Source organism: Dendrobates tinctorius, unplaced genomic scaffold, assembly GCF_039654945.1.
Source record: "Dendrobates tinctorius isolate UK_male_01 unplaced genomic scaffold, ASM3965494v1 ptg000058l, whole genome shotgun sequence".
Lineage (NCBI taxonomy): Eukaryota > Metazoa > Chordata > Amphibia > Anura > Dendrobatidae > Dendrobates > Dendrobates tinctorius.
This window is the reverse complement of record NW_027361726.1, coordinates 5,296,702-5,585,059: the sequence shown is the minus strand read 5'-3', so window position 1 is coordinate 5,585,059 and position 288,358 is coordinate 5,296,702. Positions and strand designations below refer to the sequence as shown.

The window sequence follows — 288,358 nt, the reverse complement described above, 5'->3', positions numbered from 1 at the left end:
CGACGCTGCATCTGCCGACGAACAAGCGCACATTGCGCAATATTAGTCATGTCCCAGATGTTCAGCATGTGGAGGACCAAGGGGGGACAAAAAAGACCCCAGGATTGGAACAGGAGCATGGGAAAGTGGACGGCGGTCGGAGTGGCAGGGTTTATATAGGGGTTGGAGTAAGTAAATATATATATTTATACACACACACACACATTACTACATGCGGGCAGTGCACACATGCACAATCCTCAGGTTGTATAACTTTCAACTGGTTAAAACATTTCTCTCAACAGGCCAAGAAAGAAACGTGGCAGGAATAAAGTACACCCCATAGTAACTTATGTATGAGGCAGAGGTGGCAAGACCAGCCATCACATGCCCACCTTACTAGAGGTGCCCACTGCCCACATATAACAAAGTTGATGGAAACAGACGACTTCAATTATGATTGGTTACCGGCCGCCTGACCACATCCATTTCACAACTAGTCACACCCATGTCCACACCACAACCACACCCATTTAGCACTGCTGATCACACTGACTGGTACTGAGGGCACAGTGGCTGGCATTATGGGCACAGTGGCTGGCATTGTGGGCACAGTGGCTGGTACTGTGGGCACAGTGGCTGGTACTGAGGAAAAGAAAGAACAGAGAAAAAAAAGAAAACAGAGAGAGAAAGAAAGGAGAGAGAAAGAAAGGAGAGAGAAAGAAAGAAGAAAGAAAGAGAGAAACAGAGAGAAAATAAAAGAACAGAGAGAAAGAAAGAGGGGAAAAAAAGAAAGAACAGAGGGGAAAGAAAGAGGGGACAGAAAAAAAGAACAAAGAGAGAGAGAAGAAGAAAGGGTAAAGAACAGAGAGGGAGAGAGAAAGAAAGAGGGGGAAAGAAAGAAAGAAAAAAAAACAAAAAAAGAAAGAGGGGAAAGAAAGAAAGAACAGAGCGAAAGAAAGGAAGAACAGAGAGAAAGAAAGATTAGAGAGAGAAAGAAAGAGGGGAAAGAAACAGAAAAAGAACAGAGCGAAAGAAAGAACAGAGAGAAAGAGAAAGAAAGAACAGACTCCCAACCGTACACCTCGTACACACACGCAGCTACATCCACTCTGTAAACCCCTCCTCACCCCACACATACTTGACTGATTCAGCACGATGACAACCAGCACAGCAGAGTCCTGCATAGTTACATAAATCGAGGGCTGTGCGTGCGCACAGGACCGGTGATGAGGTCACAGGAGGGGAGGAGTCAGGAGTTACATGATCAGGGGCCTCCGACTGAGATGCCTGATCATGTGACCCCTGACTCCTCCCCTCCTGTGACCTCATCACAGATCCTGTGCGCACAAAGCAAGGATTTATCAGTGAGGGGCTGCGGTGGCCGGTGACAGATTATAATGGGGCAATTTACCCTGGGCTGGTGGGCCCCCCCACACCACTGGGCCCTGGGCTACCGCCCATATTGACCTCATTATAAATCGCCACTGGCCATGCCACACAGCTAGGTCAATCAATATGTGGATGAAGGACCACCACATCAAATCCCTGTCATGGTCAGCCCAATCTCCAGACCTGAACCCCATTGAAAACCTCTGGAATGTAATCTAGAGGAAGATGGATAGACACAAGCCATCAAACAAAGAAGAACTGCTTACATTTTTGTACCAGGAGTGGCATAAGGTCACCCAAAAGCAGTGTGAAAGACTGGTGGAAAGCATGCCAAGAGCATGAAAGCTGTGATTAAAAATCATGGTTATTCCACAAAATATTGATTTCTGAACTCTTCCCAAGTTAAAGCATTAGTATTGTTGTTTCTGAATGATTATGAACTTGTTTTCTTAGCATTATTTGAGGTCTGCAAGCACTGCAATTTTTTTGCTCTTTTGACCATTTCTCAATTTATTGCTTGGAAATTCGGAGACATGTCAGTAGTTTATAGAATAAAAGAGCAATTTACATTTTACTCAAAAAGAGAAAAATCAGACAAACTGAAAATTTAGCAGTGGTCTCTTAATTTTTGCCAGAGCTGTATATATAAATCTATTTGTAGTGAACTCCCCACTAACGGTGACTGAATAAATCTGTATGCAGTGAGCGCCTCCTAATGGTGGCAGTATATATATTTGTAGTGATGGCTGTATATAATGGTGGCTGTATATATAAATCTGTATGCAGTGAGCTCCCCCTAGTGGTGGCTACGTAAATCCATAAATCTTTGCATAAACCTTAATACTTTGCCCCAACTGTGCTCAATTCTCTGCCCTACCAATGGAGAAGTGTTTGCACCTGCTGGTCTTCCTTTCTCCCTGAAAGAAACATTCACGATAAGGCATATTTACAGGGGTTCAGAGGGACCAGCTAGACTAATAGTCCAGCAAAGATTCAACCTACTGGTACAGTGGACGCCACCACTGAGGATGAGGAAAAGTTAATGCCGCCTGCTCATTGGAGTGAAACATCAAAGTCTGGACAATAATTCTCTGTAATTGTTTAACTAGTGGCTGTTAGGGAAAGTATTACTCCATCACCTAGCAATTAGCTGCAGAATGGCTTCTGGCCGCACTGGAGATTTCAGCAAGACTTAACCCAAGGCGGAAATGGCACGAAATGCACTGACCTGGCAAATCATACAGTGAAAAATTACAAGTTCAAGTTCCAGGGGCAAAGAACCCCTGTGGGCTGTGGCCAAGCTCACAAATAAACCTTCAAATAAAGATCTATATATTAAAACATCCAAAATATGAAGGAACACTCCAAAAGTGATAATTTGTGCCAGGGCTTGTGTCCTACTGTATACTAGCTGCATGGTACACAGCCACAGTCCCCCACATGCCCCAATTCAGGCTCTGAGGGTGATTACAACCTGGTGGCTGGAGCATGACACAAAAAGGAATTCATCTGTCAAGCCCCTCGCCCACAGACCCTCCAATCGGTTGTGGGTAGAGTATCCCTTCATCGTAGCATAAGAAAACGGAGCAGAATACTGAACAATGATGGATGGAAATTTACAATTTGGGGAATTTGTAATTTTGGTATACAAAAAAAAAAATTAAAGACACACATTTCTGTTGGGCTTTACTGCTTCTCTCTGACTCTGAGACGACACCTCGTACCATCCATGGGGCGCAGAGTTCCTGTATCCTGGATCTTAAACGTCTGCCCCTCCACTAGCTGGAAGTCGAATCTCTGCAGAAGCTTCGCCATCACGACTTTTGCCTCCATCTGCAGTGAAAAAAATATATACAAGTTTCATACTCTCAAAAAGTTTTATATAATAGACAGATAATAGATAGACAGATAATTCTCAGAAAGAGAATTGGAGGGATCCAATGGCTGGATATACTTAAAGACAAAAATGTCTAGGAAGGATGGGAAATCTTGAAAAATGAAATTCTCAAAGCACAATTGTTAACAATTCCGAAAAGAGGGAAGAATAGGAAGCATTTAAGGAAACCAGGATGGATGAACACAGAACTTAAGCACATGCTAAAAAGGAAGAAAGAAATGTTTATAAAATGGAAAGAGGAAGGCATATCTAAAGAAGAATATAATGATGTCTGCAGAACCTGCAGGGCACAAATCAGATTATCTAAAGCTGACAATGAATTGAGGCTTGCAAGAGATGTCAAAAGCAATAATAAAGGATTTTGGGGATATGTCAAAAGTAAAAGAAAAGTCAAAGATGCTATAGGAGTTTTACAGGATGAAAATGATGAAATGGTAAGACAGGATGTTGAGAAGGCTGAACTTTTAAATTCCTATTTTGCATCTGTTTTCTCTCAGAAAGGAAATGTAACATCAACTGTTCTTCACTGTCCTATTAAGGGAATAGAAGAATCCTGGATATCTATAAACAGAAAGATAGTGAGGAAACACTGAGCTAACCTAAATGAATTCAAGTCTCCAGGTCCAGATGAATTACACCCCAGAGTACTGAAGGAGATAGCAGAAGAAATTTTTGAACCCCTCTCCATAATCTTTGAAAATTCTTGGAGAACAGGAGAAGTCCCAGAAGACTGGAGAAGAGCAAATGATGTTCCTATCATCAAAAAGGGGAAGAAAGTGGACCCAGGCAACTATAGGCCGGTGAGTCTGACTTCTATACCAGGAAAGATCTTTGAACAAATTATTAAACAACATGTATGTCAGTACCTGGATAAGAATGAAATAATTAAACAGAGTCAGCATGGGTTTGTAACTAATAAGTCATGTCAGACTAACTTAATTTCCTTCTATGACGGAATCACTGATTGGGTGGATCAAGAAAATGCTGTAGATATAGTATATCTTGACTTCAGCAAAGCATTTGACAAAGTATCTCATACAATCCTTATTGAAAAAATGACTAAGTATGGAATGGACAAGGCAACTGTTAGGTGGATTCATAACTGGCTTAGTGATCGGACTCAAAGAGTGGTCATAAATGGCTGCACATCCAGTTGGAAGAATGTCTCAAGTGGGGTACCACAGGGCTCTGTCCTGGGCCCTGTATTGTTCAACATCTTTATCAATGATTTAGATGAAGGAATTGAGGGTAAACTCATTAAATTTGCTGATGACACAAAGCTAGGAGGGATAGCTAATACTAGAGAAGAGAGAGAGGATTCAAAAAGATATAAATAAACTGGAGAAGTGGGCAGCAACTAACAGAATGGTTTTTAACAGGGAAAAATGCAAAGTACTACATCTGGGCAATAAAAATGAAAAAAGCATATACAGAATAGGAGGAATAGGGCTAAGCAACAGCACATGTGAAAAAGACTTGGGTATACTAATAGATCACAGACTGAATATGAGTCAACAGTGTGATGGATGCAGCAGCAAAAAAGGCAAATGCAATTCTAGGATGTATTAACAGAAGCATACAGTCTAGATCACGTGAAGTCATTATTTCCCTCTACTCCTCTTTGGTCAGACCTCATCTGGAATATTGTGTCCAGTTTTGGGCACCACATTTTAAAAAAGACATCAACAAACTGGAGCAAGTTCAGAAAAGAGCAACCAGAATGGTGACCGGTCTGCAAACCCTGTCTTATGAGGAAAGGTTGCAGGATTTGGGAATGTTTAGTTTTCAAAAGAGAAGACTGAGAGGAGACTTAATAGCTGTCTACAAATATCTCAAGGGCTGTCACATTGTAGAAGGATCATCTTTATTCTCATTTGCACAAGTAAAGACTAGAAGCAATGGGATGAAACTGAATGGGAGGAGACACAGATTAGATATTAGAATAAACTTTTTGACAGTTAGAGTGATCAATGAGTGAAACAGGCTGCCACGAGAAGTGGTGAGTTCTCCTTCAATGGAAGTCTTCAAACAGAGACTGGACAGACATCTGTCTGGGATGATTTAGCAAATCCTGCTTTGAGCAGGGGGTTGGACCAGATGGCCCAGGAGGTCCCTTCCAACTCTGCCATTCTATGATTCTATAATAGATAGATAATAGATAGATAATAGACAGATAATAGATAGCTAAAGATAAATAGATAATAGACATATAGATAATAGACAGATAATAGATAGATAATAGACAGATAATAGATAGATAAAAGATAGAGATAACAGATAATAGACAGATGATAGATAGATAGATAGATAATAGACAGATATATAAAAGATAGAGATAATAGATAGATATATAGATAAATAATAGATAGACAATAGATGATAACTAGATAATAGATAGATAGATCGATAGATAGATAGATAGATAGATAGATAGATAGATAGATAGATAGATAGATAGATAATAGACCCCTAAGAGGTGAAAACAAATATATGGAAGTTTTCATCAGTATAAGACATTTGACCGCTGAGGGTTTTATATTATAAAAAGCTCAATCATTCTTTTGTGAAAAGTTCTACAACTTTTCAACAAACTTTGTTTTACGATTCTTCATTTTTCAGATCTCTGCTTACTACACGTGAATGGAAACATTTACATCTAACAACCAGCCACAATGCCTCCAAAATCTCTAGGATGAGAATGAATCATACCGGTAAAAATATCAAAAACAGGTGTACCTGTGCAAACACTTGTCCTATACAAGAGCGCGGTCCGAGGGAGAACGGGAAATAGGTGAAGTACGGTCTGTAAGGAGGAAAAAGGAAGGAGCTTAAAACATTTCATATGTCATCTATGGATATCATGGCTTAGGCCGGGGTCACACTTGTGAGAAACTCGCATGAGTCTCGCATCTCAATACCCGGCACTGCCGCCGGCACTTGGATCGGAGCGATCAGCTGCATAGAAATACATACAGCCGCACACTCCGGTCCCGAGTGCCGGCGGCAGTGCCGGGTATTGATGCATGAGTTTCTCACATCACACTCGCAAGTGTGACCCCGGCCATGGGAAGTCCACTTAGATAAACAGATCCTCTGATTGTGAGCTGTTAGTCAGAGCTTTGGCTGCTGTAACCTACTCCCCCTGCAGGACAAGTATACAATTACACAGTTTTCATTGAAGTCAATGGGCGACAAAAACTTAGTCCTCCACAGCACTCTAAATAGGGGCCCCCCTGTCCTCTATGAGGTAATAGGAACCAGTTTTGCCTTGAATGGTCAACTCCAATTTCTGCAGTGGACAATCAAATCTTGGGACGAGTTGGAAGCTTTTTTGCACAATGCAATCCACATTTTGCAGCAGGGCAGTGGGTATAACCGGCTGTGATATCCAGTGCGTCACTCACTTTGAGGAGTCACGGCTGAATCTGTCGGGGTCAAAGGTCAGGGGATCCTTAAAAAATTGCTCCATCCTCCCGGTCACATAGGAGTAGACCTAAAAAAAAAGAGTGCTGTATATCAGCTGCTGTATGTATGATATGTGTTCTGCTTCATTATTGTAAACTAATTCATTTTACTTTGCTGTTCAAGAGCTCCACTTGCTGTTAGTGACTGAAAACAGAGGATGAACCCCACCCTGGCCCGATTAGTTATCGGAGTATATCACTCTTGGCAGTAACCACAATGGTACCCATAGGGGGCACACAGGTAGCAGTGGCAACACAAAGACTTATAGATGACACCAGGTAGGTGAGGACCTGTTACAGATCCTCACATTACATCTCTGACAGCAGCAAACATCCCGCTCCTGTTTTGGACTCCATCCTGCATTGATACATAGTGACAAACCCATCAGGACGAAGTAAAATCCTCCAAATATAAACCAAAATTATCCTATTCACTGACAGCAAGCAGAGCTCTTTTAGATGAAATGCAGAAATACCAGCACTGGGGTGTTTTTAGGAATCCTGACACCCTCAATTATCATATCCTCTTGCAATAATCTGGAAGTTCCAGGGGCAGGGGGGTACAGCCGCAGAGTCTCTTTCAGAACCTGGAAAAGACAAAAAAAAGAAAGAAAAATGGCACCTAAATATAATTATTTGCAGCATAAGTTGAGTTATTTATATTGTTCTGGTAATACAGTTAGGGTATGTCTCCATGGTCCGTAATGGGAGCGCTTTGGAAGCAGTTCCGTTGTACGCAGCGTCCAATCCACAGCGTTTCCTGACCGTGGTAACATACCATAATCATGACATACAGCAGTAGCTGCGTTACAGTGTGGAAGCAGCAGCGTATACAAAACATGGGGAGACAGCACCACCTGCTGGCCTGATCTCGTATTACAACATGTATGAGTAGACTGCAGTTACTTCCTCCTTTACCTGGGAGAGGTACCGTAATTTACCAAGGTCGTCATACTCAATGTCTCGTCTCGATCCAATGATCTCGTCCAACTCGGCCTGGACCCTGTGCATTAAATGAAAAGTCTGTGCCATTATGTGATCCAGGCTCATAGCCTTGGTGATCATGATCGATTACTTTCCCTCTTTGGGCCATATATTCCCATTTCTGCACATGATTCTCATGTGTTTATATATTCCAATAATCTCATAGCTGGACTGCAGTGATCACTCACTAGTTCTCACCCCCAAGTTTACTTTTAGCAAAAGGAATAACTCACTTTTGCAGGATTTCAGGATTTTGGGCCAATTCCTGGACAGCAAATGCCAACTGATTGGCCGTCGTTTCTTGTCCTGAGTAAAGAGACAACATACATTCACCTTTTCATGACAGTCTATTTTTCATTTTTAAAGAGAAATAACTTTTTATTTTCAGTTCCTCCCTTGACATACTCATATGGGGGCTTGTAAGTTGTAGTTTTCAATGGCGCCACTCACTTCGCCATACAATAATCTCCTATGAAACCCAGTCTACTATGGAGCAGAGCCGCCCTTACCACACGGCACATCCAAGCAAGTGCCAGGACCCTGTGTAAGTGCACAACCAGAAGAGGCTGAAGGTACCGAAGTGATTATGCTTTATGTATGGAGCATTACATGAGGCCCATTCTGTATGGAGCATTATATGGAGCCCATTCTGTATAGAGCATTACATGAGGCCCATTCTGTATGGAGCATTATATGGGGCCCATTCTCTATGGAACATTATATGGAGCCCATCCTGTATAGAGCAATATATTGGGCCCATTCTGTACAGAGTATTATATGGGGCCCATTTTGTATAAAGCATTATATGGAGCTCATTCTCTATGGAGCATTATATGGAGCCCATCCTGTATAGAGCATTATATGAGGCCCATTCTGTATGGAGCATTATATGGAGCCCATTCTCTATGGAGGATTATATGGAGCCCATCCTGTATAGAGCATTATATGGGGCCCATTCTGTACAGAGCATTATATGGGGCCCATTCTGTATAGTGCATTATATGGAGCTCATTCTGTATGGAGCATTATAAGGGGCCCATTATTCTATATGAAACATTATATGGGTCCCATTCTGTATGGAGCATTATATTGAGCCCATTCTCTATGAAACATTATATGGAGCCCATTCTGTATGGAGAATTATATGGAGCCCATTCTGCATGGAGCATTATATGGGGCCCATTCTGCATGGAGCATTATATGGGGCCCATTATACTATATGGAGCAATATATGGGGCTCATTATACTAAATGGAGCATCATGTGGTGCCCATAATACTGTATGGAGGAATATACTGTCCGGTCTAAAATGTAAACTTTAGAACCCCCCCAGGACACGCACTGTGCGCTCTGAGGATTCGCCGGTTTCTGAGCTATTGTAGAATTTACAATAGATATCACTCATGTAATGTAAGAAGTGAAATCTTTGGCATTGTACACTATACCTATATTCTATTCCTATATTCTGCCGCATCTGTGCATCATGAATTGTGATATGTGTTAAAGGGGCCACTGAGACTCTTTGGCCTGGGGTCCACGAAAGCTAGGAGCCGACCCTGCTATGGAGTATAAACATGGCGGCGATAATAGAGGGGTTACAGCTGCAATTGCATCCCATCAGCAACCCCAGTAGGCAAACAGGACCAGAACGGTAGCATGGCATTAATGCACTAAGGCTATGTTCACACGTAGCGCTTTTGATGCGTTTTTCCCCGGAGGCAAAATCTGGTCTCTTGACAGTAAGAAACTTGGTGGACAAAAGCAGCTTTTACTTGTTTTTCTTTGTGGTTTTTGATGCCTTTTTGTCAGGGTACATTAGTCTCTTGTGCATGCTGATAAAGGTTAGTGCATCAAAAAAATCTACCGTAATTCTACTTTCATCAGGTTTTTTTTTCAAAAACACAGCAAAACCTGACACCTGCAATGCAGATTGCCACTTCTCTCAGTGTTTTTCACCCATTGCTTTTAATGGGTGAAAAACACTGAAAGAAGTGGCAATCTGCATTTTGGAAAACCAAGGTATTGCACAAAATAATGAGAGCAAAAAAAAACAAAACTGTGCGCTTGAGATTTCTGAAATCTCATAGACTTTCCTTGTACTATAAAACGCATCTGAAAATTTGCATGAAAAAACGCATGGAAAAAAACACTGCAAAAGCACAACGTGCGAACATAGCATTAAATATCATTGTCAAAGATTGACAGTGGCATTAAAGTAGTTAAACAGAAGCTCAGCTACGGCTGCTGCTATTAGATGCATCAGCTCTAGAAACTAAGGATAATGGCCAACAATGGCCCCTTTCAGTTTCTTCTCTAGTGCCCTTCTGGACATTGCAGGCAGAGAAGTAAGGCCGGAGTCACACTGGCGAGGAATACGGGAGAGTGAGAGGCGCAAAATGCACGCATTAGACACGGACAAATGATTCTCTATGGGGTCCCTCGCACCAGCCGTATATTTCTCCTCAGTATTCTACGCTCCGTGCCAATCGCAGCATGCTGCGATTGTCAGCGCACTACGCCCGTAGTACGCCAATGCAAGTCTATGGATGCGCAAAAAATACGGATTACACACGGACCACACATGTGACTTGCGAGAAATACGCACCAGGTGTCTTTTAGAAACCCTGTCATTGGGCTCCATTATATGTCCATTTTGCAAGCCTGCGAGAAAATCTCGGCATACGGATTACATACGGATTACATACGGATGCTGACATGCGCAAAATACGCGACCACACCTTGATTACGGATGACATACGGAGCACTATTTAGGGGTCTGTCATCCGTATTACGCATGTAAAATACTGACCGTATTTTGCGCAGGTTAGTGTGACTCCAGCCTTACAGAAAGATAAGCAAAGACTTAAGGCCCTTTTACATTTAGCGATGCACCAGCGATCCCGACAACGATACGACCCGGTCAGGATCGCTGGTGCATCGCTAAATGATTGCTAGTGAGCTGCCAAACAGGCAGATCTCACAGCGATGCAGCAGTGATACAGCGGACGATACTTACCTTTCAGATGCTGCGATCCTGACGTCCTCCCGCCCGCCTCCACACGTCCCTCGTCGGCGCCAGCAGGAAGTGCCCGACGAGAAATGGAGCTGCGCGATCAGCGATGGACAGCGGGGGAGCCGGTCGGAGGTAAGTATCACACATAGCGATATCACTAGCAATATCGCTGCTGCGTCACCAAATCGGTGATGCTTTAGCGATATTGCTAGCAATATCGCTATGTGTAAAACCCCCTTTATATTCAGAAACAGGGGCGGTAAATCCAGGGCATGAAGGAAATCCTTAGGGGTAAAGCCCCGTTACACATAGCGATATCGCTAGCAATACCGCTGTAACGTCACCGATTTTGTGATGTTGCACGATATTGCTAGCGATATCGCCATGTGTGATACTTACCTCCGACCGCTCCCCCCGCTGCTCATCGCTGGTCGCGCGAGAATGTCCTGGATCATTTCTCGTCGGGCGCTTCCTGCTGGGCTTCCTGTGGCGCCGACGAGCGAGGCGTGGATAGGGGCGGGAGAACGTCAGGATCGCCGCGTCTGACAGGTAAGTAGCGACCCCCGTCCCCAGCGATGTCGCTAGTGAGATCTGCCTGTGTGGCAGCTCACTAGCGACCACTTAGCGATGTACCAGCGATCCATATCGTTGTCGGGATCCCTGGTGCATCGCTATGTGTAACGGTACCCTAAGAGTGGTGGCCCATGTAATGCTGACCCCTGTCTTGGTAAAGGGTAACCCCTCCTTTTCTGGCTACTATTTTGCGGTACATTAAATATTTATGTATTATTGATTCTTACCAGCAATGAAGAAAGTGACAAAGTTGTCTATTATCACTTCAATATCGCATTCACCTTCCAAAGCTGTGAAAATAAACGAAATTGAAATTTAGCAAAGTTGGGGAGATGCCCTGACCATGAAAGGGTCCATAGTCAGTGACTAAAGCCTAAGGCTAGGGTTGCCTCTTATATACGTGGGCACTTCGGTGCAGAACAGAACTGCCCGAAAAGAATAAAATCAAGGATGATAGCAGCAGCACAGAGTACTTCAGGAGAGCAGTGTGTTCACTCTCTAGGTCAGACCTGCTTACTCATGTGATGATATCAAAGGGCAGAGTCCTCATAGGGTAAGAGGCCACAGTCCCAGAGACACACATTGGGACGAGAAGGGCTCACAGCAGCACAGAGAATTTCAATATGGGGTTGTATTGATAACAGGGCAGTGATCTGTCCATGGAAATATACGGTATGTGACATATTTACCTCCTCCTTTGAGTATCTGAGTCAGAATATCAGTAGGGACCTCCACTCCATCTTGCACCATCTGCTGTCTCTTCTCGATGCATTCCCTCCCCGTCTTACGCAGCAGCCGGATGGACTCTCTGGTTTCTTTAATAATTTTTTGTTTCGAAGGCATAAACTGTCCAGAAAAGCAGAATATTAATGGAACAGAACAAAATATTCTGATCATCATACACCTGAAAAAAAAGAGAATCCAAGTGCCATACACCGCCATCTCTACCCCATCACTAGACATAATACCGTGTTTCTCCAATCACCTGTTCTACATGCTCACCCGTGCAAGAGGATTTCTTATCTCCACAAAGCCCTTCAAGGCCATGAAAATGGCTTGTGGGAATGGTGTCTGGTCGTCTTGTAAAGCGTTCAGGTCCATATCAAATGCCACCTGTAACACAGATATGGTAGAACAAGCTAAGATATAATGTATAGTCATGCAGGAGGAAAAGAAAAGTGTATATCCATACAGAGGCAGTATTATAGCAGTGATATTCCTGTACATAGCAGGCAGTAATATAGCAGTGATATTTCTGTACATAGGGGCAGTATTATTGTAGTTATATTCTTGTACATAGGGGCAGTATTATAGTAGTTATATTCTTGTACATAGGTGGCAGTATTATAGTAGTTATATTCTTGTACATAGGAGCAGTATTATAGTAGTTATATTCTTGTACATAGGACCAGTATTATAGTAGTTATATGCTTGCACATAGGTGGCAGTATTATAGCAGTGATATTCCTGTACATAGCAGGCAGTAATATAGCAGTCATATTTCTGTACATAGGAGCAGTATTATTGTAGTTATATTCTTGTACATAGGGGCAGTATTATAGTAGTTATATTCTTGTACATAGGTGGCAGTATTATAGTAGTTATATTCTTGTACATAGGAGCAGTATTATAGTAGTTATATTCTTGTACATAGGGGCAGTATTATAGTAGTTATATACTTGTACATAGGACCAATATTATAGTAGTTATATGCTTGCACATAGGTGGCAGTATTATAGTAGTTATATTCTTGTACATAGGGGCAGTATTATAGTAGTTATATTCTTGTACATTGGAGCAGTATTATAGTAGTTATATTCTTGCACATGGGGGCAGTATTATAGCAGGTATATTTTTGTACATAGGAGCAGTATTATAGCAGTTATATTCTTGTACATAGGGGCAGTATTATAGTAGTTATATTCTGGTACATAGGAGCAGTATTATAGCAGTTATATTCTTGTACATAGGAGCAGTATTATAGTAGTTATATTCTTGTATATAGGGGCAGTATTATAGTAGTTATATTCTTGTACATAGGAGCAGTATTATACTAGTTATATTCATGTATATAGGGGCAGTATTATAGTAGTTATATTCTTGTACTCTTGTACATAGGAGCAGTACTATAGTAGTTATATTCTTGTACATGGGGCAGTGTTATAGCAGTTATATTCTTGTACATAGGGGCAGTATTATAGTAGTTATATTCTTGTATATAGGGGCAGTATTATAGTAGTCTGGGTTTATCAGACCTTGGCGATTACATCCAGGGTCATTCTATTCAGCAAGTCATGCATGACAACTTCTGATTTGTTATCTGCTTTTTCATTCAGGCGCTCCATCAACTCTTCTGCCTTTTCATTGAATGTTCCCATTAATCCCATCAGATACCTGGAGAAGATTGTCAAAATAACCAGGTTAGGTTCATGCAAGCTCAAAGACCGTGACTGCTGCGACTATTTTAATTGTACTATTTGTTTGTATCTAGACAAGCAGATATTCAGTAATATACATCAATGTGCCCCGACTTTACTTACGGTCTACTGAAGGCGGGATCCATGAGTCGGCGCTGTTTGTGCCAGCGGTCGTAATTTCTGTCAGTCAACAATCCATTTCCTAAAAATCTAATATAACAAGAATAAGAAAAAAAAAGTTAGTAAAATTTTATATAACAAAAATAAGACTTTTTTTTTTTTAAAAAGTCATAAATAATTGGTTCCATCATTAGCACTCACCTGACGCCAAATAAATAAAAGATATCTTCATAGAATTTGTCTTTTGGGTGTTTTGTGGACATCAGAAGTTCCTTCAACAAAACAAGCAGACATGTTTTTATAATTCTGGACAACCCCTTTAATGTTTGCATCCCAGTTTTACCAACAGAATTTACCTTTATTGCTTCAGGACTGGAAACAAGTACAATGACAGTGTGGAAGCCATTGATACGCACAACGGGGCCATATTTCTCTGCCCTGTATATGGCAAATCAGCATATAATAACATTAGTGGGTACCTAAAAGGTGCGGCACATAATTGAATTACTCCATTTTTGTGTCTACCTTGGTGCTAAAAAGGAGGCTTTTTTTGTTGCTAGGACTCAAAATTTTCATGCATTAGGCCTGTTTCACACTTCCGCTTTCAGGCGTCAGTCACAATCCACCGTTTGGGGAAAAAAAACGGATCTGACGGATTTACCTGGCGGATCCGTTTTTTTCCCCCTAGACTTGAATTGTCGGCGGATTGTGACGGATGACCTTCCGTTCCGTCCGTCTCTCTCTTTCTGCAATCTGCAGTTTCGACGGATCCATTAGGAAAACGGATGAAAAAAATGGATGCAACTGATTAAACGGATCCGTTTTTTTGGCGGATCCGCTAGACGGATCAGTCGAAAAAACTGAATGTTTGCATCCGTTTTTCACTAATTTCGACGGATCCGTCATTCCGTCAAAACAGCGGATTCTGACTGACGCCAGAAAACTGAAGTGTGAAACAGGCCTTATTTGCAACGTAGTTTTTTCAGCCATTTACAGTACCTCTTTTCACCATCAGTTTTTTTTATAGACTTTTATATAACAGCCCCCCCTCCATCATTCACTTACCAGTCTAAGAAATAATCAAAGATAAGTTCATTGTTTTCTGTCAGCTTCAATACTGTAGGGTAATGGCCCATTAAAAAGCTGTGAAGTCCAAAAACAACATATTAACTAATACATCAATAGTAAAAAAAAAATATAGAAAAAACTTATCAGATCAAAAGTGGGAACTCTAAAAAGTTCTTATAGTTATTGTACCCACACAACTTGCATCCACCAATCAGTAATTTTTGGCATGCTTAGTGCAATTGTGCTGCTAGAAGTAGGGGATCTGAATATTCTGGTGACAAGGTCCCTTTAAGAAAAACAGCTTTGAAGCAGATTGATTTATTGTGTTTCCATGCATTTGCTTGTAGTTTCGCAATAGCTGGAAAACATTATTTAAATTCTATTGACATTATAATATTTTATCTTAAATTCATATCGATGGCCCTTTTCACCTGTTACTAACAGGCAGTAATATTACGTACAACACTGTGATATGTCAGTAAATAAAGATAATAATATCATTGTGCCCTCACCTGTCTCTGGGGGGTCCGGGGATGTGGTCGTACTTCATGTGGATGTACTGGATGTAAGCGCAGTAAAGTAGGAAGAAGACCGCAGCCAGGCCCAGCAACAGCAGGAGGGCCCCTGAGATCAGAGACCACAGAGTCATGGTGGAGGGCCACAGGGTGAGCACAGAAATCTATGGGTTATCTGCTGCAGCACAAGGGAAAATACCTGACATATAATGAGGAGGTGGAGACACAGCATAACCAGGAAGGGCAGGTGTATATAGGGAGAGGAGGGGCGGTTGTGCGAATTCAAAATTTTACTCTGGAAATATTTAAGTTTTCGACACTTCCCACTTTGCCCAAAACAAGAGTCCATACAGTGTCCAAAGTAATTCAAGACAAACATCTAAATCATATAATGTAGGATTTCATATTTTAGATTTAGATTTTACATATATATTTTTATAGATATGCGACTCTGGTATTGCAGATCTTGATTAGTGTATTGCTTCAGAGGGAAGTAACCTCACGAGTCTCTGAGTCACATCACTTTGTTTATCTGTTCTTCTGTTTGGTCAAATAACCTTTCCTTTTATAGATATGCTGTCCAATTTACAACCGTAAGACACAGATCTGTTATTACAAAAACAAGATACAGTGGGTACGGAAAGTATTCAGACCCGTTTCAATTTTTCACTTTTTGTTTCATTGGAGCCATTTGGTAAATTCAAAAAAGTTCATTCTTTTTCTCATTAATTATTACATTTATCTGCTACTACATGTGGGGACAAATGACACCGCAAGAAACGACCTGGAAACCATCTGCAGAGACTTTGAAGACTTAGGCAAGAAAGTGAAAGAACTGGGAGCGCAGGTGGTCTTCTCTTCCATCCTCCCAGTGGATGGCCATGGAACAAGGAGGTGGAATAAGATTCTGCAGGTGAACAACTGGCTACGTCGATGGTGCCGTCAGCAACGATTTGGATTTCTGGATCACGGAGTGAACTACTTATACGATGGACTACTTGCTAGAGATGGAGTGCACCTTACGAAGACTGGAAAGCATGTATTTGGAAGTCGCCTTGCTACACTTGTAAGGAGAGCTTTAAACTAGAACAACATGGGAAGGGAAGCAAAAGACCAGAAAAAGCCATACACCTGACAAATGCTATTGAGAACTCTGCTATTAGAAGTGGAAAGGAAGAACAAAGACGAAAGAATCTAATTAATAAAAATATTGGAGAAAGAGAAACCAATCACAAACTAAAATGTTTCTATACTAATGAACAAAGCATGGGCAACAAACAAGGAGAATTGGAACTACTAACACAGGAAAAAAAATATGATGTCATTGGAATCACTGAAACTTGGTGGGACAATACACATGATTGGAATACAAGACTAGAAGGATACAACTTATTTGCAAGAAACAGACTTGATAAACGAGGAGGGGGTGTCGCATTGTATGTTAGAAACACGTATATCTGCACAGAGATTGAAGCTTCAGAGACTGGGAGTTCTGTGGAAACTGTTTGGGTAAGAATACAAGGACACAACAATGGAAAGGACACCATTGTAGGCATTTACTACAGGCCGCCTGTGCAAGCTAAAGATATGGATGAACTCTTTATGCATCAAATGGCCAAGTTCTCCAAAAAATATGATATAGTTGTCATGGGAGATTTCAACTATCCAGACATTTGTTGGGAATCTCTCTCAGGCAAAACTAACAGGTCAAGGAAATTCTTATCCTCTCTTGCTGACAACTTTATCTTCCAAAAGGTAAGGGAGAAAACAAGGGGAACTGCTACCTTGGATCTAATCCTTATAAATAGGGAGGAAATGGTTGAGGAGGTAAAAGTGGCTGGGACCCTAGGAGGTAGCGACCATGCTATTTTAGAATTTTGGATAACTAGAGGCGGAAGACGTGTGAAGACTCAGACCTCAAGGTTAGATTTCAGAAAGGCAGATTTTAAGGGATTCAGAAAGAGAATTGGAGGGATCCAATGGCTGGATATCCTAAAAGACAAAAATGTCCAGGAGGGATGGGAAATCTTGAAAAATGAAATTCTCAAAGCACAGTTGTTAACAATTCCGAAAAGAGGGAAGAATAGGAAGCATTTAAGGAAACCAGGATGGATGAACACAGAACTTAAGCACATGCTAAAAAGGAAGAAAAAAATGTTTATAAAATGGAAAGAGGGAGGCATATCAAAAGAAGAATATAATGCAGTCTGCAGAACCTGCAGGGCACAAATCAGATTATCTAAAGCTGAAAATGAATTGAGGCTTGCAAGAGATGTCAAAAGCAATAATAAAGGATTTTGGGGATATGTCAAAAGTAAAAGAAAAGTCAAAGATGCTATAGGATTTTTACAGGATGAAAATGATGAAATGGTAAGACAGGATGTTGAGAAGGCTGAACTTTTAAATTCCTATTTTGCATCTGTTTTCTCTCAGAAAGGAAATGTAACATCAACTGTTATTCACTGTCCTATTAAGGGAATAGAAGAATCCAGGATATCTATAAACAGAAAGATAGTGAGGAAACACTTAGCTAACCTAAGTGAATTCAAGTCTCCAGGTCCAGATGAATTACACCCCAGAGTACTGAAGGAGATAGCAGAAGAAATTTTTGAACCCCTCTCCATAATCTTTGAAAATTCTTGGAGAACAGGAGAAGTGCCAGAAGACTGGAGAAGAGCAAATGTTGTTCCTATCTTCAAAAAGGGGAAGAAGGTGGACCCAGGCAACTATAGGCCGGTGAGTCTGACTTCTATACCAGGAAAGATCTTTGAACAAATTATTAAACAACATGTATGTCAATACCTGGATAAGAATGAAGTGATTAAACAGAGTCAACATGGGTTTGTAACTAATAAGTCATGTCAGACTAACTTAATTTCCTTCTATGACGGTATCACTGATTGGGTGGATCAAGGAAATGCTGTTGATATAGTATATCTTGACTTCAGCAAAGCATTTGACAAAGTCTCTCATACAATCCTTATTGAAAAAATGACTAAGTATGGAATGGACAAGGCAACTGTTAGGTGGATTCATAACTGGCTTAGTGATCGGACCCAAAGAGTGGTCGTAAATGGCTGCACATCCAGTTGGAAGAATGTCTCAAGTGGGGTACCACAGGGCTCTGTCCTGGGCCCTGTATTGTTCAACATCTTTATCAACGATTTAGATGAAGGAATTGAGGGTAAACTGATTAAATTTGCTGATGACACAAAGCTAGGAGGGATAGCTAATACTAGAGAAGAGAGAGAGAGGATTCAAAAAGATTTAAATAAACTGGAGAAGTGGGCAGCAACTAACAGAATGGTTTTTAACAGGGAGAAATGCAAAGTACTACATCTGGGCAATAAAAATGAAAAAAGCATATATAGAATGGGAGGAATAGGGCTAAGTGACAGCACATGTGAAAAAGACTTGGGTATACTAATAGATCACAGACTGAATATGAGTCAACAGTGTGATGCAGCAGCAAAAAAGGCAAATGCAATTCTAGGATGTATTAACAGAAGCATACAGTCTAGATCACGTGAAGTCATTATCTCCCTCTACTCCTCTTTGGTCAGACCTCATCTGGAATATTGTGTCCAGTTTTGGGCACCACATTTTAAAAAAGACATCAACAAACTGGAGCAAGTTCAGAAAAGAGCGACCAGAATGGTGACCGGTCTGCAAACCCTGTCTTATGAGGAAAGGTTGCAGGATTTGGGAATGTTTAGTTTGCAAAAGAGAAGACTGAGAGGAGACTTAATAGCTGTCTACAAATATCTAAAGGGCTGTCACATTGTAGAAGGATCAACTTTATTCTCATTTGCACAAGGAAAGACTAGAAGCAATGGGATGAAACTGAATGGGAGGAGACACAGATTAGATATTAGAAAAAACTTTTTGACAGTTAGAGTGATCAATGAGTGGAACAGGCTGCCACGAGAAGTGGTGAGTTCTCCTTCAATGGAAGTCTTCAAACAGAGGCTGGACAGACATCTGACTGGGATGATTTAGCGAATCCTGCTTTGAGCAGGGGGTTGGACCAGATGGCCCAGGAGGTCCCTTCCAACTCTACGATTCTATGATTCTATGATTCTATGATTCTATTATTTATTATTATAGCGCCATTTATTCCATGGCGCTTTACATGTGAGGAGGGGTATACATAATGAATACAAGTACAATAATCTTTAACAATACAAGTCACGACTGGTACAGGATGAGAGAGGACCCTGCCCGCGAGGGCTCACAATCTACAACGGGATGGGTGAGGATACAGTAGGTGAGGGCAGAGCTGGTCGTGCAGCGGTTTGGTGGATTGGTGGTTACTGCAGGTTGTAGGCTTGTCGGAAGAGGTGGGTCTTCAGGTTCTTTTTGAAGGTTTCCATGGTAGGCGAGAGTCTAATATGTTGTGGTAGAGAGTTCCAGAGTAGAGGGGATGCGCGGGAGAAGTCTTGTATGTGATTGTGGGAAGAGGAGATAAGAGGGGAGTACAGAAGGAGATCTTGTAAGGATCAGAGGTTGCGTGCAGGTAAGTACCGGGAGACTAGGTTACAGATGTATAGAGGACTCAGGTTGTGGGCATACACTAGGGTTTTTGCAGATTCTTGGTTGAGGAATGTACGGATCCGTGAAATATTTTTGAGTTGAAGTCGGCAGGAAGTGGAAAGGGCTTGGGTATGTGGTTTGAAAGAGAGATCAGTGTCAAGGATAACCCCGAGGCAGCGAGCTTGTTTGACTGGAGAGAGTGGGCAGCCGTTTACTTTAATGGAAAGGTCCATTGGGGGGGTCGCGTGAGATGGGGGAAAGATCATGAATTCTGTTTTGTCCATAGTAGGGAGGTGATATCTTGTCCAGAGATGTAGATCTGTGTGTCTTCAGCATAGAGGGGATACTGAAAGCCGTAAGATTCTATGAGCTGCCCAAGGCCGAAGGTATAAATGGAGAAGAGCAGGGGCCCTAGGACTGAGCCTTGCAGGACTCCGAGGGATAGGGGGCACGGTGAGGAGGTGGTGTGCGATTGGGAGACACTGAATGTCCGGTCTGTTAGGTATGACACGATCCAAGATAGGGCCAAGTCTGTGATACCAAGAGCTGAGAGGGTTTGTAGTAATAGGGAATGGTCCACTGTGTCAAAGGCAGAGGACAGGTCCAGGAGGAGGAGGACAGAGTAGTGTCGCTTGGCCTTGGCAGTTAATAGGTAATTGGTGACCTTAGTTAGGGCAGTTTCAGTGGAGTGGCCGGAAGCCAGATTGTAAGCGGTCAAGGAGGGAGCAAGAAGAGAGGTGGGAGGACAGTTCAAGATGGACGTGTTGTTCCAGTAATTTTGAGGCATAGGGGAGAAGTGATATAGGGATGAAGACTGTGGCAAGGTTTGGGATGCTGTGGGATGGGATCGGGTCAAGTGCACAGGTAGTGAGATGTGATCTTGAGAGTAGAGTGGAGAGTCGATCTTCTGTAATGGTGGAGAAGTTGGTTTTGGAGGAGGATGGCAGGGCAGTTAGGAGGAAAGGCTCTGGAGGTTGTCGACCAAAACTGTGTCTGATGTTGTGAGACAGAGGATATGAGAGATGAGAAGTAGGTTTATTTTGCTGCAGCGAGTGTGGCCTTGAAAGTAGTGAGGGACTGTTTGAATGCGATGAAGTCCTCATTGGAGTGGGATCTTTTCCATTTCCGCTCAGCAGCCCTGGAAGCTCGCCTCAGTTCTTTGGTCAGGCTGGTGTACCAGGGCTGTCTGTTGACTTTACGAGCTTTGGTATGTGTGAGAGGGGCAACTGATTCTAAAGCTACAGCTATTGTGGTTTTATATAGAGTGGCAGCTGCATCCGCATTGTGTAGGGAACTTATGTCTGTAAGAGGGAGGAGGGATTCAGACAGTGAGTGTAGATCGAGGTGTTGAAGATTTCTGCGAGGGTGTGCAAGTTTGTGTGATGGGGATTGTGGACCTGGAGAGGAGAGGGAAGAGAATGTAAGTAGGTTGTGGTCAGAAAGAGGAAGAGGTGAGTTAGAGAGGCTAGATAGGGAGCAGAGGAGGGTGAAGATGAGGTCTAGTGTGTGGCCATCTTTGTGAGTGGCTGCAGAAGGCCATTGAGTGAGGCCGAAGGAAGAAGTGAGAGATAGAAGTTTAGCGACAGCTGAGAGGGAAGTGTCAATGGGGATGTTGAAGTTGCCCAAGATGATAGTGGGGATGTCATTGGAAAGGAAATGAAGCAGCCAGGTGGTAAAGTGGTCAAAAAAGGTGGTGGCTGGCTCTGGGGGGCGGTAAATGACAGCTAGTTGGAGGTTGAAGGGGGAGTAGATGCGCATAGAGTGCACCTCAAAGGAAGGGAGGGTAACAGAATGTGGCAGTGGGATTGGGGTGAAGGAGCAGTTATCTGACAGGAGAAAACCAACTCCTCCACCTTGCTTGCTGCTGGGGCGGGGAGTGTGTGAAAGGTGGAATCCACCATACGAGAGTGCAGCAGGAGAGGCTGTTTCAGAGGGGGTACACTCTGCACCCCACGTTGACAGAAAAAAACCCAGAAATGTAGAGATTTTTGCACATTTATTAAAAAAAATGAAATATCACATGGTCATAAGTATTCAGACCCTTTGCTCAGTATTGAGTAGAAGCACCCCATTAAGCTAGTACAGCCATGAGTCTTCTTGGGAATGATACAAGTTTTTCACACCTGGATTTGGAGAACCTCTGCCATGCTTCCTTGCAGATCCTCTCCAGTTCCATTAGGTTGGATGGTGAAAGTTGGTAGACAGCCACTTTCATGTCTCTCCAGAGATGCTCAATTAGGATTAGGTCAGAGCTCTGGCTGGGCCAGTCAAGAATGGTCACAGAGTTGTCACTCCTTTGTTATTTTACTTTCCAAACCCACTGTATGAAATTCTCCAGTGGATTTATGTCTCTTTGATATGCCATTCTTCATAAAATAAACAACAATAGGTGTATGCTCTTTTGATAGGGATGAGAAATAGATTTAAATACATATTGCCTGTGGTATGATTCATGGCAGTTCCCTATGTCTGTATGAAATCTATATTACTATGCAAGATAAAGTAATGATCAGGAAAACAGACATTATATACACTGTACGTTAATGGTCCAATTTATCATTTGCAGTTTTTTAAAGTAACTTCTCTTTTTTGTCTTGTGATACTTATTGCAGTTTTTTTTTGTGCCAAATTGTTCAAAGTTGTACATGATGTTTATGAATTTGAAAAAAAAAATGCTCATTTTTGTAATGAACCCATTTTCCTCCTTTTTTTGAGCAGAAAGACATGTTTTGTTACAAAGTCACATGCAACTCTAACATTTGCGGGGAAAAAATTTGCATGCAAAAAAAAAATCACTTGCTGGGGAGGGGAAATAAAGTATATTGTTTAAATTCACAAATATAGAATCGTTCCCAAACACCTGGATTAAAAACAACCAAGTCCACAATTACGAACAGAGCAAAAGAAATTAGAAGAGTGAGCAGAAAACAGAAAAGTGCCGATGCGTTCTTACAGCCGCAGCTCATAGTATAGTGGGTAGTGCTGTGAGCAGTGTTTGTAGCTGCTCCGTGGTCGTCCCGAAGAGTAAAAGTCGCAGACTACTTCATTTTCTCCAGGTAGCCGCACTTTAAGTACTGCGGCCAGGCAGCAGTATAACGCTAATAACTTGCAGATTAATTGACAGGGGGTTGACAGGTTCCCTATAAGGGTGCTGTCTATACTATTCCCAGTACCTTCAGAACTTGTCTGTTCATTTTAGCACTTAGGCTAGTTTCACACTAGCGTCACCGGGCGCAGCGCACAGCCGCCACTAAGCTCCGCCCCTGCCACGCCCCCTCCGGTCAGCTCCTCCCCTGATCGCATGACGCTGCATGCGATCAGCGTACCCTATATTTAGCGTTGGGTACGCTGGTCGTGCGCTGGCACACTTTTGATGGCGAATGTGCCCTTTTGGTGCTGCGCCGACGTGCGCCAAACGCACTGTGTTGCATTTTTATGTGCTCGGCACAGCGCCAAAAGGGCGCAAGCATCGGCAAAATCATCATGCCAGCGCACGACCAGTGTACCCAATGCTAAATATAGGGTACGCTGATCGCATGCAGCGTCGTGCGATCAGTGTAGGAGCTGACCGGAGGGGGAACGGCCGGGGGCGGAGCTTAGCTGTGGCTGAGCGCTGCGCCCGGTAATGCTAGTGTGAAACTAGCCTTAGTGACTGATTTTATTAGTGTTCCTTCCTTTGTGTTCTTACTGTGTTAACAAGTATTAATCTAAAATAATGATATCTGGCTACACACCATAAACTTTGCATGAAAGATCAAAAGTCACAGGGTATTATTGATGACGAAATGTAAAGCATTCATATCATGTCCATAAATGTCGCTGCTGCACTTTGGCTCCTCGCCAGCGTTATACTAACCCTATAAGGGAATGATATATTTAAGTTGCAATATAAGGATATACAGTATATTGGCACTGAAGGTGCATCCAGGACTTTACCTGAGCCTGCAATGTAACAGAACAGCTGTGACTGCAGTAATTATGTTACAGGATAACGCCACAATGAATGAGTATGCCGCCCTCCAGCAACTCAGAGGACAATGCCAAAATAATGGGATAACATCACCATTCTAGCAGGGTACAGATGTCACCATCCATCATTTGATACATATAGTGACTGGTAACAGTGATAGAGCTAGGTTCCACATACTTTTAACCCCTTAACACAGGATCATTTTTCTCTCCCCTCCTTCCCAGAGCTGTAACTTTTTTTATTTTTCCATCAATATGGCTATGTGAGGGCTTATTTTTTGCGGGACGAGTTGTACTTTTGAACGACATTATTGGTTTTACCATGTTGTGTACTAGAAAACGGGAAAAAAATTCCAAGTGCGGGGAAATTGCAAGAAAAAGAGTGCAATCCTACACTTGTTTTTTGTTTGGCTATTTTGCTAGGTTCAGTAAATGCTAAAACTGACCTGCCATTATGATTCTCCATTACGAGTTCATAGACACCAAACATGACTAGGTCCTTTTTTATCTAAGTGGTGAAAAAAAATCCAAACTTTGCTTAAAAAAAAAAAAAAAAAAATTGCTCCATTTTCCGATACCCATAGCATCTCCATTTTTCGTGATCTTGGGTTGGATGAGAGCTTATTTTTGGCACGCCGGGCTGTCATTTTTAATTATACCACTTTGGTGCAGATATGATCGTTTGATCACCCGTTATTGCATTTTAATGCAATGTCGCGGCGACCAAAAAAAAACGTAATTCTAGCGTTTTGACTTTTGTCACTACGCTGTTCAGCGATCAGGTTAATCCTTTTTTTTTATTGATAGATTGGGTGATTCTGAACACGGCGATACCAAATATGTGTATGTTTGATTTTATTTTTGTTTTATTTTGAATGGGGCAAAAGGAGGGTGATTGAACTTTTATATATTTTTTTATATATTTTTAAGCACTTTTTTTTACTTTTGGCATGCTTCAATAGTCTCCATAGGAGACTAGAAGCTGCCATAGCGCGATTGGCTGTGCTACATAGAGGCGATGGTCAGATCACCTCTATGTAGTAGAATTGCTGACTTGCTATGAGCGCCGACCACTGGGTGGCGCTCAGAGCAATCCGGCACTGACAACTATAGAGGTCTCCAGGAGACCTCGGGTTGTCATGCCGACACATCGGTGACCCTCGATCACTTGATGCGGGTCACCGGTGTGCGTATTTCCGGTGCGATTTCCGGAAGCGCCATTTAAATTCCGCTGTTCAAAACAGCTGACATGTCCCAGGAAAGATGTGAGCTCACTGCCGGAGCCCACATCAAAGGGAGGGAGTCCATCATTGGCGTAAGTATACGCCCGAAGTCGGAAAGGGGTTAAAATAATACTCAAGAATGTGCAAATATTTTCAAATCGTTAATAAATATTTTTTTACTTACTACTTCCACTCTTTGAGTCATAATTATATCACCTATAAAAGATGACTTTACTGTTTCCTAACCGGCGGTATGTTTCAGAAGAGAGGTGAAACATAAATGCAACATACTTTCCACCACAGTAATCCGAGGGTGAAAACAGAGCAAAATAAATATATATAAAAGTTGAAACCACGAATGTTCAGTGTCGCCATCTGTTGGTCAACAGGGTAACTGAATCAACATAAAAATCTAGATGATAAACTTATAAAATGTGCAAACATATAGATACAGAGGGTGCGTAAAGTATTCAGACCTCTTTAAATTTTTCATTCTGTGTTTCATTGCAGCCATTTGGTAAATTCAAAATAGTTCATTTTTTTAATTAATTTATACTCTGCACCCCATCTTGACTGAAATGTAGAAATTTTTGCAAATTTATTAAAAAAGAAAAACTGAAATATCACTTGGTCATAAGTATTCAGACCCTTTGCTCAGTATTGAGTAGAAGTACCTTTTTGAGCTAGTACAGCCATGAATCTTTTTGGGAATGATGCAACAAGTTTTTCACACCTGGATTTGGGGATCCTCTGCCACTCTTCCTTGTAGATTCCAGTTCCGTCAGGTTGGATGGTGAACGTTGGTGGACAGCCATTTTCAGGTCTTTCCAGAGATGCTCAATTGGGTTTAGGTCAGAGCTCTGGCTGGGCCAGTCAAGAATAGTCAGAAAATTGTTCTGAAGCCACTCCTTTGTTATTTTAGCTGTGTGCTTAGGGTCATTGTGTTGTTAGAAGATGAACCTTTGGCCAAGTCTGAGGTCCAGAGCACTCTGGAAGAGGTTTCCATCCAGGATATCTTTGTACTTAGCCGCATTCATGTTTCCTTCAGTTGAAACCAGTCGTCCTGTCCCTGCAGCTGAAAAACACCCCCATAGCATGATGCTGCCACCACCATGTTTCACTGTTGGGATTGTATTGGGCAGGTCATGAGCATTGCCTGGTTTTCTCCACAAAGTTCTATCTTCGTCTCATCAGACCAGAGAATCTTATTTCTCATAGTGTGGGAGGCCTTCATGTGTTTTTTTTAGCAAACTCTATGCGGGCTTTCATATGTCTTACACTGAGGAGAGGCTTCCATCTGGCCCACTCTGCCATAAAGGCCTGACTGGTGGAGGGCTGCAGTGATCGTGGACTTTTTGGAACTTTCTCCCATCTCCCTACTGCATCAGTGGAGCTCAGCCACAGTGATCTTGGGGTTCTTCTTTACTCTCTCACCAAGGCTCTTCTCCCACGATTGCTCAGTTTGGCTGGACAGCCAGGTCTAGGAAGACTTCTGGTGGTCCCAAACTTCTTCCATTTAAGGATTATGGAGGCCACTGTGCTCTTAGGAACCTTGAGTACTGCAGAAATGCTTTTGTAACCTTGGCCAGAGCTGTGCCTTGTCACAATTCTGTATCTGTGAGGTCTTATATAGACAGGTGCCTTTACAAATCAAGTCCTATCAGTTAAGGCTACTTTCACACATCAGGTTTTCGGCGTCAGGCGCGATCCGGCGTCGTACCGGAATGCCGGATCCGGCAAATGTTTTGTAAAACCTGATGTGCCGGATCCGGTTTTCTGCCGGATCCGTCTTGTTCTTGACAGACAAAACCGGATCCGTCTCATCCGGTTCATCCGTTTTTCTATCCGTTTTTTCGACGGATTACGCCGGATCCGGTTTTTAAAATTGACCCTTGTGGCCCCTCAAGGCAGAGTACACTGGCAGGATGACAGAGTGTGAAAGATTTGTGCCCTAACCAAACTTGTGTACCTTCTGGACCAACAGTATATACCTTTGCCAACCAAAGTTGGCTATCTTGTCATGGTCTACTATTTTTAGCTTTAGGCCACAGGTATGTACCTGGTTGTGTTTTATGCAAAGTATTTCACCTTTTAACAAAAGTTGTGTACATTGTTAGGAAATCACCAACAATAAACACAACTTTTTAGGTGAAATACTTTGCTTCAAACACAACCAGGAACACAACTGTGGCAAAAAGCTAAAATTTACCCACAGTTATACCTGGTTTTGAATACCTTTTTACCTTTGAAATACCCTGTATTTAACCTTTTTTTTAAACATAGTTCGCCGCAGAAAGAAAAGACAGACAACCATTGTGAAACGATAATTTAACTTTTATTTAAAATTTTTTTTTTTTTTGTAAAATGTTTTTAAAGTGCAAAAAACTTTTTTAATAAAGGTTTTAAACCCAATGGGCATTTTTATTACAAAACACACATTACAATTCTGTGTATTGTGGGGTGGAAATACTGCTGGAGGGGCTGCGGGACACTTCGACACTGGGTGTGTGGAGAGAGGACTGGGATCGTGGTGGGGAAGGAACAGTTAGAGGTGAAGGTGTGGAAAAAACTACAGAATGGGTGGACATGTGGGAAGCAGAAGAGGTGGTGGGTGGTGGAGTGGAGGGTTGGGCAGGGACTGTAGGAGCAGATGATGTTGATGGAAAGTTGTATGGGGAAGGAGTTTGGTACGGGGAAGGAGTTTGGTACGGGGAAGGAGTTTGGTACGGGGCAGGTTGCTGGAAGTGGGGAGATGACAGGTACTGGGGAGGTTGCTGGTACTGGGGAGGTTGCTGGTACTGGGCAGGTTGCTGGTATGTAGTAGGAGGGGGAGGATGAAAAGTGGCTGGAGGGGGTGCAGATGTAATAGGAGGGGGAGGATGGAAAGTGGCTGGAGGGGGTGCAGGTGGAGGAACTACAGTGGTGGGAGGTGGAGGTTGGGAGGTAACCTGCTGTAGAGCACCGTGGCACGAATGCATTACATGCATCTGCTGGGCAGGAGAGAGCGTTTCCATGCGCTCCACAACAGACCTGAAAAAGGTGTGGTTTGGCGAAGATCTTGCTTCTGAATGCATGGTTTGCAGAAGTGTCTTCACCTCCAGAATGCTGGAGTTGATCTGCTGAAAGCCTGCGGAGATTTGCTCTGACAAGACTTTGAGACAGTTCTGGAAAGATGCATTCAGATGCAATAACTCTTGCGCATAACTCTTTTCCTGACCCCTCTGCCGCTGCCGCCCAGTACCCGCAGGTGTACTAGAGGCGGCAGGGGCAGAAGGGTGGGGTAAAGGGAAAGCGATCTCCTCACCAGCAGCTTCATGTAATGTAGGCGGCCACGATGCTCCTGTGCTGGTGGATGGGACAGATGGGTCGAATGTGTGGGAAGGCAGGGAAGGTGCAGATGTACCGGGGCGGTCGAAGTGTCCCTCGGTGCCGGTCTCCTCAGGGATCGCCTCAGAAGGGTCCAATCGTGCAGGCTCCCGAGTGCTGCTCACCGTGCTGTGGAATAAAGAGAAAAAAAAACAATTAAAATACTGACATGGTATGGCCCTGGCTGAAAAAAAAAAGTTACATCTTTTTCACATGTGGTGTGTAATATTTACCTTCTGGTGAGCATTGTTTCCCGGAGGAACGACAGGGCTTGTGCGTACTTGTACTTGCTCCTGCGTCCTCCAGATCCACTCGGGGCCCGCATCTCTTTATTGAACTCCTTCTTGAAATGATCCCTCACAGACTGCCACCGATTCACAATTCTGTTCCCTGAAACGAGAAAGGAGTGGTTAGTATACAACATCAGTGTTTCACAAACTCCAGTCCTCATGGTCCCCAGGGGTCATGTTTTCAGGATTTCAATAGTAAATAGAAATCCTGAACACATGATCCGTGGGGACCACGAGGACTGGAGTTCGGGAAACACTGGTTTACATCAAGCAACCGTTACTGTATATACTTACGCTCTTTAATCTGGTCCCGAGCTTCGAGGTCCTCCCAGCGGCCCACAAGGAGAGAACAGATTTCCTCCCAGAGTCGTCGGGTAATGATCAGGTCAGCGTGGCGGCGGTCAGCCATATTCCAGAGCGGCTCCCTTTCTCTGACGAGATCGATGAGGCGGTCCACATCAATCCCTCCATCCTCACCGTCAGAGTCGGGAGCACGCTGTGAAGGCTGTTAAAGAAAAAGACAAAAATAACATAATTAGCCTCCACAAAAGAAATGAAATAAAAAGTGCCAAAAAACAAAGCAAAAATATTTATACTTACACGCTGGTGACCGCCGCGTTGCTGTCGCCGACGACCCTGGGAGGCACTGCGAGGACCTCTTGGCCGAGCACCAGATTGGGAAGACTAGAGAAGAAAACAAAAAATGTTATGAGTTTGGATGTAGGCATTTGTTTGCTGTGTGTGGTCTGCAGAACATTGTTTTCTATGTGTTGTGTGTAGTGTGATGTTGTGTTTCTGCGTTTGATGCAAAAAACTTACGAATTGTGAGCCCACTCCAAGCGTCTGTCCACCCCTTCCTTCTTCTTCTGGGAGCTCCTCTTCATCTTGTGATTCCTGTTTTGAAATAAAAGGCAATGAATAGACATATATTACAGAGATGATGGATTTTGGAAATAAAAACTTACCGTCAAACGCTGACGATGCGAGGGAGGGCTCCCAGAAGAAGATGTTCTGTCCTGTTGATGGCCAGACTCCATGGCTGTGGGTATTGCTGCTGCCAGTGATGCCATTTCTGCTGCTGCTGCTGCTGCTGCTGCTGCATCTCTTTGGCGGCTGTTGAATAAAGAGAAACAAAGGGCCAATGAATATCTTGATATTCCATGGCCCTAGTTTGGAGGAATGGGGGATTTGATAATTACCGTCTCTCATCTGCTTCTGGACTCCCCTCCCGTTCAGCATGCTGCTCCATTTGGGGTGTTGCTGATGGTGCTGCTGCTGCAGATGTCTGCTGCCTTCTCCTGCGTCTGGTTGCTGTCTTGGGTGGCATGTTGGGTGTGGCTGAGGGTCCCATTGTCTTGCTTTTATATATCTCCTGTGGGCAGAGCTACTGAGCATGCTCAGACCAAAAAAACCGGATCCGGCCACCGGATCCGGCTTTCGCCGGATCCGGCGCATTGCGGCGCTCATAGGCTTTCATTGTGTGAAAAAGCCGGACGCGCCGGATCCGGCGTGTCCGGCTTTTTCGCCGGAGACAAAAAACGTTACAGTAGACGTTTTTTCCAGACGCCGGATCGCGACACATTGCGACACATTGCCGGATCCGGCGATAACCGGATGAAACGCATGGCCATCCGGCGCGATCCGGCGCAAATGCAAGTCAATGGGGGGGAAACCGGATCCGGCATTGCATTTCGCCGGATCCGGTTTCTGTCAAAAGCGCCGGATCGCGCCTGACGGCGAAAACCTGATGTGTGAAAGAGGCCTTAATTAAACACAGCTGGACTCCAATGAAGGAGTAGAACCATCTCAAGGAGGATCATAAGGAAATGGACAGCATTTGACTTAAATATGAGTGTCTGAGAAAAGGGTCTGAATACTTATGAGCATGTGATATTTCAGTTTTTCTTTTTTGATAAATTTGCAAAAATTTCTGTTCTTTTCAGTCAAGATGGGGTGCAGAGTGTACATTAATGAGAAAAAAAGTGAACTTTTTTGAATTTACCAAATGGCTGCAATGAAAGAAAGAGTGAAAAATTTAAAGGGGTCTGAATGTACCCACTTTATGTATGTGGAGGATTAACTACTTGCATGACTGCACTCACTGCTGCATAGTCGGTGATACCAGAAGATCTGGGGTTATAGTAAAGCAATATAATGAGGTGGGGGCAGAGATAAAGGTGGTTGTCCAGGATTTAAAAAACTTTCTTGCAAGAAACAGTACCACATCAGCAGGGCCGGCGTTAGCGGCAGGCAGACCAGGCAGCTGTCTAGGGCCCCCACTCCCCCAGGAACCCCCAGCTAGCGGCACATCACGGGGCCTCTGTGAGGCAGGGGGGCCCGCCTGTCCCCAGTGCCGACTCCCCCCGCTGCCGCATTGAACTATACCAGCTTCTATGCCGGTACAGTTCAAAGCAATGATGGAGGAGAGAGCGTCAGCTGATGCTCCCTCTCCCATCATTCCCCGCTTTGCCTCTGACACAGTGGGTGCACGATGACGTCAACGCACCCTCACTGTGTATATCCGGCAGTGCAGACTGAGCCAGGAGCCGGGAGCAGCGCGGGCACAAGGAGAAGGTGAGGAGTGTTTTTTTAAAAAATGTAACATTGACTGTGGGGCCATTCTCGGGGAGGGATGCGGTATAGGGGTTGTGCTGTATACCATGGGGGCAGTGCTGTATACCATGAGGGAGCAGTACTGTATACCATGGGGCAGTGCTGTATACCATGGGGGGCAGTACTGTATACCATGGGGCTGTGCTGTATACCATGGGGGGCAGTGCTGTATACCATGGGGGGCAGTGCTGTATACCATGGAGGGCAGTACTGTATACCATGGGGAGCTGTGCTGTATACCATGGGGAGCAGTGCAGTATACCATGGGGCAGTGCTGTATACCATGGGGGAGCAGTGCTGTATATCATGTGGCAGTGCTGTATACCATGGAGGGGCAGTGCTGTATACCATTAGGCTGTTGTATACCATGGGGCAATGCTGTATACCATGGAGGGCAGTGCTGTATACCATGGGGGCAGTGCTGTATACCATGGGGGCAGTGCTGTATACCATGGGGGGGCTGTGCTGTATACCATGGGGGGCTGTGCTGTATACCATGGTGTTGTGAATTCGCTTTCTGGCCTCCCTCTGGTTATTACTGAAGGTAGTGGAGCTGGTCTGGTTGACAGAGGGGTTGCGAGTTCTCTTTCTGGGCTCCCTCTGGTGGTTACTGGAGGTAATGGGGCTGATCTGATTGACAGAGGCTTGCCACGTGATAATGAGGATGAGGATTGGAGATCTGGGGTTTCAGATTGGGATTTAAGACAGCTGACTCCCTCTATCCCTGCTGGTGATTTTCTTCCTGTGCCTCCTGAGGTCTGTTGTCTCCAGCTCTGTCCCTGCTTGTTCAGCTAAGTGGTTCATTTGCTATTCTGTTTGCATTTGATCTGGTTTTGTCTATCTCTGTTTTGTGTGGGTCAGCCAGCTCCGGTTGGGGCTGTGCTGAATCACCACCCATATGTTACTGCTTGTGCCAGTTTGTTTTGTCCCCTGTTAGATTGGTCTCTTTTCGCTCTGCTTTCAGAATATACCAGAGTGCTGATATAGTAGGGGGCAAAGTCGTGCGACTTCAGTGTTTTTGTGCATCAGACGTGTTGGACTTTTTGCAGGTTTTTTTCCGTGATTGCAGACAGTGTCTTTCCTTTCCTGTCCTGTCTAGTCAGTGCGGGCCCCATCATTTGCTCAGTCTATTTTCCTGCCTGCGTTTGTGTTTTCATCTTGTCTCACTGATAATATATGTTTGGGGGCTATCTATTCCTTTGGGGTCTGCTCTGGGGAAGTTTAGATTTCCCCTTTCTTGCTTTAGGCTTAGTTAGCTCTCCGGCTGTGCCGAGGCGTCTAGGATCATCGTAGGTATGCTCCACGGCTACTGCTAGTTGTGTGGATAGGATCAGGAGTCTGCAATCCGCTTAGTTACCAACCTCTCTGGTTTTCTGTGGCTTAGCCTGGGCCTGCTCTCCTCCTCGGTGACCCATTCATAACACCATGGGGCTGTGCTGTATACCATGGGGCAGTGCTGTATACCATGATGCTGTGCTGTATACCATGGTGCTGTGCTGTATACCAATGGGGGGCTGTGCTGTATACCATGTGGTGCTGTGCTGTATACCATGTGGTGCTGTGCTGTATACCATGTGGTTCTGTGCTGTATACAATGTGAGGCTGTGTTATATACCATGTGGAGCTGTGCTATTTACCATGTGGGGCTGTGTTATATACCATGTGGGGCTGTGTTATATACTATGTGCCTGTGTTATATACCATGGGGGGTACATTATATTCTATGGGGGAGGCTGTGTTATATAATATGGGGGGCTACATTATATTCTATGGGGAGATGGGCTGTATTCTATTCTATTCGGGGCTACATTATATTCTATGGGGGGTCTGTATTATATTTATTATATTCTATGGAGGGTGATCGCATCATGCTCTATGAGGGGGCTACATTATACTATATGAGGAGGCTACATTGTATTCTATGGGGGGCTACATTGTACTCTATGGAAAGGCTACATTATACATTATAAAGGGCTGCCATATATTCTATGGAGGGGCTGCATTATACTATATGAGGGGGGCTGTATTATATTTTATGGGGGGGGTTACATTATATAATGTGGAGTGGCTACATTATGCTCTAAGGGGTGGCTGCATTATACTGTAAGAGGGGGGCTGCATTATATTCTATGGGGGTTACATTATATTGTATGGTGGGGCTGCATTATACTCTGTGGGGTGGCTGCATTATGCTCTATGGGGTGGCTGCATTATACTATATGTGGGCTGCATTATACTGTAACAAGGAATATGGGGAATACATTATACTATATGAAGAACTATGGGGTGTATTATACTATGGGAAGTGAATTGTACTACATGGATGACTGGTGGTGTATTGTACTATATGGAGTACTATGGGGAGTGTATTATACTATATGAAGGACTATGGGGCACATTATATTATATGGAGGACTTTGGGGTGTAAACTATAGATGTGCTGCTGATAACATGATACTGTATGGTGATCTATTAGTGATCCATTAGTGATTGTTCTGTCCCCTTCATTCTTTCTCAGGAGGTGGAAAGAGGCCAGGAAACAAATGTTGAACGACTTCAATATTGTCGATCACACTCGTTTAGCAGCCTGAACTCAGCGCATGTAAATACAACCGAAATGCTTCTGTGTGATGTGCAATATGTTAGCATTTGGGGCCCCATTTTAAACTGCCTAGGGCCCCACTTTGCCTAAAACCGGCCCTGCACACCAGGCAATGGGTTCTCTCTGGTATTACAGCTCAGTTCCATATATGTGAGTGAAGATGAGCTGCAATGCTGGGCACAACTTGTGACCGGGGTGGAGACGTTGTTGGAAGAATAAATCAGGTCTCCAGAAGAAGGGCCCCATGCGAATGCTGGCCAGGGCTTGCCGATGGAAGTCAGTGCGGTACAACAGGTGTAGCTGGCTCTTTAAAGGGGCTGTGTAGGAAGGCGTGCTCAGGGTAGCAGGCAAGGCCGGCTCCAGGTTTTTGAGGGCCCCGGGCGAAAGAGTCTCCTTGGGCCCTCCCCCCCTTTTAACACATACCATGATTCAAGATGCACAGAAACATCGGAGAAATATAGGTATAGTACAATGCCAGATTTCACTTCTTACATGAGTGATAGCTATTGTACAGTTGCTTTGGGGTAAGTTCACCCAAGTTTCCTCCCACACTCCAGACATACTAATAGGGAATTGAAATTGTGAGCCCTAATGGGGACAGTGATGATAATGTATGTATGTGGTGGTTCTATATGGATGGGGTTGATGAAGATCCTAATAATATAGACCGTTTTCCAATCTCTGCTTGGTGCCAGCCAGACATGACAAGATACCTCACACCCGTGTGTATCTATGGTGTCTATATGTTGGAGCGTTCACGTGTCTGTTGGTGGCTCATCTCTATACACAACTATATTGTGTGCTGAAATGTGACATGCTCGACCCTTCTCTCCCCCAATGTCATCCATCTGGAAGAGACGTGCGGCCCTATACACATGATGTTTGGACTGTCCAAGTTCACATGACCGTACAGCAGAGGCGTATCTAGGCTTTCTGGCACCCGGGGCAAGAATTTGGTTCGGCGCCCCCCCCACCAAGTACATATGCGACTTGCACACTTAGCCATGTACCCACGAGCTGCTCTCCCTAATGCTCTCAATGTTCAGTAAAAAACTGAAAGCAGGAAGAGAAGCTCGTTGTCACAGGACCATAACTATGAAAATCGCATGAGTGAGGTGTCCGTGTGATGGCTGCTGGACCCTGCAGCGCTGAATCCTGACATTGCAGCTTCTGAATTCTCACAACTAATGCACTGCACACTTTTAGGATTCTCCCTTGCCGATATACAGTCACGTCAGCACAAGTATGTGATTTATATACTTCTGGCCACACTCCGACTAGACGTGCCCGGCCTCGCTCTGTTCATTTTCATTGAGTGAGGCCACACATGTCTAGTCAGCATGTGACCGCATGTATGTAAATTACCGGCACGAGAGAATCCTGACAGCGTTCAGTGAGCTCTGTGAGAATTCAGGAGTCTGCAGTCACATAAAATGTCTGCAGACTCAGCACAAACCTGGACAACCCCTGTAATGTTCCTAACAAATAAAAACATGAGAATTAGTCAGTATCACACATAATATTTACATCCGGGTACCTTATAGATGACGTCGTCTCTGAAGTCGTTCTCCTTTTCTTCTTCTTGTCCAGACCCCATGATGAGTTTTCTCATCCACATCTCGTCTCTGTAGACTTCCATCTTCTCCGGTCTTCTGCAGCAAATCTCCACACGATGCCCTTAAAGATAGAAGTGTCATTATAATGCTCCCGAATAAAAATATCTGCAATATACTGTCTCCTCACACTATTCCCCTCCCTCCTCTAACATCCCTCTGTTCACCATACTGTCTCCTCATATTTACCCCCTCACTCTCTATACTGTCTGCTCACACATATCCCCGACTCCCCATAATGTGTCCACATACATTCACCCGTTCGCACCCCTGTCTGCACTCATCCCCCATACTGTTTCCTCATACATACTCTTCATTTTGTGTCCTCAAATCTCCCCACACACATTAAATACCATCCCCACTCCAAATCCCCCCATCCCCAATCCCCCACACACATTAAGTACCCCCCATCCCCACTCAATAACCCCTCGTCCCTACTCCCAAATCCCCCCACACATTATGTACCCCCACTCCAAATCTCCCCACACATTATGTATCCCCACTCCAAATCCCCCCACACATTAACCCCCATCCCCACTCATTAACCCCTCCACTCATTAACCACCCATCTCCACTCATTAATCCCCCATCTCCACTCATTAACCCCCACACTCATTAACCCCATCTCCACTCATTAACCCCCCCACTCATTAACCCCCATCCCCACATTAACCCCCACACATTAACCCCCATCTCCACTCATTAACCCCATCTCCACTCATTAACCCCCATACCCACACATTAACCCTCATCCCCACATTAATCCCATCTCCACACATTTACCCCCATCTCCACTCATTAACCCCCATCCCCACACATTAACCCCCATCCCCACTCATTAACCCCCCACTCATCAACCCCCATCCCCACACATTAACCCCCATCCCCACATTAATCCCAATCCCCACATTAACCCCCATCTCCACTCATTAACCCCCACACTCATTAACCCCCATCCCCACTCTTGAACACCCCCCCATCTTCGGTGGTTCTTCAGCTCCACAGTGGAGCACACTTACCACCAGCGTTCGCTCTGGGCGCCGGGAGTGACGTCAGCACTCAGCAGCGTGATCACATGACCTGATCACGCTGCTGACGTCGCTCTGACCCGGCGGTCAGAGCTCCAATTGTACTGGCGTATGTATAGACGCCAGTACAATTGCTGCCTGGGAGTCGGCGCGGCCTCCTACTCTGACAGCCGACACAGAGAACCGCCGACTCCCAGGACTGGTAGCGGCAGAACGCACCCGCCGGGGGGAGACACTGCGGACCGCTGCATTAGGCGGCCCGGCGGCCCGACTGCGCCCCCCTGCTGCCTGCGCCCGGGGAAACTGCCCTGGCTGCCCCCCCCTGGATACGCCTCTGCCGTACTGTAATGTGTGGGGCAACTAACCCTCCAGTGATGCAAGACAACAGTTCAATTCACTATGAGCTGGACGACATCCACCAGTGGTCTACCTGGTACCAGAGCGGCCGCGGGAAATGGTGCCACATACAAGAAGAACCCATCAGAGTCCTCCTACCAGATCAGACAGCAAGACGTTGGGTTACCAGTGTGTTCACCATTACTACTACAAGCCAAAGTGGTGAAACCTATATGACTGGCCAAATTCAGGAGTCTCGTGGCCATCCAGCTTTCCAAGAAACGTAACACAGCCAAAGTGAAGTTAGAGTGTAACAGGAGAGGATGGCTCACACTTAGGGTGTGTGCACACGTTGCGGATTCTGCTGCGGAATTTTCCGCGCGGATTTGTCTAAATCTGCAGGTAAATGCGCAGGTCAAAAGACCTGTGGTTTATCTGCGGATTTTCTGCGGTTTTGCCTGCGGTTTTCCCCTGCAGTTTGACACCTGTCATGGAGCATGTGCCAAACCGCTGCAGAATCCGCACAAAGAAGTGACATGCTGCGGATTTAAAACCGCTGCAAATCCGCGCAGAAAATTCCGCCCCATGGGCACTGCTGTTTTCAATTTGCATTGACTTATAAGGAAACTGCTGCAGATCCGCAGTACCAAATCCGCTGCGGATCCACAGCAGAATCCGCAATGTGTGCACACACCCTTAGGAGCGGTATGAGAAAAGGCGATGTGAATTGACTTGCACTTCCTCCAACTGGGAACCGAGAGCTCTCCCTTACCAGTCGCCATTGATTACGTGGGCTGGACGCAGCGCCATTGTTGCAGTGTGACGCCGTGCCAGGCCAGCTACTTACTAACCAAAAGAGCCACAGATGACGTCAGGTAAGAGGTGATCCTCTGGGATCCGTCTGGAGAGGACAGTCGTTGTCGATGGACCACAATCCTGCAAATCGATTCATATCAACTCTAAATGAGATCCATAAACAGCAATCTCCTAAATATTTCAGTTGATGGAGACTCATGGAGCGACGAGGATGGAGGGGGGGATACAGAACCCCACCTGTATGCAATGGGCAGCGTATAGCCTTGCCAAACGCTTCCGCTGCAGGGAGACAAACCATAGTAGGAGGTCTGTCAGTGTGGTGGGCGGCTGCCATCTTACCTGAGAAAGCTGCCTGGGGTTGGGAACAGAGATGGAGCTGAAGCTGATGGCACCGCGGCGGCTCAGGACGTGCTTGGGGACCGGCCTGTCCAGGGGCAGCATCGGCAGCTGGTAACATACTTCCATTGAACAAGTGCCTCAGGGGTGGGGGTAAATCACCAAAATAAAGACAAGCAGAAAGACACCGTACAGGCTGATGAGGGTCTCAATGTCACATCACCCAGTCACACAGGGTCTGCGGCGGCGTCTGTGCTCGGGGTCCTCAGAGAGAAGAGCGCTGTGGCCCCTCCGGCACCTGGTGACAGTAGCCGGGCTCCCAGGAGCCACCCAGGTCTGGTGATGAGGAGAGCTGGTATGATCCAGGCAGTGGCAGTGTCTTCTCCTCCCTCCGTGCAGGCTCCGCAATGCATTTCCATCTTCCCCGCCCGTTCACCGCTGCATGTTCCCGGCGGCGGGTGAGACACAGGCCGCGATGGGGCCTCCAAGTCCCAGGAGCCGCCCGGGTCTGGTGCTGAAGAGAGCTGGTGGGATCCCGGCAGCGGCGGCATCTTCTCCTCCCTCCGTGCGGGCTCCGTATTCCCATCTTCCCCGCCGGTCACTGCTGCATGAGACACAGGCCGCGATGGGGCCTCCCTGGGCTGTGGAGCACCTGGCAACTGCTTCCCCCGAAGCGACTCACAGGTGCTGTGGCTCAGGTAATGCTCCGGCTGCTCCTGCGGTCACGGAGGCTTTGTGTGCGCTCACAGTCAGCAGGCTGCCCAGCGTATCCCAGACAGCATGAGTGGGCCCCCGTCTCGCCAGGGCCCCGGCACTTGGCCGGGTGCGCCGGGTGCTCACGCCGGCCCTGGACTGAAGGGGTTATGCACTACAGGTGCCTTATGTGATGGTTTTGGTGGGGGCTTGTGCACATCTTATCATCAATGTGTGGATTCCTTGCAGGACCCTTAGGCTGGTTTCACACTTGCGTTTTTTTTTGCGCTGCTTTTTAGCGCAAAAAAAACGCATGCGTTTTTTCCCTATACTTTAACATGGGTACGCATACATTTGCGCACGTACGCGTTTGAATGCGCATGCATTTTTTTTGCAGTGTGCGCTCGGGCGCACAAAATGCATCCTGTTGCATTTTTTGTGCGTTCGACTTGCCCCCAAAAAAACGCATGCGCACGCAATGCGTTTTTTTACAGCAAAACACCCATTAAAGTCTATGGGTGCGCATTGTAATGCGCACATATGCGCAAAAAACGCATGTGTTTTTTTAAAAAAATGCACCAAAACCCCCAAAAAAACGCACACAAATGCATGATGTGTTTTTTTCATGCGCTTGTGTGAGCAAAAAACGCGCAGCAAAAAAACGCAAGTGTGAAAGTAGCCTTACATCTGGTCAGGACTTAGAGGGTTAATACACAAACCATGGGGCTGAAACTTGACTAACAAATCGAGGATATATTCAGGACTATATGTGTGGAAAGGCTCCAAGGACTTTCTAGAAGGGGGCAAATGGGCGGCTACTGGCACTGTGAGGCCACGCTGGGCAGCGAGCTACAGTATGTATTTAATCCTATCATGTGTGATACTGACTGCTAAGTTATGTATCTAATCCTGTCCTGTGTGATACCGTCTGCTGAGTCGTGTATCTAAACCTGTCACACGTGATACTGTCTGCTGAGCCGTGTGTCTGCTTGAGAAAGGTCCGCACCCTTTCTGGACCAAAACGTTGCACTGAATGGGCACATAGCCTGATGGGCTGAATAAAAACATCATTATATTGAACTTTCTAAGGCGTGCTGCTTTCAACTTTTGATGGATATTTCTAAGGTTTGGTATATGCCTGGGAGCGTGCACCCCCTTTTCTCTTTTTGTACTGCTTTTTCATTGTAATCCTATTCTGTGTGATACTGTCTGCTGAGCTGTGTATCTAATCCTATCCTGTGTGATATTGACTGCTGAGCCGTGTATCTAATACTATTCTGTGTGATACTGTGTGCTGAGCTGTGTATCTAATCCTATCCTGTGTGATACTGTCTGCTGAGCTGTGTATCTTATCCTATCCTGTGTGATATTGACTGCTGAGCCATGTATCTAATCCTATCCTGTGTGATACTGACTGCTGAACCGTGTATCTAATCCTTTCCTGTGTGATACTGACGGCTGAGCTGTGTATCTAATCCTATCCTGTGTTATACTGTCTGCTGAGCCGTGTATCTAATCCTATACTGTGTGATACTGTCTGCTGAGCTGTGTATCTAATCCTATCCTGTGTGATATTGACTGCTGAGCCATGTATCTAATCCTATCCTGTGTGATACTGTCTGCTGAGCTGTGTATCTAATCCTATCCTGTGTGATACTGTCTGCTGAGCTGTGTATCTAATCCTATCCTGTGTGATACTGGCTGCTGACCTGTGTATCTAATCCTATCCTGTGTGATACTGGCTGCTGAGCTGTGTATCTAATCCTATCCTGTGTGATACTGGCTGCTGACCTGTGTATCTAATCCTATCCTGTGTGATACTGTCGGCTGACTTGTGTATCTAATCCTATCCTGTGTGATACTGACTGCTGAGCTGTGGATAAAATCTTATCCTGTGTGATACTGTCTGCTGAGCCGAGTATCTAATCCTATCCTGTGTGATACTGGCTTCTGAGCCGTGTATGTAATCCTATCCTGTGTGATACTGACTGCTGAGCCGTGTATCTAATCCTATCCTGTGTGATACTAACTGCCGAGCCTTGTATCTAATCCTAATGTAGCGCCCCCAGGAGTATGGTCGCCACAGTGGCTTTGCCTTCCTCCAGGGGAGGGTAATGCCAAGCTTGGAGGCAATGATGGGTCTCTCTCGCAGTCAATCCATACATGCAACACAGTTCCACTTCAGGCCACCAGGGGTAACTCTGAACCAGGATGGACGGGAGGGGTGCCCTTTGAGGGCCAAGAGGAAGGAGTGGTCAGATAGTCTGCGGAGGGTGAAGTGTGCAGACGTGTAGAAGGAAGCCGGAGGTTGAGCTAGGAAGGAGAGCTACCTCGGCTTGAGAGCGCACGAACTGGAGCCTGGTCTCCACGGCTGTACGGATACTAACGGTCCTACAGCAGATACCAGAGGAGTAGGAGGCTGTAAATGCCCTACTCCCATCTAAGACTTGAGGCACAACAGCAGCTTGGATAGAGAGCCAGGACTAGAGAAGGAGTCCCCGAGAGAGGCTACAGCTGTCTGCCGTGCAAGTGAGGTTCTTGGGAACATCTGACAGGAGGAACTTCAGAGTAACTAAGTACTGGAGTGTTTCACACCACAAGGCGCTAGGAAGGAGACTGCACAGCCCGTCTTTGAGAGAGAATCCCTGAGTTGCTTCCAGGCTAGCCTGCTCCAATACCATCTGTAATCAGGACCCTGGACTGCAGTTATCAAGTAAAGGTACAGAAATTGCACCCCGCTGTGTCTTGTCTGCTTCCTACCCTTACGGCACTGCTACATCACCGTGCCAACCACCGCTCCACTGCCCTGGGACATTAGCCCTGCCTGTGGAGGGCTATACCATCACTGCTGCACCACACCATCTGTCCCAGCGGAGCTGACTGCAGCGTCGGCTTAACATCTCCCTTGCCGAACACCACAGGTGGCGTCACAAACTATTCCATTCCATTAACTACAACCCCCATTACTTGGGCGCCCAGGGCCACGGACTGGGTCACTGCTGCTGTGACACATCCCACTGACACCGGCCCGGTACCGAGTACCCCACAGCCCTGGGAGGGCGACCCAACTTGGCGTCACGAACAGGATTACGGAGCCCGGTATCCTCGGGTCCTGTGTGCCATAGACTGATTGTGAACTGTGTGTAAAATTGGCGCCGATCGCCGCCATTGCCGCGCTGCTTGGCGCACGCGGGAAGAAAGAGGGGCGGTCTTCGTGGGCGAAGCCTGCCGCAGAGCGCGAAGAAGTGAAGTGCTGCGCGGGAAGAGAGGACAGCGCGCGAGAGGAGGAGGAGCTGAGGCCTACAGCCCGGAGCGTCGGGCCTGTGAAGCGGCCGCCGGTGAGCTCACACAACCCCCGGCCCTGGCTAACGTTAACTGGGGGGGAGAAGATGTCCGCGCCAAACGGCGATGCAGCGGCAGGCGCCGTTGCTAACCCCGCGGTACCGTCAGGAGGAGCGCCCGCTGCAGCGGTCCCCATAATGCCGCTATCCATGCCCTACATCCCGGGAGCGGCCTGGCTACCGCAGTACTCGGGTGAGACACACCCTGACTGAATTTAAAGAGAGACTGTGCAGTTTGTTCAATGTCTACCCTCTGTCTGAAAGCCAGAAAGTAAATATCCTGATTGGACAGCTAACGGGTGCAGCGCTGAGAGAAGTGAAAGCCTGGCAGGACACTGATAAAGAAACTGTTGCAAAGATCCTGGCCAAGCTGAAGAGCACCTTTGACACCCGTACTGCAGCTGAAATCAAGATGAGGTTCTTTGGCTGTAAACAGAAGGCGCAGGATAGTATCAGGGACTATGCTCTCAACCTGCAGGAGGCGCTGCGAGCAGTTAAGCAAGTTGATCCTGACAGCATGAAGGAAGAAGATAAACTGTTGAAGGAGCAGTTCATTGAAGGACTCCTGTCCAGTACCCACAGAGGACAGTTGCGCATCATCACCTTGCAAAACCCTGGTCTGGACTTTGCTGAATTTAAGGACAGGGCTATTCGGGTACTGCATGAGTCCAATGACAACCGTCCAGCCCCCCCTAGGCGCCAAGCGATCACCTACCATCAGGAAGCCCCATCTTTTCCTTCCATCCCTGTGGAGGCTGACGCACAAACTCTGGGTAAAGATCCCACTGAGGAGCTGCGTCTTCAGGTCCAGGAGTTGACCAAAGGAATGACTGCACTCACCAAAACCGTGCAGTCCCTGCAGGTGTCCTCCAAAGACAAGATCCAGCTTGCTCCATTCCAGAGGATGTCCCGTGGCTCCGGAGGAGGAGAGCCCCGCCTCTTCGAGGAAGGAACAACGACCGCTATGACCTGGACGGACGTCACATCTGTCGTCGCTGTCACAAGGCAGGCCACCTTGCAAGATATTGTCCTTTAAACGAGCAACCCCTGGGGCAGAGGGCCAACCCCCAGGAGTAGGATCCCCAGGCCCAAGGAACTGGAGAGCCAAGTATGTGGGAGGGAGACCAATCCTTCCTGTGGTGATTGACAGCGTCCCTATGAACGCTTTGCTGGACACTGGCTCCCAGGTGACCACTATGCCGTACATTCTGTACAAGAGATATTGGGCTGATTCAGAGCTTACCCGTGGCCCAACTGATGAACTGACAGTAGTTGCTAGTAATGGTCAGTCTTTACCGCAGATAGGATGTAAAGAAATTACTGTCAAAGTGGGGCGGGTAGAGCTAAAGTCTCAAGGGTAAATAGTTGTTGATATTGACCGACGTGAATGTAATCCCATGATGACTCTTGGTACAAATGTAATTGAAAACTGTCTGTTCGAGGTTATTGTCTTGTTGCAACAGGTGGCTGAAACTGCTGGTTCCGGAGAACAACGAGTCCTGCAGAAGGAGATCCGAGCCCTGATGCAAAGACAACAGGTGGAACTCTATGGAGGAGAGATTGGCAGCGTCAGAGTGAGTGATGCCTTCCCCATTGCAATACCCCCCAGATGTGAAATGTTGGTTTGGTGTTGGGCAGCTATAGGTCTTAGAGGGAGAGATTACCAGGCATTGGTAGAACCAGTATACTCCGATAGCAGGCCCACTGTCCTGACAGCCAGAGGGGTGGTTGATGTCAAAAAAGGGAGAGTACCTGTACGCCTTTGGAATTGTGGGGAAGAGGAGGCCACAATACCTCGGTACGCCACAGATGCCAAGCTGCTCACTGTTAATAACAACTCTTTGCAGACAGCAGAACCCTTGGTCTCATCCGATCAGGTGGAGGACAATGGCTCTGTGAAGCAGCCAGATGAGTGGTGTCAGCAACTGCAGGTGGGGACTGACTCTACACCTTCATACCAGAAAAATGGGGTTTACAGAGTGACACAAGAGTATGAGCGGGTATTCAGCAAACACCCACTAGATTTTGGGCAGGCAAAAGGGGTTCAACATCATATCCCCACTGGAGACCATCCACCCATAAAGGAGAGGTACAGACCTATACCCCCAACACAATACCAGTGTGCTAAGAGTATGTTGAGAGAGATGAAGGAGGCTGGGGTTATAAGAGACAGTTGTAGCCCCTGGGCAGTTCCAATAGTGTTATAATCATTAGCTGCACTTAAAACTGCTAATTACTTTTCCACCTTGGATCTCACTAGTGGGCATTGGCAGGTTCCCGTGGCAGAGGCAGACAAGGAGAAAACCGCATTTACCACTCCAATGGGTCTCTGTGAGTTCAATTATATGGCCATTTGGGCTCTGCACTGCTCCAGAAACATTTCAGCGGCTAATGGAGTGCTGCCTGGGACACATGAACTTTGAGATGGTCCTGTTGTACCTGAATGATGTCACTGTTTTATCCAAAACCTATGAAGATCATCTGGAGCACCTGGCTGAAGTGTTTGAAGCTCTGTCCAATTATGGCCTGAAAGTGAAGCCCTCCAAGTGCCACCTCCTGAAGCCCAAGGTGTAATATCTCGGTCATGTGGTCAGTGCAGTAGGTGTGGCACCGAATCCTGACAAGGTCACAGTCATCCGGGACTGGCCGAAGCCCAGCAGCCTCCACGAAGTGCGCCAATTCCTTGGACTGGTAGGCTACTACCGAAGATTCATCAAGGGCTTTACTGAAATAGCCACCCCTATGCAAAATCTCCAGGTGGGGCAGTCCAAGAAGACCAAACAGAAAAATTTCACCTTTGAATGGACTGAAGAGGTGGAGAGATCCTTCACCCGGTTGAAGGTGGCTCTCACAGGTGACGAATTTCTGGCTTACCCAGATTATGACAAACCCTTTGTGCTGTACACAGATAACAGCAACGTGGGACTAGGAGCAGTACTGTCGCAGGTACAGAATGGGAAAGAAAGAGTGATCTATGCCAGCAGGAAGCTGCGCCCCACTGAAAGGAACCCTGATAATTACAGTTCTTTTAAGCTGGAGTTCCTTGCCATAGTCTGGGCTGTCACTGAAAGGTTCAAACATTACCTAGCCTCTGCCAAGTTGACTATCTTCATGGACAACAACCCGTTGACGCATTTGGACACTGCAAAACTGGGTGCACTGGAACAGCGATGGATGGCTTGGCTATCGAACTATGAGTTTACCATCAAGTACCGGGCAGGGCACAAGAATGCCAATGCTGATGCGCTGTCCAGAATGCCCAACTTACCAGATGCAGGAGAAGACCCTGAGGCTCTTGAAGAGATAGAGCAACCTCCCTTCCACCGGCCTCTTGCGGCCCAGCGTGCTCAAGGAGTGAGACACAGATGGTCTGGCTTGAAGAAGGTCACCCTGAATCTGTTGCCACATCATGACTGGGCAGAAATGCAAGATAGTGACCCTGCAGTCCGCCTGGTGAAGGAGCTGCTGACGCGAGCTGACTCACGTCCAGAGTCGGATGCTCCTGAAGAAACTCAGCAGTTGTGGAAGGAGAGGGGCCGGCTGTTCATTTATGAAGAGAAGCTGTGTCGGAGGAGTATCAATGCCCGCACTCATGATCTGGTTTGGCAGGTGATAGTCCCAAAGAGAGAGGCATCAATGGTAGTGGAAGCATACCACAATGGAGCTGGACACTTCGGATGGAAGAAGTTGGAAGTATTGCTCCGAGAGAGGTTCTACTGAGCTGGTATGAGGAAAGCCATTGAGAGGTGGTGCCAGGAGTGTGGACAACGAAACCTGCGCTGAAAGGATTGGGACAGCCAGAGAGCTCCTCTACAGCCAATCATCACCAAGCAGTCCCTTGAGTTGGTAGCCCTGGACCATGTGAAGCTGGTTCCAAGCCGGTCAGGCTACATCTATGCACTTACCATTGTGGACCACTACTCAAGATTCCTGGTAGTTGTGCCTCTCAAAGATCAAACTGCCAGGACAGCAGCCAGAGCATTCCAACAGCACTTCTGTAGACCACATGGGTATCCTGAAAGAGTGCTCACAGATCAAGGTCCAGCTTTCGAGGCAGAAGTGATCCAAGAATTCTGTAACCTGTATGGTTGTAAGAAGATCCGGACGACACCATATCACCCACAGACCAATGGCATGTGCGAGAAGATGAACCAGGTGGTGATTGACCTCCTGAAGACTTTGCCCTTGGAGGAGAGGAATCTGTGGCCAGAGAAGTTGCTCGACCTGGTAGATCTTTACAACCATATTCCAGTGAACTCCACCAACTGTACCCCAGCCTACTTAATGAGAGCAAGACCAGGTAAGCTGCCTATTGACTTGGACATGGGAGTCCTGACCCCAGAAGTGGCGTCCCCAGATGCTGACTGGGACACGGAGAGGCAGCAACAGTATAGGAGGGTTCAAGAATGTGTGGAGAAGAGTCTGGCCCAGGCAAGGCAGAAGCAGGAGAAGTTTTACAATCAAAATGCACCTGCCGCTCCTTTGTTGCCTGGAGAACAGGTCTTGAAAAGAAAGAGAAGATTGCACAAATTGGATGATCAGTGGGAAGCTGAACCTTATACCATTCTGCCCTCGAACTTTGATAATACTAAGGTATGCCTTGTGAGTAAAGATGGAGGAGAGACCTCAGCAGCAGTATCGAGAGATCATTTGAAGTTGTGTCCTGACCAGTTGAAGGAAAGGAAAGAAGAACCAGATAACATCCAACCCATGGTGGAAGAAGAGAAGGTCAGCACAGTGCTTGGAGAATTCCCTGCGAATTGGACTAGAATGAACGATGCTATAGTGGTGCCAGTGTTGCTGTTTCCCCAATCGGTAGCACAGGAAGATGTGACTCAAGAGGATCAGGAAAATCGGGTAGCAGATGCCACACCAGCAGTGGAGCCAGAGAACCCTCGCCCTGCCAGTGGTGAACCTGTTGTACCTTTGGTGAGTCTAAGAAGTCACAGTCAGTCTAGTATCCCTGTGTTACATAGAACCCCCAGTAGTGTATCCAGTACATTACCCACTACAACAGTAGTACGCAGATCTACCCGCACCACACAAGGCATACTACCAGTTAGATACCGTATATAAAGTAATGTAATTGTTGAAATTGTGTAAATATGTAATTGTTTTTCAAGTTTTGTGCCTACAGGTAACCTGTAAGAGTTCCCTTGGAATTTTCTTGTTTTATTTATGGACACTGAACCACAGGACTTGTGTGTGGTCAAAAACTTTTACCATTTGCCCAGGAATGGACCATGGACATTGATGCTGGACTTATCATCATAGGACCATTTTCGAGCTCTGGGCTTTTGTACATTTTTTTCCCTTTTACAAATCTTGTACAAATTATTATTGTTCAATTGTTTATATGTTATTCATGTTTTCTTTTGTTCAGCCCAGGAGTGCTGACTTGCACTAGGGGGGAATGTGGTGCCCCCAGGAGTATAGTCGCCACAGTGGCTTTGCCTTCCTCCAGGGGAGGGTAATGCCAGGCTTGGAGGCAATGATGGGTCTCTCTCGCAGTCAATCCATACATGCAACACAGTTCCACTCCAGGCCACCAGGGGGAACTCTGAACCAGGATGGAGGGGAGGGGTGCCCTCTGAGGGCCAAGAGGAAGGAATGGTCAGATAGTCTGCAGAGGGTGAAGTGTGCAGACGTGTAGAAGGAAGCCGGAGGTTGAACTAGGAAGGAGAGCTCCCTCGGCTTGAGAGCGCACAAACTGGAGCCTGGTCTCCACGGCTGTACGGATACTAACGGTCCTACAGCAGATACCAGAGGAGGAGGAGGCTGTAAATGCCCTACTCCCATCTAAGACTTGAGGCACAACAGCAGCTTGGATAGAGAGCCAGGACTAGAGAAGGAGTCCCCGAGAGAGGCTACAGCTGTCTGCCGTGCAAGTGAGGTTCTTGGGAACATCTGACAGGAGGAACTTCAGAGTAACTAAGTACTGGAGTGCTTCACACCACAAGGCACTAGGAAGGAGACTGCACAGCCCGTCTGTGAGAGAGAATCCCTGAGTTGCTTCCAGGCTAGCCTGCTCCAATACCATCTGTAATCAGGACCCTGGACTGCAGTTATCAAGTAAAGGTACATAAATTGCACCCCGCTGTGTCTTGTCTGCTTCCTACCCTTACGGCACTGCTACATCACCGTGCCAACCACTGCTCCACTGCCCTGGGACATTAGCCCTGCCTGTGGAGGGCTATACCATCACTGCTGCACCACACCATCTGTCTCAGCGGAGCTGTCTGCAGCGTCGGCTTAACATCTCCCTTGCCGAACACCACAGGTGGCGTCACGAACTATTCCATTCCATTAACTACAACCCCCATTACTTGGGCGCCCAGGGCCACGGACCGGGTCACTGCTGCTGAGACACATCCCACTGACACCGGCCCGGTACCGAGTACCCCACAGCCGTGGGAGGGAGACCCACTATCCTCTGTGATACTGACTGCTGAGCCGTGTATCTAATCCTATCCTGTGTGATACTGGCTTATGAGCTGTGTATCTAATCCTATCCTGTGTGATACTGACTGCTGAGCTGTGTATCTAATCCTATCCTGTGTGATACTGTCTGCTGAGCCATGTAGCTAATCCTATCCTGTGTTATACTGACTGCTGAGCCGTGTATCTAATCCTATCCTGTGTGATACTGTCTGCTGAGCCGTGTACCTAATCCTATCCTGTGTGATACTGACTGCGGAGCCGTGTCTCTGTTCCTATCCTGTGTGATATTGACTGCTGAGCTGTGTATCTAATCCTTTCCTGTGTGATACCACCTGCTGAGCTGTGTATCTAATCCTATCCTGTGTGATACTGACTGCTGAGCCTTGTATCTAATCCTATCCTGTGTGATACTGACTGCTGAGCCGTGTACCTAATCCTATCCTGTGTGACACTGTCTGGTGAGCCGTGTATCTAATCCTATCCTGTGTGACACTGTCTGGTGAGCCGTGTATCTAATCCTATCTTGTGTGATACTGACTGCTGTAGCTTGTATATAATCCTATCCAGTGTGATACTGTCTACTCAGCAGTGTATCTAATCCTATCCTGTGTGATACTGACTGCTGAGCTGTGTATCTAATCCTATCCTCTGTGATACTGACTGCTGAGCCGTGTACCTAATCCTATGTGTGATACTGGCTGCTGAGCTGTGTATCTAATCCTATCCTGTGTGATACTGACTGCTGAGCTGTGTATCTAATCCTATCCTGTGTGATACTGACTGCTGAGCCGTGTATCTAATCCTATCCTGTGTGATACTGACTGCTGAGCCGTGTACCTAATCCTATCCTGTGTGATACTGACTGCTGAGCTGTGTATCTAATCCTATCCTGTGCGATACTGACTGCTGAGCTAGCTGTGTATCTAATCCTATCCTGTGTGATACTGACTGCTGAGCCGTGTATTTAATCCTGTCCTGTGTGAAACTGACTGCTGAGCCGTGTATCTAATCCTCTCCTGTGTGATACTGACTGCTGAGCCGTGTAGCTATTCCTATTCTGTGTGATACTGACTGCTGAGCCGTGTATCTAATTCTATTCTGTGTGATACTGACTGCTGAGCTGTGTATCTAATCCTATCCTGTGTGATACTGACTGCTGAGCTTTTTATCTAATCCTATCCTGTGTGATACTGACTGCTGAGCTGTGTATCTAATCCTATCCTGTGTGATACTGACCGCTGAGCCGTGTATCTAATCCTGTCCTGTGTGATACTGACTGCTAAGCCGTGTATCAAATCCTCTCATGTGTGATACCACCTGCTGAGCCGTGTATCTAATCCTCTCCTGTGTGATACTGACTGCTGAGCCGTGTTTCTAATCCTATCCTGCGTGATACTGACTGCTGAGCTGCGTATCTAACCCTATCCTGTGTGATACTGACTGCTGAGCCGTGTATCTAATCCTATCCTGTGTGATACTGACTGCTGAGCCGTGTATCTAATCCTATCCTGTGTGATACTGACTGCTGAGCCGGGTATCTAATCCTGTCTTGTGTGATATTGTCTGCTGAGCCGTGTATCTAATCCTCTCCTGTGTGATACTACCTGCTGAGCTGTGTATCTAATCCTCTCTTGTGATACTGACTGCTGAGCTGTGTATCTAATCCTATCCTGTGTGATACTGACAGCTGAGCCGTGTATCTAATCCTATCCTGTGTGATACTGACTGCTGAGCTGCGTATCTAACGCTATCCTGTGTGATACTGACTGCTGAGCCGTGTATCTAATCCTGTCCTGTGTGATACTGACTGCTGAGCCGTGTATCTAATCCTATCCTGTGTGATACCACCTGCTGAGCTGTGTATCTAATCCTCTCCTGTGTGATACTGACTGCTGAGCTGTGTATCTAATCCTATCCTGTGTGATACTGTCTGCTGAGCCGTGTATCTAATCCTATCCTGTGTGATACTGACTGCTGAACCGTGTAGCTAATCCTATCCTGTGTGATACTGACTGCTGAGCTGTGTATCTAATCCTATCCTGTGTGATACTGACTGCTGAGCCGTGTATCTAATCCTATCCTGTGTGATACTGTCTGCTGAGCCGTGTACCTAATCCTATCCTGTGTGATACGGACTGCGGAGCCGTGTCCCTATTCCTATCCTGTGTGATACTGACTGCTGAGCTGTGTATCTAATCCTTTCCTGCATGATAACACCTGCTGAACTGTGTATCTAATCCTATCCTGTGTGATACTGACTGGTGAGCCGTGTATCTAATATCTAATCCTATCCTGTGTGATACTGACTGCTGAACCGTGTAGCTAATCCTATCCTGTGTGATACTGACTGATGAGCTGTGTATTTAATTCTATCCTGTGTGATACTGACTGCTGAGCTTTGTATCTAATCCTATCCTGTGTGATACTGACCGCTGAGCCGTGTATCCAATCCTACCCTGTGTGATACTGACTGCTGAGCCGTGTATCTAATCCTATCCTGTGTGATACTGACTGCTGAGCTGCGTATCTAATCCTATCCTGTGTGATACTGACTGCTGAGCCGTGTATCTAATCCTATCCTGCGTGATACTGACAGCTGAGCCGTGTATCTAATCCTATCCTGTGTGATACTGACTGCTGAGTCTTGTATCTAATCCAGTCCTGTGTGATACTGACTGCTGAGCTGTGTATCAAATTCTCTCCTGTGTGATACCACCTGCTGATCTGTGTATCTAATCCTCTCCTGTGTGATACTGACTGCTGAGCCGTGTATCTAATCCTATCCTGTGTGATACTGACTGCTGAGCCGTGTATCTAATCCTATCCTGTGTGATACTGACTGCTGAGTCTTGTATCTAATCCAGTCCTGTGTGATACTGACTGCTGAGCTGTGTATCAAATCCTCTCCTGTGTGATACCACCTGCTGATCTGTGTATCTAATCCTCTCCTGTGTGATACTGACTGCTGAGCCGTGTATCTAATCCTATCCTGTGTGATACTGACTGCTGAGCCGTGTATCTAATCCTATCCTGTGTGATACTAACTGCCGAGCCTAGTATCTAATCCTAATGTGGCTCCCCCAGGAGTATGGTCGCCACAGTGGCTTTGCCTTCCTCCAGGGGAGGGTAATGCCAAGCTTGGAGGCAATGATGGGTCTCTCTCGCAGTCAATCCATACATGCAACACAGTTCCATTTCAGGCCACCAGGGGGAACTCTGAAGCAGGATGGACGGGAGGGGTGCCCTTTGAGGGCCAAGAGGAAGGAGTGGTCAGATAGTCTGCGGAGGGTGAAGTGTGCAGACGTGTAGAAGGAAGCCGGAGGTTGAGCTAGGAAGGAGAGCTACCTCGGCTTGAGAGCGCACGAACTGGAGCCTGGTCTCCACGGCTGTACGGATACTAACGGTCCTACAGCAGATACCAGAGGAGTAGGAGGCTGTAAATGCCCTACTCCCATCTAAGACTTGAGGCACAACAGCAGCTTGGATAGAGAGCCAGGACTAGAGAAGGAGTCCCCGAGAGAGGCTACAGCTGTCTGCCGTGCAAGTGAGGTTCTTGGGAACATCTGACAGGAGGAACTTCAGAGTAACTAAGTACTGGAGTGTTTCACACCACAAGGCGCTAGGAAGGAGACTGCACAGCCCATCTTTGAGAGAGAATCCCTGAGTTGCTTCCAGGCTAGCCTGCTCCAATACCATCTGTAATCAGGACCCTGGACTGCAGTTATCAAGTAAAGGTACATAAATTGCACCCCGCTGTGTCTTGTCTGCTTCCTACCCTTACGGCACTGCTACATCACCGTGCCAACCACTGCTCCACTGCCCTGGGACATTAGCCCTGCCTGTGGAGGGCTATACCATCACTGCTGCACCACACCATCTGTCCCAGCGGAGCTGTCTGCAGCGTCGGCTTAACATCTCCCTTGCCGAACACCAAAGGTGGCGTCACGAACTATTCCATTCCATTAACTACAACCCCCATTACTTGGGCGCCCAGGGCCACGGACCGGGTCACTGCTGCTGTGACACATCCCACTGACACCGGCCCGGTACCGAGTACCCCACAGCCCTGGGAGGGCGACCCAACTTGGCGTCACGAACAGGATTACGGAGCCCGGTATCCTCGGGTCCTGTGTGCCATAGACTGTGATTGTGAACTGTGTGTAAAATTGGCGCCGATCGCCGCCATTGCCGCGCTGCTTGGCGCACGCGGGAAGAAAGAGGGGTGGCCTTTGTGGGCGAAGCCTGCCGCAGAGCGCGAAGAAGTGAAGTGCCGCGCGGGAAGAGAGGACAGCGCGCGAGAGGAGGAGGAGGAGCTGAGGCCTACAGCCCGGAGCGTTGGGCCTGTGAAGCGGCCGCCGGTGAGCTCACACAACCCCCGGCCCTGGCTAACGTTAACTGGGGGGGAGAAGATGTCCGCGCCAAACGGCGATGCAGCGGCAGGCGCCGTTGCTAACCCCGCGGTACCGCCAGGAGGAGCGCCCGCTGCAGCGGTCCCCATAATGCCGCTATCCATGCCCTACATCCCGGGATCGGCCTGGCTACCGCAGTACTCGGGTGAGACACACCCTGAGTGAATTTAAAGAGAGACTGTGCAGTTTGTTCAATGTCTACCCTCTGTCTGAAAGCCAGAAAGTAAATATCCTGATTGGACAGCTAACGGGTGCAGCGCTGAGAGAAGTGAAAGCCTGGCAGGACACTGATAAAGAAACTGTTGCAAAGATCCTGGCCAAGCTGAAGAGCACCTTTGACACCCGCACTGCAGCTGAAATCAAGATGAGGTTCTTTGGCTGTAAACAGAAGGCGCAGGATAGTATCAGGGACTATGCTCTCAACCTGCAGGAGGCGCTGCGAGCAGTTAAGCAAGTGTGTCTAATCCTATCCTATGTGATACTGACTGCTGAGCTGTGTATCTAATCCTATCCTGTGTGATACTGACTGCTGAGCTGTGTATCTAATCCTATCCTGTGTGATACTGACTGCTGAGCTGTGTAGCTAATCCTATCCTGTGTGATACTTACTGCTGAGCCATGTAGCTAATCCTCTCCTGTGTGATACTGGCTGCTAAGCCGTGTATCTAATCCTATCCTATGTGATACTGAATGCTGAGCCGTGTATCTAATCCTATCCTGTGTGATACTGGCTGCTGAGCCGTGTATCTAATCCTATCCTGTGTGATACTGGCTGCTGAGCCATGTGTCTAATCCTATCCTGTGTGATACTGGCTGCTGAGCCGTGTATCTAATCCTCTCCTGTGTGATACGGACTGCTGAGCCGTGTATCTAATCCTCTCCTGTGTGATACGGACTGCTGAGCCGTGTATCTAATCCTATCCTGTGTGATACTGTCAGCTGAGCCGTGTATCTAATCCTATCCTGTGTGATACTGACTGCTGAGCTGTGCATCTATCCTATCCTGTGTGATACTTGCTGCTGAGCTGTGTATCTAATCCTATCCTGTGTGATACTGTCTGCTGAGTCGTGTATCTAATCCTCTCCTGTGTGATACTGACTGCTGAACTGCGTATCTTAACCCTATCCTGTGTGATACTGACTGCTGAGCCGTGTATCTAACCCTATCCTGTGTGATACTGACTGCTGAGCCGTGTATCTAATCCTATCCTGTGTGATATTGTCTGCTGAGCCGTGTATCTAATCCTCTCCTGTGTGATACTGACTGCTGAACCGTGTAGCTAATCCTATCCTGTGCGATACTGTGTGCTGAGCTGTTTCTAATCCTATCCTGTGTGATACTGACTGCTGAGCTGTGTATCTAATCCTATCCTGTGTGATACTGTCTGCTGAGCCATGTATCTAACCCTATCCTCTGTGATACTGACTGCTGAGCCGTGTATCTAATCCTATCCTGTGTGATACTGAATGCTGAGCCATGTATGTAATCCTATCCTGTGTGATAGTGGCTGCTGAGCCGTGTATCTAATCCTATCCTGTGTGATACTGAATGCTGAGCCGTGTATCTAATCCTCTCCTGTGTGATACTGACTGCTGAACCGTGTAGCTAATCCTATCCTGTGTGATACTGACTGCTGAGCTGTGTATCTACTATCCTGTGTGATACTGACTGCTGAGCTGTGTATCTAATCCTATCCTGTGTGATACTGAATGCTGAGCCGTGTATCTAATCCTATCCTGTGTGATACTGGCTGCTGAGCTGTGTATCTAATCCTATCCTGTGTGATACTGTCTGCTGAGTCGTGTATCTAATCCTCTCCTGTGTGATAGTGGCTGCTGAGCCGTGTATCTAATCCTATCCTGTGTGATAGTGGCTGCTGAGCCGTGTATCTAATCCTATCCTGTGTGATACTGTCAGCTGAGCCGTGTATCTAATCCTCTCCTGTGTGATACTGACTGCTGAGCCGTGTGTCTAATCCTATCCTATGTGATACTGGCTGCTGAGCCGTGTATCTAATCCTCTCCTGTGTGATACTGTCTGCTGAGCCGTGTATCTAATCCTATCCTGTGTGATACTGTCATCTGAGCCATGTATCTAATCCTATCCTGTGTGATACTGACTGCTGAGCTGTGTATCTAATCCTATCCTGTGTGACACTGCCTGTTGAGCCATGTATCTAATCCTCTCCTGTGTGATACTGTCTGCTGAGCCGTGCATCTAATCCTATCCTGTGTGATACTGTCATCTGAGCCATGTATCTAATCCTATCCTATGTGATACTGTCTGCTGAGTCGTGTATCTAATCCTCTCCTGTGTGATACTGACTGCTGAACCGTGTAGCTAATCCTATCCTGTGTGATACTGACTGCTGAGCTGTGTATCTAATCCTATCCTGTGTGATACTGACAGCTGAGCCGTGTATCTAATCCTATCCTGTGTGATAGTGGCTGCTGAGCCGTGTATCTAATCCTATCCTGTGTGATAGTGGCTGCTGAGCCATGTATCTAATCCTATCCTGTGTGATACTGTCAGCTGAGCCGTGTATCTAATCCTATCCTGTGTGATACTGTCTGCTGAGCTGTGTATCTAATCCTATTCTGTGTGATACTGTCTGTTGAGCCGTGTATCTAATCCTCTCCTGTGTGATACTGTCTGCTGAGCCGTGTATCTAATCTTCTGTGTGATACTGACTGCTGAGTGTGTATCTAATCCTATCCTGTGTGATACTGACTGCTGAGCTGTGTATCTAATCCTATTCTGTGTGATACTGTCTGCGGAGCCGTGTATCTAATCCTATCCTGTGTGATACTGTCTGCTGAGCTGTGTATCTAATCCTATTCTGTGTGATACTGTCTGCTGAGCCGTGTATCTAATCCTCTCCTGTGTGATACTGACTGCTGAGCTATGTATCTAATCCTATTCTGTGTGATACTGTCTGCTGAGCTGTGTATCTAATCCTCTCCTGTGTGATACTGACTGCTGAGCCGTGTATCTAATCCTCTCCTGTGTGATACTGACTGCTGAGCCGTGTATCTATTCCTATCCTGTGTGATACTGACTGCTGAGCCGTGTATCTAATCCTCTCCTGTGTGATACTGACTGCTGAACCGTGTAGCTAATCCTATCCTGTGTGATACTGTGTGCTGAGCTGTTTCTAATCCTATCCTGTGTGATACTGACTGCTGAGCTGTGTATCTAATCCTATCCTGTGTGATACTGTCTGCTGAGCCATGTATCTAACCCTATCCTCTGTGATACTGACTGCTGAGCCGTGTATCTAATCCTATCCTGTGTGATACTGAATGCTGAGCCATGTATGTAATCCTATCCTGTGTGATAGTGGCTGCTGAGCCGTGTATCTAATCCTATCCTGTGTGATACTGAATGCTGAGCCGTGTATCTAATCCTCTCCTGTGTGATACTGACTGCTGAACCGTGTAGCTAATCCTATCCTGTGTGATACTGACTGCTGAGCTGTGTATCTACTATCCTGTGTGATACTGACTGCTGAGCTGTGTATCTAATCCTATCCTGTGTGATACTGAATGCTGAGCCGTGTATCTAATCCTATCCTGTGTGATACTGGCTGCTGAGCTGTGTATCTAATCCTATCCTGTGTGATACTGTCTGCTGAGTCGTGTATCTAATCCTCTCCTGTGTGATAGTGGCTGCTGAGCCGTGTATCTAATCCTATCCTGTGTGATAGTGGCTGCTGAGCCGTGTATCTAATCCTATCCTGTGTGATACTGTCAGCTGAGCCGTGTATCTAATCCTCTCCTGTGTGATACTGACTGCTGAGCCGTGTGTCTAATCCTATCCTATGTGATACTGGCTGCTGAGCCGTGTATCTAATCCTCTCCTGTGTGATACTGTCTGCTGAGCCGTGTATCTAATCCTATCCTGTGTGATACTGTCATCTGAGCCATGTATCTAATCCTATCCTGTGTGATACTGACTGCTGAGCTGTGTATCTAATCCTATCCTGTGTGACACTGCCTGTTGAGCCATGTATCTAATCCTCTCCTGTGTGATACTGTCTGCTGAGCCGTGTATCTAATCCTATCCTGTGTGATACTGTCATCTGAGCCATGTATCTAATCCTATCCTATGTGATACTGTCTGCTGAGTCGTGTATCTAATCCTCTCCTGTGTGATACTGACTGCTGAACCGTGTAGCTAATCCTATCCTGTGTGATACTGACTGCTGAGCTGTGTATCTAATCCTATCCTGTGTGATACTGACAGCTGAGCCGTGTATCTAATCCTATCCTGTGTGATAGTGGCTGCTGAGCCTTGTATCTAATCCTATCCTGTGTGATAGTGGCTGCTGAGCCATGTATCTAATCCTATCCTGTGTGATACTGTCAGCTGAGCCGTGTATCTAATCCTATCCTGTGTGATACTGTCTGCTGAGCTGTGTATCTAATCCTATTCTGTGTGATACTGTCTGCTGAGCCGTGTATCTAATCCTCTCCTGTGTGATACTGTCTGCTGAGCTGTGTATCTAATCTTCTGTGTGATACTGACTGCTGAGTGTGTATCTAATCCTATCCTGTGTGATACTGACTGCTGAGCTGTGTATCTAATCCTATTCTGTGTGATACTGTCTGCGGAGCCGTGTATCTAATCCTATCCTGTGTGATACTGTCTGCTGAGCTGTGTATCTAATCCTATTCTGTGTGATACTGTCTGCTGAGCCGTGTATCTAATCCTCTCCTGTGTGATACTGACTGCTGAGCTATGTATCTAATCCTATTCTGTGTGATACTGTCTGCTGAACCGTGTAGCTAATCCTATCCTGTGTGATACTGTGTGCTGAGCTGTTTCTAATCCTATCCTGTGTGATACTGACTGCTGAGCTGTGTATCTAATCCTATCCTGTGTGATACTGTCTGCTGAGCCATGTATCTAACCCTATCCTCTGTGATACTGACTGCTGAGCCGTGTATCTAATCCTATCCTGTGTGATACTGAATGCTGAGCCATGTATGTAATCCTATCCTGTGTGATAGTGGCTGCTGAGCCGTGTATCTAATCCTATCCTGTGTGATACTGAATGCTGAGCCGTGTATCTAATCCTCTCCTGTGTGATACTGACTGCTGAACCGTGTAGCTAATCCTATCCTGTGTGATACTGACTGCTGAGCTGTGTATCTACTATCCTGTGTGATACTGACTGCTGAGCTGTGTATCTAATCCTATCCTGTGTGATACTGTCTGCTGAGCCATGTATCTAACCCTATCCTCTGTGATACTGACTGCTGAGCCGTGTATCTAATCCTATCCTGTGTGATACTGAATGCTGAGCCATGTATGTAATCCTATCCTGTGTGATAGTGGCTGCTGAGCCGTGTATCTAATCCTATCCTGTGTGATACTGAATGCTGAGCCGTGTATCTAATCCTCTCCTGTGTGATACTGACTGCTGAACCGTGTAGCTAATCCTATCCTGTGTGATACTGACTGCTGAGCTGTGTATCTACTATCCTGTGTGATACTGACTGCTGAGCTGTGTATCTAATCCTATCCTGTGTGATACTGAATGCTGAGCCGTGTATCTAATCCTATCCTGTGTGATACTGGCTGCTGAGCTGTGTATCTAATCCTATCCTGTGTGATACTGTCTGCTGAGCCGTGTATCTAATCCTATCCTGTGTGATACTGTCATCTGAGCCATGTATCTAATCCTATCCTGTGTGATACTGACTGCTGAGCTGTGTATCTAATCCTATCCTGTGTGACACTGCCTGTTGAGCCATGTATCTAATCCTCTCCTGTGTGATACTGTCTGCTGAGCCGTGTATCTAATCCTATCCTGTGTGATACTGTCATCTGAGCCATGTATCTAATCCTATGTGATACTGTCTGCTGAGTCGTGTATCTAATCCTCTCCTGTGTGATACTGACTGCTGAACCGTGTAGCTAATCCTATCCTGTGTGATACTGACTGCTGAGCTGTGTATCTAATCCTATCCTGTGTGATACTGACAGCTGAGCCGTGTATCTAATCCTATCCTGTGTGATAGTGGCTGCTGAGCCTTGTATCTAATCCTATCCTGTGTGATAGTGGCTGCTGAGCCATGTATCTAATCCTATCCTGTGTGATACTGTCAGCTGAGCCGTGTATCTAATCCTATCCTGTGTGATACTGTCTGCTGAGCTGTGTATCTAATCCTATTCTGTGTGATACTGTCTGCTGAGCCGTGTATCTAATCCTCTCCTGTGTGATACTGTCTGCTGAGCTGTGTATCTAATCTTCTGTGTGATACTGACTGCTGAGTGTGTATCTAATCCTATCCTGTGTGATACTGACTGCTGAGCTGTGTATCTAATCCTATTCTGTGTGATACTGTCTGCGGAGCCGTGTATCTAATCCTATCCTGTGTGATACTGTCTGCTGAGCTGTGTATCTAATCCTATTCTGTGTGATACTGTCTGCTGAGCCGTGTATCTAATCCTCTCCTGTGTGATACTGACTGCTGAGCTATGTATCTAATCCTATTCTGTGTGATACTGTCTGCTGAGCTGTGTATCTAATCCTCTCCTGTGTGATACTGACTGCTGAGCCGTGTATCTAATCCTATCCTGTGTGATACTGACTGCTGAGCTGTGTATCTAATCCTCTCCTGTGTGATACTGTCTGCTGAGCCGTGTATCTAATCCTATCCTGTGTGATACTGACTGCTGAGCCGTGTATCTAATCCTCTCCTGTGTGATACTGACTGCTGAGCTATGTATCTAATCCTATTCTGTGTGATACTGTCTGCTGAGCTGTGTATCTAATCCTCTCCTGTGTGATACTGACTGCTGAGCTGTGTATCTAATCCTCTCCTGTGTGATACTGACTGCTGAGCCGTGTATCTAATCCTCTCCTGTGTGATACTGACTGCTGAGCTATGTATCTAATCCTATTCTGTGTGATACTGTCTGCTGAGCTGTGTATCTAATCCTCTCCTGTGTGATACTGACTGCTGAGCTGTGTATCTAATCCTCTCCTGTGTGATACTGACTGCTGAGCTATGTATCTATTCCTATCCTGTGTGATACTGACTGCTGAGCTGTGTATCTAATCCTCTCCTGTGTGATACTGACTGCTGAGCTATGTATCTAATCCTATTCTGTGTGATACTGACTGCTGAGCTGTGTATCTAATCCTCTCCTGTGTGATACTGACTGCTGAGCCGTGTATCTAATCCTCTCCTGTGTGATACTGACTGCTGAGCCGTGTATCTAATCCTCTCCTGTGTGATACTGACTGCTGAGCCGTGTATCTAATCCTCTCCTGTGTGATACTGACTGCTGAGCCGTGTATCTAATCCTCTCCTGTGTGATACTGACTGCTGAGCCGTGTATCTAATCCTCTCCTGTGTGATACTGACTGCTGATCCGTGTATCTAATCCTCTCCTGTGTGATACTGACTGCTGAGCCGTGTATCTAATCCTATCCTGTGTGCTTGGCTTAGGTATAGGCCGTCACTGTGATCGTTATTGATATGGGTGCGGTGTAACACGAGGATCCGTGCGATGTGTCTGCTCCCGTCAGCCTTGGTCAGTAAGGAGCAGCCGCCATCGGAGGATATAAAGACGTAGCGGGGATTAGAAGCCTCATCCATTATCCCAGCGTGAGGCCGGAGCGCGGATCATCCCCGACCCTGGAGTCAGTGACGTGATGGACATGATATTACCCCTGATATCTAACGTGCATACTCCGAGTATACAGGGCTTGTAACACATCAACCCTTTACCCCTGCACGATGGGGTGATTTTTCGTTTTTGCTCTTTTGTTTTCTGCCTTTTCTTACAAGAGCCATAACTAATTTTATTTTTCCAGTGACAAAACCTGAAGTCATGCCCTTTTTTTGAATGACACCATTCACTTTACCGTGCAATGTCCTGAAAAACAGAAAAAACTTCAGAGCGCTTTGGAAAAAAAACAACCCACAAGGCAGCCAAAAAAATGATCTGAACCTTTTCATTTTCATATATATATATACTGTTGAAAGAAACAAAGGGAACACAAACAGCCTGGTGCAAATGGAATAGTGTGCCCTTTATTTTTTGAGCAGTGTATATATATATATATATATATATATATAGTTTTAGTGACTAAAATAAATCAGAACTTTGTAAAAATAAATGTTGTTCGTGCCACCATTATCTGCGGCCTGTAACTTTTTTACGTCCCCGTTGCTGGAGCTGCAGCTTATTTTTTTGCACGGCTTGCTGTAGTTTTTTATTGCTACCATCTTTGGATCTATATGATATATATTTATCCTGGATGTGTGTCCAAAGACACACATCCAGGTTAAATTGGAGCTGGCAGGGGCGGACCCTCATTCCGCACAGGCCGTACCCTCTGTTACCGTGATCGTTATGCCCCAATATTCAGTACAAATCAAGGTATTCTTTGAAGACGAGTTTTATAGCTGTACCAAGATGGCAGGCCTTAAGCAGGACCCCGTGACAAACCATCGGCATCTTGTGAACACATCGTGCAGCACCACGATGGCGCCTATTAAATGCCATTGTCAGAGACTGACATCAGCATTTTCATGGTTAAACGACAGCAATCGGAGTTATGGATTCCAGAAACGTGGTAGCAGTGCTCCATAAACAGCGCCACTCCTGTGCACAGCTTGTGCCTGGTATTGCAGTTTTAATACTTTTATCTGTTCCGTGGAAAGTTGAGTGGCCACCATTACGGCTACCATAAGATCTGCAGCGCTAGGTATATATGAGTTAAACGTGCTGTCCAGAGCCTGGGAAAGCTGGGTGACAGCTGCCGTGGCTGGCGAGGACGATATTACTTTGCACAGACATCTGTTCATCCTCCATGAACATTTAGGTCCCACCACTATTAATATTACATTTGTCTGCTGCAGTCTAATGGGAAATGGAAAATCCGAGGGGAGGGGAGATCAAATAATATCCTCCAATCCCCGCGCCTCCCGTGCGAGTATCGTGCTTATCTGGAGCCCGGACCACAGCTGTTTGTCAGGCAGAGAAAACACACAGCGTTCCTCCCAAGCTCTGACATTTTCCTGCAGCGTCCAGTCCCGGGATGTCGGACAGTGAGGGCATGGCCGTGGGTAAGTCACAAAATTATTTTTACTTCCGCCGGGCCGGCCGCAGTTTCATGTTTCACGGTTATGTTGGGCCTGGAGTCATCAGAGCAAGGGATCGGACGGGCGGGAAAGGGAGTCCAAATGAAATTAATCAAATGATATACAGTGCCCACATATTGGTGCCGTACAGTCAGACCATAATGGTGCCATATGCTATGAGAGGCCTAATGGGTAAAGGCCCTGACATCATTTACAAAAATGGTCATTAAATTCTGCCATGTAGAATCTACATAAGTGTTGTTATATACAGTGGGCACGGAAAGTATTCAGACCTCTTTAAATTTTCTACTCTGTTTCATTGCAGCCATTTGGTAAATTCAAAAAAGTTCATTTTTGTTTCTCATTAATGTACACTCTGCACCCCATCTTGACTGAAAAAAAACAGAAATGTAGAAATTTTTGCAAATTTATAAAAAAAAGAAAAACTGAAATATCGCATGGTCATAAGTATTCAGACCCTTTGCTCAGTATTGAGTAGAAGCACCCTTTTGAGCTAGTACAGCCATGAGACTTCTTGGGAATGATGCAACAAGTTTTTTACACCTGGATTTGGGGATTCTCTGCCATTCTTCCTTGCAGATCCTCTTCTGTTCCGTCAGGTTGGATGGTGAACGTTGGTGGACAGCCATTTTCAGGTCTCTCCAGAGATGCTCAATTGGGTTAAGGTTATGGCTCTGGCTTTGCCAGTCAAGAATGGTCACAGAGTTATTCTGAAGCCACTCCTTTGTTATTTTAGCTGTGTGCTTAGGATCTTTGTCTTGTTGGAAGGTGAACCTTTGGCCAAGTCTGAGGTCCAGAGCACTCTGGAAGAGGTTTTCATTCAGGATATCTGTGTACTTGGCCGCATTCATGTTTCCTTCAATTGCAACCAGTTGTTCTGTCCCTGCAGCTGAAAAACACCCCCATAGCATGATGCTGCCACCACCATGTTTCACCGTTGGGATTGTATTGAGCAGGTGATGAGCAGTGCCTGGTTTTCTCCACACATGCCGCTTAGAATTATCACCAAAAAGTTCTATCTTTGTCTCATCAGAACAAAGAATCTTATTTCTCATAGTCTGGGAGTCCTTCATGTGTTTTTTTGCAAACTCTATGCTGGCTTTCATATATCTTGCACTGAGGAGAGACTTCCATCCAGCCACTCTGCCATAAAAGCCCACCTGGTGGAGGGCTGCAGTGATGACTTTGTGGAACTTTCTCCCATCTCCTTACTGCATCTGTGGAGTTCAGCCACAGTGATCTTTGAGTTCTTCTTTACCTCTCACCAAGGCTCTTCTCCCATGATTGCTCAGTTTGTTTCAATTCTGTCTCTGAGCTCCTTGGCCAGTTCCTTTAACCTCATGATTCTCATTTGGTCTGACATGTACTGTGAGCTGTCAGGTCTTATATAGACAGGTGTGTGCCTTTCCAAATCAAGTCCAATCAGTTTAATTAAGCATAGCTGGACTACAAAGAAGATGTAGAACCATCTCGAGGAGGATCACAAGGAATTGGACAGCATGGGACTTAAATATGAGTGTCTGAGCAAAGGGTCTGAATACTTATGACCATGTGATATTTCGGTTATTCTTTAAGAAAAAAATTGCAAAAATGTTTACATTTCTGTTTCTTTTAAGTCAAGATGGGGTGCAGAGTGTACATTTTTTTGAATTTACCAAATGGCTGCAATGAAACAAAGAGTGAAAAATTTAAAGGGGTCTGAATACTTTCCATACCCACTGTAGAGTCCATATTATGCTACTACCATATAGTGCCTACGTGGTAGTACTGTAATGTGTCCACATATTACTGTTACATAGAATTTACATAATACTAACATACATAGTAATACCATACAGTGTCAACATTATACTGTCACATAGAACCTAAATAATATTACAATAAAGTCACCACATATTACTGTTACATAAAATCTACATATCATTCAGCACCCTCATAATATTTCCATATAAAGCATAACTGCTCTTACACTACTGCAAAAATGAATTTAACAGTGCCGTACAGTGCTCACATAACACGACAATACAGTACCCATATCATTTTTCCATTCTAGTGTAACAAGGTAGTATGGGGGGGGAGGGTAGTTGTGGCCGAGTTTCTTAAAGACACAGTCCACACACAGAGTCCACGGAGCAAACGGTCAGCGAGCACCCCCGGCCCCTTGTACGTAAATAGACGGAACCGACACAGCTTTTCCCACAGTTTACGACCGAGTCTCGCATGTTAATACCCGGCACTCAGGAGTGGAGTCTGCGGCCGCATAGTAATACATGAAGCCGCAGGCTCCGCTCCCGAGTGCCAGCGGCAATGCCAGGTATTAACATGCGAGACTCGGCCGTGTTTCTTGCATGTGTGATGCCGGCCTTTATCTCTCTCTGGGCACGGTAATCCAGGCGAATTAGAGTCTAAGAAGGCAACTGTTGTCCAACAGTAAATAACTTTTCAATGAACAGTGATGAAAATGAAAGGAAAGAGTACAACACTGGAATCTTGCTCTCTCCCTAACACTCTCAACAGCCGCACCCACAGCAGCTGCAGCAGTCGAAGACTCGCAGTAGTCCACTCGCTGGGAGCTGGGCACTTAAAACCCCTTCAGTGAGGGTCCTTCCAGAGTCCTGGGGCCTGTGTTGCGGTCCTTAGTCCTTTTTAGTCTTTCTGAGCTCTTCCGGGTCCTTTTGAGCCTGGGGCAACAGATCTGTCCCCATCTGGGAGTCTGGCAATGCCCCGGCTGTTACTATACATATGCTCAGGGCTAACGTACTGGGGACAGCAGCTTCCTCCGCCTTTCTGCTGCCGCTAACCCAGCCCCCAATATTAACTATTCACTGTCCCTAACTATATACAGCCCTTTAAAGGGGAACATCCACAATACATAGCAAACAGGTGCAACATAAGGCAGTACACACATTGCAAACACATCACAGCATAAAACACATGACATTATACACTGCATAACAAATACAGCATAATGCAATAGGAATACATGGCAAACATAATGTAGAAAGGAAGGCATAGGACCCCTTTGGGGGAGGAGTAAATGAGGGTTTCTGTCACCTCCTTACACAATATCTACATACTAATGTCCCACTCACATAATACCCCACCATGGACAACATCTGTAAGGGGTTTATATGTTCTCCCCATGTTTGTATAGGTTCTCTGGTTTCCTCCCACATTCCAAAGACATCCTGATAGGGAATGTAGACTGTGAACCCCAATGGGGACAGTGATCTTGATGTCTGTACAGTGCTGCTTAATTAATGGTGGTAAAGGATATATGTGAGTAAAATAAAGAAATGATACTGCTACACAATGCCCATATAATATTACCATTCAATACCCACATAATACTGTCTTACATTACACACAGGAACACAAAGGTGAAATTTCACTCCAATCCATTCCCAGTAACGCCAAACAAATCCGCACCTCAAAAACGCATTCAAATCCGCATCAATTCCACATGAAAACCGCAAGCATTTTTTCTTGTGTTTTCTGCTAAGAGATGCAGATTCTGTGCAGAAAAATCTGCAGGCTAATCTGCAACGTGTGCACATACCCTTTACAGTATACACATTACACTTCTACACAATATCCATATAATGCTGCCATACAATACACCCATAAAACTGCATACAATATGCACATAATACTGCCTCACAGTACCCACATAATACTGCCTTACAATACCCACATAACACTGTTACACAGTACCCATATAAAGCTGCCATACAATACCCACATAACACTGTTACACAGTACCCATATAAAGCTGCCATACAATACCCACATAACACTGTTACACAGTACCCATATAAAGCTGCCATACAATACCCACATATCACTGTTACACAGTACCCATATAAAGCTGCCATACAATACCCACATAACACTGTTACACAGTACCCATATAAAGCTGCCATACAATACCCACATATCACTGTTACACAGTACCCATATAAAGCTGCCATACAATACCCACATAACACTGTTACACAGTACCCATATAAAGCTGCCATACAATACCCACATAACACTGTTACACAGTACCCATATAAAGCTGCCATACAATACCCACATAACACTGTTACACAGTACCCATATAAAGCTGCCATACAATACCCACATAACACTGTTACACAGTACCCATATAAAGCTGCCATACAATACCCACATAACACTGTTACACAGTACCCATATAAAGCTGCCATACAATACCCACATATCACTGTTACACAGTACCCATATAAAGCTGCCATACAATACCCACATAACACTGTTACACAGTACCCATATAAAGCTGCCATACAATACCCACATAACACTGTTACACAGTACCCATATAAAGCTGCCATACAATACCCACATAACACTGTTACACAGTACCCATATAAAGCTGCCATACAATACCCACATAACACTGTTACACAGTACCCATATAAAGCTGCCATACAATACCCACATATCACTGTTACACAGTACCCATATAAAGCTGCCATACAATACCCACATAACACTGTTACACAGTACCCATATAAAGCTGCCATACAATACCCACATAACACTGTTACACAGTACCCATATAAAGCTGCCATACAATACCCACATAACACTGTTACACAGTACCCATATAAAGCTGCCATACAATACCCACATAACACTGTTACACAGTACCCATATAAAAATGCCGTACAATACCGTGCTATTTAGTGCCGGCATATTGCTGCTATAGAGTGAGCAGATCACATATTGTGGGGGCAGGGTAATGTTGCCATTATTCTTTCCAGAGATGGCATTTACTCCAATGTATTGGCCTCTGCTATCAGCCATGACAGGCGGGGGGATGACCACATTTTTCCTGGCTGTCATTCATTTTCAGGAAGTCTGCTGTGCGGAAACATTTCTTTCCACCATGACACCTGTATAGCTGACATTATACTTGCAAATTCGGCCGGTGTTTTGCAAACCGAGATGATTCACCCGCGAGCTCCCTGCCCCTCGGGGTAAAACTTGGCACTTCTGAAGAAAAGTCGCCCCCTCTTCCCCCCCAACTCTGTCCTAAATCGGCCTCTGACAGGGTGTGACAGCGCCCCCCCACATGAGGTGTAGACTAATGGTATATACCCCATGCCATTATACAGTCGCACTTGCCCAGGTTTGAGCAAAACTTTGTGACTTTTTCCAAATGTAGGTATGGTGCTCCATGTAAACAAGGTTCAGCCACATTTATGAATTGTGACTTTTATTTAAAAAGTTGGCAAAATGAATTGACTCCAGTAATGGGAGCCCTCTGTTGCTTCCTATGGTGGGCAGTGTAGTGTGCAAGTATCTTCTATGGTCACATGAATGAAGGCCAGAGCAAAAAAGCCAGGAGTATGGACCCTATTGATTCATTTACGGGGCCACTTTTTCTCTACCTTCCCAGACATTATTATTATTATTATTATTATTATTATTATTATTATGCATTTATATAGCGCCATTTATTCCATGGCGCTTTACATGTGAAAGGGGAAATATAGACAGGTACAATAAACATGTGTAAGACAAGGGGCACACAAGTACATAAGGAGAGGGGACCCTGCCTGCGAGGGCTCACAGTCTACAGACATAAGTGCTTTATGCCAGAAACAGCGCCACCCCTGCCCACAGGTTGTTTCTGGCATTGCAGCTCCATTAAAGTGACTGGTTCTAAGCTGCTATACCACAGCCTGTGGACAGTAGAGTTAAACAGAGCACCACGTGTAATCCGTGATTTCCTAAGATTTCCCCATTAAGGACCATTATGGGAAGGAGCTAAGGAGAAACCTCCATTAATAATTCAGCGTCCAGGCTTCTGCGGTCCTGTCTCCCCGCATAGCACAGATTTGTTGTGCACATATTACATTTCATTCCCATAAATGATGGATGTTGGGGGCTGTGAGCACTGGTCGGGGTGTAATGGGGGTGAATGAGTCTTTGTGTTAGTGCCCGAGGTGACATGGAGGAGGGATAGTATGTAACGCAGGAGCCGCTCTACAAGGGGTCGTTCTATATAGCACCTTTCTGTAATCCCCCACCCTCCCCGTATTGTAACACACAGTATAATGATCACAGGGCGGCCCCATTGCTGGCAAGACCATGCACATTATAATGGCGGCACGTGCAGGGCACAACTACCAAAGGTGCTGCAATATATGCAACCATGGAAGAAGGGCAATCAGCCAGAGGAAACATGCAGGAAGAAAGATAGATAATAATAAATAGATGATAGATAATAGATTAGATAGATAATAGCTAGATGATAGATAGATAATACATAATAGGTAGATGATAGATAAAAAAAATAGATAATAGCTAGATGGTAGATAATAGATAATAGCTAGATAGATTGATAGATGATAGATAGATAAATAGATAGATAATAGATGATAGATTTGTAGATTGTGAGCCTTCGCAGGCAGGGTCCTCTTTTCTTCTCTACTAGTCGTGACTTGTATTGTTAAGATTAGTGTACTTGTTTTTTTATTAGGTACACCCCTCCTCACATGTAAAGCGCCATGGAATAAATGGCGCTATAATAATAAATAATAATAATATACATTTGCTTCCAACAAAATTAGAATATTATCAAAAAGTGAATTTATTTCAGTTCTTCAATACAAAAAGTGAAACTCATATACTATATGCTCATTACAAACAGAGTGATCTATTTCACGTATTTATTTCTGTCAATGTTGATGATCATGGCTTACATCCAACCGTTTGAGGCAATCACTGCAATCAAACGATTCTTGTAACTGTCAATGAGACTTCTGCACCTCTCCACAGGTATTTTGGTCCACTCCTCAAGAGCAAACTGCTCCAGTTGTCTCGTGTTTGAAGGTTGTCTTTTCCAGACAGCATGTTTCAGCTCTCTCCAAAGATGCTCAATAAGATTTAGGTCAGGGCTCATAGAAGGCCTCTTCAGAACAGTCCAATGTTTTCCTCTTAGCCATTCTTGGGTGTTTTTAGCTGTCTGTTTTGGGTCATTATCCTGTTGCAAGACCCATGGTCTGTGACTGAGACCAAGCTTTCTGACACTGGGCAGCACATTTCTGTCTAAAATCCCTTGATAGTCTTGAGATTTCATTGTACCCTGCACAGATTCTATACACCCTGTGCCAGATGCAGCAAAGCAGCTCCAGAACATAACAGAGCCTCCTCCATGTTTCACAGTAGGGACAGTGTCCTTTTCTTCATATGCTTAATTTTTCTGTCTGTGAACATAGCGCTAATGTGCCTTGCCAAAAAGGTCCATTTTTCTCTCATCTGTCCATAGAATAATCTCCCAGAAGCTTTGTGGCTTGTCAGCATGTAGTTTGGCAAATTCCAGTCTGGCTTTTTTATGATTTTTTTCTTCAACAATGGTGTCTTCCTAGGTCGTCTCCCAAGAAGTCCACTTTGGCTCATACAACGACAGATGGTGTCATCTGACACTGATGTTCCTTGAGCTTGAAGTTCACCTTTAATCTGTTTAGATGTTTTTCTGAGCTCTTTTGCTACCATTCGTATTATCCGCCTCTTTGATCTGTCATCAATTTTCCTCCTGCGGCCACAACCACGGAGGTTGACTACAGTCCCATGGAGCTTAAATTTCTGAATAATATGTGCAACTGTAGTCACAGGAACATCAAGATGCTTGGAGATGGTCTTATAACTTTTACCTTTAACAGGTTTGCCTATAATTTTCTTTCTAATCTCCTGAGACAACTCTTTCCTTCGCTTCCTCTGGTCCATGTTGAGTGTGATACACACCATGTCACCAAACAGCACAGTGCGTATCTGTAGTCCTCTATACAGGCCCACGCTCACAGATTCCAAGATTGTAGACACCTGTGATGCTAATTAGTGGACACACCACGATTTAACATGTCCCTTTGGTCACATTATTTTCAGGGGTACCATTATTTCTGTCCAGGCCTATTTCATGAGTTTTATTTTTTTTTTTTTTAAATTCTGAGGAAACATGGTTGAAAAGCAATGTCTGACTTTCATTTGTTCATTTTCATAGATTTTTCATTTCTTATTAATTTTGTCAGATTCAATTTATTTCTGTGATTATTGTGGGTTTTTCTGTCATTAAAGGAAGGGTACCAACAATTTTGACCACGTGTGTATGAATTTCACTTTTTGTATTGAACAACTGAAATAAAATAACTTTTTGATGATATTCTAAATTAGTGAGAAGCACTTGTAAATAATAGATATATAATAGATGATAAACAGATAATAAATAGAAAGATAATAGATACTAGATAGATAATAGATAAATATACAGAAAAACCTGACCAGCACCTCCTAAGGCCTGTTTCACACATCCGTTTTTTGCATCCGTTTTTGTGTGAAAAAAACGGATCCGTTTCTGTTTTACCGCAAACGGAGGCAAACGGATCCGTTTTTTTTTTACGGATCCACGGTAACCGCTAATGGAAGTCTATGGAACCAAAAAACTGATCCTCCAAAAAAAGGCAGATCCGTTTTTTAACGGAAAACGACGGATTTGGACGGATTTTAAAAGTGTCATCCAGGTCTAAAGGGTTGATTTCTATGTAATGCAGCCATCGCAGCTTGCACACTTAGGAGGTGCTGGTCAGGTTTTTTTCTCTATAGTTTACTATTGGGGGAGTGACTGCCTCCATCCTGACCCTGCACTCCTCCCATTGACCAGCAGGTGATGTTCATCAGTTCTACTTGCCAATTTGAATTGTAGGCTCATGGCCCGGGAGAGACATGTTTATCCATTTAACTGTTGGCCTATAGCTCAAAAGAGGTATGTACAATAGAATAGGACCCCCAGGGGGAGGTCACCTTGCCGTGGTTGATGGGCATATATGAATTGGCCAATTTATGTGCCAAGAACCTTCATTTTTGTAAGTAAATCTTTTTGAGTAGTAACATAGTCTAGATTTAATGTGTTCAATGTTTTCACATAGCTTGGCTTATGTAGAGTGCTGTTTTGTTTTTCTTTTTCTAGATATAAATAGATAGATAACTAGATAATAGATATAGTTGAAACCAGAAGTTTACATACACTGTATAAAAAGAAACATCTTCATGTTTTTCTCAATACAGTATTTGACATGAAATCAGAATAAACCTTTCCCGTTTTAGGTCAATTAGGATTACCATAATTATTAATATCTTCCAAATGCCAGAATAATGAAAGAGAGTATGTTTTAAGGTATTTTTATTACTTACTGCAAAGTCAAAAGGTTCCTTCCATTTCATTAATATTTGGTACCATTGCCCTTAACCTGAATGACTTGGGTCACACGTTTGGGATCTTCTTCCCCAAGCTTCTCACAATAGTTGGTTGGAATTTGGGCCCATTCCTTCTGACAAAACTGGTGTAACTGATCTAGGTTTATAGGTCGCGTTGCTCGCGCCTGCCTTTTCAGCTTTGCACATATATTTTCAATAGGATTGAGATCAGGGCTTTGTGATGGCTGCTCCAAAACATTGACTTTGTTATCCTTAAGCCACTTTGTTACCATTTTGACAATATGCTTCTAGTCATTGTCCATTTGGAAGACCCATTTCCGCCCAAGCTTTAACTTCCAAGCTGATGTCGTGAGATGTTTCTTCAGTATTGTCACATAATCTTTTCTCATGATGTCATCTATTTTGTGAAGTGCAACAGTCCCTCCTGCAGCAAAACAACTCCACAACGTGATGCTGCCTACACCGTGTTTCACAGTGGGGATGGTGTTATTAGGCTTCCAAGTTTCTCACTTTTTCTTCCAAACGTAATGATAGTCATTATGCACAAAAAGTTAAATTTTAGTTTCATCAGACCACAGGACATGTCTCCAAAAATTAAGGTCTCTGTTCCTGTGTGCATTTGCAAACATTAATCTGGCTTTTTATGTGTATTTTGGAGTAATGGCTTATTCCAGGCAGAGTGGCCTTTCAGCCCATGTTGATCCAGTACTTCACTGTGGATATTGACACAATGTTACCAGCTTCTGCCATCATCTTCCCAAGGTCTTTTGCTTTTGTCCTTGGGTTGATATGCACATGTCAGACCAAAGCATGGTCATCACTGGGACACAGAACCAATCTCCTTCCTGAGTGGTATGATCGCTGGACATTTCTATCTTGTTTGTACTTGCATATAATTGTTTGTATAGATGAAGGAGGCACCTTCAGGTATCTTAAAATTGTACCCAAGGATAAGCCAGACTTCTCAAGTCCACAATTCTCCTCCTGACATCTTGGCTGATTTCTTTCGACTTTCCCATGATGCTACACAAACAAGCAGTGTGTTTCAGGTGTGCATTAAAATACATCCACAGATGCGTCTCTAATTAACTCAGATGTTACCAAAAGGCCTATTAGAAGCTTCCAAACACACTACTTCATCATATAGGCAATCCAGAATTGTTTAAAGGCCTAGTAATCTTAGTGAATGTGAAGGTTTGACTTTGCAGTAAGTAATAAAAATGCCTTAAAACATTCTCTCATTATTCCGGCATTTGGCAAATATTAACAATTATGGTAATCCTAATTGACCTAAAATAGGAAAGGTTTATTCTGATTTCATGTCATATATTGAGAAAAACTTGCAGATGTGTCTTTATATACAGTCATGGCCAAAAGTATTGACACCCCTTCAATTCTGTCAGATAATACTCAGTTTCTTCCTGAAAATGATTGCAAACACAAATTCTTTGGTATTATTATCTTCATTTAATTTGTCTTAAATGAAAAAACACAAAAAGAATTGTCCTAAAGCCAAATTGGATATAATTCCACACCAAACATAACAAAGAGGGTGGACAAAAGTATTGGCACTGTTTGAAAAATCATGTGATGCTTCTCTAATTTATGTAATTAACAGCACCTGTAACTTACCTGTGGCACCTAACAGGTGTTGGCAATAACTAAATCACACTTGCAGCCAGTTAACATGGATTAAAGTTGACTCAACCTCTGTCCTGTGTCCTTGTGTGTACCACATTGAGCATGGAGAAAAGAAAGAAGACCAAAGACTGTCTGAGGACTTGATAAACCAAATTGTGAGGAAGCATGAGCAATTTCAAGGCTACAAGTCCATCTCCAAAGACCTGAATGTTCCTGTGTCTACCGTGCACAGTGTCATCAAGAAGTTTAAAGCCCATGGCACTGTAGCTAACCTCCCTAGATGTGGCTGGAAAAGAAAAATTGACAAGAGATTTCAACGCAAGATTGTGCGGATGTTGGATAAAGAACCTCCACTAACATCCAAACAAGTTCAAGCTGCCCTGCAGTCCGAGGGTACAACGGTGTCAACCCGTACAATCCGTCGGCATCTGAATGAAAAGGGACTGTATGGTAGGAGACCCAGGAAGACTCCAATTCTTACTCCGAGACATAAAAAAGCCAGGCTGGAGTTTGCCAAAACTTACCTGAAAAAGCCTAAAACATTTTGGAAGAATGTTCTCTGGTCAGATGAGACAAAAGTAGAGCTTTTAGGGCAAAAGCATCAACATAGAGTTTACAGGAGAAAAAAGAGGCATTCAAAGAAAAGTACACGGTCCCTACAGTCAAACATGGCGGAGGTTCCCTGATGTTTTGGGGTTGCTTTGCTGCCTCTGGCACTGGACTGCTTGACCGTGTGCATGGCATTATGAAGTCTGAAGACTACCAACAAATTTTGCAGCATAATGTAGGGCCCAGTGGGAGAAAGCTGGGTCTCCCTCAGAGGTCATGGGTCTTCCAGCAGGACAATGACCCAAAACACACTTCAAAAAGCACTAGAAAATGGTTTGAGAGAAAGCACTGGAGACATCTAAGGTGGCCAGCAATGAGTCCAGACCTGAATCCCATAGAACACCTGTGGAGAGATCTAAAAATGGCAGTTTGGAGAAGGCACCCTTCAAATATCAGGGACCTGGAGTAGTTTGCCAAAGAAGAATGGTCTAAAATTCCAGCAGAGCATTGTAAGAAACTCATTGATGGTTACCGGAAGCGGTTGGTCGCAGTTATTTTGGCTAAAGGTTGTGCAACCAAGTATTAGGCTGAGGGTGCCAATACTTTTGTCTTGCCCATTTTTGGCGTTTTGTGTGAAATGATCAATGTTTTGCTTTTTGCTTCATTCTCTTTTGTGTTTTTTTCATTTAAGACAAATTAAATGAAGATAATAATACCAAAGAATTTGTGTTTGCAATCATTTTCAGGAAGAAACTGAATATTATCTGACAGAATTGCAGGGGTGTCAATACTTTTGGCCATGACTGTAGTGTATAGAAATGTCTGGTTTCAACTCTAGATAGACAGAGAATAGTTTATATGGAGAAACATAGTCATTAATGTGGAGTTGCCCCTCTGCAGATATAATGGATCCCCCTCTTCCGAGAAGGATTTCTGTAAGATTTAGAGGGGTTTGTGGATTTTTTGCATGTTTATCTAGAAGGGTATTTGTGGGGTCAGACCCTTATGTTGGGGGGGTCCAGGCTCACAACCTCTTTAATTTTGAGGTCCAGGCTCTTTGCGGCTGTTCATGTTCTCCCCCCTCCATGTCTGTATGGAGCTTGTGCACTGGGCACAGTCATGGAGACCAGAAAAGGGTGAACCCCAAACTGTTCCCACAAAGCTGAATCTATAATTGTCCATAATGTCTTGTGCTGTTAGATTTAAGCTTTCCCTTCACTGGAATTATGAGGCCGCCCTATGATAGCAGCCCATAGCATTATCCTGCTCCACCACCTCTACAGGGGGCACAATGCAGTCAGGGAGTAACGTCCTCCGGGAATCATCAAACCCAGACTCCTCCATCAGACGCAGATAGAGAAGTGTGATCTGTCACTGCACAGAACACGTCTCCTCCAGAGTCCAGTTGTGGTGGCATTACACCACTCTATCCGACGCACAGCATTGTGCTTAGTGGTGTACGGCTGCATGCAGCTGCTCGGCCATGAAGCTCCAGGCGGGGGCGCAGTTTTTGTGCTGATGTTAAACCAGAGAAGGTCTGGACTCTGCAGTTATGCAGTGCAGTGGTGAATTTTCTGCCCTCTGCTCTGCAGCACTCAGCTCCCCATTGTGTAACGTTATGGGGTCTCTACTTTGATGGTTCGGTTCCTTCTACTTCTCAATAATATCAATCACAGGTGATGGGGGAAGATTCAGGAGGAAGAAATGTTGGCTTTGAGTGATGATTAAAACAGATGCCCCCATACTTTGCTCCATATAGTGTAGATATATAGATGTGATTCCCCGGTCATGTTTCCTGCTGCTTTAGTATCCAGTGTTGATGTGCTTTACACCGCTCCAGTTCCCTCCTGGCATTGTGCATGGAGCCAAATATGAAACAGCTCTTCAGCACCAGCCATACAACTACCAGTGTTTGTCTATGAAGATGACATGGCTGTGTGCTGGATTTTATACTGCTGTTTGCATTTTATATGCAATATCTGCCCCAGGTTGTGGAGCACCAGCGTGGGCACCCAGGACTTACAAGGCATATAATATGCATAAGCACCTAAACGTTTGAAAAAAAAAACGTTTTTTTTTTGCTGACATATTTGCCACATCAGCCTCACTTATCATGAGGTAGAAATCATGATTAATAGTGACGTTTGTGAGACAGGAGACCACAACTGCCCATATTAAATAATCCAAACTGATGAGATTTGTGGATTTTCAGACAAATGCCTTTTTAATGGTGACTAAAACCCCCTTAAGAATTAACACTTCCGGATTAATTCCTTCATTAGCCGATGTCTGGATGGTGTCACCCGACCACCACCACCACGGTTCCCCATCTGTTAGAGGAAAACCAACTCAGTCATCATGTTTTATTCGGGAATGGGACAAGACAAGTTGTAAGATCATGACAGACGCGACTATAAGGGGTAATTAGCCAAATGAAAACGAAGCGCCTCTGATTGGACACCTCATTATCAGGTTAGGCACACAATGGGACCCATCACAGTTCCTTCCTCTGCCCTAACAGCTCCATGGTGTCCTCAAGTCACTTGAAAATCTTGGGATTAACATCACCTCGTGTACAAAAAGTCACTAGAGGGTCCCACTCAGATCTTGTATTGATGTTCTGGATAATTAATTTGGGACTGAGTTTGAGGACAACAGTGAAGGCGGAAGGATTGCGCTCTTATCCATTACTCAGAGGCCAGGATACACAGGGAGGTCCATCTGTCTCCTAGCATAATAACGAGCATCAGCAAAAACCTGTCATAAGACTATGGATTAAGGACAGGGTCAATTACCTGTGTTAAACGCTTGATGAACTACAACTCACAGCATGTTTAAACGGTTTATTGAGTTTATAAAACCCATTTCCATGCACCCTTTAGGAATTCTGCATTAGTAGTGGAGATAATTTTTCCAGAGAGTCTCTTGCTTTGGAGAACCTGTCCTCTACGACATTACACAGACATCTCATTGATATGTATGGACCCTGTGTAATGCTTCTTTTTCCCTGTGGTGGAGCTGCATGGAAATTAACACTTATTCCCAGATTTCCCTACAGATTGCATCTGATTTCTGGGGGTCCCAGCAGGAGGATATAAGGAATTAGTTTATTGTCAAGGGCCCCTTGTAACATAGTTCAGAGCAGAGAATCTCAGTCTTTTCGTCTGACCACTTTGTACCTGGTCATTTCCAAAATCCATGTTTGCTGTCAATGAATGAGAACACTCTGGTTTGCATCCAGAGGCTTCAAACCTGTAACACGTTGTAAAACAGCTGAGGTTGTGTTACAATTTATCAGTCTAGATAACCCTCTATGATCCAGTGACATAGTAACATAGTTAGAAATGTCCATCCAGTTCAGCCTATATTCCATCAGAATAAATCCCCAGATCTATGTCCTTCTAAAGAACCTAATAACTGTAAGACACAATATTGTTACGCTCCAGGAAGACATCCAGGCCTCTCTTGAAGCCCTCGACTGAGTACGCGATCATCACCTCCTCAAGCAAGGAATTCCAGATTCTCACTGCCCTAACAGTAAAGAATCCTCTTCTATGTTGGTGGAAAAACCTTCTCTCCTCCAGACTTAGAGAATGCCCCCTTGTGACCGTCACCATCCTTGGTATAAACAGATCCTCGCAGAGATATTTGTATTGTCTTCTTTTATACTTATACATAGTTATTAGATCGCCCCTCAGTCGTCTTTTTTCTAAACTAAATAATCCTAATTTTGCTATTCTCTCTGGGTATTGTCGTTCCCCTATCCCCTTTATTAATTTTGTTGCCCTCCTTTGTACTCGCTCTAGTTCCATTATATCCTTCCTGAGCACCAGTGCCCAAAACTGTGCACAGTACTTCATGTGCGGGATTTCTACAGAGGCAGTATAATGTTCTCATCATGTGTATTCAGACCTCTTTTAATGCACCCCATGATCCTGTTTGCCTTGGCAGCCACTGTCTGGCACTTGCTGCTCCAGGTAAGTTTATCATTAACTAGGATCCCCAAGTCCTTCTCAATATCCCCAAGTCCTTCTCTATTACAAGTCCAGCACTACTTGGGCAGGTTTAGATCAGAAGGGATTGTCAGTTTCTCAATATAAACTTATTCACTGACAAAAAACAGAGTTCTTTACACAGACATATGTAATAAAAATGCAGAATATTGAATAATGCAATGAATAAAGGTACTGAATCATGGAGACAACCTACTATGGTAGGTGGATGTCATATGGGAGGGTTGTCTACTGCAAATGTTAGGCTACTTTCAGATTTGCGTTCGGCTGCGCCCCCGGCTGCGCATCCTCCGGTCAGCTCCTCCTCTGATCGCATGACACTGCATGCGATCAGCGTACCCTATAGTTAGCTTTGGGTATGCTGGCCGTGCGCTGGGCTGATTTTGCCAGCACTTACGCCCTTTTGGCGCTGCACCGAGTGCACAAAAATGCACTGTGCCTCCGAACGCAAATCTGAAAGTAGACTAAGATTGTGTCTTTAGTGGCTGCAAACAGAAAGGAAATGTTTCTGTCCAGACAACCCCTTTAAGTTGCATTTATAAAGGAAAGGACAACCCCTTTAAGAGGGACTTATCGCCACTTTGACTGCTAGGAAATTAAGGTACAGCTGTGTATGTATCATGCAAAATGTTTCCGACAGATGCTGTAGGGCCCAGTGTCCCTGTGATAAAACTAGGAGGATGAGGAAAGAAAGTGTTGTCATAAGAACACATGAAATTGTAACTTTTAATGAAGGTATTGCTATTTAGCATTTGAGATTTTCTAGTTGTTCCCCTTTATGGACTTGGCAGTGATTGGTGATAAGATTACATACAGTATTTACAACCTGATCCGAGATATTTGTCATGCAAATGAGATCGGTGACACCATGTAAATGCCCCTTCCCAACGACCTGTAATCCTAAGCTGCTTGAGTGACATCACCATAATACGGCGGCTTAAAGGAGAATTACTCTGAGGAACAAGTGTGTGACAAGTGACTACCCCAGCTCTATCCTCCCTGGGAATAGAGGTCCATGAATTCCGTAAGCAGCCAGCCCTCCGTACTTGACCCTGCCCGGATCATCATGAAGTCCATTCCGGAGGAGACCTTCCAAGCCAACCAAGGAGGAGCCCATGAGCCCCGAGCAGGTTACCAGCCATTATCACAATGCGTCTCCTTGGTCGTATGTCATTGTATAGAAATATATTGAGGAGTAAAAAGAGATGGATGTTTCTGGTTGACAGCACTGCTGGAAAAGTAGTCATTTCATTCCACGTTGTGGCAGTATTTAATAGTAGCTTCATTAAGCATTTGAAGGTTGTACCAAACTTTTTTTTTTTTTTTTTTAGTAGATCACTAGTATATTGTACAGAAAGGTGTTGCGGAGTAAATGGATATGGATGTCTGTAGCGGAATGCGCACCTGTTGCTGGAAAATTAGTCGTTCCAAATTGTAGTAGTATTTAATAATAGATTTATTACGTGTTTCAAATTCATTATTTAACTTAAAAAAAAATAAATGAATAGAAACTAATATTGTACAGAAATAGGCCTGTATAAGGGAATCCTGCCTAAAAGATATCGCCAGTACATCAGGGTCCAAGACTCCCACATTTCTGACTGCTCTCATTGACTTGAAATGCTTTTCTTTTATGAGTTCAGAACTTGCGACAATCTATCTGAGTAATAAAGGACACATCCCGGAGTCCAGGACGGGAGCAATCTATGCTTACCCGTTTACCCAACTTACATATACCGCAGCACCCTGGAGACATCACTGTCCCCATTGGGGCTCACAAGTTACATTTTCCACCAGTCTGTCTTTGGGGTAGAAAATTCATAATTAGTTAGGCTGGAGTCACACTAGCGATAAAATCGGACGAATGCAATGCGATAAAAAATTGCATTCGTCCCAATGTTATTCTATGGTGCTGCTCCCATCATGCATTTTTTTATCGGAGCCGTTCCTCGGACCGAGACAATCGTAGCATGCTGCGATTGTCACCGATTTTCGGATCGGATTCGACAATGCAAGTCTATGGATGCAATTAAAAATCGCATTGAAAACGCACCACACATGTGACTTGCGATTAAATCGCAAGACTTCTCCAGGTCAACAGGAAAGAGCATCAGGCATTGGCTTTGGATGTCAATTTGATGCTTAGATGCGAATAAAATCGGTTCATCGCCGGAAAATGGGATGACAGACGGATCCCTGGACAAGAAATCTTTGTGCGACTTCGTACCGTTAAAATCGGACCGATTTTTTTTTTTTTTACGTTGTGTGTGACTGCAGCCTTATACTGATAAACGGAGGTCCAGAGAGATTTTTTTTTCGGCTTTAACTATGAACAAAAATGTTTCTAGTCACTGACAGCAAGAAGAGAGCTTACAAAACAGTGACGAGTTAGAACACTATATACCAGAAAAAGAAACAGTAGAACGTTTTATTATGCAATGATTCAGCTTTATGTGAATAAAGATGGATAGTTCAACAGATGGCAAAATAAAGAGCTGCACAGTACCACTGCCTTACTGCTGCATGAATGATTGCACAGTGCCACTGACTCGCCCCCAGAGGCCGTGGGGTACTCGGTGCCGGGCCCGTTGATTTCAGTGGGAGATGTCACAGTGGCAGTGACCCGGTCGTGGCCTCAGGCAGTCAATGTAAAAGGGGTAGAGTGATGGGGATAAAGTTATTGAGATGATTCGTGATGCCACCTGTGGTTTCTGGTCAGTTTGACCAGCACTGCCGGGTTGCTTCTCTGGGACAGATGGTGTGGTGCAGCAATGATGTTGAAGCTCCCCACAAGTGGAGCTGTAGTCCCAGGGCAGTAGTAATAGGTGTTGAGAGAAAGGGTGCAGTGTTAGGCACAGGGATGTAGCAGTGCTGAGTGGGTTGGCGCAGGAAGAAGGCAATGAGACAGCTGAGTGCAGTTCCAGTTCTTTTACTCACGTTCCTGGCACAGACAGGTGCCCGCTTCAATGCCGCCGTCACCAGACCAGGGGCTCAGCCAACTCCCAGGCACATGGAATTAACCTTTCCAGCACTCCCTTTCATGTGCCTGTTCTGAACGTCTCCTTTCTAGTGCTTATGTGAGGTACTTGCAGTACTGAGTTACACTGAAGTTCCTCCTACTTGGTGTTACTCAAACTCCACTCGTATGACAGGTGACTGTAGCCTGCTTCGGGGACTCCATCACTCATGTCCTGGCTCACTTAGGTTGCCACTGTTTTTGAGTCTTTGGTGGGAATAGAGTGGTCACAACTCCTACTCCTCCGGTTTCTGCTGCAGGAACATTAGTTTCACAAACAGCCCCAGATACCGGCGCCCGGCCTTGGCGCATTGAACTTAGGGAAGGGCTCTGCACTGGCCCTAATCCCCAGTCTCTCTCCTCACCTTCCGTGCTTATCTCTCTTCCTTCCGAACTGAATTCTTTCTTCCCCTCTTTCTCTCTCCCACTTCTCTCCTTCTGCTTCTCTTTCTTTCCTTTCTGAATCTGATCCTACTTCCTGTCAGCTTTCTCCTCTTAGTGTCTCTAAACTCCACCCACCACCCAGCACTCTTCGTGTTCCAAGCAGGGAGCCACAAAGGGTGTTTTGCTATTCTAAAGTGTCTGTGTTGGATGTGAGTGGTGGAGTCTGGTCAGGTATTACCATCTTACCTGGTGAGTGGGATACTACACCTCAGAAGGAGGTGCAGTACCTCTGTGGCAACTGAACCCTCAGGGGTGCCACATTCCCCCTCCGTTAACAGCAGCACATCCACGGGTTGTAAACAAATGAGAATTAAGATGACACTGGAACATACAATTTTTTTTTTTTTTAAATTAACAATGTAAAAACAGCATCTCTTAAGGAGAGGACTAGAGCTTGAACGTTGCATAACAAGTTTACAGAATACCTATAATTTAACATTTCACCTATTTTGAAGTGCTATTGGCAGTAACCGTTACTAAGAAGTTCACTGCCAGATCAGGTATTACCATCCCTGCTTCAACATATTTTTCACATTCTGCTGTTACTCCCACTCTTCCAGACCTATAGGTGACAACCGCTGACTCCTGGTTCGTCACCCGGTTCAAATCTCCATTCACAACCTCACATTTTTATTAAAACATTGCTACCAACTAGATTCTATAGAAAATCTGTTTTAATGCTAGAACTACATTCTACTGCTATCAACACATTTTTTTTTATTAAAGACTACTACTGCAACCTATTCTTGTGGAGAAGAAATGCTTTCACTATAAAATACTAAACATTAATTATTAAGACATTAATTGTAATCATTCTGGGGTGATATAGACACTGGTCCAGCCAGGGTGTCTTGCAGTGTCTCTGTGCTGAAAGAGGACTTCGAGTCTGAGGTAGTCCTTGTTTGAAGACTGTTCATGTAAAACCAAGAAGGGGCACCTTAAGAGGCGCAACTATGTACAATGACAGTTTTTGGAACACTCCAAGTTCATGATCGCTCAGTTCAATAAAATTGGTGCCAACTGGGCGAACTGGGGAAACAGAGAAAATGAGGGCACAACGATGTCCATACCCTCCTGGGTAACAGTTCAGTCAGTTAGTGTACTCTTAAGTAGCATTGCCTTAAGCATCAAGTTTTTGTCGCTTGCATGGTGAAATGCAGGGATGACGAATCTCTGGTAGGGGTAATCCGTGATGCAAGGTAATACCCACCAGCAGTTCAGGTTCCACTTCCAAGGGTTGGGTAGCTGGTTCTTGCACTTTAGGGTTGTATTGAACTGTAGTTGTAGATAAGGCAGTAGGTATCGACATTACAGCTGGCGGTACCGAAAGGGTTAACGAACAGGCAGTTGATACTGCGGCCGCACCTGCCAGTGGTGTCATCTTGTTATCAGCTTTCTCCTCCGTGGAGATCAGGGGTTGCCTGAGGGGACGCGGCTTCACCAAATGCTCTCCTTTCCGCAGGGACATTTTCCACTTCTCCATTGCGGTCAGCTTAGTGTCTTGGAATTGAGAACACAACTCCTCCATTTGCTCCATGAGGAGTACTGGCCTGTTGCACATGGTGGATGGGAACTCAGGGGTCTCCCAGGCTGCAGGGGCGGAGGTCATACCTGATGCTTCCCGGTGATGTTTTGGCTCCGGTGCTGGCACTGGACGGCAGCCGGTGGCAGCGGTGGTTGCTGGAACTGTTTGGTCAGCGGGCGGCGACTGGAGTGGAGCTGGTGCCAGTTCAGGGTCTGCGAAGGCCTTCGGTGGGACCTGCACGGTCGCACCAGGTCCAGACAAGAACACGGTCCCTGCTTCACAATCAGCTCCCGAGCCCTCAGGCATCTCCTCCTGGCAGGCAGTGTCCGGCGGCGGTATCATGGTGACGGGCACTGCCGATGGCATTGCAGCGGCCGCACGTTTCACAGGTGCTGCCTGGGATGGAACTGGTGCAGTGGCGGCGGGTACCGGTGGTGGAGGTACCATTTCTGCAGGCCCCTCCTGGGTGCGCTGCTGGTCCAAGGTCTGCAGGGCCTCTTGCCTCAGCCACAGATTCAGCATCGCGATCTCCTCTTCCAATTGCCGGCGGTCCATGGCAGAAACAGGGCTGGAGCCTTTGACTACTGCGCTGGAGAAGGCAAGCTCCTCTTCCTCGCGCTGTTCAGGTCTCCGTCCTCCTACCAACAAGGCGTCCTGGCGTTCTCCCTGGGCTCCCTTCCCACCTCACAGCTCTGCTACGCCTTCCTGGGGCGGCTTCTTCTTCCTCTTCCTCCATATCAAGCCAGTATACGAACCCTTCTGGGGGTGGGCCATGTCGCTGTTGCATAGAAGTTCAGGCAGTGGAGGCCCAGGACAGTTCGCGCTCTTTTCTTAGGGCCATCCATGTTGTCATGTCCTTCTTCACTGCGCCGGCGGCCATTTTGAGAGTCCATTTTACAGTCTATCATTTTGGCTGTTTTGCACATTTTCACAATTTTAGGTCCAATAAATCTTCAGCACACAGGACCCGGTGATACCGGGCATCGTCATCCTGTTCGTGACACCAAAATTAACTCGCCCCCAGAGGCCATGGGGTACTCGGTGCCGGGCCCGTTGATTTCAATGGGAGATGTCACAGTGGCAGTGACCCGGTCGTGGCCTCAGGCAGTCAATGTAAAAGGGGTAGAATGATGGGGATAAAGTTATTGAGATGATTCGTGACACCACTTGTGGTTTCTGGTCAGTTTGACCAGCACTGCAGGGTAGCTTCTCTATGACAGATGGTGTGATGCAGCAATGATGTTGAAGCTCCCCACAGGTGGAGCTGTAGTCCCAGGGCAGTAGTAATAGGTGTTGAGGGAAAGGGTGCAGTGTTAGGCACAGGGATGTAGCAATGCTGAGTGGGTTGGCGCAGGAAGAAGGCAATGACACAGCTGAGTGCAGTTCCAGTTCTTTTACTCACGTTCCTGGCACAGATAGATGCCCCCTTCAATGCCGCGGTCTCCAGATCAGGGGCTCAGCCAACTCCCAGGCAGATGGAATTAACTGTTCCAGCACTCCCTTTTGTGTGCCTGTTCTGAACGTCTCCTTTCTAGCCCTTATGTGAGGTACTTGCAGTACTGAGTTACACTGAAGTTCCTCCTACTTGATGTTACTCAAACTCCACTCGTATGACAGGTGACTGTAGCCTGCTTCGAGGACTCCATCCGTCATGTCCCGGCTCACTTTGATTGCCACTGTGTCTTCGAGTCTTTGGTGGGAATAGAGCGATCACAACTCCTACTCCTCTGGTTTCTGCTGCAGGAACATTAGTTTCACAAACAGCCCTGGATACCGGCGCCCGGCCTTGGCACATTGAACTTAGGGAAGGGCTCTGCACTGGCCCTAATCCCTAGTCTCTCTCCTCATGTTCCGTGCTTATCTCTCTTCCTTCCGAACAACTGACTTCTTTCTTCCCCTCTCTCTTTCTCTCTCCTACTTCTCTCCTTCTGCTTCTCTTTCTTTCCTTTCTGAATCTGATCCTACTTCCTGTCAGCTTTCTCCTCTTAGTGTCTCTAAACTCCACCCACCACCCTTTGTGTTCCAAGCAGGGAGCCACAAAGGGGGCTCTGCTATTCTAAAGTGTCTGTGTTGGATGTGAGTGGTGTAGTCTGGTCAGGTGTTACCATCTTACCTGGGGAGTGGGATACTACACCTTAGAAGGAGGTTCAGTACCTCTGTGGCGACTGAACCCTCAGGGGCGCCACACCACTGCTTCACTACTTCTGTATGAAGGATTACACAGTGCCATTGCTTCACTACTTCTGTATGAAGGATTGCACAGTACCACTGATTTACTTCTGTATGAAGAATTGCACAGTACCATTGCTTCACTACTTCTGTATGAAGGATTGCACAGTACCACTGCTTCACTGCTGCATGAAGGATTGCACAGTGCCTCTACTGTACTACTTCTATATGAAACATTGTTCAATACCTTTGCTTTACTACTTCTGTATGAAGGATTGGACAGTACCACTGGTTTACTACTTCTATATGAAGGATTGGACAGTACCACTGGTTTACTACTTCTATATGAAGGATTACACAGTACCACTGCCTTACTACTTCTGTATGAAGGATTACACAGTACCACTGCCTTACTACTTCTGTATGAAGGATTACACAGTACCACTGCCTTACTACTTCTGTATGAATGATTACACAGTACCTCTGCTTTACATCTGTATGAAGGATTGCACAGTACAACTGCTTTACTACTTGTGTATGAAGGATTGCACATCACCTCTGCCTTACTTCTGTATCAAGAATTGCACAGCATCACTGCTTTACTTCTCTATGAAGGATTGCACAGTTCCACTGCTTTACTACTTTTGTATGAAGGATTGCACAGCACCTCTGCTTTATTACGTTTACAGTAGTGTTTAAAATAATAGCTGTCCAATATGACTAACCAGATGAATCACGTTTTTGGTATACTTTAAATTCCCACACGTCACACAATTTACCAGTCGGTGCAGTATATTCTAAGAAAACCACCAGACTCTGCATTCATGATCCTCAGGTTTCTTAGTTTGTGTATTAGAATAATTAATTGACAGGGAGTGTTCACAATAATATTAGTGCAGAGATCAGTTATTGAGGTCAATCATTCTGTGAAGAGACAGGTGTGAATCCGGTGACCCTTATCTAAGAGTGAAGCCAGGACATGTTGTACATGCATTTCATCTTGAAAGCCTGAAAAATTTGGGTCGTTAGAGACATTGTGTTCAGAAGAACAGCGAACTTTGATTAAAAAGTCGATTGGAGAGGGTAAAACTTATAAAGAAGTGCAGACAATGATCAGATATTCAGCTAAAATGATCTCCAATGCATTATAATGGTAAGCCAAACCAGAGAGACGTGGAAGAAAACGGAAGACTACCATTCGAATGGATGGAAGAACAACCAGAATAGCAAAGGCTCAGCCAATGATCAGCTCCAGGATGATCAAAGACAGTCTGAAGTTACCTGTGAGGACTGTGACAGAGGATGCCTGTGTGACGCTAATCTCTTACCAAGAAGTTCCTGCAAAGTCCCACTGTTAAAATAAAAGACATTTGCTGAAGCGGATTCAATTTGCCAAAGAACACATCAACTGGCCTAAAGAGAAATGGAGAAACATTTTGTGGACTGATGAAAGTAAAATTGTTCTTTTTAGGTCCAAGTGCTGCAGACAGTTTGTCAGACGACCTCCAAACTCTGCATTCAAGCCACAGTACACCCTGAGGCCAGTAAAGCATGGTGGTAACAGCATCACAATATGGGCATGTTTCTCTGACTATAGTGCGGGACCTATTTACTGCATACCAGGGATCATGGACCAGTTTGCATATAGTAAAATACTTGAAGAGGTCATGTTGCCTTATGCTGAAGAGGATATGCCATTGAAATGGGAGTCACATCAAGACAAAGACCCTAAGCACACCAGTAAATGAGTAAATTCTTGGTTCTAGTCAAACAAAATTGAGGTTATGGAGAGGCCAGCCCAATCCGATAGAACACTTGTGGGGTGACATAAAAATGCATTTTCTGAGGCAAAGCCAAAAAATGCCAGCAAATTGTGGGATGTGGTCTGAGCATCCTGGGCTGGAATAACAAGTGACAGGGGCCAGAAGGTGATTGTCTCTATCCAGCATAGATGTGAACCAGGTCTAAAAATCTGTGGGTAACAACTGAATATTAGCTTAGTGATTCACAGGAATCATAAATCCTCAAAAATAAGGACATATTGTGAGTTTGTAAAGACAAATGGAGACACTATTTTTTTATAACAGCCCAATTGTCACGGGGTTACCGCAATAAAGAGGAGCAAGAAGACTGCAGCATCACATTGCTCAAACTCCTGCGCTGAAAAGAAGCACTTCTTTTTAAATGGTGTTAATTTCTTTTGGCAGAACAGTTGGGAGCTCTGGGCGTAAGAACTCTCAGCTGAGCACGGGGAGCCACTCCTATCCCCTTTATAATCCGGGTCCTGATTGACACACATTGTCAGAGCTAGCTTATGCCGCATCGCTTGGCGGAGAGGTGTTTTGATGGATATCTGAGAAGTTTGGAGGAGTTATCTGTGACTGTTGCGTGGTTTTGTAAGTGTGATAATTCCCTTCCCTCCTCTTACTTTGGTTATTCCCCTGTCCTACACTGACCAGTGCATTCCTCTGCTATATGTGAGCGAATATTTGTATGCCTGTTATTTTCAGTTACCCTTGTTTGTGTTGCCTTGAATGTCAGGTTGGTGTACTGTGGTGCACAGTAGAGCCCCCTCTTCCCTGGGTGGGTGAAGAGAACAGACTGAGGGACTGATTCAGGAGATAAGGCAAGTGTGGAAGCCCCAGAATCTTCACCTTCAGAAGTATCCCAGAGAATAGGGCGAGCTAGGGTGCCCCCTAGTACTAGGGACAGGGAAGGAGCCCCTGGTCATGGGTCAGACGGTCGTGACACCAATGTTCATTTTTTATTTTCTGTAAAGTAGTTTAAAATTATATATCACAGTGTGCAATGTTCCCAATGATAAACATAAAAGCTAGTAAACTAGTAAAAAGATTTTGTTGCTAACTCATGTTTTTGAACAATACTGTATATGAAGGATTGCACAGTACCTCAGCTTTATTACTTCTGTATAAAGGATTGCAAGGGTGGCGGCCCCGTCATCTTCACCTTCAGAAGTATCCCCGGGAATAGGTCGAGCTAGGGCACCCCCCAGTGGTAGGGACAGGGAAGGGTCTTGACATTAGCTCTGTCCATAATCATTTTCTGATCCATTATGGATCCTATTACTTCTCTTACAGGACGACTGCAGCAGCTCAGTCTGGAGGTGGCAGATTTACGCACGGTTGTTTTGCAGCACCCTAATACATCAGGTGTAGGAATCACATCTCCCAGGCAAACCGTAGTGGAGTCCAAGATCGCTATGCCTGACAGGTTCTCTGGTGGGCGTGACAAGTTTGTTGCTTTCAGAGACGCCTGTAAACATAACCTAACGTAATGTCCTATTTCCTCAGGTACAGAGGAGCAACATGTGCGGATAATAATCTCGTTCCTTAAGGGTGACCCCCAAGCTTGGGCATTTTCTCTCCTGTTTGACTCCCAGTCGCTTCAGACGGTGAATTAATTTTTTCTGGCGCTGGGCCTTATATTTAACGACACCGACCGAATCTCCTTAGCTGAGACCACACTGCGTCAACTTCAGCAGGGAGACCGGCCAGCGGAGGAATATTGCTCTGAGTTCTGGAGGTGGGCCACAGACACCAAGTGGAATAACCCCGCACTCCGTAGTCTGTTCTGTGAGGGGCTTGCAGTAAGGGTAAAGGATGCCTTAGCTCTGTATGAGACTCCTGACTCCCTTGAGGCAGCCATGTCTCTGGCAATCCAGGTTGATCGCCATCTTCGCCAGAGACATAATAAGACACCCCAATGTATGGGAGGTCTGGGGCTAAGGGAGATTGGGATTGAGTCATCTGAGGAACCCATGTAGGTGGGTGCAGCAACTCACTCTGGTAAACAATCTGTTGTTCGGCGAAAAAGGGGGAGTGTGTTTTTACTGTGGCAAAAAGTTCCATTTCGTGGGCACGTGTCCTTCCTGGCCTCATAGTAAACAGTCACCGGAAAACTAGGTGGCCCAGGTTGCGGGGTGGTTAGAAATCCAGGTGTACTCATCACCACCGTGGGTAGGATATAATTTTTTCTGCCGACTTAAATTCATCTCGGTGAGATTAACGTAGACATGTCTGTATTTTTGGACAGTGGAACAGGGCTTAACTTGATCGACGCTAGGTTTGTCCAAGTCCGAGGCCTCATCCCACATACTCTGTCCAGACCTATAACCGTAATTGCCATCGACTCCACCCATTTGAGACAGGGGCCTTTTGCTCAAGTCGTCCGAGGTTTAAACCTTAAGGTAGGGGCCAGGCACTCTGAGGTATTAGACTTACAGTTGTACATACCCCGGCAAAATGTTTGCTTTCTTGGCCTTTTTTTCAGAGAATATGAATGATAAACCAAAACTTTTTTTACCCTCATGGTTAGTGGTTGGGTGAAGCCATTTATTGTCGAATTACTGTGTTTTCTCTTTTTAAATCATAATGACAACCCAAAACATCCAAAAGACCCTGATCAAAATTTTACATGTTCTCGGTTGAGGAGATCCTGTCAAGAACACCGCACTGAACTTGCTCACTGAGCCAGTGCGCATGTCCTGAGTAAAGCGAACTGGGCTCAAAGATACCTGCTGGGCGGGCAGCAGCCGAGTAGATGCGTACTTCAGAACAGCAGGACCTGAAGCACGTGACTGCTGGGGGTGTGGCCTAAACTCCAGAGAGCTAGGAGCTGCAAGATAACTCCTAGCAGGGTAACTGCGGGACAAAGATACCAAGGGGCATAGACAGGGAGGATAGTCAGAACTTAGACAATGAGTCATACACAGAGATAGCTGGAAGGTACAAGAGGGGCGAGCAGAGAGTAGTCAGATCACAGGCAACGAGTCATACACAGAGAGAGTAGCGCAATACAGAATCAACAGGCAAACTCACAACTGGGAACAGAACCGGGTCAGAACCATATAAACAAGCTATAACAACGAACAAGCACAGGCACACAGAGGTCACCACACTCGGCCAAAGGCAAAAGTATAACTGACAGGGATTGGAGCTTCCCAGGGGTTTAAGAAGCTCTCCCTGAATCAAAGAGAGGCCACAATCATTAACCCCAGGTGTGCAGGTCAAAACCTGCACTGAGCTCCAGACATTAACCCCTGACGTGCGGCTCAAAAACCTGCACTGGGATCATGACAGATCCCTTTCGTAGGATGTGTCGTCATCCACTGGTTTTCACATGGATCCGGCAAAAGACCGGGCGTTATTGGATTGCGATTGTCCTGAGGATTTGAAGGCGTTGCAAAGTTTTTAGGTTTCGACAACTACTATCGTAAGTTCATAAAAGTGGTCTAGTCCGGCCAGGGAGGTATTCAATACTTTGAAGATGTGTTTTTCATATGCGCCAATCATCATACAACCTGATGTCACTCAGCCTTTTATTGTTGAAGTTGACGAGTCTGAGGTGCGAGTGGGAGATGTATTGTTCAGGGTGCGTCTCCTGCTAAATGGCGTCCATGTGTACATTTTTTGAAAAAACGGTCACCAGCTGAGAGAAATTATGACACTGGCAACAGGGAACTCTTGGCAATCAAGTGGGCCTTTTAAGAGTGGCATCATTTTTTGGAGCTAGCGGTTTATCCAGTTATGGTGATCACGGATCGTAAGCAGTGCGCGCTGCCTGAGAACTGACATCAGGCTATTGCGCCTGCGCATTGTGGAGGCCCCAGTGTGCTATGATGTATTCACATTGTGGGGCTGGGGCCTCCGCAACACGCAGGCGCAATAGCCTGATGTCAGTTCTCGGGCAGCGCGCACTGCGCATGCCCGAGAACACTTGTTACAGCGCAGGCGCCGGAATTCAAATCAAGAGGAGGCAGCGACGCACGGGGCATCATGATGGACAGATCGTGGGTGGCGCCGAGGCCTCGGACAGGTATGATTGACGGATAGTAGGCGGCTGATACTAGGGGACACAACATACCTGTGGGACTCATTACAGGTATGAGGAGCTAATTATAAAAGTCAATATTTTGGCATTACTGGGGGTCAGAAAAAGAAGAGCCACCTTCACAGAATGCAGCCTTAGTGCTACCGAAGGTGGCTCTTTAACTGAAAAACGCCCTGGGGGGGTGACAGGTTCCCTTTAAGGCAAGATGCCTTATCTTGCTGTTTTCCTGGGGGAGGAAATAATTGTGAACCGGTACCTATTCTACAAAAAGGGGTGGTTATGGCATCTATATGCTCCAATCTGGAAAGAGAGGTTTTTGACGCTCAGGGGGACTCTCCTGCTGCCTGTCCAATTGGTAAACTGTTTTCTCCTGTTAATCTTCGTCCAAATGTCCTTAGTGAACATCAATATTTGGTCTTGGTCGGTCATTCTTGTAATAAAGCCACCACTGATCATGTTACTCGGCGGTTATGGTGGCCAGGAGTTTATTAGGATGTCTGAGCGTATGTAGCCGCATGCAGTGTCTGTGCGCATTCTAAGACCTATCATACCCTTCCGTCGGGGGCTCTCCAACCATTGGAGATTCCCAGTATACCTTGGACTCACTTTTCAGTCGATTTTATCACGGATCTATCCATGTCAGTGAGGATTACAGTACTTTTGGTGGTCGTGGATAGATTCAGTAAGATGTCTCATTTTATTGCATTACCTACTTTTCTGAACGCCATGCCTTGGCGCAAATTTTTGTCAGGGAAATTGTAATACATGGGATCCCGACTGATATTGTTTCTGACTGGGGGTACAGTTTGTTTCCAAGGGCATTTTGCACCCGTCTGGGGATTTTGTCTTTTTCTTCAGCTTTTCACCTGCAGTCTAATGGGCAGATTGAACAGGTTAACCAGAATCCGGAGACTTATCTTAGGTGTTTTGTGTGTGAGAATCAGGAGGATTAGGTTACCTACTTACCATTAGCAGAATTCGCAGTAAATAATCGTTTTCATGAATCTACTGGTAAGTCCTCATTTTTCGGGGCATATGGCTTCCTTCCTCAGTTCAGCTCAAAGGATTACCGGAAGAGGAACGGTTTTCATCATCTACAGTAATACTACCATATGGCACGGGGTTATGGATAAGTTGAGGAAGATGGGATCGAAATATATGATTGTGAATGATTGGAGACGTTTGGTGGGTCCGGACCTGTGTGTTGGTGACTTGGTGTGGCGGTCCTCGAGGAACATTAAGCTGAAGGTTCCGTCTTGAAAACAGAGTCCCAGGTATGTCGGTCCTTAAAAAATCGTAGCCATCATCATTCCTGTAGCATTGCACTTTGCTTTGCCACCTACCTTAAAGATCCATAATGTATGTCATCATTCTCTCCTCAAAACATATGTTGCACCTTTGGTACTATCACCCCTACCATCATCTCCTGTCATTGTGGAGAGAAACTTAGAATTTCAGATTGCTAAAATCATGGATTCTTGTTTAGTTCGTTTGTCACTTCAGTATCTGGTACATTGGAGAGGATGAGGGTACAAACATCTGACGTCCATGCTGCCAGACTGATCTGGTCTTTTCATGTGACTGCCCCGTTAAACCCAGTCCTGAGATTGCTGGAGGTCCCTCGTAAGAAGGGGGTTACTGTCACGGGGTTACCGCAACAGAGAGGAGCTAGAAGACCGCAGTGTCTGATTGCTCCTACTCCTGCGCTGAAAAGAAGCAGTTCACCTTGTTTTCAAAAGGTGTTAATTTCTTTTGTCAGAACAAGGGTTAATAGGCTATGTTGGGAGCTCTGGGAATCTGAGCTTGGTTAGCCACTCCTTTCTTCTTTATAATCTGGGTCCTGATTGAAACACATTGTTAAAGCTACCTTATGCTGCATGGCTTGGAGGTGTTTTGGTGGTTATTTGAGAAAAAGTTTGGAGGAGTTATCTGTGACTGTTGCGTGGTTTGTAAGTGTGATAATTCCCTTCCCTCCTCTTACTTTGGTTATTCCCCTTCCTTCACTCCCCGATGCATTCCTCTGTTATAAGGGAATGAATATTTTGTATGCTTGGTGTTTTCAGTTTACCCTCGATTGTGTTGCCTTGTTCGTCGGGTTGGTGTACTGCAGTGTACAGTAGCGTCCCTCTTGCCTTGGTGGGGGAAGAGAACAGACGGAGGGCTGATTCAGAAGATAAGGCAAGGGTGGCAGCCCCGGCATCTTCACCTTCAGAAGTATCCCGGGGACTAGGACGAACTAGGGCACACCCTAGTGTTAGCGACAGGGAAGGAGCCCCTGGTCCTGGGTCACCTGATAGCTGAGTCATAACACCAATATTCATCTTTTGTTATTTTCTGTAAAGTAGTTAAAAATTACATACATAACAGTCTGCAATGTTCCCAATGCTGGAACTAAAAACTAGTAGAAAGATTTTGTGATTAACTCATGTATTTGAACACATGGATATAATTTTGAACACTGTATATGAAGGATTGCACAGTACCACTGTTTTTTTGCTGCATTAAGGATTGCACAGTACCTCTGCTTTACTGCTGCATGAAAGATTGCACAGTACCACTGCTTTACTTCTGCATGAAGGATTGCACAGCACCTCTGCTTAATTTCTCTTTGAAGGATTGCACAGTACGTACCTCTGCTTTACGTCCGTATGAAGGATTGCACAGTACCTCTGCTTTACTTCTGCATGAAGGATTGCATAGCACCTCTGCTTTATTTCTCTCTGTCCTGGGCCCTGTATTGTTCAACATCTTTATCAACGATTTAGATGAAGGAATTGAGGGTAAACTGATTAAATTTGCTGATGACACAAAGCTAGGAGGGATAGCTAATACTAGAGAAGAGAGAGAGAGGATTCAAAAAGATTTAAATAAACTGGAGAAGTGGGCAGCAACAAACAGAATGGTTTTTAACAGGGAGAAATGCAAAGTACTACATCTGGGCAATAAAAATGGAAAAAGCATATATAGAATGGGAGGAATAGGGCTAAGTGACAGCACATGTGAAAAAGACTTGGGTATACTAATAGATCACAGACTGAATATGAGTCAACAGTGTGATGCAGCAGCAAAAAAGGCAAATGCAATTCTAGGATGTATTAACAGAAGCATACAGTCTAGATCACGTGAAGTCATTATTTCCCTCTACTCCTCTTTGGTCAGACCTCATCTGGAATATTGTGTCCAGTTTTGGGCACCACATTTTAAAAAAGACATCAACAAACTGGAGCAAGTTCAGAAAAGAGCGACCAGAATGGTGACCGGTCTGCAAACCCTGTCTTATGAGGAAAGGTTGCAGGATTTGGGAATGTTTAGTTTGCAAAAGAGAAGACTGAGAGGAGACTTAATAGCTGTCTACAAATATCTAAAGGGCTGTCACATTGTAGAAGGATCAACTTTATTCTCATTTGCACAAGGAAAGACTAGAAGCAATGGGATGAAACTGAATGGGAGGAGACACAGATTAGATATTAGAAAAAACTTTTTGACAGTTAGAGTGATCAATGAGTGGAACAGGCTGCCACGAGAAGAGGTGAGTTCTCCTTCAATGGAAGTCTTCAAACAGAGGCTGGACAGACATCTGACTGGGATGATTTAGCGAATCCTGCTTTGAGCGGGGGGTTGGACCAGATGGCCCAGGAGGTCCCTTCCAACTCTACGATTCTATGATTCTTTGAAGGATTGCACAGAACGTACCTCTGCTTTACGTCCGTATGAAGGATTGCACAGTACCTCTGCTTTACTTATGCATGAAGGATTGCACAGTACGTACCTCTGCTTTACGTCCGTATGAAGGATTGCACAGTACCTCTGCTTTACTTCTGCATGAAGGATTGCATAGCACCTCTGCTTTATTTCTCTTTGAAGGATTGCACAGTACCTCTGCTTTACGTCCGTATGAAGGATTGCACAGCACCTCTGCTTTATTTCTCTACTAGCTGAAGAGCCCGGCGTTGCCCGGGCATAGTAACTAACTGTGGTTAGTTGTGAGCCCCAGCACCCCCCCGTCCCCTTGCAGTGGGAAACCCCCTGTGTATTGTGAGCAGCCCTTCCTTTGCAGTGTGACACCCCCCCCCCCGTGTATTGTGAGACCCCCCCTGTGCAGTGTGAGCACCCTTCCCTTGCAGTGCAAGAGCCTTTTTGTATTGTGAGACCCCCCCCCCATGCAGTGTGAGCCCAGCTTGTGCACCGGCCATGGCAGGGCTGTGACAGACTGAGGGCAGCAGAGTCATGTGGGGACACAGGGGAGTGCGCTCGGTGTGAGGGGGAGGACGCAGACTATCATTTTCCCTGTCACCTTATACACAGCCTCCACCTGCAGCACCTCATTCTTGTCTATAGACAGCTTCATACTGCAGCAGCACCTCACTTTTCTCATTTTGCCATCACGCCTCTAGGTGAACAGCATTAAAGTGTTGTCACAGTTTGTGAAGATCTAATCAGTTATAGTTGGAAATAAAGATGGGATTACACAAAAAGTCTACTTGATGTCAGCAGAGAGCTAGAGATGGCTTGATACATACACACCCACATACACTCATCTTTATATACAGTATATAGATAGATGAAAGATTGCACAGTACTTCTGATTTACTTCTGCATGGAGGATTGCACAGTATCATTTATTTCTCTATGAGGCTGTGGGCCCACGTAGCGTTTTAAAACGCTCACTAAAAACCGGACTCCTTCCCAGAAATCGCGCGGTTTTTTCCGCGCGATTTCACCGAGATTTTACCGCGATCATGATCGCGATTTTGCCGCAATTTTCGCGTGCGATATTCAAGCACTTTCCAAGCGATTTGAAGCATCGCTTGGAAAGTGATTGACAGGTTGGTCACACTCGTCAAACATAGTGTTTGACAAGCGTGAGCAGCTTTTTACTATTGAGGCCGCCTATGCGGCCTCAATAGTAAAAGATAGGATGTTAAAATGCTAAAAAAAATTAAAAAATCAGGGTATATTTACCTTCTGACGTCCCGCGCTGCCATCCCGGGCCTCAGCGTTCCCAGTAATGCCTTGCGAGACCTGTGATGACGTAGTCTCGCGTTGCTATAGCGATCTCGCGAGACCGCTAGAGTCACGCGAGACTACGTCATCACTGGACCGTGCCGCAAGGCATTACTGGGAACGCTTAGGCCGGGAATGCAGCGCCGGACTCCGGAAGGTAAATATACCCCGATTTTTTTATTTTTTATTCTTTTTTTTACAGGGGTATGGTACCCAGGGCCTGGAGCACAGTCTCCTCTCCTCCACACCGTGGGTACCAACCGCACATGAGACGCTTAACTTCCCGCATGGTGGGCATAGCCACATGCGGGAAGTAAGCGATTCTCATGCATTCCTATGGGTGCGGAATCGCGGCAATTCCTTGCGATTCTGCACAAAAGAATGAGCATGCTGCGATTTTTTCCGCGATGCGATTCCGCCGCAGAAAAAAGCGCAGCATTAGCACAGCATGTGCGGAATCCCATAGGAATGCATGGGGGGCGTTCTGTACACGATTTTTAAGCGTTTTCGCACCGAAAATCGCAGCAAAAACGCTTAAAAATCGCTACGTGGGCACACAGCCTTAAGGATCGTTCAGTACCACTGCTTTACTTCTGCATGGAGGATTGCACAATATCACTTACTTATTTCTCTATTAAGGATTGCACAGTACATCTGCTTTATACTCAGTTTCATATTATTACGGCTTTTCGCTCTATTCTAGAAGAATGAAGATTTGCACAGTGGCACTACTATAGTTGTGCTACCTCAATGTATAACACAACTATAACATAGAACCACTTATTTTGTCTTGTATGCCAGATGACAGGAGAATTTCACATTACCACTTCTGTAACAGAAATGCATGAGGGATTGCACAGTACCAATGCTTTTGAGCTATATTTTGGATGCTGGTAAAAAAATGCACAGTACGGCCATGTGCACACGATGCAGATTTCCAGCGGATCCGCAGGGGATTTTACCGCGCAGAAACGCTGCATATCCTCATTGTGATGTACAGTAGCATGTTAATCAATAGAAAAAAAAAAACGCTGTGCAGACGCTGCGGATTTTTCCGTGCGGTTTTCTTGTGGTTCAAAATATGCAGCATGTCACTTCTTTTGTGCGGTTTTCCACCTGCTCCATTCTCCAAATCCGCAGGGGAAAACCGCACAAAAAAACGCAAGAAAAAAGGAAGAAATCCGCGGGAAAAATGCAGGTCATTTGACCTGCGGATTTCTTCAATTCTGCGCGGAAAAATCCGCAGGGCAAAAAAGTCCGTGTGCACTTAGCCTACCTCTTGTTCTGTCCTGTAGTCTGGCTGAATCGAAACTTTCACAGAACCATAGTTTTATTTCTGTGACCTCAAGGTACCACTGCTTTTCGCCTACATTTTGGATGAATGGAGACTTGCTCAGTACCGCTTCTTTATGTCTGTTGCTGGGCATATAAAGGATTACAGCATAACATTGATTTTGCTTTGTATACTGGATGCATGAAGATTTGCACAGTACCAATCACTCAGTTTGTTTAGGGACATGAATGAAGGTAAAAAAAAACATTTAGGCTGTGGGCACACAGTTGCATTTTTTTATGCGTTTCTGCCGCGTTTCTTGCGGCCGCGGAAACGCTTAAACGCTTTAAAAACGCATCCCCATGCAATCCTATGGGATTCCGCAGTTGCTGTGTCAATGCTGCGGACTTTACCGCTGCAGAATCGCAAAGCGGCAAAATCCACAGCATGTCCATTACTGCGGAATCGCGGCGATTCTGCCGCCATAGGATTGCATTGAAACACTCACTTTACGCATGTGGCTATACCCACCATGGGTAAAGTGAGTGCTTCATGTGCGGATGGTACCCAGGGTCTGGAGGAGAGGAGCCTCCAGGCCCTGGGTACCATATACCTGTAAAAAATAGAATTAAAATAAAAAATATGGATAAACTGTGTTCCAAATTATTATGCAAAAAGTTTAGGAGTAATAAGGTTAGAATTTTTTTGTTTGTCATTTAAACTCATTGATGGTGATGTGTGTCAGGGCTCTTTATATCACTGAAAGCAATTGCAGATACCTGTGCAAATTAGTTTGGCAGATGTGTCCAAATAAAGGCAAGACTACTTAAGAAGGCTGTTCCGCATTATTAAGCAGCCTACATTTTTTGCCAAAATGGAAAAGAAAAAGGATGTGTCGGCTGCTGAGAAGCAACAAATTGTGGAGTATGTAGGTCAAGGCATGACTACAATCAACATTGCCAAGACACTTCATCGTGATCATCGCACAATCAAGAAGTATGTAGCTGATTCCCAGCACACACATGCGCGTGCTGTTAAGGAAAAATTGAGGACTCTTTCCAACAGGCAATTGCATCAGGTTAAAAGAGCAACTGCAAAAATGCCTTGTCATAGCAGCAGACAAGTTTTTGAAGCTGCTGGTGCCTCCAACGTCCCCCGAACAACAAGATGCAGGGTCCTTCAGAGGTTTGCAGCTGTGCGTAAGCCATCCTCTTGGCCACCTCTATCCACTGCACGCAAGCAGAAACGGCTCCAGTTGGTCAAACGATACATGAAGACTGACTTCCAAACTGTTTTGTTCACCGATGAGTGCCGTGCAACGCTCGATGGTCCAGATGGATGGAGTGGAGGATGACTGGTTGATGGACACCCCATGAAAACACGGCTAAGGCGCCAACAAGGAGGAGGTGGAGTAATGTTTTGGGCTGGAATCATGGGGAGAGAGATTGTTGGCCCCTTTAGGAACCCTGAAGGGGTAAAGATGAACTCCATAATCTATGTGGAGTTTCTAAAACAGCACTTCCTGCCATGGTTCAAGAGGAAGAACCGTGCTTTCTGCAGCAAGATCATTTTCATGCATGATAATGCACCGTCTCATGCTGCAAATAACACATCTGCATCTCTGGCTGCTATGGGCATAAAAGCGGACAAACTTATGATGTGGCCACCATCTTCCCCTGACCTCAACCCCATTGAGAACCTCTGGAGCATCATCAAAAGGAGTGTCTATGATGGCGGGAGGCAGGTCACATCTAAGCAACAGCTCTGGGAGGGTATTCTGTCCGCATGAAAAACAATTGAAGCACAAACCATCCAAAAACTGACAAATTCAATGGACGAGAGAGTTCAGAAGCTTCTTTCGAACAAGTGGTCCTATGTGCAAATGTAACATCACTTAGAATAAAGTTTTGACCTGAAAACTGTTTGATTTCATTTTGTAATAAGCTGATAATGCTTATAATTTCACAATTGACCATTTTTTGGTTCAAAATAAAAATAAAAAGGTTGAAAACTCTGCTGTGCATAATAATTTGCAACATGCATTTTGAGTGTTTCTTATTTTTAAAAATATACTGTTTTCATAGGCAGTTTGTTCAAAAACATTGCAATTATACTAGAATAGTAGATGACTGGAAAATAACAATGACTGCAATTCATATAGGTAATGTAGAGAAAATATGAGGAAATATGTTTTGCATAATAATTTGGAACACAGTGTATACTTACCATCTGGGGCCCCCGGAGTCCTTCCCACCCTCAGCGGTGCTGGCAGCATCTTCCGTTCCCAGGGATGCATTGCACAAATCACCTGAGATGATGTCGCGTTCGCGAGCGTGACATCACAAAGGTCCTTCGCGCAAAGCATCCCTGGGAAGGGAAGATGCCGCCAGCACCGCTGAGGGCGGGAAGGACTCCGGGGGGCCGCCAGAAGGTGAGTATATCCATATTCTTTTTATTATTTTTAATGTTCTATCTTTTATTACTGATGCTGCATAGGCAGCATCAATAGTAACAAGGTGGTCACACTTGTCATGCACTATGCTTGACAACTGTGACCAACCTGTCAATCACTTTTCCAAGCGATGCTTGAAATCACTTGGAAAGCGCAAGCATTCTGCAAGCTAAAAACACTTGTGTTTTGCGGGAAAACGCATGGGAATTCCGCATGCGTTTTGCCCGCGGCAGGGAGCTGCGGAAATTCCGCGGACCTTTCCGCAGCATTTCTGCAACGTGGGCACTTAGCCTTAGAAAATTACTCAAATGATTCATGGAAGAGATCACAGTGTACGTGTCTGCCACCTCGTGGAGGTAGTGTGGTACCACATATTATAGGAGACGGATAAACTGTAACTCAAGTGTAGTTATTACAATAATCCGGTCCTTCTTCTCTGTAGTGGGTCAGTGATCAGAACCGCAGCTTGGACTTATATTATTGCAGATCTGTCCACTACAGGGGCAGACGTAGCTTCCCTGGTGATGACAGCTGATTATTGGGAATTGTATCCTAGGAATACTTATAGGGGTCGTCTGACGGTAGGAAAAAAGGATCTACTATTTTTGTAATTGTATTGGTAGCGCCCCCTTTGCCTATGGGCTGTGTGTGGCATTGCAGATTATTCCCATAGACAATAGCAGAGTATTTTACATGATATATTATTGGACCATTAGGATGTTATAAATGGCAGTGGGTTGTTTGAGGGGATCAGGCTGTAACAAACAGTTGCATTGTGTATTGTCAGCATAAGGCGGCATTATACATGTACAACAAGGCAGCCGAGCAGATGGCTTATAAGTGAGGGCTAATGCCATTACTGCTCCTCGGGATGATAAGAACGGATTGTGCTTCTGTGTTCTCTGCGGACTACCAGCAGATCGCCCGTCCTGCTGCCCAGTATATCCGCTTTCCAGGGCACTTGACACGTGCTGAACCCGTTATGTGATTAAATGTACAACAGGAGAAAGGGCTTCACGTTTTATTTCTGATGTCTGAAGTCCCCTGAGGACAAGAGATTCATGATATGTCTCCTCTTTAAAGGGGATGTCCACATAAAAAAAAAATCTTCAAATGTGACAGAAGTAGAGCTGCCTAGACCTTGGGGGATAAATTGGCTTGCAAAAGTATTCACCCACTTGGATTTTTACCTATTTTGCTACATAATAACCTGTTTGTAAATATTTTTGTAATCTGATTTGTGTGTGATGCATCGCAACTAAATAATCTAAATTGGGGAAGTGAAAAAATATAGGTATAAATTTAAATTCCACGGCGGAATCGCATCGCGGAAAAATACGCAGCATGCTCATTCTTTTTGCAGAATCGCGGGGATTCCGCACACATAGGAATGCATTGATCCGCTTACTTTCCGCATGTGGCTAAGCGCAAAGTAAGCAGATCATGTGCGGATGGCACCCAGGGTCTGGAGGAGGGGAGACTGGCCTCTAGGCCCTGGGTACCATATCCCTGTTGAAAAAAAAGAATTAAAATAAAAAATCGTGATATTCTCACTTTCGGCGTCCCACACAGCGTTCCCGCCTGTCAGCCACGCTCCCGGCATCTTCCGGTCCCAGTGATGTCTTTAGAAAATGCCGTGATGACGTAGCGGTCTCGCGTGATGCTACATCATCTGGGGTCATTGTCGCAAGGCATTGCTGGGAACGGGACTTGCCGGGAGCATCGCTGAGGGGACACCGGAAGGTGAGAATATCACGATTTTTTTATTTTTTTTAACATCCTATCTTTTGCTAATGATGCCGCATAGGCAGCCTCAATAGTAAAAAGTTGGTCACACTTGTCAAACACTATGTTTGACGAGTGTGACCTACCTGCCAATCAGTTTTCCAAGCGATGCTACAGATCGCTTGGAAAACGCTACCATTCTTCAAGCTAATTACGCATGCGGATTTCCCCCGGCAGGGAGTTGCGGAATTGCCGCGGAAATTTCCGCGGCAGTTCAGCACGTGTGCACTTAGCCGTAGAAGAACAGATAGTCAATGCCCCTGGTTTGATCTTGCAATCAAGACGAAGCGAACGGAACCTCTGGCAAATAGGAAGCCACAAGGCAGGGGAGTAGTGCGCTCCTGCAGAAGTTGAGGAAACCCCCTATAAAATGTTTTTTCCCCCCTGATTGAATATACAGGATAGGTGATAAATGCATGATAGCTGGGGATCTGACTGCTAGGACCCCACCGATCCCATGTGCAGATGCATCACCTCTGCTCCATTCACTGTCTATGGGAGTGGTGGTCACACATGCGCACAACTGTTTCTATAAACCTAGAGAAGTGAATGGAGCATTGGTTACACATGGACACTACCTCAAAATCCACAAGGAAAACTTTGGAAGCCCTGTCTTGGAATCAGTTGGAGTGGGTCTAGGCAAGTCAGTCCCCCTGCATACATTTAGCATCTTTCCTGAATTTTTTTTATGCAGCCTTTAAATATTCTATTTTAATTTCTTACCATTTTCATGATCTCTGCTTGCTGTCATGTCAGTAAGTGGAAACAGTCATGCCTTCCTCTTTGGCACTCACCTTGTTATAGAGCAGCAACACACAGTTTGCTTGATACATTGTAACTGTCACGATCCATTTTTGGATCTGTGTCAGTTTGGGCTTCTCTGATATAAACTTTTTTCCTTTTAGGCCATCGGGGGTTAATGTCAGCTTCCCCCCCCCCCGGTGGCCGCTGGTGTTACTACATGTTTAGTTAGACTGCTGGTGGGGACCACTCCCACCTTCCTATATAAGGTCACCTGGTGCACCAGCTGACTGTTGGTAATAAAAGTCCTTTGGAAACCAACTGTTGTGAAGACTGGTCCTTCCTGGTGCAGAGGTGGTTCAGCTTATCTGGAGCAGTGGTGATGCTGCTGAAGAGAGGAGCTTTCTGGAGAAGTGGTGTTTCTGCTGAAAGCTGAGTTTTGGTGCCTTACTCTGCTGTCCTGTGCATGACAGCAGAGAAAGCTAAGTGTTGTTTGTTTTTCCCTGTCTGTTATTTTTCTTGGTGTTGTATTAGTGCAGTGGTGGGACCAGTGTCTGCACTAGCCAATTCCCTAGTGAGGGATAGGTGGAGGGCAAGTGAGGGCTGAGGTATCCTGGTCGGCGACGGTTTGAAAGAAGCCATATAGGGACGTCAGGATAGTCCAGGACACAGCCTCAGGAGAGTGCAGGAGGTGTCCCTTTCCCTGTTCCCTATTGCAGGGCCCACCGTTGTAATTGTGTTCCCTTGTTTAGTCTTGTTTGGTGACCGACCGATCGTCGGGTTGCGTCACGTAGGGCAAGTCACATCGTGATAGTGACAACTCAAGGACTAGACTAAAGGGGGTTTTACACTAAGCGATATCGCTAGCAATATCGCTAAAACGTCACTGGTTTTGTGACGTAATAGCGATATTGCTAGCGATATCGCTATGTGTGATACTTACCTCCGACCGGCTCCCCCGCTGTCCATCGCTGATCGCGCGAGAATGTCCGGGTCCATTTCTCGTCGGGCAATTCCTGCTGAGACTTCCTGCTGTGACGACGAGCGATGCGTGGAGGCGGGCGGGAGGACGCAGGATCGCTGTGTGTGAAAGGTGAGTATCATGCGCTGCGTCGCTGCTGCATCGCTGTGAGATCTTTCTGTATGAAAGCTCACTAGCGATCATTTAGCGATGCACCAGCAATCCTGACCGGGTCGGATCGCTGGTCGGATCGTTGGTGCATCGCTAAATGTAAAAGGGCCTTAACTTGGCACCAGCTTGCAGACTCTGACTGCAAGTAATGAAGATAATTTGCTGATCACCCTGCAATTGGCAACGCTTTATGAACAGAAGACAATTGCAAAACTCAAAAATCTGTTATATGATATAGCACTGCTATATGTGGTTGGATATGTTGGATGCTGTTTATTTCCTTTCCATTGAACAGTCACAATAGCATTGGGGGGTAAACTATAAGGTAGATATTGTGATTTCAGCAGCAGTCCTATATAAATTGGCTGAAAACTAGAAATGTTTTATAATGCAGTACTGAAAACGACCACTGGGCGCTGCACAAAGTCCTTCAGTATAACATGGGATCCAGTAATTTGTGAACTAGAGGAAGCAGAGTGATATATACCAAGTTATTGCAGCACTATATAATGTGAGGTTTACAACCTATTAGCACATACTATACTGTATATGGGAAACCCACCCACACCCCACCATTACCGTCACAATCCAGTTATCATATAATGCAGATTATATGCATCTATTTACATGTTACGCTGAAGAAATATACACAAAATAGGTCAATTCATCGCCATTTCAAGACCTCTGCTTGCGGTCAGTGAATAGTTAAGCTTTTTTAAGCTCAGTTTAGACTTGAAACTTGTCTAACTGTTGGAAGATATGTTCACACGGGTTTTGGCATATTTTTTTTCAAGCATATTAGGCTGGTTTCACACTTGCGTTTTTTTTCGCGGTATTTTAGCGCTAAATAGCGCATGCGTTTTTTTTTCCTATACTTTGCATGGGATGCGCTTAGGCTGGTTTCACATTTGCGTTTTTTTGCGCTTGAAAAAAACGCATACGTGCGCATGTGTTTTTTCCCCTATATTTAACATGGGTGCGCATACCTGCGCGCTGGCATGCGCACGTATGCGATTTTCATGTGCTGCGTTTTTTTGGGGTGTGCGTTTGTATTTCACAGACGCTACATGTTGCATTTTTTGGTCCTGGAAAAAAGCGCATGCGCACGTATGCGCACGTTTTGCGCTAAAAATGGCCATTATAGCCTATGGATGCGCATACGTGCGCACTGGCATGCGCATGTATGCGTTTTTTTAGCGCTGCGTTTTTTTGGTGGTGTCCACTTGTTGTACTAGTTATAAACTTCTAAAGTCAAAAAAAAAAAGTCTATATAAAGGAGGTGCCTGCCAAAACTCTGCCACTACTACACTGACAGATTGGAGAGCAGACAGTCAACAAGGAGCACATCTTCTATCAGCGCAAGAATGTGAGTATATTACATTATATGCCTGTCCTTTTAAATTATGTATGTACTAATGATTTTTATTATTTTTACATGCAGTATGTCTTCAGAATCCGAATATTCCCCATCGCGGCAGGAATTGGCGCAAGCAGACCGTGAGGTGATTATTTTCGTGCATCTGGTAAGTATATCTGCTGCTACTCCAAATCTCTTACGTTTTTTTCAACTTTTTTAAGACATCATCATCATCATCTTCTGCGGACGGGACTTCTGAGGGCGAAGAGCAGGAGCAGCGAAGCCAAGTCCCGGTGGTGATACGGAATGTATGTATCAAATGATTTGTAATGTTCTTTATTTTTTATCTTCTATTTTTACTCTTTTTTATGTTTCTTTTTTTTGTAACTTTTTATTCAATTTAAATTTGATTATTCTAATGAATGTGTTTTGTCTAGGTTCCACAACGGGATGAAGACGTCTACCTGGATAATGAGCAGCTCATCAGCCTGGTCCAGGAGCGTGCGCCGTTGTGGGACAGCCGTGACCGGCTGTACAAGGACAATGTGGTGACCCAGCGGCTATGGAATGAGGTGGCCGCAGCGTTGATGGATGGCTGGGACAGCGCCACAGCATCCTCCAAAAAGGCGTTTAGTGAGTATTTCCCTGCTCTGTATTGTGCCGCAGTGACTGTTGTCCTTGACGGCACTGTTGGGTTTCGTGCTAGGTATATTCTAGCAGGAAACCCAACAGTGTCATCGGGCTCTACAGTGACTGCTTTGAGTATTGTATTGCTATATTGTGCCGCAGTGACTGTTGTCCTTGACGGCACTGTTGGGTTTCGTGCTAGGTATATTCTAGCAGGAAACCCAACAGTGTCATCAGGCTCTACAGTGACTGCTTTGAGTATTGTATTGCTATATTGTGCCGCAGTGACTGTTGTCCTTGACGGCACTGTTGGGTTTCGTGCTAGGCATATTCTAGCAGGAAACCCAACAGTGTCATCGGGCTCTACAGTGACTGCTTTGAGTATTGTATTGCTATATTGTGCCGCAGTGACTGTTGTCCTTGACGGCACTGTTGGGTTTCGTGCTAGGTATATTCTAGCAGGAAACCCAACAGTGTCATCGGGCTCTACAGTGACTGCTTTGAGTATTGTATTGCTATATTGTGCCGCAGTGACTGTTGTCCTTGACGGCACTGTTGGGTTTCGTGCTAGGTATATTCTAGCAGGAAACCCAACAGTGTCATCGGGCTCTACAGTGACTGCTTTGAGTATTGTATTGCTATATTGTGCCGCAGTGACTGTTGTCCTTGACGGCACTGTTTTTTTTTTCCCAACAGTGGACAAAGTCCGAACACGTTGGCGTTCGATCAAGGACCGCTTCAACAGTGATGTTCGTGCTGAGGGCCAGGTTCGCAGTGGATCTGCGTCAAGGACCAGAACTAGATACCGTCACTATCACGCGTTGCAGTTCCTAAGACCGGTCCTTGCCACGAGATCGTAAGTATTATAAATTTTGGGTTTTTATTTTTATTAATCTGTGTTTTTCTAATCCACAGCTGATGCTTCTTGTAAAGGCATGGTAGTAATGATTTTCCTTTCTTCCACAGCACCTGGAGCAGCACCCTGCAACCTGGCCCTGGAGCGGTCCTTCCTCGGACGTCCTCTGACCCGTCCCAGCCATCCGACAACCAGGAAGCACCTTGCAGGTCAGCCACACACACAGCTGTCGACCAGGAAGCTGGGCCATCAGGTGTTCCCCTGTCCCAGGTCTCTGCCACTGGTTATGCAGGCACTACCCGCCAGCGGCAGAGGGCCTTGGACAGGATTGTCTTGCCCGAGTTTATGCATTTGAGCGAGGCCTTTAATTCCAGCCTCAAGTCGCTGTCCGACAGAGTTGAAAGCGGTTTTGCACTCATGGAACGTGGTTTTAACCACTTTGAACACCGCTTCAATTCTGTAGAACAGCGCCTTGACCGTCTGGAGGCCGACCTCAACAGACCAGCACACCATTTTTTTAGTAAGATTGAAAAGGGCATGGCGGAACACCTTAGTCCTGAGCAACAGCTGAATGTGCTGCAGGCCTGCAACAATGCTTTCTTGCAGGCTATGCAGCATAATCGGTACGGTCAGCAGTCAGTGGTGTCATTTCCACCTGTGCCACCATTGACTCGCTTCACCTCACTACCGACTTGTGCTGCATACCACTGCACGGACACCTCTATTCAAAGCCAGGACACCCACCGTTACACCACCACAAGTCTGAGTGCAGCTGGTCACTTCACCGACACCACCATGGCAAGCGCTGCTCCTGTCTGGAGCACCACCGCCACTCCCATGCATGCGTGGAGCTCAGCCACCACTAGGCAAACATGGAACAGCCCTGCCGCTACAACAACATGTAGTAGCCCTGCCACCACCACTCCGCAAACCTGGACCATCACTGCCGCCACCAGTCCTCCTGCAAGGACGAGCACTGCAAACCAAGAGCAGCAGCAGCAGCCACCTCAGCAGCAGCAGCAGCCACCTCAGCAGCAGCCACCTCAGCAGCAGCCACCTCAGCGGCAGCCACCTCAGCAGCAGCAGCAGCCACCTCAGCAGCAGCAGCAGCCACCTCAGCAGCAGCAGCAGCCACCCCACCAGACGGGGGACCTACACTCAATATTTGCCCCAAGTTCAAGGCGAAATCAATCAAGGCGGGCATTGGGCCAAAGTCGGTCCAGGCACACAAGCCTACGGCGACATGCCATTACAACAAATGTACCTGAACAGATTTCCTCTCCTCCAAGTGTTCCTAGTTTAATTCCCTTAACTGGACTACCTTCCCCCACAAGTTTTGTTGCCCCTTCCCCTCAAACACCGTCTTCAACTGCAAGTGTTGCATATTCCCTGCACACCCCCAAATTGAAACCATCTGCCCCCAAACGCCGGAAAAAATAATTTTTTGGTTTATTTTTGTGATTAAAAATAAATTTACATTTGTGGTTCACCATTACAAAGTTTCATTAATGTTGTTTGCGCCGCTCACACAAACTGATGGGTAAATACATGTTAAAAACCAACCCAAGGCCTAGTATAGTCATATGTGAAATAACACGGACTAGTATAGTCATACCAAGGCCTAGTGTAATAACTCGAGTTTTACCAACTTGGATCTGGTTTCATGAAAAACAAACTGTTGAAACTTGTCTAAAAAATAAGTTTCTTTCTTAAAAAGTTTCACCAGTTTTTTTTTTTGTGAAACAAGATGCTAGTTGGTAAAAATAGAGTTATTACAGTAGGCCTTGGTATGACTATACTAGGCCGTGGTATTTCACATATGACTATACTAGTAGGCCCAAGGCCTACTATACTCATATTTGAAATACCACGGCCTAGTATAGTCATTCCAAGGCCTAGTGTAATAACTCTAGAAACTTGTCTATTTCTACACTACAAGTTGGAATTGAGCTGATTACATTCATCCACTCAATGCTGACTTGTATTCCCCATTGACTTTCATTGGGGTTGGGTTTTGAGGGTTGGGTTTTGAAAAAATCACATACTTTTTTTTCAACTAGTTGGACAATTTTCTCTTGAAAAAAATTGGTTTACTGATTCATGGCCTGCAGCTTTGCTCGTTCCAATATATTTCACGCAGACTAGCAATGCTGCATTTTAACTCATATGTGTATTTACCTGCCCAGGTGTGTGAACATCAAAAAATTCAGTTATACATGGGAAGTTTTTTATTTAATTGGAGTTTAAAAAATATAGTGCACTCAGTAATGGTATCAAATAAGGTTTTTTATTACCATAAACAAACAAAAACATTACACCATTTCATCTTGCCAGTGCACCCGTCCTACATCAGAAATAAAGTAGGCCGCAAATTGGTCCCTCATTTGGCCAACTTCAACGGATGACCTGAGAGTGTGCTGAGTGAATTCAGGCAATGGGTTAGGAGCATCATCGTCCAGTTCAAAGATCGGGTGCTCTTTAGCCATCACAAAGTTATGTAGAACCACACAGGCCTTCACCACCTCATCGACTGTTTCAAGTTTAAGATTAATGGCCGTGCCCAGAATTCGCCATCTGGAGACAAGAATCCCAAAAGCACACTCGACAGTTCTTCTGGCCCTGGTCAGCCTGTAATTAAATATTTTTTTGGTGTGGTCCAAGTCCCGGCTGGAGTAGGGTTTCAGTAAGTTTCCGCACATTTGAAAAGCCTCATCGCCAACCATTACAATGGGCAGTGGCGGAGCTTCGGTGTGAGGAAGAGGCCGTGGCATAGGGAAATTAAATTGGTTGCCATACAACCTCCGGCCCATGTCTGAGTTTTTAAAAGCCTGTGAGTCATTACCACGGCCAAATGCTCCAATGTCCACTGCTACAAACATACATCCGGCATCCGCAATGGCCATGAGTACTATTGAAAAGTACTTTTTGTAATTATAGTACTCAGATCCCGTTCTTTTGGGTTTGATGATCCGTATGTGTTTACCATCAACAGCTCCCAAACAGTTGGGAAAATTGCATACTGTCCAGAATTTGTCAGCAATTTCCATCCACTTTTCAGCGGTGGGCAGGGGCATAAATTCTGGACAAAGAACATTCCAGAGAGCCCGGCAGGTGTCAGCAACAATTCCAGACAAGGTAGAGATTCCAATACGGTACTGGAAGTGTAGTGAAGATAGGGTTTCTCCAGTCGCCAGGAATCTGTGAACAGACAAAGAAGTAAAATTAATATTTATGTATATTATTTTAAAAAACTATAAAATAAAATATTAGTACATTCACGAAAACTAATTACCCAAGGTTTTGAATACTAAATTTAAAAAAAAAACATCAGACCGCACCCCTTGGTTTTTAAATATTACATACCGTAATGTCGCCAGTAGCCGTTCCTCAGGAGGAATCGCACGACGGAGCTGTGTGTCCTGTCTCCGGATGGATTGTTGGACACGAGCAAGCAAATCCCTGAAACTTTCTTGGGACATCCGGATATAATCTGTAAATTTCTCGGGGTTTGCCTGGAGCTCGCTGTAGAGGGTGTGGTATGCCCCACGGCTCTCCCGGAGTTCAACAATCGGATGTATCCACATACGCCGCCGCTGCCGTCTTCGCTGCCTCTCTCTCTTCCTTTGTTCATGGCAAGCAACTGCATACGCCTGAGCCATCGCGATGTCCAAATCCAAGTTGAAGTGAAAACTCTTCCAGCGCAGATCCATGGTCACGAGAAGAATCAAGCAAATGTGAAGAATACTGTAGACAGGGTCAATATATTAACATACCACACCCACAATGAAGTCCCATTGATCTTGTGTGTTGTTGAATGGTTTTTTTTTCTTTTTTGGGGGGTTTTTCAAAAATCTGTAAAAAAACGCAAATGCACAAAAAACGCATACAAACGCACAAAAACGCTGCGTTTTTTTCCTGCATGCGCATAAAAATGCTTGAAAAAAACGCAGCAGTTGTATGCTTTTGTATGCGTTTTTTCAATGCGTTTTTTTGCGGGAAAAACGCGCTGCAAAAAAAAGCAAGTGTGAAACTAGCCTTATGTGCGCATACACATGCGTTTGTACGCGTTTTACCGCGCATGCGTTTTTTTGCGGTATGCGCTCGGGCGCACAAAATGCAACCTGTTGCATTTTTTGGTGCGTCCGACTTGCCTCAAAAAAACGCATGCACGCGCAATGCGTTTTTTTACAGCAAGACACCCATTATAGTCTATGGGTGCGCATATGTGCGCATTGGCATGCTTATGTATGCGTTTTTTTGCACATACGTTTTTTTTTGTTAACCATGGAATTTAGGGGTTTGGGTTAGAGTTAGGGTTAGTTAAGGGTGTTTAGGGTTAGGGTCAGAGTTAGGGTTAGGTTTAGGGTCAGGGTTAGGGTTAGTTAGGGTTTAGGGTTTGGGTTAGGGTTAAGTATGGTTTGGTTAAGGGTTAGGGTCAGGGTTAGGTTTAGGGTCAGGGTTAGGGTCAGGGTTAGGGTCAGGGTTAGGGTTAGTTAGGGTTTAGGGTTTGGGTTAGGGTTAAGTATGGTTTGGTTAAGGGTTAGGGTCAGGGTTAGGGTCAGGGTCAGGGTTAGTTAGGGTTTAGGGTTTGGGTTAGGGTTAAGTATAGTTTGGTTAAGGGTTAGGGTCAGGGTTAGGGTCAGGGTTAGGGTTAGTAAAGTCATGGTTTGGGTTAGTGTGAGGGGCCACCTAATGTTTGGAAAAAACGCAAACGCGGTAAAAACGCACTAAAAACGCATACAAACGCATAAAAACGCTACGTTTTTTTCATGCATGCTCATAAAAATGCTTGCAAAAAAACGCAGCAGTTGTATGCTTTTGTATGCGTTTTTTCAATGCGTTTTTTTGCGGGAAAAACGCGCTGCAAAAAAAAGCAAGTGTGAAACTAGCCTTAACCCCTTAGTGACGGGGCCAATTTTTATATTCTGACCCGTGTCAATTTATGTGGTGATAACTTTGGAACGCTTCAACAAATTCCAGTGATTTTGAGATTTTTTTTTCGTGGCGCATTATAATTTATGATAATGGTAAATTTAGATTGATATCTTTTGTGTTTATTTATAAAAAAAAATATCAGAAACGTGACAAAAATGTAAAAACAAAATTACAATTTTCAAACTTTGAATGATCCGTTTAATCCAGACAGTCATACCACAGAAAAACATTAATAAATAACATTTCCCTTATGTCTGCTTTACATCAGCACCATTTGTAAAACGCTAGTTTATTTTGTTAGGCTTTTAGGAGGTTTAAAAATGGAGCAGCAATTTTTCATTTTTTCAAGGAAATTTACGATATTATTTTTTGGAGGGACCAATCCAGGTCTGAAGTGACTTCGGGGGTCCTATATATTGGAAAACCCCAAACATGATACCATTTTAAAAACAGCATTCCCTGACATATTGAAAACTGCTGTCAGGTAGTTTATTAACCCTTCAGGTGCTTTTCAGGAATTAATGCAAAGTGGTATAGCAGGAATGAAGAAGTGTTTTCCACCTAAATGTCGCTAAAGGGCCTGTCACACTAAGCGATATCGCTAGCAATATCGCTATAACTTGTGATGTTTTAGCGATATTGCTAGCGATATCACTGTGTCTGATACTTACCTACGACCCGCTCCCCCGCTGGTTATCGCTGATCGCGCGAGAACGTCCTGGACCGCTTCTCGTCGTCACCTTCCTGCGGCGCTTTCTGTGGAGAGATGAGCGACGCATGGACGCGGGCGGGAGGACGCAGGATCGCCTGGTGTGACAGGTAAGTAGCGACCCCCGTCCCCAGCGATGTCGCTGGTGAGATTTGCCTGTGTGGCAGCTCACTAGCGACCACTTAGCGATGCACCAGCGATCCTGACCGCGTAATATCGCTGGTCGGGATCGCTGGTACATCGCTAAGTGTGACAGTACCTTAACTTCTGAACTGATTGCTATAGCCGGGAGGCTCTAAGGCCGCTATTTGGCCATGAACTGCTATGGCAAACATCAGCACCACACAATCATGATCTCGGTGTGTCAATTAGATTAAAGAGGAGGTACTACAATCTATTAACCATTTGTGTGATGTAGTCACTTTTGTCAGCAGCAACTAAGGGGTTAAGCAGATATGGACGGTGCCAACACTAATCGTTTGTGATACAGCAAGTTGTCAGCTATAGTGTACGGCCGACAGCTGCTGGATTGTCACCTCTATGGGGATGATATTCTCTTGTATCTCAGGTCAGTAAGGCTGAGTTCACACGTGGCGTTTTTTTCGCGTTTCCGAGGCGGTTTTAACCGCGCGATTTTGCCGCGAAAATGCAAAAAATAAGCATCCCATGCATTCCTATGGGATTCCGCAATGCTGTGCTAATGCTGCGGTTTTTACCGCGGCGGAATCGCTTTGCGGTAAAAACCGCAGCATGCTCATTAATTTGCGGAATCGCGGCGATCCCGCACCCATAGGAATGCATTGTTCCGCTTATTTCCCGCATGTGGCTGTGCACACCATGCGGAAAGTAAGCAGAACAATTGCGGATGGTACCCATGGTCCGGAGGAGAGGAGACTGTCATCCGGGCTTTGGGTACCATATCCCTGTAAAAAATAGAATTTAAAATAAAAAATATTGTTATTCTCACCCTCCGGCGTCCCGCGCAGCCTTCCCGCTTCTCTCCACGCTCTCGTTCCCAGTAGACCTTTGCGAAAATGCTCGCGATGACGTCCCTTCTTGCGGGATCGCGAAGTCTCGCGGTCATTCGCGCGACGTCATCGCGAATTACCGCGAGACGTCGTGATCCCGCGAGAACTGACGTCATTGCGGGCATTTTCGCAAAGGATTACTGGGAACGAGAGCGTGGAGAGAAGCGGGAAGGCTGCGCGGGATGTCGGAGGGTGAGAATAACAATATTTTTTATTTTAAATTCTATTTTTTACAGGGATATGGTACCCAAAGCCCGGAGGACAGTCTCCTCTCCTCCGGACCATGGGTACCATCCGCAATTGTTCTGCTTACTTTCCGCATGGTGTGCACAGCCACATGCGGGAAATAAGCGGAACAATGCATTCCTATGGGTGCGGGATCGCCGCGATTCCGCAAATTAATGAGCATGCTGCGGTTTTTACCGCAAAGCGATTCCGCCGCGGTAAAAACCGCAGCATTAGCACAGCATTGCGGAATCCCATAGGAATGCATGGGATGCTTATTTTTCGCGTTTTCGCGGCAAAATCGCGCGGTTAAAACCGCCACGGAAACGCAAAAAAAACGCCACGTGTGAACTCAGCCTTACTGACCTGAGATACAAGAGAATATCATCCCCATAGAGGTGACAATCCAGCAGCTGTCGGCCGTACACTATAGCTGACAACTTGCTGTATCACAAACGATTAGTGTTGGCACCGTCCATATCTGCTTAACCCCTTAGTTGCTGCTGACAAAAGTGACTACATCACACAAATGGTTAATAGATTGTAGTACCTCCTCTTTAATCTAATTGACACACCGAGATCATGATTGTGTGGTGCTGATGTTTGCCATAGCAGTTCATGGCCAAATAGCGGCCTTAGAGCCTCCCGGCTATAGCAATCAGTTCAGAAGTTAAGGTACTGTCACACTTAGCGATGTACCAGCGATCCCGACCAGCGATATTACGCGGTCAGGATCGCTGGTGCATCGCTAAGTGGTCGCTAGTGAGGACGTCGGAGGGTGAGAATAACACCGTTTTTTTTTTTTTTTTTTACATTCTATCTTTTACTACTGATGCTGCATAGGCGGCCTCAGTAGTAAAAAGTTGGTCACACTTGTCAAACACTATGTTTGACGAGTGTGACCAACCTGTCAATCAGTTCTCCAAGCGATGCTACAGATCGCTTGGAAAACGCTAGCATTTTGCAAGCTAATTACGCTTGCAAAATGCTAGTTTTTCCGCGTGAAAATCGCGGGAATTTAAAATGCGATTTTCCTGCGGACTGGAATTCCGGAATTCTCGCGGTAATTTCCGCGAGAGTTCCGGTACGTGTGCACTTAGCCTAAAAAGACGTATTGGCGGTCATAAAGGGGTTAAACATGTAGTGTAGTCTAATGACACATCATCTGCACCAAAAAAGCATCAAAAACACCTCTCTGAGCTTTCCCGGCACCTGCAGGACTCTGCCCTGCACTCAACAGGGCAGAGCAGTGCGCCTGCGCCACGACGGGAAGCAAAGAAGAGGACGTCATCGATAGAATATGGGAGGCGCCGGACCGGACCGCAACACCCATCAGACCGGACCCGGACCGCCCCTGGGTGAGTATACTATAACTCGTTTTTCTTCTCTTTCAGGTTACATCAGGGGCTTATCTACAGCATTACAGAATGTGAATGTGGCTGCGGTGTATTTGCTGTGATCTTTTCTACAAAATCTTGTCAATCCTTATAAATCCTGAAGAAAGTAAAACAGACAGCAAAGAGATTAAACATCCCGCTGTTCTGTAAAGTGTCTGATGGCGACATCCAAAAATATCCAGTTTTATGAGATGGCGGAGGAACGAATGAGCCAAGTACTCAGCTCTGCAAACTGCAGGAATTAAAGGGATTTTCTCAAACACAAAGCCGCGTTTTCAATCCACAGCTCCTCGGTGACCCCATTTGTAAATGGCCTGAGAGCTGCTGATATTCACACACAGCAAACCATTGTTTGTAAAAAAAAAAATTCTGATATAAAGCTACAAATCCCCTGCACACACAAGGAGTTAAAGGGAACCTGCTAGTAGGTCTATCCATACTAAACTGCTGTCACCCCCCCCTTGCAAGACCTCTGGAAACCTTATTAAATATGCACTAATTTTACCACAGCAGGGTAGAAATCAGATGGAAATCAACATTGAGAATCCAATGTGCCACAGATCAGTAGAGTGGTGGCGCATCCTGCCAGCCACACCAAGGGCCCCTTTGGGCTACCTATCATTTAGGGTCCCAAATCAGAAGGCAAGGATGCAGCAGACATGCAGTATGAAATACTACAGGGTAGTGCACAGAAACCACAGAGTCACAGGGGGCTTATACTTCATTAACTAATTAGGTTGTGCGGTGCCCCCTTGAAAGCTCTGGAAGAGGGTGCAGGATTCTTATTTCCTGTACGGGTCAAATGTTAACAGGTGACAAATGAGGCAGAAGATCTATCAGCCGACACTCGTAGGACTAGAACTGGATGATCCGGTTACAGGAGCGAATTCTAAGACCATAAAATGACATCACTGATGCAGTGTATATCACCTCATACCATATATCCGCCATATGTTCTATCTGCCAATATCTCATGTCGACACTGGCTGCACAAAGAAGTGAGCCCTGAATATTGTATGACAGAAAGTGTGAGAAACCCAACACAGTGCAAGAAGTCACTGGGAAAGCCGATATTACCTCTCTATGAAAAGAGCTTCATACATTCAAGTTGCACTTTTTATTACTATATTTTTGTACCTAGGGAGCAGTATTATAGTATATATATTCTTGAACATAGGGGCAGTATTATAGTAGTTATATTATTGTACATACAGTTGTGGCCAAAAGTATTGACACCCCTGCCATTCTGTCAGATAATACTCAGTTTCTTCCTGAAAATCATTGCAAACACAAATTCTTTGGTATTATTATCTTCATTTAATTTGTCTTAAATGAAAAAACACAAAAAGAATTGTCGGAGGTTCCCTGATGTTTTGGGGTTGCTTTGCTGCCTCTGGCACTGGACTGCTTGACCGTGTGCATGGCATTATGAAGTCAGAAGACTACCAACAAATTTTGCAGCATAATGTAGAGCCCAGTGTGAGAAAGCTGGGTCTCCCTCAGAGGTCATGGGTCTTCCAGCAGGACAATGACCCAAACACACTTCAAAAAGCACTAGAAAATGGTTTGAGAGAAAGCACTGGAGACTTCTAAGGTGGCCAGCAATGAGTCCAGACCTGAATCCCATAGAACACCTGTGGAGAGATCTAAAAATGGCAGTTTGGAGAAGGCACCCTTCTAATATCAGGGACCTGGAGCAGTTTGCCAAAGAAGAATGGTCTAAAATTCCAGCAGAGCATTGTAAGAAACTCATTGATGGTTACCGGAAGCGGTTGGTCGCAGTTATTTTGGCTAAAGGTTGTGTAACTAAGTATTAGGCTGAGGGTGCCAATACTTTTGTCTGGCCCTTTTTTGGAGTTTTGTGTGAAATGATCAATGTTTTGCTTTTTGCTTCATTCTCTTTTGTGTTTTTTTTCATTTAAGACAAATTAAATGAAGATAATAATACTAAAGAATTTGTGTTTGCAATCATTTTCAGGAAGAAACTGAGTATTATCTGACAGAATTGCAGGGGTGTCAATACTTTTGGCCACAACTGTAGGAGCAGTATTATAGTATTTCTATTCTTGCACATAGGGGCAGTATAATAGTAGTTATATTCTTGTACATAGGAGCAGTATTATAGTAGTTATATTCTTGTACATAGGATCAGTATTATAGTAGTTATATTCTTGTACATAGGGGCAGTATTACAGTAGTTATATTCTACATACAGTAGCAGCAGTATTATAGTAGTTATATTCTGGTACATAGGAGCAGTATTATAGTAGTTATATTCTTTCACATAGAGGCAGTATTATAGTAGTTATATTCTTGCACATAGGAGCAGTATTATAGTAGTTATATTCTTGTACATAGGAGCAGTATTATAGTAGTTATATTCTTGTACATAAGAGCAGTATTATAGTAGTTATATTCTTGTACATAGGGGCAGTATTATAGCAGTTATAGTCTTGTACATAGGGAGCAGTATTATAGTATTTATATTCTTGTACATAGGGATCAGTATTATAGTAGTTATATTCTTGTACATAGGGGGCAGTATTATAGTAGTTATATTCTTGTACATAGGAGCAGTATTATAGTAGTTATATTCTTGTACATAGGAGCAGTATTATAGTAGTTATATTCTTGTACATAGGAGCAGTATTATAGTAGTTATATTCTTGTACATAGGGGCAGTATTATAGCAGTTATAGTCTTGTACATAGGGAGCAGTATTATAGTATTTATATTCTTGTACATAGGAGCAGTATTATAGTAGTTATATTCTTGTACATAGGAGCAGTATTATAGTAGTTATATTCTTGTACATAGGGGCAGTATTATAGTAGTTATATTCTTGTACATAGGGGCAGTATTATAGTAGTTATATTCTTGTACATGGGGCAGTATTATAGTAGTTATATTCTTGTACATAGGGGCAGAATTATAGTAGTTATATTCTTGTACATAGGGGCAGTATTACAGTAGTTATATTCTACATACAGTAGGAGCAGTATTATAGTAGTTATTCTTGTACATAGGAGCAGTATTATAGTAGCTATATTCTTGTACATAGGAGCAGTATTATAGTAGTTATATTCTTGTACATAGGGGCAGTATTATAGTAGTTATATTCTTGCACATAGGGGCAGTATTATAGTAGTTATAGTCTTGTACATAGGAGCAGTATTATAGTAGTTATATTCTTGTACATAGTGTGTAATATTATAGTAGTTATATTCTTGTACATAGGGGCAGTATTATAGTAGTTATATTCTTGTACATAGGAGCAGTATTAGTTATATTCTACATACAGTAGGAGCAGTATTACAGTAGTTACCCACGAGAGGAAGAAAAGTTCTTTCGGCACATCGGCATAAATGAAAAAACTTTATTAGGCTAATATGCCATATTAAAATGTAAAAAACAACTGACGTGTTTCTGGTGCTCAAAGGCACCCTTAGTCATAGGTAAGTAAAAACAGAATACATAGAAAAATATATACAGGTTACAAACCAATCAGAAGACTTGCAATTAAATTAAAGAAAGTGGCAACACATGAAGGGTCAAGAATGTGTGGTTCCTTACAACAATGAAAACTGCTCCAGAATTGCAGTTCCCAATTTTTGTAATAGAGAAGGGGTTCCCAAACGGATACACACTAACATAAAAGTACCTGCTTTACAGAGATAATGATATTTAATAAATTGGGTAATGTCCAACCAGGTTCGGGGCCTGTAATGAGTCAGAGGTGCATATATTAATACAATTCCAGGAGAAGTGCTCCATAAACCTGTAGCTTTAGTAAGGCTATGTTAGGAACGGCGGAACGCACTAAATGAAAATAATAATAAAGTGCGTTCGTCACTTGGGGTCCACCGTGCAGTAGGCGTTACAACTGCTGCTGAGTAATGGCAGACGAGCAATATGGCGATATAATGCGCACGGGTTCAACTTCACCTGAAGTGCGCAGAGCGGGCTCTGTTCATACACAGAGGCGCCGCAACAGAAACATACAAAAAGCCTGAGCCTGTTAGAGTCACAGGCCTCAGGTAAATGCACACACGGTATAAGGTCACAGGACCAGGAACTAAGACAGAGGGGCTGCGTCCGTCTAGACCTACCGTGTGTGCAGCGTCGCTACTGCGAACTCCAAGAAGGGCTGCAACCGCAGCGCGGCGCAGGACACTGCCGCTGGACGACAGAGCTACAAAGCAGGCGCTATGTCGGACGCTAGCGCAGAGGTGCGGTGTGCACAGTGGCCTAAGGCTTGCCACAGACTGGCGCAGACTACTGAACTAATTCCCTAACCACATGCGTAATATCAGAGGGAAGGGGTTTCATAATAAGTCAGTCACCAGAATCATACATCCGTCACCATTCACACATAGCAGTATAGTCTATACTAGCGCATGGCGGAACGGCCATGCGCGCTTTTTATAGCAGCCGGGATCTTCCGGAAGCTTCCAGATCTCCAAGATGGACCAATGAGATCTGGAGCAGGACCTGAGCACATGACTCCCGATCTCCAATGGGAAACCGTCTCATGAGCATGCTCAGCAGGAGGACAGAGGGACTTAGCCCCTGGAGAGATTTGCTGCAAGGCAATCTCCTCTGCGGTAGATAAAGAGCAAGAGACCGCAGAATCTAAGGATCTGGATTCCTGCAGAGCAGACGCAGGAACCTGACTCCTAACAGGATACAGGTGAAGATGGACATGCCAGTGGTATTGCATCTTTGAGTGGCGCAAGGGTTAATATGGAATAAAAATCGTTGGTGTATAGTGGGAGAAGGGTGGTTACCTGATGACCGGTGTATATCAGCGGCGCTCCCGCGCCTTGCTGCTGGTGGCATGCTGTGCAGTGAGAGACAATGGACTTAAAGGGAATCTGTTACCCTTTTTAGTGATATCATGTAGAGATATCACCCTATTGGGCGTCCCATAAGGATTCTTTTAGGATTTTTTATTCCCCCCCCCCGACCCCGCACCTTTGATGCAAAAATTCCTTTGTTATGTTGGTGAAGAGGTATGCAAATCGCCGCGGTCCGGTCAGATGGGCGTGGCTTAGGCCGGTTTCACATTAGCGCATTTTCAGCGCGCGCACGGCCGGGGGTAGCTCCGCCCCCGATCCGGCTCTCTGCCCGGCGTGCCCGCCCCTTCCTTGTAGCGCCGCCTCCTAGCGGACAGCGGCGCCTGCGATCGGCGCACCCTATCTTTAGCATAGGGTGCACCGATCGTGCGCTAGTTGCGCTTTGACCTGCGCTGCGCACTTTTGACGGTGCGCCGTGCGCGCCAAAATCCGAAAAGTTTGATTTTGGCGCGCACGGCGCACCGTCAAAAGTGCGCAGCGCAGGTCAAAGCGCAACTAGCGCACGGCCTGCGCACGATCGGCGCACCCTATGCTAAAGATAGGGTGCGCCGATCGCAGGCGCCGCTGTCCGCTAGGAGGCGGCGCTACAAGGAAGGGGCGGGCACGCCGGGCAGAGAGCCGGCTCGGGGGCGGAGCTACCCCTGGCCGTGCGCGCGCTGAAAATGCGCTAATGTGAAACCAGCCTTAGTTGGCTTCTCCTCCCCCCCTCCTCGGCTTGCTGAGCGTAATCTTCATCTGTGAATATCACAGATAACATTGTTTGCTGCGCTTGCACATTCAAAGAGGCCTCTGGCGCCTGCGCAGTATGCTTTGCCCAACTGTGGGCGAAGCATATAAGCGGTATTGCGCATGCGCCAGTATTTTCCAGCGCGGTCTATGCCCCGGAAGTGTGTCCTGCATGTCAAGAGATTTTAACCCCTTTCTGACATCAGACGTACTATCCCGTCCATGGGACCCGGGCCCCTATGCCCATGGACGGGATAGTACGTCTACCGCGATCAGCGGCGCCCACGTGGTGAGCGCCGCTGATCGCGGCCGGGTGTCAGCTGATTATCACAGCTGACACCCGGCACAATGTGTCAGGGGCGGTCACGGACCGCCCCCGACACGTTAACCCCTTGCACACCGCGATCAAACATGATCGCGGTGTACCGGGGGTTAAAGGGGGCTCCTTCCGTGCTTCCCTGAGCCCCCCACGGCAGCGCAATGTGCAGCGCTGCTGCGGGGGGCTCCTTTCCTGCATCTTGGATTCAGGGGCCTGCAGGAAGCTGGCTTCCTCAGTGCCTGCAAAGCGCAGGCAAGAGGAAGTCTTCTTCAATGCCTGTGACAGATTGCTGATCTGTCACAGGACAGTGATGTCCCACCTGGGACTATTTAATAAAGTTAAAAAAAATAAAAAAAAGTGTTAAAATAATTAAAAAAAAAATCGCCAAATAAATTAGAAAAAAAAAAAAAAATATTCCCACAAATAAATCTATTTTTTGGAAATAAAAAAAAAACAAAACAATAAAAGTACACATATTAGGTATCGCCGCGTCCGTAACGACCCGCCCTATAAAACTGTCCCATTAGTTAACCCCTTTAGCGAACCCCTTAAAAAATAAAAATAAAAAACGAAGCAAAAAAATAATGATTTATTATCATACCGCCAAACAAAAAGTGTAATAACGCGCGATCAAAAAGATACCGCTGAAAACGTCATCTTGTTCCGCAAAAAACGAGCCGCCACACAGCATCATCAGCGAAAAAATAAAAAAGTTATAGCTCGCAGAATAAAGCGATGCAAAAATAATTATTTTCTATATAAAATAGTTTTCATTGCATAAAACCGACAAAACATAAAAAAAGGACCTAAATGAGGTATCGCTGTAACCGTACTGACCCGAAGAATAAAACCGCTTTATCAATTTTACCGCACGCGGAACGGTGTAAACGCACTCCCCCAAAAGAAATTCATGAAACGCTGGTTTTTGTTCATTCTGCGTCCCAAAAATCGGAATAAAAAGCGATCAAAAAATGTCACGTGCCCGAAAATGGTACCAATAAAAATGTCAACTCGTCCCGCAAAAAATAAGACCTCACATGACTCGGTGGGTCAAAATACGGAAAAATTATAGCTTTCAATACGTGGTGATGCAAAAACTATTTTTACAATAAAAAGTGTCTTTTAGCGTGCGACAGCTGCCAAATATAAAAACCGCGATAAATAGTAAATCAAACCCCCCCATTATCACCCCCTTAGTTAGGGAAAAATATAAAATAAAAAAAATGTATTTATTTCCATTTTTCCATTAGGGCTAGGGTTAGGGTTAGGGCTAGGGTTAGGGGTAGGGTTAGGGCTAGGGTTAGGGCTGAGATTAGGGTTAGGGGTGTGTTGGGGTTCGGGTTGGAGTTAGAATTGGGGGTTTCCACTGTTTGGGCACATCAGGGGCTCTCCAAATGCAACATTGCGTCTGATCTCAATTCCAGCCAATTCTGAAAAAGTCAAATGGTGCTCCTTCCCTTCCAAGCTCTGCCATGCACTCAAACAGTGTTTTACCCCCACATGTAGGGTATCAGCCTACTCAGGACAAATTGCAAAACAATTTTTGGGGTCCAATTTCTCCTGTTACCCTTAGGAAAATAAAAAATTGGGGGCAAAAATATCATTTTTGTGGAAAAAAATGATTTTTTTATTTTCATGTCCGAGCGTTATAAACTTCTGTGAAGCACTTGGGGGTTCAAAGTGCTCACCACACATCTAGATAAGTTCCGTGGGGGGTCTAGTGTCCAAAATGGGGTCACTTGTGGGGAGTTTCAATAGTTTAGGTACATCAGGGGCTCTCCAAACGCACATGACACCCGCAGACCATTCCATCAGAGTCTGCATTCCAAAACGTCACTGCTTCCCTTCCGAGCCCCGACGTGTGTCCATACAGTAGTTTTCTCCCACATATGGGGTGTCAGCGTACTCATGACAAATTGGACAACAACTTTTGGGGTCCAATTTCTCCTGTTACCCTTGGGAAAATGAAAAAATTGGGGACTAATTGATCATGTTTGTGGAAAAAATACGATTTTTTTATTTTCATGCCCGGGCATTATAAACTTCTGTGAAGCCCTTGGGGGTTCAAAGTGCTCACCACACATCTAGATAAGTTCCTTAGGGGGTCTCGTTTCCAAAATGGGGTCATTTGTGGGGGGTTTCCACTGTTTAGGTACATTATGGGCTCTCCAAAGGCAACATGACACCCGCAGAACATTCCCTCAAAGTCTACATTCCAAAACGTCACTGCTTCCCTTCCGAGCCCCGACGTGTGTCCATACAGTAGTTTTCTCCCACATGTGGGGCGTCAGCGTACTCAGGACAAATTGGACAACAACTTTTGGGGTTCAATTTCTCCTGTTACCCTTGGGAAAATAAAAAAATTGGGGACTAATTGATCATGTTTGTGGAAAAAATACGATTTTTTTATTTTCATGCCCTGGCATTATAAACTTCTGTGAAGCCCTTGGGGGTTCAAAGTGCTCACCTCACATCTAGATAAGTTCCTTGGGGGGGTCTAGTTTCCAAAATGGTGTCATTTGTGGGGGGTTTCCACTGCTTTGGTACATCAGGGGTTTTCCAATCGCGACATGGTCTCCGATCTCAATTCCAGCCAAAAACGTCAAATGGCGCTGCTTCCCTTCCGAGCTCTGCCATGCTCCCAAATAGTGGTTTACCCCCACATGTGGGGTATCAGCGTACTCAGGACAAATTGCACAATAACTTTTAGGGTCCTGTTACCCTTGGAAAAATAAGAATTGAGGGTGAAAAGATCATTTTTGTGGAAAAAATATGATTTTTTAATTGTACGGCTGTATGTTATAAACTTCTGTGAAGCCGTTGGGGGTTCAAAGTTCACACCACACATCTAGATAAGTTCCTTAGGGGGTCTAGTTTCCAAAATGGTGTCATTTGTGGGGGGTTTCCACTGTTTTGGTACATCAGGGGTTTTCCAATCGCGACATGGTGTCTGATCTCAATTCCAGCCAAAAACGTCAAATGGCGCTGCTTCCCTTCCAAGCTCTGCCATGCGCCCAAATAGTGGTTTACCCCCACATGTGGGGTATCAGCGTACTCAGGACAAATTGCACAATAACTTTTGGGGTCCTGTTACCCTTGGGAAAATAAAAATTGGGGTGAAAAGATCATTTTTGTGGAAAAAATATGATTTTTTAATTGTACCGCTGTACGTTATAAACTTCTGTAAAGCCCTTGTGGGTTCAAAGTTCTCACCACATATCTAGATAAGTTCCTTGGGGGGTCTAGTTTCCAAAATAGGGTCACTTGTAGGGGGTTTCCACTGTTTAGGTACATCAGGGACTCTCCAAACGTGACATGGCGTCTGATCTGAATTCCAGCCAATTTTGCATTGAAAAAGTCAAACGGCGCTCCTTCCATTCTGAGCTCTGCCATGCGCAGAAACAGTCGTTCCCCCCCACAAATCAGGTATCAGCGTACTCAGGACAAATTGCACAATAACTTTTGCAGTCCAATTTCTCCTGTTACCCTTGGTAAAATAAAAAAAATTGAACCTGAAGTATTTTTTTTGTGAAAAAAGTTAGATGTTCATTTTTTTTTAAATATTCAAAAAAATTCCTGTGACGCACCTAAAGGGTTAATAAACTTCTTGAATGTGGTTTTGAGCACCTTAAGGGGTGCAGTTTTTAGAATGGTGTCACTTTTGGGTATTTTCTATCATATATACCCCTCAAAGTGGCTTCAAATGTGATGTGGTCATAAAAATGAAATGGTGCTGTAAAAATGAGAAATCGCTGGTCAACTTTTAACCCTTATAACTTCCTAACAAAAAAAAATTTTGGTTCCAAAATTGTGCTGATGTAAAGTAAACATGTGGGAAATGTTCGTTATCAAGTTTTTTGTGTGCCGTATCTCTGTGATTTAAGGGCATAAAAATTCAAAGTTGGAAAATTGCGAAATTTTCAAAATTTTTGCCAAATTTCTGTTTTTTTCACAAATAAACGCAAGTTATTTGAATGAAATTTTACCACTAACATGAAGTACAATATGTCACGAGAAAACAATGTCAGAATCACCGGGATCCATGGAAGCGTTCCAGAGTTATGACCTCATAAAGGTACAGTGGTCAGAATTGTAAAAATTGGCCCGGTCATGAACGTGCAAACCACCCTTGGGGGTGAAGGGGTTAAATTCCAGGGGAAAAACTAGCGATTTGCAAGTGTAATTAGCTTGCAGAATGCTTTCGTTTTCCAAGCGATCTGTAGCATCGCTTGGAGAACTGATTGACAGTTTGGTCACACTCGTCAAACATAGTGTGACCAACTTTTTACTATTGAGGCTGCCTATGCAGCATCAGTAGTAAAAAGATCTAATGCTAAAAATAAAAAATTTAAAAATCGGGTTATATTCACCTTCTGACGTCCCGCGCAGCGTCCCTAGGCGCGATGCTCCGGCAGGTCCCGTTTCCAGTGATGCATTGCGGCAATGACCTTTGATGACGTCGCGAGACCGCTACAGCATCGCGAGACGCGACGTCAGCAAAGGTCATCGCAATGCATTACTGGGAACGGGAGCTGCAGCGTGTATCGCTGAAGCCTGGGGACGCTGCGTGGGACGCCGGAAGGTGAATATAACTCGATTTTTATTTTAATTCTATTTTTTAAAGTACAGGGATATGGTACCCACAGCCCGGAGGACAGTCTCCTCTCCTCCGGACCGTGGGTACCATCCGCAAATGTTCTTACTTTTCGCATGGTGGGCACAGCCACATGCAGAAAGTAAGCAGAACAATGCATTCCTATGTGGGCGGAATTGCCGCGATTCCGCAAATTAATGAGCATGCTGCTGATTTTTCAGCGATGCGATTCCGCCGCGGGAAAATTCGCAGCATTAGCACAGCATTGCGGAATCCCATAGGATTGCATGGGATGCTGTTTTTTCGGCAAAAACGCGTAGTAAAAACCGCCGCCAAAAACCTGAACGTGTGAACGCAGCCTTAAGAGAAAGGTATAATTTAAACAAGCCAGTCTATTTCTCTATTGAGGCCTTATGGTAAGGGGGTATGAAATATATAGATCCAAAAGTTTTCTCTTGATTTTAGGAGTTTTATATGGTTGCCCCCTCTTCTGGGGCATGGGACCTGTTCAAGGACTTGAAATTTAAGTCGTGCCATTGAATGTTTAAATGTGCTAAAATAATCTGGAAGTGGAAGCCATGTTTTGCCACTAGGTATAGTTGATTTGTGGCTGGCTATGTGATCTCTAACATGCTGGGTGGTCTTCCCCCACATATAGGAGACTACAAGGGCATTTAATAACATAGATGACAAAATTGGATTCACAAGTGAAATAACCATGTATGGAGTATGAGTTCCCCGTTCGGGGATGAGTGACACTATCAGACTTGATAACGTTGGAACATGCGGCACAACCAAGACATGGAAAAGTGCCCTTGCGTCAGGTGCTAAGTAGTCTTTTTGTGCTGGAGTAGGGTGTGTACTACCAGTGTCCGCCCGCACTAATTGGTCTTTAACGTTGGTGGGTCTCCTCATGCTCATAAGTGCCGGTATCTGGAATGATAGGATGTTAGGATATGCTCTGGTTAGAAGAGGCCAATGTTTTTTGATCACTGAGAAGACTTTTGGCATAAAAGGATGGTGTATACGGACAAACGTTATCCTTTCCTGCGGCTGGCGAGGTGGAGGGGGGGATTGTGGGGTCAAGGACTGTACAAGTTCTTGGTCAAGTCTGGCCGGATAATGTCTATCCTTGAATTTTTGTGCAATAGAAGTTAGTCTGACATGACTTAATTTAGGATCAGTAACAATCCAGGAGACTCTTAAATTGAGAGCGTGGTAGGCTATCTTTGGTTGTTTTAGGGTGACAGCTAGAATAGTGTAATAGGCTGACAATCGGTAGGCTTCGAGAATAAGTCGGTTGTGAGGTATCCATTGATGCCTTTTAATACCATGGTGTCTAGGAAGGGAATTTGTGTGGTATCATGATGGATAGTAAATTGAAGCTCAGAAAAGATCGAATTAAGATACATAAAGACTGATTGTAATGAATCCGATGTTCCTGTCCAGATAAAGAAAATGTCATCTATGTAGCGATAATAATTGGTGGCATGCTGTAGAAAAGATTGATTGCATCTACACTAACAATCTCAAAGAGATTCATAAATGCATTGGCATAGGCCGGAGTCTTTATGTCTTCATAAAGAAAAAAAGTTTTTATAGAGGAATAGCTTGAGAAGATCCATGTTAGGCATCAGGTTTCTGCGTCTGCTCTGCAGGAATCCAGAGCCTCACATTCTGCGGTCTCCTGCTGTCTTTCTACTGCAGAGATTGCTTTGCAGCAGACCGCTCCAGAGACTAAGTCCCTCTGTGCTCCTACTGGGCATGATCACGAGACGATCTCCCATTGGAGATCGGAAGTCATGTGCCCAGGTCCTGCTCCAGATCTCATTGGTCCATCTCGGAGATCTGGAAGCTTCCGGAAGGTCCCGGCTATAAAAAGCACGCATTACCGTTTGGCCATGCGCTAGTATAGTCTATAGTTGCAACTGTGTGAATGATGATGGATGTATGAACCTGCAAATGACTCATTAAGATCCCCTCCCTCTGATATTACGAATGTGTACAAGGACTTAGATTAGAGCCAGCGCGTGGCAAGCCTCAAGCCACTACAGCATCATCCACAGTGCTAGCGTCCGACATTGCGCCTGCTTCCTTGCTTTGTCGACTAGCGGCAGTGTCCGCCGCGCTGCAGCCCTCTTTGGCATCCGCAGTAGCGACGCCGCACGCATGGTAGGTCTAGACGGACGCAGCTCCTCTGCCTTGGGTCCTGCTCCTGTGACCAGATACCGTGTGTGCATTTACCTGAGACCTGTGAAACTAACAGGCTCAGCCTTTTGAATGTTTGTTACAGTGCCTCTGTGAGTTAACAGAGTCCGCTTTGCGCACTTCGGTGAAGTTGAACCCATGCGCATTATACCGCCATATAGCACGTCTGCCATTACTCAGCAGCATTTATAACACCTTCTGCACGGTGGACCCCGAGTGGCGAACGCACTTTATTATTTATTTAGTGCGTTCCACCGTTCCTAACAATCCAGGCATAGATGGATAGAGTTAGGTGACATATTAGAATTCTCCAATAGGAATCTAGTGGCCAAAATACCTTTCGTGTGTTATGGAGGTATATAGGCTGTTTACATCAAGTGTCACCAGTAGGCTGTGGGCAGGTACATGTAGTTTTTTTTAATGATCTCCAGGAAGTGTCCTGTGTCAAGCAAAAAAGATCTTGCTTTCTTGATCAGTGGCGTAAGGATATTGGTACTAGTTTCTATGTCATAGGCGAATGTATCGCTTGACATTTGGGAGACCGATGCAGACACCAAGTAAAATAATTGGTAAATAAAGTACACTGCTCAAAAAAATAAAGGGAACACTTAAACAACAGACTATAACTCCAAGTAAATCAAACTACTGTGAAATCAAACTGTCCACTTAGGAAGCAACACTGATTGACAATCAATTTCACATGCTGTTGTGTAAATGGAATAGACAACAGATGGAAATTATTGGCAATTATCAAGACACCCTCAATAAAGGAGTGGTTCTGCAGGTAGGGACCACAGACCACATCTCAGTACCAATGCTTTCTGGCTGAGGTTTTAGTCACTTTTGAAATGTGGGTTGTACTTTTACACTCGTGGTAGCATGAGACGGACTCTACTACCCACACAAGTGGCTCAGGTAGTGCAGCTCATCCAGGATGGCACATCAATGCGAGCTGTGGCAAGAAGGTTTGCTGTGTCTGTCAGTGTAGTGTCCAGAGGCTAGAGGCGCTACCAGGAGATAGGCCAGTACACCAGGGGACATGGAGGGGGGATGTAGGAGGGCAACAACCCAGCAGCAGGACTGCTACCTCCGCCTTGTGCAAGGAGGAACAGGATCACTGCCAGAGCCCTGCAAAATGACCTACAGCAGGCCACAAATGGTTAGAAACCGACTCTAAGACCATCCTCAGAGTGTCCGATGTCCACAATAATTTCCATCTGTTGTCTATTCCATTTGCACAACAGTATGTTAAATTGATTGTCAATCAGTGTTGCTTCCTAAGTGGACAGTTTGCTATCACAGAAGTTTGATTTACTTGGAGTTATATTCTGTTGTTTAAGTGTTCCCTTTATTTTTTTGAGCAGTGTATATTGGTGTGCCCTCAGTCTAGATGTGCGAGGTGCTGGTGTAGTAGACTGTAAAAAGTCCCTAGCAATAGAAGTTTAAAATACACCGCACACTCATCGGTTTTCTATGCAAATAATTATGTCTCGTGAATAAAACTAACAGTGGAGCAAAACAGATATACAGAAAGCGACCGGAAGTTATGACGTTTCGACCTTCCCGAGTCTTACTCATAAAGTCGCTAAAAGACAAAACAGAAAAATATATATAACAACATAAATATGCATTTACATATTGCACTCAAAAGAACAAAGTAAAAAAACAAAACAAAGTATATCCATATATTGATTGGTTGGTGCTTGTTATGTTCTATGGTTATTGCTAAACCACACTACAATCACCAAAAGGGTTGTAAAAGCAAAGAAATCAAGAAGCCAGGTGCATAGAGTCTAGAAGGTACCAACTGCCACTATGGAACAAAAGGTGCAGAGAACAAATTAGGAAGTCAAGTAGCTAGACTATAGTCACAGACGGATACAGGGTTTCTTGGAGAAGAATGGAATTACCTTAGTAATAGAAATATGTATATTGAAAAATCCCCAAGGAATGTGGGAATTGCTGTAGGGAATAATAAAGTGTTAACATTTTGTAATAGAGAAGGGGTTCCCAAACGGGTACGCCTTAACAAAAGTACCTGCTTTATAGAGATATTTAATAAATTGGGTAATGTCCAACCAGGTTCGGGGCCTGTAATGAGTCAGAGGTGCATATATTAATACAATTCCAGGAGAAGTGCTCCATAAACCTGTAGCTTTAGCAAGGATACAGGTGAAGATGGACATTGGTTGGTCCTTGTTATGTTCTATGGTTATTGTTAAACCACACTACAATCAATATGTGGATATATTTTATGTTTTGTTTTTTTTTTACTTTGCTCTTTTGAGTGCAATATGTAAATGCATATTTGTTATTTATATTTCTGTTTTGTCTTTTAGCAACTTTATGAGTAAGACTCGGAAGAGTAAAAACATCATATAACTTCCGGTCGCTTTCTGTATATCTGTTTTGCTCTCATTTATGTCTCGTGAATAAAACCTAATTATTTGCATAGAGTGTGTGGTGTATTCTAAATTCCTATTGCTAGGGAATTTTTACAGTCCATTACACCAGCACCTCGCTCTTCTACACTGAGTGCACACCAGACTCAATACAGGTATTGAGTAGAAGCACTGTTTTGAACTAGCACAATCATGAGTCTTCTTGGGAATGATGCAACAAGTTTTTCACACCTGGATTTGGGGATCCTCTGCCATTCTTCCTTGTAGATACTCTTCAGGTCCGACAGGTTGGATGGTGAACGTTGGTGGGCAGCCAGTTTCAGGTCTCTCCAGAGAGGCTCAATTGGGTTTAGATCAGGACTCTGGCTGGGCCAGTCAAGAATGGTAACAGAGTTGTTCTGAAGCTACTACTTTGTTATTTCAGCTGTGTGCTTAGGGTCATTGTCTTGTTGGAAGGTGAACCTTTGGCCAAGTCTGAGGTCCAAAGCACTCTGGAAGAGATTTTCTTCCAGGATATCTCTGTACCTGGCCGCAATCATGTTTCCTGCAATTGCAGCCAGTCGTCCTGTCCCTGCAGTTGAAAAACACCCCATAGCATGATGCTGCCACCACCATGTTTCACTGTTGGGATTGTATTGGGTAGGTGATGAGCAGTGCCTGGTTTTCTCCACATATACCGCTTAGAATTATCACCAAAAAGTTCTATCTTTATCTTATCAGACCAGAGAATCTTATAGTCTGTGAGCCCTTCATGTGTGTTTTTTTTTTTTTTAGCAAACTCTATGCGAGCTTTCATGTCTTGCACTGAGGAGAGGCTTCTGTTTGGCCACTCTGCCATAAAGGCCCGACTGGTGGAGGGCTGCAGTGATAGTTGACTCTCTGGAACTTTCTCTCGTCTCTCTATTGCATCTGTGGAGCTCAGCCACAGTGATCTTGGGATTCTTCTTTACCTCCCTAACAAAGGCTCTTCTCCCACAATTGCTCAGTTTGGCTGGACGGTCAGGTCTAGGAAGAATTCTGGTGGTTCCAATCTTCTTCCATTTAAAGATTATGGAGGCCACTGTGCTCTTAGGAACCTTGAGTACTGCAGAAATTCTTTTGTAAACTTGGCCAGATGTGTGCCTTGCCACAATTCTGTCTCTGAGCTCCTTGGCCAGTTTCTTTGACCTCATGATTCTCATTTGGTTTGATATGTACTGTGAGCTGTGAGGTCTCATAAAGACAGGACTTGTTTTGTAAAGGCACCCACCTATCAGTTTCATTAAACACAGCAGGACTCCAATGAAGTAGAACCATCTCACAAGGAAATGGACAGCATGTGACATAAATATGAGTGTCTAAGCAAGGAGTCTGAATACTTATGACCATGTGATCTGTTTTTCATTTTTAATAAATTTCAACATTTGCTTTTTTTCTGTCAAGATGGGGTTCACAATGTACAGTAATGAGAAAAAAATGAACTTTTTTGAATTTACCAAATGGCTGCAATGAAACCAAGCGTGAAAATTTAAAGGGGTCTGAATACTTTCCGTACCCACTGCATATTCTTGTACTGTACATAGGAGCAGTATTATAGTAGTTATATTCTTGTACATAGGGGTAGTATTATAGTAGGTACATTCTTGAACATAGGAGCAGTATTATAGTAGTTATATTCTTGTACATAGGAGCAGTATTATATTCTTTTACATAGGAGAAGTATTATAGTAGTAGATGTGCTCAAAAGTTTATGTACACTGGCAGAATTTTTGCTTTCTTCGCCTTTTTTTCAGAGAATATGAATAACACTAAAACTTTTTCTCTACTCATGATTAGTGGTTGGGTGAAGCCATTATTGTCAAACTACTGTGTTTTCTCTTTTAAAATCATGACAACCCAAAATATCCAAATGACCCTGATCAAAAGTTCACATACCCTATTTCTTAATACCTTGTATTGCCCCCTCTAACACAAATGACAGCTTGAAGTTTTTTGTGGTAGTTGTAGATGAGGTTCTTTATTTCTTCAGATGGTAAAGCTGCCCACTCTTCTTGGCAAAAAGCCTCCACTTCCTGTAAATTCCTGGGCTGTCTAGCATGAACTGCGCGCTTGACATCTCCCCAGAGTGGCTCAATGATACTGAGGTCAGGAGACTGAGATGGCCACTCCAGAACCTTCACTTTGTTCTGCTGTAGCCAATGACAGGTCCACTTGGCTTTGTGTTTTGGATCGTTGTACATCCCATGCGCAGCTTCTGGGCTGATGAGTACAAATTTGCCTCCAGTATTTGCTGATAACGTGCTGCCTTCACCTTTCCTTCAACTTTGACTAAGTTTCCTGTACCTTTGTAGCTCACACATCCCCAAAACATCAGCGATCCACCTCCATGCTTTACAGTAGGAATGGTGATCCTTTCATCACAGGCCTTGTTGACCTCTCTCCAAATGAAACGTTTATGGTTATGGTCAAAGATCTAAATTTTGGTCTCATCACTCCAAATTACCTTGTCCCAGAAGTTTTGATGCTTGTCTGTGCTGTTTTGCGTATGGTAGGCAAGATACTTTGTTGCGTTTGCGCAGTAATGGCTTTCTTCTTGCGACTCGACCATGCAGCTAATTATTCTTCAAGTGCCTCCTTATTGTGCATTTTTTTTTTATACCGTATTTTTCCGACCATAAGACGCACTTTTTTCCCCAAAAATTTTGGGGGAAAATGGGGGGTGCGTCTTGTGGTCGCAATACACGGTCTAATTTGAATCTCGTCCCCCAAGATCTCGGGACGAGATCTGATCCCGCGCATGCGCCGTCCCCGGACCGGCGGCCATCTTTCCGGCGTCCATGTTCCCAGAGGCCACCGCAATATGGCGGCGGCCAGCAAGGGAACTGCGGGGGCCTCCGGGCTGCGAAATGCCGGCGGAGACGCGACCCCTGCACCGGAGCACAGCCCGCCTGCCACCACCGCACCGCAGAGCGCCGCCTGCTGCCACCACCGCAGAGCCCTGCTGCCCCAGCACAGCTGCCCAAGCCCCAGCACTGCTGCCACCACCGCAGAGCCCACCTGCCCCAGCACTGCTGCCCCAGCACAGCTGCCCCTGCCCCAGCACAGCTGCCCCTGCCTCAGCACAGCTGCCCCTGCCCCAGCACAGCTGCCACCACCGCAGAGCCCACCTGCCCCAGCACTGCTGCCCCAGCACAGCTGCCCCTGCCCCAGCACAGCTGCCCCTGCCTCAGCACAGCTACCACAGCCCCAGAACAGCTGCCCCTGCCTCAGCACTGCTGCCCCTGCCCCAGCACAGCTGCCCCAGCCCCAGCGCAGCTGCCCCTACCCCAGCACAGAGCCGCCACCGCACGAGCCTGGACCACTGAATGACCCCTGTTGACTACTTCTCCACCTGTGGCGGATGCCTTCCCAGGTAAGCTGAATTCGGACTGTAAGACGGACCCCCATTTGACACATTACTTTTTTTTCCCCTATTTTCCTACTGAAAATTGGGGTGCGTCTTATGGTCCGGTGCGTCTTATAGTCCGAAAAATACGGTAAATCCCTTTTGAGTTTTCAAAAAAATAAAAGTGTAAAAGTCAAACATTAGTGGTAAATCTCAAGTGGCGTCACATATACCCACTTAATATGGACATTACAGAACCACTGATAGAATTTGCCAAATATCACAACAGTGCAACTCCCACCCCTTCCCTCTAATTTATTCAAGTGATGCTTTCTGAATCATAAATGAACTTAACACATCGCGACGTGGTTCTCCCTCTACTTTCCTGCCCCCTGGTTCATGACCGTGAATCTTCCCCTAACCTCAAGCCTCCCAGCGTGCCCTGCAGGATGTGTTCCGGAAGGGTGAAACCAGGTCATGAATATCATCTCTGGATAGTTGTTGTAAAATAAAATTGTTCCATTTTGCGAAAAATTTCGTCGTCTTAGTATCTTTGTCGCTCTCTGCTTCTATTTTCTCTAGAGTCATTACCCTCTTTAGTTCCACCATCAACTGACGGAGACCCAGTGTGTTCCCATCCAACCACTTATTGTTCATTTTGAAACAGCCACACCGCTAATTTTCAGAGAGTCCAGTATTTCAGCTGATGTTATTTGTGGGTTTTTCTTTGCATCCTGAATAATTTTCCTGGAAGTTGTGGACAAAATTTTTGTTTGTTGTTTTTACAGAGCCCCTGATTTTCCATTTGTTAATCACAGTTTGAATGCTGCTGACTGGCATTATGAATTTCCTGGATATCTTTTTGTATCCCTTTCCTGTTATACAGTTCAACTACTTTTTTCCATACATACATTGACAATTCCTTTGCTTTCCCCATGACTCACAATCCAGAAACGTCAGTGGCTGGATGAAAAATGCAAGAGTCTGTCTGGATCCCAGAAACTCACTCAGCTCTTATGCATACACAATGATTACAAGCAAACAGGTAACAGGTGAGGATGTTACCTTTAGTAGCTATTCAAACCCATTTTTGTCAACTTCTGTGCATGTTATCAGGCCAAAATAACCAGGGTATGTGAACTTTTGATCAGGGTCATTTGGACATTTTCAGTTGTCATTATGATTTAGGCTACGTTCCCACGTGCGGAATTTGCGCGGCAATTCCGCAACTCCCTGCTGGGGGAAATACACGAGAAATCCGCATGCATAATTCCAGCGAAAAACTAGCGTTTTGCTAGTGTAATTAGTTTGCAGAATGCTAGCGTTTTCCAAGCTATCTGTAGCATCGCTTGGAAAACTAACTGACAGGTTGGTCACACTCGTCAAACATAGTGTTTGACATATTTGACAAGTGTGACCAACTTTTCACTATTGAGGCTGCCTCTGCAGCATCAGTAGTAAAAGATATAATGTTAAAAAAAAAAAAATCAAAAAAAAATCGTGATATCTCGCGAGACCGCTACGTCATCACAGGTCATTGTCGCAAGGCATGGGGACGCTGCGGGGGACCCCGGAAGGTGAGAATATCATTTTTTTTTTTTTTTTAATTCTATTTTTTTACAGGGATATAGTACCCAGGGCCTGAAGGACAGTCTCCTCTCCACCAGACCATGGGTAGCATCCACACATTTTCCACTTACGTTGCGCATGGTGGGCATAGCCACATGCGGAAAGTAAGCGGAACAATGCATTCCTATGTGTGCGGAATTCCTGCGATTCCGCAAAAAGAATGAGCATGTTGCGTATTTTTCCGCGATGCGATTCTGCCGTAGAAAAATATGCAGCATTAGCACAGCATGTGCGCAATGCCATTGAATACAATGGGTTGCTTATTTTATGCATTTTCGCGGCGAAAATCCACGGGAATTCCGCACGTGTGCACATAGCCTTAAAAAGAGAAAACACAGTAGTTTTGTCAATAAATGACTTCACCAAACCACTAACCATAAGTGGAGAAAAAGTTTTGGGTGTTTTTCATATTCTCTGAAAAAAGGCCAAGAAAGCAAACATTTCACCCGGTTTTGTAAACTTTTGAGCACAACTGTATTTCCTTGTACATAGGGGGCAGTATTATAGTAATTATATTCTTGTCACATAGGAGCAGTATTAGGCTAGTTTCACATAGCGTTAATGCAGTCCGTTCAACGCATAGCGTTGACAGACTGCGTTAACGATACTTCCTGCCGCGATCACGTTATGCGATCCTGCTAGCGCAGATGCTTCATCTGCACTAGCAGTCACGGACCCTAGGACGCTACAGATCGTGTCCGAGGGTCCGTCACAGAATGACGGCACATTGCTAACGCATGCCAATTATGACATACGTTAGCGATGCGCTTGTCTACAACAGTCTATGGGTGCATTGACGCATCCGTTAATACCGCTATGTAACGGATGCGTTAAACGCACCCCCTTAACGCAATGTGAACCCAGCCTTATAGTAGTTATATTCTTGTCACATAGGAGAAGTTTAATTGTAGTTATATTCTTGCACATATAGGGCAGTAATTTTTTTTTTTATTTTACTCATTTATATAGCGCTATTAATTCCACAGTGCTTTACAGACATTATTGACACTGTCACCGATGGGGCTCGCAATTTAAGTTCCCTATCAGTATGTCTTTGGAATGTGGAAGGAAACCAGAGTACCCGGAGGAAACCCACGCAAATACGGGGAGAACATACTAACTACTTTCAGATGTGGTCCTTGGTATTATAGTAGTTATATTCTTGTACATAGGGAGCAGTATTATAGTAGTTATATTCTTGTACATAGGAGCAGTATTATAGTAGTTATATTCTTGTACATAGGGGCAGTATTATAGTAGTTATATTCTTGTACATAGGGGGCAGTATTATAGTAGTTATATTCTTGTACATAGGGAGCAGTATTATAGTAGTTATATTCTTGTACGGAGCAGTATTATAGTAGTTATATTCTTGTACATAGGGGACAGTATAATAGTAGTTATATTCTTGTACATAGGGGGCAGTATTATAGTAGTTATATTCTTGTACATAGGAGCAGTATTATAGTAGTTATTCTTGTACATATGGGGCACTATTATAGTAGTTATATTCTTGTACAGAGCAGTAATATAGTAGTTATATTCTTGTACATAGGAGCTGTATTATAGTAGTTGCTGTTGTACGGCGCAGTAATATAGTAGTTATATTCTTGTACATAGTGTCAATAGTGTTCTATGGGTTCCAAGTTTTCACCATCTCTTGCTAATATTTTTATGGCCTGGTGGGAGGAGTACATTTTTTCTGAAAAAAATCCTTTTTCTTCTGATATTTTTCTTTTTCTGAGATTCATTGATGATGTTATAATTGTGTGGGATGGTGATGTATTTAATATTGAGAATTTTATGTTCTATACTAATAATAATCCATGCAATATACGTTTCACACATCAATTTGATGCCAAGATAATTTCGTTTTTGGACATTCTTTTGTCGGCAAATTTGGAGGAAAGAAGGATTGATTGTGATATTTTTAGAAAACCTACGGCAGGCAATTCACTGTTACACGCATCTAGCTGCCATCCACATCATGTTATAGCCAATATACCTACAGGGGAGTTTGTAAGAGCAAAAAGAACATGTACCACGCCTAATCTATACGATAAACAATGTGAGATCATTGATAAACGCTTTATAAAGAGGGGTTATACTAAGGTAGACATTCAGAAAGCTAAACATAGAACGGATGAAAAAAGTAGATAGGATTATTTGCAGAAAGAAAGTAGAAAAACACTAAATTCTGTGGAGGGTCGGTCACCTATTGTTTTTTCAACTAATTTTAGTACTGACTACTACAGGATTGTTCATATTATTAAAAAATTCCTCCCTATTTTGTATGTTGATGATACATTAAAGAATATACTGAAGGATGGGATCAGATTTGTTTCAAGGAGGAATAAAACTATTGCTAATAAGGTATCTCCAAGTGATCATACTAGTGTCAATAGACATGCTAACAAATATTTTTCAGATAGTTCAGCAAGTATAACTAATTGGTTACCCACTTGTGGATCTTTTAAGTGTGCTCAGAAAAACTGTGGGCTTTGTAGGTTTATGTGGAACACAGAAAAAATAGTATCTTCTGTTAATGGAAAGGAATTTAAAATAAAATCTTTTTTGAACTGTGGTTCTACTGGTGTGATCTATGTCATAACATGCGTGGATTGTAATATTCAGTATGTGGGAAATACTTCACGTACCTTAAGACGTCGTATTTCCGAGCACGTTTATGACGTAGGTCACACTACCACACGCAGTTTGTCTGCTGCTTCTCGACATTTTTTGCATATACACAAAGGAGATCTTAGCAACTTTAGGGTTAATGCCATAGAGAAGGTGCAGACAAAAAGGGTAGGTGGAAATTTAAATGATTTATTATTACGCCGAGAGGCAAAATGGATGTTATTGTTACAAAGCAGGGTTCCAAAGGGTATGAACATTAGGAGTGAGATTTTGAGTGTTTTGTAAGGCTGGTTTCAAATTTGCGTTAAAACAACGCTGCGCCCTGCGTCGTTAAGCCCCGCCCCGAGCCGGCTCCCTGCCCGCCCCATCCGGGATCACCGCCTACTTTCGCATTTGCACGCATGCGATCGGCGCACCCTATCTTTAGCATAGGGTGCGCAGATCATGCGCTGCCAGTGTGAAAGTAGCGTGCTGCGCACTTTTGACGGTACTTTCACACTGGCAGCGCATGATCTGCGTACCCTATGCTAAAGATAGGGTGTGCCGATCGCATGCGTGCAAATGCGAAAGTAGGCGGTGATCCCGGATGGGGCGGGCAGGGAGCCGGCTCGGGGCGGGGCTTAACGACGCAGGGCGCAGCGTTGTTTTAACGCAAATGTGAAACCAGCCTAAGTGTGATTGTGACTTACTTCCTCCCATTAATCAGCTGCCTATGTTTAGTCTTGATTGTTCCTTGGAAAAATTGGAAAAATTCCACAATTATCCCTGTCCCCAAGAAAGTGGGATCCTCTGAGTTGAACGACTATAGACCAGTAGCACTCACATCTGTAGCTATGAAAGTCTTCGAAACAATTATGATGTACCACCTGATAAAATTCACGCAGAAGCTATGGGACCCGCTTCAGTTTGCCTATAAGGAGAATCGTTCGGCAAACGACACTGTCAATCTGGCACTGAAGTACATTTTGGATCATACAGATGAACGGCACTCATATGTCCGGATTCTTTTCATGGACTTTAGCTCAGCGTTCAATACCATTGATCCGAATTTACTTCATAAGAAAATGGTAGCTCTTGGAGTCCCTCTCAACTTATGCTTGTGGATTTATAACTTCCTGACAGCCAGGATACAGAGTGTAAAAGTTGGACCATTCACTTCGGACACCTTGGTCACAAACATCGGGGCACCTCAGGGGTGTGTTTTGTCCCCGTTACTGTTTTCTCTCTATACGAATGATTGCATCTCTTCAGCAGACTCAGTAAAAATCTTGAAATTTGCCGATGATATGAAACTGATTGGTCTCATCAGGGGAAATGCTGAAGACTTGTATCGGAGTGAGGTGGAAAGAATATGTGACTGGTGTAAAGCCAATAATCTTGTACTCAACACTAAAAAAACTGCTGAGATGGTTGTGGATTTTAGGAAAGATCAACATGAGATACTTCCAATCTACATCCATGACGAAGTGGTTCTTAGGGTCACAGAGACCAAATTCCTTGGTGTTATCATCTCTCATGATCTTAAATGGGGGAAAAACGTGGATGCTGTTATAAGAAAAGCACAACAGAGGATGTTCTTCCTGCGTCAGCTGAAAAGATATGGTTTGTCTAAGAATCTGCTGATCTTATTCTTTAATGCTGTCATCAGATCTGTGATTTGTTCCTCTCTGATAGTCTGGTATGGGGGAGCCACTGCGCATGACAAACTCCGCTTACAAAGGACTTTCAGAACAGCAGAGAGAATTATAGGCTCCCCCCTGCCTAAAATCCAGGATCTTTATGATAAGAGTATTCGATCCCACGCATTGAAAATTTCATCCGATCCCTCTCACCCGGGACACTCCTCATTCCAACTACTCCCTTCAGGACGTCGCTTCAGAGTCCCCAAATGCAGCACCAACCGCCATATGAACAGCTTCTATCCACTCTCTGTTCAACAATTAAATCGTCATGTGTAGACTATATACTGTATCTGTCTTGTTAGATGTTACTTGTTGTATCTGTTGTTATATATTATGTTGCCTCTTTGCCACAAAGAATTCCTTGTATATATGTAATATGTACTTGGCGATAATAAATTTGATTGATTTGATTGACTTCCTATGTTTCCTTTTAAAAGCATGTGTTCAGATGTATTATGTGTTGTCTTAGAATAAGGACTGGTTTTTAGTCCGAAACGCGTCCAACTACACGTCCTGATGCGTCTCTTATCATGATGGAGAATCTTATGATTTTTTTTTAATTTTGGAATAAAGGAATAAAAAATTTTTTTAAAATTTAATTACTGATCTGGATGCTGGAATTTTTTCTATATCACGCTTTGCTGCAGAGGGATCCTGTTTCCACATTCCGTGCACCGATTGGACTTATAGCTGTCTTCTTTGGGGTGAGCTGAAAAAATTATTTTTTTTTACCTTAGTGTCAGTTTTATAGTATATTCTTGTATATAGGAAGCAGTATTATAGTAGTTATATTCCTGTACATAGGTGACAGTATTATAGCAGTTAACTTATGTTCTTGCACACATATAGGAGCAGTATAATAGTAGTTTTATTCTTGTACATTGGAGGCTGTATTATAGTAGCTATATTATAGTATATTCTTGTACATAGCAGTATTATTAAAGTTATGTTCCTGTACATAGGGGCAGTATTATAGCATTGTGCACAGGTAGTATTATAATAAGTATGTAACATTACTGCAATCCTGTAATATCTATTTTCAGCAGTCCATAGTTATCATTGAATCAGCTTCTCTTGCATGTATCAGGTTTAGAGGGGTGAGGTGATTATCCTAATTAAAGGGGCAGTGTGGGCTCCTGCTAATGATTAATGAAAGAGCAAGTTAATTTTCCACACCAGAAACTTTTCTGAATGGTTCTTGTAGGATAATCTGTAGCTTCCTGCATGTGAACCTCACAGAGGATGGGTATCTGAGCTGTCACCACGGCAGTTCCCAGGCTTCGCCTCAGGCTCACAGAGCAGACAGAGCCCCTGCAGTGGTCTCGCTCCTGTTTATTTTACTAGATGAGCGCTTTGGGGTGTTTTATTTTGTAAAGGGATCCCAGTTTTGGTCTAGAGTTACTCCTGATGAGAGCAGATCAGTATCACGTATCACATTCCAGTCCTGCAGGTGTCTCCTGCAGGAATGGCCATTGTTATCCTCAACCCGGCTGCCATGCAGAGATACCACCCTGATACATATAGTTTTTGGAGGCGGGTGTCCTAATATCAGGTCCTCTAGTCCAAACTCTTTACGAGCTGAAATGGCACCATGGAGGAGGACACCCTCCATAAAAAAATGGTTTGTTCCTTGAAACCATCAGCAAGCAGGTTTCATTTTCACATTGCACATTGAAAGGAATTATCAGCAAGTTATGGGGTGGGGGTGCTAGTGCACTGTCACTTTAAGGGTTCATACCCATTTGTGAGAAATACGGACGAGTGCCATCCGATAAAAAAATTAGATTGCACTCGGACCAATGTTATTCAATGGGTGACATCTCATCTGCAATTTTTTTCTCAACCGAAATTGGACTGAGAAAAAAATTGCAGCATGCTGCGTATCTCGGACGAGACTTGGTTTTCGCTTCACAGGTGTGCCCTGTCAGGTTTAATAAGTTGGATTTCTTGCCTTATAAATGGGGTTGGGACCATCAGTTGTGTTGTGCAGAAGTCTGGTGGATGCACAGCTGATAGTCCTACTGAATAGACTGTTAGCTGCTTTTTTCTTGCCATAATACAAATTCTAAGTAAAGAAAAACGAGTGGCCATCGTTACTTTAAGAAATGAAGGTCAGTCAGTCTGAAAAATTGGGAAAACTTTGAAAGTGTCCCCAAGTGCAGTGGCAAAAACCATCAAGCGCTACAAAGAAACTGGCTCACATGAGGACCGGCCCAGGAAAGGAAGACCAAGAGTCACCTCTGCTGCGGAGGATAAGTTCATCCGAGTCACCAGCCTCAGAAATCGCAGGTTAACAGCAGCTCAGATTAGAGACCAGGTCAATGCCACACAGAGTTCTAGCAGCAGACACACCTCTGCAGCAACTGTTAAGAGGAGACTTTGTGCAGCAGGCCTTCATGGTAAAATAGCTGCTAGGAAACCACTGCTGAGGACAGGCAACAAGCAGAGGAGACTTGTTTGGGCTAAAGAACACAAGGAATGGACATTAGACCAGTGGAAATCTGCTTTGGTCTGATGAGTCCAAATTTGAGATCTTTGGTTCCAACCACCGTGTCTTTGTGAAACGCAGAAAAGGTGAACGGATGGACTCTACATGCCTGGTTCCCACCGAGAAGCATGGAGGAGGTGTGATGGTGTGGGGGTGCTTTGCTGGTGACACTGTTGGGGATTTATTCAAAATTGAAGGCATACTGAACCAGCATGGCTACCACAGCATCTTGCAGCGGCATGCTATTCCATCCGGTTTGCGTTTAGTTGGACCATCGTTTATTTTTCAACAGGACAATGACCCCAAACACACCTCCAGGCTGTGTAAGGGCTATTTGACCAAGAAGGAGAGTGATTGGGTGCTACGCCAGATGACCTGGCCTCCAGTCACCAGACCTGAACCCAATCGAGATGGTTTGGGGTGAACTGGACGGCAGAGTGAAGGCAAAAGGGCCAACAAGTGCTAAGCATCTCTGCAAACTGCTTCAAGACTGTTGGAAGACCATTTCCGGTGAGTACCTCTTGAAGCTCATCAAGAAAATGGCAAGAGTGTGCAAAGCAGTAATCAAAGCAAAAGGTGGCTACTTTGAAGAACCTGGAATATAAGACATTTTCAGTTGTTTCACACTTTTTGGTTAATTATATAATTCCACGTGTTAATTCATAGTTTTGATGCCTTCAGAGTGAATATACGATTTTCATAGTCATGAAAATAATAAACTCTTTGAATGAGATGTGTCCAAACTTTTGGTCTGTACTGTATATTTAATTAATAAAAGATTATTTCCCGGAAAAAATGAAGTGGGGTCCCCCTATAATTAATAGCCAGCAATGGCTATGCAGACAGCTGAAGGCTGATGTTAATAGCCTAGAAAGGGGCCCTCGTTTTCCTCTAATAAACAGAAAACAAAAAAGCAACAATATACGTACCTGACCATCGTGTCTCACACCGTAATCCATATCTGGGGGATATACATTTTTCAACCTGGACGGTGCTAAGATGCAACCTTCCCGGCTGAAAAACCACTGGTGAATGAGGAGATGCTGACAGCACAGCCTCAGTGACTAGTGCTGACGTCACCGAGTCTGCGCTTCCCCATAGCCTGCACTGCGATGACCTCTGGACCGTGGGAAAATGCAAGTGAAGAGGGCATCACAGTCCATGCTCCGTGTATTCTTCTTCACAGCTGATCACAATGAGAATTTCGCCCGTGGCAGCGGGCACCTTCTGCTCCGTCTCCCCCACTCAGGGCAGGGGTGGCTTCTGCATCGTCTCCCCGGGGGCAGGGGTGGATTGTGCTCCATCTCCCCCCGGGCAGGGGCACTTTCTGCTCCGTATCCCCTCCTCAGGGCAGGGGCACTTTCTGCTCCGTCTCCCCTCCTCAGGGCAGGGGCGGCTTGTGCTCAGTCTCCCCCCGATGCAGGGGCACCTTCTGCTCAGTCTTCCCCGAGGCAGGGGCAGTTCTGCTCCGTCCCCCCCGGGGCAGGGGTGGCTTTGTGCTCCGTCTCACCCTGGCAGGGGCACCTTCTACTCCGTCTCCCACCAGGCAGGGGCACCTTCTACTCCGTCTCCCACCAGGCAGGGGCGGCTTCTGCTCCGTCTCCCACCAGGCAGGGGCGGCTTCTGCTCCGTCTCCCACCAGGCAGGGGCGGCTTCTGCTCCGTCTCCCACCAGGCAGGGGAGGCTTCTGCTCCGTCTCCCACCAGGCAGGGGAGGCTTCTGCTCCGTCTGCCCCGGGGCAGGGGTGGATTGTGCTCCTTCTCCCCCCCCCCCCCCGGGCAGGGGCACCTTCTGCTCCGTCTGCCCCGGGGCAGGGGTGTCTTCTGCTTCGTCTCCCACCAGGCAGGGGCACCTTCTGCTCCGTCTCCCCTCCTCAGGGCAGGGATGTCTTCTGCTCCGTCTCCCCTCCTCAGGGCAGGGGTGTCTTCTGCTTCGTCTCCCCCGGGGCAGGGGTGGATTGTGCTCCTTCTCCCCCCCCCCCCCCCCGGGGCAGGGGCACCTTCTGCTCCGTCTCCCCTCCTCAGGGCAGGGGTGTCTTCTGCTCCGTCCGTCTCCCCTCCTCAGGGCAGGGGTGTCTTCTGCTCCGTCTCCCCTCCTCAGGGCAGGGGTGTCTTCTGCTTCGTCTCCCCCGGGGCAGGGGTGGATTGTGCTCCTTCTCCCCCCCCCCCCCCCCGGGGCAGGGGCACCTTCTGCTCCGTCTCCCCTCCTCAGGGCAGGGGCGGCTTCTGCTTCGTCTCCCACCAGGCAGGGGTGTCTTCTGCTTCATCTCCCCTGGGGCAGGGGTGTCTTCTGCTTCGTCTCCCCCGGGGCAGGGGTGGATTGTGCTCCTTCTCCCCCCCCCCCCCGGGGCAGGGGCACCTTCTGCTCCGACTCCCCTCCTCAGGGCAGGGGTGTCTTCTGCTCCGTCCGTCTCCCCTCCTCAGGGCAGGGGTGTCTTCTGCTTCGTCTCCCCCGGGGCAGGGGTGGATTGTGCTCCTTCTCCCCCCCCCCGGGGCAGGGGCACCTTCTGCTCCGTCTCCCCTCCTCAGGGCAGGGGCGGCTTCTGCTCCGTCCGTCTCCCCTCCTCAGGGCAGGGGTGTCTTCTGCTTCGTCTCCCCCGGGGCAGGGGTGGATTGTGCTCCTTCTCCCCCCCCCCCGGGGCAGGGGCACCTTCTGCTCCGTCTCCCCTCCTCAGGGCAGGGGCGGCTTCTGCTCCGTCTCCCCCCCTCAGGGCAGGGGCACCTCCTGCTCCATCTCCCCCGGGAGCAGGGGTGGCTTGTGCTCCGTCTCCCCCTGGGCAGGGGCAGTTCTGCAAACATTTGCCCCCTCCTCACCTCTCGCCCGTCCCCGCTGTCTGAGGAGATGTCTCCGCTATCCAGTCGGGAAGTGGGGGCGGGGCTAAGCAAGTTCAAGTCCTTATCCCAAAATCCCGGCGCTCAGGCCACTCCCCCTCAGTGCGGCGGCGGCGGCGGCGGCGGAGGAGCAGGGACTCGAGGAGACCGTGCTGTCTACGGCGGGAGGGCGGCAGCTACGTGAGCTCTTCCTTCACACCCTCATTTTAGGCGCCATGAGAAGCCCCTCACAGCTGTTGCCATGGTAACCGGGGGGCGGCTGCAGGCCGGAGACAGACTGCTGACCCTCAGTGGTCTCTGAAGGAAAAAAAGACATATCACCGACATTGTGAGGAGGCTGAAGAGCCGCCAGGATGGAGGACGGCTTCTCCAGCTACAGCAGCCTGTACGACACCACCTCCCTGCTTCAGTTCTGTAACGGTGAGTGGAACTACACATCCCAGCATGCCATTGCGCCACAGCGGGGCTCTATCCACAGCCGGCGCCACTGGAGCATGCTGGAAATTGTGGTTCTTTAGCTAATAAGTCTGTAAATGATATTTTTTTTCTTTCTGTAGCCGTCTGGTACTACATATCCCAGCAGGCATTATAGGAGCTTGCTGGGTATTAAAGCTGATATCCCTTTACATATTCTCTGTATGAGAGGTGAGCTTTTAGGACTACTGATTCCAGCATGCTGGTATTTGTAGTTTAGGGTTTTATTTATTTTTGCTGTTTTTGTTTCATTTGTGTCCATTGTTACTTGCACAGTTATCCAACTTTCTCGCTGACTTTTCCTCATTCTTTTCTGCTGCCTGTCAGGGAATGGAGACTGGATACCTGTGACAGCTGAGGGTTTGTTACAATTAGATTAGATGATGTCCTGGTGATGGGGCTTGCTGGGACTTTTAGTACTACACCGTACCAGGGTTATGTCCGCCCTCTTTATGGTGTTTCTGACAGCATGTAATGGGGCGCAGGTAATAGCTGGTGGCTCAGCAGTGCCCTGGTCTGGAGATGGAAGCCTGGCTGGTTCGCGCTGGCACCTTGAAGCGTTGCAGTTTGTACACCCAGGGGCGCTCCTGGTCTCATTCCTCAGTTTCTGATGTAGTCTGAACAAAGGAATAGATTTGATTGTGCAGGATAGATATACATGTCTGCTTTATTTCAGAACCAGCGCCACCACTGACTATGGCTTGCGTCTGGTATTGCAGCTCGTCCTCAGTGACGCGATTGCATCTGAGCTGTAATACCACACACAACCCATGGTCAAGGATGGCGCTCTCTCTGAAAGAATGCCTTGGTTTTTTTTTTTAATCCTGGACAACCCCTTTAACCAGATGTTCACCTGATGTTTGCGTGCTTTACAGCCACAAAACTGCCTGAAATGGGGACTGTCCTTTTAAAGCAAGTTCATTACTTCCTTGCTGACCCCAAGGATAACAATGTGAACCCTCCTGACCAATCAGCAGACAGGATTGTGGTACATGATGATAAATATTTTGGGGGCCGTTCTATGGTCGCAGTAGCCTCCATTTAAACGAATACGCCAGGTAAAACTTCCAGCAGCCTGACTTCAGTTCTGGGGGTCTCATGCTCCATAGGAACACATTGGTGTGCCCCGCCACCTGCTGATTGCCATAAAACAGTCCTACTCCATAGAAGCCCATATAAAACTTTCTGCATTCTGTGACTCTTCCATTGAGTGTTATGGAAAGGGCAAGTGACGTTGCGATCCTTCCCTTGGCATCACAGTGGTCCAGCCCTGACAGCGCCGGGTGTTTGATGCCAGTGTGTGGGCTCCGTGCATGGAAGTGATTGCATTTGTTGGTAAACTTCGACACAATAGCAGACTGTGATCCTTTGGCAGGAGCAGCAGCGGGCATTGTGTAATAATTAATATTCTGTCAGCCGCTCGGCTGCAGTGACTGGAAACTGGGGAATCTGCTTTCACTTTGTGCCAGGATTGTGCACGGTGTGCTGGGAAATCGCAGCGCAGACTGTACGTTTCTGTAGATCTGACTGATGGCGGCTGTCACTCCGGGAGGGACTTCTCCGAGGACTGATCCACACATTTATGATGTGCATTATCACTGCACCTGTCAGATACGTATCGGTGTTAATATCCTGCAACGCGCGTCAGTGTGTGCAGAATGTGAGACATTAGCAGCACAGGCCTTGGTGTCAGTTCTGGCTGCGACTGTGGAGACTGGGATGGTCAATGATTAACTCTCATCTGAGGGAATGTCAGACCAGGCGCCTGACTATATGGAGGCTGTGGCTAGGACAGTGTACCTGGGGTAAGCCCCCTGTAAGGGCTCGTCTGCCCCTGAACTGCTCCTCATGGCAATAAATGATGTGAAGTTTCCATATTCTAGCGTCCAATTCCAATCTATAAATCCAGTATTTTCTTTCTTGCCATCAGGGCTGTGGAGTTGGTAAGCCAAACCTCCGACTCAAACTCCTCAATTTCCATGACTCCAACAAAATGGACTCCAACTCTGACTCCGCCTCCATAGCCCTACTTGCCATAATCTATCCAGGAACGGCGGCACATACGGCTTCTTGGTGGAGTCTCTGGGGTCAGGTAATATCTCCACCGCTTACACATTGAGTTCTCATCATCCTGGACTCCCACGGCCTTTTTCCAGAGGACGCCTGTTTCCCAATTTGAAGCAGATTCTTCCAGCAGAATCAATGTAGAGTCGATAGTGGTCTGCGACTCTACTAATGGCTGTGGAACTTAGGCCTCCTTCACATGTCCATTTTTCTCATGTACAAGGAAAAACTGTCCGATTATTTTTGTTAGACTTACATTGCCGATTTTGATCCAACCCTTGGACCAAAACTGAACATGTCCCTGTGATTTTCCATGGACTGCACAGTCCGAAAAATCACGGACATGTGAACGGCCATATAGACTGTCATGGTTACAAGTGCTATCCCTCATCCGAGAAACGGGTGTCTGAATGAGGCTTTAAACTGGGTCCAGGCAAACAGCCATTTTTTTCCTCGGGGTAGAGGGGCTCACCCGCGGAGATGGACATGTGGCATGTCTATTTCTTTTGCGGAGATGGAAGTTCACTAATGCAATGTATTGGATGCGGTGATTCCGCACTTTGGACACAGCAAAAATACGCTGCGTCCAAATCGCCGCTAATTTCGGATCTTAGGCACCTGGCCTAAGGCTTTACTCACATGACAGTACATATCGCCCATATTTTACTGTACGTGTTACGTCCACAACCGACCTGACTGTGGGGTCTTCTGATATGAACTAACTGTCTCATGTATGTTGCGAGGCTGTTATTACAGATCTGGAGACCCGCAGTCAGGTCAGGATTTAGGGGTGTAACACTGCCACATGTACCAATCCTGCTGAATCGGTGATAACTTGCAGATCAGTTGGGGTCTCTCCACTAGGTATCCCACTAATCCAGTAGGGCTCTTCAGTGCCCTGTTAGGATGGAGCATTGGTGCTCCTTTGCTTCTGGCAGTACCATCAGTGCATTTATACAGGGCACTTCAGAGCCCACTTTAGGGAAAGCGAGAACAGTGGTAATCCCCCTTTCATGTCCCAAAGTGAAACTTTTTTTTTTTATATATGTATTTATAGTATCAAGGGCAGAATATTGACTGCTGTGAATGGTTGTCTTTATTCTGCAGACAGGATCTAGCTTTATTCCCTTTATTATTGGCCTGCTGCTTTGTTGGGGTTTTCTCTCTTGTGATTAGAGGCGTATATGGGTCTTGCTGATGTCCTTGGGCAGGGTCGTCCGTCCATTCATGCTGTGCCTGTGTTCTGCAGATCTTCCTTCATAGCTCTTGTCTCTTCCAGCCCAGGGCGTTGGTAAAGAGATGCGGAGTCCATGTGGGAGAGTTTATCCAACTCCTTCCTGTGAATGAAGCCACGACTCCAGTGACTCTGCCGGCCGCCCGCGATTTACTGGGATTAGAAGGGGGTAGGGTGACTTCATATTGGGGGGAAAAAGGGAAACCATACTGTGTATTGTCCTACCGGCTATAAGGTGCCTATTGTCGCCAGAGAAAGTCACTGTCTTTAATTGGAGTTGCGGTGAGGGAGCGGCAGGACACTGGGATGCCGAGTGAACAAACCAGTTTGATTAACCATTTAGACCACAGGAATGAGCTGCTGTTTGTGATGGCAGTGACGTCTGACACATTGGAAGGCGTCTGGGGCCCACATATAGTGCAGGCTTAGTGGATGTCAGTTATATTCTGGGAAATTACGGTAATATTGCAGCATGTTCTCATAAAAGGCTGTAGAAATCACCTCCCTCCTCCCCAAAAAACTGTAGCTGAGTACTGTCTGCTTTGGTGCAGTAGAAATGCTGATTTTCTGATGGTCTTGTTTGTTTCTGGGGTTTTTTTTTTGTTTGTTTTTTTTTACAGCATAAACTTTAGTAAAAGTTTTTACAACTTTCTAGCATACTTTTATTTCAACTCCCTGCTAATTTGAAGAATTCTGTTTGCTGACTGTGAATGGAAACCATCATCCAGAAACTGAGACGTTGTCCAGATCTGCTGCTTCTCAGAGCTGGAACTTTGTTACAAGTGTATCCTCAAAGAAGCTTTATTGGCAGGACTAAATACACATTAGTTTTGCCAAAGCAAGTGTACAAAAGGGAATAGGGATAGGGACTGTACGGATGTTGGGTAGGGACTGTAGGGAAGGTGGGTGGGGGCAGATCCAGGATGGGGATATAGAAGTCCATGGCATAGGGAAGGTGGATGGGGGGCAGATCCAGGGTGGGGCTATAGAAGTCCATGGCATAGGGAAGGTGGATGGGGCAGATCCAGGGTGGGGCTATAGAAGTCCATGGCATAGGGAAGGTGGATGGGGGGGATAGGGCAGATCCAGGGTGGGGCTATAGAAGTCCATGGCATAGGGAAGGTGGATGGGGGGGATAGGGCAGATCCAGGGTGGGGCTATAGAAGTCCATGGCATAGGGAAGGTGGATGAGGGGGATGGGGGCAGATCCAGGGTGGGGGCCATAGCAGTCCATGGCATATCATAGTTCTCTTTCTCACAGTCTATGGCATGCGCTCAATTCTCTGTGAGCTGAACAGCTTGATACCACGCTGATACCACGCCGATACGTTGTAAGGCCTTGTTCAAACTTTCGCCTACGAGTGCTATCTGATTTTTTTTTTTTTTTTTTTCAAATCGCACTCGTACGTTTGATAGTCTATGGGGCCATTCACATCTTCAGCTTTTTTTTCCCCACACTGAGTGATCTGCAGGAAATTATTGGCGACATGAGCTACTTTTTATCTGAGGGATGGAGCAAAATCTGCAATGCATCCGAGTGCAGTCCGATTTTCAGACTGTCAGAATTAAGAAGGGTACGTAGGTTGAAAAACGACCTCGGTCCATCAAGTTCAACCTTTCTCCACCAATTGTACATTTTGTCACTAAATTATCTATAACCCACAATGTTATGTGTACTGAGGCAATCATCCGGCCCTTGTATAAAAGCTGTTATAGCGTCGGCCATTACTACCTCTTGTGGTCGGCGTTCCACAGTCTGTCTGCTCTAACTGTAAAGAACCCTTTCCTATTTAGCTGCCGGATACGTCTTCCACCTGTAATGAATTGCTCCCAAACCTTAGTATGGTCCTTTGAAAGGAATAAGTGAAAGGTGGATTTTTTTTTTTTTGTTTCGAGTATTAGAAATTGGGAGAGATTATTCAGATCAGAGTGTGGTTTGAGTGTTGTCCGATTTTTCTCGTACATGATGAAATTTAAAAATATTCTCCTCCTTCAGTCTGTGAAAAATGGATCTCAAACGAGTGCAATCCAATTTTTGTCACACGTCCAAGTAAAAAATTGAACAAGTGAATAGCCCCATAGACTATCACAGGTGCTAGTACTACCCATGAAAAACAAGTAAGGCACTCGCACATGAAAACTGAGCCCTTTCTTATTTATTCATGTATGAGCATCATTGCAATTTTTTTTTTTTTTTCCCGTACCAGACTCTGACTAAACTCTGATCCAAAAAATTGGTGCGATTTTTCTCCTACATGAAAAAATGTGGCTGAGGCATATCAATGCGAGTGAAGAGAGTGCGATTCCTGCTGAGCAGATCCATTGTCAGTAATCTGTGACCGCCATACTGCAGCCATGAGAATCGCCTACCTGTGGCGTTGCTGGTGTTTCCGCTATGGATGTGGCTGCTGGACCAGGTTCCTGCCAATCGTTCCTCATCCGTAATCGCTTTTTATCTTTAGTAGCATGTGTCATGTCACGGATGATATTGTATCAGGCCTGCTGATCCGAAGAGGAGCCGGGGGATTCCGGCAGGTGGGAGGCAGTGTGCAGGGCTCCCATCCGGAAACCACAGAATACTAACGCGATCTCCAGACCAGGGTTTGCAAATTGATTAGCTCTTCTCTACGGCTCTGTTTTCTGCTCAGAGGATAATATAACTGTAACAAACCCTCAGCTGTGAGAAGGTCTGTACAGTTTCCATTCACTATCCACATACTATATTATGATGATCCTTTGAGACGAGCTCTGTGCTGCTTTGGTTTTTGCTGGCCATTATGTTATGATGGATGGTCCCGCTGACCACCCACATCAATAAGATGCATAAATCAGCAGAAAGCAATCAGCTGATATCAGAGCCTATTTCCTAATTGCAGCCGTGAGTGCTCTGGATTTATGTGCTGTGTAGTATAGAAATGTCCCCATCTAATAATACTCATCCCAGTAATTGCTTTCTATGGCAGCCTGAGCGCTGGATTCAGGACCTTGCTCAATACCCACTGGAGTTCAGTTTCATGGGTGGATGGTGCAGGGAGTGACGTAGCTGCAGGTATAGGATTTCTTCAATAGTAAACTGACCCTCACTATTTTAATCATGAATGCTGGCCGTGCCAAGCTTTCCTTCAGGATGTGAGGATCTGTACATAGGGTCCTGTCGATAATTTAGGTGCTTTCTGATTGCATCTTTTGTGAGTTGTCCTGCACCTTCCATTGACTAATATTACCAGTGACAATTTGCAATATTGCGCTGCCGTCCTCTGGGATCTGACTGTGCCGTATTCATGTCAGCGCCATTACCTAGAGCCTGGACTTCAGCTTTCTCTGCCAGCCGGGGACATGTAGGGATCACTGTAATCCCGGTGTACCATCCATGTCGGGAGCTGTATGGCTCTGTAGAAGAAGCGTGGCAAACAGTCCCCATATCTCAGCTTCTTCTCTCTGCAAGTGTCACATTGGTAGAGTGGGAGACTGAATTTGGCTACATTCACATTTTGAAACTGTTAATGGCATCCAGAGGTGGGCTTATTCATATTATTAATGGCTACTATTATGTTAAAGGGGTAGTCCACCTAGGGGGACAAATTTTTGTTTTCTTATCTAAATGTTAAGCTAACAATAATTTTTTTGCAATGGTTGCTCTGATTTGCTTGCTGGAGAATGGGATAAGGGTAAGTGCACACGTTGCGGATTGTGCTGCGGATTTGGCAAAATCCGCAGGTCAAAAGACCTGCGGATTAGCCTGCAGTTTTCCTCTGCGGTTTGACACCTGGACAATGGAGCAGGTGTAAAACCGCTGCGGATTCCTCACAAAGAAGTGACATACTGCAGATTTGAAACCTCAGATTTCATTTCCCATAGAAAATAAAGGTACTATACAACGCAGCAGAAACTGCTGCGGATCCGCAGGGCCAAATCCGCAGCGGATCCGCAACGTGTGCACATACCCTAACTGGGAATCCATCAGTAAGCTCATTCTGACAGCCCAGTGGGAGATTGTGTAATTCTTATCTGTATTTTTTTTGTGCTCCTCTCCGCTGATTGAGGACTACAGACGACATCAAAGTTGAATGTGCCGGGAAGCAAATGATTTGTCCCCATTTAAAGAAAGAAGGAAAAATTATCCCTAGATCTGACATCCATGACTGCATTTTGGCTACGTTGTTTATTGCAGTCTGTGTCCAAAATTCTGCCTCCTGGCCTTTCTTGCTCTGCGAAAGTCCAGATTAATATTAACCATGGGCCTCTGACGTCTTGGGTAAGATGAGTAGTGACGGACGGTTGTATTGATTAGATGGGAGCACCACTCTCCATTATTACTGTGCAGTCAGCAGAGGGGAGATAACGCTGGGATTGACATGATGAGTTTCCAGCTTCTTGGGGGATTGGACGTTATTCCAGCAATGGCTCGTTCTTTCCTTCTGGGGGTCCTCATCCTACTCCTGCCTTTTCTGGATGCAGGACCTCTGTCTTTTGGACGCAGGACATATGCAGCTCTGCGATTCATCGCGCGTGACCCGCGTCGGCCGGTTGTGCCCTCTAATTTATTACAGCGTTGTAGAAGTCAAACACAGCCGTGAAAATCATGAGCAGCTCTCATGCCGACCTTGCCAAGTGTTAAGGTCCCGTTACATTTAGCGATGCACTAGCGATCCCGACAATGATACGACCCGGTCAGGATCACTAGTGCATCGTTAAATCGTCGCTAGTGAGCTGCCAGACAGGCAGATCTCACCAGCGACGCAGCGATGCTCGGCAGTCGTCACTTACCTGTCACACGCAGCGATGATGACGACTCCTGCCCTCGTAAGGGCTCCTGTGGGCACCTGTTGGTCAACGGTCTACATTGGAGAATATAATTTCTATACACCCTGCACATGGAGGAGATGGAGAACAGAGCAACCATCCTGACTTACCGGTAATCCTGCTTACAGCACTTGTGGGTTTGTTGCATTGCAGATGGGCTTCCCTTATATAATATGGCTGCACTGCCTGCGCCATGGCATTGTAGGCTTCTTGCACCTGGGGCAGGTAACTCATGCCAGCTGGGCACAGTCCCTGCCTTGGCTCTTCACTACACTGATAATTTGTAACAAACCCATGAGCTGTCTGTAAGCAGAACTAGGTCAGGGCAAGTTTGCAGCCGCTGAATGGAAACGGGAACATTTCTATTCCATGACAACAAGCAGAAATCTTAACAATGAGGATGACTTGAAAGGCAGAGTGTGAGAAGCCCATCATCCGCACTGAATCCTCTCTCCATTAGGCCTGGTGGTGCTGAAGCATAACGTCCATGCACTTCCCTTCAGTCATGCCAAGCTTTGGCGGCAGCTGTAGAGTTCGCTCTTGGCACGAGCGCCGGCATCCTGGTATAAGGGGATTGGAGCGCTCATCTCCTGCTCCGCAGCCAAATAGTTTGTCATCTATGATGTTGTGGTAGAAGTGCTCAGTCGTGCGCCTCCAGCAGCACAGTAAAACGCGCCAGCACGTGTCTGTGAGGAGATACCAGCTTTGCCAGTCCTGTAATGTGATAATCGTGCCCAGCTGACTTTTTTTGTTTTTTTGTTCTTCCTTATGAGCCAGATATATATTACTTTCTCAGATGCGATCAGTGTGGCTCTGTTAGATTGTGTATATGAATCATCGCGCAACTGTGCGGCATCACTGGGCTGTTTCCGTATCTCCCGCTCGCTGTAATGGAAAGTGACGTGCGCCGGCACCTCTATCTCTCTGTTGAAAGTGGGCAACCTGATGCTTTTGGAGGTGATGCCATGTTCTAGCAGACAGACATAAGAGTGAAAAACATAAAAATATGTTGTGCGGTACCAAACTTTGCATGGCTTATCTGACTGTCATCTGTCCATATAGTCAGGGATTCCAGGCGGCATAGAAGAGGGACGCTTTGCTGTAGGAGTTTGAATAGGCATCATGTAATACTACGTCTGCTGTGCCATGGTCACTGGCCCATCAGCTGATTGCCCTGGTGGCTTTGTCCAGTTTCACATTAACACAACACTACATTTTTTTTCATCCATTGCTGCCATGTTAAAAGTCAAGAATTATGTATGACCCTGTACACATTACATAATCGATAAAGTGACAGGCCGGCATGTGTGTCCGTCCCCCCCCCCCCCCCCCAGCATGCGCACATGGACTGCATACCGCCTATTGCTCCCTGTAACATATCGCAATCCAGCGAAGCCAAATTCCTTCTGTTCTATACATAGTACAGCTTGTTCTTCTCGCTCTGGTTCAGTGACACAGGGGATGAGTAAATCGCTCCATTCTCTCTGCTGCTGGAAAACTTGAGTTTGGACACAGATCATAAGGCAGATTCTCATGTCTCCATTCATCATCCGTGACTGTGTAGCGGGGGCGGCTTGTAAAAGGATTTCTGTACACGAAGGTCATGGCTGAGTATGGAATCTGACGGGAGATCTCATTGGAGCTCTGTGACCCATTACATATGTCGGTACCTCACCTTTCATCTGGCATCTGATCATCCAGAAAGTTTTTAATAATGCTGAATCTTTTTATTTTGCACAAACCTGACATTTTAGACTGCTAATATGTAACGACTAAACTAAAGTGTCCTATGGATGTCCTGTAACAATGGGGATCCTTCCTGTAAGACCCCAACAGATCATGATGACAGTCCCAAAGTCTCCTGTTTGCATTAACGCTAATGTTAATAGGAGTGGTGGTCGGACATGCTCACTATCATTCTAATCTTATTGGGTAGTCAGAATCGGCGGGGGTCTACTCTCCACACCTGGACCCTATTTTGCAGATACAGTTGTTCTCAAAAAATTTACATACCCCAGCCAAATTTTTGCTTTCCTGGCCTTTTTTCAGAAAATATGAATAACACCAGAACTTTTTCTCCACTCATTGCTAGTGGGTGAAGCCATTTATTGTCAAACTACTGTGTTTTCTCTTTTTAAATTATAATGACAAACAAAAACATCCAAATGACCCTGATCAAAACTTCACATACCCTGGTGATTTTGGCCTTATAACATGGACAGAAATTGACTCAAATGGGTTTGAATGGCTACCAAAGGTAACATCTTCACCTGTGACCTGTATGATTATAATAAGTGTGTGTGCATAAAAGCTGAGTGCGTTTCTGGGATCCAGACAGACTCTTGCATCCAGCCACTGATGTTGTGAGTCATGGGACAAAAAGGTCACGGGAAAAGTTATTTGAACTGTATAAAACAGGAAAGGAATACAAAAAGATATCCAAGGCATTGATAATGCCAGACAGCAACATTCAAACTGTGATTAGCAAATGGAAAATCGGGGGCTCTGTAAAAACGAAACCACGGTCAGGTAGACCAACAAAAAGTCGTCCACAACTTCCAGGAAAATTGTTCAAGATGCAAAGAAAAACCCACAAATAACATCAGCTGAAATTCTGGACTCTCTGAAAACTGGGCTGCATGGTTGAGTCACCAGAAGAAAGCAATTACTGCGCAAATGCCACAAAGTATCTCTCCTACAATGCGTAAAACAGCACAGAGACAAGCCTTAAAACTTCTGGTAATTTGGAGCAATAAGACCAAAATGTAAGTTTTTGGCTACAACTATAAACGTTACATTTGGAGAGAGGTCAATAAGGTCTGTTTTGAAAGGAACACCATTCCTACTGTAAAGGGATGGATGTGGAGGGCCTGTAGCTATGGAGGGTGGGGCTGTTGCTATAGCGGGCTGGTTTGGAGTAGAGTAGGAGGTTACGACTAGTTCTCATTTCAATGCCATAACACCCCCCCCCCCCCCCCCGGACGTTCTGTTCAGAATATCTAGAAAACCGTGCAAACTAGTGACAGAAAGTAAATTACTTATTGTCAGAATTCTGCAGCCCAGATATGTACTGAGATTATGTGAAAAGCCCGGACAACCCCTTTAACTCTTTATGCAACCAGCAATAGAGATGTGCAACATTTTTAAAGAAACCCATTAGCAAAATTTTTTTGCCAAGAATACATGAATTTTAGTAGGAAACAAAAAGCACCAAAGGAGAAAAAGAGGAGACAGCTGGGGCTGTGCTTTGCTATGCAGTCTGGCATCTGCTGGACATGACGGCTGGAACTTAGTCCACAAGTGGATGAACATTTCAGGAGTGAAGCTGAGTGACCTTGGAAGAAAACACGGGATAAGAACCCAAGCCAGTTCCGTCCTGGCAGGACTGAAGTTGTGTGACACGTGAAGCCGGAGCCATGGCCGCAGCGTGTATCCGTGTGGGAGTCGTGTAACACTCAGCACAATGATCTGCTGTCTAAGGTTTTTAGAGATTAGGTCACATCGCTAAAATGTCACTTGTACATGTCCAAAGAAGGCTGAAAAATGCTCCGTCGTGTCCAGAAGTTTCCACTTTTCTGCCCGTTCAGCGACACAATGAGAGAACTTCAAATCCTCATCCAAATCCGAGATTTTCATGGCTGCAATTATAAGATCCCGTCCTTGCCTTGTGAGACCATGGACCATGATTTCCTGGCGATTACTTTTTTTTTTTTTTTTTGTCTAGTTCATGTCTGCATAAATTGGGGTTGTCCTTATGTAAAGTTGACTCTAGATGTTACTCGGTTGATGGACGGAGAAGGGGGCTGGCTTGGCTACTTCAGTGAAACACTTCACCGACAGAGAGAGGACGGAGAACGGTGATCTGTGCCAAAGACTAATCAGGCCTGCGGTTGTAGGCGTCGCTTCAATAGATGTTTTATAATTATATTGTATTAATTTCAGATTTCCACACCTCTAGAGGCTTTTATTATCCAGCTGGACATTGACTAGCCTTTACAGGAAATCGCAGACAATCCTCTTTCCTGATGGTGAGCCGATTGCCAGGGGTCTGGATACTGAAACCCACAGTAATCAGGTTTTAGGGCATATGGACAAGTATTATCCTGATGATCTCCCCCCCTCCGCAATGGTAATTTACCACCTGGCCCGTCTTTATTGATCCCAACATGCCTCTTACGACTAATACTCTCATTATACCGACCCAGATAATTGCATGTCGCATGCTCCCTTTGTTATGTTAAAGGTTTGTTGTCAAAAGGAATAACCCCTTTCACTTTGGAGCCTGAGGATGCTTGGGAAAGCCACGGTCAACAAGGCACGTCCACGGCGATGGCCCCTGCGGGGACGTGTAGAGCACATGGGGGCCATCGTATGAAGGGGCCATTAAACAAGCTCCTTCATGGACAGAAATCGGCCCTTGCTGTAAAGAGCAATATTGGGTCATAAAGGGTAGTCTCGAAGTAGGGGCTCCCACTCTGATGTGCGTATGTCCTAATAAAGACATCCCCTTTAAGGAGGTATATGCCTGCTTGTGCTACAGTTCTGGAAAGGCCAATGTGTCATTATTCCACATTTTCCGTTTTCACTCTCACCCATGACAACACCACGGGTCCGCCCATCAAGGACAGGAACCTACAGATAAAAAGGCGGCATCTCTCCTCCGCCCCCAGTTGAGTTCCTGTCCTTGATGGGTGACCCGTGGATCCTGCGGCAGCAGCAGCTTACCTTTGAAGACGAGCCAGGGCCATTCCGTTTGCAGTCCTGGCAGCGGGGAGGCCCCTGCCGCGGCGGGGTCGGTGCCTGAAGCCGCCACCGCTGTAGCCGAGGGGCTGTACAGGGTGAGCGGGCGGGAGAGGACCGAGCCGCCGCTCCGGAAAGGAGAATGGGGCTAGGGGACGCCGGTACACGCAGGGGCAGCGCCGCGGTACAGAGGTGTACGAATATGGCGCTTCCCCGGAAATGGAATGACGACTTCCGGGTCCCCGCGGTCGGCGCATGCGCATTGCGCGCTCCGCAGGGGCACAGCGGGGCAGGCTGGGAGAAGGAGGTGACGTCAGGGCTGGGAGATTCAAAAGAAGAACGCGGGAGCTGCTCCTTGCTGGAAGCGTCCTGTAAACATGGAGGACCGCGACCAGCACGAGGAGGAGCCAATGCAGCCGCATCCGCAGCAGCAGCCCAGACACCACCATCGCCGGCAAAAAGAAAAGGATGGGCTCGAGGGCCGGTCCAGTAGCCACTCCACGCAGCGGAGCAAGTCGACTGCGAGGACCAAGTCACCTTCTGTGGATCAGCCCGTGAGGGATCCGAATCCACCTCCCGAATCGGTACCTGCAACTGCGCATAATGGGGTAAGTGATCTACGTGAATATCCCCCATTATAAATAGACTTCTTTCCCTTATTAGGGAAAGAAGAAAGAAAAAACAAAGAACAGGGAATGCCCTACCTGTAGCAGGCCACTACCAGCAGCTTGGGATAAAAAACTCTGCGACTCCTGCATACAGAAAGTTCTTTGTGATGAAACCCCAGATTACGCCTCTGATCTAAGAGCGGTAATCCAATCGGCGTTTCAAAGTACCCTTTCATCCCTAAAATACAGAGAGAGGAGAAGGAAAAGGGACACAGTAGCAGCCTCCCAGTCAGAGGCCTCAACGTCAGGGGAAGTTACATCACATACTTCAGACACCGACTCGTCATCCTCAGATGAGGAAACAGAAGGTCGTCATTGTTTTCCCCTGTATGAGGTAGACATGTTAGTATAGGCAGTAAGGTCTACTATGGGGGTATCAGACCCTCGGCCAGATAGATCAGTCCAGGACATAATGTTTGGGGGACTAGGCCAAAAGAGACGCAGAGTGTTTCCGCTAAACGAAAATGTACAGGGCCTGATAAAAAAAAGAATGGGAGAGACCAGATAGGAAGAACTCCACGGTTCCCTCCCTTAAAAGAAAATACCCTTTTGACGAGGAGGCGTCCACGTCATGGGACAAAGCCCCGAAGTTAGACGTGGCGGTCGCCAAAGCCTCGAAAAAATTTGCACTCCCCTTTGAGGATATGGGTACTCTAAAGGACCCAGTAGACAAAAAAAGCCGATATTTTCCTTAAGGGCACTTGGGAATCAGCAGGAGGAAATCTTAGACCAGCGATAGCGGCAACTTGTACCTCCAGAGCCCTCATGGTGTGCGCTGTGGCTTAAATGTTGGCATGGGGACTTACAGACTAAGATGAAACTATGTGCCATCCCTTGTGAAGGGAAATTCCTATTTGGAGAGACATTGGATGACATCCTCAAAAAGGCGGGGGATGAAAAGAAGGGATTCCCAAATTTAGGCCCTACAGGCTTTAAAAGGTCCTTTCGAAACAAAAAGTTTTTTCAGAGGAGACCCCCGAGAGAACAGAAATGGGACGATAGAAGGAGAGACAGGGGGTTCTTCTTTGGTAACTCGTCCCGAGACAAAAAAACCCTCCAAGTGACTGTTTGCCCAGGGTGGGAGGGAGGCTAAGCTTTTTTTCTCCCAGCCTGGAGGAAAATATCGAACAACCCTTGGTTATTAAAGCTGATAGGATCAGGGTTAAGGATAGACTTTCTCTCTCTCTCCCACCTCAAAAATATGTAGTGACCCCACTAAGATCATCAGTAACAGAACAAGAAGCCTTCGAAAAAGAGGTCCTAAGCCTGTTGAACAAAAGAGTCCTCCAGGAGGTTCCCCCGCGTGAGAAAGGCAGAGGGTTCTACTCGCCTCTCTTTCTAGTAACCAAACCGGACGGTACCTTCCGGACAATTATAAATCTAAAGAGGCTGAGCGATTGACTCCATTTTGAATTTCTCGTTTTTGACAATCAAGTCAACCATCAAAATTCTCTTTCCCATTGCTTTATGGTAGTATTAGACCTCAGCGATGCCTACTATCATGTTCCCATCCACAAAGACTCCCAAGAATACCTCAGACTTGCTGTCTCCATAGGAGGCGAAATAAGGGAGTTTCAGTACAGGGCCCTGCCATTTGGGATTTCGGTAGCCCCACGAATCTTCACGAAACTAGTGGCAGAGATGATGGCTCACTTAAGAGAACAAGATGTTTTAATAATCCCATATCTGGACGACTTTTTAATAGCGAGCAACTCGGCCAAAAGATGCAGGGAACAGAGGGACAGAGTGATAGACACTCTAAAAAACCTCGGCTGGTTCCTAAACCTGAAAAAAATCAAGGCTGGAGCCCAGAAAAGTCCAGGAGTTCCTAGGCCTGACACTGGACTCAAACACCCAGAAGTGTTACCTGCCAGACCACAAGAAGGAGAGGATCGCTCAGATGGTAGCAAGAGCGACACAGAACCCTTCCATGACGCTAAGGAAAGCAATGTCACTATTAGGGTCCCTCTCTGCTTTCCTGCCGGCGGTCCAGTGGGCGCAGCTACATACGAGAGATCTCCAATGGGATGTTTTAGCCAACCAGTCAGCTTTAAGAGGTTACTTGGAAGGTTACGTTACACTAGACTCCAAAACTATTCGTTCCCTAGCTTGGTGGGGAAACAGAGACAACCTATCCAAAGGGATTCCCTGGGTGATAAGTCACATACATAATCACCACGGATGCCAGTCCCAAGGGATGGGGAGCACATATGAGCAACAGGGTGGCTCAGGGGGAATGGGGAGGTCAGGACCTAGAAGCCTCCTCAAAACAAAAGAAACTGTTGGCAGTAGGCTACGCCCTAACACACTTTCTACCGATATTAAAGGGGCATCATGTCCGCATATTTTCGGACAATTGAGTGACGGTGGCCTACATAAATCATCAGGGGGGAACCAGGTCCCGAACACTAATGAACACATCCTCTGAAATATTCACGCTACCCAAGAAAAACCTACTATCCCTATCTGCACTACACATACGGGGAGCAGAAAACCAGACCACAGACTTTCTAAGTCGCACCCAGCTACATCAAGGGGAGTGAGTTCTAAAACAGTCCATTTTTCAGAAGATTGTAAAATTGTGGGGAACCCCGGGCATGGATCTGTTTGCCGACTACAAAAACAAAAAAGTGGAAGCATTTTGTTCCATAGACCCCAGGGGGAATCCCCAGACCCTGGATGCGTTTATGCTTCCATGGACTCAGGGCCTAATGTATGCCTTTCCGCCGCCCATTCTCATTCCGGCAGTCATAAGGAAAGTCAGAAGACAGGGCACGAATGATACTAATAGCCCCGTTTTGGCCAAAAAGAACCTGGTTCTCCTGGCTGAGAATACTGTCAATAACCGACCCCTGGGTTCTACCAGATCTCCCCGACCTTCTGTCCCAAGGTCCCGTGTTACACCCTCGGGCAGTGTACCTCCATTTAACAGCATGGAATTTGAAAGGGCACTGCTGAGGGGGAGGGGGTTCTCAGAAAAACTGGTTTCCACGCTACAAAAGACTAGTAAACCGATCACAACCAGAGCCTATGGTAGAACTTGGAGGAAATTTCTATCCAGCTCCGGGGTAAGGGTTCAGGATGGAGTACAAACTGACAAAATTCTCAAATTCCTGCAAAAAGGGTTAGAGCAGGGGCTGGCAACTAATACATTGAAGGTACAGATAGCGGCTCTAGGTGCCCTTTATAACCAGGATGTGGCAGGCAACTCTTGGGTGGCACAGTTTATGGCTGCAGCCAAGTCTAGACCAATAACCACCCAGAAAATACCATTATGGGATCTAAACCTAGTGTTGTCTGCACTAACGGGCCCCCATTCGAGCCCATCCAGTCAGCACCCCTAAAAACCCTATCATTAAAGACTATACTTTTAGTGGCCCTAACATCCGCTCGCAGAGTGAGCGATATTCAAGCTTTGTCAGCAATACCCCCGTTCACTAAAATCCTAGACGATAGTCATATTAAAACCTGACCCAGCATACCTACCTAAGGTGTCGACACACTTCCATAGGTCCCAAGAAGTGGTCCTTCCTTCCTTCTGCCCAAACCCTAGGAATAGGGGAGAGGAGAAATTTCACACCTTGGATGTGAAGAGGTCCCTAGTTCAGTACTTAGAGACCACCAAGGGATGTAGGAAGGAAGGGTCTCTCTTTGTGTGTTTCCAGGGACCTCAGAAGGGATTCAAGGCATCCAAGAGTACCCTAGCAAGGTGGATAAGGGATGCGATTGCCCTGGTGTATTCATCCAGTGGGAATACCATCCCGGAGGGTTTAAAAGCTCACTCTACAAGGGCAATGGAGACCTCATGGGCAGAAAGATCAGAGGTATAAATAGAGCAGATCTGTAAGGCGGCCACCTGGTCAACACCTTCTACCTTTTTCAGGCACTATCGCTTAGATCTAGCCTCTACGTCTGACCTGACCTTTGGGAGAAGGGTCCTTCAGGTGGTGGTCCCTCCCTAAGCTACCAATCTCTGAAATTCTCTCCGTGGTGCTGTCATGGGTGAGAGAGAATAGCTTAGTTACTCACCGATAATGGGGTTTCTCGGAACCCATGACAGCACCCGCTTATCCCCCCCCCCTTCATGTGTGCGGTGAGCACGAGTTAATGTGTGCAAAGTGTTCTTCTATTAAAGACCCGACGGATCGGCTCATAGAAAATTTGGCCCGCTCTGTATTCGAAGCATCAGGGTCGGCTCTTTCTCCCTCTTTCGCAGCAACGTGGGTAGCCAAGGCCATGATGTCATGGTCAGAATAATTGAATAAGGTCCTGCAGGATGGGGATCTACCGTCGGCGATGTCGGAAGTTGCAAGTCAGATTGCCATGGCCGGCGACTACTTGATCATTGCTTCCCTGGATGCAGCCAATTGTGCGGCACTGGCGGCGGCAAATGCGATCGCCATTAGGAGGGCCCTTTGGTTGAGGATGTGGCGGGCCGATTCGATTTCCAAAAAGTCTCTCACTTCCCTTCCCATGGGGTCGTCTATTTGGAGATAAATTAGACCAGCTCATCGCGGATGCTACTGGAGGGAAAAGTAATTTTCTCCCACAGCAGAGGGTGAAACCACCTTTTCACCAGCCTCAGGCACGGTTTCGGGTTTTTCGCAACCCTGAATGGACGGCAGCAACCAGTTCCACCACTCCAGTTCGCTACAACAAAGACCGACAGGTCACATAAAGAGCCAACCCACTGGCTAGGGCGCGAGCTCGCCAGCCCAGGCCGAGGGGTACCAGGTCCCAAAGATCCTCAGCCAAATGACTTGGGGTACTCGGTGCCCAAGGATGCCAGGGTAGGCGGCCACCTGCTCCAGTTTCACCACGTCTGGGGCACATGTTGTGAGTTCATTCTCTGGTTCACCAGTTGAGTTCTCCTTCCAGACTCCCTCTGGTGGTAACAGGAGGTAGTGAGGCTGATTTGATTGGTGGAGATCTCCCACCTGAGAATGGGGATGACGATTGGACCTCAGGAGTCTCAGATTGGATTTAAGACAGCTGACGCCCTATTCTGTTGCTAGTGATTCCTTCTGTCTTGTCAGCTCTTGGTTTTCAGCTCTGTTCCAGTCAACTAAAGCTAAGTTTTTCTGCTAATGTTCACACTTGATTTTGTTGGTCCATTCAGTTTCTTGTGTGCTCAGCCAGCCCCGGCTGGGGGCTGTGCTGAATTTCCACTCTTATTTATCTGTATTTGCCAATTTGCTTTTTGTCCCTTACTAGTTTGGCCTCTTTTTGCTCTGTCTCAGAATATTTCAGAGTGCTGATATAGTGGGTGAAGTCTAGTGACTTCAGGGTTAATTTTGCTATCAGAAGTGTTGGACATTATTTTTGTAGGGTTTTTTGCAGGTTGCAGACAGTGTCTTTCCTTTCCTTTTAAGTTAGTTTGGGCCCCATCGTTTGCTCAGCCTATTTTCCTGCCTGTGTTTGTGCTTTCATCTTGTTTCACCGTCAATATATGTGTGGGGGCTGTCTTTCCTTTGGGGTCTGCTCTGGGGCAGTTAGTTTTCCCCTTTTCTTGCTTTAGGCTTATTTAGTTTTCCGGCCGTGACGAGGCGTCTAGGATCATCGTAGGTACGCTCCACGGCTGCTGCTAGTTGTGCGGTAGGATCAGGGATCTGCAATCTGCATAGTTACCAACCTCTCTGGTTTTCTGTGACTTGGCTTGTTTTGCTTTATCCTCGGTGACCCATTCATAACAGGCACGGTAGCACACGACTTATGGGTGACGGAGCTGGTGTCCTCAGGGTGCAAGATAGTTTATCAGGTATCCCCCAAGACGATTTTTTTCTGTCCCGACTCCCCAAAGTGGAGCCCCAGGCAAGGGCGTTGTTAGGGGCCATCAATTCACTACAGCGCAATGGAGTCATTGTTCCCGTACCAGAGCACGAGAAAGCTCAGGGTTTTTATTCCAATCTGTTCGCAGTCCCCAAAAAAGACGGGTCAGGCCAGTGCTGGACTTGAAGCTCCTGAACAAGTTCATCAGAATCAGACATTTTCGGATGGAATCTCTCCGTTCGGTAATATCGGCCATGAAACGGGGAGAATACTTGGCGTCGATCGACGTCCAGGATGCCTGTCTGCATATCCCTATTTTTCCTCCGCATCAGAGGTTCCTACGTTTCGCCATCGATGGGCGGCATTTCCAGTTTGTGGCACTGCCCTTTGGGCTAGCCACAGCTCCCAGGGTATTCACAAAGGTAATGGCAGTGGTCATGGCCATCCTACACTCCCAGGGCATAGTCGTCCTGCCATACTTAGACGACCTCTTGGTGAAAGGCCCTTCTTTTCGAGCGTGCAGGGAAAACGTCAGCATCACATTGGATACCCTGTATCGCTTAGGATGGTTGATCAACAGAAAAAAATCATCTCTTGTTCCAGCCCAGAGGATTTCCTTTTTAGGAATGATTTTCAATACCTCCCGAGGGTTGGTAATTCTCCCTCAGGACAAAGCACTAGTGCTTCGGCAAGGAGTCCGCAAGCTTCTGCAGCCTGTCCCTCACACCATTCGGTTTGGAATGAGAATGCTAGGAAAGATGGTGGCGGCAATGGAAGCGATTCCATTTGCCCAGCTTCATCTTCGTCCCCTACAGTACGCCCTCTTGTCAGCCTGGGACAAGAGCCTTTTTACGCTCGATCATCGGTGCCGGCTGTCCCCCCAAGTCAGGCAGTCCCTACGGTGGTGGACGCTCAGTTCCCCCCGGATCAATGGTTGGTGGTCAACCGACGCGAGCCTCCTCGGCTGGGGAGTGGTTTTTCGTCACCACACGACTCAAGGACGGTGGTCGCAGCAGGAGGCATGCATACTGATCAACCTATTGGAGATACGGGCGGTTCGATTGGCGGTGCAACATTTCCAGCATTTTTTGGCAGGCCGCCCTGTTCGGATTCAGTCGGACAATGCCACAGCGGTAGCTTACGTAAATCATCAGGGGGGCACTCGCAGCAGGACAACCATGTGCGAGGTGGAACACGTGCTTCTCTGGGCCGAGAGAAATCACTCGATAATTTCAGCGGTCCACATCCCGGGCGTGGAAAATTGGGCGGCGGACTTCCTCAGCCGGCAGGGTGTCGCGTCGGGGGAATGGTCGCTGCACCCTGAGGTCTTCCAGCAGATTTGCCAACGGTGGGGGACACCGGAAGTGGATCTGATGACCTCCAGGGGGAACGCCAAGGTAACCGTGTTAGTCGCTCGGTCTCGAGACCCGCGAGCGATCGCCGTGGATGCGTTGGTTCTGCCATGGAACCAGTTTCGCTTCCCATACGTTTTTCCCCCGCTGCCACTGCTTCCGAGGGTCATCAAGAAAATCAAAACAGGGAGTTCCAGCAATTTTGCTAGCCCCAGACTGGCCCCATCGAGCATGGTACTCAGATCTAGTGCAGCTGCTCGCAGATGTCCCACGGCGACTGCCAGAGCGCCCAGATCTACTTTCTCAGGAACCGATTTGCCACCAGAACTCAGGGGCCCTGTGTTTGACGGCATGGCCGTTGAATCTTGGATTCTAACCCAGGCAGGGTTTGAGAGCAAAGTGATCGCTACAATGGTTAGCGCCCGGAAGCCTGCTTCAGCTCGAATTTATCACCACACGTGGAAGGTGTTCTTTGCTTTGTGTCGAGACCACGGTGTTTCTCCACTGAGATTCTCAATCCCCAACATCTTGGCTTTTCTTCAGTCGGGCCTAGACTCGGGCTTGGCCCCAAGTTCCCTCAGGAGACAAATATCGGCCTTATCCGTCCTGTTCCAGCGCAGAATTGCTACCAACTTGCAGGTTAAGACTTTCATCCAGGGAGTCTCCCACTTGGTACCTCCCTATAAGTCACCTATGGATGCCTGGGACCTTAACCTGGTCTTGAGTGTCCTGCAGGAAGCCCCTTTTGAGCCGCTACAGGATATTTCTTTGTGCCTCTCCAGAAAGGTTGTTTTCTTGGTAGCCATAACTTCCATTAGGCGAGTCTCGGAGTTGGCGGCACTGTCATGCCGCGCTCCGTTTCTCACTTTTTTCAAGGATAGTGATTCTCAGGCCAGCTCCCCCTTCCTGCCGAATATATGTTCTCTGTCCAAATATATATGAACCTAACTGTATGTTAGCACTATAAAAATAAAATTATCATTACGAGCTTTGTAGAAATTTTATGAGCTCTGAGGAAAATCTGCAGAGCAAATCTACCGGCGCGGCTAAGGATCCTTTTAACAGCCAAAAGATGGGCAGCTCTGCTTCACCCAGATGATGCCATACAAATGAGCATGTGCCTTAAATCCGGGTGCTTCATCAATATTCATAGGTGCCCAGAAGGTGTCTTACTTCATGTAAAAGCTGAAAATAGAAGAGATGCAAATATCTGGTGCTGATCTGTCGCCTGCACGGGGTTAACTCTTTCATGTGCACAGTGGCAGAGTTGTAAGAGCTTGGATCCTCATCTGGTAAATGTTGCGATATGCGGATTACTTAGTAATTATTCCCACTGGTGCCTGCCAGTCACTGAAGGTTTTAACCCCTGGGAATTCGGCTTGTAATACAAGGTAGTGATATGAACACTGTAGATTACCGCTTTTTAAAGGAGTCTCTGGACAGGGGCAGACATATCTTTGGTGCAATCGTAAAGGAACCCAAGAACTAAGGGGGCCACATCACCTCCAAATCAGCAAGCAGCTTCTGTCCCAGGAACATAAAGGGCTGCAATACGATGATCTACTGTGTTTGTACAGGGGCCTTTTCTATCCGTGTCCGCCCCTGCCGCTGGAATAAAGTAGCAGGATTGACCGTAAACTGCATCTTTGTAAAATAACATGTGGGTGTACTCTATATAATGAAGTGGAGGAGCAGTACAATTCTGTCCCCATAGGGATAGTCCATGGAGTCTATATAAATGTCTTTTTATTTGCAGACCTCTTGTATTTGAGGCTGTTGTAAGAGTCCCCAGAGCTTCCTTTGAAGTCTCGGCCCCCACAGTGAGGCCCCTCTTGCTTTGGTTGCCCAGCGTGGCCGGCTCAGGAAGTCGGATTGAATCTGTTTACTTTCGGCTTTGCACATATCATACAGCTTGTATCTATTATGGCCTCCACCAGCCGGCCAGGCCACCACCCTGTCTATTTAGTCACATCTCTGAAAACCTACCGGTCACCCAATTAGTAATCAGAAGCGAATGGATCAGGAACCGTTACACCCTGAACATGAGAAGCTTCTAAAACTGCTTCTATGAATCTATTATTTTGTCGATCAAGCCATAAAAATAGCCAGATGTGTGATGGAGAGGAGGTCCTGTTTCCCCTTCCTATAATTTTTGCTTTCCCTTGCATGTTCGGCCACCAAAAGGTGCCTATACACATTGGCAAACCCAAAGATCGTGGTTGAAACATGGATGATCTGTCTCGGGGGGGCTCCCAGCTCTCGCCCAACATCGCAGCTTTTCTCTCCTCTCTTCATTGAAAGCACATGAACACTTAACCAATTCACCCATTCACAAAAAATGACAATCTGGTGTGTATGGGCACCTTTAGGCTGTGTGCACACGCTGCGGATTTTGCTGCGGTTCCGCAGCGGTTTTGGCCGCTGCGGACCCGCAGCAGTTTTTGCTGCGGTGTACAGTACCATGATTCCCTATGGGAATCACAAACCGCAATGCAGACGGTGCGGAATTTTCCGCGCGGATTATCTGCGGTTTTCAATCCGCAGAAAGAATTGACATGTCAATTCTTTCTGCGGATTCCCCTGTGGTTTGCCATCTCCTCCATTGAGGAGATGAAAAACCGCAGGTAAAACCGCAGGTATTTTGACCTGCGGTTTCACCTGCAGATTTTACAAAATCCGCGCGGATGAATCCGCACCTAATCCGCAGCGTGTGCACACAGCCTTACCGGCTATAACATGTGGCACAATTTTGTATAATGTCCAGCGCAGCTTATACTTTTTACCTGAGAAGCCGAAGCTTATGGACGGTCCCCTTAAGAGCGACGTATCAGGATGTCCCTTTAAGAGAGACCCCATTGATAATGCCACTTATCAGAGAGTTTGCAGCAAAAAAAATGACCTCTTAGATCTCTATGAAGCTGCCAGATCCTAAGACTCTCAGTTGGCCAGGACTTCCATCCATAATACGGTAGCACAACACCCAGAATACGCTGATATGAAACTGGGAGCTAATGATAAACGACGTGGACTATGGTTTATGCCATGCAAGGTATTCAAGAAGTGGCAGAAAAAACATTCCAGGAAGCCTCAGTAATGTCATGTACCTTGTAAGGAATGCAGGGGAACAAGTCAGGTTTCTAAAAATACATCATATATTGACTGTGGTTATAAAACATTTTATTCCACCTGAGCAGGAAAGAAGATGCAATGTATCACTGATATGGTACCATGTAGTAGCTGACATGGACCAGGCAGAGCCTATGCAGCCGAAAACTACAACTCCTACGAGGCGGATAGTGACCCTGTAGTCAAAGGGTATTACAGAGGGAACGATCCTGCATTAGGGTTTTACTGCACAGCGATGATCAATTGCAGGATTCATTTCCAAAGTGAATTTACTAATGGGATTTCCAGAAAGCGTCTAAGTGCCGGATGAATATTAAGCAAGCCATCGAGAAGATGATGAGAACTGTAATAGATGCAGAAGTCGAGGAGAATAGATAATGACATGAGCTGAGATGAGATGGAAGCTACTGGAGATAAAAAGACGAATGATCCAAGGGCTGTAGGATGTAAAATGAATTATAAGGAAGCTAAGAGGGATGTTGGCTCGATAAGGTAGAAGAGGATGGAGGCAAGATCAGGAGCAAGTGATGTTCTGATGGGGAAGAATTGCAGAAGGACTCGGAGGCATCCGGCTGTAAAACATTACAAATCATGTCTCTGATATTAAAGGAGATACCCCACCTCTGTCTCGGCAGATCTAACTTACAGCGGTGTGTCTCACGCTATTAATTATAGCGCCTCTTCTAGAAGCAATTTGTGGACCCCAATACTGAAGATATAATCATGTGGATTTCTCCCTTCCAAGTAGACGTATCTGCACTAGAGTTGAGCGACTTTGGTCGGATCGGGTTTCGTGAAACCCGAATGAAACAAAATAAGTTTCAGATGAAACTCGTCCGACTAGAGCAAAAAAAGTCGGAGTTTCGTCCGACTTTTATTTCCCATTGACTTGCATTGGGGTCGGGTTTCGGACGAAACTCCGACTTTGTTTTGCTCTAGTCGGACGAGTTTCATCTGAAACTTATTTTGTTTCATTCGGGTTTCACGAAACCCGATCCGACCAAAGTCGCTCAACTCTAATCTGCACCCTTGACATGATTTATGTTTTGTTTTTTTGTTTTTTTTTTAATTAAATCCCTGTGTTATAGGATCTTCGAATTTAACCTTGTGTTGTTCCTCTTTTGTTCCTCCTGGAAACTCATGTATAAATTGACGAGTTGGAAGGGGGTGTCCTTGTATATTTTCACATTTCTAGGAGGAGTAACAGAGGAACAGTAAAAAACAGCATGATGGGAAAAGATGCTCCAGAATTCTATAAGCATTTGGTACAAGTACACATCACATAGCAAGCTCCAATGTTGCCGTGCGCTTCATGTTATATCATCTAAGAAACGTAATCTTCATTTTTTGCTTAGGTGTTTTTTTTATTATTATTATTATTATTATTATTATTATTATTATTATTATTATTATTATGAAACAATTATTCAGTATGCAAAATAAAAATTGGCCTTAGAGAACAGTTTGCTAGTTCATTAGATGTTGCCTGCAGTGTAAATAATAGAGGATTTTATGGTCTGGTTATCATGGCGTCACATGGTAAATAAATGTATATATTAGTAATGAAAAATATCAAAATTCAATTGTGATATACAGTACAGACCAAAAGTTTGGACACACCTTCTCATTTAAAGAGTTTTCTTTCTTTTCTTGACTATAAAAATTGTAGATTCACTCTGAAGGCATCAAAACTATGAATTAACACTTGTGGAGTTATATAATTAACAAAAAAGTGTGAAACAACTGAAAATATGTCTTATATTCTAGGTTCTTCAAAGTTGCCACCTTTTGCTTTGATTACTGCTTTGCACACTCTTGGCATTTTCTTGATGAGCTTCAAGAGGTAGTCACCAGAAATAGTCTTCCAACAGTCTTGAAGGAGTTCCCAGAGATGCTTAGCACTTGGCCCTTTTGCCTTCACTCTGTGGTCCAGCTCACCCCAAACCATCTCGATTGGGTTCAGGTCTGGTGACTGTGGAGATCAGGTCATCTGGCGTAGCACCCCATCACTCTCCTTCTTGGTCAAATAGCCCTTACACAGCCTGGAGGTGTGTTTGGGGTCATTGTCCTGTTGAGAAATAAATGATGGTCCAACTAAACGCAAACCAGATGGAATAGCATGCCGCTGCAAGATGCTGTGGTAGCCATGCTGGTTCAGTATGCCCTCAATTTTGAATAAATCCCCAACCGTGTCACCAGCAAAGCACCCCCACACCATCACACCTCCTCCTGCATGCTTCACGGTGGGAACCAGGCATGTAGAGTCCATCCGTTCACCTTTTCTGCATCACACAAAGACACGGTGGTTGGTACCAAAGATCTCAAATTTGGACTCATCAGACCAAAGCACAGATTTCCACTGGTCTAATGTCCATTCCTTGTGTTCTTTAGCCCAAACAAGTCTCTTCTGCTTGTTGCCTGTCCTTAGCAGTGGTTTCCTAGCAGCTATTTTACCATGAAGGCCTGCTGCACAAAGTCTCCTCTTAACAGTTGTTGTAGAGATGTGTCTGCTGCTAGAACTCTGTGTGGCATTGACCTGGTCTCTAATCTGAGCTGCTGTTAACCTGCGATTTCTGAGGCTGGTGACTCGGATGAACTTATCCTCCGCAGCAGAGGTGGTTCTTGGTCTTCCTTTCCTGGGGCGGTCCTCATGTGAGCCAGTTTCTTTGTAGCGCTTGATGGTTTTTGCCACTGCACTTGGGGACACTTTCAAAGTTTTCCCAATTTTTCGGACTGACTGACCTTCATTTCTTAAAGTAATGATGGCCACTCGTTTTTCTTTACTTGGCTGCTTTTTTATTGCCATAATACAAATTCTAACAGTCTATTCAGTAGGACTATCAGCTGTGTATCCACCAGACTTCTGCACAACACAACTGATGGTCCCAACGCCATTTATAAGGCAAGAAATCCCACTTATTAAAACTTACAGGGCACACCTGTGAAGTGAAAACCATTGTTAATGAGTATAATTCCACATGTGTTAATTCATAGTTTTGATGCCTTCAGAGTGAATCTACAATTTTCATAGTCATGAAAAGAAAGAAAACTCTTTGAATGAGAAGGTGTGTCCAAACTTTTGGTCTGTACTGTACATCCACCCCTTTTATAAGTAATCAGAATGAAATCCTCCATTCTTTACACTGCATGTTGCATTCTATGTGAGAAACTGTGAAAAGTGAGCATTACAACAGTTCCCTGCACAATCTTGTTAGTGTCGACCAAGGAGCGATTGGATTTGGGCTATTTGCTAAGGCAGCGAATTGCATTGCCATTATTAGCTTTAGTAGGTCATCATTTAATTAGCAGCGTAGTAGCGGTACACCCAGAGCAGATTACGCTCTTTCATCCCTGTGTCACTAATGTGCCGCCCCTGATACCGGGATAGTTCTGCGGTGTGTCATCATGCATTTAGCTAATAACCTGCTTACAGATGTGTCTGTCTACCATGTCCTGAATCTCTGCTCTGCTTCTGTTCCAGATGACAGCGCCTCTGCCTCCAGCAGCATGGAGGTGACCGATCGCATTGCATCGCTGGAGCACCGGGTGCAGATCCAAGAGGATGAGATCCAGCTGCTGAAGTCCGCCCTGGCCAACGTAGTGAGACGACTCAATGAGTCCGAGGAGCAGCACGCCCTGCAGAACCGGAAAGGGCCCACAAAAGGTGCGTTGGGCAGTATTTGTGCTTGGCCTAAATAATCATGCACAAGAAGCACGAGCTACATGGGCCACAATCACAACACGCATGTTCATATTGAAAAGATCACTTTGGACCACCCTCAAATCGGAGCGAAATTGTATCATTACCATGACTCAGTCCTTGTATTGAGACGTCCCCAAACGTTTGCCCTAACTGGGGGAAAAAAAACAACAAATTTTAGATATGAAGGATAAAAATTTACTTTTAATGCATCTATTAAAAAGACAAACCTCAAACACCGTGCACATATACCATGCTCTCTAAGTACACATTGCGATAGAGTGCCTGAACTCCGTACCTGTCTGTCAGTGGAGGTTGGCACCCTACAGATATACGATTGATGGCGCCCCCCGCTCATCGATGGCTGCCCCTGAGTGTCCTAGACGTCCCTATGCTGGTGACTCAAGCACCCAGCAGGCACTCCAAGTGCAGGGGACTATATCAACAGGGTGCTTAAAGACAGGCAAATAGTAGAGAGAGTGTGCTGCTCAACACCAGTGGAATGGCAAATGGACAATAGATTATCTCTCTCAGTACCTCACTGTGCTGTTACCTGCTACCGCCCACCTCTGACACATACCCTGGTGTCTTCGGTCAGGAGAGCAATATACAGCGGGCACCAGGGGCCGGAGCAGAGCATGGAAGCGCTCTGTGAGCAATACATTGTTATGCACGCAAAGAAGGGGGGAAAACTGGGCAAAGAGTCAATGCATATAATATTAGATCCATTCAAGGACATATTGGGGCTGCTGGATCTACAAATTACCATAATTCCATGGTGATAAGTGGTAATACACACATATAAAGGAACACAGCTGTTTATATAGATACTAGTGATGAGCGAGTATACTCGTTGCTCGGGTCTTTCAGAGCATGCTTGGGTGATCTCTGAGTATTTTGGCGTGCTCGGAGATTTAGTTTTTGTCGTCTCAGCACCATGATTTACAGCTGCTAGCCAGCCTGAATACATGTGTGGATTGCCTGTTTGTTAGGGAATTCCCACATGTATTCAGCCTGTCTACAAGTCGTAAATCATGGTGCTGAGACGACAAAAACTAAATCTCTGAGCACGCCAAAATACTCAGAGACCAACCGAGCAACGAGTATACTCGCTCATCACTAATACATACTTCAAAACATGATTGTATAGGGCATGTTATTTTAACATGATACTGATAACAGTTATCACCACATAAAAATGTGAATCCTGCATTCCTTTTTGAAAAATAAACAAGTCATGGCATTAAGTTTATGGTCCTCAGGTATCTGCTATAGACTGAGTTCACAAACCATATCAGAAGGTCATGAAAAAAGCAACCATAAGTACCGCCTTTATGCTGTTGTCATGATGGTTTTTTTTTTATGTATCACTGGTATATTGTGTAGGAAAATGTATCTGGTTAAAGTTTGTTATTATTCCTACACTACTTTCAGGGAAATTGATCCTGGGAGATGCAAGCATATACGGTATATATCCCAGGGACATCCAGGGTCAGCTGACGTGGAGAAAGGCGCCGTATCCACTGTCAAGTAGGGTGCCAACCTCCGCTGGTAGGTAGGATTTGGTATAGCAGGGAAGGTACTGAGAAATACATAATCTATTGTCCATTTGCCATTCCACTGGTGTTGAGCAGCACACTCTCTCTACTATTTGCCTGTCTTTAAGCACCCTGTTGATATAGTCCCCTGCACTTGGAGTGCCTGCTGGGTGCCTGAGTCACCAGCATAGGGACGTCTAGGACACTCGGGGACAGCCATCGATGAGCGAGGGGCGCCATCACTCGTATATTTAGGGTGCCAAACTCCACTGACAGACAGGTACGGGGTTCAGGGAATCTATCACAGTGTGTACTGGGAGATCTGATATATGTGCATGGTGTTTGTCTTTTGCATAGATGCATTAAAAGTTAATATTCTTCATATCTAAAATTTAGGGGTTTTTTTCCCCAGTTAGTCCTCTTTAATTTATAACCCCCACTAGCTAACAGTTTCAAAAATTTGTTTAAGTTTCAATACAACCAGTTTCATTAATATGAAGCTCAGATACAACGTAACAAGCCGCGCGTCTGTTTCCACCAGATATGACTGGTCCATTACCATTTTCAGTATCTCTGTGTTGTCAGTGAATGGAAACCTTCCTGATCATGTCCAGCTGAGAACAAAAGTATCAGCCACTGAAAGCCAACCGGCCGGACCCTTTCCCTCCAGACACCATCCATCGGGGAGAGTCAGGAAGCCTCCATATAGAATATTGTTGGGCTCAGTCCTCTTTAGTCTGTGTATGGATGCCTTAGCAAGTCCTGCACCTCTGTCAATTGATGGAAGCTGCAACATTGAGGTTGTGCTATTCCCATAGCTTGCGGGTTATAAGATTGACCCGAGGACCTCATCTTCGAGATCTATAGTTTGTGGCTTCATTTACAAATCATTTATCCATACTGAATGAGTCAGAGATGGGACTGTCTGCACCTCTGGGGACCTGGATCATCGTTTATTTCACAGCACCGTTGAGCAGAATGATTGTCATGTAATACTACATGTGTGGCCCACCGGCCGCAGCTTCTTCACAGTAACGGCGGCTTCTGGCTTTTGAGGATCCCTCTCCCCTTTTTTTTTTTTTTTTTTTTTTTTTTTTTTTCTCCTCCCTCCACTCCTTTCGGACAATCTTTACAAAAACCTTGTAATTTCCAGCACAGATATACGGGGCGTTGTCTCTCGGGAGCCCCTTTTACAGGGATAGGAGACTGGTGATTAATTTTCGGCGTGTTCTATGATGAGCTGTCACAGAGCCAGGGTGTACGTTGGTTTTATGAGCCTCTCATTGGGTCCTTTTTAATGGGAGATATCCACAGTCGTCGAGCACAGCGGAATGGAGAATGAACGAGGAGGCCTCGTGGCTTGTAAATCCTTATGTGGCCGATAGATGACGTCTGCTGGCAGCGCCTCATCATAGCGACGATCTCCAACCTGCTGCTGCACAATGATATCATGCTGCAGCCCTGACAGCGGCATTCTGGGAGCTGTAGTTTTGCAGCAGCTGGATAGTCACAGATTGGGAATTGCTTATTTTAAGAGTCGAACATGGATAAGGGAGTATACAGTGATATTACTGGAAATGTAATCAAACTGAACACAAGAATGCACTATTATTCCATTCATCCATATCCTCACTAGCAGGTTAGTGGCACGGTTCGGCTCCGTCATAGCTTTTCCATGCTAAGGGATCAAGGAGCGACTGTATGTTGTGGCCTGCAATGCCTCGTAAAGGGTCAGACATTGATTTACAGTGTAGCTACTTCTAGTAGGTGTCACTAGTGAGTTGGCTTTCTTGCTCTTTTGCATACCTGCTTACCCCAGGGGCATTACCCGGTCTATAAGACTTTCCTACATCAGCTGGCAGGCTCCTCAAGGAATGATATAGGTCCTAGTGTAAAGGAGGAGGATGGGCGTCAGGACTGTTGTGTCCCACCCTCTAACAGAAAATCCCCTTTTAAACCCGTAGATCAAACTATACATAAGAGGTCAGATATTGACCGACATTGCAGCTCTGCAAGATCTGGTAAGACATTAACCCTGTGTGGAGGGTGGTACATGCTTTTAACCCAATTTGCATCTGCTATGTATCAACGCCAGAATTATCCTTGTAGCTCCATTATCTTTCTCCATAATCACAAGCCTGCAGGTTAGAGCATAACTTGCTAAACAGTGCGACCCCCAGCGATACCAAGATTGGGGCTCTGCGGCCCTCGCCACCGTGTCGAGGGCTCTGCCGCTCACGTAGTTCTTCCTTAACTTCATTCACTGTCTGGTGGGACTGCCTGAAATACAGCACGGCGCTCGGCTGTCAGTCCCACAGGCAATGAATGGAGCGAAGCCGGAGCTGAAATCTCTGGATCACTGGGGATCGGATAACTTGTGATTTTGGGAATAATCCTGTAGATTGTGTTCACATGTAGCTTTTTTTTTTTTATTTTTGTTTAGTTCCTGTGTGAATAACGCTGTCTATGGTCAGACAACTTCAGCTGACACTACGTGCATTTTTGATGCATTATTCCTGTTGTGTTCTTTCGATGCTATGCCTTTTTGAGCTCAATGGGGGGAAAAACTCCAGTAACAAAAAAAGCTGACACAATCAACATGATGCATTTTTTATGAAAATTCACTGTGGTACCAAAATGAAAGGATGCACTGTGTGAATGAGATTTGAGAAATCTCATTCATTTTGTCAGTACTGTAAAATGCTGCGTTTTTCCCTGCACGGGAACAAAAAAAATACAAAAAACCAGTTCAGATCTCCTTTGTGTTTGCTACAATTGTATCCAGTCTCAGATGATACGGAGTGATCCATTGTAACAGGCGATGAGCACAGGACAGATCTGCCACAAGGTGTTGGCCCTCTACTTGTTTACGGCCTCTAGATACGGATACGTTTGATCTCATTCAGTTGTCGGCAAGCCGAGATCCTGAAAATATTGACAAATAAGGAATGATACAACATTGCAATTATTAAAGCAGCATTTTCCCCTTGCAGCTCGGCTGTGTTTGATTGCATGGGGCCATTTACTGCACATATAGATAAGCAAGAGGATTTACAGGATCCTTGTCAGGTGTCCAAGTCTCTGTGGCAGCCGGACCAGGGTCTGGCGACCTTCCATGACCAGCAATCAAATGCTGACACCTCTGGTGGTTACAAGTCCCTCACGATGTCATGATGTAGTGTGAAGCCTTGAAACCGCCAGAGGTGCCCAAGATGCCGGCTTTCGAATGCCGTCCAAGACAGGTCGCAGTGCCCTAGTCCCGGATGCCACTGTGCAGAGAAGATATTTTCAGGATTGCAGATCGCAGAGGTCGACGTTCATCAATCATAAAGTGATGGCATAGCCTCAGAAGTCCTCCGCTGCGGCGTGACATCCTGCATGGTAGCGTGTATAAGGTGGGCTATGACCATCCATAGGACTTACTACTTTTATACAGCATACGACCCAGAGGGTTGGGGGTGTGTGTGTGTGTGTGTGTGTGGGGGGGGGGGACGGGGGGGGGGACAGAAAGGTAATTCCGTATGTACGGTGTCATCCATTACCATGCCTTGTTTAAAGGGGTATTCCTACCTTCAAGATCTATGGCACATTCACAAAGCATGCTGCTATTGTGTGATATCTGCAGGTCCCAGACCCACATCAGGTGAATATGGTATGTGCTGTGGATATGTAATAAATGCATTAGGTAGGAATACCCCTTTAATCCACGCTAGCCCTGATCACTTTATAGCTGTCATCCTTCATATAATGCATAGTGAGAGGTTTGGTAGTACTCTAACATGGGGGTCAGAAACCTGTATCATGACAGCTGCTGTGAAACCACAACTCCCAGCATGCTCTGACAGTTTGCTGATCTAATATATGACCTGGCATCCAGCAGTATTCACACTGGTAAGAAAATCAGGTGAAATTCAGTCATTATACAGGCTACTAACCAGCCTTTCCCTTGGTGAACCTGCTCTTCCATTTGATTTCTCTGTTAGTCCTTCACTAAAAGAGGGAAGGTGCAGGATATCGGCACATGGGGGAATCTTATTTTCTTGCACCTGTCAGGGTGACTAATGCTTGTCCCCCCGCAGACATTCCTCATTCAGTGCTGCCAGTGTGAACGCGGCCTCATCACAGTTTCCATATATTACCATAAATCACTAAATTTCATTTTTCACGTGTTTTTCATGAACAGACTTTATTAACCAAGCATGCCGTTGTGAGGAAACAATGGACACCCCATGTAGAAAACTAATGCTGCCTCTCTCCCCGCAGTTCGACACCTGGTGCAGACATTACCGCAGAGACCGAATGTTAGCAGTGACACCATCTTACCAAAGAAACCAAGTACTTCTCTCCCATCACCTTCCGGGACCAGGAAAGATATCGTTCCGCTAGGACCCAAAAGGTGAGAGCGGTCTCCATGTATGACCGGGGCTTTATTTTTTAGAATTGCAGAGATTGGGAAGAGCTATAGGCAGCTCTATCAGTATTCTGTTATGGGCATGCATGCAGACTGACTGCTCTGTCAGTCGGAGGCGCTTCTGAGCCCTTCTGGTGGTGCCACTAATTGGAATATTGAAAAATGACATTCTGGCAGCAGTTTTGAAGATGCGGTTTATGCCAGCCCTGAACTCTGATCTTCTCACTACAGCCCAGGTGACTTTGGTAATTTAGAGGATTACTTTATGGCTGCCAATAGCTATCACTAGGGGGTGCTCACTGGAGACAGATCCAGTACAGCTGTATCAATCTCTTTGCATTGCACTCCCTCTAGTGGCTGCTGAAGGTAGTCAGAAATATATAAATACTTTTTAAAAATGTTCCCTGAAATGAAAAGGCAGAAGTGTTTAGCTGATATTAAAAATGTAAATGGAGCAGATAATGGATTTGTAGACATCCCCCCCCCCCTCCCTTAAAACTGTGCCAAGTGTTCACATCCAGTATTGTTATCATCTTCAAGTGCAGTAACATGAACATTAGGGTACCGTTACACTTAGCGATGCACCAGCGATCCCGACAACGATATGGATCGCTGGTGCATCGCTAAGTGGTCGCTAGTGAGCTGCCACACAGGCAGATCTCACCAGCGACATAGCAGCGGTCGGGGGTCGCTACTTACCTGTCAGACGCGGCGATCCTGACGTCCTCCCGCCCACGTCCACGCGTCGCTCGTCGGCGCCACAGGAAGCCCAGCAGGAAGCTGACGACGAGAAATGATCCAGGACCTTCTCACGCGATCAGCGATAACCAGCAGGGTAGCGGTCTGAGGTAAGTATCAGACATAGCGATATCGCTGCTACGTCACAAAATCGGTGACGTTACAGCGATATTGCTAGCGATATCGCTATGTGTAACGGGGGCTTTAGAGTTAAGCGACTTTGGTCGGATCGGGTTTCATGAAACAAAATTTGTTTCAGATGAAACTGGTCCGACTAGGGCAAAAAAAAGTCGGAGTTTCGTCCGAAACCCGACCCCACTGCAAGTCAATGGGAAATAAAAGTCGGAATTGAGCGGATGACATTCATACACTCAATGCCGACTTTTATTTCCCATTGACTTGCATTGGGGTCGGGTTTCGGACGAAACTCCGACTTTTTTTGCCCTAGTCGGACCAGTTTCATCTGAAACAAATTTTGTTTCATGAAATCCAATCCGACCAAAGTCACTCAACTCTAATGAACATTGTTCTGGGGTTTACTTACTGCTGGTGTGACGGTCTCTGTACTCTGGGCAGGCGGCTGTATCCTCCTCTTTCTTGTCCTACAGGATGTCACATGCCTCCCATCTTCTCTGCTCCCTAGATCTCATCCATTACTGGTTAAGGAATATTGTGTTTCACATGCTGGGGAACAGTGGAGCAGTGTGCCAAGCGTGGGGGAGTACAGCGGAGCAGTGTGCCAAGCGTGGGGGAGTACAACGGAGCAGTGTGCCATGCGTAGGGGTGTACAGCGGAGCAGTGTGCCAAGCGTGGGGGAGTACAGCGGAGCAGTGTGCCAAGCGTGGGGGAGTACAGCGGAGCAGTGTGCCAAGCGTGGGGGAGTACAGCGGAGCAGTGTGCCAAGCGTGGGGGAGTACAACGGAGCAGTGTGCCAAGCGTGGGGGAGTACAACGGAGCAGTGTGCCATGCGTAGGGGTGTACAGCGGAGCAGTGTGCCATGCGTGGGGAAGTACAGCGGAGCAGTGTGCCATGCCTGGGAGAGTACAGTGTGCCATCTGTGACGGAGTTTACACAGTCACGGCTCTCTCGCGCCCCCTTACCCTCCGGTCAGTCAGGCAACTTCACCTAGGATAAGTAGTCGCGGGAGAAGCTGCCCTGTCATGTACTGGTTATACGGGAAAATATATATATATATATATATATATATATATATATATATATATATATATATATATATATATATATATATACACCTCCGGTCTGTCACTGCCAGGATCCTCCATTAACACCAGAACGGTATGCTGCCACCAGTTCCTCGTTAAATATAAGCCCGTTCCATTAACAAGCTTATATCTGGTCAGAAACCAACCCCAGGTAGCGTATAAGTACTAACCGGACTCACGGACGTCGGAAATCTGGTTCGAGATGAGAGTAGCCCAAGATTAATTGATATTTTAATTGCCGAAAGGCGCACTGGATGCTACAAATATACACAGAGGTTACAGCCAGAGGTACAGATAAAAGTAGGGTATAGGTTGGGGATAGCAGTTAGCTGGATGTGTCACGTTACCGTTTTTTATCACTTGTGGGTGAAGGGAAACTCTCGTATTCACAGGCACCATCTTAGTTTCTGGTCCGTCTCCACACGTGACGTGACATGGCTTCCATGGCAGAACAGTGGCTAAAGGTGTGTAGCTTGCTTTTAACCCCTAGCTCGCCCCCCTCCCATAATTTGCCACCGCCCCCTGGGTTGGACTGAATTCTCCTCCCTTGATCTCCTAGCTGAAATAATTGCAAATATCTAGGATGGGTCATAACTTCTTAACGGGAGGTCCAAACGGGATGACTGACGTCTCAACGGGTTTGTTTGGGCTGGACTAATACGGAGAGTCCAAACTTGGGTCGGCTAAGTGGTTCTGGAGAGCCAGTCTCGATAGCTCAGTATCCGGGACAGCTAGAGAGATATGAGACGCAGGGGTGCGTGCGGAGGGTTCCCAGGGTTCTGATGGTATATTGGACTTACCCCTGAGAGGCACGGTACTCTCGTAATTCATCTCTGGGTGTAGGTGCCCTAGTGTCTGGAGCTTCCTGGCTCTGCCCTTCCTCGCCTTCATTAACACGTGGCCTTTAATTTTCTGGCCATTTGGCAAAAGTTCTGTAATTTTGGGGATTTGTGTACTTCTCCCAAGGGTGGGGAGCCACTTGAGGAGAGGAGGAAGATCTCTGGACAATATATTGGGCCTGAATAAATCCAAAATGGAGTCTCCCTCATCCCTCACAGTGAGGGATTACAGAGGAGCAATGTGCCATGTGTGAGGGATTACAGCGGAGCAATGTGTTATGCGTGAGGGATTACAGCGGAGCAATGTGCCATGCGTGAGGGATTACAGCGGAGCAATGTGCCATGCGTGAGGGATTACAGCGGAGCAATGCGCCATGTGTGAGGGATTACAGCGGAGCAATGCGCCATGCGTGAGGGATTACAGCGGAGCAATGTGTCATGCGTGAGGGATTACAGCGGAGCAATGTGTCATGCGTGAGGGATTACAGCGGAGCAATGTGTCATGCGTGAGGGATTACAGCGGAGCAATGTGTCATGCGTGAGGGATTACAGCGGAGCAATGTGTCATGCGTGAGGGATTACAGCGGAGCAATGTGTCATGCGTGAGGGATTACAGCGGAGCAATGTGTCATGCGTGAGGGATTACAGCGGAGCAATGTGTCATGCGTGAGGGATTACAGCGGAGCAATGTGTCATGCGTGAGGGATTACAGCGGAGCAATGTGTCATGCGTGAGGGATTACAGCGGAGCAATGTGTCATGCGTGAGGGATTACAGCGGAGCAATGTGTCATGCGTGAGGGATTACAGCGGAGCAATGTGTCATGCGTGAGGGATTACAGCGGAGCAATGTGTCATGCGTGAGGGATTACAGCGGAGCAATGTGTCATGCGTGAGGGATTACAGCGGAGCAATGTGTCATGCGTGAGGGATTACAGCGGAGCAATGTGTCATGCGTGAGGGATTACAGCGGAGCAATGTGTCATGCGTGAGGGATTACAGCGGAGCAATGTGTCATGCGTGAGGGACTACAGCGGAGCAGTGTGTCATGCGTGAGGGACTACAGCGGAGCAGTGTGTCATGCGTGAGGGACTACAGCGGAGCAGTGTGTCATGCGTGAGGGACTACAGCGGAGCAGTGTGTCATGCGTGAGGGACTACAGCGGAGCTGTGTGTCATGCGTGAGGGACTACAGCGGAGCTGTGTGTCATGCGTGAGGGACTACAGCGGAGCTGTGTGTCATGCGTGAGGGACTACAGCGGAGCTGTGTGTCATGCGTGAGGGACTACAGCGGAGCTGTGTGTCATGCGTGAGGGACTACAGCGGAGCTGTGTGTCATGCGTGAGGGACTACAGCGGAGCTGTGTGTCATGCGTGAGGGACTACAGCGGAGCTGTGTGTCATGCGTGAGGGACTACAGCGGAGCTGTGTGTCATGCGTGAGGGACTACAGCGGAGCTGTGTGTCATGCGTGAGGGACTACAGCGGAGCTGTGTGTCATGCGTGAGGGACTACAGCGGAGCTGTGTGTCATGCGTGAGGGACTACAGCGGAGCTGTGTGTCATGCGTGAGGGACTACAGCGGAGCTGTGTGTCATGCGTGAGGGACTACAGCGGAGCTGTGTGTCATGCGTGAGGGACTACAGCGGAGCTGTGTGTCATGCGTGAGGGACTACAGCGGAGCTGTGTGTCATGCGTGAGGGACTACAGCGGAGCTGTGTGTCATGCGTGAGGGACTACAGCGGAGCTGTGTGTCATGCGTGAGGGACTACAGCGGAGCTGTGTGTCATGCGTGAGGGACTACAGCGGAGCTGTGTGTCATGCGTGAGGGACTACAGCGGAGCTGTGTGTCATGCGTGAGGGACTACAGCGGAGCTGTGTGTCATGCGTGAGGGACTACAGCGGAGCTGTGTGTCATGCGTGAGGGACTACAGCGGAGCTGTGTGTCATGCGTGAGGGACTACAGCGGAGCTGTGTGTCATGCGTGAGGGACTACAGCGGAGCTGTGTGTCATGCGTGAGGGACTACAGCGGAGCTGTGTGTCATGCGTGAGGGACTACAGCGGAGCTGTGTGTCATGCGTGAGGGACTACAGCGGAGCTGTGTGTCATGCGTGAGGGACTACAGCGGAGCTGTGTGTCATGCGTGAGGGACTACAGCGGAGCTGTGTGTCATGCGTGAGGGACTACAGCGGAGCTGTGTGTCATGCGTGAGGGACTACAGCGGAGCTGTGTGTCATGCGTGAGGGACTACAGCGGAGCTGTGTGTCATGCGTGAGGGACTACAGCGGAGCTGTGTGTCATGCGTGAGGGACTACAGCGGAGCTGTGTGTCATGCGTGAGGGACTACAGCGGAGCTGTGTGTCATGCGTGAGGGACTACAGCGGAGCTGTGTGTCATGCGTGAGGGACTACAGCGGAGCTGTGTGTCATGCGTGAGGGACTACAGCGGAGCTGTGTGTCATGCGTGAGGGACTACAGCGGAGCTGTGTGTCATGCGTGAGGGACTACAGCGGAGCTGTGTGTCATGCGTGAGGGACTACAGCGGAGCTGTGTGTCATGCGTGAGGGACTACAGCGGAGCTGTGTGTCATGCGTGAGGGACTACAGCGGAGCTGTGTGTCATGCGTGAGGGACTACAGCGGAGCTGTGTGTCATGCGTGAGGGACTACAGCGGAGCTGTGTGTCATGCGTGAGGGACTACAGCGGAGCTGTGTGTCATGCGTGAGGGACTACAGCGGAGCTGTGTGTCATGCGTGAGGGACTACAGCGGAGCTGTGTGTCATGCGTGAGGGACTACAGCGGAGCTGTGTGTCATGCGTGAGGGACTACAGCGGAGCTGTGTGTCATGCGTGAGGGACTACAGCGGAGCTGTGTGTCATGCGTGAGGGACTACAGCGGAGCTGTGTGTCATGCGTGAGGGACTACAGCGGAGCTGTGTGTCATGCGTGAGGGACTACAGCGGAGCTGTGTGTCATGCGTGAGGGACTACAGCGGAGCTGTGTGTCATGCGTGAGGGACTACAGCGGAGCTGTGTGTCATGCGTGAGGGACTACAGCGGAGCTGTGTGTCATGCGTGAGGGACTACAGCGGAGCTGTGTGTCATGCGTGAGGGACTACAGCGGAGCTGTGTGTCATGCGTGAGGGACTACAGCGGAGCTGTGTGTCATGCGTGAGGGACTACAGCGGAGCTGTGTGTCATGCGTGAGGGACTACAGCGGAGCTGTGTGTCATGCGTGAGGGACTACAGCGGAGCTGTGTGTCATGCGTGAGGGACTACAGCGGAGCTGTGTGTCATGCGTGAGGGACTACAGCGGAGCTGTGTGTCATGCGTGAGGGACTACAGCGGAGCTGTGTGTCATGCGTGAGGGACTACAGCGGAGCTGTGTGTCATGCGTGAGGGACTACAGCGGAGCTGTGTGTCATGCGTGAGGGACTACAGCGGAGCTGTGTGTCATGCGTGAGGGACTACAGCGGAGCTGTGTGTCATGCGTGAGGGACTACAGCGGAGCTGTGTGTCATGCGTGAGGGACTACAGCGGAGCTGTGTGTCATGCGTGAGGGACTACAGCGGAGCTGTGTGTCATGCGTGAGGGACTACAGCGGAGCTGTGTGTCATGCGTGAGGGACTACAGCGGAGCTGTGTGTCATGCGTGAGGGACTACAGCGGAGCTGTGTGTCATGCGTGAGGGACTACAGCGGAGCTGTGTGTCATGCGTGAGGGACTACAGCGGAGCTGTGTGTCATGCGTGAGGGACTACAGCGGAGCTGTGTGTCATGCGTGAGGGACTACAGCGGAGCTGTGTGTCATGCGTGAGGGACTACAGCGGAGCTGTGTGTCATGCGTGAGGGACTACAGCGGAGCTGTGTGTCATGCGTGAGGGACTACAGCGGAGCTGTGTGTCATGCGTGAGGGACTACAGCGGAGCTGTGTGTCATGCGTGAGGGACTACAGCGGAGCTGTGTGTCATGCGTGAGGGACTACAGCGGAGCTGTGTGTCATGCGTGAGGGACTACAGCGGAGCTGTGTGTCATGCGTGAGGGACTACAGCGGAGCTGTGTGTCATGCGTGAGGGACTACAGCGGAGCTGTGTGTCATGCGTGAGGGACTACAGCGGAGCTGTGTGTCATGCGTGAGGGACTACAGCGGAGCTGTGTGTCATGCGTGAGGGACTACAGCGGAGCTGTGTGTCATGCGTGAGGGACTACAGCGGAGCTGTGTGTCATGCGTGAGGGACTACAGCGGAGCTGTGTGTCATGCGTGAGGGACTACAGCGGAGCTGTGTGTCATGCGTGAGGGACTACAGCGGAGCTGTGTGTCATGCGTGAGGGACTACAGCGGAGCTGTGTGTCATGCGTGAGGGACTACAGCGGAGCTGTGTGTCATGCGTGAGGGACTACAGCGGAGCTGTGTGTCATGCGTGAGGGACTACAGCGGAGCTGTGTGTCATGCGTGAGGGACTACAGCGGAGCTGTGTGTCATGCGTGAGGGACTACAGCGGAGCTGTGTGTCATGCGTGAGGGACTACAGCGGAGCTGTGTGTCATGCGTGAGGGACTACAGCGGAGCTGTGTGTCATGCGTGAGGGACTACAGCGGAGCTGTGTGTCATGCGTGAGGGACTACAGCGGAGCTGTGTGTCATGCGTGAGGGACTACAGCGGAGCTGTGTGTCATGCGTGAGGGACTACAGCGGAGCTGTGTGTCATGCGTGAGGGACTACAGCGGAGCTGTGTGTCATGCGTGAGGGACTACAGCGGAGCTGTGTGTCATGCGTGAGGGACTACAGCGGAGCTGTGTGTCATGCGTGAGGGACTACAGCGGAGCTGTGTGTCATGCGTGAGGGACTACAGCGGAGCTGTGTGTCATGCGTGAGGGACTACAGCGGAGCTGTGTGTCATGCGTGAGGGACTACAGCGGAGCTGTGTGTCATGCGTGAGGGACTACAGCGGAGCTGTGTGTCATGCGTGAGGGACTACAGCGGAGCTGTGTGTCATGCGTGAGGGACTACAGCGGAGCTGTGTGTCATGCGTGAGGGACTACAGCGGAGCTGTGTGTCATGCGTGAGGGACTACAGCGGAGCTGTGTGTCATGCGTGAGGGACTACAGCGGAGCTGTGTGTCATGCGTGAGGGACTACAGCGGAGCTGTGTGTCATGCGTGAGGGACTACAGCGGAGCTGTGTGTCATGCGTGAGGGACTACAGCGGAGCTGTGTGTCATGCGTGAGGGACTACAGCGGAGCTGTGTGTCATGCGTGAGGGACTACAGCGGAGCTGTGTGTCATGCGTGAGGGACTACAGCGGAGCTGTGTGTCATGCGTGAGGGACTACAGCGGAGCTGTGTGTCATGCGTGAGGGACTACAGCGGAGCTGTGTGTCATGCGTGAGGGACTACAGCGGAGCTGTGTGTCATGCGTGAGGGACTACAGCGGAGCTGTGTGTCATGCGTGAGGGACTACAGCGGAGCTGTGTGTCATGCGTGAGGGACTACAGCGGAGCTGTGTGTCATGCGTGAGGGACTACAGCGGAGCTGTGTGTCATGCGTGAGGGACTACAGCGGAGCTGTGTGTCATGCGTGAGGGACTACAGCGGAGCTGTGTGTCATGCGTGAGGGACTACAGCGGAGCTGTGTGTCATGCGTGAGGGACTACAGCGGAGCTGTGTGTCATGCGTGAGGGACTACAGCGGAGCTGTGTGTCATGCGTGAGGGACTACAGCGGAGCTGTGTGTCATGCGTGAGGGACTACAGCGGAGCTGTGTGTCATGCGTGAGGGACTACAGCGGAGCTGTGTGTCATGCGTGAGGGACTACAGCGGAGCTGTGTGTCATGCGTGAGGGACTACAGCGGAGCTGTGTGTCATGCGTGAGGGACTACAGCGGAGCTGTGTGTCATGCGTGAGGGACTACAGCGGAGCTGTGTGTCATGCGTGAGGGACTACAGCGGAGCTGTGTGTCATGCGTGAGGGACTACAGCGGAGCTGTGTGTCATGCGTGAGGGACTACAGCGGAGCTGTGTGTCATGCGTGAGGGACTACAGCGGAGCTGTGTGTCATGCGTGAGGGACTACAGCGGAGCTGTGTGTCATGCGTGAGGGACTACAGCGGAGCTGTGTGTCATGCGTGAGGGACTACAGCGGAGCTGTGTGTCATGCGTGAGGGACTACAGCGGAGCTGTGTGTCATGCGTGAGGGACTACAGCGGAGCTGTGTGTCATGCGTGAGGGACTACAGCGGAGCTGTGTGTCATGCGTGAGGGACTACAGCGGAGCTGTGTGTCATGCGTGAGGGACTACAGCGGAGCTGTGTGTCATGCGTGAGGGACTACAGCGGAGCTGTGTGTCATGCGTGAGGGACTACAGCGGAGCTGTGTGTCATGCGTGAGGGACTACAGCGGAGCTGTGTGTCATGCGTGAGGGGATTACAGCGGAGCTGTGTGTCATGCGTGAGGGGATTACAGCACTACCACAGCTGTAAATGCAATATCTGTGAGAGGGGAAGGAGGATGGGACCTGTAGTCCTTACAAGTAATATCACTCGCGGCAATAAAACAAAGGTGCTGTACTTTTATGTATTTTTACAAACCCGGAGAAGCGCTTTCTCTCCATGTCTGTGTGAATGGACGGAGGGAATTGAGCCGCCATCGATGTCTGTGCTTTATACTGCTATTCCAGGATAATGGCCAGCGAGATAATATGCGTGTCGTCTGTCTGTCGTTGTCTGTTCTTTCACCAATGTACACTCACTCTCTGCTTCTTTCCTGCTTCATTCTGGCTGTAGCAAGTCTGTCCGTCTCTTGAATTCATGTAAAATTACTAAAACCACCACCAGGTAAATCATTTTTTACTGTTTATTTTCTTGTTAAAAAGAAAAAATGAACAGATTGACATGAAACGGGCTAAAAGTACAGGAATGAGAAGGACGGCCAGTTTCCTGGCATTTTGGCTCCTAATGTAACTGCAGCCGTTTTTATCTTTCTGAATCTCTTGTATTTGTCTTATGTCGTGTTTTTTTTATTATTATTATTTATTTATTTTTTTACATGAAATCTCTTTTTATTGTGAGTTTCTTCTGTTTCGGTTCATTTGTAGTTGAATCTTCTATATTACTATTAGGCTTGTGTCGAGCGCATGCGCAAGCACTGCTGGATATCACTGGAAACAGTCAGCAAGCCTGTCGTCAGACACACCGTAATGGCTCAGCTGAGATTCTATAATGCAGAGGGGGCTGTTTTTTCATTTGTTTCTGAAATAGATTGCTGTACAGTCTCTGCTATCTCTTCAGAGGATGGTCTTCGCAGTTACTGATCAAGCAGGGATGCCTGCAGAACTGTGAATACCGCTCTGGGGCATGATGCATAATAATCTGCCGCACATGCAGAGCCTTTTGTAGCGGAGCCAATTATTATCATCTTTGCTTCTAGTAATGTCAAAAGAACCAACTCTACCGAGCGCATCTCTCCTGGCGGCCGAAGAGAAAGTGGCGGGGACGCCAAAGGCAGCAGGAACCGCGCCGGATCCACCAGCAGCTCGTCCAGCGGAAAAAAGAACAGCGAGAGGTAGGAAACGACTCCACTATTTCCTGCTCAATACACTGCACCCCCGAGGTAACAAATGGATAACGGCAAGCAGAGATTGTGACGGCACGAGGAGTCGATATACGAAGTATGGTGGAAAATTGTAGAACTTTCATTATACAGAGAGTTGCATCGATTTTTGGCAACATTTTTTTTTTTTTTCTTTTTTTTTTCTACTTACCCCTCTCCCATAATTTTTTTTTAATTTTTTGATCTTTGATCCCAGGAAGGTGCAGTGCAGCGCATATTAATGCCCATTTAGATCCACATTTTTATTTTACTCGATAAAACAGCATTTGTAATCCCAGCGCTAATGCTACAATAAGATATTTTATTAACTAGACGACCCCTGCTGTAAAAAAAAAAAATAATTAAAAAGGGCATGAAATGTTTATTAGGAAGTTCTGAGGTGCCATAAAATGTATTTTTAGACTGGAAATCTCCCTCCTTCTTGCAGAACTTCCTGTGAACTTCTTTGAATTTGACTTTCAAATAACTTGACTTTGTGTCCGGCCTCATCACATATATCAAGTAATCAGGAAGCCAGTTATTTGCACGGTTCTGAAGTGTCGGCCACTGGTACAGATGTCCCCTCCTGTGTGATAACAATGAGACAAAGTGCAGCTCTGGAGTATAATACTGTATGTACACAGTGACTGCACCAGCAGAATAGTGAGTGCAGCTCTGGAGTATAATACAGGATGTAACTCAGGATCAGTAATGTAATGTATGTACACAGTGATTGCACCAGCAGAATAGTGAGTGCAGGTCTGGAGTATAATACAGGATGTAACTCAGGATCAGTAATGTATGTACACAGTGACTGCACCAGCAGAATAGTGAGTGCAGCTCTGGAGTATAATACAGGATGTAACTCAAGATCAGTATAGGATCAGTAATGTAATGTATGTACACAGTGACTGCACCAGCAGAATAGTGAGTGCAGGTCTGGAGTATAATACAGGATGTAACTCAGGATCAGTAATGTAATGTATGTACACAGTGACTGCACCTGCAGAATAGTGAGTGCAGCCCTGGAGTATAATACAGGCTGTAACTCAGGATCAGTAAAGTAATATATGTACACAGTGACTGCACCAGCAGAATAGTGAGTGCAGCTCTGGAGTATAAAACAGGATGTAACTCAGGATCAGTAATGTATGTACACAGTGACTGCACCAGCAGAATAGTGAGTGCAGCTCTGGGGTATAATACAGGATGTAACTCAGGATCAGTAATGTATGTACACAGTGACTGCACCAGCAGAATAGTGAGTGCAGCTCTGGGGTATAATACAGGATGTAACTCAGTATCAGTAATGTATGTACACAGTGACTGCACCAGCAGAATAGTGAGTGCAGCTCTGGGGTATAATACAGGATGTAACTCAGGATCAGTAATGTATGTACACAGTGACTGCACCAGCAGAATATTGAGTGCAGCTCTGGGGTATAATACCGGATGTAACTCCGGGTAAGTACAGGACTAGCAGCTGCTGTGCTGTAGCTACACATCTTGTCGTCCATCCTCTACATTTACACATTACTGTGGTGGGATGTGAGGGTCATGGCCTCTTGCTCCTGACTTCTGCACATTATGATTGCATTGAGGTCGCCCCTTGTAGTAGATGAGAAGAGATGGCCATTATCTGGGATATGCAGCAGAACATATTTCTGTTTGTGAATTATCCAGGTGAGCAGGCTGCTTCTGGGTGGTGTTGGCTTTGCCTCCTGGGCCACATTCTGCCTTGTCATAACCCATTTCCTTGCTCACCAGGATAGGAGTTAATGATGCGAACGACATTCCTCTCCAGCAGTTTTGGGTCTCGTCCATGGAGCAGTCGTGGTGTTCGGCCTTGACATGTGCTGCTCGGTGGCGGAGATCGTGTTTGGTCCTCAGTCCGGTCACTCACAAAAGGCCTAATGTTCTGTACAGGCCAAACTGGCACACGGGGCTCCTCTTGCTGTGTCGGGGATCACAAAGTGCCAGAGGGCTTTAGATACGTGTAGCCAAGCACTCGTATAGTAAGTTCTTCAGCTTTCTACTGTTATAATTCTCCATAGTCCAGATCTCTGATTGCTGTCAGTGAATGGAATCCTCCTCTTCCACATTATACCCCTGTAAAGCTTAGGTTCTGCTGCAATGAACATAACATGTCGTCCACTTCTGTGAATTATTTATATCCTTTTTCTTTTATTTTTTAGCAAACCCAAGGAACCCATATTCAGCGCCGGTGAGTCCGATCCTCCTGTCATCTGCGATTCACATTGTTGATGGCTTATGAGATGCTCATGTGGTCCACCTGCAGTACACTCTCCTGACCTCTAGTAGGCGCTCTTTCCAGCAGTATAACATGGGGCTATACCTAATGGACTATGTGGTATGTGCTTAGCCTTGTCTTGCAGGACACCGTGTACTTGTATTTTGCAGAGACGTGGTAGAGGGGTCTCCTTTCATGGGAAAAATATATATATTTCACAGTGTGTGGGGACCTAAGAACGCAGGTATCAGGGGTCGTTAGAAGCGAGGCCGGGTATAGTCGGAGACCTTTTTGCCCATAATGGGCACCGGTTAGCGATGTCACCTGCTGTTGATGAAGAGCCATGTACGATGTGTGGGGACCGTGTGATTGGTAAAATGATCGCACTGTCTCCGACATTGATTTATAGGCCACATAAAATATACCCAGGGAGCCGACACGTCAGCATTTCTCAGGTTTGGTAGCTGATCCGTGGCATGTTCAGGACGCAGCTACATACCATGGCCAGCCACGTGACCCGATCTCTGCACACCGTTACATTTCCATGATCATTCGACCATTGGCTTGCTGTGGGTGGACAGCACGTCAGCCATAGTGTGACCGCTTTCTTACAGAGGTTGATGATCACAAGCGAGCGCAGTGATTGTAGATTGTCTTAACGTGGTAGGTTCCTGACGGGCTTTTCCACATTCATTACTGGTAGCCACACTTTTGCCTAGTTGTAAATGAACACCCACAAATGGTGCTCGCTCTTCCTGGGTGCAGTGCTGGCTCTGCGCTGATGCTCCAGCCTTAGTGTTTCGGCTGCAGCAGTGATGTCACGTCGACAGGGCTCTTCACCGCTGCAGCTAACCCCTGAGCTTAGTGGCTTGTGCCATCTATTTTTTGCGGGGCCGCTGAGTTCAGAGATTGGCCGCAGAGCTAATTTGCGCTGTAAAACTAAATTCATCACTGCAGAAACATTTGTGTCTGGAGCAGTGGTGAGGAGCCATGGCTGGGCCAAAGGAGGTCCATTCGAGGACCACTTTTATTAAAGTGGACAACCCCTTTAAGATGTTCTATCTTTCTAGTTTGGTCAGTGCTGGACCTCCTGCTGAAACTCCTGAGATGGCTAGAACGGTGTCTTCTGTTTCCAGAGCAGTGGCAGCAGCATTTTCACTCTCCATTATAGTGGTGGGAGACGATCACACGGCTGTGGCCGCCATGGGATACACGGCCTCCGTCCGCAGGACTGTGGGGATCACACTTTGCCATGTCCTATTGATGCATAGTATTGGGTCCATTCTGAATGTAGGGGGCGCTAGTGAGGTGTGACTGTGCTGCCATAAACACTTCTTTACCTCGACTTCTGTTTCTGTCTCTGTAATCACAAGGGAAGCGGCGGGTGACCCATTGTAAAGGTAGGACCCTGGCAACAGACCCCACAAGCTCTCTGAGCAGCACGCTTGCCAAGTGGCTGGAGGGTTCATCACAGAAACCCCTCAATGTGGCACTTTGCACCCCAGCGTCAGACATTAAGCGGCCGAGCGGTGACTGGCACCCTCCCATCACTCACATCACGCTTGCAGGGCAGGGAATTATTTTGCAGCCAGTTTCCTGTGATATTCTCTTACTGAGCACCAGCTCTGAACTAATACATGGGCTGCATTCTGCAAAATGGTTTCCTCCACTGCTGAAATCTAAATTCTTATATATTTTTTGTAATTTTTTACACTGCATAATCTTGGCAAGCGAGAAGCGGTGTCTGCACAGGGACTTGTGTGTGTGTGGTATATACTGACTGTGCATAGTGCCGTCACCCCCTTAATGTAGCTGCACCACCCCCTGCATACCTGTAGTTTTTATTAATCTAGTGCCTTTTATTTGCTTATTGCACAGTTTTGTTTTCATTTTTTTTTTTACTGTAGTGCCTTTATTTCCTGCACACATTCAGGCATTTCATTCCTAGAGAGGCAGAGTAATTGCATTTCAGTTTAATTATATCCCTATGTGTCCGCCCCAGACATAAAGTATTGCAAATGATATGGGGAGAAACCAAAACCGCCCCGACCCCAGCGATGACTGAAGCCTCCCTGTAAACCTGCAGAACCTCTCTATGAATGCGGATTTATAGCACGTTCCCCCTCCTAGACCGGTGCTTTAGCGCCCTCTTCTGGACACTGTATAATTAGAGCGCTCCTCTAAGATGAAATGCCGCCCTGTAGTGCTTCAGTATTGCCCTGTATCGGCCTTGTCAGAGTAGTGCTGTGATTCATAACCAGCCGTCATCACCCTTCATTATACGATTTGTACTTTTATGTTTCAGGTCCCAGGTGTCATTACTTTTGCCCTTGCTAGACGTAGTTTCAGGCAGCCTTTTTAACGTGTGGTTCCCCTTATGTGGAGAAGCTACAAGTCCCCTTATGCAGAGTTGTAGTTCCACCACTGGAGGGAACAAGCTGTGACCGGTATCTACAAGTTCATGTTCAATGCCTTATTTTAAGAAGCTGCACAAGAGGCGATTATCATGTACTGTCGCTTTAATTAAAAGCGCTTTTCCACCTTGAAACTAAAGGCGTCAGGGTCTGACAGATGAAGGACCCAACTTATGTGGAGAACTGGGGTCTGACTTGTCTGATGAAGGGGCTGTGGAACACTGCATCCAGTTGAATAATGGAAAAGTGACTGCGCGTACGTCTGGCTCTAATGAGTTTAGTGCAAGTCACATAAAAACAGTTTGTTTTTTTAAAACTCCTATAGATAGAGTTGAGCGAAATGGGTCGGTCAGATTCAAAAGTCGCCAACTTTGCTAAAGTCGGGTTTTGCCGAGCGAAACCCGACCATAGCGTGAGGTCGGCCATGCGGTCGCCAACCCGAGCGCCAAAGTCGGGTTTCCCAGAATGCTTCCACATGACTTTTTTCAGCCACTGAGCAAGGACGTATACTGTGGGCAACGAGATTACATGTGCAGCGTCCAGAGAGAGAGAGTTTTCGTGCACTTTAAATAAAGCGGTCCGACATGTAGGTGTGTTTCGTGTCCTCCACTCCCTGCCGACTTTGCTTCCCCATTGACTTGCATTGGGTTTCGTGTTTCAGTCGGACCTTCGACTTTTCCCTATAGTCGGCCGATTTCGTTCGACCCGACTTTTTAGAAAGTCGGGTTTCATGAAACCCGACTCGACCCGATAAAAGGCAAAGTCGCTCATCTCTACCTATAGATGTAGTGGCCATTACCTGCCTTTACCAGGTTGGGTAAAGGGTCACCTGTTCTCCACAGAGGCGCAAGGAGTCTGTTATACATGCAAAGCTTGTGTGGAGAGTTCAGCTCTGGAGTAATACAGGATGTAACTCAGGCTCAGTACAGGATCAGTAATGTATGTACACAGTGACTGCACCAGCAGAATAGTGAGTGCAGCTCTGGGGTATAATACAGGATGTAACTCAGGATCAGTAATGTAATGTATGTACACAGTGACTGCACCAGCAGAATAGTGAGTGCAGCTCTGGAGTATAATACAGGATGTAACTCAGGATCAGTAATGTAATGTATGTACACTGTGACTGCACCAGCAGAATAGTGAGTGCAGCTCTGGGGTATAATACAGGATGTAACTCAGGATCAGTAATGTAATGTATGTACACAGTGACTGCACCAGCAGAATAGTGAGTGCAGCTCTGGAGTATAATACAGGATGTAACTGAGGATCAGTAACGTAATGTATGTACACAGTGACTGCACCAGCAGAATAGTGAGTGCAGCTCTGGAATATAATACAGGATGTAACACAGGATCAGTAATGTAATGTATGTACACAGTGACTGCACCAGCAGAATAGTGAGTGCAGCTCTGGGGTATAATACAGGATGTAACTCAGGATCAGTAATGTACTGTATGTACACAGTGACTGCACCAGCAGAATAGTGAGTGCAGCTCTGGAGTATATTACAGGATCTTTACACCTATACATTAACCCTTGTGTTGCTGAGGATGTGCGGATTTTTGCCTCTTGTGTAGTGCTAGAATAAGCCCATTGTTATATGAAGGGAATGTCACAATAACAGGTGACAAGGACCCTTCTCTTACACACATGAGCTGTATATGCTTGCATTTATTAATATTTGTTTCCGGGGTATACAGAGGGGTCATGAACAATGAGATGATATTTTTGCACCCACTTAACCGAAAATGAACTATTTTACAGCATTTTGTGCAAACTACTCTGACTTCTTCTAATTACAGTGGCCACCAACCCCTGATATTACAGCTCCACTCCATTGAAGGGAATGAGGCTGAGCTGCAGTGAGACACACAACCTGTTGATAGAGGTGGCGCTGTTTTTCGAAGAAGGCAGCCATGGTTTTTTAATACCGGATTGTGTGTGGTGAGGAGCCTTAGTGTCGGCTCAGCCCGGATCCGTTGGTCAGGAGTCTCAGGGGCTTACCTGTGCATATTACGTGGTGAGAGATAAGGGGGGCATTAACCCTGTACTAGCCGGATGTCATCAGATCACGGTTTATTTGCCTCGTGTAGTGTTTGTCGCTTTTATTTTCCGTTTCTTCCATTAATCTGTGCCTTGTGCCCTTCCATCCTGTTCTTTTCTTCCTTTTTGTTGTCCGCTCCGTCACGTAGTCACCGTGCAGGTTTTGATGGCTTCACAACTGCCTGACGCCTGTAAGGACAAGGCCGAATCAGTTGAGCAAGCTCAAGATTTCACTTCTGCCTGTGGACAGTTGTCGCTCGTCTCCCCCAGGAATTTCTCTTTGCCAATGACTAAAAGTCCCAGCCAAACCAATGTGCCCCTGCCCAGGTCGCCCAGCTTCAAATGCTCCCGCTCGCCCAGCAGCTACTTCCAGCTTTGCTATTAACCCCTTCTTGTGCATGGCAGCTTTGGCCGGATTTCTCACGCGCTCCCGGTATTTGTTGTATCAGTTTTTGGAAATGTTGAATTATTTTAGAAAAAGTGATGGTTCTTCCTCTTTGGCTACTGGATTACAACTCCCATCTTCCATTCTACATACCATCGGTTGCAAATTATTCAGTTTTGCATATTTCGTCTAACATTAATGGAAGAAGTCGCATGTACAAGAGAATGATCCAGGATACATGTAAAATCACATGATTGACAGCTATAGAGAATCGCAGTCAGGGTGCGTTTACATTGGCTATAAATCTAAACAGGCAATCGCCCGACAAACGAGCCTTTTTCAAAACACTTGTTCGTAGGGTGAAATAATTTGGATTAAAAATGTTCATTTTTGACAGCACATCACACCGTGTAACCAGTATGTGCTGCCGAGAACAATACTATTCTATCGAATGGATGAAACCGGCTACTAAATGACCGCCGATCTTTTTACGTGGCTGGCGGTCCTGTAGCAGCCACAGTCGGCCGGTGCAATTGCACCCTTACTCTCCCATCTGTTCAGTCTTTCTAATATATGAATTGTGTAAAGGAGGAACCCACAACTGCAAGATCAGACTACACAGAGGGTTTATTTGTAGTCTGTAACCATGGAGATGCATAGGAGCTGTGTACACAAAACAGTGAGAACTTAGTACTCAGGACTATTTGCTTTATTTATTATTATTAGACCCATTAAGGCAAAAAAATCCAAATAATAGTTCGAAGTAGCAAAAAAAAAACCAGAAAAGCAGCAGCTCTACCCCGGATATGACGAGTAGTAGGAGCACTTCATCAAATCACTGAGGTCTCCGTATTCACATCTGTCCTAGAGTAATAGTGCCCTGTTATTGGAATTGTAGTCCAGGAGCCGGTGTCAGGATCCGTGTGTTCTTTCTGCTTTGTATTTTGCTTTTGATTTCTCTGTTTTCTATTGTTTTGTTAATTTTGCATTTGTACCAAATGTTTCCTGATTATAGGTGATGACTCTGTGATCCTGTATGTGCATGCTGGTACTAACTGGATTAAAGAATTACTAAACTTCTTTTACTGGTCTTGCGTTTTCTTTTCTTTCTACTTATAATAAAAAATATTTTTCACACTTTTTTTTCTATTTTTTTTTTTTTTCCTACATTTTTAAATTTGATTTTAATATTTCTTTTCTTTTGCAGATGAAATTGATCTATTCAATGTTTTGGGGTTACAGATTCCATTATTTTAATTTAAATTTTTTCCCAGAGGAAGGTTACGTAAAAATGTTTCTTCGAGGACGTCCAGTGACCATGCACATGCCCAAAGACCAAGTGGAGACATATAATCTGGAGGCTAAAGTGGATCTTCCTGCCAGAAGGCTGAAGCTGGACTGGGTGTATCCTTTGAGTCGGTGCTGAGCCACCCTACGTGGTCACTTACACCATGTCGGGAGGCTTTTCAGGTCCTTGCATTTAGTAGTTTGCAAGCCCTGAGAGTCTCATTGACAGGAACCAAGAATTTGTTTTCATGCGATCTAATAATTTGCAATGGGGGTGCATCTGGGCATCTAAGTCTCCACGAAGCCCCATTCTCATGACTTAGAGGTTGCATCAGTCATTTCTACACGTGGCGCCTACTATTTTGTCGTTCCCTTTCCTTTACTAGTCTCCCAGCTATGGCTACCGAGGTCGAGACTGTCGCACCAACCTGTACCTTCTGCCCACCGGAGAGACTGTGTACTTCATCGCTTCCGTCGTCGTGTTGTATAATGTTGAAGAACAGCTGCAGAGACATTACACCGGCCACAACGATGACGTCAAGTGGTGAGTTTGGAGCATGGCGTCACCATGGGGTATATAATGGGCGACTACGATGGCGCGCACCTCTTAAGATACTAGAGGTTGTGTTTATCATTGTCATTCCTAAACCTGTACGACATGTTCCTCGGATAAGCAGCACTCACTGCATCTGGAAGAGTAGAGCTTCTGACACTCCTGCATTAATTGCACTGCAGCATGCTGGGACTTGCAGTTTTGCAACATTGGAGGGCCACAGATTGGACCGTGGTTCTATGGGCACGATTATTAAACTCTTTAGTGTCCCTCTAGTAACCTCTGACGTGGTCTCTGCTCTGTTCCTGGTCACGGCTGCCATACTTTTGGAAAGTTTTAGAAAACTTTGTGACTTTTTGGCACGTCCCTCCTTGATATAATCGTGATGCAGACACCGTACTCTCCATAGCTGATGCTTGTTTGGCCGTGTGTCTTCCTTTTCCACCTTTCTAGGCCTCTACTCTCTTAGGAGCGTATGTTAATTATTAACAGCCCCAGACTGCAAGTACTTATGGGTTTTTCTTCCTCCTTATCTTGCAGCCTTGCTGTCCATCCTGATAAAATTACCATTGCAACCGGCCAAGTTGCCGGTACATCGAAGGATGGAAAAGTAAGTGACCTTAAGTGTTTAAGAAGCCAAGATCAGGCGAGAAAGTCGACAAAAAATGTGTAGAAAAATATAAGTTTTTTTCTGCAATGGACTCAACAATACACAAGTGCCTGGGAGCTTCTTACATGTTCTCCAGCCACCGTGATGTACAGAGAGGGATTGATTGCTCCGGAGAATACCGCCAGTATTTGCACCGGTAATGGCGCTCCGGACTCTCTTGATACATTTTTTGAAAAGTTTCTCCTTATTTGCTTAATTGATTCTAAACCAACTTAAAAATCTACCGTTTCAGGTCTACAACTCTGAGGATAACCCCTTGTAGTCCAATCCTGCAGCTACATTGCCACCCACCTGTCCATAAATGTAGGTGGACAGGATAAATATGAGTTAAACTGCTGGATCAGACTACTGGGGTTTCTTTGCAGTCTGTTCCCATGGAGACACATAGGTTAATTAGGGCCTGTAGACATAATTATCATTAAATAAAACTGTAACTCAAAGAATGTTCCCATTCACTGATGGCAGTGATCTTAGTGAAAACTGCAGAGAATTGAAACCTAAAGTCTATTAGCAAGTTGAGACTGGAATATGATGCTCCTTACAAAGCACAAATCTGCAGAAACTCTGATATTTGGAAGCCATTAATATGTTTTGTTTGTGTTTTTATAGCAATTACCCCCTCATGTCCGTGTCTGGGATTCTGTGACCCTCAACACGTTACATGTCATTGGCATGGGCTTCTTTGATCGCGCCGTAACATGTGTTGCTTTCTCTAAGTCTGTAAGTAATAGAACCAAGTACTGATTCAATAAATGTCCTTTGTGATACATAAGATCCTGTCTGCAGTTACCACTAGGGGGAGCTCCCTGTATGCTGAGATACATAAGATCTTGTCTGCAGCCACCACTAGGGGAAGCTCCCTGTATACAGAGATACATGATAAGATCCTGTCTACAGTCACCACTAGGAAGAACTCCCTGTATACTGAGATACATAGAATCCTGCCTGCAGCCACCAGGAGGGGGAGCTCCCTATATAAAGAGATACATAAGATCCTTCCTGCAGCCAACAGTAGGGAGAGCTTCCTGTATACAGAGACACATTATAAGATCCTGCCTGCAGCCACCACTAGGGGGAGATCCCTGTATACAGAGATACATTATAAGATTCTGTCTGCAGCTAACAGTAGGGGGAGCTCCCTGTATACAGAGATACATAAGATCCTGTCTGCAGCCACCACGAGGGGGGTCTCTGTATTCAGAGGTCTGACAATCGCAGTAACACAAGTTTTTTCAGGGTTTTCTGTTTGTTTTATTCCTGTTGATCGTCTGTCAATTCTTTGTATAGAATGGAGGCGGGAACCTTTGCTCTGTGGATGACTCCAATGACCATGTGCTGTCAGTCTGGGACTGGCAGAAAGAGGAGAAGCTGGCCGATGTGAAGGTAACGCCTGCTGTTGGTTGTCTGTAGGCTCAGTGCTTCAGGGTGACATTACACACACTGATTATCGCGCTGTCTATAATGGCAGATAACATTGTCCTATCTTACACAGTCACTGGGAATATCTGCATTAATCATGTGTCTGTGCTGTTTTTTTGCCTCTGTTACTGCAGGAGCATAAAGACTTGTGTTGTTACATAATCACCTGCTGTGATTATACAATGCAGTAATATGGCACTAGATGAAAAGAGCCAAAACATTTAAGGCTTTCAGTCATTACTGCTAAGACAAAAAGTCTAATTAACATAAGAAGCATGGAGTACTCCCATCTCATAAAGTGGAACCACATCAATAGCATGCCTTCATTTTATGATTGTTTGGGTTCTGTCTGACCCACACTGATACTGATCCTTTTTTGGTGCTACACTTGTTCCTGTTTTCCTGCACAGCGACCCCTCCAATCACCTGTGTGAACTGCATGGAGCTCAGTGGGTGACAAGGGAAAGACTGAGGCTATGTTCACACAGCGTTTTTTTAGCGGTATTTTTAGCGGTTTTTCCAATAAAACCGCTAAAAATAAGCTTCCCATTCATTTCTATGCATTTTGCACTTTTTGTGCATATTGATGTGTTTTTTACCGCGAAAAAAACTTATCGTTGGTAAAAAACGCAGCATGCTCAATAATTTCGCGGATTTTTCCGCGTTTCTGACTAGTTCTATGCGTTATGAAAACGTGCGGATAAAAACCGCGTGTTTTCTGCAGAAAAAACGCGCAGAAAAAACGTGCGGTTTCTGGGAAGGTCGTCAGGTTTTTAAGCAGAAATTTTCTGCTACGTGTGCACTTAGACTAAGAAGGGTCCGCAGCACTCCATCAACACTGTGTCCCCTTCATTTGTAAGCCCCTGTCACACATAACGATCTCCCAGCGATCCCACCAACGATCCGACATGGATGGGATCGCTGGGTCATTGTTAGGCTGACCCCAGCGATCAGGACCAGCGACGCTGGTTTCTAATGTAAACTTCTGGTATCCAGGAGCCGCGGCTCCTGGATACCTGCTGTTTACCTTGGAAACTGGCGTACACGCTAGTTTCCAAGGTAAACATCGGGTATCTAGAAGCCGCACGACTCCTGGATACCCAACGTTTACCTTGGAAACCAGCGTGTACGCCGGTTTCCAAGGTAAAGAGCGGGTATCCAGGAGCCGCGGCTCCTGGATACCCAACGTTTACATTAGAAACCTGCGTCGCTGATCATTGGTCTCGCTGGCACATGCAGCGACGCGTGCTGGGCAGCGGGAGACCATCGATCGAAAAATGGCCCAGGCCGCTCCAGCACGATCAGCGATACCCGGCAGGGGGGCCGGTCGCTGATCCCCGTCACACACAGCGATCTCTCTGGCGAGATCGCTGATGTGTCACAAAATACCCTTAGTATCAATGAGGATCCGGGGGGGGGGGGGGGGGGGAGCTCAGTAATAAAATGATGGCAGTACCCCTATAATTCAGTTGTGAAGCTTAGAATTAGTGGGGTTACGTCAGTGGTCTGTGGTCCTCCAGTGATTGAAAAACTACAACTCCCAGCATCCTAATGCAATCTGGAAACTGTAGTTTCACATCGTGTTTGAGACCACAGTCATAGGCAATGTACCTCGGGGAGGAGTTGGCCTTAATCTTTGCTCCAATCCCGTTTTCTAATATTTGCTATAAAGAAATTGATCTTTTGGAAATCTCTGAACTGTCGACTTTTTACTCTTTAGTGCTCAAATGAAGCAGTGTTTGTGGCTGACTTTCATCCCACGGATACAAATATCATTGTCACTTGTGGAAAATCTCACCTGTACTTCTGGACGCTGGAGGGAAATTCTCTTATCAAGAAACAAGGTTTATTTGAGGTAATAGCAGCGTTACTGTTAGTATCGCCCCCGTTCACTGTGATGGAGAGTGACTGCTTTTGTATACACACCTTCCTCTTTGCTTGGAGGGGGTACCGCCATGGGTCCAGCATATTGTCCCTAGCCACCCACACAATTGTGATGTTCATTGTGAATCTTGTCTGGGACTTTGTTGGTGGCCTGTCTGTGAAAGAAGTCATCCGTATAAGATCAGTGGTAGTCAATCAAAAAGATTTGCGGCATCCTGGTCCAGTGAACCAGATCCTTGTGAACTGCTCCAACCTGCTGGACCCAACACATGACGTCACACCGGTACTAAAAATGAGACGAGGCGTCGGGGACTCTGGCAGGTAGGAAGCCATTCTCAGGCCTCTGGTCCAGTGGCCACAGATTACTGACATGGTCCTGCAAATGTTTTGGATCATATCTAAGCAGTGTGAGCCGAACACTCTGCATCCTACCCATCTGCTGTTAAGAGATCTCACAGCTGCCAGATGTACCCAGTGTACAGAAGCAGAGCAGCTCTGTACACTGTGTAGCTACCATTTTTAGGTACTGCAGCTCCTATCACAGGTGTTGGGGCAGGTGGTCATCGGACCTGTCTAGTATTGATAACCTGTCATAATAATATATCATTAATATCAAAGTCCTGAATAATCAATCTAAAGTTAATTTATGCACCAGATTTTTCTGAATTGATACTTTTATCATTAGTTATGATTTTTTTTCCTGTCTATATTCACATGTCCGTCTTCATAGAAACAAGAGAAACCAAAGTTTGTTCTGTGCGTCACTTTTTCGGAAAACGGAGACACAATCACCGGAGATTCAAGCGGAAATCTTCTAGTTTGGGGAAAAGGTAAGTCTAACTAGGAAAGTTTGAGAGTTTAAGCATAATGGGAAAACCATCATCAGGTAGTTATGGGACTACACGACAGGGCATCCTGCGATTAGAAAGGCTATATGTCTATTAGGGCTTTTTCAATTGTTAGGTGTCGCCTGCAGATGTGTCTGCTGCAGAAGTTCTCCTTGGGACCACTGGGGTCATATTATTTATTTTCTCACTTGCTTGTGTTGCATCTATAGGCACCAATAGGATCAGCCATGCAGTGCAAGGAGCCCATGACGGTGGTATTTTTGCACTTTGCATGCAGAGAGATGGCACTTTGGTGTCCGGAGGTAAAGATCGGAAGCTTATATCCTGGGGTGGAAATTACCAGAAAGTGAATGTAGCAGAGGTAAGTGGGCACTTGAGGGGCACGAGCTTCAGCAGGAAACTCACAAATCTGATGATCCTGTTATTGAATATATAATTACTGGAAATGTCAGATTTTCATGCGCTTGACGACTTGTGGACGTTTCCCTTGTAAGATTCCGGATCAGTTTGGGCCGGTGCGGACTGTCGCAGAAGGAAAAGGCGACGTCATCCTGATCGGAACCACAAGAAATTTTGTCCTTCAGGGAACGTTGGCCGGAGACTTCAGTACAATCACACAGGTAAGTGTCAGACTAAATAAGATTTTACCTAGGAGTTCTGCAACTTTGCATCAACACCTTTGATATTATCCACTCTTTCTGGTACGCAGGGTCACACTGATGAACTTTGGGGATTAGCTTCACACTCCCAGAAGCCTCAGTTCCTGACATGTGGGCATGACAAGCAGATCACATTATGGGATGCCATCAGTCATCGGCCAGTCTGGAGCAAGTCCATAGAGGTTTGCATATTGATCGTCACCCAACATTCACAGATATGGTACAAAACCATTGGCAACGACTCACAGATTCCTACTTATTTATTCCAGGATCCAGCCCAGTCTGCCGGCTTCCATCCAAACGGTTCTGTTGTAGCAATTGGGACACTGACGGGCAGGTATGTCCAGAAGTCCTTGCTGCCTTTTAGGTTATATCTTTCTGACCCTGCACAGTAATGGCTGTTCAAGCAAACCACTGTACTATCACTGTGTCAGGATTATGCAGACATAGAAGTTTTGCTTCATCCAGCACTTGCTGCATTAAACAACCAATCTCCTGCTCCAATACCGAGGATCGGAACGCTAATCCTAGCCATTTAATCCCTAAAAACCCATACTAAATGCTAACTTTAGTATTTAGATGCTTGGGGTCATTTCTCCACCGCTCCTTTGGTGTTTTTCCATTGTTCTTGGTGCCAGCACTTGCACATGTGATGGCTGCAGCCAGTCATTGGCCTCAGTGGTGATGATATCTTGGTCAGCACGTGATCACTGAAGCTGGTAACTAGTTGCAGTGGTCTGCGGCACGGTGTCGGCGCGTCATCAGGACAAGTGAAAACACGTAAGTGTCAGCGTTGTAAATTTTCATGCCTTTTTATTAAGAACTAGCTGAAGAGCCCGGCGTTGCCTGGGCATAGTAACCAGCTGTGGTTAGTTATAATGAATATATGAATGTTATAATGAATATATATATATATATTTTTATTTATTTATTAGTATATGTATGTCCGGGATTGGCATCTGCACCGTCGCAGCTACAGCCACAAAATTTTGCAGTCACACGTCTGGACCCCGAGAGCGTCATAGGCTATGGTGTGAGGCGAAATTTTAACCCCGCGCGTTCCAATTCACCAAACAATTTTGCCCCTGTCTACATAATGGGGAAAAAGTGAAAGGAAAAGTGTTGGAGGCAAATTGACAGCTGCCAGATGTGAACAAGGGGGACTTAAAGAATGAGAGCGATGGCGCCAAACAGTATATACCGTACAGTTGCTAAAGTGGGGCCCTAACATGGGATACTCACCACACACAGGGATATGAACACACAAAATGCGCCACACACTACCACGTGCTTCAACACACATACCGCCCTCAGCACACATTTCACCACACATACACCAACCTCGCCACATAAAAGTCGAAACACAAAAGTCGCCACTCAAAACTCGCCACGCTGTCCCAGAGCTGTTTAAAAGATGAAAAATGAGCTGTGATTAGTTGCTATCAGCAACAGTTTTCTTTGTAGACAGTTGTGGTAACTGAGGCCTATTATTCTTATCATTTCTATGGTGTTATCGTCTATTAGATACACGGCTCAGCAGACAGTATCACACAGAATAGGATTAGATACACGGCTCAGCAGTCAGTAACACACATGATAGGATTAGGTACACGGCTCAGCAGTCAGTATCACAAGACAGATACAGTATATAGTCTACACATGACGATTTCATTGTTGAACAGAGAGTGGATAGAAGCTGTTCATATGGCGGTTGGTACTGCATTTGGGGACTCTGAAGCGACGTCCTGAAGGGAGTAGTTGGAATGAGGAGTGTCCCGGGTGAGAGGGATCGGATGAAATTTTCAATGCGTGGGATCGAATACTCTTATCATAAAGATCCTGGATTTTAGGCAGGGGGGAACCTATAATTCTCTCTGCTGTTCTGAAAGTCCTTTGTAAGCGGAGTTTGTCATGCGCAGTGGCTCCCCCATACCAGGCTATCAGAGAGGAACAAATCACAGATCTGATGACAGCATTAAAGAATAAGATCAGCAGATTCTTAGACAAACCATATCTTTTCAGCTGACGCAGGAAGAACCTCTTCTGTTGTGCTTTTCTTATAACAGCATCCACGTTTTTCCCCCATTTAAGATCATGAGAGATGATAAAATCCTATCCTGTGTGATAGACTGCTGAGCCGTGTATCTAATCCTATCCTGTGTGATACTGTCTGCTGAGCCGTGTATCTAATACTATTCTGTGTGATACTGTGTGCTGAGCTGTGTATCTAATCCTATCTTGTGTGATACTGACTGCTGAGCCGTGTATCTAATCCTATCCTGTGTGATACTTACTGCTGAGCCGTGTATCTATTCCTATCCTGTGTGATACTGACTGCTGAGCTGTGTATCTAATCCTATCCTGTGTGATACTTACTGCTGAGCCGTGTATCTATTCCTATCCTGTGTTATACTGACTGCTGAGCCGTGTATCTAATCCTCTCCTGTGTGATACTGACTGCTGAGCCGTGTATCTAATCCTGTGTGATACTGGGCTCCCTCTGCAGTCTGTGTCAGAGGGTGGTCTGTGTTGGCACAGTAATAAATTGTGTTATTTTCAGCTTTACAGAAGGACGATAACACCATAGAAATGATAAGAATAGGCCTCAGTTACCACAACTGTCTACAAAGAAAACTGTTGCTGATAGCAACCAATCACAGCTCATTTTTCATCTTTTAAACAATTGTGTGACAGCGTGGCGAGTTTTGAGTGGCGACTTTTGTGTTTCGACTTTTATGTGGCGAGGTTGGTGTATGTGTGGTGAAATGTGTGCTGAGGGTGGTATATGTGTTGAAGCACGTGGTAGTGTGTGGCGCATATCCCTGTGTGTGGTGAGTATCCCATGTCAGGGCCCCACCTTAGCAACTGTACAGTATATACTCTTTGGTGCCATCGCTCTCATTCTTTAAGTCCCCCTTGTTCACATCTGGCAGCTGTCAATTTGCCTCCAACACTTTTCCTTTCACTTTTTCCCCATTATGTAGATAGGGGCAAAATTGTTTGGTGAATTGGAACGCGCGGGGTTAAAATTTCGCCCCACTACATAGCCTATGACGCTCTTGGGGTCCAGATGTGACTGCAAAATTTTGTGGCTGTAGCTACGACGGTGCGGATGCCAATCCCGGACATACATACATACACACATACATACATACTGTACATACATACCCACATTGAGCTTTATATACTAATCTTCATATCTGTCACTCTATTCATGTTTCCCAAACTGTGAACGACCGGAATCAGAGCCTGGATGCTAGATTTCAGCCAGATACATTTTTCCCTGAAACGCTGCCAAGTTTATAGTCCCGGACTAGGACTATAGTGAGCTGTGACTAGTCTCGCCCAGCTCCAGCTGGCTTCTCCCCACGCCTATTTGATTGATAAGTCTCTCCCTTGTGTGTGTATATAGGGAGAGACCTGTCAATCGTTTGGAGTGGAGCATCTCTTTGCCACCATGCTGTGGTCAGTGCCGCCATCCTGTGGGTTGCTGTAGCTCACGATTTGTTCATGAATTGAGTGACGGGTTCCCTTTTATACTAGTTTTCACCTCCATCCCCCACTAGTGGTCATTTATGTAATAACTAGTGATCATTATTGCTCAATGGAATATTTCACTGTGGATTTTTTTTTTCCGGCAGGTGGTTTGTGTTAGATACCGACACCAAAGACCTGGTGACTGTACACACCGATGGGAATGAGCAGCTCTCTGTCATGTGCTACTCTCCAGGTTCGGATCTCTTTCATTTTGGTCCTCTGATTAGTCGAGCTGTTCTGTGTAGTTGCACACAGATTTTCTTCTGCCGCTCCTCTGCTTTCTGCTGACTCATAGCCGGGAGCGTCTTCTCCATTTTTATATATATATTTATTTTTTTTTCATCTTCTCTCTTACTGAACAGATGGAAATTTCCTCGCAATCGGTTCCCATGATAACTACATTTATATTTATGCCGTTAATGAGAACGGGAGGAAATACAGTCGCATTGGCAAATGCTCGGTAATTTTTTTTCTGTTTTATCTTTTTATTTTTTTGCTCATGCTTAAAAAATGTGGTGTCTCGATAACGGAATGGAATTAATAGCGCGATGTATATTGGAGGCAATAAATGCAAAGCGATATTTAATTTTTATGTATTTTATGGCGTCCCGTTCCTTTTTTTGCTGAGCCTGCACTCCAGGCAGTATGGACTCCGTGTCATGTGACTTGGGGCAGGCGCCAAAAGAGATTATCCTACAGGATCACACACTGCCCTTTCAGGCTAGAATAGGTATGACACTTTGTGTGTTAGGCTCAGAGAGGCCCACAAGTCTGGCTACTAGAGATCTGCAGCCTGTACGGGACCAGACCCCACTCATGGTAAATCCATTATGACCAGGAACAGTTATTTTATGTATATTAGTCTTAATCTGCTTTCACTCCTTAATGACCGAGCCTATTGACCACTGTCAATTCATGAGGTTATAACTCTGGAACGCTTGTACAGATCCCGGTGATTCTGACATTGTTTTCTCGTGACATATTGTACTTCATGATAGTTGTAAAATTTCTTTGACATGACTTGTTTATTTGTGGAAAAATAATCAGAAATTTGGCAATAATTGTGAACATTTTGCAATTTTCAAACTCATGCCCTTAAATCGGAGAGAGATGTCACACAAATTAGTTAAAAAAAATAAAATTTCCAAAATGTCTACTTTACATCAGCTCAATTTTTGGAACATAATTTTTTTTTTTGGTTAGGAAGTTATCAGGGTTAAAATTTGACTAGCGATTTCTCATTTTTTCCACAAAATTTCCAAAACTATTTTTTTAGGGACCATGTCACTTTTGAAATGACTTTGAGGGATCAGAAAATAACCAATAGTGACACCATTCTAAATACTGCACCCCTCGAGGTGCTCCAAACACATTCAAGACATTTCTTAACCCTTCAGGTGCTTCACAGGAACTGAAGAAATGTGGAAGGAAAAATTAACATTCAATTTTTTTCACAAAAAATATACTTTGGACCCAAGCGTTTTGGCTTTCACAAAGGTAACAGGAGAAAATGGACCCCAAAATTTGTTGTGCAATTTCTCCTGAATACGCCAATACCTTATTTGTGGTGTAAATCTACTGTTTGGACTCACGTCACATCTCTGAAGGGAAGGAGCGCCATTTCATTTTTTGAATTTAAAATTTGCTGTAATAGATAGCGGACGTCATTTTATCCAGGGGTATAGCGAGAATTTTGAACTTACAGTCACTCCACAGAATTTGATAACATTAGGTCGTCATATTGAATATGTCGTCATTAGTGTTGAGCGCAAGTGCTCGCGACTCCAGTTTGCATTGGGAGATCGGATATTCACCGAATATCAAGGGGGCTCGAATGGCATGTTCGAGTCTCTGCTCCACATGTTTTGCCGCTGTGTAAGACACCCCCCCAAAAAAAAAAAAAAACATGCGGGGATCTGCAATACTTCTTGCTTACCTGAGCACCCGATGCAAACTCAAGTAGCGATCAATTGCGCTCAACACTAAACGTTATGTCGCTGTCTTTTTTTTTTTTTTTTTTTTTACCTTTGGAAAAAAAACAAAAAAACAATCCTATCCCTACCACAGTCCTAACCCTACACAGCCCTAACCCCAACTGCAAAGAGTGGAAAAAATTAAAAAAAAATGTATTTTATAATTTTTACCTAATTAAAGGGATGACAAAAGGGGATTTCATTTACTATTTTTTTTTATTTTGATCATTAAGATTGGGTCTATTACAGTAGTCAAAAGGGACCAATAGGAAGAAATTCCTATTGTTCCCGGGTATCGGCCGGCAGATCTTCGCGGACACACTGCGAATGCCCGTCATTTTCTTCCCATGAAAATGACTCTGGGACGGATCAGTAGAGCCCCGGGGATGGCGGGGTTCTCGGGGGGCATACCATATTTTTCAGACTATAAAACGCACCCCAGATTTTCAAAAGGAAACTAGGGGAAAAAATGTGTCAAATGGGGGTCCGTCTTACAGTCCGAATTCAGCTTACTGGGAGGAGATCGGCACAGGTGGAGGAGTGTTCACGGGAGCATGGTCACAGGGGTTGTTCAATGGTCCAGGCTTGTGCAGTGGCCTCCTGTAAATCCCATCCCAGGCTGGTGCGGTGCTGGTGCTCTGGAGTTCTCTGTGGTTCCACCTGTATTTTGCGACAGGGCTGACGGTGGTGCGGCGGGGCTCCTCCGGCATTTTGCGACAGCCCGGGAAGGAAGGCTGCATCGCCCTGCAGCGTCAAACCGGGACCGCCACCACAGTATTTTGTAAGTATATTCTGACTATAAGACACACCCCCATTTTCCCCAAAAAGTTTTTTGGGGAAAAAGTGCGTCTTGTAGTCCAAAAAATACAGTCATTTCTCACTCCTCTGAGATATATATCATGTCAAGAGTGAGAAATCATTGTAACAGCCGGCACACTTTTTTTTTTTTTTTTTTTGAATTGCCGTTATTCACTGAATAACAGCGATCACGTGATAGGGGACTGGAAAGTCCTGCACTGATCATGTTCTTCGGGAGATTTTCAGACTCTGTAGGGGGGCTCTACAGTTTTATTCCCAATCGCCATTTCAAAAGGGCGATGGGGACTGAGTGTCTTTAGCAGACGCTGTTTTAATGCGCATCGGCGGTCGCTAAGGGATTAAATTATCATTTAAAAAAAAAAGTCTGATATTTCGCGCAATGCTTCCAGTGAAAAAGCTATGCAAATTAGAAATCCTCCAGGAGAAAGTGCACACTCGATTGCCACCTCTGCAATACCTGAACATTTGGAAACATTGCCTAGGATAGTGATGGCGAAACTTTTAGAGCCCGAGAGCCCAACCTGTAATCCAAAACCCCTTTTTTTTTCGCCCTGAATACTGAGGTTTTAGATTAAAAAGACATCCCGTACATTAGCGCACTATAGAGTCAATATCAAAGAGCTTGTAAGCGCTGCACTACAAGCCTAAGATACTAGCCACCAATTGTAGTGAAGGTCTGCTCTTGAGAATAGAGAGGATTTTTATTCAAAACTAAAATTGCAAAGTTGTTTGTTTTTTACCACCTCTTTGCAATTGCAACCCTTTATCATGATGAGAACAAACCCTTTAAGGCAGAGATATCAAACTCAAATACACAGAGGGCTAAAGACTGTAAGCTTGCGAGCAGGGCCCTCATTCCTCTTGGTATTTGTTATAATCTATGTGATTATTGTTATGCTGTAATGTCTATTGTCTGTACAAATCCCCTCTGAAATGTAAAGTGCTGCGGAATATGTCGGCGCTATAGAAATAAAATGTATTATTACTATTATTAGGTATAAGCTTGCAGAAAGTTGCAGGCTATCTTTGATATTTATTAAAAAAAATGTCTTCAATTGAGGAGGTTTTCTCCTTATCAAATAAAACAATTAACTTTCGGAATTATAGTGGAATATATAATATGTTCTGTAACAGCAGTAAAAAGCATATGGCCTAATTATTATTTATTATACATTTTTATAGTGCCATTTATTCCATTGCGCTTTACATGTGAAAGGGGCAAATATACACAAGTACAATAAACATGAGCAAAACAGGTACAGAAGGAGAGAGGACCCTACCCGCGAGGGCTCACAGTCTATAGGGGATGGGTCGTGCGGCGGTTCAGCAGGCTGAGGATCACTGCATGTTGTAGGCTTGGTGGAAAAGGTGGGTCTTCAGGTTCCTTTTGAAGGTTTCCGTGGTAGGCAAAAGCCTGATGTGTTGGGGTAGAGAGTTCCAGAGTATGGGGGAAGCTCGGGAGAAGTCTTGTATGCGGTTGTGTGAAGAAGAGATGAGAGGAGTAGAGGTAAGTACCGGGAGACCATGTCACAGATGTATGGAGGAGACAGGTTGTGGATGGCTTTGTATGTCATAGTTAGGGTTTTGAACTGGAGCCTCTGGACAATAGGAAGCCAGTGAAGGGCTTGGCAGAGAGGAGAGGCTGGGGAATAAAGGTGAGACAGGTGGATTAGTCAGGCAGTAGAGTGTAGGATGTATTGGAGTAGTGCAAGAGTGCTAGAGGGGAGGCCAGAGAGTAGGAGGTTGCAATAGTCAAAGCGTGATATGATGAGGGCATGTACTAGCATTTTTACGGTTTCCTGGTCAAGGAATGCACGGATCCGGGAAATAATTTTGAGTTGGAGTCGACAGGAGGAGGCAAGGGCTTGTATATGTGGCTTGAAAGAGAGGACAGAGTCGAGGATCACCCCGAGACACCGAGCATGCGGGACTGGGCAAAGTGAGCAGCCATTGACATTGATGGATAGGTTGGGTGGAGGGGTAGAGTGAGGTGGGGGGAAGATGATGAATTCTGTTTTGTCCATGTTCAGTTTTAGAAAGCAAGCAGAAAAGAAAGCTGAAATAGCAGACAGACATTGTGGGATTTTGGTCAGTAGCAAGGTGATGTCAGGTCCAGATAGGTAGATCTGCATGTCATCGGCATAGAGATACTGAAAATCGTGGGATTCTATGAGCTGTCCCAAGCTGAAGGTGTAGATGGAGAAGAGTAGTGATCCTAGAACTGAGCCCTTGGGAAACACCGACAGACAGGGGGTTAGGTGAGGAGGTGGTGTGGGAGAGGGAGACACTGAATGTTAGATATGACAAGATCCAGGATAGGGCCAAGTCTGTGATGCTAAGAGATGAGAGAATCTGGAACAGGAGGGAATGGTCCACAGTGTCGAATGCAGAAGACAGGTCCAGGAGAAGGAGACAAAGTAGTGTCGCTTGCACCTGGCGGTTAGTAGGTTATTGGTGACTTTTTTTTTTAAATCGTTTATTAAACCACAAACAAAATATACAGCATACATACTTGCGTAGGGTAATAAGCACTGTATAGAATATACACATTTCTACATATTGTTAAATGCAAAGCAAAATGTGCATTCCGGTTTACATATGGAATAAAACATACTCGGCCTATTAAATATATACGAAGGGTAATAGGCCACTTATCATAAAATGTTAATGTCAGTTAATTTGTACAAGCCTTTATATTATTGCACAAGTAATAAAGGCTATTTAACTTCCTAAGCTACAACTATAACTACAAGAACTACTATTTTGCAGCCTGATTCCATACAATCAGCTATTTATCATGCGATGTCTCCACTCTACAGAGTAAGAAGAGAGGAATTCCACCTCTCCCAGATCTTTTCAAATTTTCCCGGGCATCCTCTGTTTCCATACAACGTGCGCTCATATGGGATAATCGAGTTCACCAAATCAATCCAGATTCTAAGGGAGGGACATGAGCCTCCCATCCACCGCAGTGCCAGTACCTTTCGTATCATGAATAGCGTCTCCCGCAGAAAAATCCCAGCATAGTGACCCCATGTCTCCTCATCCCATACCCCAAACAAACAAACCAGTGGCTCAAGGGGAACAGGAGCCTGTACCAGGGAAGATAATAATGACGTCACCTCCTTCCAGTATTGTGTGATAATAGGACACTGCCAGATCATGTGGATAAAGTCTGCATCTAAGGAATGACATCTTAAACATTCCATTGATTAGAATCGGCCCATCTTAAAGAGTCGCGTCGGATATGATTGGTTTATGATATATAACTGTATGATTCTGTTATTAATAGACGGAGACACCCCGATCGGAGGCTCCAGAATTTCTTCCCACTCCTCTTCCTGTATATCGGGCATGAGCCGTTCCCATTTCTTTTTAACCGAGTTTATGGCGGATTCCGTCCCTACCGACAGCATGTATGTATACAGAGAGGAGATGAGACCCTGCGATTTAAGGATTCCTATCAAGGGTAGAGACGAAATAGCATTGTTTACACCCACATATCTCATGTGCGATTGAAAGGCTGACCTCAACTGCAAATAGCGGAAGAACTGGGATCTTGGGACATCGTATTTAACCTGCAATTGTTCTAAAAACATCAGGATTCCATGATCATGCAAGTCACCTATTGAGGTGACATTATGTTGAGTCCAAAATTTAGCGGACGACTGGTCAAGTAGTACCGGAAGATAACTGTTATTCCACAAGGGAATTTCAGCTACAATGCCCTCAAATCCAATCACCCTCTTAACACTGATCGTGCAAGACGAAGTAGGGGCAACAGACAGGGACACTAATTTTTCCCAACTCCAGAAAGCCCAGCGGGCAATTAGCTCGTGCGGCAGAGTTAGGGAGATAATTATGGGCATCCACTTGATATAGCTCTGGCCTGCCCAGCCAGATAATATAGAAAAAAGTCCTGTAACGCTGCCCCACCCCACCTTTTTAGGTCTCTGCAGGGTGGACAGCCTGAGTTTGGGTCTAGTTTTCCCCCATATAAAAGACATAATTTGGGAGTTCAAATTCACAAAGAGGGACTTGGGTACCATCACAGCACTGTGTTGAAGAGAATAGCTGAGCTTAGGGAGCAATATCGGTACCATCACAGCACTGTGTTGAAGAGAATAGCTGAGCTTAGGGAGCAATATCATTTTGATTAAGTCAATGCGTCCGGCTACAGATAGCGGGAGTTTACTCCAATTTGTGAATTTAACTTTAACCATTTCCAGCAATGGGTGTATGTTAAGCCGGCAATCAAGCGTACTGCTTTGAGACATGTGGACACCCAGATATTTAAATCTGGATACGATAGGCAATGAGGAGAGAGTCTCAAGTTGTGGCATTGGGGTATGGGAGAGGGGTAACAGGGCAGATTTATCCCAATTTAAATACAAGCCAGAATATTTACTGAATTCATTTATAGTGGCAATCACACGTGTCAATGTTTCCTCCGCTCTATCCATAAATATCACCATATCGTCAGCATATAAGCCTATGGTGTCTACCCGACCTGCTATTTCTATACCCTCAATATTAGGGGAAGATCTTATGCGAATTGCCAATGCCTCGATCGCAAGAACAAAAAGGGCCGTTGAGAGGGGACACCCCTGACTGGTTCCCCTATGTAGTGAAAAGGACTCTGATATGGAACTATTTACAATGACACGGGCTTTCGGTTTCATATATAATATATTAACCCATTTTAGAAACTTATCACCAAATCCGTATTTTTGTAAACATGCACGGAGGAAAGGCCACTCAAGGGAGTTAAAAGCCTTGCCCGCATCCAACGATGCCAATGCCCATTTATTGTCTGGCACCAGAGAGCTATATTGGACCACTGACTGGACTCGTCTAATATTGATGGAAGTGCTCTTACCAGGCATAAAGCCGGTCTGGTCAGGGTGTATAAGTTCCAGCATAATTGAGTTCAATCAGGTGGCCAAGGTTTTCATAAAAATCTTATAGTCCACATTCACTAACGATATGAGACGATAAGATCCACAGTCTAAAGGGTCCTTCCCCTCCTTTTTAAGCATTATTATATTAGCCTCGTAGAAGGACTCCGGCATGGATCCCCCCTCCCAAATCCCCCGAAACAACACCAACAAAAGTGGTGCCAATATAGCCCGATATTTCCTGTATAATTCGGTGGGAAACCCATTTGGTCCAGGGCCCTTCCCAGAGGCCATGTCCGTTATGGCGTTATCTATCTCCTCCAAAGTGAACTCCGTGTCCATAAACGCCCGCTGGGAAGGGCATAATGTGGGAAATGTTATATCTGACAGGTAGTCCAGACAACCCAAACCATCAACGCCACTTTTAGAGTTGTACAATGATCTATAGTAATCATGAAAGCAGCTCAGTATTTCTTCAGTTGAGGACACCAAAGTACCATCCAAGCTGCGAATCTGTAATATTGTGTTAGAAGTATTATGTTGACGCACTAAATAGGCCAAGAATTTACTTGCCTGGTTCCCCAACTCAAAATAGGATTGAAGGGCAAAAAATAATTTACGCTTGGACTTAGTGGATAAATGGCAAGTATACTCTCTTGTCTCGGGGTGTCGCGTTCTCCATAGATTCAACCATCCACTACCTTCCATGAATTGTGACAGTTGGGATGTAGCCGGTGGGGGATGGGCTTCTCCCTGTATCCCATCACCCAATCTCAGTCTATCAAGACGTTATTCATGACCAGATTGAAATCCCCCATGCAGATGACATCTGCATCTTGGATTGTCCAGGGCAAAATTCATCGCCTTCTGGAGAATTTACATATTAGCTGGGGGGGTTATAGATACATAAGATAACATATTTCCTAGAGTCAATTAGTGCATACACAAAAACGAAACACCCCTTAGGATCTCTCCTGGCCTCCCACCTACCGTCTTTATGGTTCAGCGAAACCCCTCTTGAATAGCTAGTATGGAATGCATGAATAAACCATTGTGCCCACGGTTACTGTACGCACCGAGCTGTGTCTCTGGTCAGGTGTGTCTCCACAAAGGCCACAATGTGAGGGCGATATTGCCTAACCTGTGAAAATACCTTAATCCTCTTCCGGGGGTTTTTAATACCCCTCGCATTCCAGGTCATGCATATTATTTCAGACACCATATTTTACTTGTCTGAATATGGTGCATATTATTGCTCGAGCAAAGTTTAGAGACATCACAGAGCACAAAATTGCCATTGGCTGCGACTTCTACCTAAATAACAATTAAAACTATTGAAAAAGAGAAAACAGAATAAGAATCAAACAATATAGGAGCAAGGATCCACGCTCCTATCAGAAAGCAAACAAGGGGATACCATCACTGAACTCGATGTTCGGTATTGTTGGTAAACTGGATACCTGCCGAGAAAGCTCCAATTAGACCATTAGTAAAAGAATTCAGGTTAGCAGTAAATACATTAGGATTCCTTTGCAGGGGATCCCTTATGGGACCGCAGCCACTCAGTCGCCTCCGCTGGATCTGTAAAAAACACGGAGGAACCTCCGTGGACAACCCGGAGCCGGGCCGGATGGATCATTGAATACATAATGTTCCTCTCCCTGAGCTGCTTCTTAATTTCGATGAATTGTGCCCGCTGTTTCTGAAGTTCCATTGAAAAATCCAGGAAAATCGAGCTCACAGCATTGTCGATCTTGATGGGACTTTTTTGCCATGCGAGACACAGAATGGAATGGTATCTCTGTCCTTACAGTTGAGGAGACGTGCCAGGAAAAGTCTAGGTGGGACTCCCGGAGGAAGGGGTTTTTTAGAAACCCTATGAGCCCTTTCGACGGTGAATACTGGAAAGAATTCATCCCCCAAAGAGGCCTTGAGCCAGCCTTCCAAAAATTGCTCAGGATGCTGACCTGAGCGTTCCGGCAGACAAATGACACGGATATTATTCCAACGCATTCTATTCTCCAGATCGTCTGCTTTCTGCCTCCAGGCGTTCATAGAGCCTGCCACCTTTGTTAACTTGGCCTCCATAGGTGTGATGGTGGGACATCTCCTGGGACACTCTTGTCTCCACTTCCGTAATGCGCCCCCTCATGGCTTGCATATCTTGTCGAAGTCGCCCCACCTCAGTGTATACGTCCTCTATTTTCCCAATCAGGGATGTCCTAGTTAAGGAGATGGCCTGCATCAGCTGTTCGGACGCCTGTTTGAGGGTCAGTTCTTCCTGCTCATTCTCCTCCTCACCCCCAGAGGGACGGTTTCTACGCTGAGCTTGTGAGGGGTTGTTTCTGAGAGACCGTGCACTATCAGAGGGGTCAGGTCTGGCAAACTCTCATTTTTTTCTGCTGCTCCTGACCCTTTAGATCGATTCATGACCCGTGGCAATGCGGCACAACAGGATGACTAGAGGTATATATTCTGGGGATTTCCCCCTCCAATTATAAACACAGCAGGGCTATTAAATGATTATGGCCCAGGAGCAGCCCTCATGCAGTGGGGTCACGTAAAATAGTGAGGGTGATGCCTGGTGCTGAGTCAATGAGGCTTCTTGTGGCCGGGGGGAGGGGGGGATCCGCAGCACCCACAGAGACAGCAGCGGTGGGGGGTGCAAATGTCCCCACAGTAATGGCGCAAACGGGTGAAGTGAGTCTTATCAGTGGGAGGGGGGAACGCGGGGCCCAATTTTTCCAGGGCATTCACCGCATATTCCCTCAAGTCTTCAGGATGTAGGTCACTGCCCGGGTAACGCTGCAGCGGTGGGGGGATGACTCCGCAGCTCTCACTGACAGAGCGAGGGTCTAAGATGGCCGCCGCCTCGTGCAGGCCCCGCTCCGCAGCCGTTAGCTCACCAGAGCCGCTCTGTGTCGTCCAGGGGGGTCCCAGTATCCAGGGGTCCCGAATACTGCCAGGTATGCCGCGGTGACAAGGCCTCAGGTGCAGGATAAAGGCAGGATTTTTAGGAGTTCTCTCAGCGTGCGTCCCCTCTCCTCGGCTACATAGCCACGCCCCTGGTTATTGGTTACTTTAGTTAGGGCAGTTTCAGTTGAGTGATGCAGTCAGAAGCCAGATTGTCAAAGAGGGTGCAGGAGGAGAGGTGGGAGGACAGATGAAGATGTACATGCCTTTCCAGTAGTTTTGAGGCATAAGGGAGAAGTGATATCTGGCGATAGACACAGAGGATGGGTTGAGGGAGGGCTTTTTGAGGATGGGTGTGATTGATGCATGTTTGAAGGATGAGGGGAAGACACCATTTGTGAGTGAGAGGTTGAAGAGGTGTGTTAGGGTTGGGATGAAAACTGTGGCGAGGTTAAGGATGAGGTGGAACGGGAGCGGGTAAAGCATGCATGTGGTGAGATGTGATCTTGACAGAAGGGTGGAGAGCTGATCTTCTGTCATAGTGGAGAAGCTGGTTTTGGAAGAACAGGGCTGAGCAGTCAAGAGGAGGGGTATTGGGGGCTGCGGGCAAAAGCTTTCTCTGATCTTGTCGATCTTCCGCTTAACCCCTTTGAAGTGGGCTCTGGTGGTGAGCCCACCTCAGAGTCGGAACATGTCAGCTGTTTTTGACAGCTGACATGTGCCTGCAATAGCCCGTGGCTATTAACCAGTTAAATGCCACTGTCAAACTCTGACAGCGGCTTTTAACAAGCGCATCCAGCTGTCGGGCCGTAAATACGCGCACCGCTGACCCCGTCACGTGATCGGATGTCATCGGTGCATCGGCATAACAACCCCAGAGGTCTCCTTGAGACCTCCATGGTTGTTGATGCCGGATTGCTATGAGCGCCATCCTGTGGTCCTGCATAAAGTGTAGTGAGCCCCCATACTGTATAATGGCCTTACATAATGCTCTATACTCTATAATGGCCTCACACAATGCTCCACACTGTATAATGCCCCCACGTGATGCTCCATACTGTATAATGGCCCCACGTGATGCTCCATACTGTATAATGGCCCCACACGATTCTCCATACTGTATAATGGCCCCGCGTGATGCTCCATTCTGTATAATGGCCCCACATAGTGTTTCATACTGTATAATGTGCCCACACAGTGCTCCATACTATATAATGGTCTCACATTAATAAAAATAAATACCCTATGTACTCGTGTATAAGCCAAGGCACCTAATTATGCCACAAAAAACTAGGAAACGCATGGCTCCTTATCCCCATCCATGTACGCATGGCTCCTTATCCCCATCCATGTATGCATGGCTCCTTATCCCCTTCCATGTACGCACGGTTCCTTATCCCCTTCCATGTACGCACGGCTCCTTATCCCTTTCCATGTACGCACGGCTCCTTATCCCTTTCCATGTACGCACGGCTCCTTATCCCCTTCCATGTACGCACGGCTCCTTATCCCCTTCCATGTACGCACGGCTCCTTATCCCCTTCCATGTACGCACGGCTCCTTATCCCCTTCCATGTACGCACGGCTCCTTATCCCCTTCCATGTACGCACGGCTCCTTATCCCCTTCCATGTACGCACGGCTCCTTATCCCCTTCCATGTACGCACGGCTCCTTATCCCCTTCCATGTACGCACGGCTCCTTATCCCCTTCCATGTACGCACGGCTCCTTATCCCCTTCCATGTACGCACGGCTCCTTATCCCCTTCCATGTACGCACGGCTCCTTATCCCCTTCCATGTACGCACGGCTCCTTATCCCCTTCCATGTACGCACGGCTCCTTATCCCCTTCCATGTACGCACGGCTCCTTATCCCCTTCCATGTACGCACGGCTCCTTATCCCCTTCCATGTACGCACGGCTCCTTATCCCCTTCCATGTACGCACGGCTCCTTATCCCCTTCCATGTACGCACGGCTCCTTATCCCCTTCCATGTACGCACGGCTCCTTATCCCCTTCCATGTACGCACGGCTCCTTATCCCCTTCCATGTACGCACGGCTCCTTATCCCCTTCCATGTACGCACGGCTCCTTATCCCCTTCCATGTACGCACGGCTCCTTATCCCCTTCCATGTACGCACGGCTCCTTATCCCCTTCCATGTACGCACGGCTCCTTATCCCCTTCCATGTACGCACGGCTCCTTATCCCCTTCCATGTACGCACGGCTCCTTATCCCCTTCCATGTATGCACGGCTCCTTATCCCCATCCTTGTCTGTATGGCCCCCATGAGAAAAGCATAAAAAAACCATCCTACTTACCTTCCCCGCGTGCCCTCGCAGCATCTTGTTCCTGTGCCAGCAGCAGAGCGATCACGTGTCCCCCGCTCATTAAGGTAATAAATTTTCACCTCTTTCCAAGCCTATGGGAGTGGAGAGAGATGAATATTCATTACCTTAATGAGCGGGCACCTGTGATAGCCCGGCTGCTGCAGGAAGCCAGCGGCTGTGGCTGTAACAGTGCACGCTATGAGAGAGATTAATATTCTTTGCTAGTTCAGTGAATATTCATTTCTCTTTAGCAGCAGGCACAGGCTTTATCCGCAGCAGCCGGCTCCTGCTTCTTGTGACCTGATGGGACGGCGCGCATGCAGAGCAGCATGGCCACAGTGCTGGTGATGAGGGAGCTGAAGAAGAGAGATGGCGGCACTAGTCCTGAGGAGATGGTGCGCGTGCCCACCGGGAGGGCTCTGCATGCTCCCTCTGGCACGCGTGCCATTGGTTCGTCGCCACTGACCTAGGACATGAGATTAACTACCTCCAATAGGAGGCACTAAAGATACCGCTTTATTCCTCCTGAGAGCTAATTTGCATATTGTTTTCCCAGGGAGCATTGCCTGGCCTATCAGTCTCCACAAACAGAACCTGTACTCCCTGACACTGACAGCACATAAACAATATGGGCGCAATGGTCGCAACGAAAAGTTTTTCTTAACTTTTGGAGGAAGTTGTTGTTGTTTTTTTCTTAGTCTGCTGATGCCAACACTGCTCTGCTAGCTGTATGTATTCATTTTCCCCTTTTTTTTAATTTTATAGGGTCACTCCAGCTTTATTACTCACCTGGACTGGTCGGTGAATTCACAATATCTGATGTCTAATTCTGGGGATTATGAAATCTTGTACTGTGAGTGCTTTTTTTTTTTTTTTTTTTTCTTCTTCCAGTCTGAGCACTGGCAAAAATAAAGTAAATGGCGCCACCTACAGGAATTACTAAATTATTAAATTATAATAATTATTAAATTATTACATTGTCGGATGTCGGCATGTTGCTTATGTTATATTCTAATGTCACCTCCATTCCAGGGATTCCCACTGCCTGCAAGCAAGTGGTCAGCGTGGAAACCACCAGAGACCTGGAGTGGGCGACCTATACCTGCACACTCGGATTCCAAGTTTTTGGTCAGGAAAACTTTATTAAGAATGAACGATCTATACAGAAGCAGAATGTTCAGCCTGTGGGGCGGAGGGGTGTATATAGCCGTATTTTTAGTGAAGGCTCGAGAAGCATCACTTATATGTATAAATATAGACAGGACGAGCATAACGCGTTTTCATGGGGCTCCATGTGGCCGGCTTCAGCAGGTAGATCAAATAATGCTTATTATTAGTGGACAGAAATAATGTACACAGTGACATCACAGCACAGGGTATAATGCACACAGTGATGTCACAGGACGGGTGATAATGCGCACAGTGACGTCACAGCTCAGGGGGGTAATGCACACAGTGATGTCACAGCGTGGGTGGATAATGCACACAGTGACATCATAGCACGGTGGGATAATGCACACAGTGAAGGCACAACGGGGGATCATGCACACAGTGAAGTGACGTCACAGCGGGGTAAGATAATGCCTACAGTGATGTCACAGCGGACAGCGGGGGGAGGAAATAATGCACACAGTGACGTCACATTGGGGGGTGATAATTCATTCAGAAAATGTCACCATGTACAATTTGACATCACCCCACAGGAAATACAAGATGTGATGATGTCATAAGCAGGTATAATAGAAAAAAACTCCTACAGAGAGAGGAATAACCATAATAATCCATATTAAAATTTGACAAATTGCATCCTGCTTCTGGAGCAGAGCGGAGGTCCGTCAGATGTCGCTGTCCTGGTAACTGCCCCCGTCGAGGGCATCCAGAATGTAAACCCCCTGAATTCAGGAGATGTATTGCCAGGAGGCTTCTCCAATTATTCTATGACTTCTCTCCAGGAGTGTGGCCAGAGGGCTCAGACGGGACCGACCTCAACGCCATCTGCAGGTCATCTGATCAGAAGCTTCTGGCTACGGGAGACGATTTTGGCAAAGTCCATCTGTTCTCATATCCCTGCTCACAGTATCGGGTAAGTGATAGTGAACGGGTACAATTAAGTAACTTCCACCAATCACTCCGTTCCTTGGCTTTTACCCTCAACTTAACTGCTGTTTGTGTATTCAGCTCCTTACCAGACCTATGTGTCATCACAGGAAAACAAACAATCCCTGCATAGACAATGGTGCATGTTTGAAAGCCGCCATACACATTAGATGGAGGTCCGGTCTGTAAAATGGCCCCAGACATATGATTCAGGCAGAGAGAAGGACCCAGGCTGTTGGATTTCTGGTGGCTGATCCTTTTGTCGCCCTTGGAGGAGTCTGTGCAGCGCCCTCATGGAGCACACAGGGGTGGTCCTGTGTATGGAGGAGTCTGTGTGGTGTCCTCTTGGAACACAGGGGTGGTCCCGTATATGGAGGAGTCTGTGCGGCGCCCTCATGGAGCACACAGGGGTGGTCCCGTGTATGGAGGAGTCTGTGCGGCGCCCTCATAGATCACACAGGGGTGGTCCCGTGTATGGAGGAGTCTGTGCGGCGCCCTCATAGATCACACAGGGGTGGTCCCGTGTATGGAGGAGTCTGTGCGGCGCCCTCATGGAGCACACAGGGGTGGTCCTGTGTATGGAGGAGTCTCTGCGGCACCCTCATAGATCACACAGGGGTGGTCCCGTGTATGGAGGACTCTGTGCGGCACCCTCATAGATCACACAGGGGTGGTCCCGTGTATGGAGGAGTCTGTGCGGCGCCCTCATGGAGCACACAGGGGTGGTCCTGTGTATGGAGGAGTCTCTGCGGCACCCTCATTGAGCACACAGGGGTGGTCCCGTGTATGGAGGACTCTGTGCGGCGCCCTCATAGATCACACAGGGGTGGTCCCGTGTATGGAGGAGTCTGTGCTGCGCCCTCATGGAGCACACAGGGGTGGTCCTGTGTATGGAGGAGTCTCTGCGGCACCCTCATTGAGCACACAGGGGTGGTCCCGTGTATGGAGGAGTCTGTGCGGCGCCCTCATGGAGCAGAGAGGGGTGGTCCCGTGTATGGAGGAGTCTGTGCGGCGCCCTCATGGAGCAGAGAGGGGTGGTCCCGTGTATGGAGGAGTCTGTGCGGCGCCCTCATGGAGCAGAGAGGGGTGGTCCCGTGTATGGAGGAGTCTGTGCGGCGCCCTCATGGAGCAGAGAGGGGTGTTCCAGGGATTTCTCCTCTAGCTGTTAATCTACAGATCGTAGAAGAGGCAGCAGATGAAATGGCTCTGCATAGGAGCTGTGTACACTAAACTGTTAGATATTTTTATTAGTCAAAATGCAATTTCACAAGTGTTTTTTGTTTTTTTGTTTTTGTTTGAAAATTTTTTAATCCTCTCCTGCTATCCACACTTGGTTTATTTTGCAGACATCCAGCCACGCTTACTGCGGCCACAGCAGCCACGTCACCAATGTCAGCTTTTTGCTGGAGGACAGTCATTTAATCTCTACTGGCGGCAAAGACATGAGCATCATGCAGTGGCGCGTTCTGTAGTCGCCTTGAAGATGTCAAGAGAATCTCGTAAAACACCGACACTTGCCTTCCGCTAGCGAACACGAGCTGCTTAACGAGTCGTGGAGACCTCAGGAACCAAATTCCCAACACCATCACCCCATATTACCACCAGTCCGACCTCCCGGTATTATCCGTCAGCTTCTTTAGGGGTAGGGAAATCTCGCTGTGCCGTGCACGACACAATGTAACACAGGAAGCGCCAAGGTCCGGTACTCGCTGTGTGTAATGTCAGTTTATTAAACTCGCCTCGTGTACTCTGTTTTGCCATGAGCAGTATTGGATCCATGATGTGATCCGGGCCGGTACCTTGCATTAGTCTTCACACCTTAGGAACTGTTAATGTGAATGTTTCTTATCCGGCTTCAGTACTTTGGTGCTTGTACTTATCTGTCGTCATTGTTCTTCCCCCCCAGATATATAGGATTGTCTGTGGCATCTGGGCACTGCCGTCGTCTCATTCCCGTGTGTTTGTAACCTCGGTGTGCGTTTTGGATCTGGTGAGGTATATACGACCTGCAATAATTTTTTTTTCTATGCGCTTTTTTTTATTATACTTAAATCTGTGATTCTCAGCTCTCGTGTTAAATTCTCAAATTGTCTCCTGGTCTTAACTGAGGAAAAAAAAAGATTTTAAAAAATCACTTCCTTCTTCCAAAAAAACCCGCCACCCCTCTCTACATACTGTGGATGGTATTGCAGCACTTCCCCTTTCACTTTAGTGGAGCTGAGCCGCAATACCAAATCCAACCTATAGTCAGGGGTGGCAAAGTTTGTTTTTTTTTTTTCCTCTCCACTTCTTTTAAGGAGAGAGGTCAGTTTTGGGGACCGGTTGTAGAGCAGCAGTGGATTTATATCGGAGCAGATCAGGTAGAGATTTTACATTAGAAGGAAGGCTGCTTGTTTGAGAGGCCATCCAGGATTTGACAAACATGCCAGCACCCGATATGTGTTGTCTGTTGTTACAGTTCAGCTCCACTGAAGTCAATGGCGACTGATCTGCAATACCATTTGCAACCTATTACGAGGGGTGGCTTTTTTTTTTTTTTTTTTATAATTAAAAAAACAGCCATTAGAGTTGAGAAAAAGATTTACCGGACCACTGTTTTGGTAGAACGTAGTTACCAAACTGGCACCATTTCTGGCTCTTCTGATCAGTAGGCAGACGTGATGTCATCCATGCGTCGTGCCACAGCTATGACATCATGCCGGGCTGCAAATCAGAAGAAGTGCCGGGGATTCCAGAATGCGGCTCTGGTCGTCGGCCATGGCCTACCGGCGTGTACCGTGGAGAAGGGCGTTGTGGAAATCTTTTTGATCTCTAGCAGCCATGTTTTGCTATTCCTGGACAAGCCCTTTAAATGACTGCATTCGGAGAAGGTAATGGATGTGTGAGGGTTTGAGGAAGGTTTTTGATTGAGAATTATTAGTCCAGTCTGCAAGAAATAAAGCATCATCATTCTATAACAGAAAGACATTAAACTTTCTAATATTTATTTTCACATTTCCTCAAGATCTCTGCTTGCTGTCAGTGAATGTAGTTTTTCACCTTTTACCTATAGAAGCGCCAAAAAACAAAACCTAAAGACCTTTTTGGAAGTTGCAGAACTTATTCCAGTTTATTATAACCCTATAATGATGAGGCTTTATTGAAGACTTTAGATGCAGAGGCTATGTGTATTGCCCATTGGGATGAGGAGGAAGATGCTGTGTTATTGGTCTGGTCTCATATGGAGCCAGTACAGACCTAAAGGGTAAAAACAAGGACGAAACCTTTGCTGCTACAGCACTACTAGATGTGCCCATGGTGTGGCGCTCTGTTCTACTCCATGCAAACCCCCAATATTGGTTGGACTGGAATTGTAAGTTTTCACTTGTACCTTCTAAAGAATCTGGAAACAAAAAATTCTTGCAAGATCCCCAAGTGATCGGTGGTGTGGAACCCTGAGAATAAATAAGTTTCCCTGCAGCGCCACCACAGGAGGAAAAAAAGAGCACGTTCTCAAAAATGGGCAATCTAAGTATTGCATAAGGTGCTGGGTCCTCCAGGGCAAAAAAGCATCTTCTGAATGTGGGACCCCCTGTCCATTAATAACGGATCTCACAGCAGATTTAACCAAATCAACGACCCCCTTAACTTATAAAGTGTTTACTGTAGACTGTGATCTTCAACCTGTGCTTGCCTAGCTCCGGTGACACTATAACCCTCAGCACGCTGGGAGGAGTAGTTCCACCATAATGTAGCCACATAGGCGTTTAATGAAGGATATTTAGCTGTAGAGCCAAGTGCCTTTTCTGTTTTACTGTTCCAATGCTTCCTGCGACTGGCACCATGAGATGCAAAACTTGCAGTAAAGTCATGATGCAGCGAGGATGCGCTCACGCAGCTTTATGCTTTTTTTACTGGACATATCGAGCACCGTGGATCCCACTTATCTTTTAGTTTCCGGCAACGTATTGTGAATTTTTTTTTTTTGTATAGTGGTTTTATTGTCAGGTTACACCTGCATGGAAGGGAACACTTATCTACAAATTATTTACTCTTCTGGTCTGCGAGAACAATCCCGTTCACACGAACAGGAAAACCCGTATTACCTTATGATTGTTTGATTAAAAGGCTTGAAACGCAATGTTTACATGGGGAGGGAGGAGCTGGGAAATAAATCTGAAACTTGTTACAAAGTCCTGTCTGTTTTATTTCTTCTATAGATTTATCATTTGTAACCATTCATCCCTCCTTTATTCCTCTGTGAAATGTATGAATTGGAAACATTCGCCCAAAAGTCTAATGATGTTCACACCGGAGCGTGGACACATCTTATACGGTAGTGTTTGAAAGTTTCTGAACCCATTAGGATATCTTATGCATAAATTTGCATCACATTTTCACACAAGTCCTAAATGTACAGTGGATATAAAAATTTTAATCCGAAGGAAAGAGCACAAAAGAAGCCAAAGAATTAATAAAAATGTAAACCTTTACTACCCACCACCCAACAAATGGTCCTATACACATAACATCAATAGTGCAGAGATTAGTTTTTACCTCCTGTGGGTGATGGTTTGAGCCCCTACGCACGTTTCGGCGTCCAGCCTTCTTCTTATTGATGTTTTGTGTATAGGACCATTTGTTATTGACACATTGATCACTATGCCTTTTGTGGCACTTTCTCACAGTCATGTAGCGTCTTATGAGGGTTTATTGGGGTTCTTCAGATATGTGCAGCCTCCTTTCATTGCAAATGTGGGTAGTGGTGTTCTGTTTTGGGTTTCCTACTTTTAAATTTGTATGTCATGTATGTCTTTTGGCTACTTAATAATGGTTTACATTTTTATTAATTCTTTGGGTTATTTTGTGCTCTTTCCTTTGGATTAACTTATTATCTGAACCCAATGTTGTGTCCAATATTTAGTAGGGGGCTACTCAATACTTTTCACTTGAATAAGTGTTAAAAATGCCTTATTTTTTGGCTTCAACACCTCTGTTAAGTGGGTATAAAAAGGCTACAGACCTCTGTTTGAAAAAAAAAAACAACAGACTTTTGTATTGTAAAAAAAAAATATACCAATCTTTTTGGGTGGGAAAATATATACGGTAACTACAATCTGCTCCGGGTAAATCTGCACCCCCTTACACTTATGCTTTGTTAACGTCCCCTTTGAATTTATGACTACGTTCCGTTTTTCGGGTTGGATTCTGTGTGGCACATCTAGAATTAGCAATCTTTGCCTCCTCTTCCTTGTAGCTTAACATCTGTGAGATTGCAGGAGCATCTTCTGTCTACAGCACCTTCTTAAGATGACCAACAGATTTTCTGGGCTTGGGCTTTTCTTCTGCAAAGCCGTTCTTTGGTGATTTGGAAGTCTCTTAGGGCCTTTGTTGTGCTGAAAGGTGAAATTCATCTAAAGCTTTTTAGCAGAGACCTGAAGGTTTTAATGCAAAATTGACTTGTATTTGGAAATGTTAATTTAAAGCCCTAGTCCCAGCTGCCGAAAAACAGCCATAAAACACAATGCTGCCTCCACCATACTTTACTGTGCGCATGGTCCTCTTGTGGTGATGTGTAGTGTTGGCTTTTTACCTTTTAGAATTATAGCTGAAAAGCTAAAACTTGTTCTTATCAGACCATAACAGGTTTCCCACATGCTTTTGGCAGACTTGATGTAGGTTTTAGCAAAACATAGTCTGTCTTTGATGTTTTTCTTTGTGGGAAAAGGCTTCTATCTTTCCACCCTATGCCACATGCCATACAGAGCTTGCTGTCACATGCCGTACACAACCAGTACTTGAGCAATATTTCTGCAGCTCCATTAATGTTGCCTGTATTTTGGGCAGTGTCGTAGAGAAAATTAGAATGCATGAAGACCCCTCCAGAGAAGGGACCTATACTCCTCACATACTCCTCACATTAAACATATAATTAATTCCATAACTGGGAAATTGAGAAAGTTGACACTTAAACCTTCATTTAAGTAGGGACCTCCTCCAGTGACCAGGTAATTACAACTTGATTTCAACTCTGGGAACTAGCCACTAAGACTGGGATTCATTTATTTAGGGGCAGAAAAGTACACTTCCAAGGAAAGAGCATCCTGAGTTCAAAGAGCTTTGTCTGAGACACACTGGAGCCAGTGGTCAGTGATGAGTATTGGCAGGGCCAAGTGCCGGGGCCCTGACGAGACGGGGGGGCCCACTCGGCACCTGAGCAAGTTTTTTTTTTTTTTTTTTTTCATTTATAAGTACAGGGTTGGTCCTCCGCCCTCCGCGAAACCTCATACTCGCCACTATCTTCTTTTTTTCCTGTGAGAGCGCGCGGTCCACATGTTATCGCTCATTAATTCATGAATATGGACGCCCCTCCACTCCCATAGGCGTGGCGCCCATATTCATGACCTAAATGAGCGGTACCACATGACCGCGCGCTCTCACAGGAAAAAGTTACTGGCGCTTGGACTCAGGTGAGCCGCGTGGAGAATGAGGGGCGGGGCAGGGGGGAGAAGGAGCGGGGGACGCCTGGGGGGAATGAGCCCAGCCCCCGGGGGAGATGAGAGTGAGCCGGGGGGAGAAATGAGCTCATTATTCTCTATGGGGCATTATATGGGGCCCATTCTGTATGTATGGAGCATTATATGGGGCCCATTATCCTGTTTGGAGCATTATATGGGGCCCATTATCCTGTATGGAGCATTACATGGTGTCCATTATTCTGTATGGAGCATTACATTATATGGGGCCCATTATTCTGTATGATGCATTATATGATGTCCATAATTCTGTATGGAGTATTATATGGGGCCAATTCTGTATGAAGTATTATATGTTGTCCATTTTTCTGTATAGAGCATTATATGGGGCCCATTATTCTGTATGGATCATTATATGGGGGCTCGTTATTCTGTATGGATCATTATATTGGGCCCATTATTCTGTATGGATCATTATATTGGGCCCATTATTCTGTATGGATCATTATATTGGGCCCTTTATTCTGTATGGAGCATTATATTGGGCCCGTTATTCTGTAAGGAGCATTATATTTGGCCCGTTATTCTGTATGGAGCATTCGGCTCGTTATTCTGTATGGAGCATTATATGGTTTCCATTATTCTGTATGGAGCATTATATGGTTTCCATTATTCTGTATGGAGCATTATATGAGGCCCATTTTCTGTATGGAGCATTATATGAGGCCCATTTTCTGTATGGAGCATTGTATGGGGCCCATTATTCTGTATAGAGCATTGTATGATGCCCATTATTATCTAAGGAGCATTATATGATGACCCTTTTTCTGTATGAAACCATATATGGGGCCCATTATTCTGTATGAAGCAATATATGGGGCTCATTATATTGTATGGAGCATTATATGAGGCTCATTATTCTGTATGAAGCAATATGTGGTGCCCAATAAACTGTATGGAAGACTATGTGATGTCAAGAGAATACTGTATGGAGTTCTATACTGTCCGGTCTTAAATGAAAACTTTTGAATCCCCACTAGGGCACGCACTGTGCTCTGCAAGGATTTGCTGGTTTCTGAGTTATTGTAGAATTTACAATAGAGATCACTCATGTAATGTAAGAAGTGATATCTTTGGCGTTGTACTATACCTATATTTCTTTGCCGTATCTGTGCATCTTGAATTGTGGTATGTGTTAAAGGGGCCCACTGAGATACTTTCACCCGGGGCCCACAAAAATCTGGAGCCGGCCCTGAGAATTGGGGTGGCATCTATCCAATATTTGTGTGAGATATATTTTTGGCGTCATAGCCAAGGGACAAACAAAGATATTGAAATAGTGGACACCATTCAATAGTATTGGGATCAACCTACTGTACTGCATACTAGTCAAATATGAAACAAAAGAAAGAAAAGAAGTATGCATATACTGGGATCACCATAATAAAGCAAGTATCTTTATTTAATACATCAAATCACATGTGAAAGACAATACTTTTAAAACCATTAAAAACGCCTTATGGCCGTAAAGGATCATACTAGAACAACCCAATATTGTTCTAATGGACCCTGAGATCAGGATAGTGTATACATTATCAAAATAAAAGAGGACCGATAAAAAAAGCCAATATAAAACATGTAGTAGTATCGCTTAATGAATACACATATTAGCAGAGCTATATCAAAAGTCAAATCGGCAATATGCTGCCAGCACAGAACTTATGGACAATAAACAAGGGACCGAGGTATGCCAGAATAGAGAACCCTTATCGATAAGATATGAGCACAGTCCAACAGCACAGAATTGGCTATATACAGTTACAGGAGAGGCAGCATATATACTTATCACTCCATGATCATACGCCCCTATACACACACACTGGTCAAAGAAGGGAAAGAAGCCTCATGCGTATCGACACAATGTGTCTTCCTCAGAGGTGCGTGTTCTAGACGGTGGTTAGTGCAAATATCCGTGCGCAAATGTCCGATTTGGAAGTCCGATTAAGATTGTGCGCCATACTAGCTATGTGAAGCCACACCATGCGCAAAGTGAAAGTTCTCAATAGTGCCGTATAAGGCTAGTTTCACACTAGCGTTCTCAGGTGCAGCGCAGGGCTGCCACTTAGCTCCACCCCGGCCGCGCCCCCTCCGGTCATCTCCTATGATCGTATGACGCTGCATTCCATTCGATCAGCGTACTGTATATTTAGCATTGGGTACGCTGACCGTGCGCTGGTCTGATTTTGCTGGCGCTGCGCTCAGCGCACAAAAATGCGCTGTGTTGCATTTTTGTGCACTGGGCGCAGCGCCAGCAAAATCGACTAGCTCACGGTCAGTGTACCCAACACTAAATATACGGTGCGCTGATCGCATGCAGCGTCATGCAATCCTAGGAGGAGCTGACGGAGAGGGGGCGGAGCTAAGCAGCGGCCCTGCGCTGCGCCCGAGAACGCTAGTGTGAAACTAGCCTTACAGAGGAGTACTTACAGTAGCTTTATTTAACTAATGCCGCACCAATTATTACTAGGGATAAGTACTCCCCTGTAAGGCTAGTTTCACACTAGCGTTCTCGGGCACAGCGCAGGGCCGCTGCTTAGCTCTGCCCCCCGGCCGTGCCCTCTCCAGTCAGCTCCTCCTAGGATTGCATGACACTGCATACGATCAGCGTACCATATATTTAGCGTTGGGTACACTGACCGTGCGCTGAGCGCAGCGCCAGCAAAATCAGACCAGCGCACGGTCAGTTTACCCAACGCTAAATATACGGTACGCTGATAGCATGCAGCGTCATGCGATCCTAGGAGGAGCTAACCGGAGAGGGCGTGGCTGGGGCGGAGCTAAGCAGCGGCCCTGCGCTGTGCCCGAGAACGCTAGTGTGAAACTAGGCTTACAGGAGAGTACTTATCCCTAGTAATAATTGGTGCGGCATTAGTTATATAAAGCTATCTAGAGAGAGGGAGCGAGACCTCCTAGATATATAGTCTATAATTCAAGATTACAATTGACACATAATTTCTACTCTTAATGTTTTGGCTCGATTCAAAACCACAGTGTTTGATCAAACATGTTATGAAGTTCCTTTAGAATAATCTCTGACCATGTGCATACCCAGTACTATAGATAACCTCTTATTGCAATCCTTATGATCAGGGGTGAAAGAAACAAGTTGCTCGAATGAGCGGTAAATACATGATACAATTTTGCAGACCCTTAGGCATTACAGTAAGTTGCAGTCTGTGTATATAGGTGCCAAATATGTAAAAATATAATCAATAAGTTCTGTGCTAACACCAAATAACGCAGTAAGAGGACAATAATAGACCATATGTAAATTAAGAAAGTGTCCAGTAATATAATCTTGATCCGGGTGATGGCAATTAGTCCAAATTCCTCAAGGTAAGTTATTAGTGTGTGACATTACTAGTCCCAACCAAACCTGTGAAAGAAACAGAACAAGATTAATAAGGGACTACAAAAATAAAGTAACAAAAAAAATACTAACAGTGTCTATAATGCCTATATACTGTAGCTGCTTGCAGAACCCGGTATAAAGCAATTAGTCATTTAGCCCAAGTGGTGCCAAGGTATTTAGGTTAAAAATCCACTTGATTTTGCACTGTAACAGAAGGTTAACAATGTTACCCTCCCCAATAACGATGTGCTGGTGTATCATACGCCGTAGCTCCTGGGTAGTTTGGCCCACGTACAATTTTGAGCATCCACAGATCAAAGCATAGATGATATAAAGAAGAGACCGACAGTTCAAAAACGCGTGTGATCGTACCTGTATAGGGGAGTTTGGAAGGAAGACACCGACAACAGAAGCAATGAAAGTACAAACTGAGCAATCTCCGCAGGGAAAGGATTAAAAAAAAACTATCCCGGAATTTATCTGCGAGTGGCCCGTCTGAAATGACTATTCGTTAAATGATCTTTAAGGTTCTTTGCTCTATCTTAGCTAGTAGTCTTTGGAAGAAATAAAAGGCAGTAGCTTTGGTTCGTAAAGCAAGACACTCCAACTGTTCTCCAGAATCTTATGTCTCCCTTAAGTTTTTGTATGTTATCAAATTTATTGTCCGTGCATTTTCTCTTGGCTTGAATGTATCCTGCCGTCTCGATTACAAGAGTCTTCAGATGCTCTAGAGATGACTTTTCACGGGTAGCCCCTTGCCATAAAGCTCTTGGTGAGATCACTAGATTGGGCACAAAATTCTGCAAAGGAGTCACCGTTTCTTTTTAGGCGTAAAAATTGTCCCTTGGGGATGCCATTGTGTAAATATGTAGGATGGAAGCTAGAGTGGTGAATTACACTGTTAGTTGCTGTCTTACATAGTAACATAGTAATTAAGGTTGAAGAGAGACTTTAAGTCCATCTAGTTCAACCCATATCCTATCCTAACTTGCCCTAACATGATGATCCAGAGGAAGGCAAAAAAAACCCCATGTGGCAAACAGTAAGCTTCACATTGGGGAAAAAAATTCCTTCCCAACTCCACATACGGCAATCAGACTAGCTCCCTGGATCAACGCAGCACTAAGAAAACTAGTGTATATACCCTGTAATTTACTTTTCAAGAAAGGCATCCAGTCCCCTCTTAAATTTTAGTAGGGAATCACTCATTACAACATCATATGGCAGAGAGTTCCATAGTCTCACTGCTCGTACAGTAAAGAATCCGCGTCTGTTATTATGCTTAAACCTTCTTTCCTCCAGACGTAGAGGATGCCCCCTTGTCCCCGTCACAGGTCTAAGAGTAAAAAGATCATTAGAAAGGTCTTGGTATTGTCCCCGCATATATTTATACATTGTAATAAGATCACCCCTAAGCCTTCGATTCTCCAAACTAAATAACCCCAAGTGTAATAACCTGTCTTGGTATTGCAGACCCCCCCAGTTCCCTAATAACCTTGGTCACTCTTCTCTGCACCCGCTCCAGTTCAGCTATGTCTTTCTTATACACCGGAGACCAGAACTGTACACAGTATTCTAAGTGTGGTCGCACTAGTGACTTATATAGAGGTAAAATTATGTTCTCCTCCTGAGCATCTATGCCTCTTTTAATGCATCCCATTATTTTATTTGCCTTTGCAGCAGCTGCCTGACACTGTCCACCCATACACCCAGGTCTTTTTCAGTGACAGTTTTGCCCAGTGTTTTACAATTAAGCACATAATTATACATCTTGTTTGTTCTACCCAAGTGCATGACCTTACATTTATCCCCATTAAAGCTCATTTGCCATTTATCAGCCCAAGCTTCTAGTTTACATAAATCCTCCTGTAATATAAAATTGTCCTCCTTTTGTATTGATTACCCTGCAGAGTTTAGTGTCATCTGCAAATATTGAAATTCTACTCTCTATGCCCCTTACAAGGTCATTAATAAATATGTTAAAAAGAAGCGGGTCCAAAACTGACCCCTGTGGTACCCCACTGCTAACCGTGACCCAGTTCTTACGATGTAATATAGTTGCGATGTATGTTCTATGGATCGAAATTTTAAGATCTAGAAAATCCACGGTGATGGCTGAGAGGATGACATAAGTTTATTATTTCATGGGTTATCGTTAAGTTGGTCTATAAACAATTTGCTTTCCTCCATCCTACCTGTTCAATGAAGCGATACCAGTGCAACACGTCTTAAAATCCAATGAGTTTCGTACAATCGTTCCTTCCCACCAAACCATGTAGAGATTGGCATATGCTGGTGCACATCTTGCCCCCATAGCTGTACCAGACACTTGTCAGTAGACGGCCCGGTCGTAGGTGAAATGGCGCTTTTCAAGACCAAATCTCAATAGATCAAGAACAAACAAGTCGAGTTTTCTCTCCTTGCTCGTTTGTAGGCCTAGGAAATACATAACAGTATATAGCCCCATGTCATGCCTGACATTAGTGTAAAGGGCTGCCATGTCGAGAGTAATGAGGATGTTGTTGCCCAGTATTAGATTTTCCAGTTGTACAGTTAGGTCCGTATATATTTGGACAGAGACAACATTTTTCTAATTTTGGTTCTAGACATTACCACAATGAATTTTAAACAAAACAATTCAGATGCAGTTGAAGTTCAGACTTTCAGCTTTCATTTAAGGGTATCCACATTAAAATTGGATGAAGGGTTTAGGAGTTTCATCTCCTTAACATGTGCCACCCTGTTTTTAAAGGGACCAAAAGTAATTGGACAATTGACTCCAAGGCTATTTCATGGACAGGTGTGGACAATCCCTTTGTTATGTCATTCTCAATTAAGCAGATAAAAGGCCTGGAGTTGATTTGAGGTGTGGTGCTTGCATATGGAAGGTTTTGCTGTGAAGGAAACATGCTGTCAATGGAGCTCTCCATGCAGGTGAAACAAACCATCCTTAAGCTGCAAAAACAGAAAAAAACCATCCGAGAAATTGCTACAACATTAGGAGTGGCAAAATCTACAGTTTGGTACATCCTGAGAAAGAAAGCACTGGTGAACTCATCAATGCAAAAAGACCTGGGCGCCCATGGAAGACAACAGTGGTGGATGATCGCAGAATAATCTCCATGGTGAAGAGAAACCCCTTCACAACAGCCAACCAAGTGAGCAACACTCTCCAGGAGGTAGGCACATCAATATCCAAATCTACCTTAAAGAGAATACTGCATGAAAGTAAATACAGAGGGTTCCCTGCACGGTGCAAGCCACTCATAAGCATCAAGAATAAAAAGGCTAGACTGGACTTTGCTAAAAAACATCTAAAAAAGCCAGCACAGTTCTGGAAGAACATTCTTTGGACAGATGAAACCAAGATCAACCTCTACCAGAATGATGGAAAAAGAAAAGTATGGCGAATGCGTGGTACAGGTCATGATCCAAAGCATACCACATCATCTGTAAAACACGGCGGAGGCAGTGTGATGGCTTGGGCATGCATGGCTGCTAGTGGCACTGGGTCACTAGTGTTTATTGATAATGTGACACAGGACAGATGCAAGCCGAATGAATTCTGAGGTATTCAGAGCCATACTGTGTGCTCAGATCCAGCCAAATGCAGCCAAACTGGTCGTCGTTTAATACTACAGATGGGCAGTGACCCAAAACATAAAGCAAAAGCAACCCAGGAGTTTATTAAAGCAAAGAAGTGGAATATTCTTGAATGGCCAAGTCAGTCACCTGATCTCAACCCAACTGAGCATGCATTTCACTTGTTAAAGACTAAACTTCAGACAGAAAGGCCCACAAACAAACAGCAACTGAAAACCACCGCAGTGAAGGCCTAGCAGAGCATCAAAAAGGAGGAAACACAGCGTCTGGTGATGTCCATGAGTTCAAGACTTCAGGCAGTCATTGCCAACAAAGGGTTTTCAAACAAGTACTAGACATGAACATTTTATTTACAATTATTTAATTTGTCCAATTACTTTTGGTCCCTTTAAAAACAGGGTGGCACATGTTAAGGAGCTGAAAATCCTAAACCCTTCATCCAATTTTAATGTGGATACCCTCAAATGAAAGCTGAAAGTCTGAACTTCAACTGCATCTGAATTGTTTTGTTTAAAATTCATTGTAGTAATGTCTATAACCAAAATTAGAAAAATGTTGTCTCTGTCCAAATATATATGGACCTAACTGAATAAGGTGTGAAGAGTCTCTTAAATAGGACCTTAAAGAGTAAATGGTTTGTAGGAAATGGTCCAAATAGATCGATGGCCGTTCATAGAAACCACCAATCTCCGAAACAATAGGACTACCAGGGGGATCTTTAAGAACTTATGGATCTATGGGTAAAATGTGGGCACCGTAGGATGTGCAGTGGAAAGTCCTTTTTATCAAGAATACCATGTTGAAAAGCTGGAAAAACTAATCTGCCCATTTGAGCCTTGAATACTGTAGATGGATCGGTTGGGAGCACCTGGTAATGACAGGTATTAAGGAGTTGGTGTTTCACCTCTACAGTACACACGTCCTTTGGCCATGTAACAATATCTCCCCCTTATCTGCCTCCTTTATGAAAAATGAATCGTTAAGTTTACAATTTAGAAGAGCATCTTTCTCATCCTTTGTTAGATTATCTAAATATATGAGGCATCGTGATTACTCGCTAATCCCGCCCCTGCACAGTAGCTCTGCCCCCACCCCATTACCACACAATCCTGCCCCCATCACATTACCACACACAATCCTGCCCCCCACCACATTACCACACACAATCCCGCCCCCCACCACATAACCACACAATCCAGCCCCCACACCACACACAATCCCGCCCCCCCTCCCCATAACACCACACACAATCCCGCCCCCCACCGCATCACCACACACAATCCCGCCCCCCCAACACATCACCACACACAATCCCTCCCCCACCACATCACACAATCCCGCCCCCACACCACATCACCACACACAATCCCGCCCCCCTCACCACATCACCACACACAATCCTGGCCCCCCACCACATCACCACACAATCCCGCCCCCCCAACACATCACACACAATCCTGGCCACCACCACACATGCCCCCAACCACATTACCACACACAATCCCGCCCTCCCACCACATTACCACACACAATCCCGCCCCCCACCACATTACCACACACAATCGCGGCCCCCCACCACATCACCACACACAATCGCGGCCCCCCACCACATCACCACACACAATCCCGGCCCTCCACCCATCACCACACACAATCCCGCCCTCCACCACATTACCACACGAGGCTCCGTCCCCACACATTACCACATGAGGCTGAGCGTGCCGAGCGTTAGCTGGCTGGAAACAGCTAGTCTATATATAAGCTGTGTGTGTATCAAGACATGCCCAATCTACATAGCCCTGCCCACCCTAAAGGCAAAGCCCCCTCCACACGGCCTACGTTGTTAGCGCACACGGGTGGAGACACATTCACCTCGAAAGCTACCCTGCAAAACTCACTGGCTGCGATGTCCCAGCTGCTGCGAGCTACAATCAGGGCCATTGCCTTCAGAGTATCAGTATGCGGCAGGGATAGGCCACATCTAGCTCCGTCGTGTCTAGAATGGAGTTGCTCTTGTGAGGCATGACATCAAGGGAAAGGGAGGAGCCTGATGGATTACACCGCTGTGCTCATGACAGGAAGTTGCTGTGTGGTGCTGCAGAAGAAGAATGCTGTGTATATGATACGCTTTATATTTCAACTAGTGCAATTTCTCTCGGGATGAAGTGTTTCCAATTGCATATGGAAGAGGAATGTGAGATGCTGCTGGAGGAGGAGACTATAAAGGAGAAAAGCTGTGCTGCAGAAAAATGCTGTGTAAAGGGGGAGCATGAGGTGGAGGAGGAGGCTGTAAAAAGCAGGAGCAGGAGGAATAAGGCCAATTAACTGCCACCGTTAAAAACCATTAACAAGGCTCAGACAGTCCTTGAAAGTAGTAGGGATCGATTTGCAATCTCAATGCTCTTTTCGTGGTCAACTTTACGTGGTCTGTTCAAGAGTTGGAACTGCCAAAAATCTGTTCATCTTTGCACCTGGAGGAAAAAACAAAAATGTTTATCTAAAGGCTCTTGAAAGAGTTGAAAATAAAATACTATCAATACTTGGGTAATCATTTAATTAATTTGTGTTGCAAATCTGTAGTATTGAATATATGATGTGAAATGTTTTTATGTGCAATATAATCATTATAATTTGTTATAACTGACCACAGTAGGTTACTATGCCCAGGCAACGCCGGGCTCTTCAGCTAGTATCTATTATGCAATTTGAGACCCAGAATTTCTCTACACTGTGTCAAAGAATATTTGTATCACAGGGAAAAGTTAGGTGTGGCTTTTGATGTTAACCTGCTTGTGATTCTTCCTCGCTTACCTTGTCCTTTTCAATTTTCCTTGAGCAGCCCAAGTAGGTCACGAAAAACCTGCCTGTCATCATCGGGTAGTGTGTCTCTTAATGATGGTTGGTGGTAGAGTAGCTTAAACATCCATTGCCTTCAGAAAAGGTATAAGTCCTTAGTAAGTTCAGATTTGTCTAGTTTGTTCTTTGGAGAGAGAGGATTTTTGACAGCACAGATTTTTCCACAGCTGATTGTAATGAGTGAATCCCTACTAAAATTTAAGAAGGGACTGGATGCCTTTCTTGAAAAGTATAATATTACAGGGTATATACACTAGTTTCCATAATATTGCGTTGATCCAGGGAGCTAGTCTGATGCCGTATGTGGAGTCGGGAAGGAATTTTTTTCCCCAATGTGAAGCTTACTGTTTGCCACATGGGTTTTTTTTACCTTCCTCTGGATCATCATGTTAGGGCAGGTTAGGATAGGATATGGGTTGAACTAGATGGACTTCCTTCAACCTTAATTACTGTGTTACTATGATAGATTTAGCACCAAGTTTCATACCTATAAATGATCATCACACTAGATACAAAAACATATATATATATATATATATATATATATATATATACACTCACTGGCCACTTTATTAGGTACACCTGTCCAACTGTGTGTTAAGACTTAATTTCTAATCAGCCAATCACATGGCGGCAACTCAGTGCATTTAGGCATGTAGACATGGTCAAGACAATCTCCTGCAGTTCAAACCGAGCATCAGTATGGGGAAGAAAGGTGATTTGAGTGCCTTTGAACGTGGCATGATTGTTGGTGCCAGAAGGGCTGGTCTGAGAATTTCAGAAACTGCTGATCTACTGGGATTTTCACGCACAACCATCTCTAGGGTTTACAGAGAATGGTCCGAAAAAGAAAAAAAATCCAGTGAGCGGCAGTTCTGTGGCCGGAAATGCCATGTTGATGTCAGAGGAGAATGGGCAGACTGGTTCGAGCTGATAGAAAGGCAACAGTGACTCAAATTGCCACCCGTTACAACCAAGGTAGGCAGAAGAGCATCTCTGAACGCACAGTGCGTCGAACTTTGAGGCAGATGGGCTACAGCAGCAGAAGACCACACTGGGTACCACTCCTCTCAGCTAAGAACAGGAAACTGAGGCTACAATTTGCACAAGCTCATCGAAATTGGACAGTAGAAGATTGGAAAAACGTTGCCTGGTCTGATGAGTCTCGATTTCTGCTGCGACATTCGGATGGTAGGGTCAGAATTTGGCGTAAACAACATGAAAGCATGGATCCATCCTGCCTTGTATCAACGGTTCAGGCTGGTGGTGGTGGTGTCATGGTGTGGGGAATTTTTTCTGGGCACTCTTTGGGCCCCTTGGAACCAATTGAGCATCGTTGCAACGCCACAGCCTACCTGAGTATTGTTGCTGACCATGTCCATCCCTTTATGACCACAATGTACCCAACATCTGATGGCTACTTTCAGCAGGATAATGCGCCATGTCATAAAGCTCGAATCATCTCAGATTGGTTTCTTGAACATGACAATGAGTTTACTGTACTCAAATGGCCTCCTCAGTCACCAGATCTCAATCCAATAGAGCATCTTTGGGATGTGGTGGAACGGGAGATTCGCATCAGGGATGTGCAGCCGACAAATCTGCGCCAACTGTGTGATGCCATCATGTCAATATGGTCCAAAATCTCTGAGGAATGCTTCCAGCACCTTGTTGAATCTCTGCCACGAAGAATTGAGGCAGTTCTGAAGGCAAAAGGGGGTCCAACCCCTTACTAGCATGGTGTACCTAATAAAGTGGCCAGTGAGTGTGTATATATATATATATATATATATATATATATAGTCAGGCAACTCTCTATTTTAATAGCACCTACCAAAGACCTCCTGAGTTCATAATGCCTGGAACAGTATTGACTCTAACGAGAAATCACACAAAACCATTGTTTTTGTGCAAAAATATACAATCCATTTTATTAGATAAAATACATGTAATCACAAATCCAATGAGTATATATAAGGTGGAAACAACAAACCACTCGACACAATGTGCACAAGATGTAAACCATTAAATAACATCTAGTGCAGGGTATAAGTATAATGGGTTATTAATAATAATAAAGTGCCTGTGCATAAAATTGCTCACATCTCATACAGAGATCAAAGTAAACATCCTCAAGTGTGGAAGCAAGTGGGATAATAGTCCCTTAATATGCTACTAGCACCTCTCAGGTAACAAAACTGAATAAACACCTATACACCCTGCAATGTGCATCATGCCCGAAGGAATTTACAGAAAAAATGCACAGGAACAATGTCTCTTACCCATGTGGACAGGTCGAGCGGCACTGGCAAAACCCGACGCATTTCGCCCAGAGGCTTCCTCGGGGGGCTGTGTGGCCAATGCTGTGGGCCAAGGCCCTCTTATACTGGCATCAATTGACATAATCCATGTCCGGTATGCACGGTCATCATGATGCGACATGCGCAATGTCACCACGTCGTTTCCGGGGGTAAACGCACGTCATAGTGCCTGTGTTACTATGGCCACATCGACGCGCGCGGCCATCATGGCAGCGCATGCGCGGGCAACGCTGAGTCCTCGCCGCGTCACTTCCAGCCATCCCGGAAGCCGGCGCCCGTCATAGCGCCCATGTTACCATGGACACATAGACGCAAGCCGACTCCGTTAGGATACCTTCCACGGCGCGGCAGGGGCGTGCACAACGCATGCCCCTCCCAAGACGGCCTAACATAAAAAGTGTTTCCATATACATCCATATGTACCGCTTATGCCAGAACCACCCACATTAAGGGGGATGATGCAAACCCAAGGAGAGGATTTTATACAGTATAATACCAAATGGCATCCTGAACATAAATACAGGTCACAACAGATAATAATTATAATGATAATAAAAACAAAACAAAATTAGAACATAAAAAGAAAATATAAATAGACAAAAAAAAAAATAATAAAAAATATTAAATATAATAAAGTACAATAAACAAGAACCAAAAGAAAAAGTAAATATATTATAAATTATACGTATAAATATGCTGTGACTCCATATGCATGCATCTTTCATCGATTTGATCACCAACGATGTATAAGTCCTTTAGTTCTAGGACAATTAGTATGACAGTTCCACCTCCTCATAATCCAGATAATGCCAAAAGAAGGGTCTTCAGAAACCAGAATGATGATATTACGAATATATACCAACTGTTGGAAATTTAAAAACAAAATTAAAATTAAAACCCACACAAATTAAAAGAAACAAGAGAAAAACACGGATAATTAAAGGAATGGTGAGAATGACAGTTTTTCATTGAGACCATTGGGAGTCATTGTACATTGTATGATAGAGTATAGGAGGGAAGGTTAATAATCTGACATAGGATCAGAAATCTCGCCCAGTTCTTGTATTAGCGTCTCCTGTTGATTCGTGTTGTGTCCCTCTTGTATGTAGGGGACCGAACCCTGAATCTTATGCCTCTCTTTCAGATGTTTTGGGGATTTTTGTCTACCCCTCCTTGAACTCTTTCTAGGTTGCTCATATCTGAGGATAAAAAATTACTTTGTGTAGAGGCACAAACAGCTGTTAAAGGTGTCAGCTTTGTTGTCAACTATTCTCATCTGTCTCCTATTTCCATGGTGAGTCCATTTAAAAACCCTCTGGTTCTCAAAATCCATTTTATCACTCTGGAATTTATTTTTATTTCCTTTTAATGATTTATTTTTCAAAGCGATCAATTGTTAATTAGGTTGTTCTTTAAACGGAACAACCAGACTCTGTTGGCCAAACGTGCTTAGTTTGGCCTCCTTGTTATTCATATCTTCTCTTTGTACTCAATGCTGACCGGTCATGCTCAGTCTGCATATCTATATCAAAGTTGAGCATTTTTGCAGGCCTTCCCCCCCAGACCAACATATCGTCCGCATTTACTTTCCATGCTGTGAATATTTGTGTACTCAAACCATGGGGAAGAATTCCAAATGTGTTTTGTATACAGTCATATGTAAAAGTTTGGGCACCCCTATTAATGTTAACCTTTTTTCTTTATAACAATTTTGGTTTTTGCAACAGCTATTTCAGTTTCATATATCTAATAACTGATGGACTCAGTTTTATTTCTGGATTCAAATGAGGTTTATTGTACTAACAGAAAATGTGCAATCTGCATCTAAACAAAATTTGACCGGTGCAAAAGTATGGGCACCCTTATCATTTTCTTGATTTGAACACTCCTAACTACTTTTTACTGACTTCCTGAAGCACTAAATTGGTTTTGTAACCTCATTGAGCTTTGAACTTCATAGCCAGGTGTATCAAATCATGAGAAAAGGTATTTAAGGTGGCCACTTGCAAGTAGTTCTCCTATGAAGAGTGGCATCATGGGCTCCTCAAAGCAACTCTCAAATGATCTGAAAACAATTCAACATAGCTTTTCAGGGGAAGGATACAAAAAGTTTCTCAGAGATTTAACCTGTCAGTTTACACTGTGAGGAGCATAGTAAGGAAATGGAAGAACACAGGTACAGTTCTTGTTAAGCCCAGAAGTGGCAGGCCAAGAAAAATATCAGAAAGGCAGAGAAGAAGAATGGTGAGAACAGTCAAGGACAATCCACAGACCACCTCCAAAGACCTGCAGCATCATCTTGCTGCAGATGGTGTCACTGTGCATCGGTCAACAATACAGCGCACTTTGCACAAGGAGAAGCTGTATGGGAGAGTGATGCGAAAGAAGCCGTTTCTGCAAGCACACCACAAACAGAGTCACCTGAGGTATGCAAAAGCACATTTGGACCAGCCAGTTACATTTTGGAAGAAGGTCCTGTGGACTGATGAAACAAAGATTGAGTTGTTTGGTCATACAAAAAGGCGTTATGCATGGAGGCTAAAAAAACACAGCATTCCAAGAAAAACACTTGTTATCCACAGTAAAATTTGGTGGAGGTTCCATCATGCTTTGGGGCTGTGTGGCCAATGTCGGCACCGGGAATCTTGTTAAAGTTGAGGGTCACATGGATTCAACTCAGTATCAGCAGATTCTTGACAATAATGTGCAAGAATCAGTGACGAAGTTGAAGTTACGCAGGGGATGGATAATTCAGCAAGACAATGATCCAAAACACCGCTCCAAATCTACTCAGGCATTCATGCAGAGGAACAATTACAATGTTCTGGAATGGCCATCCCAGTCCCCAGACCTAAATATCATTGAACATCTGTGGGATGATTTGAAGCGGGCTGTCCATGCTCAGTGACCATCAAACTTAACTGAACTGGAATTGTTTTGTAAACAGGAATGGTCACAAATACCTTCATCCAGAATCCAGGAACTCATTAATAGCTACAGGAAGCGACTAGAGGCTGTTATTTTTGCAAAAGGAGGATCTACGAAATATTAATGTCACTTTTATGTTGAGGTGCCCATACTTTTGCACCGGTCAAATTTTATTAAAATGCAGATTGCACGTTTTCTGTTAGTACAATAAACCTCATTTGAATCCAGAAATATAACTGAGTCCATCAGTTATTAGATATATGAAACTGAAATAGCTGTTGCAAAAACCAAAATTGTTATAAAGAAAAAAGGTTAACATTAATAGGGGTGCCCAGACTTTTACATATGACTGTATATATTCCATGAGCTAGAATCAATTGGAGCTGTATAAACCATACGCTCACCGTGAGTTCCCCAATAACTGGCCTAGTAGTGGAAGCAGCCGGGACCGTGTACATCACTCTGCAGTTAATTGTGTCATTTTCCTCACGATTGGAGGCAGTGGAGTTGACTGGTGGCAGCTGAGTTATCTGGGTGATTTCCCCACTGCTGTTATCCTTGGCAGGCAGCATGAATCAGGTGACTGTGGTTTTCTCATATTGATCTTGTGTAATTAACAGATTCCTAATTCTTTAGGAGCGGGAATGTCTGCCTCGTACTCCCTGGTCCTCTGTCACTGCGCTGATGCAGGGTGAAGTCCCAACACAAAAGACTTGTAATAATACAGTTATATGAATGTTATACTTAGATGACAAACACTCCACCCATGTAACCACCACTGTGCGCAACTGATCCCATCCCTGTGGACTGGCCACCGCTGCCATAGTCTCACGTATCGCCAAACCTACTTGAATTAGTTTGCTCTACATTACACATCCAGACTGCTCTTATAGGGGACTCCAGACTACACATCGAGACTGCTGTTATAGGGGGCTCTAGATTACACATCCAGACCGCTGTTATAGGAGGCTCTAGGCTACACATGCAGACTGCTGTTATAGGGGGGCTCCAGGCTACACATGCAGACTGCTGTTATAGGGGGGCTCCAGGCTACACATCCAGACTGCTGTTATAGGGGGGCTCCAGACTACACATCGAGACTGCTGTTATAGGGGGCTCTAGATTACACATCCAGACCGCTGTTATAGGAGGCTCTAGGCTACACATGCAGACTGCTGTTATAGGGGGGCTCCAGGCTACACATGCAGACTGCTGTTATAGGGGGGCTCCAGGCTACACATCCAGACTGCTGTTATAGGGGGGCTCCAGACTACACGTCAAGACTGCTGTTATAGAATCATAGAATGTTAGAGTTGGAAGGGACCTCCTGGGTCATCGTGTCCAACCCCCTGCTCAATGCAAGATTCACTAAATCATCCCAGACAGATGTCTGTCCAGCCTCTGAAGATTTCCATTGATCACCCTCACTGTTAAAAAGTTTTTTCTAATATCTAATCTGTATCTTTTCCCTTTCAGTTTCATCCCATTGCTTCTAGTCTTTCCTTGTGCAAATGAGAATAAAGATGATCATTTTACAATGTGACAGCCCTTAAGATATTTGTAGACAGTAGTGATGAGCGAGCATGCTCGGTACTCACCCGAGCATGGCTGTACTCGCAGTGCTTGGCGAGCCCCAAGCATTTCCGGGATTATTTGGCGTAGCTCGAGTCCCCGCCCTACATGTCTGGTGCTCTTTAGAGCGCCAATCAACATGCAGGGATTGTCTTCAATGCACTGTAATGCCGCAGCTATGTTGGTTGTGGCATTACAGTGATTGGCTGGCCGCCCAGCGTCATCAGGTCTATGTCAGACTTGGCGCCGCCCTGCTCGGCCCAGTCAGCTCCGGAATCACTAGTGTTGTGAATTCTCTTGCTCAGAGTTCTGAGCCGAAGCTCCCTCTGCTCCCTCTGGTGGTTGCTGAGAGTAGTGGAGCTGGTCAGGTGGATGGATGTTCCCCACCTGACGACGATAATTGGAAACCTGGGATTACTGGCTGGGAGCATATAATTGAGCTGACTGCTCTTAGCGGTTGCTGATGATTCCCTCAGTGTGCATTTTGAGCTGCATGGTTCAGCTAAGTGATTCTTTTGCTAATCCATTGCATCTAATCTGGTTGTGTCTTTTTTTTTTTTGCTTTCTGTTCTGCTGCTAGGGTTCAATGTGTTCCCTGCTGGGGGCAGTGCTGGGCCCTGCTTCATATGTTGCAGCTTGTTCAGTCCCCAGTTATGTTAGTATCTTTTTGCTTTGCTGCCAGTTTATACCAGAGTGCTGATCTAGCGGGGGTGAGATCGTGTAGTCTCAGGTTTTTTTTGTATATCAGTAGTGTTGGATTTTTTCAGGGTTTTGTGCGTGATTGCAGACAGCATCCTTTCTGTCCTGTCCTGTCTAGACAGCTTGGGCCCCACCGTTTGCTCAGTCTGTTCTCTGCCTGTGTTTGTGTCTCATCTTGTCTCACCAACAATATATGTTTGGAGGCTGTCTAATCCTTTGGGAATCTGCTCCGGGGCAGTTTAGATTTCATCTTTCTGTCTTTAGGCTTAGTTAGTCCTCTGGCTGTGACAAAGCGTCTTGGGCATCGTAGGAACGCTCCACGGCTACTGCTAGTTGTGTGGATAGGATCAGGGGGCTGCAATCCGCTTAGTTACCAACCTCTCTGGTCTTCTGGTGGCTTAGCCTTTTTCTGCCATCCTCCTCGGTGACCCATTCATAACACACTAGTGTAGGGAGAGTTACTGCAGCGATAGGGACAGAATAGGTGGGGTATACAGCTAAATCAACAGTCCTTCGAAGGACTAATTGCGGGGTATATAGATTGCAGTGCGAGGTAGGCAGGGAGTGTATGTGAGTATATACAGTGCCTTGCGAATGTATTCGGCCCCCTGGAACTTTTCAACCTTTTCCCACATATCATGCTTCAAACATAAAGATACCAAATGTAAAGTTTTGGTGAAGAATCAACAACAAGTGGGACACAATTGTGAAGTTGAATGAAATTTATTGGTTATTTTAAATTTTTGTGGAAATTCAAAAACTAAAAAGTGGGGCGTACAATATTATTCGGCCCCTTTAACTTAATACTTTGTTGCGCCACATTTTGATCTGATTACAGCTGCAAGTCGCTTGGGGTATGTCTGTATCAGTTTTCTACATCGAGAGACTGAAATTCTTGCCCATTCTTCCTTGGCAAACAGCTCGAGCTCAGTGAGGTCTGGTGGAGATCATTTGTGAACAGCAGTTTTCATCTCTTTCCACAGATTCTTGATTGGATTCAGGTCTGGACTTTGACTTGGCCATTCTAACACCTGGAAACGTGTATTTGTAAACGATTCCATTGTAGATTTTGCTTTATGTTTGGGATCATTGTCTTGTTGGAAGACAAATCTCTGTCCCAGTCTCAGGTCTTTTGCAGACTCCAACAGGTTTTCTTCAAGAATGGTCCTGCATTTGGCTCCATCCATCTTCCCATCAATTTGAACCATCTTCCCTGTCCCTGCTGATGAAAAGCAGGCCCAAACCATGATGCTGCCACCACCATGTTTGACAGTGGGGATGGTGTGTTCAGGGTGATGAGCTGTTGCCTTTACGCCAAACATATCGTTTGGCATTGTTGCCAAAAAGTTCGATCTTGGTTTCATCTGACCAGAGCACCTTCTTCCACATGTTTGGTGTGTCTCCCAGGTGGCTTGTTGCAAACTTTAAACGACACTTTCTATGGATATCTTTGAGAAATGGCTTTCTTCTTGCCACTCTTCCATAAAGGCCAGATTTGTGCAGTGTTTGACTGATTGTTGTCCTTTGGACAGACTGTCCCAGCTCAGCTGTAGATCTCTGCAGTTCATCCAGAGTGATCATGGGCCTCTTGGCTGCATCTCTGATCAGTCTTCTCGTTTGAGATGAAAGTTTAGAGGGATGGCTGGGTCTTGGTAGATTTGCAGGGGTATGATACTCCTTCCATTTCAATATGATCACTTGCACAGTGCTCCTTGGGATGTTTAAAGTTTTGGAAATCATTTTTTATCCAAATCCAGCTTTAAATGTCTTCACAACAGTATCACGGACCTGCCTGTTGTGTTCCTTGGTCTTCATGATGCTCTCTGTGCTTCAAACAGAACCCTGAGACTATCACAGAGCAGGTGCATTTATATGGAGACTTGATTACACACAGGTGGATTACATTTATCATCATTAGTCATTTAGGACAACATTGGATCATTCAGTGATCCACAATGAACTTCTGGAGTGAGTTTGCTGCACTGAAAGTAAAGGGGCCAAATAATATTGCACGCCCCACTTTTTAGCTTTTGAATTTCCACAAAAATTTAAAATAGCCAATAAATTTCGTTCAACTTCACAATTGTGTCCCACTTATTGTTGATTCTTCAGCAAAAATTTACATTTGGTATCTTTATGTTTGAAGCATGATATGTGGGAAGAGGTTGAAAAGTTCCAGGGGGCCGAATACTTTTGCAAGGCACTGTACATATCAGTGCAAGGCATGCAGGCACTGTATGTGGGTATATACAGCTGTGGCAAAAATTAAGAGACCACTTTCAAATGTTCAGTTTGTCTGATTGTTCCCTTTATAGGTATATTTTTGAGTAAAATGTAGATTGTTCTTTTAGTCTATAAATTTCTGACAACATGTCTCCCAATTTCCAAGCAATAAATTTTGTATTTTTCTTCTGACAAAGAAAAATGGTCAAGATTTAAATTAAAAAAAAACCAGTGCTTTCAGACCTCAAATAATGCTAAGAAAACAAGTTTATAATCATTTAGAAACAACAATACTAATGTTTTAACTCGGGAAGAGTTCTGAAATCACTATTTTGTGGAATAACCATTATTTTTACAAACCGTTTTCATGTGTCTTGACATGCTTGCTTCCAGCCTTTCACACTGCTCCTGGCACAAAAATGTAAGCAGTTCTTTGATGGCTTGTGACTATCCATCTTCCTCTTGATGACATGCCAGAGGTTTTCAATGGGGTTCAGGTCTGGAGAATAGGCTGCCATGACAGGGTTTTGATGTGGTGGTCTCTTCATTTTTGCCAGAGCTGTAGATATCACTGCTAGTCAGGCAGGCATTGTATGTGGCATAATTCATTGCATACATCAAGAGGGTCCATTCCATTACTGTCTGCTACTGCTGCCTATTACATATATTGACCATATAGACATAGCCCCAGGTATCAGTGGCCAGGAATAATTTTTTTTTTGCATCTTAATCCTGATTATTTTATTCAAAAGCAATCCAGAGCACACGTTTTTTTCTCCATTTGCTTGTTGACACTGCAGAATAGAGCCAGATCCTTTTCGTAGTACAGCGTGAAAATCCAGCTATTTGAAATGTTTGCCCATCCCAGTGATCACATCTGCGTACGCAGAAAATTCTGTCAATTTTGTGTTACAGTGAAAAAATTTTTGTAGTGTCTTATACAATTTCTTGACATCGTTTCGCTGCCAAAACATATTTAACTACAGGGCTGATATTTTCCACGGGGTTTTGTCCGCCACACGGATCACATATCATTACAGTCAAAATTGTGCCAGTTCAGGCCTTCATAGCATTGTTTTTGTTGTGTCTTAGCCTACTTATTGACACAATTTTACTGGCCAAAAAAAAAAAAATACAGACCTGATATTTGAAAGTGTGATATCTTCGTCACATGCCTCATCTATCTGTGGGCTACAAATTGTGGCATTTGAGGCCTCTATTCAACTATTTTTGCTGTGTGTTACTCCAATTATTAACATTATTATGCTGTCAAAAAAAAAAAAAAACAGGCCACATATTTTACAGTGTGGGATCACCATCACAAGCCTCATCTATCTGTGGGCTACAATTTGTGGCCTCCATTAATCTGTTTTTCCTGTGTCAGCCTAGTTATTGACACCAGTTTGCTGAAAAAAAAATTGTTAAATTGTTACCTACAGGCCAGATATTTTAAACTGTGGTTATCCCACACATGGATCACATATAAGTTTGCTCCAATTTCAGTGTAAGGCAGTGGTAGCACCATACGCGGTGTTGAGGCAGTGACCCTCAAAGTTCAAACATAAGAGTCTCTTTAATGTGTTATCTTCACACAGAAAGGTTCCAATCCACACAGTTGCATATAACTTCAATGCATATTATCAGTGTTCAATTCACACCAGTTCATAGCACTACATAGTGCACGGCTTTGTATCACAATCTCTAAACATGCCAGACTTCACCTTGTCCAGTTTCCATGGGCGACTGCACACTGTACCAATGTCTCTCACTTAGAGCCTCCTTTAGTCTCTTTACTCATGCACACAGACATAAACAGTACTTTATATCCTCCGGATCGCAGTTGGGCACCATATCCATCTGTTTGCAGCCGTTACTCACGACAGTCTTTTTTCGGGCACAGGACTGTCTACCTCCGGGCACAAGACACCCACATCCGATGGCAGCACTACTGTGTATGCTCTTGGTTGCCAGGCTGGCCCTGAGACTCCTCAGACTCGCTCAGACCTCACTAACCCTTTCCTGCAGGGCTTTTATCACAGAAACCTGTGGCTTTCAGCCACATGGAAAACCTTTACTCATGTCAGTCATTTTTTGGGGCACAGGACTGTCTAACTCCGGTTCACCTCCGGTCACAAGACATCCACATCCAATAGCAGTCACCATGGATGGCAGCACCACTGTGTATGCTGTGGATTGCCATGCCTCACTCTGGCCCTGATACACCTGAGACTCCTCAGACCTTACTAACCCTTTCCTGTAGGTTTTATTACAGAAACCTGGGTCCGGAATGGAACAGACTTCACAAACTTCTATCCTGCAGTCTGCTTCACACAAAACATCCAAAGCAGGATTTCCCTATATCCGTCTTGGACACTAGCATGTCCAAGACTAACACTCACTTCTATTATCAGTCTACATTGCAGTCACAGCTATGCCTGTGACTGCCATGCACACCTATGACCTTCATACACCTCCGTGTATATCCTGGGGAGACTGCACAGCAACCCCTACCTGTGACATCGGTCACTGCTTCACCATTGCAATCCCAGCTACCCCTGTGACCGCAATGCATTCCCATAGCCTCAATACGCCTTTGTGCGTATCCTGGGGAGAGCACACAGCGCCCCCTAGCTGTAACAGGGGTCACTGCCTCACATAAGCCATTTGTAGTGGACATGGAAAATATTGTAATCCATTTAAAATGAGCAAGGCACATGGCAAGGGACGGGGAAGTGGATGTGATGATGAATGCAGAGGCTGAGGCCGTGGGCAAGCTGAAATTGGGCCTCAACAAACACCCACATCTTCTCGCTCAACCTTCCTTTCCTAATTACTAGGAAACCACAGCAGCAAACCACTATTGAATCCAGAGCAGTGTCAAAAGGTTGGTTGGATAGCGGATAATGCTTCCAGTCACTTTGCCACCATCACCACCACCCTCTGTTCCACATGGGTGAGTCTGGACGGCATATTCCTCACCCTGATCCTCCTTCCTCTCACCATGCCGAGTGCCTGGAGGCCACTGATCCTACACTTGGACACTCCGAAGAGCTGTTCACTTTTCTATTTATAGAGTCGGGCCTCTCGTCTGGTCCACTTGAAGCGGGGCAAGATGAGATTGCCGGTAGCGATGTCCAGATATTTGAGCAGCCACGTTCAAACGAAGGCGACGGTGGGAACGTGTCACAAGAGGTGGACGATGATGAGACACAATTGCTAGAAAGTCAGGAGGAGGACCAGGGTGCGGAAGTGGAAGCCGATAAAGTTTCTGACCCAACCTGGCAGGAATACATGCAGAGCGAGGACAGCAGCACACAGGGGTAGAGAGGCATAGCACCCCAACAGGCAGGAAGAAGCAGTGTGGTGGCCGCAGACAGAATGTGGGCAACTGTTCCTCGTAACATCAACACAAAGGAAGTTGGCAGTACAACTGTTAGGTCTTCCCGAGTCTGGTTGTTTTTTTTAAAGACTCTGCCGATAACCTGAAACAGGCCATTTGCACCACCTGCCATGCCTGCATCAGCAGGGGTAGCAAAAGTACCAGCCTGATCACCACCAGTAGGGCTGCCATCAAGGCATTACAGCCCTTACAACAGTATGGGGCCCGGTCCGGGCCCCCCTACATTTTGTTAAGGCTTCACCAGCGCTTCATAAAACAGCCAGCAGGGCCCCCCCTCCCTCCCGATACACCATGGTCCAGCGCTGCCCTCACATGACGTCACACGCTGCTCTGCTCCACTTCCTCATTCTGGAGCATAGCAACATGTGGTGGGACTGGCAGTGGCAGCAGAAGACTGGACGCCAGCGGGATGGTGGATGGCAGGCACTGGCAGACCAGTCACGAGGCGGCGGCGAGTGAGCAGGGTGAGTCTGTCTGTCTCTCTCTGACACTCTCCGACGGCTCTGTCACTCCGTCTCCGGTGGCGTGGCGGCGGTGCACCCAGCCGGTATCTATGGGCAACAAGGCCAGTTTTGTTTGTTGTCGGCATCCGTGTGCCGTCCATGTGCATTTCAAAAGTCACAGGGTTAACAGTGAAATAAAAGCTGATGGCTATGTATGTGATATGGTGTTAATGTGTGATTGGTGAGGGCGTGGTGCAGAAGTGAAGTTTTTCCAAGAAAGGGCGGAGGGATTTTGGAAGGTTCATGTGTAGGAGGAACTAGGGTGGAGGCAGAACTGGGGTGGATCCTTGGTGGAGTCTCAAAGGGGCCCCATAAATTTTGCCAGTATGGGGCCCTGAAATTCCTAGCGGCAGCCCTGACCACCAGCATGATCAGGCACATGGCAGCAAAGCACCCGACTGTGGGCCGAACCCCAGGGACCAGGAGCACTGTCTGTGGGTGTCACCACTGGTTCTTCCGCTGTTGGTACATGGAAGTAGAGTTGAGCGACTTTGGTCGGATCGGGTTTCATGAAACAAAATTTGTTTCAGATGAAACTCGTCCGACTAGGGCAAAAAAAAGTCGGAGTTTCGTCCGCTCAATGCCGACTTTTATTTCCCATTGACTTGCATTGGTGTCAGGTTTCGGACGAAACTCCGACTTTTTTTTGCTCTAGTCGGACGAGTTTCATCTGAAGCAAATTTTGTTTCATGAAACCGGATCCGACCAAAGTCGCTCAACTCTACATGGAAGCTAATCCCCTATCCATGGTGCCTGCGAAGATACCTCTTTTCTCGCACCTGTCTTTGCACACACTCAACTACCACCATCATCAAGCACGTCCACATCCTTGTCCCAGTGCAGCGTTCAGTTGAACATACCTTAGTCCTTGGATCGCAAGCATAAATACGAAGCCAACGCCTCATAGGCCAAAATACTAAATTCATACATTTCTTGTCTGCTTGCGCCCGAAATGTTGCCTTTTAGGCTCGTGGAGACGGAAGCTTTCCGCAACCTGATGGCGATGGCTGTCCCTAGGTACTGGGTCTCCAGCCACCACTTTTTCTCCCAGTGTGCCATCCCGGCATTACACAAGCACATTTCCCACAACATTACCGGTGCCCTCAACAATGCTGTTACTGGGAAAGTCCACCTAACCACGGAGACGTGGACAAGTGCTTGTGGGCAGGGATGGTACATCTCGCCGACAGCACATTGGGTTAACATAGTGGAAGCCACGACCTAGTCGGACCTTGGGATGGAACACGTCCTCCTAACGCTGAGGATTGCAGCCCCTACGTCAATCAGGGTTGCCCACACAGTCTACAACTCCAGCACCTGCTCCTCCTCCTCTTCAGCATCCATCTCCAAAATGACCACATCAGTCACAAGCTGGAAGCACTGCCTCAGCCAAGCGGCAACAGGTTGTGCTGAAGCTATGCTTAGGTGACAAAATGCACTATGTTGAAGAGTTGTGGACAGCTCTGAAAGAGCAGGCAGATCTGTGGCTGACACCGCTGAGCCTACAGTCAGGCATGGTCGTGTGTGACAATAGCCGGAAGCTGGTGGCAGACCTGAGGCGAGGCGAGCTCACACGTACCATGCCTGGTCCATGTGCTTAACCTCATTGTTCAACGATTTCTCAAAATCTACCAGATCTGTTTGTGAAAGTATGCCGCCTGTGTGCCTATTTTAGAAAATCAGCTACAGCTTCCGCCGCGCTTGCCGTGCTTCCTCAGCCATTTGCAGCCTCCGGCTCACCGACTGGTGTGTGATGTCCCCACGCGTTGGAACTCTACACTGCATATGTTGGAAAGGATTTGTGAGCAGAGGTCAGTTGTTGACTACCAGTATCAACAAGGCTGTGGGTATTTAGTTCAGACTCCACACATAATGTCCTCGTCACACACAGCGAGATCGCTAGCGAGATCGCTGCTGAGTCACAAGTTTTGTGACAACAGCGATCTCACCAGCGATATCGCTGTGTGTGACGTATCAGTGACCGGCCCCCCTGCCGGGTATCGCCAATCGTGCGCAAAAGCCCTGGACTTTTTTGATCATTGGTCTCCCGCTGGCCAGCACGATCAACGATAAGCAGGCGGCGCTTAGAAACCCACTGTGTACCTTAGACACCAGCATGCTGGCGCTGGGAGCTGGTAACCAAGGTAAACAGTGGGTTTCTAAGCACTGCGCGGCGCTTAGAAACCCGCTGTTTACCTTGGATACCAGCTCCCAGCGTGAGCTCGCTGGTATCTAAGGTACACAGTGACGCGCGCTCTCGTCGTCGCTGGTGCTGACCGCTGCTGAGATCTGCAGTTTGGCAGCTCACCAGCGATCATGTAGCGACACACCAGTGATCCTGACAAGTTCATATCGTTGTCAGGATCGCTGGTGAGTCGCTTTGTGTGACGGGGCCCTAAGACCTCAGGAGTGGACATGGGTGTAAGACATATGTACCATCCTACAAAACTTTGAGGAGTCCACCAAGATGGTGAGCGGCGATGACGCCATAATTAGCATCAAAATCCCGCTTCTCTGTATTCTGAAAAGCCCTCTGCTCACAATGAAAGAGGATGCACTACAGGCGGAGCATGATGAGATGGATCAAGTAACCATACAGGGTGATTACACAGCCTAGCCTCATGTCATCCCAACGTGGATTGGTTGACAATGAGGAGGAGGAAGAACAGGAGCTACTTTCATGCGCTATAGATGGTTCTACAAGCACAACTGTCATAACATCTGTTCAGCATGGATGGCATGAGGACAGGGAGGAGGAGGAGAGCATGGTCAGTCGTCCTCTTGGTGAGGACACGGAAGTCTTGCTTGTTAGCACTCTGGCATGCATGGCTGACTTTATGTTGCGCTGCCTTTCCCGTGACCCTCGTATTCTCCAAATTTTGGGTGACAGTTATTACTGGATGGTGACACTTCTAGACCCATGCTACAAGGAGAACTTTTAATCTCTTCTTCCAGAGGAAGACAGGTGTACTAAAATGGTGCAGTACCAGAAGGCCATTGTTGCGGAATTATTAAATAAATTCCTATCTGAAAACGCTGGCGGCAGAGGTCACAGATCACTGTACAACCAAGGAGTACAGGCGAGAGAGACACAACTCCAATCCAGCAGAGGCAAGGGAACACTGGCAAAGTTATGGGAGAGTTTTCTCAGACCCTCCCATCGCACTGGCCCCGAGGAGCGGGGTACTCTCTCACAAGGAGTGCAAAGTTTTGGAAGATGCTGAGGGAGTACCTTGCTGACCGTACCAGCATACTCCGTGATTCCTCTGTGGCTTTTAATTAATGGTTTGTTGAGCACAAAGAACAGTGAGAAATAGGACGTGAGGCAAAAATATGCTCATTAAAATACCTTTATTTCTAGTAGGTTAAATAACACTGTATACACCAAATAAGAGACACCAAAAAAAATATATATATATTTAAAAGTTACAGAGTAATTTATACCCAGACACAACTTAGCCCCGTTGTGAATGATTAGTTCATTTAGCCCCGATATAATGTATAGCATACAGGTATGGTATCAAAGAGATTGTAAAATTAACATAGAGCACCAAAAAATTAAATAAAAATAATAAAATAAGCAATGTGCATATATAAAGTGATGAGTGCTAATTTATATACCAAAAAAGCTGTGTATGAATTGTCATAAAAAAGACTCCATACAAAGACCAGCACTGATATTACCGCCATATGGTGACATAGTGGTAGATACCAGTCCTGCAGAACATATAAGAGATTATAGTACAGTATTAGATGGTGACTTACAGATAACGTTCTTTCAGGTAGAGTCATTCACTTTTCCCGTCTTTTCCATCTGGCCCAGACCAACATGTCGACTTCTCCAGCCAGGACTCATCTGCAGAGATTACAACAAAGTCACATCTGACTTCTCACATTTCTATCACCATTCACATGTAGAATCATAATCCTCGTGTCCAACCCCCTGCTTAATGCAGGATTCACTAAATCATCCCAGACAGATGTCTGTCCAGCCTCTGAAGACCTCCATTGAAGGATAACTCACCACCTCTTGTGGCAGCCTGTTCCACTCATTGATCACCCTCACTGTCAAAAAGTTTTTTCTATTATCTAATCTGTATCTTCTCCCTTTGTTTCATACCATTGCTTCTTGTGTTTCCATGTGTAAATGTATTCCCAACCTGCACAAACTCCTCATCCTGCTGATACCCCAATACTGAGCAGCTGCTGCCATATGATTCCCTATGACTGCACCTGCTGTGCGGTACAAAAACAGAGCTCCTCCTAGTGCCCCACATAGTAATGCCACCACTGTGCCCCTTACATTGTAATAATGCCTCCTTTGTGATCTCTAGATGGAAAAATTGTTTCCAAGAAAACATTCATTTTCTGTGCATGTGCCCTCCACATTTTGTCCCTAGAAAGTAATAATACTCCATGTGAAACTTTGATGGTCACAATACTGTGTGCCCCAATAAAAATAATATTTAAGTGCCCACTTAACATTTAATTATGTCCCTTACGTTCCCCATGTACAACTTCCCTATATACAGTATGGTGGGCCCACAGCTCCCCTCTACACCATATGATGATCCCACAGCTCCCTCATACACAGTAAGATTTTCCCACAGCTCCCCTATACACTGTATGATGATCCCACAGCTCCCTTATACACAGTATAATGATCCCACAGCTCCCTCATACATAGTATGATGATCCCACAGCTCCCCTATACACAGTAGGATGATCCCACAGCTCCCCTATACACCGTATGATGATTCCACAGCTCCCCTATACACCGTATGATGATTCCACAGCTCCCCTATACACTGTATGATGATCCCACAGCTCCCTCATACACAATAAGATTATCCCACAGCTCCCCTATACACCGTATGATGATTCCACAGCTCCCCTATACACCGTATGATGATTCCACAGCTCCCCTATACACTGTATGATGATCCCACAGCTCCCTCATACACAATAAGATTATCCCACAGCTCCCCTATACACTGTATGATGATCCCACAGCTCCCTTATACACAGTATAATGATCCCACAGCTCCCCTATACACAATATGATGATCCTACAGCTCCCCTATACACTGTATGTTGATCCCACAGCTCCCCTATACACTGTATGATGATCACACAGCTCCCTTATACACAGTATAATGATCCCACAGCTCCCCTATACACAATATGATGATCCTACAGCTCCCTTATACACTGTATGATGATCCCACAGCTCCCCTATACACTGTATGATGATCCCACAGCTCCAACATACACTGTATGTTGATCCCACAGCTCCCTTATACACTGTATGATGATCCCACAGCTCCAACATACACTGTATGTTGATCCCACAGCTCCCTTATACACTGTATGATGATCCCACAGCTCCCTTATACACAGTATAATGATCCCACAGCTCCCCTATACACTGAATGATGATCCCACTGCTCCCCTATACACAGCATGGTAGGCACACAGCTCCCTTATATATAGCATTATGGGCCGGCAGCTCACGTACATGCAGTATGATGTCCCCAGAGTTCCCCTATATATAGAATGATGTCCCCACTGCTCCTCCAATACACAGTATAATTGTTACCAGTGTTCTGACACTGTGCGGCGCCTGCACTGAGAGCGCCTCTGACAGGAGGAAATTAACTTTATTCCTCCCGGCAGCCTTGCTCTTCCAGTCATAGGGGTTGCGCTGGCACAGTTTCAGGCACCACTCTGTGTATAGACAGTGGCGGCTGTAACAGCACCACGGCAATGACTGACAGCCGCCTCAGAACCGTCTGTCGTCCAGTAACTACTCTACTGGTGCCCCTATAAATAATAATGCTTCTTAAGTGCCCACTTAATATTTAACTGATTCCACCTATGTACAGTAATAATGGCCCCAGCATCGCTGATGTGAGCAGGTGGTGGTGTGATGACCGGTTCGGCTTCTCCCAATTATCTTCTATTGAGAGAAGTCAAACTTATCTAGTCGACATGTGCAAATAGCAAACGTGGTCGCATGACCGCCTGATCGCACCAGTGGTATTGGGGTCTCATGACAGCAGTGCACCATATCATGATTTGGCCGTCTCTAGTCTCAGAGTGACTGCAGACAATTATCCCGAGCCTTTAATAACTTTATAATAAAAAATTAATTATGAAATTATTAAACAGAATGCAGCTCGTGGTTACTGTATGGTAATACTTGTTAAGGGGCCGACAGACGGACATATTTCTCGTACGAGGATCATATTGCAATTCTCGGACTGACCGTCGTCTCTCCTGACCTCAGTGTGACTGCTGCATAGTAATCCATCAAACTGTCACACACGTCAGGAGCGGTATCAGCCAGTCGGAGGATTGCGGTGCGATTGTCACATGAGTTATACGGCCGTCTGCCTTCGCCCTTATGCTAAGGCCAGGGTTACACTTGCCATCTGTGGACATCCCCAATCTGTGGACGTCGGGCACTCAGACCATCCTCATGGAGTCGGTTTCTGACCGTTTGTGCCTACACATGCACATTTGTGGCCTGCTGGAGGTCATTTTGCAGGGCTCTGGCAGTGCTCCTCCTGTTCCTCCTTGCACAAAGGCTGAGGTAGTGGTCCTGCTGCTGGGTTGTTGCCCTCCTACGGCCCCCTCCATGTCTCCTGTTGTACTGGCCTGTCTCCTGGTAGCGCCTCCAGCCTCTGGACACTACGCTCACAGACACAGCAAACCTTCTTGCCACAGCTCGCATTGATGTGCCATCCTGGATGAGCTGCACTACCTGAAACACTTGTGTGGGTTGTAGAGTCCGTCTCATGCTACCACGAGTGTGAAAGCACACCCAACATTCAAAAGTGACCAAAACATCAGCCAGAAAGCATTGGTACTGAGATGTGGTCTGTGGTCCCCACCTGCAGAACCACTCCTTTATTGAGGGTGTCTTGAAAATTGCCAATAATTTCCATCTGTTGTCTATTCCATTTCCACAACAGGATGTGAAATTGATTGTCAATCAGTGTTGCTTCCTAAGTGAACAGTTTGATTTCACAGAAGTTTGATTTACTTGGAGTTACACTACCGTTCAAAAGTTTAAGGTCACTTAGAAATGTCCTTATTTTTAAAAGAAAAGCACAGTTTTTCCAATGAAGCTAACATTAAATGATTTAATAATACACTATACATTGTTAATGTGGTAAATAACTATTCTAGCTGCAAACGTCTAGTTTGTAATGCAATATCTTCATAGGTGTATAGAGGCCCATTTCCAACAACCATCACTCCAGTGTTCTTATGGTACTTTGTGTTTGCTAACTGTGCAAGAAGGCTAATAAATGGTTAGAATACTCTTGAAAACCCTTGTGCAAGTACGGTATGTTAGCACAGTTGAAAACAGTTTGGCTTATTAGAGAAGTTATAAACCTGACCTTCCTTTGAGCTTGTTGAGAATCTGGAGCATTACATTTGTTGGTTCCATTAAACTCTCAAAATGGCCAGAAAAAAAGAACTTTAATGTGAAACTTGACAGTCTATTCTTGTTCTTAGAAATGAAGGCTATTCCATGCGAGAAATTGCCAAGAAACTGAAGATTTCCTACAACGGTGTGTACTACTCCCTTCAGAGGAAAGCACAAACAGGCTCTAACCAGAGTAGAAAGAGAAGTGGGAGGCCCCGCTGCACAACTGAGCAACAAGACAAGTACATTAAAGTCTGTAGTTTGAGAAATAGACGCCTCACAGGTCCTCAACTTGCAGCTTCATTAAATAGTACACGCAAAACGCCAATGTCAACGTCTACAGTGAAGAGGCGACTCCGGGATGCTGGCCTTCAGGGCAGAGTGGCAAATAAAAAGCCATATCTGAGACTGGCTAATACAAGGAAAAGATTAATATGGGCAAAAGAACACAGACATTGGACAGAGGAAGATTGGAAAAAAGTGTTATGGACAGACGAATCCAAGTTTGAGGTGTTTGGATCACACAGAAGAACATTTGTGAGATGCAGAACAACTGAAAAGATGCTGTAAGAGTGCCTGACGCCATCTGTCAAACATGGTAGAGGTAATGTGATGGTCTGGGGTTGCTTTGGTGCTGGTAATGTGGGAGATTTGTACAAGGTAAAAGGGATGTTGAATAAGGAAGGCTATCACTCCATTTTGCAACGCCATGCCATACTCTGTGGACAGCACTTAAATGGAGCCAATTTCATCCTACAACAGGACAATGACCCAAAGCACACCTCCAAGTTATGTAAGAACTATTTAGGGAAGAAGCAAGCAGCTGGTATTCTCTGTGTAATGGAGTGGTCAGCGCAGTCACCAGATCTCAACCCCATTGAGCTGTTGTGGCAGCAGCTTGACCGTATGGTACGCAAAAAGTGCCCATCAAGACAAAACAACTTGTGGGAGGGGCTTCTGGAAGCATGGCAGAGCCCTGAGGAGCACTTTAAAACTCGCATGTGATGTACCACTGGAAGTGACGTGCTGGAAGCTGACTGAAAATGAGGTAACTTCGGGAGGAGATTGTGACGGAACCATGGAGGCACTTCAGGAAATGCTTCAGACCCATCACTGTGTCCTCCTCCAACATCGGGATCTCCTTGGAATCGGGGATGCCGGCTGTTACAGAACCACTCAGCACCCAGAATATGTTGTGCAGTTATATGTATATATAATAGGTTCCATGTAAGATGCATGTCCCTAATGTATCAGCAGTGTCCGCCCTCCCCCCACCTTTGTAATTCCCACAGTAAACATCCGCAGGCTCCGGCCACCTGCGGCTTTTGTAATGCATGTCTGGCCTGACGCTTGTCTATTGGCCGGCCCTCTGTATCTGTGTGATATATTCTGTGTCCTGTGAGTAAAGTGTTGTCAGACTGGAAATACATGGAGAAGCAGTGATCTTTTATATGCGCCCATGCACTCAGAGGAATTCCAGTCAGCGTCATTCATTCAGACTCCAGCCAACGCAGAGCGGACCTCCGAAAATACGGGGTGGTACTGAAAGAGGTACCCCAGCTTGGAAGACCCCGTTACACCGGCCATGTGAGCAGATCATGATATGTCCTGCATCAGGAGGCTCAGGTGGGCATTACAATGTGAGCCGGGCTGCTATAGTATCTTTATAGAATCTTCCTTTCTCTTTCACTGTTCTTTCTTTCATTCTGTTCTTTCTTTCCCCTCTTTCTTTTTCTCTTGTTTTCTCATCTGCCGAGTTTGAGACCCCCCGAGTTAGACGCTCCTAATCAACTGGTTACCTGCATTAAAGACAGCTTTACAGTCTTAGATAGTCACCTTTATAAAAGACTCCTGTTCACAGACTCAATTAATTAGTCATACTCTAACCTCTACAACATGAGTAAGACCAAAAAACTTTCTAAGGATGTCAGGGACAAGATCATAAACCTGCACAAAGTTGGCATGGGCTACAAAACCATAAGTAAGATGCTGGGTGAGAAGGAGATAACTGTTGGTGCAATAGTAAGAAAATGGAAAAAATACAAAATGACTGTCAATCGACATTGATCTGGGGCACCATGCAAAATCTCACCTCGCGGGGTTTCCTTGATCATGAGGAAGGTGAGAAATCAGCCTAAAACTACACGGGGGGGACTTGTTAATTATCTCAAGGAAGCTGGGACCACAGTCACCAAGAAAACCATTGGCAACACATTACGCCGTAAAGGTTTAAAATCCTGCAGTGCTCGCAAGGTCCCCCTGCTCAAGAAGGCACACGTGTAGGCCCGTCTGATGTTTGCCAATGAACATCTGGATGATTCTGTGAGTGATTGGGAGAAGGTGCTGTGGTCAGATGAGACAAAAAATGAGCTGTTTGGCATTAGCTCAACTTGCCGTGTTTGGAGAAAGAGAAATGCTGCCTATGACCCAAAGAACACCATCCCCACTGTCAAGCATGGAGGGTGGAAACATTATGTTTGGGGGTGTTTTCTGCTAAGGGCACAGGACTACTTCACCCCATCAAATCCTGAGTGACAACCTCCTTCCCTCCGCCAGGATATTCAAAATGGGTTGTGGCTGGGTCTTTCAGCAAGACAATGACTCAAAACATACAGCCAAGGCAACAAAGGAGTGGCTGAAAATGAAGCACATTAAGGCCATGGAGTGGCCTAGCCAGTCTCCAGACCTTAATCCCATAGAAAACTTATGGAGGGAGTTGAAGCTCCAAGTTGCCAAGCGACAGCCTCAAAATCTTAATCATTTAGAGATGATCTGCAAAGTGGAGTTGACCACAATTTCTCCTGACATGTGCGCAAACCTCATCATAGGCTACAAAAAAAGTCTGACTCCTGTGCTTGCCAACAAGGGTTTTGCCACCAAGTATTAAGTCTTGTTTGCCAGATGGATCAAATACTTATTTCTCATTGCAAAATGCAAATAAATTTATATAATATATACAATGTGATTGTCTGGATTTTATGTTTGATATTCTATGTCTCAATGTTAAAATGAACCTACCCTTAAAATTATAGACTGTTTTTGTAAGTTTTCCCACTGGCAAAGACAACATCAGCAAGGGAACAAATAATTATTTCCTTCACTGTAAGTGACAGGAGAAAACCAACTCCTCCACCATGCTTGCTGCTGGGGCGGGGGATGTGGGAAAGGTGGAATCCACCATGGGAAAGAGCAGCAGGAGAGGCTGTGTCAGAGGAGGTGAGCCAGGTTTTGGTGATAGTGAGGAAGGAAAGTTTATTAGTAATAAAAAGATCATGGATATAGGAAAGTTTTGTTGCAGACAGAGTGCGTTCCATAGAGCTCCTGTTAGCGGGACTGGGGAAGCGGGGCCAGGCAAATGGATATAAGGTTGGAGTGGTTATGGAGATTTGTGATAGAGCGTGGATGGTAGGTAGAAATGAGGAGGAGGAGATGAGATGGATGGGGAAGATGGAGGGAGAGATAACCAGTTCCTTATTAGGTGTAGGGATTAGGGGGTTAGTAGAAAGTGGGGGACTATAGGGGTGTGAGAGTGAAAACAAACAGAAACGTTGCTTACTGTGGCTATGTATCCAGTTACCTTCAGTTCCCTTCTGGTTCCATTCTGGATTAAGTCATAGCTCCACACTTCTATGATGCACTTGTATGGTGCACTGTGCAGACTGACGTGTGATGTATGAATAAACCTCATTATCGTAGCTAACCACACAGAAAAAGTCCCAGGGTTTATCTCCTCACACTAACATGCATCAGTCATTATTACACTGCAGTCATTGTTTCTAGATCGTCACAGGATTGACAGAAGGAAGTGAGGAAAGTTCTATTCTACTGCAGAAACTGTCAAACTCCTAGGAGGTTCTGCAGCAGTTCCATATGAATGGCAGTCTTGCTCGGGCTGCATGTGTCTGTACCTGGGGTGTAATAGAGGAAGGGGTAAGTGACAGCCGAAGGGAGGGTGCTATGAAGTGAAGCCCCAGTTAGATTCTAGCCCCTGCAGTTGCACAGGGTTGCCACTAGCGGGCAGTAGAGATCAGTTGTCTTTGTATCTCTACTGCTGCAGCAACCTCACCTCAAAAAAAAGATGGCAGGACTTCAGAAACAGCTGTCAGTCGGGAAGGAGCATCTCTGCAGCTAGCCTGGACCCAAACATGAGCTTCAAGGCAGCCTGGAGTGAGAGTATCAGCACATCCAGGCCACCAAGGACAGTCCATGAGCATCCAGCCTCCTGCAGCCAGCAGCAGATGCATGATCAGCAGTCCCCAGTCACACAGGAGATCAGCCTCTAATCTCACAGCAAAGCTGTCAGCTCCACATCCACAAGCAGAGCCCATCTCAAGGAGCAGGAGCTGAGAGGAAGCCTGCAGAATGAGGTAGGAGACAAGGGGGTGTACAATGGAGCAATGTCAGGATCCGACTCCATTCATTATGGCTGTGCTGGGGGGGTGATGGCAGAGGACCCCCTAACCACACTGCCCACCTCCTCATCACCCAGCACAATGACACAGACTGATGGCCAGGAGGGGGTGGGCTATTGTGCTGCACACTGTAACCCCCTCTGCCCAGTTCTCGTGCATTTAACCCCTGCGCTGCTACAAATTAGCCATACCTATGGGCACTATGGCATAGTGGTGGCGGATGAGGGGTTGGCTTAGAAATGTCAGCTTTAACCATTCACTGCCCAAGGTATAATGTAGCGGGCCTGTCATTGCTGGGGTCTGCCCAGCAGGGAAAGGGTTACAACCTTCATTCCAGCAAACCAATGTAAGTGTGTCCTCTGTACTGACGTCATCAGTGGATATATCCTGTGTGATGCTGAGGACAGCAGCAGATATGCATCTGCAGTAAGTGATTCTCTCTGCCTTACAGTTATTAGCGCTAGATAAATAATGGCTATATAGTGTGTGCGCGTCTGTATATATAGTGTGTGCGCGTCTGTATATATAGTGTGTGCGTGTCTGTATATATAGTGTGTGCGCGTCTGTATATATAGTGTGTGCGCGTCTGTATATATAGTGTGTGCGTGTCTGTATATATAGTGTGTGCGCGTCTGTATATATAGTGTGTGCGCATCTGTATATATAGTGTGTGCGCATCTGTATATATAGTGTGTGCGTGTCTGTATATATAGTGTGTGCGTCTCTGTATATATAGTGTGTGCGTGTCTGTATATATAGTGTGTGCGCGTCTGTATATATAGTGTGTGCGCGTCTGTATATATAGTGTGTGCGCGTCTGTATATATAGTGTGTGCACATCTGTATATATAGCATGTGCGTATCTGTATATATAGTGTGTGCGTGTCTGTATATATAGTGTGTGCGCGTCTGTATAGTGTGTGCGCGTCTGTATATATAGTGTGTGCACGTCTGTATATATAGTGTGTGCGCATCTGTATATATAGTGTGTGCGTATCTGTATATATAGTGTGTGCGCGTCTGTATATATAGTGTGTGCGCGTCTGTATATATAGTGTGTGCGCGTCTGTATATATAGTGTGTGCGCGTCTGTATATATAGTGTGTGCGCATCTGTATATATAGTGTGTGCGTATCTGTATATATAGTGTGTGCGCGTCTGTATATATAGTGTGTGCGCGTCTGTATAGTGTGTGCGCGTCTGTATAGTGTGTGCGCGTCTGTATATATAGTGTGTGCATGCCTGTATATATAGTGTGTGCGTGTCTGTATATATAGTGTGTGCGTGTCTGTATATATAGTGTGTGCGCGTCTGTATATATAGTGTGTGCGTGTCTGTATATATAGTGTGTGCGTGTCTGTATATATAGTGTGTGCGTGTCTGTATATATAGTGTGTGCGTGTCTGTATATATAGTGTGTGCGTGTCTGTATATATAGTGTGTGCGCGTCTGTATATATAGTGTGTGAATATAATGTGTATATATAGTGTGTGCGCGTCTGTATATATAGTGTGTGAATATAATGTGTATATATAGTGTGTGCGCGTCTGTATATATAGTGTGTGAATATAATGTGTATATATAGTGTGTGCGCGTCTGTATATATAGTGTGTGAATATAATGTGTATATATAGTGTGTGCGCGTCTGTATATATAGTGTGTGAATATAATGTGTATATATAGTGTGTGCACGTCTGTATATATAGTGTGTGAATATAATGTGTATATATAGTGTGTGCGCGTCTGTATATATAGTGTGTGAATATAATGTGTATATATAGTGTGTGCGCGTCTGTATATATAGTGTGTGAATATAATGTATATATAGTGTGTGCGCGTCTGTATATATAGTGTGTGCGCGTCTGTATATATAGTGTGTGCGCATCTGTATATATAGTGTGTGCGTATCTGTATATATAGTGTGTGCGCGTCTGTATATATAGTGTGTGCGCGTCTGTATAGTGTGTGCGCGTCTGTATAGTGTGTGCGCGTCTGTATATATAGTGTGTGCATGCCTGTATATATAGTGTGTGCGTGTCTGTATATATAGTGTGTGCGTGTCTGTATATATAGTGTGTGCGCGTCTGTATATATAGTGTGTGCGTGTCTGTATATATAGTGTGTGCGTGTCTGTATATATAGTGTGTGCGCATCTGTATATATAGTGTGTGCGTGTCTGTATATATAGTGTGTGCGTGTCTGTATATATAGTGTGTGCGTGTCTGTATATATAGTGTGTGCGCGTCTGTATATATAGTGTGTGAATATAATGTGTATATATAGTGTGCACGTCTGTATATATAGTGTGTGAATATAATGTGTATATATAGTGTGTGCGCGTCTGTATATATAGTGTGTGAATATAATGTGTATATATAGTGTGTGCACGTCTGTATATATAGTGTGTGAATATAATGTGTATATATAGTGTGTGCGCGTCTGTATATATAGTGTGTGAATATAATGTGTATATATAGTGTGTGCGCGTCTGTATATATAGTGTGTGAATATAATGTGTATATAGTGTGTGCGCGTCTGTATATATAGTGTGTGAATATAATGTGTATATATAGTGTGTGCGCGTCTGTATATATAGTGTGTGAATATAATGTGTATATATAGTGTGTGCGCGTCTGTATGTATAGTGTGTGAATATAATGTGTATATATAGTGTGTGCGCGTCTGTATATATAGTGTGTGAATATAATGTGTATATATAGTGTGTGCGCGTCTGTAAAGTGTGTGCGCGTCTGTATATATAGTGTGTGAATATAATGTGTATATATAGTGTGTGCGCGTCTGTATATATAGTGTGTGAATATAATGTGTATATATAGTGTGTGAGCGTCTGTATATATAGTGTGTGAATATAATGTGTATATAGTGTTCTGTATATAGTGTGTGAATATAATGTATGCGTGGCTGTATGTATAGTATGTGAATATAGTGTGCACACCTGTATATATAGTGTGGATATATCTGTATATAGTGTGAGCATGTCTGTATGTATAGTATGTGCAAATCTGTATATATACTGTGGACATATCTGTATATAGTGTGCATGCCTGTATATATAGTGTGTGCATGTCTGTATCTATAGTATGTGCAAATCTGTATATATTGTGTGTGCATCTGTATGTATAGTGTGTGCATGTTTGTATATAGTGTGTGTGCATAGCTATATATATATAGTGTGTGTGCATCTGTATGTATAGTGTGTGCATGTTTGTATATAGTGTGTGTGCATAGCTATATATATATAGTGTGTGTGCATCTGTATGTATAGTGTGTGCATGTTTGTATATAGTGTGTGTGCATAGCTATATATATATAGTGTGTGTGCATCTGTATGTATAGTGTGTGCATGTTTGTATATAGTGTGTGTGCATAGCTATATATATATAGTGTGTGTGCATCTGTATGTATAGTGTGTGCATGTTTGTATATAGTGTGTGTGCATAGCTATATATATATAGTGTGTGTGCATCTGTATGTATAGTGTGTGCATGTTTGTATATAGTGTGTGTGCATAGCTATATATATATAGTGTGTGTGCATCTGTATGTATAGTGTGTGCATGTTTGTATATAGTGTGTGTGCATAGCTATATATATATAGTGTGTGTGCATCTGTATGTATAGTGTGTGCATGTTTGTATATAGTGTGTGTGCATAGCTATATATATATAGTGTGTGTGCATCTGTATGTATAGTGTGTGCATGTTTGTATATAGTGTGTGTGCATAGCTATATATATATAGTGTGTGTGCATCTGTATGTATAGTGTGTGCATGTTTGTATATAGTGTGTGTGCATAGCTATATATATATAGTGTGTGTGCATCTGTATGTATAGTGTGTGCACGTTTGTATATAGTGTGTTTACGTCTTTGTATAGTGTGTGAGTGTCTGTATATATAGTGTGTGAATATAATGTGTATATATAGTGTGTGCGCGTCTGTATATATAGTGTGTGAATATAATGTGTATATATAGTGTGTGCGCGTCTGTATATATAGTGTGTGAATATAATGTGTATATATAGTGTGCACGTCTGTATATATAGTGTGTGAATATAATGTGTATATATAGTGTGCGCGCGTCTGTATATATAGTGTGTGAATATAATGTGTATATATAGTGTGTGCACGTCTGTATATATAGTGTGTGAATATAATGTGTATATATAGTGTGTGCGCGTCTGTATATATAGTGTGTGAATATAATGTGTATATATAGTGTGTGCGCGTCTGTATATATAGTGTGTGAATATAATGTGTATATAGTGTGTGCGCGTCTGTATATATAGTGTGTGAATATAATGTGTATATATAGTGTGTGCGCGTCTGTATATATAGTGTGTGAATATAATGTGTATATATAGTGTGTGCGCGTCTGTATGTATAGTGTGTGAATATAATGTGTATATATAGTGTGTGCGCGTCTGTATATATAGTGTGTGAATATAATGTGTATATATAGTGTGTGCGCGTCTGTAAAGTGTGTGCGCGTCTGTATATATAGTGTGTGAATATAATGTGTATATATAGTGTGTGCGCGTCTGTATATATAGTGTGTGAATATAATGTGTATATATAGTGTGTGAGCGTCTGTATATATAGTGTGCGAATATAATGTGTATATAGTGTTCTGTATATAGTGTGTGAATATAATGTATGCGTGGCTGTATGTATAGTATGTGAATATAGTGTGCACACCTGTATATATAGTGTGGATATATCTGTATATAGTGTGAGCATGTCTGTATGTATAGTATGTGCAAATCTGTATATATACTGTGGACATATCTGTATATAGTGTGCATGCCTGTATATATAGTGTGTGCATGTCTGTATGTATAGTATGTGCAAATCTGTATATATTGTGTGTGCATCTGTATGTATAGTGTGTGCATGTTTGTATATAGTGTGTGTGCATAGCTATATATATATAGTGTGTGTGCATCTGTATGTATAGTGTGTGCATGTTTGTATATAGTGTGTGTGCATAGCTATATATATATAGTGTGTGTGCATCTGTATGTATAGTGTGTGCATGTTTGTATATAGTGTGTGTGCATAGCTATATATATATAGTGTGTGTGCATCTGTATGTATAGTGTGTGCATGTTTGTATATAGTGTGTGTGCATAGCTATATATATATAGTGTGTGTGCATCTGTATGTATAGTGTGTGCACGTTTGTATATAGTGTGTGTGCATAGCTATATATATATAGTGTGTGTGCATCTGTATGTATAGTGTGTGCACGTTTGTATATAGTGTGTTTACGTCTTTGTATAGTGTGTGAGTGTCTGTATATATAGTGTGGGCATATATGTATATAGTGTGTGCGCGTCTGTAAGTATAGTGTGTGCATGTCTGTATATAGAGTGTGTATATAGTGTGTGCACATCTGTATATATAGTCTGTGTGTATATATAGTGTATGCACGTATGTATATATAGTGTGTGCATCTGTATGTATTGTGTGTGCACATCTTTATACAGTCATATGTAAAAGTTTGGGCACCCCTATTAATGTTAACCTTTTTTCTTTATAACAATTTTGGTTTTTGCAACAGCTATTTCAGTTTCATATATCTAATAACTGATGGACTCAGTTATATTTCTGGATTCAAATGAGGTTTATTGTGCTAACAGAAAATATGCAATCTGCATTTAAACAAAATTTGACCGGTGCAAAAGTATGGGCACCCTTATCATTTTCTTGATTTGAACACTCCTAACTACTTTTTACTGACTTCCTGAAGCACTAAATTGGTTTTGTAACCTCATTGAGCTTTGAACTTCATAGCCAGGTGTATCAAATCATGAGAAAAGGTATTTAAGGTGGCCACTTGCAAGTAGTTCTCCTATTTGATTCTCCTATGAAGAGTGGCATCATGGGCTCCTCAAAACAACTCTCAAATGATCTGAAAACAAAGATTATTCAACATAGCTTTTCAGGGGAAGGATACAAAAAGTTGTCTCAGAGATTTAACCTGTCAGTTTCCACTGTGAGGAACATAGTAAGGAAATGGAAGAACACAGGTACAGTTCTTGTTAAGCCCAGAAGTGGCAGGCCAAGAAAAATATCAGAAAGGCAGAGAAGAAGAATGGTGAGAACAGTCAAGGACAATCCACAGACCACCTCCAAAGACCTGCAGCATCATCTTGCTGCAGATGGTGTCACTGTGCATCGGTCAACAATACAGCGCATGCATAACGCCTTTTTGTATTACCAAAGAACTCAATCTTTGTTTCATCAGTTCACAGGACCTTCTTCCAAAATGTAACTGGCTTGTCCAAATGTGCTTTTGCATACCTCAGGCGACTCTGTTTGTGGCGTGCTTGCAGAAACGGCTTCTTTCGCATCACTCTCCCATACAGCTTCTCCTTGTGCAAAGTGCGCTGTATTGTTGACCGATGCACAGTGACACCATCTGCAGCAAGATGAGGCTGCAGGTCTTTGGAGGTGGTCTGTGGATTGTCCTTGACTGTTCTCACAATTCTTCTTCTCTGCCTTTCTGATATTTTTCTTGGCCTGCCACTTCTGGGATTAACAAGAACTGTACCTGTGTTCTTCCATTTCCTTACTATGTTCCTCACAGTGGAAACTGACTGGTTAAATCTCTGAGACAACTTTTGGTATCCTTCCCCTGAAAAGCTATGTTGAATAATCTTTGTTTTCAGATCATTTGAGAGTAGCTTTGAGGAGCCCATGATGCCACTCTTCATAGGAGAATCAAATAGGAGAACTTCTTGCAAGTGGCCACCTTAAATACCTTTTCTCATGATTTGATACACCTGGCTATGAAGTTCAAAGCTCAATGAGGTTACAAAAGCAATTTAGTGCTTCAGGAAGTCAGTAAAAAGTAGTTAGGAGTGTTCAAATCAAGAAAATGATAAGGGTGCCCATACTTTTGCACCGGTCAAATTTTGTTTAAATGCAGATTGCATATTTTCTGTTAGCACAATAAACCTCATTTGAATCCAGAAATATAACTGAGTCCATCAGTTATTAGATATATGAAACTGAAATAGCTGTTGCAAAAACCAAAATTGTTATAAAGAAAAAAGGTTAACATTAATAGGGGTGCCCAAACTTTTACATATGACTGTATGTAGTGTGTGTATATAGTGTCTGCACATCTGTATATATAGCATGTGCATGTCTGTGTATATAGTGTATGCACGTATGTATATATAGTGTGTGCATCTGTATGTATTGTGTGTGCACATCTTTATATGTAGTGTGTGTATATAGTGTCTGCACATCTGTATATATAGTGTGTGAATATAGTATGTGCACGACACGTCTGGATATATAGTGTGTGTATATAGTGTGTGCACATCTGTATATATAGCATGTGCATGTCTGTGTATATAGTGTGTGCACGTCTGTATATATAGTGTGTGCGTGTCTGTATATATAGTGTGTGCACGACACGTCTGGATATATAGTGTGTGTACATAGTGTGTGCACGTCTGTATATATAGTAGGTGCATGACACGTCTGGATATATAGTGTGTGTATATAGTGTGTGCACATCTGTATATATAGCATGTGCATGTCTGTGTATATAGTGTATGCACGTATGTATATATAGTGTGTACACGACACGTCTGGATATATAGTGTGTGTATATAGTGTATGCACGTCTGTATATATAGTATGTGCACGACACGTCTGGATATATAGTGTGTGTATATAGTGTGTGCACATCTGTATATATAGCATGTGCATGTCTGTGTATATAGTGTATGCACGTATGTATATATAGTGTGTGCATCTGTATGTATTGTGTGTGCACATCTTTATATGTAGTGTGTGTATATAGTGTCTGCACATCTGTATATATAGTGTGTGAATATAGTATGTGCACGACACGTCTGGATATATAGTGTGTGTATATAGTGTGTGCACATCTGTATATATAGCATGTGCATGTCTGTGTATATAGTGTGTGCACGTCTGTATATATAGTGTGTGCGTGTCTGTATATATAGTGAGTGCACGACACGTCTGGATATATAGTGTGTGTACATAGTGTGTGCACGTCTGTATATATAGTAGGTGCATGACACGTCTGGATATATAGTGTGTGTATATAGTGTGTGCACATCTGTATATATAGCATGTGCATGTCTGTGTATATAGTGTATGCACGTCTGTATATATAGTATGTGCACGACACGTCTGGATATATAGTGTGTGTATATAGTGTGTGCACATCTGTATATATAGCATGTGCATGTCTGTGTATATAGTGTATGCACGTCTGTATATATAGTATGTGCACGACACATCTGGATATATAGTGTGTGTATATAGTGTGTGCACATCTGTATATATAGCATGTGCATGTCTGTGTATATAGTGTATGCACGTATGTATATATAGTATGTGCACGACACATCTGGATATATAGTGTGTGTATATAGTGTGTGCACATCTGTATATATAGCATGTGCATGTCTGTGTATATAGTGTATGCACGTCTGTATATATAGTATGTGCACGACACGTCTGGATATATAGTGTGTGTATATAGTGTGTGCACATCTGTATATATAGCATGTGCATGTCTGTGTATATAGTGTATGCACGTCTGTATATATAGTATGTGCACGACACATCTGGATATATAGTGTGTGTATATAGTGTGTGCACATCTGTATATATAGCATGTGCATGTCTGTGTATATAGTGTATGCACGTATGTATATATAGTATGTGCACGACACATCTGGATATATAGTGTGTGTATATAGTGTGTGCACATCTGTATATATAGCATGTGCATGTCTGTGTATATAGTGTATGCACGTCTGTATATATAGTATGTGCACGACACATCTGGATATATAGTGTGTGTATATAGTGTGTGCACATCTGTATATATAGCATGTGCATGTCTGTGTATATAGTGTGTGCACGTCTGTATATATAGTGTGTGCGTGTCTGTATATATAGTGTGTGCACGACACGTCTGGATATATAGTGTGTGTACATAGTGTGTGCACGTCTGTATATATAGTAGGTGCATGACACGTCTGGATATATAGTGTGTGCACATCTGTATATATAGCATGTGCATGTCTGTGTATATAGTGTATGCACGTCTGTATATATAGTATGTGCACGACACATCTGGATATATAGTGTGTGTATATAGTGTGTGCACATTGCCTGGCTGAGAGGCCATATATGTGTATGCATAGAAGGGGTACATCATGATGAGTTGTGAGAGGGGACCCTCCTGCAATCTAGGACAGATTGGCACATGTTAATTAGAAATGATTATTTTGCCCCTTATTCATCTGCTCGTAGTGATCTGTCGGTCAGTGGTCACCACAATGACCCTGTTGTCTGCAAGGTCCAGTCCCTACATTGCCCGACAGCTCCCGGAGCTTTAATTATTGGCTCTGCTGAGCATGGTGTCAATTATTGACGGAAGATCAGTAGCTGCCACACAACATGGCACCGCTCACCTCTATGGGAAGTGATGGGGAAAATCCGGAGGACTTGTCACCCATTATACTGGGGTCCTGTGTCCCCCGTAAGCTGTGACAGGAGGACATGCACGCTCCATGCATCTGACAGGAACACTAGGGTACGAATTGGTGAAAATTGCCCATCACATTGTTGGAGAACCCCATTACATTATATACAAGATACGGTATATACTGATTTAAGGGACATGTCATCAGAAAATTAACTATTGTTTATATCATGTTTTTGCGCTAAATATATGCATTTATATATATATTTTTTTTAGTATTCATATTTTAAATTTCTAGTATTTTTTTTTTTACCTTTCACTCTGTATTAAAACTAGAATCTTGCATTTTTCGCAGTGGTCACTGAGAATTTTTAGTCTCTAAATTCCTCTCCTTTCACTTTAACAATGGTCAGACACTGACCCTAAGACCGTGCGCAAAGTTCATAGATAGTGGAGAGAGGTGGAGGAGGTGAGCTGTGACATCACCTATTGTGATTGGAGGATTCTGTGTAGAGAGCTGTTCCCCTGCACTATAATCCTGCCTCTGACGATAAGACGACACAGGACATAACCTGTAATCATTGCTCTGCCTGACAGCTGTGTACGAAAATCAGTACATTTTTAATCAAAATTACCTTATACAGTTGCTTTGTCTTTTTATGCTTCAAATTAGCAAAAGTATTCACACCCTAAAATAGGGGTACAAGCTTCCTTTTCCTAGCTGCAGTGTCACACAGAGATTTGGGGCTCCCGCTGCCCCGTGGGTGACGTCACCAGTGGATGCTAGTAGTGGACTGGGACAGGTTTGTACATTTCTGGATAACTAGAGCCAGGGGTTTAGAACATTTGCATCTTCTGATCCGGAGACTTTCTGTAAATGTTTAGTCTGCGCCCGGCGCCTCGCTGTGCTTCATTGCGGGCGATATTTCTGCAAAAAAAGGATAAAAAATAAGGCTGCAAATTGGCAGCGCAAGGAGCCCCTGATATTACCGCCATAGTTATCAGAGGGGCATGGAGGGTGAATATTAGATACTAATGTGCCAGAAAGCGTTTTGTGTATTTTGGTTTCTCCTGGTTCATGGTCTTATCCATAAACATCTCCTTTAAGACCCCAAATCACATTGAGAGGAAGACTAGCATCCAGCAGTCCCTTCCTCATCCTTCTGTAATCCGGTATCTCTGGAGATCATCACGCCAGTCTCGGCTGCAGCAGGAGCCTCTCCCCTTTACTCAGTCTACAATAGTGGATGGGAAGTGCTGAGCCTGCTCTTCATAATAAACTCAATCTGAAGGGTCTTTCGTTCTTGTGGTCAGACCGCCACCAACCATCAGAATAAAGGAGTTCTCTAACCCCACACAATCACTTACTCGGGGAATCTACTTTTTTTTTTCGACTTTGTAGAAATGTGATGACCCCGATCCACTCTAGTGGGAGCAGCTACTGTTCTGGGGGTCTCAGCCTGACTTAATTTGAAAATTCATAAAATATCACAAGCCACGCCCCCCCACTCTACCATAGCCACACCCATTTTTAAAGATAAAAATAAAATTAATAAATGTTCTAATACTTAAAGGGGCTGTCCACTACTTAGATTCCAATGACCTATCATTAGGAAGGGCAATCAAGGAAAAAAACTATGGGGGTCCGACAAGTGGTGGCTGATGGAGCGGAACAGTACAGCACTGTAAATTTGTAGTGGTCATTCTTGGTACTGCAGCTCAAATCACATCAACTTCACATCCAGCTGATCATGGGGGATACAAGGGTCAGACCCCTCACCCCACTTTTCTTCTATATCACATACATTGGCATGTATTGTGAACAGTTAAACATTAAATGATCTAAAAGGCCTAACGTTACAGATAGCACCTTTCCCTTGTAGTTATCGGACTGGGGTGGGGGCACACTGCAGCTAGGAAAATGTAAAAATATATTTTTATTTTTTTTTTTGGGGGGGGGGCTAAAATACAAAGGAAATGTGTAATTTTGACCAGGGGTGCCCAGACTTTTACATGCCACTGTAAGTTGTGAACGACCCCTTTAATACAATGCTGGGTTTTGCCAGGTTTTGCACACATTTCCGTGTGATGGGCCTCTGGTGGCTTCCTTTCATGGAAGAACTTTACCCCGATTTATGGACGGCTCTATATGGGGTCTGCGTGCTTGTGATTCCCAGAAGTCTCTGAGCCTCCGCTCGCGTCTGTGGAGATTTATAACATTTCTCCTTATGTATATCATAGACTTGTGGAAAGACGAGTGATCTTCTCTGTTCAGGATCCTCATCTCTTGGCCATAGTTCAGACCATTTCTAGAAAGCATCTCTGGCTCTGGAGGACCCGCCTGTCCAGCGTTACACAGATATCTTATTGATATGAATGGACGCTGTGTAATGCTTCTTTCCTCCTGTGGTGGCGCTGTGGAGAAACTGAAAGCTTACTGCCCGGCTTACCTGCAGCTGATGACTGGGGGGAGAGTCCCAACATGGGGACGCTATATAATGATCATATTGTCCCGGGACCCTCCCAACAAGTAGGGTGGACAGTTCTCTAAAACCTGACATGTGCTCTAGAATCTGAGACTACATTTCCCACACAAGTTTCTAAGCTAGTGTTCCCCCTACGCAAGTGTCAGTCTTCACTGTGCTGTAAGATCCAGGAAGATCTGGATGAACATATCCATAGCTCCTGCCCTGATGCATGGGCAACAATTGATCGTTAGCAAGTGATTGCTGCATCCTTCCTGCGGTCTGCGGGGCTCGCCGAAATAATATGCAGTCTATCCAAGAATTATGTAAGCCATGGCATGGCCCCTAGTCTCTTGGCACTGCCCACATGGCATAGCCCCTTGAATCTTGGCACTACCCACATGGCATAGCCCCTAGTCTCTTGACACTGCCTACATGGCGTAGCCCCTAGTCTCTTGGCACTGCCCACATGGCATAGCCCCTTGTATCTTGGCACTACCCACATGGCATAGCTCCTTGAATCTTGGCACTACCCACATGGTATAGCCCCTTGTATCTTGGCACTGCCCACATGGCACAGCCCCTAGTCTCTTGGCATTGCCCACATGGCATAGCCCCTTGTATCTTGGCACTACCCACATGGCATAGCCCCTTGTATCTTGGCACTACCCACATGGCATAACCCCTTGTATCTTGGCACTGCCCACATGGCACAGCCCCTAGTCTCTTGGCACTGCCCACATGGCACGGCCCCTAGTCTCTTGGCACTGCCTACATGGCGTAGCCCTTGTATCTTGGCACTACCCACATGGCATAGCCCATTGTATCTTGGCGCTACCCACATGGCATAGCCCCTTGTATCTTGGCACTGCCCACATGGCACAGCCCCTAGTCTCTTGGCACTGCCCACATGGCACGGCCCCTAGTCTCTTGGCACTGCCCACATGGCATAGCCCCTTGTATCTTGGCACTACCCACATGGCATACCCCCTTGTATCTTGGCACTGCCCACATGTCATAGCCCCTAGTCTCTTAACACTGCCCACATAGGATAGCATCTAACCTCTTGGCACTGCCCACATGGCATAGCCCCAAGTCTCTTGGCACTGCCTACATGCCACAGCCGCTTGTCTCTTGGCACTGCCCACATGTCATAGCCCTTAGTCTCTTGGCACTGCCCACATGCCACAGCCCCTAGTATCTTGGCACTGCCCACATGCCACAGCCCCTTGTCTCTTGGCACTGCCCACATGTCATAGCCCTTAGTCTCTTGGCACTGCCCATATGGCATAGCCCCTAGTCTCTAGGCACTGCCCACTTGGCATAGCCCTTAGTCTTTTGGCACTGCCCTGTTCTTTCTGAGGCTCTTTCTCTTCTGCTCTGTATGCATGGTGGTTATTACAGCAGCAGCTGCTGACTTTTCAGGCTCCAGAGGAAAGCGACACAATGCGAGCTGATGAGTGTCTCGGATATTGTGCTGACATTGCCCAAACCATGAGACATTCAGTGACACCGCCGTAAGATACACAATGGGACAGAATCACCACAGCCGGAATGGAAGTAGCCCGTCCGTTCATTACTCTGCTCAGTGCTGTGCAATACAGGGTGGGCCATTTATAAGGTTAGACCTGGGTGGCCATTTATATGGATACACCTAAATAAAAAGGGAATGGTTGGTGATATCAACTTCCTGTTTGTGGCACATTAGTATATGGGCGGGGGGAAACTTTTCAAGATCGGTGGTGACCATGGCGGCCATTTTGAAGTCAGCCTACCCAGATGTATCCATATAAATGGCCCACCCTGTATATTGATCATATACATAGAAAATCATTCTACTATCGTTGCAACCAGCAGGGGAAGTTCTCTTGTACCACTGCCACATTGTGCAAGTGCTGTACTACCGTTATCATCTCCCAGCATGGAAAGAGTGTGAATAACTGATATATGACTGTCCTGACTTGACAGAATCCTTTTTTAAGCCGTGATGTGCATCATTTTAGTGAAGACCCTTCTAGGAAGGTGCACAAGTTGCACAAAAAATTGCCTGCAGGTAATTGTGCAACGCTGTCAAGCTTCGGGTATGATGTCCCACTGTTCCCTTGCGCCCTCAGCGATCATGAGTGATTCCCGTTTTCTGTACCGCTCTGGACAGCAGCTCATTTATTACAGTGATACATTTTGTAGTGATGAATAAGAATTGGCTTCTGGGTCCTCAACACTTGATAACGCGATACAAGAAGGACGTGGGGCGCACTTCTGTGGAACAACGCGGCACCCTTTTTAGAGTGTGACAAAGAGGCCTGCTGCTCAGAAGATTTATAGATCGCATTTAATCCCCTGAGCCGCATGCAAGTGCCAAGAGACTCTGGGCAACTTTCCAGGTGTTTTAAATGTTTAAAACTGAAGACCTTGCATAGAGACGCAGCCATCCTGCCACGCTGCAGTATACAGATGAGGTGCAGATATTCTTTCCCTCGCAAGGTCAGGGGGGAAAATGGCACTTTTCTGCTTCTACAGATCGCTGATGACTATAGTTGGTACATTTACATATAAAATCTAAATTAGAAATATGACTTATACTCCCAAATCCTTTAATAATAAATAATAATTTTATTTCTATAGCACCAACATATTCAACAGCACTTTACATTTCAGAGGGGACTTGTACAGACAATATACATTACAGCATAAGAATAGACACATAGATCAAAACAGATACCAAGAAGAATGAGGGCCCTGCTCGCAAGCTTACAACCTATGAGGAAAAGAGGAGACACGAAAGGTGGATGGTAAGAATTGCTTTTATTGTTCAGACCAGCCACAGTGTAAGAATCGGGTGTTCCTGTTGCTGCATGAACCAGTTAACAGTCTAAATATGTAAAGTACAGACACAGAGGGCTATTAAATGCATAAAGCACGTGAGAACATGATGCGAGGAACCTGGTTACGGTAAAAATTTTGAATTGGCCACACAGGGATATTTAGGTTAATGCGTTGAGGCGGTAGGCCAGTCTGAACAAATGCGTTTTTAGAGCACGATTAAAACTGAGGGGATTGGGAATTAATTGTATTAACCTGGGTAGTGCATTCCAAAGAATTGGTGCAGCACGTGAAAAGTCGTGGAGACGGGAGTGAGAGGTTCTGATTATTCAGGATGTTAACCTCAGGTCATTAGAAGAATGAAAGGCAAGGGTAGGGTGGTAGGCTGAGACGAGGGAGGAGATGTAGGATGGTGCTGAGCCATGGAGTGCTTTGTGGGTGAGGGTAATAAGTTTGTACTGGATTCTGGAGTGGATGGGTAGCCAGTGTAATGACTGGCACAAGGTAGAGACATCGATATAACGATTGGTGAGGAATATGATCCTGGCTGCAGCATTAAAGACAGATTGGAGGGGGGAGAGTTTGGTAAGAGGGAGACCGATTACTAGAGAATTACAATAGTCCAGAGGAGAATGAAAAGAAATAGTAAGAGTTTTTGCAGAGTCGAAAGTAAGAAAAGGTCAAATTCTAGAAATGTTTTTGATGTGCAGATAACAAGAGCGAGCCAGTGATCGGATGTGGGAGGTGATTACTTTAATATTTATTAATCTTAAAGTAAATGTATGGTACTTTGTGAAAATGCTACCCGACATGTTGCATTCTTGGCCACCTTTATGCAATTTTGCAGTTATTGAAGAATCTGCAAAGTGAGCTGTTGTGAGTTCATTTTCCCCTTCGTCACTGAGGTCTGGTGAACTCCCTATTCTGGTGAGGGAAGGTAGTGAGCCTGATTATCAGGCACCTGAGCGTAATGATGATGACTGGCTGAGTGGAGTCACTGACTGGATATAAGGCTGCCGACGCCCTTCTGCCCTGCGGGTGATTTCTCTGTGGACTTCTAGGACACCAGTCTGATTCCTGCTCCTCTAAAGCTAAGTTTTTCTGCTTTGCCTTTTTGCATTTGTGTTTTGTTTTTTGCCTTGCTTTTCTGGATTCTGCCATTCCCTGCTGGGGTGAGCTGAATCTCCTTTTGCCGGTTGCTCTGTCTTCAGAATATTCCTGAGTACTGACAAAATCTTTTTGAAGCCTAGCGTCTTCAGGGCCTTTTTCACTGTCAGTCTGTTGGCTATTTTCATAGGGTTTTTCACGGATTGCAGACAGCAATCCTATCCTATCTAGTTAGCTTGGGACCCGTCTTTGCTCAGTCTATCTTTCTGTCTGTGTTGTGTTCTTTCTTCTTGCTTCACTGTCATTATATGTGGGGGGCTGCCTTTTGCTTTGGGGTCTGCTCTGGGGCAGTTTAGATTTCCCTTTCTGTCTTTAGGCTATCTAGTCCTCCGGCTGTGATCGAGGGGTCTAGGGCATCGTAGGAACCCCCCACGGCTACTGCTAGTTGTGTTGATAGGTTCAGGGGTCTGCAATCCGATAGCTGCCAACCTCTCTGGTTTTCTGGACTTAGCTTGCATTTCCGTTTTTGCCTCCTGCGGTGACTCAATCATAACAGTGAGCATCTGGTTTGGCTATTACCCTAAGTCATGTGACAAGGTTAGTTAAATTGTCAAAATTGACTTTTAGGATTTCTACTTCCTATAGGTGACACTAGAGTTCTAGTCCTCTTCCTTGGTGAAGAGACAATTTGCTTCTTTAATTTCCCAGAGGAGTTTTAAGGCTTAAAAGTCTCCTCACCTCAGCATGTCAGGCCTGGCATGTCACTCTCCGCAAGGAGAAACGTTACCCCTTGGATTCTTGCTAATCTAAAATCTGTAGAAAAAGAACCGATGGAGGAGGGAGAACATGATTGCAGGATCTGACTACACATGGGGATTGTTTGTAGTCTGTAGCCATGGAAACATATAGTGTTGGCAGACTGCTCTCCTCCTCCTATTGTCCTGCACCTGACATCACATTCAGCCACATTGTCTCCCTGTCTGCACTACTGCTACCTCCCCCCACCTTGTAAAGGGACAGGAAATTGCAGGGAATAACGATCACTGGTCACAGATGTCACCTGGATCTTATAAAGTATCTACATGATGACAAGCTTGCACCTGATCAATGTATCTATATATAAAATAAATCAAGCTGTTTCCATGAAAACCAGTTGTACTAATTTGTCAGTATCAACGCATTAATGGTGTCATATCATTGGGGGTTGTAAGACTGGAGCTAAGGAGCTGCAGGATCTAAAGTTGTCCCCCAGAAGGATCTATGGACTCAGTAATATTGTAATATGTACAAATAACACACAATGATTTTCTATAAGAAATATTGGAAAAATAGTGATTTATGGAGACATGAAGGAGCAAGAATAATCATTTCTACTAAAAACTAATTCTCTATATTATTTTATATATTACAAAGAAAATCAGAGTAAAGAATTATTTCACTTGTGAAGATTTTTATAGTTGTACATAGGGGCGGTATTATAGTAGTTATATTCTTGTACATAGGAGCAGTATTATAGTAGTTATATTCTTGTACATAGGGGACAGTATTATAGTAGTTACATTCTTGTATATAGGAGTCAGTATTATAGGAGTTATATTCTTGTACATAGGGGCAGTATTATAGTAGTTATATTCTTGTATATAGGGGGCAGTATTATGGTAGTTATATTCTTGTGCATAGGAGCAGTATTATGGTAACTATATTCTTGTACATAGGGGACAGTATTATAGTAGTTACATTCTTGTATATAGGAGTCAGTATTATAGTAGTTATATTCTTGTACATATGGGCAGTATTATAGTAGTTCTATTCTTGTATATAGGGGGCAGTATTATAGTAGTTATATTCTTGTACATAGGAGCAGTATTATAGTAGCTATATTCCTGTACATAGGAGCAGTATTATAGTAGTTATGTTCTTGTACATAGGGGTAGCATTATAGTAGTTATATTCTTGTACATAAGAGCAGTATTATAGTAGTTATATTCTTGTACATAGAGGCAGTATTATAGTAGTTATATTCTTGTACATAGGAGCAGTATTATAGTAGTTATATTCTGGTACATAGAGGCAGTATTATAGTAGTTATATTCTTATACATAGGAGCAGTATTATAGTAGTTATATTCTTGTACATAGGGAGAAGTATTAAAATAGTTATACTCTTGTACCTAGGGAGAACTATTATAGTAGTTATATTCTTGTACATAGGGGCAGTATTATAGTAGTTATATTCTTGTACATAGGGGCAGTATTATAGTAGTCATATTCTTGTACATAGGGGGCAGTATTATAGTAGTTATATTCTTGTACATAGGGGGCAGTATTATAGTAGTTATATTCTTGTACATAGGAGCAGTATTATAGCAGTTATATTCTTGTACATAGGAGCAGAATTATAGTAGTTATATTCTTGTACATAGGAGCAGTATTATAGTAGTTATATTCTTGTACATAGGAGCAGTATTATAGTAGTTATATTCTTGTACATAGAGGGCAGTATTATAGTAGTTATATTCTTGTACATAGGAGCAGTATTATAGTAGTTATATTCTTGTACATAGGGGGCAATATTACAGTAGTTATATTCTTGTACATAAGAGCAGTATTATAGTAGTTATATTTTTGTACATAGGGGGCAGTATTATCGTAGTTATTTTCTTAATCATAGGGGCAGTATTATAGTAGTTATATTCTTGTACATAGGGGCAGGATTATAGTAGTTATATTCTTGTACATAGAGAACAGTATTATAGTAGTTATATTCTTATACATAGGGGCAGTATTATAGTAGTTATATTCTTGTACATAAGGGCAGTATTATAGTAGTTATATTCTTGTACATAGGGATCAGTATTATAGTAGTTATATTCTTGTACATAGGGGCCAGTATTATAGTAGTTATATTCTTGTGCATAGGGGCAGTATTAAAGTAGATATATTCTTGTACATAGGAGCAGTATTATAGTATTTATATTCTTGTACATAGGGATCAGTATTATAGTAGTTATATTCTTGTACATAGGGGGCAGTATTATAGTAGTTATATTCTTGTACATAGGAGCAGTATTATAGTAGTTTTATTCTTGTACATAGGGGCAGTATTATAGTAGATATATTCTTGTACATAGGGGGCAGTATTATAGTAGTTATATTCTTGTACATAGGAGCAGTATTATAGTAGTTATATTAGTTACATTCTTGTACATAGGAACAGTACTATAGTAGTTATATTCTTGTACATAAGAGCAGTATTATAGTAGTTATATTCCTGTACATAGGAGCAGTACTATAGTAGTTATATTCTTGTATATAGGAGCAGTATTATATTAGCTATATTCTTGTACATAGTAGCATTATTATGGTAGTTATATTCTTGTATATAGGAGCAGTATTATAGTAGTTATATTCTTGTACATAAGGTACAGTATTATAGTAGTTATATTCTTGTACATAGGGGCAGTATTATAGTAGTTATATTCTTGTATATAGGAGCAGTATTATAGTAGTTATATTCTTGTACATAGGAGCAGTATTATAGCAGTTATATTCTTGTACATAGGGGCAGTATTATAGTAGTTACTTTCTTGTACATAGGAGCACTATTATAGCAGTTATATTCTTGTACATAGGAGCAGTTTTATAGTAGTTATATTCTTGTGCATAGGGGCAGTATTATAGCAGTTATATTCTTGTACATAGGAGCAGTATTATAGTAGTTATATTCCTGTACATAGGGGACAGTATTATAGTAGTTATATTCTTGTACATAGGGGCAGGATTATAGTAGTTATATTCTTGTATATAGGAGCAGTATTATAGTAGATATATTCTTGTACATAGGAGCAGTATTATAGTATTTATCAGGGCTGTGGCGTCGGTAAGCCAAACCTGCAACTCCGACTCCGACTCCTCAATTTCTCTTACACCGACTCCGACTCCAACTCCGACTCCGACTCCACCTCCGACTCCCACACATATTGCTTATATTTAAGTGAAAAATTTATTGTAGTACAATGTGAACCTCAGACATTTAATCATTTTTATGATCCCATAATCAAGATATTTAGATAGAACAGAATATATATTGGTGTACTACCCGGTTTTCATTCTTTTTGGTACAGATACGATATGGATAGACAGATATGGATAAATGGATATATAGATAGAGCAGATTTCTAATCTGCTTTTGCTATTGAAAACATTATCTATGAGCTCAAAAACCTTTCAGGTGATGCGGTTTTTTAAAAAGATGATCAGCGTTTGCAGCTGAAAAACGTATCCTCAAAAAACACAGGAAAAACGCTGTGTGTGAATGTAGCCTTAGATCAGGAATAGAACAGCCATTTATAGGACATTTCATAACTTTCCCAAATTCCTATGAAAAAATATTCAGCACATCCTGCATTGAATTACTGTACCCAATTTATTATATATTTTAGGAGTCGGAGTCGGTCCATTTTATACCGACTCCAACTCCGACTCCACCAAAATGAGCTCCGACTCCGACTCCACGACTCCGACTCCGACTCCACAGCCCTGGTATTTATATTCTTGTTCATAGGGGCAGTATTATAGTAGTTATATTCTTGTACATAGGAGCAGTAGTATAGCAGTTATATTCTTGTACATAGGAGCAGTATTATAGTAGTTATATTCTTGTACATAGGAGCAGTATTATAGTAGTTATATTCTTGTACATAGGAGCAGTATTATAGTAGTTATATTCTTGTACATAGGAGCAGTATTATAGTAGTTATATTCTTGTACATAGGGAGAAGTATTAAAATAGTTATACTCTTGTACCTAGGGAGCACTATTATAGTAGTTATATTCTTGTACATAGGGGCAGTATTATAGTAGTTATATTCTTGTACATAGGGGCATTATTATAGCAGTCATATTCTTGTACATAGGGGCAGTATTATAGTAGTTATATTCTTGTACATAGGGGGCAGTATTATAGTAGTTATATTCTTGTACATAGGAGCAGTATTATAGCAGTTATATTCTTGTACATAGGAGCAGGATTATAGTAGTTATATTCTTGTACATAGGAGCAGTATTATAGTAGTTATATTCTTGTACATAGGAGCAGTATTATAGTAGTTATATTCTTGTACATAGGGGGCAGTATTATAGTAGTTATATTCTTGTACATAGGAGCAGGATTATAGTAGTTATATTCTTGTACATAGGAGCAGTATTATAGTAGTTATATTCTTGTACATAGGAGCAGTATTATAGTAGTTATATTCTTGTACATAGGGGGCAGTATTATAGTAGTTATATTCTTGTACATAGGAGCAGTATTATAGTAGTTATATTCTTGTACATAGGGGGCAATATTACAGTAGTTATATTCTTGTACATAAGAGCAGTATTATAGTAGTTATATTTTTGTACATAGAGGGCAGTATTATAGTAGTTATGTTCTTAATCATAGGGGCAATATTATAGTAGTTATATTCTTGTACATAGGGGCAGGATTATAGTAGTTATATTCTTGTACATAGAGAACAGTATTATAGTAGTTATATTCTTATACATAGGGGCAGTATTATAGTAGTTATATTCTTGTACATAGGGGCAGTATTATAGTAGTTATATTCTTGTACATAGGGATCAGTATTATAGTAGTTATATTCTTGTACATAGGGGGCAGTATTATAGTAGTTATATTCTTGTGCATAGGGGCAGTATTATAGTAGATATATTCTTGTACATAGGAGCAGTATTACAGTATTTATATTCTTGTACATAGGGATCAGTATTATAGTAGTTATATTCTTGTACATAGGGGGCAGTATTATAGTAGTTATATTCTTGTACATAGGAGCAGTATTATAGTAGTTTTATTCTTGTACATAGGGGCAGTATTATAGTAGATATATTCTTGTACATAGGGGGCAGTATTATAGTAGTTCTTGTTACTTTCTTGTACATAGGAGCACTATTATAGCAGTTATATTCTTGTACATAGGAGCAGTTTTATAGTAGTTATATTCTTGTGCATAGGGGCAGTATTATAGCAGTTATATTCTTGTACATAGGAGCAGTATTATAGTAGTTATATTCCTGTACATAGGGGACAGTATTATAGTAGTTATATTCTTGTACATAGGGGCAGTATTATAGTAGTTATATTCTTGTATATAGGAGCAGTATTATAGTAGATATATTCTTGTACATAGGAGCAGTATTATAATATTTATATTCTTGTTCATAGGGGCAGTATTATAGTAGTTATATTCTTGTACATAGGAGCAGTATTATAGCAGTTATATTCTTGTACATAGGAGCAGTATTATTGTAGTTATATTCTTGTACATAGAAGCAGTATTATAGTAGTTATATTCCTGTACATAGGGGCAGTATTATAGTAGCTATATTCTTGTACATAGGGTACAGTTTTATAGTAGTTATATTCTTGTACATTGGAGCAGTATTATAGTAGTTATATTCTTGTACATAGGGGACAGTATTGTAGTAGTTATATTCTTGTACATAGGAGCAGTATTATAGTAGTTATATTCTTGTACATAGGGGCAGTATTATAGTAGTTATATTCTTGTACATAGGAGCAGTATTATAGTAGTTATATTCCTGTACATAGAGGCAGTATTATAGTAGTTATATTCCTGTCCTTAGGGGCAGTATTATAGTAGCTATATTCTTGTACATAGGGTACAGTTTTATAGTAGTTATATTCTTGTACATAGGAGCAGTATTATAGTAGTTATATTTTTCTACATAGGGGCAGTATTATAGTAGTTATATTCTTGTACATAGGAGCAGTATTATAGTAGTTATATTCTTGAACATAGGGGCAGTATTATAGTAGTTATATTCTTGTACATAGGAGCAGTATTATAGTAGTTATATTCCTGTACATAGGGGCAGTATTATAGTAGTTATATTCTTGTACATAGGGGCAGTATTATAGTAGTTATATTCTTGTACATAGGGGCAGTATTATAGTAGCTATATTCTTGTACATAGGGTACAGTTTTATAGTGGTTATATTCTTGTATATAGGAGCAGCATTATATAAATTATGTTTTTGTACAATGCATAAGGGCTATGGTGTTTTGGAATTTGTATGAATGTTGCTACCATTTAACTTTGAAACATTTATGGTATTATTCAGATTATTATAAACTTTTAGCGGAATTTCTTAAGGAGATTAATGTATGCATTAATTGGTATTTGTACAAGTTGAGAGGCTCAGAACCCCTTGACTCCATTTACAGACTTTGTGCAGCACATTCCCTCGCCCCTCACTGTGTGGAGGATTTGGGGTCTCACAGTCGCTTCCATTGCAGTAAAGTCCAGTGTTGTCCCTATAGAGAGTGCAGAGGATGGCGTCACACCTGCGCCCCAGTGTGTAGGAGGACAGCAATGTTATAATTGAGGGTCCCTGATACAAATCCTTTCTGGTTTCCCCTCCTCCTAGCTATCATTTCTTGCCTGCTGTACTCCATATGGTGAGGGGCCTCTTCCATCATAAATGCTGAATTCTGGGTATTAGGATTGGCACTTGCTGATACAGTCCACATAGTAACAGATGAGGTGGCAGATTTCTGCTGCAGACTGATGGACATTCTCCATAGACTTTTGTTCTAGCTTCAGACATCTGTGCATCAGATGGACATTGGGGTCCGCATCGGGGAAGGCATTGTGCGGGTAGTGGCATGGTGCTGGACACAGGGAATGTTTGCAGGCCGCATTTGCCCTGGGCATGGAGGGCATCCGGTGCAACCTGCTGTGTGACACAATGTAACGACTCCTGTCATTAGCACAGACGCCATCTGATCTCCCTGAAAGTGGAGCACATGCTAGCTTGGCACCGGCCCTGGCATGTGACTGGCCTGGGATCCTCTATTGTGGCATTCCTTGGCACTTGTTTCTGGAAAACTCTTTGTGCAGAAACCGACAGTTTAATTCCTTTATTACTGTTATTGCGAAGGTCAATGGTCAATCAGGGCTTCCGGTATTTATAGGGTTAAAGCCTATTTTTGGGAGATTTTTTTTTTCTAAAGAAGATGTTTATGGGAAAGCTGACGATGAAGGGCGAGGGTTGTGAGCTTTCCTAGTGCCGGCAAATATTGCAGAAGTTTCCACCGTAGCAATGTGTGAGTAAGGCTGTGTGCACACGCTGCGGATTAGGTGCGGATTCATCCGCACGGATTTTGTAAAATCCGCAGGTCAAAATACCTGCGGTTTTACCTGCGGATTGCTCTGCGGTTTTGCCCTGCGGTTTTTCATCTCCTCAATGGAGGAGATGGTAAACCGCAGCGGAATCCGCAGAAAGAATTGACATAATCCGCGCGGAAAATTCCGCACCATCTGCATTGCGGTTTTTGATTCCCATAGGGAATCATGGTACTGTACACCGCAGCAGAAACTGCTGCGGGTCCGCAGCGGCCAAAACCGCTGCGGAACCGCAGCAAAATCCACAGCGTGTGCACACAGCCTTAAGGCTGTGTTCACATGTTGCTGTGGGGTTTTTTGTTTTTTTTTGCTGCTTTATATCATGCAAATGTTAAGCTACGTTTTACCAGCAAGAGTTATGAGAGTTCAGAAAATTCCATGCACACACATTGTTTTTTTTTTCCATGACTGAAAGGGAAAACTGCTGCGTTATTGCAGCAAAAACATGTTTTTTTGAAGGGCACTAAACTTTATCAGCATGCCCAAGAGACAAAAGTACCTGGTAAAAACACAGCAAATGTGCAGTAAAATCTGTTATTTAGTAATTAGCTTCTTTACGACCAAGAGAGCAGGTTTTGCCTGCAGAAAATAAACGCAGCAAAAACGTAGTCTCATAGTGCCAGTTGATGTGCCCAGCCCATAACAGTGAAGAACGGGGGTAGTTTGGTTAGTATCCTGGTTGTCATCATCTATATTGTGCCCAAATAACCCAGTGCAAGCAATAAACTATAGAATGGTGCTCAGGAGCGGAACGTGTGAGTGCCCACAATACACCAGATGATGTACCCTGTGCAGCCTTAGTCATGTGCCCCGGTATAGAGTAATTCACTCTGATTTCAGTACCGTGCCTGCTGTCCTTCCCAGTAGAGGTAGATGTCAGCATCCCAGTAGAGGTAAATGTTGGCATCCCAGTAGAGGTAGATGTGGGCATCCCAGTAGAGGTAGATGTTGGCATCCCAGTAGAGGTAGATGTGGGCATCCCAGTAGAGGTAGATGTCAGCATCCCAGTAGAGGTAGATGTCAGCATCCCAGTAGAGGTAGATGTCGGCATCCCAGTAGAGGTAGATGTGGGCATCCCAGTAGAGGTAGATGTGGGCATCCCAGTAGAGGTAGATGTCGGCATCCCAGTAGATGTAGATGTTGGCATCCCAGTAGAGGTAGATGTCAGCATCCCAGTAGAGGTAGATGTGGGCATCCCAGTAGAGGTAGATGTCGGCATCCCAGTAGAGGTAAATGTTGGCATCCCAGTAGAGGTAAATGTTGGCATCCCAGTAGAGGTAGATGTGGGCATCCCAGTAGAGGTAGATGTCGGCATCCCAGTAGAGGT

The 288,358-nt window shown here is 45.1% G+C and overlaps 3 protein-coding genes across 10 annotated transcripts in view; 2 read left to right on the top strand and 1 right to left on the bottom strand.

Moving 5' to 3' along the window:
• Window positions 1-1,868: 1,868 nt before the first annotated feature.
• On the bottom strand, window positions 1,869-15,851 carry LOC141092086 (cholesterol 24-hydroxylase-like). The gene is made up of 15 exons (XM_073577975.1): window positions 15,419-15,851; window positions 14,904-14,981; window positions 14,195-14,276; window positions 14,040-14,110; window positions 13,842-13,928; window positions 13,557-13,695; window positions 12,304-12,414; window positions 11,991-12,147; window positions 11,529-11,591; window positions 7,950-8,022; window positions 7,651-7,735; window positions 7,209-7,319; window positions 6,673-6,761; window positions 6,005-6,071; window positions 1,869-3,204 (listed from the first exon to the last, which is right to left on the bottom strand). Exons 1-15 carry the CDS (start codon window positions 15,553-15,555, stop codon window positions 3,058-3,060), a joined length of 1,497 nt encoding a protein of 498 aa, XP_073434076.1. The 5' UTR covers window positions 15,556-15,851; the 3' UTR covers window positions 1,869-3,057.
• Window positions 15,852-62,077: 46,226 nt separating this feature from the next.
• Window positions 62,078-225,269, top strand: EML1 (EMAP like 1). Of its 5 annotated transcripts, none has more exons than XM_073577972.1 (24): window positions 62,078-62,120; window positions 171,578-171,760; window positions 177,598-177,730; window positions 187,308-187,358; window positions 187,951-188,085; window positions 190,308-190,336; window positions 191,737-191,763; window positions 196,483-196,612; window positions 196,890-197,039; window positions 197,589-197,658; window positions 198,328-198,438; window positions 199,006-199,101; window positions 200,858-200,992; window positions 201,752-201,851; window positions 202,079-202,230; window positions 202,364-202,489; window positions 202,579-202,710; window positions 202,798-202,865; window positions 206,170-206,258; window positions 206,428-206,525; window positions 219,766-219,853; window positions 220,033-220,128; window positions 220,953-221,083; window positions 222,444-225,269. In XM_073577972.1, the coding sequence occupies exons 1-24, from the start codon at window positions 62,093-62,095 to the stop codon at window positions 222,567-222,569; spliced, it is 2,484 nt and encodes an 827-aa protein (XP_073434073.1). In that variant the 5' UTR covers window positions 62,078-62,092; the 3' UTR covers window positions 222,570-225,269. The 5 variants fall into 5 exon arrangements, with proteins under 5 accessions (XP_073434073.1, XP_073434070.1, XP_073434071.1 ...); XM_073577969.1 differs by lacking the exon at window positions 62,078-62,120 and adding an exon at window positions 143,954-144,286; XM_073577970.1 differs by lacking the exons at window positions 62,078-62,120; window positions 191,737-191,763 and adding an exon at window positions 143,954-144,286.
• A 37,270-nt stretch (window positions 225,270-262,539) lies between these two features.
• Window positions 262,540-288,358, top strand: part of EVL (Enah/Vasp-like) — a 228,273-nt gene continuing 202,454 nt past the window's right edge. The window contains exon 1 of one of the 4 annotated variants that reach the window (XM_073577960.1): window positions 262,540-262,874. In XM_073577960.1, the coding sequence (XP_073434061.1) occupies window positions 262,870-262,874 (5 nt within the window). In that variant the 5' untranslated portion in view covers window positions 262,540-262,869. Of the gene's footprint in view, window positions 262,875-263,228; window positions 263,346-288,358 lie in introns of those variants that run through there. The other 3 variants (XM_073577961.1, XM_073577957.1, XM_073577962.1) reach the window with 3 other exon arrangements.

Bases quoted from the DNA above. Each gene is read 5' to 3' on its own strand.
- LOC141092086 (XM_073577975.1), bottom strand. From the start codon at position 15,555: ATGACTCTGTGGTCTCTGATCTCAGGGGCCCTCCTGCTGTTGCTGGGC. The intron at 14,982-15,418 runs GTGAGGGCACAA...TGGACTTCACAG, and splicing joins CCCGGACCCCCCAGAGACAG to CTTTTTAATGGGCCATTACC. The intron at 14,277-14,903 runs GTAAGTGAATGA...TGCCATATACAG, and splicing joins TTTGATTATTTCTTAGACTG to GGCAGAGAAATATGGCCCCG.
- EML1 (XM_073577969.1), top strand. From the start codon at position 144,220: ATGGAGGACGGCTTCTCCAGCTACAGCAGCCTGTACGACACCACCTCC. The intron at 197,040-197,588 runs GTGAGTTTGGAG...CTTATCTTGCAG, and splicing joins CACAACGATGACGTCAAGTG to CCTTGCTGTCCATCCTGATA. The intron at 202,231-202,363 runs GTAAGTGGGCAC...TTCCCTTGTAAG, and splicing joins AGAAAGTGAATGTAGCAGAG to ATTCCGGATCAGTTTGGGCC.